Below are 253721 nucleotides of genomic sequence, written 5' to 3'. Positions count from 1 at the left end.
TAATTGCTACTTTGCGCTGTATTTTACAGAATATTTACTTTAAACCTCATTACCTAATTTTGACTTATACCACTTCTGCTCTGAACGGCTCAAATAATCACTGGTACGTAATGTAAAATCAACACCAATAACAGTCATGCAAATTATTACAGAAAAGATTGCTCTTTATATTAAATTAAAAAAGGCTCTTTTATTTCTTGAGAACTTAATACGTCTGCCACATGAATCTACACCAACACATCAGAAATTTATCGACACAGTCTGGATTTCTTCGAGAAGTGAATATTTTGCAAAAGGATTATAATACGCCATGAATTCTTGAAAAAATTAACACCATAATCCCTACTTGAATGGGATATAACATTCAACTTTTGAAAAATATAAAGAAAAAAACACGAATACAAAAATTATGGAATTACTTGCATTAAAAACTGTAGATACATTATCCAAAATCGGTACACATTTACACATGATCTCTGCAAAAAAAATAATATATTGTAACAGGTATTTACTTTGTTTTTATTTAAACTCTCCTTCCTGACATACAAATAGGTAACTGATAAGTAATAAATGTTTTATAGAACACAATACGTAGGCTACCTACAGCGTGGATTATAGGTTATGACTGAGTTATGATTTTCTCTTGGTCTTTAGGGAATCTGAAGAACGACAAATTCGGAGATTTAAACTTGTTGTTACTGCAATTTTCGTCATTGCACACATTGCCTTTATTCCGATGCATGATTAAAACGTTATTACAACATCTCGCATACCTTTGAAGCACGTGCTGGCTGTATCAACCCTATGACCAGTGCCTTGCCTGCCGCTTGAGCGCTAGTGTCGTGAATGTTGGCAAGTGTTGAAGTTGCGCGACTGTATATATTAGACTGTGCTATAAGTTTGCCATACATATTTGAATGACTCATTTCGTGTTTGTTTTTGATCAGGAGGTGCGTTGACCATTCCCTTTGTTTAGTGGAAAACGCATGTTTCAAATTGTACATTTACACATTGGTTAACTAAGAAAAATTTCCACTATAACCATACAATTAGTATACATTATTTCGGACATTAACTGTGTAATTACAATGCATGTATTTTGACAAATTCGCCATTGTGCCAAGGCTATCAGTGTGTTACGAAATTGGAAAGTTAATTATTGCCTTACTGTTGAGCTGGTAGTTATTTAAATGGGATAATCCTGATATATTTTCTCCCCACAGAATTGTGAGGACTAATTGCGAGACCATGTCGGAACAGAAAGAAAGTATGACAACTGGAGATGAAACTGTGACAGCAGAAAGTGAGAAAGATCAAGAAAGTCCTCCAGAAGATGTGAGTGTTCAATTAAAAGTGTAGGGTCCAAGTTATATTTATTTAATATGAGTTATTTATAGCATTATCAGTGGTACATAACCTAACTTACTGCATGCAGTTCTAAAATAGGTCAGTCATGAAATGAGAATTAGGCCTACATGCGAGAAGCTACTACGTAGTCTACTGGCATATCGAATAGTACCTATTATACATTGGGAGTATATTTTTGGCAAAATCAAAAGGTGTGCCTGTTATATATAAACATACAGGATTGCATTTTAATATTGAAACGGTATTGTGTGTAGATAATAATACGGCTAACTAGCTCAATTGGAGACAAATGCAGAATGTCATGGTAACGTGTACTTGAATCGTTGTAGGCTTATACTTCGTTCCATAATGTCTGACAGGAGAAGTAAACATTGCCGGTCGAGGAGGAGAGAAGTATAATTGCAATTCAACCAATGGCAGAGGTCTTATTCCACGCTTGACTTGAAGTTGAACGGTCTGAAGCGTTCTACCTTCGCCCAACTTCAAGACAAGCGTGGAATGAGACCTCTACCATTGGTTGAATAGCAATTATACTTCCCTCTGGGCGTGCTTCTGTACAGGGACAGTGGCATTTCCTCTTAGGTTAGAGCCAAGTTTAGGTGTGTATTAATCGAAAATTAGGGGCTAGAAAATATTGAGAATAGAACGCATGTTTATATGACAGTTTTATTTCATCTGGGAAATAGTGGATAGTTCTGTGTATGCTAATCAATATTTTCTTACAAGTTTACTCATAGTGCAATAGGCCTATTTGGTGATTTTTCTGTACTAAGTGCATTAATTGTCTATTTATTTTTGTAGTTGACAACAATTACTCTACTTCTCCCACCTATTTCCATATTCGTGAATATGCCGAACCCATCAGCGTGTGCTAGTAAACCCTTAGAAACAATCCTGACCTCACTACTTTATTGTGATACATAGCTTTAGATACGTTACAGTTTTAATAAAAGTTTGAATATACGGCACTCGTATAGTTGTTGGTCATTTGTTTGCCTGCTTCTTAGATATTATTTCTACTGCTAGGCACTAGGTGCGCAAGGGAGCAAGAAGTGCCCACCATAGTGAGATGAGCGAATTTATATTTTTGGTCCCGAAAAAAATAGACCTACTCATCTTTTACGAAAACACGGTCTTGTTTTTAGACGCATATTTTCCCAGGACCAAAAATACAACTTAGGAACATTTATCGTGATCAGAGATAGAATGTCCTCCATTCGCTGCAATACATTTCTGTCTCTCTCTCTCTCTCTCTCTCTCTTAATGAAATTGTTATGCACTTTTACGAAGATCCTCACTTTTCTATACATGACTTGGTTCAGATGCCACAGCATTGAAAAACATGGATTTTTCTCCAACATGCCCACTGAGTTGTGTAATAAACAGAACCGACAGTGCTGGTATGTCACAATTAGAAGTTGTGAAACAGTTGTTTATAATTGCAAATGTTGATTGCTGGTAACAACAGATAACGTAGATAGCAGAGAAGTGATGTAATGTGTCTGTGTGTGCGTGCCTAGCCGCTCTTCTGCCAGATAGCAGGCCGCTACCTCAGATCCCAATGAATACTCCTCTCTGTACACTACAAATAGGCCTAGAGTAAAAATTAATCACCACTTAAATCGACACCATAGCCTACTAAGAATAATTAAATTAAAAAAAATTTCTCTTTTGACTCTTTGGAGTTTTACTATATAAATGTTAGGATATTCTGAACGATGTGAGCACATGTGCTAATAGCAGGATAACATAACAGGAAGCTGAACTTTGAGGACTGTGACAAGGTTAGAGTGGGTTAGATTAGGGGATGGCTAAGTGATATGTAGATTAATATTCGTATTACATAGTCTTTTTTTCTCCTATTTTTCGATATAGGCCTACTGTATGTAGTAAGTAAAACAAACATATCTTTATACTTCATAAATTCTCAAATTTTAAACAATATGCTACTAAAAAACCATGCCTTTTAGGTAAATTTTTCATCCAAAAACACCATGTGCTTGTCTCATACCGGATCTCCAAATATAATATTTGAGGTAGTGAAGAAACATCACTGTGTTGGACAGATAATGAAGTTTGGCTTTTACAAAATACCGGAATATGTCTACTGGCCTATTGTTCTCTTGTTCAACAAACACCATTCTTTCTGTGACATCATGTACAGTATTTTATAGATAGACAATGTCTTGGAATATTCCCAATTTCCTGCGAGACAGCATCTTTTATTTGTTGTTGGATGTGGCACGAAAATTCGTTCTTTAAGGTAACCCTACAACCAAACGTTGGCCAGATTGTTATCTTGAGATTGCGGACATCATATTATTGAAAGGTTCTTACCGATGACACGATTGCCAAAGATCCGTGTACCAGTAATCGGGGGCATAGATGTGGAATAGTGTGTCAGTTTGCATGAAGATTATGTTTTTCAGTCATGATTCCTCAGTCTAGATGTGACGAAGTTCTTCAGTCTACTGTAGTAGGCTCTCCGTTACTGTGGCAGTTTCTATTATTCCATTGTTGTCTTCTTTGAAGAAATACGAACCTATGATGAACTGTGAAGTGAAGGCACACCATACAGTGACTTTCAAATCATGAAGACCATGTTGAATTAACATTGCAATTAGACGTGTTAAATATACCAATAAGAAAGAAGTGTGCTTGATCTGTCCATAAAATTTTATCCAGCCAATGATTATATTAAGTTGAATATCTGCTGGCACAAATAAAGCTAATTCATATTTTTTGTACTTGTCACTTTCTCTGCTAATGCTAGCATTGGTTTCAATTCAGCAGTTTAGTTGGAAAAAAATTTTAGGGGGTACTGTTAAAATCTCCTTGATTAGAATAGACTCCATACAGTCTCATATTGCATTTCTTTTTCAAGGTTATTTCATCAACATGCAGTCTCATCTCGCAGACCTCCTTGTGCAGGACAATTGCACATAATGAATGGGGTTAAATGCTGTCACTGGTGGCCCAACACATTATTGAGAACAAAAGTCTAGAACTTCTTTTACTAGAAGAGTAACTTATTCATTTTCTTAGTCCAGATATCATTCATTATACTAATGCGCCTTCGCATTCAGAAGTTAAAATTTAAATAGAATCTATTATAATATGTAACAAACTACAAAGCTCTGGTGGTTTAAAATTGAAGTCGTATTCCCTGAAGGCCTGAATGTATTTTCGCTTATCTTCAAGATGGAAATGTTTACAAGTTTGAGATGCACGAATCACTCACTATAGTTTATATATGTTTGTATTTACAAATCAAAAACTAAGATGGAGGTGAAGAGAATGAGCCATGATCGAGAAGAGTGGATGAAATGGACAAAATGAGGGGCTGAAGAAGAAGGAGTAGGCCTATTTACAAGTCAAATCTTTCAAGTTTTTTTTACGTGTTTTCCATTTTATGTGGCTAATCTTAGATTATGAATGTAAGTAGGATGCTTGTAGGAATTGATAAGCCTCTGCTTGAAGTTTTCTGTCAGGCTTCTGTAAAATTGACTAGGGTTTATTTCAACACTCTTTGTCCTCTTGTATATCTCACTATCTTTGAAAACTTAATGTTTTGAAGCAGAGAATGCATCCTCAATTTAAGATCCTGGCGAATGTAACTAGATTCAAAGGTCTTAACAGTACATTGTGATTTTAAGCTTCTGGTATTGTTAGATCTCTCATAATAAGGCCATCACAGATTACTGCCATATTCTGAACATAATCGACAGACATCGTAATTTTAGCTAAACTTGCGTATTTAGGTCTTTATTTAGAGTCTCTTTACTTATTATTAGAGGTTTCAGTCTTGAGGCGCCGTGTCATCAGGTTAATAGACCTTTAATTAGAAATACCATGACTGTCTGCAAGCTTGAAATTAACGGATCACAACTATTCTTGAGGTGTCACACCATGGTTTTTGATAAAACAACGAATTTACAAATGTTTAAGCAAAGAATATGAAATGCCAGCCATTACTACTATGCCAGATATCAAAATCAAATGTTTTCAGACATCTCACATTCTCCATTTCAAAATGTATTAAAGACTAGTTGAACATAATTAATGTTTTTGAGTCTAAATTTTTTGCCGGTACGGTAACAGCGAGTTTTTATTTTAGACAGTACAGTGTACCAGCCTAACTAGAGCACTATTTTAATTTATTATGAGTACAGACAAAGCTGTTTTCTCAAAATTCTCCATACTACACTATAACTTGTTTGAAGATATGCCATGACACCAGACTAACACTATTGTTCTATAATAAAGTGAAACCTGTTCAAGGCGGAAGTGACATGGTCCTAATTTTTTTTCCATTGTGGTCTGTGGACAGGTTTCTGTATTAGGCCTATTCAGGTGTGAAATAAAAATGGGATATTTTATCATTTGTGTAAATGAAAAACAAAATGGCGTGCCGCAAACTGCAAGAAGTACAAAATATTTTGTTTAACTCTACTTATATTAAATCAGCTTTTTGTTGCTTATTCTGTTGGTGAATCATCTTGATGGAAATCTCATTTTCTGCATAAATTTTATCGTAATTCAGTCATCAAACACCTATTAAAGTTTACTAATCACACTAAATTTAATGTCGTAACACTATACCATAATATTGTACTGTATATCACTGTACATTATTTAATTAGACTAGGAGTCATCCATTAGAAGTCTTGAATTCTGATTCATCTAATTTCTTTGCCAGTTCAAGGGTTTGCTTTGCAGAATTGGTCCAGAATTTATCTTTGAAAGGGCAAGAAGAACCCACTCCCACAACAGCTCATTTATTTCCATATAACCAGTTGTTTTCTGTTTCCTTTTTATATCACCATTATTGACTGCAAGCTACTCATTCGTGATTATGGTTTTTATTTGTTTAAATGTCGCATCTGAGTTTTCCACAACACTGAATTTTAACATTATTTTCCATATACTTCTTTCTCATTTTTCTTTAACTTGATAATAAAGTTGGGCTATATTATTTTCATGCAGGTATTTGAAATCTTTGAATGTAAAAATGAATGGTTTTTGTTTTTGTAAATAGTACTTTAAAAGTATATATGCTATATGGTTATTGATTTCATAAAGGTTTGTAACTTAGTTCACGACACTAAATATGTTTTATTTTCGAAAAAGCATTAGCATTTTTAATAAATCTTAACACTAATGCAATGAAATCTTTCATAGTACAACTTTGTTCTATGTGTGGCTGTCTTAGTAACTAGATATATGAACCCTAATCAGCAAAACACTATAATCCACTGGTACTTCAGTTCTTTCTTGAAATTGTATCCCACCCTACACGCAAGTTACCTGTATGGTGCAAGATTAATTTCTTTGAATCTCCCAGCTTATCGATTTGAGCACGTCTGCTATAATATACGAGTGAATTCATTCATTTTCACGTTTATTTACCAACGGTAATAGTGCTGACAATTAACAACAGAAAACAAGTACCGTAGTTAACTCTCATTCTTTCTGGTGCCACTGTCGGAGTGACAGCAGGAACTAATTGTAATCATGCCCTAGCATGTGCCAAAGAAAGTATTACTGTAACAAGGGAAAGCAGCTGGGAGGATGACTCATTCTTTCTGGGATCTGCTTTTATATTTGTTGCAACAACGTGTTTTGGTGTACCAGTCTACCTAATGGTATTAATTCATTTATCCACTTTGTTTGAAATCAATGAAGTTGATTGCAGTAATATTAGCAGATGCCAACCCTGGTTTAAATTAAATGTATTTAACAAAAAAATTAAGCGAAATTTCTTATTATGATTTTTATAATAATAATAATAATAATAATTATTATTATTATTATTATTATTATTATTATTATTTATATTGGCAGAGTTAAGGCCATAGGGCCTTCTCTTACACTCTGCCAGGTCACAAAGTATACAAACAGTTAAAATTTAACAAAATGTTAAAGAACAGAAATACTAACATATTACAAAAAAAAAATAATAATAATAATAATAATAATAATAGTAATAATAATAATAATAGCATAATAAAATCGACACTAAACAACATGAAAATAATACCATAATAGAAAAAAAAGAAAGTAAAATGCATTGGAATATAGTGAAAGCAACTCATTTAGTACAAATGGTTAATATGGAAAAACGTAAGGAAGAATATATCAAAATGGAATGTAATAATAATAAAAAAGAAAAGAAATACGGAAATTAAATAAAAATTCACGATAAAAAGGCTATGATAATAAATTCATCGGCTGATAAAGAGAACAAAAAGGGGAAAGGAAGGAAAAAGAAATATATAGCCTATATTTTTACAAAACTATGGCAGAGAAAAGAGCTTATAACTGAAAGGAATCTAATTCAAAAAGTGCAATTTTAATTTATTTTTGAAACTAGACAATGTCCGACAGTCTCTGACATGTTGTGGTAGAGAGCTGCAGAGATAGTCCTAAAGATGGTTGACTGAACTGCCTTTGGAGTTGATACAGTGCCATTAAAAAACTGATTAAGAACTTAAATCATTTGTTATTTAAATTATTGCAGAAGTACAGCAAATCACATACAGAGGGATTTCCACTTTCATCTTAATGTTTCTTCTGTTAGCACCCAACACCGCTAACTCACTGCTCTCTTTTTCTCATTTGTGTTAAATCCTCTACTTCTTGTTTATTTATAAACCTGGTTTAGGAATGACGATGTTAGAAATTTTCCTGTGAAATCTTCTTTCTTCTTTTGGCATCAGTTTTCTCTATGTATCATACTCTCAGATAATCACACTCCACTAATTTTCATTAACTCACCACCTTGTTTCTCGTATCAAAATGCCATAAGTCATTGTTCATCTAAACTTGAAGCACACATTACTTAGCATTACACCAGTTTTTTTTCTTAAAAGCAGGACCCAGGCGTGTATTTACTGAAAAGTGTGTTGCGTGTTTCCTGGGTAGAGGGAGAATCTACACCACTATGTGACCTACTTGCAAATTGTTAAGTATCTCAAAAATGGCAATGTGTATTGCAAATATAATAACAAAGTAAAAATTTTGACCCCCAGAATTGTCATAATATTAAACATGTGAGATAAGTAGTGGTATCATTGCATTTGGTAAAGATATACATTTTCATTAAAAAACAATACAGGGTACTTGTTAAAATTAGTATTTGATAGATGTTTTTTTTTTTTAATTTGATTTATTTAACGTTTGTTTAAAGTATATTACATAAATGAAGTATGAGGATTGTTTTTGTTTCTCTTTTAATGGTGTGTATAAATTGTGTTTTAATTTAGATAATAACAAATATTTCCTTTAAATTGTATATGTATAATCTTTCTAGATTTCATCAACAGATATAGAGAAAATGGAAGAAGCTAAGCTGAAGGCAAAATTCCCAATGGCAGGAAGGCCGATGAGTGGTCACTCTGTCTTTTTACAGAAAAGACTTGCAAATCGGGTAAGAAATTTTGCAAACTTTGTTAGAACTATATCCATGCATAGTGTCTGAAAATATTTGTAATTTTAATAGGTGTTCTACTACTCTAATAGAATTCCTTGTTTGCAAGAAGTTCTGATTAAATTGGGTTAAACAAGGTTCATCTATGCTTATCTTTGAATCAAAATAACTAAAAGTTATTTGTACACATTATTTAATAAGTTTAAACGTTTTCGACTCTACAGAGTTATCATCAGAAGTTATGCTGTAGAATACATAGGAGTTTGGATGTGCATTTATGTGATCTACTGTAGTATATAACACTATTAAAACTAAACAAGTTGCAAACATTAGTTATAAAATCTTATGTGATTAAAATTTAAAAATCAATAAAATGCTTGTGTAAGCTGTTACGTCAGTATAATGTTAAAACAAGGATGGACTACAGTTTGTTGAACAGTCTGTGATAAGGGGATCAAATAATTCCAGTGCAGTGTCTTGTGGGTAGAATAAACACAAAAATTGAAGATCACGGTGAAAGTTCCAATGTCTTTGGCAGCTAAAGTTGCCATCCATCCTTCTATCCTGTATAAGTAAATGGGTGCAAAGTGCATCATCATACACCCTCAACATTTATTCTGTACGCGTAATTCGCCATTTTACATAGGTCGGCCATAATGATGTATGCAAGTTAATTACAGATCACTTTCAGAAATAATGCTGAAAATAGTTCCTTCAGCATTCAGTTACTTTTCGACTAGACATCTCAAATGTTTAAATATTTTTCTTAAGTATTCTCAGTAATGGCCACAGTCTTTTGATGTAGTCTACCAGGTGTTTTTCTTAATACAGGCCATAAGGATTTAACATTGCTTTTTACAATTTATGTACAGAATATTTGGTGAAAGTTTAAAATCTGAATAACGACTTGAGCAGTTTGCATACAGTTCTTAAGAGGGATAAATTTAAAAGCTTCATGGTTGTACCTTTACTTCTATGTCCCTTTTTAAACTGACCCTAATTTCTTGAGACAAAAATGGGATGGGAAAGTGACGAGTTATGTTCTTAAAAAAAAAAGTAATTACAAATGTTTTTTCTGATAAAATGATTCTACATCAAATAGGATCAAATAATCCAATTGGATTAAATAGAAATATTAATAAAATTACATTTTGTCCATACTTTACAATTAAATATATTGTAAGATTAATTATTTTAATTTGAACTTTCAATAGTTAATCTTATACAAAACTTTAGCTTGATATAGAGGGAGAGGGCTGAATGCCACAATTTTGTCTGACAGCATAGCTCTCATTGCTTCAGTACTTGATGTGAATTCCTCCTTTGACCGTATAATACTCATTATATACAATATTCTTTCAACAGAAGCTGTACTTCCTGGCAGAGGGAGAATAAACTCTATTGCATTACAAAAATCCTGAAAATCTAGATAGTTTTCATTCATTAAAAAAAAAAAGTGCACCAATCCATCAGATAAAGCAATATTGATTTTAGGTTATGATTGACCAATGTTTGAACATATTTTAAATTTAAAATATTTTATAAAAAACGAGACAAAAGTGGTATTTTTACTAAAATGACAGGACAGCTCGAATGTAGGAAAATAATGGTACTGTCCTGTTCAAAACGGTACGTATGGTCAGCCTACCCCTTCTCTCATTTTCTCCTCCCTTCCCTGTTTTCTTTCTTGTTTCTGTTATGTGACGTTAATATACTACAAATCCTGTTACTGGACTGTAAATATTCTTATCATTGTAACTGGTAGGATTCAGATCAGCGACCCTGCCTGTACTGTGAAACAGTAGTCACCACATGGCCATTGAGGCAGTTAAAAATGTGAATGAAATTTAATCCTCCCCATGATGACGTTATTAGCTTAGTAAAAATGGATGCCAAGATGTGGTAAAATTAAAACCATAAGAGTGCATAAAAAACTGCATTATCTTAAATTGTATTGATTTTTTTATGGTTTTGCATTAGTTGTCAATTTTAAGCTGAAGCTCTATTCTCAAATGAAGGCACTAATTCACTGAAGTGGAAGGTAAACTACAGTTACTGAAATCATGCCCTTTTCATTGAATTCACTCTTAAAATTAGAAGAAAATAATACCGGACTTAAATAAAACTATTAATTGCAATTTTATTATTGCTTGCTGTGGTTAATTGGACTTTATTTGAATAATTTCACAGTCTACTGTTCGGTATGACAACATTTGACTGTAACAGCTGTGCATGGACAAAATCAGATTTCTGATATACTGCAATGAGAGATTGTTATTCCAGATAACTTGGAGGTGTTCTGTTTGTTGACAGCATTTGCTTTACATGTTATAGTCGCAACACTGTTATTCCCGGCGTGACTCTTCCTCTTTGCTTACGTCTTAGGAAGTGAAGGCTCTATAAAGTCTAGGTAGGTAGTATCATTCGCCATTTCTTTCGATGCTGAGCTACCATATGAGGAATCTATTTGCCACATCGTTAAATATTATCATGTCGTAGCTCCTATGGTAATAAATCAAACGCACTGTAATTCAGCAAATAATTGAGTGGCAAATAACGTCTTCGTGTGCTTTCTGCAAACGCCAACAAAAGAGCCAAAATGGCGGGCAATTATATTAAGTATTTATCGAGCCTTAAGAAATGAATAACGTCTTCATCACTAAAACACAAGTCGCACACGTTTAAATGTAGCCGACCTGCAACGCGATTGGCTGCTGGAAATTAGAGCAACGGGACTATAGGTTCTAACTATTTTCAATTGGATTAAGGTCCGCACTGTTTCTCGGCACTGGCAATGTCTCGAGAGATTTATTAGTAAGCCATGATTTGACAAGTGCAGATTAACTATCTTATCATTCATTTTTAAAGATAAAAGTGAAGGTATGTATCCCCTATAGACCTACATGCCATGGAGGCACTTGGAGGGCATGGAGGTAGAGAACCATGCTTTCTTGATCTTGGCACTAGAATGAGGTGTTGTGGTCTGCACCATGCTCTGACCGCCTTTCTCCCTTGGGAAAGACCGGGTACTTAATTTGATAGGAGGCTGAGTGAATCTCAGGGCCATTCTCTGGAAGTTTAGTAACTAGAAAATCCCGTCACACCCAGGATCAAAGCCTGGACCTTCGAGTCCGCAGCCAGATGCTGTACCAATTGAGCTGCCTGGTCATCTTCATTTTCAATGATCTCTGTTACCTTTTCTGTGGATTCCTGAAACACTTCCTGTAATTATGTATTAATGATTTCGTCATCGTCTAATTATGAATTAGTTCGTCAGTTTTATAAATGAATTTTGTTTTTGGTAACAGCAAAAATATTTCGATTCTGGGGATTACCAAATGGCAAAGCAAAAGTCTGCTACGAAGGCACGCCAAGCTCCAGCAGTTTTGGCATATGCAACAGGTGATGCAATTCCAACACCAGAGACTGTGCCCGTCCGTAAAACATCCATCATCCAGCCCACGAAGTTTACTTCCAGTTCTACTACATAGGCAAGAATTTACCTCAGTTGTAATGGTGTAAGTTCATCTATGGATATTAAGGTATGCAAGAGCATACGGTTCAGAGCTTGTTTCAAATTAGAATTTAAGTGTTTTAGTATATAGTGTATCAATTTTTAAGTTTTGGAACTTCAGACAGCTGATTTGATAGTGCCGTGTTTTGAACTTGGGGGTATGGGGAATAAATTAAAGGATGTGTATGGGTGAACCAATATAACACCATTTTAATGAACTACCAATAAATAATTAGACATACTGTACAGAAGTTTCAAAATTGTAGTGAGATTCTTGCTTTTTAAGATGTGTTGGTATGTCCTCCTTTTCTCCCATTGTGCGTAATTCAAATTTGGTATGTTGGACTGAGTTTTACATCGCAGGAATTTTAATATACTTACACACACACAGGGAAATTCTAAACATGTTAACGTATAAGATTACAAAATTTGTACTGTTATCATTAGGTTGTACAGTTGTTCAATTTGCCTTCATTTTTTGTTGAGTATTGTGTATGTAAGGGGCTTTTGATACCATACATGGCATTTCAGTTGAAGGGCTTATCAGTGAACAGAAGGAATAATTTCGAATTCAATTGCAGGCAATAATAGGCAAAAATTAAAAATAATTTGAATATGATTGTTTTACTCATCGTAATTTGTTTGCCTAATATTGCTTGCATAGAAATGGAAAGAACAGTGGTTACACTTGAAAAATCACGCTAATAAAAGAAATATGTGAATAATAATCCATCTTAGGAATACATTTATGATAATCATATTCATGTGTTAAATGTAAACTAATTTTATAAATACCTAGTTGTCTAGTTTCAGGTTAGTGGTAGCCATCTTGAAAACTAGTTGAGGTCCTTGCTTGTTCTGATTTCGTTTGTGTTAGATAGTGTGGAGTCAAATACACAATTAAATTTCAGAAAAAACACACTGACTCCACATTACCTAACACAAATGTACCCCCTCCCCCCTACGCAAAACAACTGAAGAAACGGGAAGAAGCAAGAACCTTATTAGTTCTGAAGATGGCTACCACTAAGCTGAAACTAGTCAACTAGTTACAAACTTAGTTTACATTTAACACATGAAAGTGATTATCATAAATATATTCCTAAGTGAGTGTAATCAAGATGTATAATATTCCATCAGCAAGACAAAAAAAAAGTTAAGATCCAAGATATAAGTAAGAATGTACAAAAACATTATTGCTAAGGAAAAACAATTGTTAGTACGTAATTCTAGCATAAACTTTAAAAATATGATTTAATGTTTCATAATGTGTTCAATGCACGGCCATATAGAGCACATTATCAGTGATGCCTAGTTGAAAGATTCAATAACAGCAGGAAGCCTTATGACTCTGTAACATTTTTGGACATTGTTTCAAATATGTCGTTGTGTATTGTTAAGGTATTAAAGAGAAACAAGTACTGATGACTCAAGAAATTTTGGCTGTGTTGCAAGACATAAAACAACCGAGCAATTAAACTTGACATGTATGTAAATAAGTTGACTTTCTGAACCCTGTCTTCAACTATTACTATCGTTTTGAAATTGTTGATTGTAATAGTTACAAGAGTATTCGATTTTAATGGTAAAGTGAACTTGTGTGGCAAAAATATTGCTAGAATGATGAATAATGTACAATTATTATACAAAATAATGGTTTTATTTAATGGCAGCCATATTATTTAATACTTACAAGTGAATGTGCTGTATAAAAAGAAGAAACAATTAAAACCTGCAGATTTGTTTTCTGTAATAAAACTTTATTGTAAATATATTCAGAACACTATGGCTACTGGAGAAAAGTAATATTGTGCAAGCTGAAGCTTTACTCCAAGCAACTGCAGGTACAGGCAAGAAATGATGTTAGAGTTTTTTCCTGAATTTGTAACCAACATCTAATGTTGGGAGGTTTAGTTACGTGCATGCAATTGGTGATTAACTATTTCAGTAAATGAGCCATGTTACATTCCTTACCCAATGAATTCATTTTGTTGGAAGAACATGTGCCCTGATTTGCTGCTGCTCTGCAACTGACATGTTAACCATATTGTTACTACAAGTACAGTAACTCAACTTGAAAACATGTATACAAACTCGTATGTGAAAATAGGATACAAATATAAAGGCTTTTTCAGCAGCAGTGTACTTTTATTTTTCATCTTTTTTATTCATTCAGCAGATGCTGGTTGTTCAGCATTGCGGATGAATTTTGTCAGATCCTAGATATTTATATGCATATGCTTGAGGAAATGTTACCATATGCATTTAAACATCAATCATTTTACGTTTTCTTGGCAATTAGATTGGAGTTAAAAATTTGTATATAGCCTCTCTTCCATGACATTGATCGAAAACCTAATCTCAAGTTCGTATAATTTTGCTAAAAATGAATAGAATAGTAATGTAGTTTTTATTATAATTATGTAAGTGAAATATTATGTAAGTTGTTACCAGTGGCAGCTCTACAAGGGGGAGCTGTAGCCCCCCTGAGTAATGAGTTCTGATAAAACTGAGTATTTATTTGCGAAAAATAGTCTTAGCATTTGTTTATTTAGTGTATTTATTATTAGTATAAAGGGTTCTTTGTTAGTAGTGTTTAAATTTGCACGGTTCTCTGAACTCTTGCATGTTATGTGCTACAAGAGTCACTCCATAAGTAATGCACAACATTTATTTAAAAATTACATTTTTATTCTACAGCTTTGCTATTTTCACAGAATGTAGATACATCCTTTAGGAACAAAATGTCACTTTTCCACATAATCCCTGTCCCTTTCAACTGCCTTATGCCACCTTGGAATGAGGGCCTGTATACCTACACAGTAACAGTCTGGACCAAAACATATGGGCCACTCTTTAGCAGTGTACATGAGGCAGTCGTCATTTTCAAACCTCATTCCATGAAGGAATTCCTTCAGTTTACCAAAGAGATGGTAATCACATGGTTCCAGATCAGGACTGTAAGACGGATGTTGTCCATCCGAATTTTCTGATCTGGTCTGTGGTCTTGTAACTGACATGTGGCCGTGCATTGTCGTGCAATAGCAGAACATCCTGCTTCTCCCAACATGGTCTAACATGACTCAGTCGAGCTTGAAGTTTCATGAGAGTTGCCACATATGTATCAGAATTAATGGTGGTTCCGTGTGACATGATGTTCACAAGCAAGAATCCTTCTGAATCGAAAAACACAGTAGCTATAACTTTTTCTGCCAAAGGCGCAGTTTTGAATTTTTTTTTTTCTTTTGTGAATTTGCATGATGCTACTCCATGGTTTGCCTCTTTGTCTTCGATTCAAAATGGTGAAGCCATGTTTCATCTCCTGTCACAATTCTTGTAAAAAAGTCATCTCTACCATTCTCATACTGGTCCAAAAGTTTGCTGCACACTGGTTTTCGGGTTTCTTTGTGGGCTTCTGTCAACATCCTCGGAATCCACCTGGCACAAACCTTTTTTAACCCCAACTGTTTCAATATTGTGCACATTGTGGCTGGCCATGATAATATCTTTGAAAAATATTGGAATGCAAGAGGTCAAATGACTTTATTGTCAAACGCCTGGCATTAGAAAACAACAACAATATATTCTGCACACACTTGCTTCTCATATTTCAACTTGAAGTGACAATTCTTTCACTGTTACGCATTTGTCAGCCACAACCATGTTGTTAACATGCTGCACATTGTCAGGACATTGTGCAGTGCAGAGCCTGCCGCTGCAAGGAATATCCTGCATATTGGCATGCTCTCTTTTACCAGATTATCTACTTGCCCACTGACTAACCATACTGCGATCAACAGCTGCATCTCCATACACCTTTTTCAACCTCTTGTGAATGTTTCCCACTGTCTCATTCTCACAGCACAGGAACTCGATTACAGCATGTTGCTTCTGACGAAAGTCAAATACAGCAGCCATCTTGAAGAAGTGCTATCATGGCGCCACTCACGGGAACGACTTAAATTAAATTTGAATACATGCGGAAAGGATGTATCTATGACCTCCATAAATTGCAAAGGTGTAGAATAAAAAATAAGTAAAAAAAAGAAATTTGTTCATTAATTTTGGAGTGAACCTCTATTAACAAGTAAATCCACAAAAATACGTAAAAACAGTGATTCCATTTCCCTCTGTGCTAGCCATAACAGAATTCAATTTTAAAGAGTCTGGAAAACTACGAACTCTGCAGATCATGTTTACTTCTGACAAGTGTACCTCATCCCAATAGTGCTTGAAACTATGCCTCACACCCTTAAGGTTCCACCTGTATAGACAAAGTTATCACGTTATAGCACTTCTGGCCATCAGGCAGGTAAGATCATAAAAATAACTGATGGGCTTTGAGAATGTTGTTTCTAAGTTGTAAGATGTGGCAGCAAGCGCAAAAAAAAATGTTACAAGCTTCCTCCCCTCATATACAAAATAAACTTCTTTAACTTTTGTGCATGCCACGAAGTTACATTTAGTCACTTCTTTTTGGTTTGTGTCCACTAGTGTTGTGTGATTTTGCAGAAATAAAATTACTGTTAGTAATTTTGTTCAGTATTTGATGTCTATTCGTTTCAATAATATTACAATTCCTGAGAAATATGAGATAAACGTGGTAGACTGACACCAATGTTAGATATTAAACAGTCTGCTACTAGCTGACAATAATAGCACATGACAAGTTTCAGTTCCTGTGTGTTGAAACATTTCAATTGACTGTGTGATTGAGAGGCTAAAAATGGCTTGTTTTGATTTCAGTGTCTTTTATCATCATCTTCCAACATGTATTAGGCCATGTTCAGTGTCTTTTATTAGACAGTAAATCTTGTTGGACCAAGGAAAGTATAACACACCTCAGAAAATTAAGTGTAAAGATGAGAAACCTGTGAAGTCGGCGAAATATTTTAATAATGCACTAAATCTCCTTATTTTGGGGAAATTGAATATCACAACAACATACATATTAGCTCAGAAGGAAACTACCAAAAAAAAAAAAAAAAAAAAGTGAGGAAAAACCGAGATGCGTTCTCGAAAATAAACTGCGTTAAGTTTTCTGACAGCAATGACTTAGCTTTAAGGAGACAAATGAGAGGAAATATTCTGAGAATCAAGGCATATTTTCTAATTTAGTGAATATACGAGTTAGATTTTGTGTTGAAGTCGCAATTAGAAAGTTCGACACTTAAAGATACATTCAAAATAATTGAAATGAATTTTTGGATTGCATGCTGGAAGTATGTAAATAAAATATACTACATGAAATTGAGGAATCAGAATCCATGGCCATTCAGGCTGATGAGACCACTCATATTTCCAGTTATTAATATTATTGTTACATTATTGTAATAATAAAGAAGGACAACCGTTAGAGTGATTTTGGGGCTTCTTTAAACCAACAGGTCAAGATGCACATGCCATATTGGATGGCATATTATCTCAGCTTCTTTTAGTTTTAAAAAACAAAAAAGAAAAGTTAGTGAATCAGTATTACAATGGAGTTGCTACCATGTGTGGTGTGTTAAATAGAGTTCATGCAAGAATTCGAGATATATATACCAATATTCTCATTTCATTAATTGTTCAGCTCGTCAATTGAACTTGGTGATGGAAAGAGCTACTTGAAAGAGTCAAATATTTTTTGCCAATCTCTTTCCAGTATTCTGCATTCACAACAGAGGCTGTCAGCACTAGGTTTGTGTGTTGCTGCGAGAAATCCAAGTGTAAACAGTACTCATTGGAATTTTAAATCCAGGACAGTAGACATTGTGTACAAGAGGAAAGCAGTGCTGTTGAATTGTTTTAAAATTATATCAGAAACAGCAAGCAATATTACAATTAATGAAGCCTGTGCCCTGATACATACTCTACAAGACTACGAATTCTGTTTCTGGTTCAATTTTTTTCATATGGTGATGCCTTATGTTGATTTTGTACAATCAATTGGAGAGTTGTATTACAGTCAAACTTGTGTACGGCAAAACCTGATATAATGATAAATTTTGTTGCAGCAGTAAATTTAATTGGTCCCAACGTATTTCCTATAATATGTTCAATATGTTTTATTCATCATTACAACAATGGTCAAATTTTGGAGAAACCCCAAGTTAACAATAAAAACAATTTATTTTAATTTACTTGGTTTTCATGTTCAATAGTACATTAGTGATTACGGTATATAAGTAGGTAAAATAGTGTAACCAAGAATGAAGAATCAATATTTCACTTTTCGAGCTGCCATGGTGGTCTAGTGTCTAGAGCGCTGGACTTATAATCCTGTGGACCCAGGTTTGATCAGCGTACCCATGATTTATAACTTGTGTTGGGCAAGCCCATTTCCAGGTAACAGGGGTTTTCTCCAGGAGCTTCGATTTCCCTGTGGAATCCCAATAAATCTCCATCTCATCTCATTGTTGATGTAATGTAGACCAGCCTCCTATGGTGCACCTTCGGCAACGACTCTGTAGGTAAATTGGTCTACAGAATTGGCATTATCATGGGTGAATGACGAAAAGTCAAGTACCCGCCATTAGTATATATATATATATATATATATATATATATATATATATATACACTTTTCATTTAGTATCATCGTCTTAAAGATGTTTTATGTTATTTCATCTACCCTGTTTCATACTTTTATTGCCTGATCTTGGTATTTTATGCAAGGAGTGTGTTCCAATAGACACTTATCTGCGTGTGATATAGAATTTGCTTTTATGGTTCCTGCCACTGTCTTCCTGTTAATGATGGCAGGAGAAACACGAAAACATCAGTTTGGAAACTAAATTACAGTAGCTGCATTTAGTGACTTATGAGATTGAAGTAGACTGAAGTGGCTGAAAGGTATGTGTTTGTGCAGTCAACACTCGTAACATTCATTATGAAATGCAAGGAAATAGAAGACAGTGTTGCAAGTGGTAAAATTAATTCTGAACATGTTTAAAAACTGCGGCAGCAGAAGGCATTGACATTGCTGACTTGAAGTGGTGTTATGTGTCTAGTATAACACCAGACAATTTTTTTTTTTTTTATTTTAGTCGGTTATTTAACGACGCTATATCAACTATGAAGTTATTTAGCATCAATGAGATTGGTGATAGGAAGATCACAGTCTACCATATATACAGTCACGAAGCTTGAGTTTTGAGGTGCTAGAAACAATAGACTGTGACGGTACTATTTTGCATTGCCTGTAATGAGGCGCTATTAGCGATCGTAGTGGTGAGCAACTATCTGATGTTTGCATATTTACTACGTATTGAGCTTCACGGCTGTATATACTAGACTGTGGCGAGATGAGGCTGAGGATTCGCCATAGATTACCTGGAATTCACCTTACGGTTGGGGAAAACCTCGGAAAAAATCCAAGCAGGGATCGAACCCGCGCCTGAGCGCAACTTCAGACCAGCAGGCAAGCGCCTTAACTGACTGAGCCACGCCGGTGGCCCCGGACAATCTGATTGTGTTCAAAACAATAAACATTTGTTTGCTGAAAACTTTAAAACCAAAAGACAGAGTACAACTCCAAAGAAAACATGCCTGAATGAATTTGTATGTCAAGTAGGGTAATCAAATGGTGAGTAAATGTTATTTCATAGTATGTATATTATATTCTCTTTCAGAACATAAATATGGGTAAAATTTCATAACCTCTGAATACAGTAATATAACCCTATTATAATTATACAATTTTTCTAGTCCCCAGAAATTGTTGTATCCAAGTTCAACTGTGACTTTTTCTGCACAAGAGCTGCGAAAATGAGTTATTAAATAAGTGTCACAGGCTTGAAGCAATGCAGACAAGAGTTACAGCTGCAAAAGAAGTCTACGATGTCTTTACAACTCTGGCTGTTACTCTGTTCCAGGAATCAAGTAACCAAATTTCACATTCTGTTACAAAAGAAAACTGATAAATACATAAGCAGTTGTTTTCCTGAGATGAAATTGAATGCTTGTGTTAGCATTTCCCAATGTTTTAAAAAGATATCCTACTTAGAACTGAACTACAGAAAGAAGCTTCAATACCCGGGTAGACTTTCAGTTATTTGGGGCACAATGGGCTGTCACTGGCGTGCTGAGGGGCAAAATGTAATGCTTTCGGACGAGTCCTGCTTCAATTTGTCCTACAAATATGGCCGAATACGTGTTAGATGCTACGGTGTGATCACAATCTGAGAGTGCATTGTTGAGCGGCATAGTGGACAAACGCCTAGTGTGATCGTTTGGAGTGCCATTGGATACAATATGTTATCTCGCCTCCTACGTATTCAGGGCATTCTGAACAGCAATCGCTGCATTAGGGAGGTTTTAGAGCCCGAGGTACTGCCCCTCCAGGCAACTCCACATGCCATAATTCAGCAGGACAATGCCCGGTCACATGTGAGGATTGTGCAAGTCTTCTTCAAATAACGACTGGTATCACTGCTTCCCTGGCCTGCAAGTTTACCAGCAGACATGTCGCCCATCGAACATGTCTGGCATATGGTTGGTCGACAACTTGTTCGTCATGGTCCTCCAGCACCCACTCTTTATGCTTTGTGAACTCGCATACAAGCTGCATGAAGGGAGATTCTCCAGGAAAATATCCAGGCCCTTTTTGATTTGAGGTTCTGATTGCAGCGCGTGGAGGCTTCACACCATACTGAAATCTCACGGTCACAGATCAGGTACAATTCTGTAATTTTAATCATTTGTGTATTGTCATGTAGCTAATCTGTGGTATCAATTTCATTTTATTCACATGTATCCTTCTTGGTGTTGCAATTTCCACAAACATTAGTGTAGGCCATGTCATGTCATGACATTTCAGTATTTTGCTGAGTAATTAACCATTTGTCCTTGGTGTTGTTTGAAGGTGATACATTTCTTGTCGGAGGCATTGTGGTTCTGAGATTCCCTGCACTCTCTCGATCAGTCTTGATCATCGCTCATTTTTTACCGAGATGATGGTTCGAGCTCTTATGTAGGTATCTGCCTGTGTGGGTGAGCTTCTGATAGATGCTATGTCCCAGAGTACCGTCCGTCTTTTTCTATTTTCATGGTAAACTGAATCTGTTTGTGGACTCCATTTATCATGCTTGCAATACCCTCCCTAGACAGCTAGAATTTCTTGTTAAAGGTACAATTGGTTTTCACATTCTTCTGTAGCACAAGCGCAATATAAAAAGATTTATGAGCTAATCATCAATGACAGTGCACCTGTAAAATAGTAAATATTTCGGGCACACGATGATTGCCACTAGCTGTAGTGACTGAACGGCTACTAGAGCAATGGCTTGAATTTCATGTTTAATTCACTACGCTCTGTCATTTTGATAACATTTTAATATAAATTCTAAAATTTAGTCCCTTCGCAGCTATTTTTTTTTTTACTCTTTTCAGCGAAAATTTAGCTCAATCGGAGTTGGCAACATTGATAGCAACTCTCATAATTTTATTATAGTATTATCATAGTGTAGTACAAGAGGAGTAGAATAGAAGAGAGGGGCTCAAGAGATGGATTAAGTGTAATCTGTTATGGCCGACTTTATGTGCTTGCTTCGCTTCTCCATTACTGGCCTTGACAATTCATTTTGATCCCTGTGTTAAAGCTGTAATCGAGAAAATATGAAATTTCCGCCAGATGGCACTGACTCCCAAGGTTCACTGAGGAATGTGTGTATGGTTTCTTGTACGATTATAATTAGTAATATTGCGCTTCTTTCTACTGGTATGCGAGTTTATTGTGATATGATTCAAAATGACGTATTGTTGTGTACCATTATGTAGGAAAAAAAGGGAGAAGGAGCAATACCATTCCACGAATTTCCGAGTGACAGGAAAAGATGATTATATTTCGTGACCAGAATATTGTACGAAATTGATATATGAAAACTGGAGTTGTATGCTTCGAATAGGTGGAAAAATTCAAATATTTTATTTTATTTTAGTAGGTTATTTTACAACGCTTTATCAACATCTTAGGTTATTTAGCATCTGAATAAGATGGTGATAATCCCGGTGAAATGAGTCCGGGGTCCAAAACCGAAAGTTACTCAGCATTTGCTGATATTGTGTTGAGGGAAAACATCGAAGAAAACCTCAACCAGGTAACTTGCCCCGCCCAGGAATCGAACCCGGGCCACCTGGTTTCGCGGCTAGACGCGCTAACCGTTACTCCACAGGTGTGGACAAAAATTCAAATATCTTGGAGCAACAGTAACAATTATTATAAATGACACTCGGGAGAAAATTAAACGCAGAATAAATATGAGAAATGCCTCTTATTATTCGGTTGAGGAGCTTTTGTCATCTAGTCTCCTGACAAAAAATCGGAAAGTTAGAATCTATAAAAACCGTTATATTACCGGTTGTTCTGTATGGTTGTAAAACTTGGACTCTCACTTTGAGAGAGGAATAGAGATTAAGGGTGTTTGAGAATAAGGTTCTTAGAAAAATATTTGGGGCTAAGAGCGATGGAATTAGAGGAGAATGGAGGAAATTACATAACGCAGAACTGCATGCATTGTATTCTTTACCTGACATAATTAGGAACATTAAATGCAGACGTTTGAGATGGACAGGGCATGTAGCATGTATGGGCGAATTCGGAAATGCATATAGAGTGTTCGTTGGGAGGGCAGAGGGAAAAAGACCTTTGGGGATGCCGAGACGTAGATGGGAGGATAATATTAAAATGGATTTGAGAGAGGTGGGATATGATGATAGAGAGTAGATTAATCTTGCACAGGATAGGGACCAATGGTGGGCTTATGTGAGGGCGGCAATGAACCTCCGGGTTCCTTAAAAGCCTTAAGTAAGTAAGGGAAAGATGCGAAAATGCCTAAAAATGATTTCACGCCAAGACTTTGTTCCTAAAGCAACTCCCCATCTTCAGTCGTTTGTAGTTTACATTTCAGGGTAGAAGATTATTCTAATAATGGGAAATTTAGACTATTAAAACCAAATGCTGTGCCAACAATATTCCCTTATTATCCTAGGTATAAAGTGACAGATATCAAAAGACCATCACGAACAGTTACTAAAACTGATCTCCCTCCACCCAAGAAACGCAAATCTTTTAGTAATATTGGTTTTTCACTATTTGAACAAGATGTTCCGAGTGGCTCAGCATCAGTTAATGACATTCCCTTCTTGCCAGTTGAAAATGACCATAAAGCGACGCAAACAGACGTAAACTTTGTGGAGCTAAAAAGAAATAATTAACAGATTGCAGTAGTAGTAAGGTTTAAGAAGGGCGCGTCAGCTACTATGGCTATTTGCGCCCTTATCTAAAATTCTTAATATAACAAAGACATAATAAATAATATAATAATCAGAGTGCTATAAGAACTAAAAAGCGTTGTCACGGTAAAATGAGGCTCACAAATGCAGTATACATAAGGTGATTTCTACACAATCATAAAAGTGAGCAATTCTACGACCCTACGTGGTTTTCAAGACGAACAAATAAAACAATAAAACTAAGACCACCAGAGATAAATTGTAAATCATATATTAAAAACAATAAAATTATATAAAATGTTCGGATGTATAAGTCCGAAATGTCAACAATGTAAAATCAAATATAAAACAACAAATGTAACCTCTGGAGGTAAAGGGTCCGGAGGATAAGTAAAACAGGTCAATGAAACACTAAATCACCTTATCCAAACCTGTAGTCGATAAAAATCTCAGAACTGCATTTGTACAATTAAAATCATTTCCAAGAGCGTCACGTAGTGTCAGCCGAATTCCATATTGCCAGCGGACACAGTCATATTTTCTACAATGCAATAAAAAATGTTCCACCGTAAGTGGAACATGGCACGTATCACACTCCGGCTGAGGCTCGCCATGTAGGAGATGGCCATGTGTCAGATGACAGTGGCCAATCCTCAACCGGGTGAGTAAAACCTCCTCGTGTCGTGACGATCTTGTGGACGAATCCCAAACTCGAACAGTATCCTTTATATTTCGTAATTTGTTTCCCACTTGTGCAGATCATTCTCCTTCCCATTGCCACCATATTTTATATTTCAAGTAGTTTCGAATGTCCTGCCACCTCTCGCGCCAATATACTAGAGAGCCATTCAGTGCACCAGCCCTGGCTGCAGCATCCGCGGCCTCATTTCCTGGAATCCTTATATGACCAGGAATCCACACTACTCCAATCTCATAATCAGAGCTAAGGAGAGTGTGGAAGAGCTCCTGAGTTCTTAAGACAAGAGGATCATCACAATTAAAAGATTGCAAGGATTGGATGGCACTTAAAGAGTCGGAACAGATAAGGAATCGACCCCAAGGTTGCCTAATTAAAAACAATAAAGCTCTGTAAAAAGCATAGAGTTCAGCAGTAAAAACACTAGTATATTGGCTTAGTCTATATTTAAATATCTCTCCATTTGTAATGAAGGAACAACCAACACAATCATTTATCTGGGATCCGTCAGTAAAAACTAATGAATAATTTGGATATTGTGATAAAAGTTCACTAAAACGAAGTCTATAAACAAACGCTGGTGTAAAATTCTTAAAACATCGGCTCAGACTTACATCAAACATGGGACGTTGCATAACCCACGGTGGAGTGGTGGTATACTCCAGTGTCCGAACTGATGGTAGATGTATATGCAGCTCAGAGAGCAGTTCACGAAACCGCACACCTGCTGGGAGAAGTATCCGTGGATTTTCACTGTATCGGCCGTAAAGAGACAAATGATGAAAAGCGTCGTAAGAATTGTGCTCAGGCTGCGAGCAGAGCTTAACAGCATATGAGCACAACAAGACATTACGTCGCCGATACAGTGATGGTTCTCCTGCTTCCAATAAAGACTCGCTATCCGACTGGTTCGGAAGGCCCCTGTAGAAAGTCCTATCCCATGGTGATGGATAGTATCTAAAAGACGTAATTTCGATTTATTTGCTGAGCCATAAATAAAACAGCCATAATCCAGCTTTGATCGTATAAGAGCTCGGTAAAGGCGTAAAAGCACTGTACGGTCTGCACCCCAGCGAACCCCTGACAAAAGGCTTAAAATGTTTAAGGATTTCTCGTAACGCCTTCTCAAATCACGTATATGTGCCTCCCACGTTAATTTATAATCAAAGATAAGGCCCAAGAATCTCGCAGTGTGTGTATATTGCAACTCCACTTCATTAAGACGCAGTTCAGGATGTGGATGTAGTCCACGCTGGTTGTAAAAGTGGACACACTGCATCTTCTGAGTGGAGAATTTAAAACCATTGCGAACAGCTCAACAGCCCATTCTGATAGTACATTGATCACCAGCTGCAAATGTCGACCAATGGATGGAAGATATCGGGAACTGTAATATAAATTGAAGTCATCAATGTACAATATGGAAGATACTCGGTCACCCACACAGTGGGCAATTCCATTGATCGCAATGCAGAAAAGAAGAACACTTAATACAGACCCCTGTGGAATGCCGTTTTCTTGGAGATGTTCGTTAGAAAGTGTGGTGCCTACTCGAACTCGGAAATACTGTTCTGCCATGAACTTCGCAATAAACGTTGGTAGACACTACGAAGTCCACAATCATGCAGAGTTTGCAGAATGCCATACCGCCATGTGGTATTGTAAGCATTTTCTAGATCAAAGAAGACAGCCACAAGATGTTCCTTCTTGAGGAAAGCATCTCTAATGGCGGTCTCTAGCCGAACAAGATGGTCTGCGGCGGATCTGTGCTTACGAAAACCACATTGGATGTTAGATAATCGGTTTTCCGATTCGAGTACCCACATCAGGCGTTTGCTTATCATTCTTTCCATAACCTTGCATACGCAGCTGGTGAGAGAAATTGGTCTGTAGCTTCCAGACAAAGAAGGATCCTTTCCCGGTTTCTGGACGAGGATTACAATGGCGGAACGCCAAGCAGATGGAAAGACCCCCTCAGTCCAGATTCTGTTATACATTGCCAGAAGAAAGGATTTTCCAGCTGGTGGAAGATGGCGAAGCATACGGTTATGGATGTTATCAGGACCATGGGAGGTGTTAGGGGATGTGTCTAGTGCCGCCTCCAGCTCCTCGGTTGTGAACGGTGTATTGTAATACTCTGTGTTATCTGATATAAAATGGAGGTTTCGTTTTTCCGCAGCATCTTTGATTTTTAGAAATTCCGGGTCATAATTATTTGAGCTGCTAACCTGTGCGAACGAGGTAGCGAATATTTCTGCAATTTCTATTGGACTGGTGGTCGTTACTCCATTGCTTATTATTCCCGGAATTACAGAACTACGTTTCCCCATTATTCGACGGACTTTGTCCCATACAGTGTTAGATGGGACATTCCTTTTCATTGAATTGACGTAGTTTGTCCAGGACGTCTTCTTAGCATCGCATACAGTGCGACGAGCTTTTGCTCGAAGACGTTTAAACTGGACAAAATTTTCTTGGGTCGGATGGCGCTCAAATTGGCTAAGGCACGTCTGCGGTCTCGGATTGCATCTCTGCAGGCATCCGACCACCAGGGGACAGAGAAGCGTTTTGGCCTGCAGGACGACTGCGGGATAGATAATTCCGCTGACTTGATAGCCATATCTGAGAAATGGTCTACTACGGAGTCCACACTTTCATGTCCGTTATCATCGAATGATATGGACTCCGAAAATCCGACCCAGTCCGCCTTTTTAATAACCCAGTTTAAAGATCGAGATTCCGCAGGACGTAAAGCGGACATACGCATTCTGATGGGGTAGTGGTCACTACCATGTAGGTCATGAATCACAGACCATTCGAAATGCATGGACAAAACTGGGCTACAAATGGAGATATCTATCATGGAGTATGTACCATAACCCAAGGAGAGGTGTGTTGCTTCCCCTGAATTCAGGGTAACAAGATTCAGACGGGTACATACCTCTGCTATTTTATTTCCTCTGTCATCATCGGAATTTGAGCCCCAAGAGTGGTGGGATGCATTGAAATCCCCCACTAAGAGATAAGGTGCAGGTACCTGTGAAAGAATATGTTGAATTTCAAGCACTGTAAAGGGTGTATCTGGGGGCATATAAACGGAGACTATTGAAAACTGTATGGTGGGTAAGGTTACTCTGGCAGCTATGCATTGATGAGGACTGTTAATGTTGAGAACAGAGGAAAAGATACTTTGGCGGAGAAGGAGGGCACAACCTCCGTTAACACGAATACCTGCAAGATGGTCATACTGGTAAACATTGTATCCCGAGAGTTTCAGGGAATGTTCTGGTCGGAGGTGTGTCTCCTGTAGACATAAAATAGCAGGGTTCTCACGATAGATCAATTGCTGTAGTTCTGTATATCTGCTGTGTACACAATTCACATTCCACTGTACGATATCAGTCATTATATGGATCTAAATTATCATGGTGGGTTTATGGGTGATTTTCTCTTATCTTTTCTAAGATTTCGTGCCGTTGACTGAGACTGCTTAGCCTTCGACCGTGGGGATTCACTCGCAGATCGCCGCACGCCCGATCGTGATCTTGATCGAGACCATGATCTGGACCCGTCACCCGAACAGGGAGCGCGACGTCGTGGCGATCTACCAGGCCTAGAGTCTTTCTCTGTCGCCACGGTAGTAATCTTTTTTGGAATGTAAGGTCTTATATCAAGGCCACACGAGTCGTCTGACTCAGCAGTCTGAGTGGTAACGTCTACATACGTCTGGGTTGCGCTTTCAATACGCTTCCCAGGTATACTAGCAAGAGGTGGCGTTTGCGTAGATACATCTATTGCTTGTGTTGCCTTTTGCAATATTGCTGCATAGGACTTTTCCGTCGCCTTTTTCTGTTGATCTAAAATACGCTTACGCGCCTCGAAAAACGTAATATTTTCTCGGACTCTCAGTTCTTGGATATCCTTCTCTACCATATACTTCGGGCAATTTTGAGAATTGGAGGCGTGGTCCCCAGAACAATTCACACAGTGCTCGGCGCTGGCACAATGGGATTCACCATGGTCAGCACCACCGCACTTTGCACATACGATGTTGTTTGTGCAACGTTTTTGCGTATGTCCGAACCATTGGCACCTAAAGCACCGCATTGGGTTCGGCACATATGCACGAACTGGGACACGCTCTACCCGACAAGGATGTATTCTGGTAGGACAGGCTTTTTGAAGTTCAAAAAGACAGTGCTCAGGGGAACAGTCTGTCCGTCCCGCTTACGTAATAAACGGTAAGCCTTGGACACAGACTGCTCCGCCAGTTCTAGTTGGATCTCTTCATCAGACATACCGTCCAGAGAATCCGTATGCACTACTCCCCGCGTGGTGTTCAGCGAGGAGTGCCGTTCGACTTTAATAGGGTAAGACCCTAGCAATTTCGCTTTCAACAGCGTCTCACTCTGTTTTGGAGATACTGTCTCGACGAGGAGACGACCGTTGCGTAGGCGAGTTGCATTTTTGACCTTCCCAACGAGTCCGTCGAGTGCGCGTCTCACGTAAAATAGACTAATGTGCGTCATTGTCTTTTCTGTTCTGTCCAAAGTGATACTGATAAACTTCGGAGGCGGCACTTTGACAGTTACTTTCTCAGGGTTCAATTCCATAGCAGTTTTCGTCATAATATGACCACCAGTCGTATCTATTCCTGTCTTCTGTTTTTTATTTTTTTTTCTGAGGGAGGAGAAGAGGAGCGCGAGGACATTTTGAACTGGCCCCCCCTACGGAACCGTCGGCGTCAGCCTGCCACCGGGGGGGCGGAAGAAAAAGACACCTAAAATTCTTCTCGGTCTGTGCCGGCCGTGGGGACCCCCCCCACAGTCCGATCCCAAGCAACCCACTTCACGCAAGTTACCCCTCAAACTGGTCATTACACACCTAATGGCAAGTCTTACACCAGAGGCGTGTCGTAGTTTTATGCCCCTACCACGGGAATAACAGCCCGTGGCTCCCCACTCTACACTACACAACCGCCGGACTACTCGGCTAGCTCTGACCCACCCACCAAAGCCGGAGCAATCCGAGACAGCACGCAGCTTCAGGGGACTTGTGGTTGATTATACTGCGATACCCATAAGTCAGCGGTAACACGTCGGAGTGATATATTCGCCCTGGCGAGCAGAGTCGGTCACCGGGGTGTTTAAATCGCCCCGGGCACCCATTGGGGCTCTACGTGAGTGTACTTGACTTCTGGTCCGGGCTTGGCACCTAAACTTGCATATAGGGGCAGTATGAAGGGTCCACTATTGCTTCGTTGCTGGGCGCCCTGTCGGGCCGCACTAGTTGGAAGTCGCGCTCGAAACCGTGGGACAGGGCCACGGAGATAGGAAAGATCCCCGCTGGTGAGACGGGAGTTATAAACCTAAGAACCTTAACCTAAGAATGAATATAATGAACTAGAAGAGGAAGAATAATGTAGCCTTACCAGGCATTAACAAATCCCATCATGTAAGCGGACGTGGCAAGAACAAAACAGCGGGGATGGTGAGATGAAAATGGCTGTCATGATGTTGTGGGTGTTCCGCATGCAATGGTGGCTGGTGAGGAGAAATACAGCGATGAAAAAGATGAGAATGAAAAGGGCTGGGTGGTGATAAGGCAATTAATGTCCGAAAAGAAAAGCACGAGAGCCACCATTGCATCCCCCGGTCACAACTTGGCAGAACTCACCTCGACCAGAACAGATTTCATGTGAAAATTACACAAGTTAATCAGGTGTTACAAAAGAAGCAAGATGAGATAACAAAAACAACCGAAAAACTCCAATTGCAAGAGATCCATTACATAAAGAACTGGAAAATGTAAGGAAAGAGGCCGATGAAGGCAGTATTCGTGCAAAATTGATTCTAGATCAGCTGCTTAATCATTAGAATATATTAGAAAATTTGTGTTCAGAAATTGGGCCGTTACTGTGTAGATGCCCTCTCTTGCAATGCCAATTTGCGATGAAGACGACCAAAACCGACTTGCTTATTACTGTGAAATCTGTTAGGCCGCTTCTAAATAACATTGCAGCAGCTTCAACTGAAAAGCTTGTTCCTTCGAAGAATGCAGCTTATAATCCACTGAGTCGCAAAATCTTGAAACTATGATTCTTGAATCTCCAATATCAAGTGGAATGTACCAGTGCAGTGAGTGAAATTATAAAACTTAGTACAAGTTATTGTAAATACACAATAATACAACATATTATGATGAAGACATTCTTGTAGAATTCACACTATTTTAATTAACTGTTGCCTTTCTCTGGAGACAAAATATGTCAGCATTTTCAGTATTTGCCTAAGCTCTTCAATAACAAGCAGTGTTTGGATTCATTCATTTCATTCATTTATTTTATTCCATAGATCTTACATGAGCAATGAAGCTTTAAGATGTGGAACAAGTCAAAATTTTACAATATTACAATTACAATTTTTACAAATTTTTATAGTTTTACAATCTAGTAATTTTCTACAATTTTTGCAATTTTTTACAATATTTTGGCGAGATGTAGTGATCTAAACGTGTTTTCTTGTTATCAGTATTTCATTCACATTCTGTTTTTATTCCTTCGATAGTGTTTTTGAATACCGCTATTGTAATGGATATCACACGAGTGTATATTTACAATACTACGTAAAAGCTAGTCCGCCTCCTTGGTCTGATCAAGATGGACCAGGTTCGATTCTCGGTCGTAAAGTCATGGGGATTTAATTCGAACCTCTTCACGTGGACTGGTTGTCTGTCCATTATCCAAGTGTGTGTGGTGTCTCGCAGTGGCCCCCGAATACTCTGACCCAGTAAAGGGGGAAGTCCTGCAGTGTGTGCGTGTGTTGATTAAAGTTGTGGGTCTAGGTACATACAGTAAGCCTCAGGCTACAATGCCGAAATTAGTAAAAATAAAAGCTAATTAAAAAGTAGGTACTGGACAACAAATTACACGAACGATTTTACAATAAGAGTACATATTATAAAACAAAATGATATAATTTGAGCTAGTATATTTTTTTTTATTTTAGTAGGTTATTTTACGATGCTTTATCAACATCTTAGATTATTTAGAGTCTGAATGATATGAAGGTGATAATGCCGGTGAAATGAGTCCGGGGTCCAACATTGAAAGTTACCCAGCATTTGCTCATATTGGGTTGAGGGAAAACCACGGAAAAAACCTCAACCAGGTAACTTGCCCCGACCGGGAATCGAACCTGGGCCACCTGGTTTCGCGGCTAGATGCGTTAACCGTTACTCCACAGGTGTGGACTTGAGTTAGTATGATTGACAATAAAATAATAATTAATACGGCAAAATAATATGTTAGAACGCATAATAGAGTAATTAAGCACTCGAATTTCATCATTATGAAATAAAATGACATAAAAAATAAATTGAGATACTAGAATATTGGCAATAAAAAATTAATTATAGGACGCATAGTAGACAAGCAAAGTATTCCATTTTTTTTTTCACATGAAATAAAACGTTACAAAATGAAATAAAGTGAGATAGTATAACTAGCAATTTAAAATCATTAATAATAGGAATTTAAATGTTAGAACTCATAAAAGATAAATTATGACTTCAAATTATGTCATTACAAAATTAAATATTACAAAATGAAATAATTTGAGATAATATTTGAGATAGTAAATCATTAATAATAGGAATATAAATGTTAGAACTCATAAAAGACAAATTATGGTTTCAAATTATGTCATTACAAAATTAAATACTACAAAATGAAATAATCTGAGGTAGTATAACTGGCAATTAAAAATCATTAATAATCATTATTAAATAGAAATAGAAATATTATAACTCATAAAAGACCAATTATGTTGCTACAAAATTAAATGTTACAAAATAAAATAATTTGAGGTAGTATAACTGACAAATTAAAAGCCATTATTAGGCTAATAGAAATATAAAAGTTAGAACTCACAATAGAGGAATTAAGCTTTCGATTTATATTACAAAATTAAATGTTACAAAACGAAACAATTTGAAATGTTGCAATGGGCCATTAAAATCATTAATAATAGGAACATAAATGTTAAAACTCATAATAGAGAAATTAAGCTTTCAAATTACATCATTATAAAAGAAAATATTATAAAATTAAATAATCTGAGATAGTGTAATTGACTTTTACTTTTAAATAGCATTAATAATAGGAAGAGAAATGTTGGGGCTCAGAATAGAGAAGCAAATAAATTAAGCATTAGAATTCTACCATTAAAATAAATTTAAATGTTACAAAACAAACTGATGCTACAGCTCTATACTTGAATATTTAGGAATGGCATAATACGCTACTTTATTTTTAGAGTTATTATTGTACCGTTAATGGTGTAATGCACTATTTCGAATCATCAGGAGATTGTTGACATGATCAGGACAGCCCATTGTATTCCCTATATGCGATGATTGTCTAGCAATAAGTCCGAAAGATGGCCCGGGTGGCATCCATGTATCGACGCTGACAAGCACGCCATCCTTCTTGTACCTTGCAGGCAAGGTCCCATAATCTACTAACAAGCCCAAACTCCTGGCCAGGAGCTTCAAGCTCTTACAACCTAGATAAGCATCGGAAATCCGCACTACTCCTGGATATCATTCCAGCCTCTTTTTGACTATTACAGATGATAAATGAAATGAGTGTGGAGTGTATTGGTGGGATGAATGAGAGAAACGGCAGTAACCCGAGGAAAACCATTTGCAACGTGTATTTTATCCACAACAAATTCCATCCAGACATGACCAGGGTGTGAACCCGAACCGCCTAGATCAGTGGTACTCACTGGCGATTATTGAAGAGCCAACATTGAGAAATGGTTATTTTCTGAGAGCCACAATGCACTGAAGCTTAACCAAATACGTGGATTTATTATTATTATTATTATTATTATTATTATTATTATTATTATTATTATTATTATTATTATGAGTTATTTAATAATAATAATAATAATAATAATAATAATAATAATAATAATAATAGTCTGTGAGTGGTGTTTCTGAAATTTAAGGGCGAACTTTGCTACTCTTCTGCAAAATCACATCAATAGCACGAGAAGGTTGAATTGTTATTTAATCTGTAATCTGTTAGTAATTTCCAAATTTAGAAAATAAAGTGTCACATAGGCCTACAACTGAAAGGCACTCCTTTAACAATCTCCGCACCTGTAAATGACTTAATTTCTGCTACGTGATGCTATGCTTTGATTTTAGTTCGTTTTTATGTACAGTGGAATACATTGATTTCTATTCAGACATCTGGGACATTTTTAATATTTTCAGCCTTCTGTTCTTGGATGAGAATATTCTGGACACTTCTTATCAAATTTTCAATGCATGCTATTGCAATATATATTAAGATAAACATGTTTACAACCCATTATTATATCAACACATAATAAGCACGTGGGACATCATGACTCTATCCCTTTATAAAGAAAACAAGTAGCTAATAGTTGAAAATCTTCATTGGCAGTAATGATGCAGGGTAACCAAAGTTTTCTCCAGTTGCACATTATTACAGAAATTATATATATATATATATATATATATATATATATATATATATATATATATATATATAATAAAAATAATAGTAATAGGCCTATTAGTTCAGGGGCCACAATAAATGTTTCTGAGAGCCGCAAGTGGCCGCGGGCCACGTAATGAGTACCACTGGCCTAGATGGAAGGCCAGCCTCATGTTATATATTAAAAATCATAAACGAATATTTATGGCCTGGTTTGATTTTCCCTCTACAATGTGCTCCATTACCTCAGTTATCAGATACATTCTTACGAGATCTTGACAAAATTATTAGAAGTGCTGTGAAGGAAATTATGATGCTGCCCGATGGTACACAAAATTCAATGTTATATGCAAGTAAAAAAGTCCGAGGTTTGGGAATTCTTTGTGCAGAGTGGGAGGCCAGCATTCAACGTTACACCATCTGTAATCGTCTTCACCGTATTAATGATATGCATCTTAACTTTGTAAGGAACCTGCACCTTGAACAGCAACTGAGTCTACGTAGAGTAAACATCAATAAGTCTTCTATTGCTCCCAACACTAAAGGTCGACAATCGAGGGAGATCTTGCGAAACAGAAGTTTTGAATCATGGTGTAAATTACCTCATAAGGGCAAAGGTGTTATCTTGTATTCTGAGTGCCCCAAGGCAAATTCCTGGATGTCATCAAAAGCAAATTTATCAATTTCAGAATACATTAATGCAATTAAAATGTCCAGCAATCTATCTGCGGTTAGATCTGTGCCCAGCAGAAGTTTCAACACAACCCGTTGTCACCATCCTGGCTGCAACGAGATGGAAACTCTTGGTCACGTGTTGGGATTCTGTCGAAAAACGGAGCTGCTGCGCAACAATCGACACCATAAGGCCAGGACCGGTATTGCTGATGTCCTCAAGCGTCGTGGATGGGAAGTATAGGAGGAGATCCACTGCGTTTCATCCTTAGATTCGAACAGAAGAGCAGATATTGTAGCCATCCACAGGACTCAATCTAAGGGATTAGTCGTTGATCGTACAATCCGTTCGAGAGGGATGCCCTGCAGGCACAACACGTTGATGAGAAGAAATCCATTTATGAGTCCTGCATCCCTTATCTAAGTGAGAAATATAACATTCCCACTAGTCAGTGGAGTGTTTCTGATCTTTTGTTTGGTGCACGTGGCACACACCCTAAATTCACATGTGATATTTTAAAAGCACTCGGACTCCGATTTTTGAAATTAAAAAAATGTTGTTGGATATTCTTAAGGATTCAATCCAAATATTACATTACCATTTATATTTTGGCCATTGATGATTGTGTTGGGTTTGCATTTCTCTGAATTTTTTACTAAACAATCCCTGTCTTTCTAAATAATTCTGTAGTGCTTTTATTCTGGATCTTTATGGTCACCCTCATTGAGGGCAGATTATTTTCTTTAAATATTTATATAAAATGCCATTTAATACCATCCATACAATAACGGGTTTTTATGCGTTGAAGGGTTCCGTACAAATTTTGCGGAACAAACGTTTGAGTCATGAGTCCTGCGCCAACAGCTTAACTCGCCGTTATTCGAGAACCAGTAAAGATTTTGAGTGGCCATCACTTTTAAATGTAATTTCCATCCTTTCTCAACATTTCTCTCGCTTTGACCTTTATCTAACGTGAAAAACAAAAAAAGTTTGCCGCTTACCAAGGTGAAGATGTAAATGTCTATTCTGAACAGATCAATCTCGATCGAAGTTAATATTTTTTTCTCACTTTCCAAAAAAGATTTTCAGTTCGATCTTTTTTCTATGCTTTCCTTAAACATTGAGCTATCAATCCAAAAAATTACAGCGCGATTGATTAAGTATTATAGGAGCTACGACATGATGTATATTTAAAGGACCAGGAAATGTATAAGCCAATGCTTCCTACAGAACTGCACGGTTAGAGCGGTATTGCTTCCTTTATCAGTACTACAGTGCCGTCTGTCTAGACGTCCGATGCTGTCGAGAGTGATCTAGTATCGGTAATCTTGGGACCAAGAGAATCTCGTGTTCTCTATCAAGGAGTCATTTGGCTACGTTAGGTTAGAGATGAGCTTAAACGATATTTTCAAGTATCTGTGACAACTGTGACTGTGACAATTAAATATCTGTGACTTTTATCTGTGATTTTGTCACACCGATATTTTATATCGATAAGTAAGCACAATATGCATGAATTACACCGATATTTTGTCACACCGATAAAAACTAGCAGGAAATATTGAAGAGCAATGAAATGTGAATGCGATTTCTCTATACGCGCCACACATCAGTGATTTATATGGGAAAATCCAACAAATAAATTATGTACATGTACCATTAATAAATAAATAAATGTCAAAAGTTAACCTCTTGTATCAAGAGGTTATATTATAAATATTGAATCAATTGATCATTTTTAAATGTAGTTGGATATGGAGAAATTGAGGTTATGTGATTATCCTAATCGTTTTAAAAATTGATCATTTTTATTGTATATAATATAATGGATAATTATTTTAAATCGTGCATTAACATTATAATATTCAGTCATAGAATAAAAATTAACGAAACATAAGTATTCGGAAAAACATTGGAAAATAATTACGAAACAAAACAGTAGTTCAGATAGGATTTTACAAAAGATAAAGTGGTACTGGTAATCAATGGAGTATTATTTAAATCGTGTAATCACTACATCATTTATAATAAGACGGTAAAACTAGCGCTGAAGTAGTTTTTGCGATTTCGGACTTGAAAATCGTTGCATTTCTAAGGAATTTTTGTGGAGATGCAGTTGTTCGGATTAAACTAGCGCTGAGGTAGTTTCGGTGATATCTGAAGTAATCACATCATTTATAATAAGATGGTGAAACTAGCGCTGAAGTAGTTTTGGCAATTTCGGACGTGAAAATCATTGCATTTCTAAGGAATTTTTTGTGGAAATGCAATTGATCGGGTTAAACTAGCGCTGAGGTAGTTTCGGTGATATCGGAAATGAAAATCGTTGAATTTGATTTTTTGTGGAGATGCAGGTGATCGTATATGCAAGGCATAGCAAAGCCTAAACTAACCAAACCTAATCTGTCACAGATTCGTATATGTAAGGTGTATGCGCGGAGTACGAAGAGAACTACCTCAACGCTAGTTTAGTTGTTGATCATATATGTCTAGGCCAAAGACGTTATATAGTATACTAGACTCACACAGAGCGCTGGTGTGCTGTCCAAAATTGAAACCTGTCTGCGCATGTTTACGCCGCCATGCTACTGGTAGAAATAGAGCGGTAAACACGATTGTCATACTCGTACTTTGTTTTGTCTCGGGTGTTTTTAGTGAACAGTGTGAAAGTAATGGCAATATAATTTTGAAAGATGACATATTATCGCCACGGACCCATGCTTAACATGCCGGCATCTACAATAACGTGCGGTGTGCTTTTAAAACATAATTTTGCCGACCGATTGTTGCTCTCTAGGTTTCACTCTAAGCGTCACTTTGTCACGTCTACTTCCTCGATAAGAATAAGCACTAGTTTGTTATATTGTTAAATGGTTATTATTATTATTATTATTATTATTATTATTATTATTATTATTATTATTATTATTATTATTATTATTATTTCATATACGAGTACGTTGGCTTTTTTAACTCTTAATAATAACTCTTTAATATTAATTTTTAATCACATACCTTAATGTTCGTCCTCAGCACAAGACATTGTATCCTCGTTTTTAGTCCACGTGGATTAGACAAGTAAGTGTCATTTAATAATGGAAGCAGCTTATTGGTTGCATTATTGAAATTGAGGCGAGTGAATGGAGCGGCGACAAAGAAATTTAAAACAATAATACAATTAAATTTCAAAGACCTGCCGAATGTTAACCATGAGAGCGCGGCGATAATACCATCCCTGTTTAATTTTCCAAGTCATTTGCAATAGGTACGATATAATATTATCTCTGTTGTTGCAATATCAATATCATTAAAAATCAATCAGTAGTTTACGACAATAAAGAATACTTAGTTGATAGTACAGGTATATCAGACTGTAGAGAAATCCCACTGAGTGAATTACTGTATTTAGACTTACACATCAAATGTTAAAACATTAGTGGAAAGATAACTTTTTGTTTTTATTATGTAGATGAATTTATCTGCAAGATAATAAACTTTCATTCAAGATCCATATATGGATAAATAAATATACAGCTAATAAATAAATAAGTAAATAAATAAATAGCTAAGCCTTCTTTGTGAACTTAAGATTCAGAGTTCACCTATAAATAACTCTTTTACATTTTGCCGGATATATTTTATTAACAAAAGCAAGGAATGGCATCTTATTGATATTACATATGTGCGTAAAAATTATGTACCATCACTCCGCAAGCAATGATAATATATCTATTTTATTTATTTAAAATAACAATACAATATGTAAAAAAAATCCACACACAAAAAAGTAGGTCTATGTGGTTTTTTATCTTGCATAAAGTAATTGTTTAGTTTTTAGGTCTTCACGTTACCTATTGTTTGCAATGTATTAGGTACCAGTACGTTTTATAATTGATAGCATTCCGTTTATTAAATTGAAGAATGAATTCAATGTAATTTGGCTACCTTCGCACATTATATTTTGCCAGATTACCTATGTCCTGTGGTCTACAAGTACCGGTAATATAATTTTCGATTCTCTAAAACTTAACAACAGGTCTATACTGATAATCACATATTTATTTCACTTAAGAATTTGATTATAATAAGAACTTGTGTAATCAAGGTGCATACATTTATGTCTTGTGACCTAAGAGTAATGTATGTTAATATAATTTTCGATTCTCTGAAACCTAACAATATGCTGATTAACGTAAAATTATACAATCTATAATGTGTATTGTGTAGGCCTATTTATGGATGTATGAGCATGTTTTCTACAAATTGCTGCGTACGTATTTTCTTTTCTTTAATGTTCTAACGCATATCAACGAAACTTTGAATATGTTTATTTCGTCATAATTTTACGTTAAACGTCGAAAATGGCCATAATCTGTCAATTTTAGATCATCACAGCGTCAAATTGCGTGATCTACGATCTGCTATTATGCGTCTGCTCTCCAACATCATGGCGGCAAGCGCAGCGTTCAATTTGCCCCGGTTTCCTCGTTTCGCGCAGCCGAGACTGTAGGGGCTTGGTCTAGGCATAATAAAAGCTTAAACTAACCAAACCTGACCTGTCACAGATTCGTATATGCAAAGTGTATAAGGGGAATACGAAGAAAACTATCTCAAGGTTAGTTTAGTCAAATAAGTTGCCCACCAAATTAGCCAGTTTTGTCTCGTTCGGTTTTAATACTATAGGTGCTGTTGTCGGCTTCTGAGAAATGCTTCGAAAGTTCGGAAGAGCATAACGTTCAGTGACATTATTAAGATAATGTTGTAAGCTCCTTTAACTATTCTGTTTGTAATTAAAAGCATAACTGAAAAAATATTGCTACTGCGTAAAAATTGAGTGGAAAATACATATAAGTTAATATGAATTCACAGTTATATGAAAATGTAAAGATCTCGGAGAATGCATAAAATATTTATAAAACATATATAGGCTACAGACTAACTATGAAAACAAAAATTTCAGACTGATAATTATATTATTATAATGCCGCTAATAACTTTGCAACAAATCATCACTTTGCAAAAAATAATATTGAAGAAAATATCACGAAAAAATAATCAAATGTCACCGCCCGATTGCTGTTACTGTATCATGCGCATGCGCAAACCCACGACGTAGAGGAGAAAGTTCTGAGAACGTCACAGACTCCCTGTTCCTAAGAGATAAGAGTACTGAATCGATCACTAGTGATATTTTAGTCACAGACTACTGAATACGGAGCAGATTTCGGTAGCGATATTATATTTCGCATCATCAGTCACAGGTTCATCTGTGACAAAAAAAATACCTGTGACAAAATATCGGTTTGTGAAATATCGGCCATCTCTACGTTAGGTACTCGCGCACTGGGCGAGACTGCGGTGATTGTGATTACGCAACCGAGAACGGGCGATAATATGAGGCTTCACTTCCGGCTTAACGACACTACTGCCTACTTAAAAAGCTACTGTGTCATAAATTCAATACAAAAACGATCCTAGTTGAATAACGTAGTGCCAGAGCCAGTGCTTGATACCAGGTTCGTTCCAACAGCAGTCAAGAACCGTCCGTAACCATCGTGAGCATGCGCAGTACAGAAAAAGCGTTCCAACACAATCCGAATCAGTCCTGAACCGGAAACATGTACTGCAGTCGGGCGTTCCAACAAGCTTTTGACACGTAGAGTTGGGTCGATTCGTGAACGAATCGTTCATTCGAACGACTAATAATAAAGAATCGTAAGAATCGATTCGTGGTATCAACGAATCGTCGTTCAAAAGAATCGTAACGAATCGTCGTTCAAAAGAATGTTAAGGAATCGGCATGGTATCGTAACCCACGATTCTATCGAATCGTCGTTCAAAAGAATCGTAACGAATCGTCGTTCAAAAGAATCGTAACGAATAGTCGTTCAAAAGAATCGTAACGAATCGTCATTCAAAAGAATGTTTAGGAATCGGCATGGTATCGTAACCCACGATTCTATTCGTTGTTTGATGTAACCTGTCAACGGACATATCCGAACCGTGTCGAATGCTCCCGAGCGAGAGTGAAATCAAAATATGTACTGCATTTGTTAAGTATGGAAAATAATGAACACAAACCTGAAATTTGCATAGTTAAATAGAGATGTAATGCAAAAAATGTACTTCATAATAAGGTTCGGTTGATAAATTATAATTTAGAGACATTATCTTGGGTAATTTTGTAGACTAATGGAGGTCATGCTGAATGGTTCCAGCCAAAGAGTTTGTAATATATAACTAGAGACACCAACGGCGCTAGTTTCGCGTACAAAATTGAACCTCTGTTCGGCCGCCATTAAAGGGAGTTGATGCTTCGCCGGGAGTGCGAGCAGTTCGTGCTTATTGAGGAGTACGAATAAATATAAGTACACTTGAAGGGAAATAATTAGAAAATGGTTAAATACTGCGCCGCAAATAATTGTTCGAACATAGCTATTATTGTAGGATGCTCAGGAAAGCATTTATATCTTAATATTTGAAAGAATGTTACAAATGCAGTTCCTCCTTTGAATGTGTTTACAGAATGTCGGAATATTTCTTGGATAAAGTTTTTCCAGAAACAAATTAATCAGGTTTACAAGGTTGGTTTCAACAATGTCTGTAACAGTTAGGTGCCATCATATTACAGTGGATTATAATAGCAGAGTGCATAAGAAAATCCTCCGACTATATCTGTCTAAAACTCTTTTGTTTCACAATAAATGAATTAATAATGTAATTTCCGTATTGTACAGTATGTACTCCTAGTTTTTGGTTGTATTAAATGCAAAGAAATTAGTGAAAATATAGCTGATGGCCTAGTTAGGCCTATTATTACCACTACTACTAGGTCTACTATGACTACTACTACTAGGCATACTATTACCACTACTACTAGGTCTATTATTACCACTACTACTAACTAGATCTCACTACTACTAGGCCTACTAATACCATCAAAACTAGGCCTATTATTACCACTACTACTAGGCCTACCATTACCACAAAAACTAGGCCTACTATTACCACTAATACTAGGCCTACTATTACCACTACTACTAGGCCTATTATTACCACTACTACTAGACCTACCATTACTACAAAAACTAGGCCTACTATTACCACTAATACTAGGCCTACTATTACCACTACCGGTACTACTAGGTCTATTATTACCACTACTACTAGGCCTACTATTACCACTACTACTAGGCCTACTATTACCACTACTTCTAGGCCTACTATTACCGCTACTAATTGTATTAAAAAGTCTGTACTGACCTCTAACTTGGTGGTCATCAACTACACAATGAATAGATTGTTTTATGATAAAATTTATTCTCATTATATTTTAAATCTGCTTCCAGAATTTTTATGATTTCATATTTCACCACTAAATATTTCCTAAGCACCATATACCTTCCTCTTCCTTTGCATGAAAACACTGAAATATAGATCACTTGAAATATTACAGCCTTTGTAAAAGATGTTTAAAAAAGTGTCTCTATCACCAGGCTACATCAATGTATTGTGGTACTGTTTTCGAATTTTGCGCCGCAAACACTCCCTTTAATGGCGGATGCTAGCCGATTCAATTTGTGACATTTTTCTTGCCTGCCACTCACGGGTATGTGTCTCTAGTAAGTATTACAAACTCTTTGGTTCCAGCCAATGAGAAAGAGACAATCCAATGTCTCGCCTCTTATGCCATCTATGAGAGAAATGTAGAACGTTTTTGTTCTACGCGTGGTTTGCAAAGGAAAGTGTCTTGCGACGATTCAAAAGAATAGTTGGAATCGCAGACTGGAAAGAATCGTGAACTCGTTGACGATTCAAAAGAATAGTTGGAATCGCAGACTGAGAAGAATCGTGAACGAATCGTTAGAATCGATTCGTAATGTGTGATTGAATCGTTGGAATCGACTTCTGAAAAAGAATCGTGTTGCCCAACTCTATTGACACGGGTTCGGAACGGTCAGAAATAGTCCGTGGATTGAGGCATGTACGGAAGAGTACGTATGACGCGCATGCGCATAAGCTCACCAACGTCTCCTGAATACTGAAGAAAGACAAGATCGACTGTTCACATCAGTGAGGTTAAAGATGAAAAGTGACAGTACAGACGAATAATAAAACTAGAGATTTAATTTAAATTTTCGCCAAAAAGAAAGGGAATGGAAACTATGTGGGTATTGAAATAGTTAATTACAATTTCAACATGCAGCTTTGTTTAAGAGTATAATAAATAACGTAAATACATTAATAATAAAAAAATAACTATTTTTAGATGAGAGTCCCCCAGTACACGACATTGAATTAACGGAATTCTTGCCTTCCATATTTTTTGTCATCTTTTTGTAGAAAATGATCGAAATTCTATTTTCTGCAATTAGAATTTGCTGCAAAACGATAATAATAAGCACCCCGTTCTTAGCAAAGATGATCACAGTTATAGCATCTCTGGATTTAGTACATAACGATCCGCGAAAGAGTTCCAACCGGTCCTTAGCCCATTGAGCTACGTCAGTAGATCTTTATGTACTTTTATGGTCAGTTTAACAAGTTTAAAATATGGTTCTCGGGAGGAATCTGGGATCCATTTTATAAAATATGTTCCTATAAGTACAGAAAGATTGCACAAGTATTCTACTTCTAGAGCACATTGCTTTCACACGATGTAAGAGTGGATGGTAATATGCCATTGAACTGTCAACATCTGTATATTCACTCTTTCATTTAAGCGACATATTTCTATAATCTCAGATGATGATATGACAAGACTCCCATTATTCTTTCGTTAAAAAATAAAAGAGATTTTGTTTACTGGTGGTAGGCTACGTACCATAAATTGAGTCTTTAGATTTATTACACCATATTTTTCTTGATGATTTAACAACTAAGCCAGCAATGAATACAATCACATTTTGACAATATTGTGTCATTGACAATGATGTAAGAATGAGGGAATTGCAATCAATGTCTGCAGTAGAAGAGTCATATCGCCTCTGATTCTCAAAGCACTGAGGATTATTATTACAGTGCGTTAGGTGTTTGGATAATACCGTTGGGTATATAGACATTTTTAACGGACATTCATCTCTTTGTAATATAATTTAAATAAATTATTTACGTATTTTCTAACGTATATAATAACATAAGTAAAAATATTCCATGTATTCGGTTATAGGAAATAGAAATAGACTATTAAGTCTATTTATGAGCAACATAAGGCGTTTATATTTAAAAGAATGCTTAGTTACAACATTTAGATTTACTTCTGTTATTTTATATTATACGTTAGAAAATACGTAAATAAGTTTAGTTATATTACAGTGAAGGAGGAAATCCACTAAGAAAACGCCTATATACTCAATGGTATATTCTAAACTCCGAATGCTCCCCAAACATGGTGTCGCGCGAACCTGCGCGAGAGGTTTCAAATTTGTACACGACACCAGCGCCAATTGTGTGTCTAGATATATAACTACAACGTCTTTGGCTGGCAGCATGGTAGTTCATTTTGGCAACATGGCACTGTAGTTCCAAGCTCGGCCGCTTAACTGTCATGTGCCATCTTTCAAAAAATCAAGTTATAGTTTGTCATACATATTTGAATGAGTCATTTCGTGTTTGTTTTTGATCAGGAGGTGCGTTGACCATTGCCTTTGTTTAGTGGAAAACGCATGTTTCAAATTGTACAATTACGCATTGGTTAACTAAGAAAAATTTTCACTGGAACCGTACAGTTAGTATACATTATTTCGGACATTAACTGTGTAATTACAGTGCATGTATTTTGACAAATTCGCCATTGTGCCAAGGCTATCAGTGTATTACGAAATTGGAAAGTTAATTATTGTCTTACTGTTGGGCTGGTAGTTATTTAAATGGGATAATCCTGATATATTTTCTCCCCACAGAATTGTGAGGACTAATTGCCAGACCATGTCGGAACAGAAAGAAAGTATGACAACTGGGGATGAAACTGTGACAGCAGAAAGTGAGAACGATCAAGAAAGTCCTCCAAGGACTAATTGCCAGACCATATCGGAACAGAAAGAAAGTATGACAACTGAGGATGAAACTGTGACAGCAGAAAGTGAGAAAGATCAAAGTCCTCCAGAAGATGTGAGTGTTCAATTAAAAGTGTAGGATCCAAGTTATATGTATTTAATATGAGTTATTTACACCATTATCAGTGGTACATAACCTAACTTACTGCATGCAGTTCTAAAATGGGTCAGTCATGAAATGAGAATTAGGCCTGCATGCGAGAAGCTACTACGTAGTCTATTGGCATATCGAATAGTACCTATTATACATTGGGAGTATATTTTTGGCAAAATCAAAAGATGTGCCTGTTATATATAAACATACAGGATTGCATTTTAATATTGAAACGGTGTTGTGTGTAGATAATAATACGGCTAACTAGCTCAATTGGAGACAAATGCAGAATGTCATGGTAACGTGTACTTGAATCGTTGTAGGCTTATACTTCGTTCCATAATGTCTGACAGGAGAAGTAAACATTGCCGGTCGAGGAGGAGAGAAGTATAATTGCAATTCAACCAATGGCAGAGATCTTATTCCACGTTTGACTCGAAGTTGAACGGTCTGAAGCGTTCTACCTTCGTCCAACTTCAAGACAAGCGTGGAATGAGACCTCTACCATTGGTTGAATAGCAATTATACTTCCCTCCGGGCGCTCTTCTGTACAGGGGCAAGAAAATTTTGAGAACAGGTCGCATGTTTATGACATTTTTTTTTTCAATTAATACACACACACCTAAACTGGGCTCTAACCTTAGGGGAAATGCCGCTGCCCCTGTTCGGAAGCGCGCCCTTTTTGGTCCCGAAAAAAAAAATAGGCCTACTCGTCTTTTATGAAAACACGGTCTTGTTTATAGACGAATATTTTCCCAACCTACAGTGCTGGTATGTCACAATTAGAAGTTGTGAAACAGTTGTTTATAATTGCAAATGTTGATTGCTGGTAACAACAGATAACGTAGATAGCAGAGAAGTGATGTAATGTGTCTGTGTGTGCATGCGTGCCTAGCTGCTCTTCGGCCAGATAGCAGGCCGCTACTTCAGATCCTGATGAATACTCCTCTCTGTACACTACAAATAGAGTAAAAATTAATCACCACTTAAATCAGCACCATACTAAGAATAATTAAATTTAAAAAAAATTTCTCTTTTGACTCTAGTAGACTCTTTTTTGGGAAAAGTAAAGGCATCAACATACTCCTTGCACTCCTGGTGGTAGAAAAGAGAAACATTTAAATGCGCAACGAGGATCTCTGTATTCAAACATTACCTCATAAATGTAATTATTTCACAATTCAAGATTACAAAATTATGCCAGGCTAATGACATGTAGGCCCCTACTAGCAAGTTGAGATCTGCTTCAATGTTCTGCATTTTAGACATTGAATAAGTTACTGAATGTATTTTGGAAAACTTTTTCCAGCTTACAAGTAGCCCACATATCGGCAACGAACATCACTCCACCCACAAAACATTTGGCGTAACTCTCACTACAAAAACAGGTGATGTTGAATTTTTATTAACACACTAACATCAGTGCTCACTCATCATAGCAATTGTAAGAAATATTCTCTGTGTGTATCTAAGCATATTTAGTGCCTCCTTTGAAAGTTCAAATAGCAAGGAGATTTTTCTCTCCTTTATTTCTTCTAAAGTGTGGAAATTGTACTTCGTACTCTTAACCACTGGTGTGACCTAGGGTTCAGTGATCAGAGTTCGTATTCTTAGGCTGCACTTGAACGTTGGTTCAAAACCTGCTTGTGTAGATTACCTGGTTGGGTTTTTACATCTCGCTGTCACCAATTCAATAACTCCAGACCAGTGGTTCACATTCTTAACAAACCCCACAACCCACATAGCTGTCAGTATGATTTGCTGAAGCCTAATAAAATAAAAAAAAAATATCAAAACACTGTTAAGAAACTAGCTGGCAAAGGAAACATAGTTTATTAGCATATAAATTTCTATTGATAACAATAAATCTCATTACTAAGCACAAAATATTTCATATTTAATAAAAGTATTATTCAATTAAAATTAACATACATAGGCTGTCACAGTGGCTAGTCGTTTCCCTGTGTACTCCCAATTTATTACTTGTATTGGGGAAGCACATGACCCAAGTAATACATGGGTTTTCTCCAGGAGCTTCGGTTCTCCCGTGATATTCCAAGTCTCCATCATCATTTCATCTCATCACAGGTGTAGCGTAGACCAGCCTTCAATTGTACACCCTGGGCAATGAGACTCAGTTAATTGGTCTACATAACTGGCTTTATATGGGTAAATGACAAATAGTGAAGTAGGCTACCTACCGTTAGTTAAAAAAAGAAACTCTCCATATAAAATTAAAGTAGTCGTAATAGAACAAAATATAGTAGTAGTAGTAGTAGTAGTAGTAGTAGTAGTAGTAGTAGTAGTAACTTAGTAGTGTGCCGTTTTATTTCGGCACGTCTTTCTTTTCCTTTCTATTTCTTTTACATTTTTCTATCTTTATACTTTTCTCTGTTAGTTTTAATTATTCTAACTCTTCATAGATGGCTTGTAGTTTTTTCCTTTCTGATCTAGTTCTTCTTACTTCTCGTAGATGGCTTCTTCCCTCTCACCTTTCTGTTTTCCCGTAGTCTATTGTGTTCTTTCTTGTTATCTGTGATGTGTTGAAAACAAGGGCCTAGCCTAAGGCTGGCGAGTGATTGGTTGATTCCCTGGGGGGAAGTTATTATTTATTGCTGATTGGTTGATATCCTGGGGGGAAGTTAGTATTTTTCATTACGTTATCCGATTGGTTAAGATAGTCACGCCATTTGGGATTTTGGTCTGTGAAGCGAGTTGTTCGTGGCTAGTGGCGTCGGGTACACTAGAGGGATGGCTTGGAGGTAGGATGTGCGTTGTGATGGGCACGAGTTCCTATGTAGGCCGGGGATCGAACCGGGTTCGATAAGTCTACTAGTAGCTGTGTAGTCCAACGTGTTGTGGGAACCTGCGGTAGGACCGCGGAAGAGTGATTTTTGAGAGTAGCGTCTGTCTGGTGATGGGCAGCGTACACACTGGGAGTGTGTATACAGTTTCAGTTACCAGTTACGTACACGTTGTTGCGGGAACCTACTATTGGATCGTGGAAGAAAGAGTGATAGAGGATGGTAACGTTTTACTCCCGAGGTCGGGAAGTTATACTCAGTCATTTGATGTGCTAACTATATTGAACTGGATGCGATTTTCTGCTTAGCTATTGGGCAGTCAACTCTGTTTAAATACCGACCGGTAGGCCTATTTTATTTGCTGTTCTGGTATCTCAAGCTGTGATGTAATTAATAGTCAACCACGGGCTACTAGAAGTTTCATTGCCTTATTCTGGAATGTTTTACTTAGAGATTTCATCTATAAACTTTGTACGAGTATGGAATTCAAAATGGAAGCTTTCATTGTTGTGTGACGTGTGAGGGGTGTCCATTTTCAGTGTAACGATTATATGTGTGTTAAATATTGGTTATGAGTGAGGTGAGTCAGCAAGATGGATGCCAACAAAGAGGGATTAACATTCATGTAAGGTAACCAGTTGGGTTTTAACATTATGCTGTGACATATATATAGTCTGTGTGACACTATTATTTGGTTTATTTTAGATAAATGCAGTGGCGTGAAGTCAACCCCAGCAACCCCAGCACTGCTGGGGTAAGTAATTTCTATACACCGTTGTTTTACTATACTATATTCATTGTTGCATAAATCTAGTTTGAATTTCCCACGCGCGAATCCACTATGATGTGCTGTCAGATGAGAGCTCTCCAGACCCAGCAATACTGAATTTGCTGAGTTAGCGCATGCGCTCTCTATATTTCGGTTGTATTTGCGGGTAAGAGAGTGAGAGGGGGTTAGTCGTGTATAATGTAAGAAATCCTGCAAGCTGGCGTTAGGTGACGTCAGAATTCTTAGCCAGTGAAAGCTCACTGTTCTTAGCGCGTGGAGCAAAGAGCTAGAGTTTCTCTAGCTCGTTGGCGTGGAGCCATAGAGGTATAAATGGTGAATTGATCAATCAGGATAGCCAATAATGTAGCCGGAAGGTTTTAAAAATACTGATGATAATATTATTGAACATATTTTACTCGTATCAATTTGGAAGTTACCTTTTAGCTGGAATGTAAACTTGTTAATAAACAGTAGGCCTACATAGTTAATTTATTTAATATGTTTTATAATGTAGTTATTTCTGGACTGACTTTTATTGCATTCAGTTTGTTAACTTGGTAAGCGTGGCCAACTACAATTTGAATTGTGTTTACGCTTAGAATTTACACATGTCGCGAAGTAGTTAAAGGTAGTTAATGCATTTCGCTTTGTGGCATTGTCATTGAAATATTCTAGTCGTTATATTAATTTTATTAAGAACATTTGTAATTTATATGAAAAATGAGTATATTGGAGTGCATAATTGAGAAGCTACATGAGCGACCGTTTTCAACGAGGCCTTTTCAAGAAAAGAAGAGCATTGTACAGGAAGGTAGGCCAACCCCTGAGTTGCCAGATTTGGTACATAAATCTAAAAATTGTACCAGAAATTTTACAGTTTCTTCTTATGAGAAATATTTATGGCTAGCTGGAAGCAGAAAATATAACTCTCTATTTTGTTGGAATTGTCTGTTATTTGGCCAAGATAGAAATACCAGCTGGACAAAATCAGGTTACATTAACTTAGGGAGCTTCACAAAAGCAGCAGTTTCTCATGAGCAATCTGTTGGGCACATTAAAGCATCCTATTTAATTGCCTCTTTTGGAAGAGTTCGGGTTGACATGCAACTAAGTGACCAGCTTAAAAATGAAATAACTTTTCATAATAAGAAAGTTGAGCAAAACAGGGAACTCCTTAAGAGATTTATTCATGCTGTGTGTTTTCTAAGCAAGCAAGAACTTGCATTCAGAGGCCATGATGAATCCAGTACTTCCATTAATAGGGGTAACTATGTTGAACTTCTGAAATATACTGCAGAATACGATCCCCTCTTGAAAGCACACTTAGAAACCTCTACAGTATTCAAAGGCGTGTCTAATAGAATACAAAATGATCTAATAGAAGCAGTAGCCAAATCTTTATTAGAAGAAATAAAATTAGCCAATTATGTTGCAGTTTTAGTTGACGAAACAACAGATGTCTCTAATACTGCACAATTTTCCATTGTACATAATGGCCAAACAAAAGGAAGGTTTATTGGCTTTCAAGGTGTAAGTGAAAATCGCACAGCTCCAGAGATTGCTGAGCTAATAAGACAATACTTAACGGAATTTGACAGCAATGATAAACTAATCGCACAGTCTTATGATGGAGCGGCCTCAATGGCAGGTCGTATAAACGGGGTACAAGCACTTATTAAACAGACACATTCACAGGCATTATTTGTACATTGTTATGCGCACTGTCTAAATTTGGTACTATCAAACACAGTCAATAATATAAAAGAATGCAAAATTGTTTTTAGTACTCTGAGTGGCATTGCTGCCTTCTTCTCCCGGTCACCCAAGAGAACCAAGTTCCTAGATGCGTTTCTACAGAGGAGGCTACCTAGTGTTGCACCAACTCGATGGAATTATACAAAGAGATTGGTAAATACAGTCTATGTCCATAGAAATGACTTATATAAGGTGTTTGATGCAATGCTAAACAATTCAAGTGAAATTGAGAAAGATATTTTGGCACCTGTAAAGGGTTACCTTCTAAATTTGAGAGACTTCACTTTCTGTTTTCTGCTGAGAACTTTTGACAAAATATTTGCATTTACTAGTGTTCTATATAGCATTCTTCAAAGCAAATCTTTTGACATTGCCTTCTGTAGGAAGAAAGTAGATGAAACTCGCAGAAACATATCAGCCATGAGAAATGAATTTGAAACTGTTTTTGCAGAAACAGCAGATGAAGTCGGAGAATCGTGCAAAAGAAATGTGAATTACAAACAAATATATTATGAAATATTTGACAATGTTGACAGCCATCTAGAAAGTCGATTCCAAGACTATGGTAGCTTAGGCTTTTTAGGACTAATATCAAGTGAGAATGGAATATATGACATTTATCAAAAGCAGTTCCCACAGATTGAATTCTCTAACTTACTTAGTGCCTATGGTAACCATTTTGAGGAAGTCAGGTTGCGAAATGAGCTAACTGTGTTCTATGCTGCTGATGATTTTAAAGAAAAAAACTCATTTGAGTAATTACATATAATGTCAGACAAATCCATTTCGACATGTTTTCTACAGCTTTCAAAGTTAATTTCACTAATATGTACAATACCAGTATCTACAGCTTCAGTCGAGAGGTCTTTCTCAGCATTAAAACGAATTAAAACCTATTCAAGAAACAGGACTGGCGAAAAAAGACTATCAAATCTGGCTTTACTGTCAATTGAAGCAGATCTTCTTGAAGAAATCAGGCAAAAGGACACATTCTTCGAAAGGACTGTAGGTTTCTTTGCTGTGCAGGACAGGAGAATGGAGTTCACCATTAAGTAACAAAACAGCCCTTTCATTCCTGGCGTACGGTTATCCCATAACATACCTGCATTATGTAAGTATTTTAAATATTTATATTAATATATTTAAGATGATTAATATTGCACTTATTCACTATTATGTCAAACAAATTTATGTTTTTTTTTTTTTTTTTTAATTTGCTGGGGTATCGATGAATGTCACCGCACGCCACTGGATAAATGTCTGTCTTTAACGTAGGCAATGTGTGTTGTCACTTAATTACCTCGGCGAACTGATTACCATCCTGATCGTAACGTTTCATGGCAGGGTTATTTGGTATAATTATTATGATATTTATCATTTATTCCACCGATCGAAAGTCTTACCAGACCCAGCGGCGGTGCAGTGGTAGCAGAGCGTGGTTATGATTGGCGTTTGGAATCTCAAAGCCGAGGTACTTAGGTTTTTGTGCTGTTTTGTTGTAGTTTGTGTTTCAAAATGAATGGTGGAGTGGCGCGCCCTCCATAAAGATGAGTTGCTATATGAGCTGAGAGCACATGGCGCGGAGGTTGACTCGAACGCAGATGTCACTATTCTTCTAGCCAAAGCTAGGGAACCGGGGTTCATTTCCCAGCAGACTCCGCGGAAATATCCTCGGTATACTGTATCGCTAGGGAACTTTTCAAATGTGTAGAAATCGTAGAGTCCTTTTTAGAAGATTTGGAAGAGTTGAAGGCAGATTTCCAGAAATATCGTTTTAGAAGAATATGGAACAGGGTGATTCACTGGGAATTACGACTGAAAGATATACTCGAGGTTAAGTTGGAAGTTGTAGATAGGGAAAAGTTCGAGAAGGAAATGCAGAGATTGGGGATAGTGAAAATGGAACGTTTAAACTCCAGAACATGGATTGCACCCTTCCCCTCTACCCCCACCGCACCTACCTTGCAAATAGCTACTTTCCTTGCAGACTCCTCCCTCTCTCGCGTTCTCACGCTTCATCTCGCTCCGTCCGAGACACGTGCCACCTCGAAACATCATGGCGGCCACTGACGATCTCCGCAAACATCGCGCCGATGAAAAAAGCAGGGTATCGGAGCTGCAAGACCCGATGATGATCAGACGTGTAGCACATGATGGAAAAAGCGGGGTATCGGGGCTGCAAGCCCCGATGATGATCCGACGTGTAGCACATGATGAAAAAAGCGGGGTATCGGGGCTGCAAGTCCCGATGATGATCTGATGTGTAGCACATGATGAAAAAAGCGGGGTATCGGGGCTGCAAGCCCCGATGATGATCCGACGTGTAGCACATGATGAAAAAAGCGGGGTATCGGGGCTGCAAGCAAGATTCGTATGCCTAGGGCAAGTGTACCTACTTGCTAATAACCCTTTCTGCTGCAAAAACCGTATCAACTTACCGATATCGCTGCTAAAGTTATGCACAGCGAAAATATCGAACGATTCCATGTTCCTGGTAGAGTAACACAGTCGCACATCCAACCCTTTCGCACGTCGGCACAAAACTGTCGCCACGCCAAGATGTCCAGCGCCACCTGTTAATTTCGCCACCCCTTCTTTCTCTGATTGGCTTTTCGTGGCTTAAGTCCCGTTAACTCAACGCTCCTACTCACCGGCCCGCCTGCCATCTATTCACATGAATTTACATTAATTTATGCACTTAAAATACAACTTAAAATCGCTTCATTATAACATATATATCCCTCAACATTATTACAAGCGAAAAAATATTACTTTCATGATGATTTATCTTAAATACCATCACGTCTACACACTAATTTATTCTTGATGATTGACACTTGCAACCTGCATGTTGCACTTTTTTCTTCTTCGTGAACATATATACGAGTTCCGAATTTTTTCTACCAAGAACACGTGTTCTCCAGAGAGACTGCTGAGGATTCCGGCTGCTGAGGACTAGAGGATTCAACAATGAAGATGAGCACATGAAGAAGAATAACAACATATACAACAAGGACATAGAAGAACAGAATACCACCCCATGAAGAGATGAAGAGAGAGAGAGAGAGAGAGAGAGAGAGAGAGAGAGAGAGAGAGGGAGAGAAGACAGGAGGGAAAGGAAGAGGGAAACTACCCTCCAGCAGGTAATTTTTTCCCTCCACAGCTTATGTTGGCAGGCCCCCCCCCACCCTTCATTACCCATAATTCCCACCGTCCCCTAGTGACTTGGGGAGGGGATGGAAGGTGCAATCCATGTTCTAAAATTTTCCCAATGGAACTAACGAAGTTGAAAAAGAGTAGGAGCCAGGAGAGTTCGGTCACGGGTCAGGAGACCACGAGAGAGCAGAAACAGGGTTCAGGGGTGGCCAATGAAGCTCAAGTCCCTGTGAAAGTTTCCAATCTCGACAGGAAGGACTACCTTAGCTTGTTTTTTTCTAACATGCCTAATCCTTTTGAATCCGTTCTGAAGAAAGGGATGGTTTTCTCCGTTAGTAGTATAGAGGCAGTCATGCATTTTCTGAGGGTGTTAGTACAGCTTAAGGGTATATGTAGAGCTTTTCATTTGGATGAGGTCTCGCTATTACATCTGATTTTCCCTTTTGCTAATGGAATGTTAACTAACAGAGTATTGGCGGCCATTGAAGACGAAAAAACCTTGCTAGATTTTCATAACGGTATCCTGAACGAGTTCATTCCTGACAGGACTCGCCATCTTCTGTTCGGGGAGTATTTCTACCGTAAACAAAGTGACAGTGAGACTCTACTTGAATATGTGGAAGATTTAAAAGTCATCGAAAAGGTTTTTGTAGCTGGGTTGACGGAAAGTCAGATAGTGGACGCTGCGTTGGCAGGGGCGCGCGACCCCGAGGTCAGGGCTCAGTACCTAAGCGCCAACCGGCCGCAGAACTTCCTTCAGCTCGACGCGTTATGTGTGCGGAATCAGGCGATACTAGATAGTGGTGCCCTGGCGGGAACCACCCCGACTAGATCCGTCGTTTTGGGACAGGGCAATAGGTGTTTTGTTTGTAACAAAGCAGGGCGTTTTGCCCGTGAATGTAATCGACGGGATCACGTGGAGCAAAATCAGAGAAAGAGTGAAGAAGTCGTTCGGGTTGTGTCTCGTGAGATAAGTGTCCCTCCTCACGGTCAGTGCCCCGTTGCTAGGGCTCAGTTAGGTGGAGAGTTAGTGGAGGTGTTGTTGGACACACAGTGTCGTTTCTTTGGTTAGTTTAGAATTAGCGTGGAAGAAGGGATGGGAGATTATCCCCGGGAACATGGTGTTGTTCTCGGCTACTTCCCAGTCTCTTTCGGTCAGTGGACGTGTTAGTTTGAAAGTTAAGGTTGGACAGGTAGTTTGCGAATTTAGTTTCTGGGTTGTCGAAGGTTTGGTTAACCCCGCCATCTTTGGCGCTGATTTCATGGCGGAGACGGGGCTTAGTGTAGACATTCCTCAGGAGGAATTTTATTTTGAACATGCTTCGGAGGTGAAATTCCCCTTTGCTAATCGATAAAATGTATCCAAATTGCTCCCAGTTGAGACATCAGTGGACCTGGTTGCTCATAGGGATGAAGGGGAAGGTCAGGAAGTAGATTCGAGTTCTTTGGGGAAAGAACGGGTCGGCGTTGGTCAGCCGGAACTGAGTGGTTCTCCGATTGTACTTCCGGAGTTGAGTGAAGTTCCCTTGTCGTTTCCAGGAGTTGAGAAGTCTCTACACCACGATCCAGATCCCGGAGTCAGTTTGGAATGTTTTCGGGAGGAATGGGATAGGATAACTTGCGAGTTGGGAAAGGGCATAACTAGTTATACCGCTAAAAGTTATCGGGAACCGAAGCCAGGGGTTACCAGGAGATTTGTAGCTGCCGTGTCAGTTCCCCGTTTAAAGTTGGGTTTTGTGGCACCCAAGAAGACTTTCTCCGCGCCCACGTTTCTCTGCTTAAGGAAGGGCGGGGTGCGCGGCACCAACCACATGTCAGGGGTTTTTCCCCATGAAAGTAACACCCGTGTGGTTGGCGGGTCAGAATACCACCACTGCAGTCCATGCATGACGTAGGAGTCTTCTAAAATGGGCACCTTTTCTCCCTAAGGGAACCATAAAAGGGGGAAAAGGTTAGGTTAGGTTAGCTTAGGTTAGGTTGTGTGAGTCTGGTCTGGTCAGTTTGGCCGTCCCAGGATCTTTATTGTGAAGGACAGCCAAACGACACGGCAGACGGTGTTTGGTGATCAGATCAGAACTAAGTCGGGTTCTGATAACTCTGTTTTTACAGAGCTGTGTGCCTAAGGACTCTTTGGAACTATTAGTCAGTTTTGGGTTATACGTATAGTAAAGTACAGGGCACCGAACAGGGGATACTTGCTAAAACTGCCCAGTAAAAGTTTGTACAAGAGTGTATTATGAGTGGACGGTGCGATGAGTACTGTGTGCTAAACTGTTGTATCACGAAGGAGTGTGCTATTTTTCATATTCATGAATGGACAATGAAAGCATATGTAGTTGTGCATATCATCAAGAGGAAGTGATAAAATGGCTGAAAAGACTATTATACCAGAAATGGTCATATGTGAAGCAAGTTATAGACATTACTTAAAAGTTAGTATTTTTCATGTGATTTCTTTCTTTTCAAGTTGATCTTATTCACTTTAACATTGTTGTATTATTATGCATTTCTAGGTTTTTGGGTTGTGTATTATCATGTGTGTTCTTAGTTCTAGGTTGGCTTTTATGTATCATCACAGCTCGGGCTAGTTATTTTGGGGTCGTTTATTCGTGAAATTTATCTTTTCCTTTTCCTCTTCTCACTTCATTTGTCTTATCTTCTTCTCTTTCATGCCCCTTTTTCTTTTGTAGCTTACTTCCTTTCTAATTTCTTTTCTCTACTTGTGCTTTTTCTTCTTCCCTTCTGTCACTTTAGGATGTTGCTGATTATGTTTGGCTTTGTTGCATCGATCACGTTTGCAGTGGATAATTCCACTGATTGCGCCAAGGGTGGAAGTGCGCTGTGACTATTACCCAGAGGTCTGTGGATCGAAGGAATTGGTTGATTGGGATGACTGCGACGGACTGCAATCATTCTGAAGGGCTAAGTGGGTCGCAGGGGAGCACGGTGGGGATACCGGCTCGACGCGTGGACTCTTGGTACCTAGACGATTTACACGTTCGACCGCCTGGATGGTTGCAGCAGTGGCGTCAGTGCTGGTTGTGCACTTTGAAGATACAGTACCTAGTGGCTTGTGGTGGGACATAGCCGGGGATGAGTTCCCTTTTTGGTAGCCTACTTGTCCACACAGAGTCTTTGGACCTGGAGTTGGCGCTGTTCAGCAACTGCGCCAGTTTTGGGGGGGGGGGGAGTCTGTGCCGTTTTATTTTGGCACGTCTTTCTTTTCCTTTCTATTTCTTTTACATTTTTCTATCTTTATACTTTTTCTGTTAGTTTTAATTATTCTAACTCTTCATAGATGGCTTGTAGTTTTTTCCTTTCTGATCTAGTTCTTCTTACTTCTCGTAGATGGCTTCTTCCCTCTCACCTTTCTGTTTTCCCGTAGTCTATTGTGTTCTTTCTTGTTATCTGTGATGTGTTGAAAACAAGGGTCTAGCCTAAGGCTGGCGAGTGATTGGTTGATTCCCTGGGGGGAAGTTATTATTTATTGCTGATTGGTTGATATCCTGGGGGGAAGTTAGTATTTTTCATTACGTTATCCGATTGGTTAAGATAGTCACGCCATTTGGGATTTTGGTCTGTGAAGCGAGTTGTTCGTGGCTAGTGGCGTCGGGTACACTAGAGGGATGGCTTGGAGGTAGGATGTGCGTTGTGATGGGCACGAGTTCCTATGTAGGCCGGGGATCGAACCGGGTTCGATAAGTCTACTAGTAGCTGTGTAGTCCAACGTGTTGTGGGAACCTGCGGTAGGACCGCGGAAGAGTGATTTTTGAGAGTAGCGTCTGTCTGGTGATGGGCAGCGTACACACTGGGAGTGTGTATACAGTTTCAGTTACCAGTTACGTACACGTTGTTGCGGGAACCTACTATTGGATCGTGGAAGAAAGAGTGATAGAGGATGGTAACGTTTTACTCCCGAGGTCGGGAAGTTATACTCAGTCATTTGATGTGCTAACTATATTGAACTGGATGCGATTTTCTGCTTAGCTATTGGGCAGTCAACTCTGTTTAAATACCGACCGGTAGGCCTATTTTATTTGCTGTTCTGGTATCTCAAGCTGTGATGTAATTAATAGTCAACCACGGGCTACTAGAAGTTTCATTGCCTTATTCTGGAATGTTTTACTTAGAGATTTCATCTATAAACTTTGTACGAGTATGGAATTCAAAATGGAAGCTTTCATTGTTGTGTGACGTGTGAGGGGTGTCCATTTTCAGTGTAACGATTATATGTGTGTTAAATATTGGTTATGAGTGAGGTGAGTCGGCAAGATGGATGCCAACAAAGAGGGATTAACATTCATGTAAGGTAACCAGTTGGGTTTTAACATTATGCTGTGACATATATATAGTCTGTGTGACACTATTATTTGGTTTATTTTAGATAAATGTCTGTCTTTAACGTAGGCAATGTCTGTTGTCACTTAATTACCTCGGCGAACTGATTACCATCCTGATCATAACGTTTCATGGCAGGGTTATTTGGTATAATTATTATGATATTTATCATTTATTCCACCGATCGAAAGTTCTACCAGACCCAGCGGCGGTGCAGTAATAATAATAATAATAATACGATAACATAAAAGAAACACAGTACACTAAAAATGGTATTGAATAAAAATAATACTATGGTTAAAAGTTTTTACCTTTACTAAGTGATGCCAAGTAAATAGAACTGTATTGCATTTCTGTTTGTTTTCTTGTAGGCCTTGCCAATTTTTTCAGTCTTGGTTCAAGTTTGTTGACAGCTAGACGCAAATTGTTGTTTAGTTGTAGTTGATTCCTTTGTGTTGGCTTGAACAGTGTCATTACTGAAATTGCTGTTTCACACAAATAGGAAGACTAAAATCGAATCAGTTCTTCACTGCTCACTGATATAGTCTTGGGTAGGCCTATTTCGACATTACTTTTATCCAAAATTGAGACATACTTAGTCGATATCGGAATTTCCAGTTCTCTCTCATCCAATACGATAGTTCTAGGAGCTCTTCTTGTTAAGTCATATGGAAGGAAGTTTTTCTGTTATAGAAAAGGATATAGGCCTAATCCATATGATTTGTTTCTGAGGATCATTTCGAGAGAATTATACTGATCAAATGCTTTCAAAAGTTCACTGAATGGATTCGAGATGATGTTCGAAACTACTTTTGATTCGTTCTTTGATTCGCTAGTAAAATTTGACACAGCATTGAATATCTCAAATCTCTTGCAACCTTATCTCTCCATAGTATGATAAAAAAAATGGGGTCAGATCACCAACATATGCTTTTCTGCACAGAAATGAGATTGTTGTTACTAGGAAAGGTATATCAGAGATTATTTGAACTGAAAGAAGTTTTCAATTTATTGTTTATTAAGGGAAAATAAATCAGAGCTTGTCAGGTGTTTACAAAGTACGGACTGGATCACCAAGCTAGCATACCTTAGTGATACTTTTCTCGAACTAGAGAACAATGTTCATTATCTGCCCAACACAGTGATGTTTCTTTTCTACCTCAAATATTATGATATTTGGAGATCCGGTATGAGACAAGCACATGGTGTTTTTCATAAAAAAAAATGTTCTCTTGTTCAACAAACACCATTCTTTCTGTGACATCATGTATAGTATTTTATAGACAATGTCTTGAATATTCCCAATTTTCTGCGAGACAGCATCTTTCATTTGTTGTTGGGTGTGCCACGAAAATTCGTTCTTTAAGGTAACCCTACAACCAAACGTTGGCCAGATTGTTATTTTGAGATTGCGGACATCATATTATTGAAAGGTGCTTACCAATGACACAATTGTCAAAGATCCATGTACCAGTAATCAGGGGCATAGATGTGGGATAGTGTGTCAGCTTGCATGAAGATTATGTTTTTCAGTCATGATTCCTCAGTCTAGATGTGACGAAGTTCTTCAATCTACTGTAGTAGACTCTCCGTTTACTGTGGCAGTTTCTATTATTCCACTGTTGTCTTTTTTGAAAAAATACGAACCTATGATGAACTGTGAAGTGAAGGCACACCATACAGTGACTTTCAAATCATGAAGACCATGTTGAATTAACATTGCAATTAGACGTGTTAAATATACCAATAAGAAAGAAGTGTGCTTGGTCTGTCCAGAAAATTTTATCCAGACAATATTAGATTAAGTTGAATCTCTGCTAGCACAAATAAAGGTAATTCATATTTTTTGTACTTGTCACTTTCTGCTAATGCTAGCGTTGGTTTTAATTCAGCAGTTCAGTTGGAAAAAAATTTTAGGGGGTACTGTTAAAATCTCCTTGATTAGAATAGACTCCATACAGTCTCATATTGCATTTCTTTTTCAAGGTTATTTCATCAACATGCAGTCTCATCTCGCAGACCTCCTTGTGCAGGACAATGGCACATAATGAATGTGGTTAAATGCTGGCACTGGTGGCCCAACACATTATTGAGAACAAAAGTCTAGAACTTCTGTTACTAGAAGAGTAACTTATTCATTTTCTTAGTCCAGATATCATTCATTATACTAATGCGCCTTCACATTCTGAAGTTAAAATTTAAATAGAATCTATTATAATATGTAACAAACTACAAAGCTCTGGTGGTTTAAAATTGAAGTCGTATTCCCTGAAGGCCTGAATGTATTTTCGCTTATCTTCAAGATGGAAATGTTTACAAGTTTGAGATGCATGGATCACTCACTACAGGTTATATATGTTTGTATTTACAAATCAAGAACTAAGATGGAGGTGAAGAGAATGAGCCATGATCGAGAGGAGTGGATGAAATGGATAAAATGAGGGACTGAAGAAGAAGTATTTACAAGTCAAATCTTTCAACAGTCTTTTTTTTTTTTTTTTTTTTTTTTTTTTTTTTTTTTTTTTTTTTTTTACGTGTTTTCCATTTTATATGGCTCATCTTAGATTATGAATGTAAGTAGGATGCTTGTAGGAATTGATAAGCCTCTGCTTGAAGTTTTCTGTTAGGCTTCTATAAAATTGACTAGGGTTTATTTCAACATTCTTTGTCCTGCTGTATATCTCACTGTCTTTGAAAACTTAATGTTTTGAAGCAGAGAATGCATCCTCACTTTAAGATCCTGGCGAATGTACCATAGATTCAAAGATCTTAACAGTACATTGTGCTTTTAAGCTTCTGGTATTGTTAGATCTCTCATAATAAGGCCATCACAGATTACTGCCATATTCTGAACAAAATCGACCGACATCGTAATTTTAGCTAAACTTGCATATTTAGGTGTTTATTTAGAGTCTCTTTACTTATTATTGGAGGCTTTAGTCTTGAGGTGCTGTGTCATCAGGTTAGTAGACCTTTAATTAGAAATACCACGACTGTCTGCAAGCTTGAAATTAACAGATCACAACTATTCTTGAGGTGCCACACCATGGTTTTTGATAAAACAACGAATTTACAAATGTCTAAGGAAAGGATATGAAATGCCAGCCATTACTGCTATGCCAGATATCAAAATCAAATGTTTTCAGACATCTCACATCCTCCATTTCAAAGTGTATTAAAGACTAGTTGAACATAATTAATGTTTTTGAGTCTAAATTTTTTGCCGGTACGGTAACAGCAAGTTTTTATTTTAGACAGTACAGCATACCGGCGCGACTACAGCACTATTTTAATTTATTATGAGTACAGACACTAAGATGTTTTCTCAGAATTCTCCACACTATGCTGTAACTTTTTTGAAGATATGCCATGACACCCAACTAACACTATTGTTCCATAATACAGTGAAACCTGGTTCAAGGCGGAAGTGACATGGTCGTAATTTTTTTTCCATTGTGGTCTGTGGACAGATTTCTGTATTATCCAGGTGTGAAGTAAAAATGGGATATTTTATCATTTGTGTAAATGAAAAACAAAATGGCATGCCACAAACCCCAAGAAGTACAAAATATTTTGTTTACTCTACTTATATTAAATCAGCTTTTTGTCCTTATTCTGTTGGTGAATCATCTTGATAGAAATCTCATTTTCTGCATAAACGTTATCGTAATTCAGTCATCAAACATCTATTAAAGTTTACTAATCACACTAAATTTAATGTCTAACACTATACTATAATACTGTACTGTATATTACTGTACATTATTTAATTGGACTAGGAGTCGTCCATTAGAAGTCTTGAATTCTGGTTCATCTAATTTCTTTGCCAGTTCAAGGGTTTGCTTTGCAGAAGTGGTCCAGAATTGATCTTTGAAAGGGCAAGAAGAACCCACTTCCACAACAGTTAATTTATTTCCATATAATCAGTTGTTTTCTGTTTCCTTTTTATGTCACCATTGTTGACTGCAAGCCACTTATTCATGATATGGTCTTTATTTTTTTGAGTGTTATATCTGAGTTCCCCACAACACTGAACTTTAACATCATTTCCCATATACTTCTTTCTCATTCTTTCTTTAACTTGATAATAAAGTTGGGCTATATTATTTTCATGCAGGTATTTGAAATCTTTGAATGTAAAAATGGATGGTTTTTGTAAATAGTACTTTAAAAGTCTCTATGCCATATGGTTATTGATTTCATAAAGGTTTGTAACTTAGTTCACGACACTAAATATGTTTTATTTTCGAACAAACATTAGCTTTTTTAATAAATCTTAACACTAATGCAATGAAATCTTTCATAGTATAACTTTGTTCTATATATGGCCATCTTAGTAACTAGATAGCAAAACACTATAATCCACTGGTGCTTCAGTTCTTTCTTGAAATCGCATCCCACCAAGAGGAGTAGAATAGAAGAGAGGGGCTCAAAAGGCAGATTAAGTGTAATCTGTCAAGAAGCTTCTTTTTACCAGCAGTGGAGAGCCACATGCACAAAAATGGCGGGATTTTCAAACGACTTCCTGCACAGGAAATAGCGGGAATTTCAAAATACTTCTTTGCACATCCCAGAGCCTTCTTCAGTTACAAGCCGGAGCCATACATTGGCAACACTGTAATTAACTGTCAGCCGGAGTACAGTACACGTATTTGTGCTAATGCCGATATATTTTCGGTCAATATAGAGTATCCACTGGCCACTGAACGAATATTGCACACTTTTATCACTGCCAATTTGTCGCTATAAACAAATTTGATACTTTTGTATACTTTTATACCTATATGCAATAACTTACTTTTATCACACCCATAACACATTTCGATTCTTATTGTACTATATATAATTATTACTAGATTAACACATTTAATATATCACATTTAATATAGACTGAAGGAACTGAGTCTGCTAATGAGTGATATTAATAAAAGGAAGTTACTCAGAAATCTGAGCATCATCACTGTTTGATATTGATAATAAAAGCTTGCTCATGTTATTCGCCGAGGTTGTGCTCAATCACCTCGGTCGCAGAGCAAATGCTCATGTTCTGATATAAATAAAACAGAGGTTATGCTCATTGTTACCAGCAAATGATTACTGTTCGATATCCTGAGGTAGTGCATTAGCAGACTCAATGTACTCGATGAGGTTTATAAACGTGATGGCTGCATTCATGAATGTGATTCCTGATCGAAGAAGAAAGATTTATAAAAGACGTAGGGACTCTGATGTGCATAGTTACAAAGATTTATACAGATTTGAACGGGAAAATGTGCAGTGGCTTACATAACATTTCTTATCCTATCGAACGAAACAAGAGGTGAAGCACTAAGCAATGCAGAAAAAATTAGAATATTTCTAAGGTATGTAGGAGCAGTGGCGAAGTGTCAGAGTAGGCAGGGTAAGCTGAGCTTTCCAAACATTTTCGAAGAAGGAACAAGATCAATTTAGAATTTAGTTAATTCAAAACAGAAGCTTTTCTGCGTTTTGTTTACCTTTTAGTGATGTAAAGCACGACCTAGATCACTATTTCCGAACCCCAGCTACCCAAAAATTGTGTTACGTTTCGCTACTGCGTGGTTTTCAGGTTGTTGTACCAGAAAATGTTGGTGTTTCACAAGAAACTGAGTCCTTAACATTCTGGGAAGTTGTCTGTGCAATTAAGGAAAAAGTAGATAATTGGATACAATTTCCAACAACCACTGCTGCTCTTGAGGCAGCTAAAATTCTATGGTCTAACAAGTATACATTCCCTGATGCTGTAGGAGCAGTGGACTGCACTCACGTGTTAATAAAAAACCAACTATACATGGGAATGGATATATAAATAGAAAAGGAGTCCCCAGTATTAATGTGCAGGCTATGTGCAATGGAAATGAGAGATTAATCAGCGTTAATGTCAGGTGTTCTGGTTCTGTGCACGATTCCTGTATATGGAGATATTCTTTAAAATGATTTTCTTGTTACCAGTTTTTTAGGTCTGTTTTGGATTTCAGTCGGCTTTTCATATTATTAATTTTTTTCATAATCTGGTTTTCTGTAGTTTCCATGCCAAATTCCGGCTTTATTACTTTCCTGATGGATTCGACAACTACATGTTTTCTTCCCTTGCTGCCAGGGAGTTGTGATTTCTGAAGGACTTTTTTATGTACTTTAATAATTTCCACAAAACGTTTTTGGAATGCCGTGCTTTCCTCCATTGTGGAATGTAAACTAAGCCTCTGCTCAGACCGAACATGTGTTTGTTGAGTTAGGCTATCTAGTGTTGCCAACCTCTGATACAAAACAGCGATAGGAAGTGCGGAAAGATGTAAATAAAGCAAAAACAAAAGATGAACGAATACAGAGCAAATACTCCTCGATTTGAGGATGTTTTTAATACCAAACTAGCGACACTATGTTCATGCTCATACTTGGTAGGAGTTTCTCAGTTTTATTATTATCAGTGATATTTACCTCAGGATAGTGTAATCATTTGCTCGTAACAATGAACATGACTTCTGTTTTATTTATATCAAAACATGAGCATTTGCTCTGCAACTGAGGTGATTAAGCATGGCCCCGGTGAGTATCATGAGCAAGATCTTATTAATATCAAACAGTGACGATGCTCACATTCCTGAGTAACTTCCCTTTATTAATATCACTCATTACCTCATTTGCTGGATTCAACACAGGCTTGGCACGTGACTTCAAGTTTTGCTTTTTGAAATTTTCTGATTTGTTGATTGAATCCATGCATACTGCGTACAGAAGGCTAATTGTATACTAGATTAGGTCAAAGTTTGATAGACCATCTTTTTATATGTTTGGAAATTATATAGCTAACTGCTCTCCCTCCTTCCATCCAAACATAGTATCTTTTCTTATATAGGAGATTCAGGAAGCAGCAGATGAGTAAGCCACCCATTAAATTGAGTTGAATTCAAATAGGGGGCTATAACAGCGATCTAAAATATCTATTGCACTTCCCCATCATTCTATCATTCTGGTAATTTAATGTTCTTGATGAACTGAATCAGACTATGGAATGGGATATTCGATAGCTCATCATGGAAAGTGCTTTCCAAAGATGAGAGCACTTCGATGAGTGAGAGCATTGCAGCCACATAGCAGATGAGCTCCAGACTCATCTCCCTGTGAACAACGAGTACAAGATAGGTTAATGTGATGTCCCATCCTGTGCAACTTCTTCAGGTCACAGTGTCCTGTAAAGCAGTGGTTTCCAAAGTGGGGGTTGCGACCTCCTGGTGGGTCGTGTTAGGAGCTGAGGGAGGTCACGAGATTATTTACAAAATAAAACAAAAACGTCTTATTAACATACATTTATTTTGCATTTGGAAACAAACAACGCTGAACACAAAAGTAAAAATATATATATATATATATATATATATATATATATATATATATTTTAGCACTTAAAAAGTAAAAAATAATTAATGTGATAAGAGTGTTTGTTTTTCAGACCTGACCTTTCATATTTGAACTAATTTTATTTTAGAATTCTTCTCACCATTTTTGAGCTGCCACAAAATATAAAGAGTACTTTAAGCATATAAATGTGATTACATTGAATCATTGATTTGGTTTTGAAAAATGAAGTTCCTATACACACAGTGATATCTTTTTCAGTTTCTCGCTTTTGTTTTCATGGAATCATAAACAAACTTAATTTGCATGAATACGAGATTGCAAAAGTTAACAAAAATTTAAGAGCTTCTTTTGCAAACTCGAGGTATTCTTTTGATGTAAAACTGGTGAACACTATTAAAAAAAAGGGCCCATTTTCAACATTCCATCAGAAGATACATATTTCAATGAGTTTTTCCTTAATATTTTTTGGAATATCAGCCAGTTGAATGCAGTGGATTCAGTATTGATTTGAGTTCCTTGCGCAAAATACTCGAAAGGTTGTTGTTTAAAAACGTACTTCAGGTGGTATTCACTGGTTTTGAGTAAAATTATAGTTGTTTACGATTTACAGGTATTTGCATTTTTGGAATGGAGTCAAGAACTGGTACGGTAGTGGGGGAGGGGGTCTCAAACTGAAATCTCGCCCAAAAGTGGGTCACACCTTCAAAAGTTTGGGAACTACTGCTGTAAAGAAACTTACTGTCCCAGAGTGCTTTTACTTGTTCAATTTTAATGTCTCTTAACCTGCTTTTATCGAAATCTTTTATGAGAGTCTTAAAGAAATCACCCATTATCTACAACTACAGTCATTATGTGGATGACTTACTCAGCTCGGTAAATAACTAATGGTCATTGAACACTAAATTCGACTAAACTAAACTAACCTACTCTGCCTGCATATTTGCCTACTGTGCTCTACTTATATACCCTATTGTACTGTAAAATAGTTACATATCAGTGTTTTGTGTGGATTTACATAGTTAATTTGACGGCTTGGTGTTGTTTATATGCGTTATTTTGCTACTCTGGGATTGATGTGCGTAACTTACTGTGCCACTGATAACGTCAGATATACTCCTTTCTTCATTGTTTTGTTGAAACTTAAATCACTAAGCCTCGGGGAAAGAAAGATCAAGGAGAGAAAACAACATTCTAATTTTGCTGATACTACTGGATCTATTTTTACCATCGTAAAACAAATGTTGTACTATTGATAATAATGTATGATATTTAGTTAAAAGATTTTTTTTTTACAGCATGAATGTCAAGTGTCATTTCAGTTTAAATATATTGAATGGCGTATATCTATATTTTTATTATCATTATTACCTTCTTTACCAATTTATTACGATCATTATATTCCACTTGATAATTCATGATCTTTTGTCACCTCTTATGAACTTAAGTGTGATATTTTTCCAGCACTGACCACTGTTCTGTGTTTTTAATCTTTCAGTTTTCTTCGAAACATGAACTGCAAGACTGTAACAAGAATGGTTTTAATATTAATAAGGTTAAAAATGCCCTGACACAAATACGGGATGAATACAGAGCAGCAGGTATAGTATGCGAACATTTTTCAAATTAGCTAAGTTTTTATCATTATCATCGTCACCGCCACTGCCACCACCCACCACCCACCACCCATCACCACCATCATCAGTAACAAAATGTAATTAATCTTTAGGAGTTGTGTGTCCATTATAGTGGCCAGCTAGTATTATGGTCATGACATGATATAATATGTTATAAATTGTATGTTATATATAAAATACGTTGATATTCTTTAATTTTATATAACATTAAGGGCATTGCACTTGATTAGAACAATAAAAAAATTTTTGTAATGGTTTTTTTTTTCCCCCATTAAAAAGGAGCAAAATCATTTCAATTGCAGTAAATTGAAACCCCGTCAGCTTCCATGCATACCATTACACTGATTGCTTTACATGGGCCATCCCCATCCTTTACCACAGGCTCAATTGACTGCAGTGGTCGGGATGCGAACCTGTGATCTTAGGCACAATATCACAATATGTTGCCCGGCTTAGCCTCTCAGCTGACGAACCCAACACGAATTTACCCGATTTTGCAGGTATACAAACCCCTGGTTAAGAGTTAGACATTTACGTGCAATAGTGTCTTAAATATTCCGGCTTCTAAGGATTAACTGTACTACCAACGATATTGTAACAGAATGAAATTGAATTTCAGTACTTATTTTCTGTAATAGGTAAAATACATTCTTGAGTTGAAATATTAGTGAGTGAATATACCTGTGTACGTTTAAAATGAAATGTTTAATTTTCAGCTCTGCAGTTGCAAAGGAATTCAGAAAAGCTGATTACTGAAGATGACTTAAGTGAAAATGCCAAATGCACACTTGATGAAACTGCAGGCTGTTTACAGGTATTCCCTAAAATTAAGCTTTATTTTTCGCAAAACAAACCAGAATTTCTTAGTTTCAGTTTATTATCTGGCCTTCGAAAAAGTTTTTTCCTGTGCTCAGTTGTTATTTGTTGTTGTTTAGTCAACTGTCCGAAGACAGGTCTGTACCTCACAAGTGTTACCAAGAAGACACCACTTATGAGGCAACTAGGCCAGGAGATAATGGGGTAGGGTGGCCAGTTTCTTTCCTCCTCTATAGCTACATATTACACTAGTCAGACTTCAGATGCATACAAACAATTGTTCTTTCTCTGATGCATGGCTCAGTTGGTAAGAGCGCTCAGTGCGCAGAGCTGAGAGGTCCTGGGTTCTATTCCCGGTGCCGGTACGAATTTTTCTCGTATTTAATAGTAATAATACAATATTCATATTAGTCGTGTAATATTCAGTGAGGTGGGCGAGACCTCATACATATGAATATTTGATGTATTAAACCATTAGCAGTTGTCATCAAACTGATGTTGAATATGGCCACAAAGTCATTTAAAATATGCGCTCCTGCATATATGACGTGTATCGTCTCAAGTGCAGGCAGTAAGGCCGTAAAATAACATTACGAGAGGGGTTCGGCCGGCGCCGTGGATCATGTCCCGGCATAGCTCAGTTGGTAAGAGTGCGCAGAGCTGAGAGATCCTGAGTTCGATTCCCGGTGCCGGTACGAATTTTTCTCGTATTTAATAGTAATAATAGATATACATATCAGCCAGAAACTCAATCAGAGGGTTTAGTGCTCAGTAGCAACTAAAATATCGTAATAAACATAATATTAGGTTGACATTTTTTGTGACGGAAGCTCTTCTAGACTATGTTCCCTTCATCTCAAGCACAATCCTTCATTTCAAAGACCGTTATTGTGGGTGCAGACGCGAAATTCTGTAGTGATTTTGAGTATGTCTGCATACATGAAACTAAAATGTAATTACTGTTGTTAGCGGTAATGATGTAATATGTTGCTCAAATTGGGTTATTTATATGTACATGTGAGACCTGAAGATGCCTGAATGGGTGAAAGTACTCATCTCTTTAGTTCACTCTAAATTACTAATATTTCAATCACATTGAGATGGTTGTTGACAGATTATATAATAAATTTATATTAAATATGCTTTCAACCTATTGTTCCATAATGTCTATAAAATTCCAAGTTAGTAAAGGTAATTATTGCCTGGTTTTGCTTTGGAAAGGAACAAAGCGTGACAACAATTCACTGATTTTGACGAGTCTTTATTTTTTCCTGTTTGGTGGAAAGAAACTTGTTCTATGTAACAGTAGTTGAGGCATACATCTCTATGATTGAATCACCTGATCTAGTCTGATGCCATTCTAATACACCAGACCTTTCACCTTATACTTGACATACAGTAGAACCTCGATTTTGGGTTTCTCGATTTAAGATTTACCTGCATTTTGCGTTCTTATTTTGCGGTCCTGGCAGAAATCCCATATACGCAATGCTATTTTTAAGCTGATTTAATGTTTCTTGATTTAGTGTTTTACCCGCATTTAAGAAGCAAATTTTTTGCCCCAACAAAGCATATTAACTTCGATTGTGAGTTTTTTCAGCCTTAAATGCTTATTTCCTTGTCCAAGATCATTTCAGTAACAGTTTCTATCCCTCTCCTTATCTACCATGCGTACCCAGATGAGATACCTGATGCAACACAGTGTCAGAAACCACGTGTTAATCATGTGCTGCGGTGCATGAGAATCAATTCACAACAAAGCATCGCATTAAGACTGAAAGTAAACAATTTTAGGGCTTCTAAAGGATGGCTTCATCGCTTTAAGCAGCATGACATTACATACAAAAATGTGTGTGATGAAAGTGCAACTGTTTCAGATGAGTCGGTGGATCATTGGAAAGACAATGTGCTTCCACGTCTCATTGAAGGCTATGATGCCAAACATATCTTTAATACTGATGAGACGGGGTCTTCTGCTCCCTGATGAGAGCCTCCACATAAAAGGAGAGACCTGCCATGGTGGGAAGAAAAGTAAGTCCACACCTGTGGAGTAACGGCTAGCGTGTCTGGCAGCGAAACCAGGTAGCCCGGGTTCGATTCCCGGTTGGGGCATGTTACCTGGTTGAGGTTTTTTCCGGGGTTTTCCTTCAACCCATTATGAGCAAATGCTGGGTAACTTTCGGTGTTGGATCCCGGACTCATTTCACCAGCATTATGACCTTCATCTCATTCAGACGCTAAATAACCTAGATGTTGATAAAGCGTCGTAAAATAACCTACTTAAAAAAAAAAAGAGTAAGGAGAGGCTCACTGTTCTTCTCTGTATAAATTCAGATGATTCCGAGAAGTTGAAATACTTGGTAATTTGTAAATATGAAAAACCAAGGTGTTTTAAAAATGTCCGCACACTGCCATGCAGTTACAAGAACAACAGGACTGCCTGGATGACAATGGACATTTTTAGCAGCTATCTGGGACAGCTGGACGTGAAAATGGGGGCTGCTAACAAGAAGTGGGTAAGTGTCTGGCACACACCATCACCAACTGCTTCAGAAAAGCAGGTTATATGAAGGCTGTCAGTGGTGACATCATGGAGAATGAAGATTGCATTGATGAACGGTAGCAGGACTGGAAGCTGTATGAAGATAAATGTGTAGCTTCAATATTGATAAATCCAGGTGAAAAGGGAGTTACTCTTCCTCCATCAAAGATGTCCAGCAAAACAGACATCCATTCTTGATTTCTTCAAGAAGTGACAGATAAACTTAATGTAACCAACCAGTGTACTTAATGTTGTGAAGCTCTTTAAATCATTTTTGTTCTTTTAGTTGAGATTAGACCATAAAAATTAGTTTTTAAATATATTGATGTGTTTCTTTTTCAATTTTGGCAAAGCCCCTATTTTGGGTTTTTCTCGATTCTGGGTATAATTTATCCGGTCCCCTGAAAAACCAGCATCGAGGTTTCACTGTATTTCTTCAGCTATACTGACTTTGCACTCATGACTTTTTTTAAAAAAAACTCAAAAGTACTCGAATTGCGATTTTGTTGTCACACATTCTTGATGATAACTTACAAATAATATGCACAATGTACAAGATTCGTTCCTAAAATGTTTAAAGGTGCTAGAACAATTTTGATTCATAAAGGTGGCGTTGGACAAGTGGTGTCCAATTAGCATTTCATCTGTTTTGCGCAGAGTTATATCCAAGACTTTAGACACCTTGATCAGAAACATTGTAAATCTTAATCCATACCAGAGAGGTTTTCTTATGACTCCTGGAGCCTGTATTAATATTAACATAGATGGAATTCTGCGATCAGCTACTTCTAATAAGACCTCAGCATGCCTAATTTTTTTTGATATTAGCAAGGCATTTGATAGCGTAGGGCATGACCATCTGATATCTACAATTCAAATTTCTGTGCTGCCTCTCCGGATACAGACATTATTAATTAACATGCTTGTAAATAATACTACATGCATTCAAGCTGGGGGTAAACAGACTGCAGCAATTCAATTAAGGAGAGGAGTGATGCAAGGTGATCCTGTTTCACCATTCTTGTTTAATATGAGCATTGATCATATGCTAAATGACATAACTGAAAGAAATGTAGCAGATACTTATGGTTATCGATTAACTCCCGATAAGGATCCTGTAACAATATTAGGATTCACTGATGATCTTGTCATTATTGGTAGAGATAGTGCTGTCGCTAATGTGTTAATGACTATGGTTATCAACAATTTGCAAGAAATAGGTTTGAAAATAAATTCAATGAAATCTAAGGCAATCGTTATTGAAAATGAACAACTTACTAGCGACGTCATCCATACGACATTTGGCAGCATTGATAGTATTACTTCAGATCAAAAAATTAAATATTTAGGTGTTACATTTAACCAAGCCTTAGTATTTGACGAACAAAATATAATGGACAAGCTCCGAAATAACTTGGATTCTCTATCTACAACTCATTTGCTTCAGCCTCACCAGAAATTTGTAATAAATCAATTTATCAGACCGGCTCTTACCTATCCTCTTCAAACAGCCCATGTCAGTAAAATTCCAAAACAGTTTCTAAGTAAGACTGATAATATGATTCGAAGTGCTGTAAAACAAATTCTGCAGCTTCCTAGCGACACACCTAACAGCATGCTTTACACCAGCCACAAGTATAAGTGCTTATCAGTTTTACGAGTTTCCTGGGAGGCCTATCTACAACAGCTAAACATCAACAATTCATTAGAATATTCGTGTGATACTCATGTCAATATAATTAGAGATTTTAGGAACATCGAAAATCGCTGTCTTAATGAACTGAAATTAGACCAGTCCATGAAGAATTTGAATGTTCGTCAAATAAGACAACATCTGAAGGAGAACGAATATAATGAGTGGTGTTCATACCCTCATAAAGGAAAAGGTGTTTAATTATTTTCAGAAGTACCATCTGCCAATGCTTGGATTATTAAAAAGCAAGGTCTTTCCAGTTCAGAATGGAGAGATATGATAAAAATGACAGCCATGGTAGTGCCAGTTCGAGCTCTTCCAGGACATTCCACAGACACATTCCACTGCAGACACTGTGGGGAGTTTGAATCCCTACCTCATGTGCTTGGGAGGTGTCCTCAGGGAGAAATCTTAAGAATAAAATGACACATCATCATTCGTTCCCTTCTTGCTGCTGCTCTCCGAAACAAAGGTTTGGAAGTTCACAAAGAAGTTCATTGTTTGGCTGATCAAGATAGCATATGGAGGATTGACATCATCGCCATCAATAGGAAAAAATATGTAGCAGAGATCATCGACCCTACAATACGCTTTGAACAGTCCAAAGCACAACCTATGGATGTTGATGAAGAGAAAAAATAAATATACGAATCAACAATACCTTACTTCCGTAACAAATACAACGTTCGGAATATCGCAATAACAGGTCTCCTGTTGGGGTCCTGAGGAACAGTCCCTAAATTTTTTATGACGTGGAAAGGAAAATATAAATTAGGTAAAGATATTAAAGACGAAATTGTCCAAAACATAATTAAGTATTCAATTGCCATCTTAAAAAATCACCTATATGGTAAACACTCAACATAATTGTTTAATTATATATTTGTGATTGAAAATCTGTATTTTTATCTATATATTTTTTTCATGTGTCCATTCATGTACAACCATTATTGTAAATTGTGTGTTATTCTGTATCTATAGGCAAGCCTTGGGAGGTCAGATAGTAAAAAAAAAAAAAAACAGTTACTGATTTTCGAAATGTGCTTTGAAACTTTTCAAAACAGTATCAACAGTGGATATAAAGAAATCACCCATAACCCAAGAACAAATGAGTAACACATTTATAGAGAAATACTTTTAAGAGAGGGAAATACATTGTCAACCTTTTATTGGTATAATCATTACTTCATTAAATAATGTAATTCTTTTTCTGACATAAATTTGTCCAGTTTGAGGCTTTAATGGAGAATGGTAATGAAATTTTATGTACTGGGTAGAAGTGATGTAACTGTGCAGATTAAAGGGCAATAGAATAACTACATTAAAATAAATTAAAACCTATTATGCATTTTGTAATTATTAAGTGTATGGTTAATTAGAAAATTAGGCAGAAAGTCTGCATAGTTCGACATTAGTGCATCACCGGCTTACATATGAAAGCATACATGCATTCAGTCTGAACAGCAGAGTTCTGTCCCTTAATCACTCCAGTAGCATTTTCAGACTTCTTAATGGCAGGAAACAATGATATGTGTTACTTACTCATGGCTTTTGAGGAACCCAGAGGTTCATTGCCGGCCTCACATAAGCCTGCCATTGGTCCTTATCCTGAGCAAGATTAGTCCAGTCTCTACAATCATATCCCACCTCCCTCAAATCTATTTTTATATTATCCTCCCATCTACGTCTCAACCTCCCCAAAGGTTTTTTTCCTGCTGGCTTCCCAATTAACATTCTGTATGCATTTCTGGATTCGCCCATCTTGCTACATGCCCTGCCCATCTGAAAGGTCTGGATTTAATGTTTCTAATTATGTCAGGTGAAGACTACGATGCATGCAGTTCTACGTTGTGTAACTTTCCATTCTCCTGTAAGTTCATCCCTCTTAACCCCAAATATTTTCCTAAGCACCCTTAGCCTCTGTTCTTCTCTCAAAGTGAGAGTCCAAATTTCACAACCTGTAATATAACTGTTTTATAAATTCTAACTTCCAGATTTTTTGAGAGCAGTTTGAATGGCAAAGCTTCTCAACCGAATAATAACAGGCATTTCCCATATTTATTCTGCATTTAATTTCCTCCCGAGTGTCGTTTATATTTGTTGCTGTTGCTCCAAGATATTTGAATTTTTCAACCTCTTTGAAGAATAAATCTCCAATTTTTATATTTCCATTTTGTACAATGTTCTGGTCACGAGACATAATCATATACTTCGTCTTTTCGGGTTTCACTTCCAAACCTATGTATTTACTTATTTCAAGTAAAATTCCCGTGTTTTCCCTAATAGTTTGTGGATTTTCTCCTAACATATTTAAGTCATCTGCATAGACAAGCATACTCTAGAGCAAAATTAAAAAGTAAAGGTGATAGTGCATCTTCTTGCCAACTACACACTTCTTGGGGTAAATCTGTTCTCTTACTTGATACAGAGGAAGTAGCAGAGAATGCACAAAAAATAACTTAAAATTCTTATTGGTGTGATGTTGGAACTCACTTGTTGCATTACCGTACAATATCAAGTTGGTGTGCATAGCAGTGTATGTATTGAGCAAAGGGATACATATCTCTTACTAATTTTTTAACTCCATTTGTGAACTCCACATTAGAGAAGCACCTTGTAAGTTTTGGACACCAACTTCCCTTTGAAGTTACGATTCTAATGCGTGCAAAACAAAGCATGAAATCCCTGCAGCAGCTTTGATTTAATTGCACAAAACTGAGAGGGGTAGTATGTTCACGGGCACTGCAAGATAAGCTTTTATATGTGTGGCAAAAGTGTGGATATATCACAAAAACAAGTGAGAAGTTTCCGGAATTTCCTCGAAACTGTGTTCTGAACTGAAAATATTTGTGTGTGTGCGTGCGTGCGACTTATATACAAATTTTCAGAACAATCGAGTGCCCTAGGTTGGGAATGTTTCCTTGTTAGACCACAACATTAAGGCATGGAAACATTGTAACAAGTAGTATGCTTCAAGGAGATGCTTCTAAAACAAACTCTCTAATGAATACGGTTCTGTCTAGTTAACTAGCAAGCTGTAAGCGCAGGTGTAAGAGTTGGTGGGGGGGGAAGGGGTAATGGGAATGTTCTCTTGTAAGACATCATGCCTGGATTCACATTACGGAATGAGCACTGATCCAAGTTCTCATGGGAAAGGAATTTTCTCACGAAATTGCGATCATTGTATGGGACCAATGCCCATCCAATATTGTGATGAATTTGAGGAGCTACGATAGGTAGCAAAATCTAGTTTTCAATACCAGCTGTAACAGCTAGGGGATCATTGTGCTGACCACATGTTACCCCAATTCTGCCTGGGTGATCATTCCCCTCTGCATGTTGACGTGACAGCAGTAGACTGGTTGGTCTTATTCCTTCATGGACTGTTGCACCATGGATTATTTACTTGCTGCAATGGTATCTTGTTTCATGTGAGCCCTGCAGTCAGTAAAAATTAAATTGTACTTTGAAAAATAGAGTAGAATCTTGCTAATCCAGACATTCTTTGTACAGGTATGCTGGAATAGCGAGAGTGCTTAAAAATGTCATTAGAGTTATAAGCTGTGGCAATCACTCTGCTTGCACGTCTACTATAAATCGAAACGAGAACATTCCACATGTTGCTGGCACGTGTATACATATATAAGTATACATGGAGAAATCATTGCAATAAGTGAAAGTCTCAGGAATCTTCTATGCCACATCAATAAATTTAAGAATGCAGTTATATTGTCAGACTCCAAAGCAGCTATTCTATCAATAGTCTCTAAACACATACCTTCATCTCAAACAGCAGAAATAATTAAAATGCTCTCTCAATTAATATCACTCAATAACAGTGGCGGCTCGTGAACTTGTGGATTGGGAGAGCTGCATTAGATTTTGGTACATACAAATTCCACTTCTTGATACCATTACTAATAAGTATAGACAAAAATAAATGCACTATATATCGAAAAACCAAAACTTCCTGACTTAGTTGGGAGATGTCTGTGGCATCATTTGCTAATCGCTAAAAAAAAAAAAAAAAAAAAAAAAAATCTAATACCATCGATTTCAGTCTGAATTTCAGATTGGCAGACACTCAACTTGCAATCTACCAGTGCATTCTGAATTGTCTTAGAATTACCTTTCAACAGTGGCATGTTCCAAATGATTTTTGAGAGGCTCATTTAGATTACTCGCGAACTGTAGCAACCCACGAAATACACCAGGGTTCTTCGAATCGTTTTTTCATCATGTCCCCTATGGGGAAGTTCATATTGGCCACAAAATTTGATACAATCAATATTTTTAAAAAATAATTTCAATATTTTTTCTCACTTCTTGATTATGTTTGAGAATGTTTGTTCTGTTCGTTTCACTTAATTGCACAGCGGTATGAGTTGCGTAACATAGCCAATGAAACAACATTTTTCAGGTGAGACTGCGAAGATTCGTGCATTTTGCTTTTTAGGGGCAAATGTCCTAAATGTGTCACACCACTCCTAGTCCATGCAGCATCACCACCGAAGAGGAGGCAAGGAAAACAAAATACAGATTTTTTTTTTTTTTGTTCACATCCATGTAACCACAAATGCTTAGCGTAAATTTCATTGTTATACTTCCTTACATATATGCACTGTTTCGGCTGGATGAAGCTTGAGTAAGATTTAAGTCGGGTAACGGACGACCCTTTAATTTCACTTCATTGCACCAATCTTCTCCACAAGGGAAAGTTGAGAAAAATAAAATTAATATTCTGTAATTCACACACACTCACGCTTGCAAATTTGCACTGGTTAAGTTACGGTACTAAGACGTCACACCAAATCAACACTCAGATATACTGATGGTCAACAATTTTCTAAAACTGGAAAAGAAGTCTCTTTCGTATTTTACGTGCTATATCAAAAGGATTCTACTCGTGCAATCATTTTGAGTTAAGGCAAATATTAGGTTCTGCTGGAGGCTGGATAAATACCTAATAATAAGGCAAAAGAGAATATTAATTTCGTTACATTAACTCGACAAGATTCTACAACAATAAGTATGTGAAAAGAAAATAAAAATTTTGTCATTAAGTTTCAAGGGAGTAGAGAATCCATTTGACGCAGCATTACAATAGTGGTGTGGGAGGGGAGGAAAGGTCTTCCCTTATGGCCTGGCTCTGCAAGCCACTGCAGCGAAATACGGGTTTTAAACAGCGGCAGTTTCCCTCTGCTTCCCTTCACCTCTCTACCCCCTGACCCTTAAGACACACTCTCTTACGAGCTGTCCCACCCTGCAGATCCCAGGACGACTTTGAATGCAGTGTCAATTCCAATACAGTCGATGCGCAAAAAGATTATGCATGAGATAATAGTACATATTCCCGGCCAGATGAAATATAAAGCAATTTACCATTAAAAGCTGTAACAATTCTTCTAAAAATTAAAATAAATATTATTTTTATTTTCCTGTCAAAACAGGGAGTGCTGCAGCTCCGCAGCTCTTATGGACGAGCCGCCCCTGCTCAATAAAAGAATTGTATTCCAATGGATACCATCCCATTGTGGAATCCTGGGAAACGAGAATGTGGATGCTTTAGCAAAGAAGGTCAGCACTCCTACTTACAGACCTGTTACTAAATCTATGTATTACTTTGCGAAAAGATTTATTAAATCTACATACTTAGACTTCAACAAACAAAATTTGATAACGCAATCTGAAGGGAAAAAATGAAACTCTCTGCATCATAATCCACAGTTAATTCCCGATTTACCACGAAAATCGTCTGTAGCTGCATTTAGATTGGCAACAGGCCATAATTGTTTGGCCAAACACCTGCATAGAATAGGAGTATATCAGTCCCCTAACTGATTGGCAACAGGCCATAATTGTTTGGCCAAACACCTGCATAGAATAGGAGTATATCAGTCCCCTAACTGCCCATTTTGCAACTCAAATCAAGAAATGGATTCGGAACACCTCAAAATCTGTGCTTCAGTGGCTGACCATGATAATATCTTCGAAAAATATTGGAGTGCAAGAGGTCAAATGACTTTATTGTCAAATGCCGGCATTAGAAAACAACAACATATAAGTATATACGTGTATAAGTAATACAGTATAACACATGCATCAGTGCAAATTTCTGTCATAACTATTACAGTATTAGTGATAAGTAAACTAGGAGGAGGCTGAATTAGCGAGAGTTTAGTGTAATGCATTGACAACAGATAGCCAAATTAATGTCAAGCATGCATTAGCAAATATACTGAATTCTGCACCTTTAAGTGAACTCATACTTAGCATTCTTTTCGATTGGAACATTCTTCTCACAGGAATCATGCCTTCTCCATTAAATCCGCACATGCAAAATTTACATTGTTTTTCCAATGCTTTAGCCCGAGATTTTTTGGACACACAATTTGGGCGACTCATTTCTTTTGCTATACTTAACTGAATTACCACGCACTTCCACCTGTGGCTGAGTTCTACCAAGTGCACACTGTGACAACAATGGGCAGCACAAATACTTCAGTAACATTTTTAACCGTTGATATTAAGGTGATGGATTGGTGGAAATAGTGAAAAAATCTTCAAAAAATGAAAATTTCGTTGATTGTTCCAAAAATGGTTTAATAAATAATTCATGTTTCATAATCTGTAGTTTGTTCATCCCTATGTCACTTAAGCCCCAACATACGAAGCTGGGCAATTTTAAAGTGAATACATATGATGGTGTGAGTGTTTTTATTCATTGGTCTCGTCAACTTTCTGATTTTGAGTACATTCTTGACTTCAAAATACTCTAGCAGATATAGTTTTTCTTCAAATGGGCTGAAATTTTGCACAGAAGTTCACAAATGTGTTATGTTACTGACATCCTTTTTATTGTATTACCGTAAAATGATGTGACCATCAATTGTTGTAGTTGTAATGGTTAAAAAAAACGAGAATGTGAAATATTTTCTTCTCAAAAACTTGTCTTCTAAATGCAAAAATCATACGTCAATTTCCTTATTCATTTATTAGAATTTTAGGAAATTTTTTTAACGAAAAATAATTTGAAATATGAAAATTAGACCAATATTTATATGTTAATATATTAAAAAATTAATAACTTAAAAATTATGTGAGATATCATAACGAAAATGTACATATTGTAACTTTTATACAACAATAATGTATGACTTTTATTTCTAACTTTGCACATTGAGCCCCGCCTTCCAGATGCGGTTCCTTGCACGTCGAACCCAAGACCTCCGGGTATGTTGCACTCGTCTGGATACTGCCATAGTTACAGACTCACTCAAGTTCACTGCACCTCGAACTCAGATTCTCTGGATACGTCTCCGCTGTCCAAGACTAACTAGCTCTCTCGCAGCTGACTAACTAACTCACTCGCCACAACTCACATTGTTAGTTATTTACCACCATTGTCTAGAATGTTCTGTGTCGCGAAGCCTCTGGGTCTCCACAACATTCTACTTCCAGGTGCTTCCTTGCTTCCATCCGCCCACGCCGGGCCCGCAGTTTTTCTTTTTCTTGCCCCACGCTGCGCTTCAGCACCTGCCGAAGCTCGAGTTTCACTTCCCCGCGCCTCCCCCTCCCCCCTCTGTGTCGCGCTGGATGCCCGTGTACACTCCTGAGGCCACAAGGATTTTCTAGAATGTTCCAGTTGGGTGCCACAATATGCACGCCCATATATGCTTTAATATATGATAAACATTTCAGTTTTATAGGACCGAAAATAGGCAGAGGCCCATTGCTTTAAACAAGTCTGTTGACTGGCTTTTAAACAACTTCATGTTGCCAATATAAATTATTTTGAGCAAATAATACGTAAATGAAATTACCGTAAATATAAAGATTTTTTTTTTTGTAGATTTATGAGAAATTACACAGAATTGTTTAGATGGAGGATATCGTCAAAATTCGCGAAACTTTTATGTTATATTCTGTACCTACTCCAGATATTAGAGTATTCAACAATTTCTTTTAAATTTGCAACCATTAAAAAGTTCGCTTTTTTTCGTTAAAACCATAAAAGAAAGACCCTATCAGTAGGCTAGAGTTCATTCAAGATCAGACAGTGAATGAATCCTTGTATAAGAAAGGAATTTTATCCCAAGCTAAGTAAATAGGTGCAACTTCTGTTTATTTAAAGTGTGTATAAAGTAATGCATGTTTGCTCACTACAAATTGCTTTCATCTTGTTGATGGGGCAGCACTTTGAATACACAATATTCTAAGTACACATAGATGTTTGCTCTTTACCTCTCTCTCTCTCTCTCTCTCTCTCTCTCTTGTAGGAATTACAAGCAAATGATGAAAGCTCAACAAGTCTTATTCTTCAATACACAAGAATGATGGTGGAAAAGTCTCGTCTTTCACGAAAAAGGAACAAATTTCAACGTCATATGCTGGATGTTACGACATTTAAACAGAGAATTATTGATTTGAGAAGGTATGTAATGTGTTTGACTTCAGTTCACCTTCAATAGAATTAAAATTTGTTTCTAGATATTAGGGGAAAGACCTTTGGGAAGGCCAAGGTTTAGATGGGAGGATAATATTAAAATAGATTTGAGGGCGGTGGAATATGATGGTAGGGGCTGGATTAATCTTGTTTAGAATAGGGACTGATGGCGAGCTTATGTGAGAGTGGCAATGAATCTCCGGCTTGCTTAAAATCCATTTGTAAGTAAGTTAGGTATTAGGGTTGCCAACTTTTCAAATTAAAAAGGTCGATTTTATCGAGATTTTTTAGTGACTCATGCTTTCTTAATTTCTACTAAAAAATTACATATTAAAGGATTACACATACAACCATTGTACACACACAAGCATTTTTGTGTCTTAGTATCTAAACTCTGTTTCTGGAATCTGTAAAGTTAGTCAGCGCATTTGGATGGAGAAAGAGACAAGCGATTGGGCGAAGCCTAGCAGTACTGGATTATGTTGCGAGATGCGTCGACTCGTGACCACTAAGGGGTGAGATGCTTACTAGCATCTTGAGTTTAGATAGAAGTGATACCCTCTCTGCATACACTCGCTCCATTCAAACAATACTTCCCCTAAAGCAGTCATTGGAATAGCCCCCTCCACTCACCACTTGCGCAAAGGACTTGTTTCATCTCCTATATACTACAGATTACAGAAACGGAATATAATTTTTAACGAAACTTTTATATTTTGAAACTGATTTAGCTTCATTTAGCAATTTACTGTCATTTTTTAATACATTTGAAGGGCATGTCAAAATTTATATTGTTTCAGTAGAGACTGTTATACAGTATTTTACTATTGCCCAGCGCCAAATTCGAAATGAAGGAAGAAAGTGTTGTACAGGAAAATAAAAAACATAAGGCCACATTAGCATCCAAAAAATGTAAGAATACGGGAAAAACGAACAACCTAGCAACCCTGCTAGGTATGGACAGTGAGGGCATATATGTAGTTTGGTAGAACTGCTATACCTGTTTTACTCAAGCAACACAGAAAAACACACACGCGCGCGAATTTGCAACAAAAAGGATATTAAATGGATATATCAAAATAATTGCATTCTTAAGTGCGAATTAGTCCAACTTGGAGTGAACTGAGGAATATACCTATACTAATAATAAATCTGTAACCTGTATTTTTCTTGTAATTTTCGCTTTTCCAAAAATAATTGGTGTTAACATGTATAATTAACTATCCTGTGACCAAAAATAGCATTTTTGAAATTTTTGTTTGTATGTCTGTCTGTCAGTGTTTGTTACTTTTATGCGGTAATGACTGAACTGATTTCTATGAAAATTGGTATGAAAAATAAGTCAAGTCTCACTTAGATTTTAGGCTATATGGCATTCAAAGGACTTCCTTTAGAAGGGGGATTATAAGAGGGCCTTAAGTAAATAAATCTAAATATCTCACTTATTAATTTTTAGGAAAGTGTTACATAACAAATATTGTTTTAAAAAATGTTTCCGACAAGTTTTATTGTCTTCAAAATTTTTATAGACCTGATATTTAACGAAATATATGGGTTTTAAAGTAACAATGTATTTATATCAGTATCACCTCAGTCAAAGTAATATGAAGTGAATACAAATGAGTGCATTTATTTAAGGTGACCTTGCACAACAAAAGAAGATATTCATTTTACACTATTTTTATACGGATATCATTGTATTCCATGATATGCATATAAATGTTACTTTATCAATATTAACATATAAAGAGAGAATGTTTCTACATTTCTATGAGGTAATCTGAGCAACTACTTAACAGATTTGAAGAATTCTTTCACCATTGGAGAGTGTAATTCTTTTATGTGGGCATAGGCTATATGAGGAGCGTTTTTGCAAAAGTCGATAGATGCAGAAATCAAGATTTTACAGAAATTACACTAAGTGACAGGATCTATCGAGTTTTGAAAAAAACCTGGAAGGTTTGGTAGTCTCTACATACGGTATGAATCAAGTTTTGGTAAATCTGATTTCATAGATCGATTCCGGAGGTAGAAAATATACGATATCCGTATGTAACTCACTATCGAAAATTTCTGCATCTATCGACTTTTGCAAAAACGCTCCTCATATGGCATTACCACAGTCTAGTATATACAGTCACGAAGCTCAATACTTACTAAATATGCATACATACACACTTGAAATATGCATCCATAGATAGTTGCCAACCACCAGGATCGCTACTATTGCTTCTTCACAGACCCTTTCCCCAGCAGATGATAAAATGTATTGTAATTTCGATATCGTATTCTTTTGAAAAAATTAACACCTTCCTTCCACTATTGAAATGTGAAATACATAAGGTTTATATATTATTTTCATAAAGTATGTATTATATTTTATAAACTCACCTTCCTGGATCTTTCGAAAGAAGGATAACTCTGACCTCTTTTTCTTACAATATTTATAGTACCACAAACGTCTCCTTGTCCCATATTATTGTATTTTAGCCATTTACAGTTATTACAACCGATAACGAACATTTCACAGTTTACACAACTTTTCACAACAAAGCGAAATACGGCACAGTCAATGCCTTTCGATCTAGACCAGGCTGTAATGTATGTTCAGGTTTTCTATTTCAGTGTATGCAGCTCAGTGAAATATTATATTATAACTTTATTGCGTATCATTGCTAAGTTTTATTTAGTGTAATGAGTCCATAAGTTCCGTTTACTTCTTGTTGCATAATATGTTGCAGAAATAATTACAAAACTGTGTTATTTTAATGTGAAGAGAATTTTAAGTGTTAACATAATCTGTTCGCATCAACATTTTTTCAAGGGAAAAAATGGAACTCTCTGCATCATAATCCACAGTTGATTCCCGATTTACCACGCAAATCCTCTGTAGCTGCATTTAGATTGGCAACAGGCCATGACTGTTTGGCCAAGAAACTGCATAGAATTGGAATATATGAGTCTCCTAACTGTCCATTGTGCAACTCAAATCAAGAAATGGATTCAGAACATCTCAAAATCTGTGCTTCAGTGGCTAACCATGACAATATCTTCGAAAAATATTGGAGTGCAAGGGGTCAAATGACTTTATTGTCAAATACCTGGCATTAGAAAACAACAACATTTTAAGTTTAGAATGGAAGCTATTTTGAGGCTCAATAAATACGAATTTATATTGTGATTTTAATTTAGCACATCTACCTTCCTTAATTGTAGACAGAAAATTTACCATACCACTCCTATGAAATTAGTGTACGTACGATTGTGTTACTTCGTCTCTTAGGTAATAGATAAATACAATAATTCAGTACTCAATTGTAGTATTAAAATACAGACAAATAGAATGCGACGGGTGTCATACATGACATTGTTTAATTATAATGTATAATTGCGAATGTAGGAATAAAAGTTAATATAGTAAACATAACCTATATATCCATATGACATAATATACATATGTAGTGGCAGGGCATTGGAGACCACTAAAATTAGACAGAAAGGGGCAACTGGCACAGTAAACATAACCTATAATTTCAACAGGGGCGATTTCTCAGGGCATGCTATGCTTGCTGCGCAAGCCCAATATTTTCGTAGAATGTGTTATTTCTCAAAATGGGATTACGTACATTAAAATTTATTTTGATTTTTGGAATATTGTATAGGCGTAATACCATCCACAGGTTGCACACTGCAAATATCGCAACGCTTGCTCGTTTCTCGGAGCTACAGGAAAGACGTAGAAACAGCGAGAATATGATGCGCGCGCAAGTGCCTTCCTCCTTAGTCTGTCCTAGGCACACATGCTTCTGTTATGTGTTGTTTGAAGCTCTGGTCCGAGAGCTACACCAACGACTATTTAACATTACACAGAGCAGTATTGACAGCAGGAATGTGTTGTGATTTGTGAGTGCAATGTAATACAGTAGTGTGCAAATTAATCCGAACACAACATATTTTTACATTTTCTGTCATTGTTGGCCTCACAGCTGCTCATACCGCTTTAATTGACATCTGTAGTACGTGCAATTCCATTGTTCAAGGTCTGTTGTTATTATTTTTTTTATAATATGTGTTATTTTGCCTGTCGTTTTGTACTTATAAGCATTTCAGTTGTGTTGAAGATTTAATACTGCAATCCTGTGTACATTCTGTCGTCTTCACAAATGGATACAACTCCACGAAAATGGTCTAAAATTATTACATTAGCAGAGCATTCTTCTATGACACAGAGGCAAATTGCTGCAGAATGTCACATCGGTTTGGCTACTGTTAATTCGATCATAAAACGATACAGGGAGAGTGGATCCATCACACCCCAGAAAAAAATAAACTGTGGCCGGAAAAGGAAGACTTCACCTGCAGATGATCGTTTAATTGTCAGGAAAAGTAAATTAAGTCCTAGACTAACTGCTGTCGACTTAACCCGTGAGTTAATGGCTACCACTGGGGCGAATATTCACGTCACAACAGTGCGGCGTAGGCTTTTGGAAGTTGGACAAAGGGCTCGTAAGCCTATTAAGAAGCAACTGCTAACCCCTGTTATGTGCAAAAAACGCTTAATGTGGGCAAAATTACATCAACACTGGACAGTGAATGACTGGAAGAATGTACTTTTTTCCGATGAGTCTCATTTCGAGGTCCATGGCCACCGTGTTTCTTACATACGGAAAGAATCCGAAAAAGTAACAGCAGCTCATCTCCAACAAGCACCCAAATACCCCCCTAAAGTAATGTTTTAGGGTTGTTTTACACATGAAGGGCCTGGAGCATTAATACCTATCAAGAGAATGATGAATTCTGACAAATATATTCACTTATTGGAAACCAGAATCTTACCCCAGCTGCAAAATTCATTTCCGGATGGCAGAGGTGTGTTCCAACAAGACCTGGCACCATGCCATACGTCTCTAAAAACTACAGAATTCTTCAACAAGAAGAATATTTGGGTACTCCCCTGGCCAGGCAACTCACCCAACATCAACCCCATTGAGAACTTGTGGTCAATTTGCAAAAGAAGAATGCAAAAAATGGATTGTTCTACAAAGGAGATGATGATTTCTGCCCTCATTGGTGTATGGTTTCGCGATGAAGAAATGAATATTTGTGGGAAATTAGTGGAATCCATGCCAAATCATCTCAGAGCTGTTATTAGGAACAAGGGAGGCCACATAGATTACTGAGGTATGTCTTAGATCCTTTTTTTATCCCGTTTGAGTGTTTTTGGATAAGTAATTACGTTGTTCGGATTAATTTGCACGCTACTGTATTGTATGAGCGGAATGCATATGTTAGCTGCTGCATGTATTATTAATTCTTAAACACTAATTTGAAGTGTTGCAATGAGTTCGGAATTGTGTGTTATTGAAATCTTATTATTAAATCCATTTTCCCCAAGGACTATTCAAGAGAAGACAGACATTATAGAGAATATGTGCGCTCGTTCAGTGCAGCTCAATAAAACAATATGCATTGGTTGGCAGGATCGAAAAAAACTAAATAAACTGTTTTGTTGGCCATGTTTGTTATATCATATCGAACTTCTATATCTCATAAGCGAATATGATCCATGACTCGTAATGATTTCATAATTATAAAATAAATTATTTATGTGGGTCTGATTATTTTTATTAATTATGAATTATTATATCCTCCTATCTTCCTCTATGAATAAAAGAGCAAACCTAACTTTCGTGACTAGCATTCGCCCCTGAATTTCAACATATCTAAATATTCGTGCAGTGCAACTGAAAATTATTGAATTGTGCATAAATGAATGTACAAGAATTTCGCAATATTTAATTAAAATAAAGGCAGGTATTACACATACGAACAACGTAATTTTCACACCAAAAATAATATTACACCTTAACTCGCAAGGAATTATGTCTGAAGTGTCTCCTAATCATTGTTTTAAATGTTATTAATGCAAATATACTACATTATAGAGAAATATATGTTACTCTTTATGCATTCAAATTAATTTATATGGTTGAAATGCCGCCCTTCGTGATCGGGTTAACAGAGTCACATGGTCTGCCTTACGGCCTGTATTAGATCACGATGGCAGTGACACAGTCTATTGTTCCTAGTACTCACAGTGCTCCAAGCGGCTAGCAACTATCGTGAGAAATGCAAAAAATCATCTCAAGCTTCGTGACTGTATATAGTAGACTGTGGCATTACATTAACTGCTGAGTAAATAGAGGACTGAGTACAAATGCATCATAAAGTAGAATTAAAACATCCTTGAGCACAGAAACTTGATTTTCTGTTGAAATGTTTTCATCCTGTATATTCCTTAGTATCTTCCTCTCCCAAACATTGAAGATAAATGTATCCCTCTCCCACAATGTCCATAATTATATTTTCAACAAGTATAAATTATATAGTTGCAATCTTTGTGGTAGAAGAAATTCAGAAAGATCCACAAAAAGATGGCGGTAGAACCAGTTCTGTCACACAATAATATTGTTGTTGATGAATTATGCATTGAAAATATACATTCTCTTTCTGGTTTCTAAGTTTGCTCATTTTATACTAATTTTGAGATTTGTCCTTCTATCATATCCTTTAACTCAAAAGTCTTTATGCCTCATGTTATGCTGAACCTGTAGGATTGTTTTGACAATCTATTGGTAGCCTGTTTCTTTTTTTCTGTCCACTGGGCATTCGTAACAAGAAACATCCTTTCTCCATGTATATAATGCCGGGGAGAGTAAAATAACATTCTGCAACCTTTAATAATAATGATAATAATAATAATAATAATAATAATAATAATAATAAACTGTTCTTTATGAATATAGTTTTAAAAAATGAAATCCACATTTTGTGTGATGACAAACCTACAACTTTCATAAAGTTTTTCTTCAGATATGGTATTACAGTTAAAGGAAACATGTACATTACAAACATAAATACCAGAGATCAACAACACACAATGAGAAACACGTTGAACTTCATGATGTAAAGTGGGTGACATCTGTCAAGTATATAAGTGCCATGGAATTTAGTGATTTCAATTAAATTAAATACAGTAAATACATAAGTATTCTCTACTGAAAACTGAACTACGAAGTGGTGATGGTTCTAAAATTGCGATGTTAGATAGTTTTACATATATACGAGCTATAAATATAATTATACATTTTCGATCATTTGGCTGGGACACTTAAAACTAGCCAGAATATGTGGCAACCCTTTTAGAAATCAAGTGAACATTTTGCAATTTGTCTGGTACATATTTTCTCAAATAGTTAACAGCATGTTACATATTTTATTACGTTCAAAACGTCTTGACACTTTGTGTTAAAAGAAAGATGTCTAAGTATGACCAAACAATCTTTCTGTTCTCTATTTTAGTTTCAAATGCTTAAAATCTGTTGGTATGACGTTTTGTCTGTCACATTCATGGTACCTGTATTACTCTATACAGAATGTTCAGGTTTTTTGTTTAGCCCATTTAAGAATAAATGTGTTCTCTTTGTCTGTTAAAACTTTTTTCTTAATAGGGATATTCAGTCTTTACAGAGAGAACTCCAGGACTTCAAGGAGCCAATGGAAAGGAAAGTTGCTGAAACACAGCTACTTCAACATAGAATGGATAAATACAAGAAAACATTGGAAATGCTTAAGGTATTTTTCTTTATAATTCATTATTATGTAAGTACACAAATTCGTTATTAGTATTGTCTACAATATTCTTTCTATATTAACCACAGGACGAACTGCAGAAACTGGGAGTCTCGGAAAATCATCATCTGATAAAAGAGAGAATGGAAGCCTACACTGCAATGGAAAGTGAATGCTCCTCAATTAGAAATGATCTCGAGAAGTACGAGGGACTTCCTCCAAATCTGGTCCAAGCTCAGGAAGTGCTGGCTCAGACTAAACAAAAACTTGAAAATGTTAAACAGCAACTTAATACGAAGTTGGAACGGACTTTTGGTGCATTGTCTGGTCTCCAACAGCCTTGAAAACTCAAGAAATCCAGTTGACATCAAATATTTTCAGAAACCGTGTTTAGATTGTGTCTGTTTCCGAGACATTCGGTTCTGAGATCATTGATTTTCCAATTCAAGCTCGTTTTCTTTTGCCTGAAATGAAAGCACAAGCAAGTGTGAATATATTAGGGTTGCCAACAAAAAAAAGGAAAATATTATCGACTGTTTTAGTGACTTATGCTTTCTTAATTTCTATTAAAGTTACATATTGAAGGATTACACATACAACTATTGTACACACACACACTCATATTTTTGTGTCTTAGGGTCGAATTCATAGTCGTCACTTATAAAATGAGGAAACACTTAAGTAATGAGCATTTCCTTAGCACTTATTTCAGATCGTATTGCAGAGATGCTACTCATTCATATGCCCTGAGCATTCCCTTGACATCGAAAGAAATATGGCAACATGGCTAGACGTGAGCTCTTTCCTACATTCAATTGTTTTCCAGCACCTTCAAATTGTTAAATTGGCATTATTGTCATAAACAAATACAGAAGTAAATATTATAGAGCTAAAAATTATACAAGATGTCCAGAAAGCATTTTATAGAAAAGAAAGAAGTGAGCTAAGATAACTAGTTATGAAATATGGAGATATCGTCGAAAGTAAAAAAAAAAATTGATAATTGTTCTCTCCAAAAGAAGAAATTGACATGGAACAAAATTTCAGTTGAGCTTAATGCAAACTCCGGAAATATTCCTGTAAGTAAATCATTTTCATTTGTTTTTCAGTTATTTTTGTGCTAAACAAAGTGGAAATGATATAATTACGCAAATTTTAACAGCTTATTCCTTGGGTAGAATACAAACAAAAATGCAAATAACACTTTGTTGGGACGTGAATACTTTTCGAAAAAAAAAAAAAATTCCACTTAAATCTACCTGAAATGCTGCTGTATCATAAAATCTCAAAGCAACCAGTACTTTCAGCAGTGGCGAAATTGGTAGGCCTCATGGTTGTATTGTGAATTTAAATGAGAGACACCAGAATATTCACAACAGTGTTCTTGTCGAAACGGTATCTCCTCTTAAATTGTTGATCGTTATACATCTCTAAAGGGTTTTCCATATCTCTGATATATCTTTTGCTTGCCGAAACTCATTTTCATTTTAATTACAGAACTCAATAAATTAAATTAAGTCATAATCATCATCTACAATATACCTAATCAGCTGATTACAATGCATATGAGGAAACACTTGAGTAAGCTGACAAGCTACCTTATTTGAATAAGTGTTCACTTCAGTGGGATTTATGAATTGGAAATTATTATAAGCAACTGCTTAAGTGTTTCCTTACTATAAGTGTTGACTATGAATTCGGCCCTAAGTATCTAATTTTTAATGACATTTTCGTATTTTGAAATTGATTTTGCTTTATTTAGCAATTTACTGTCTTTTTTTAATACATCAAAAAAACTCTTTGCAGGGCATGTCAAAATTTATAACAATTTGAAGTTCTGAGTTTATCAGTTACGGTGAGCATCTGTTCCTCAAATCAGTCCATTTGTTCTTTATCATTGAAAACATTCATTTCACAAATGCATTCGATCCAGGTATGCTCGGTATGAAACATTCGAGTCTGGAAATATTTGGCACTTTCTGCTGAAGCATCACTGAGAAGAATTTGACCCATTTAGACACATCACCATCTCTAGCAATACAGGCAGTAAAATTGTTATACAGTATTTTACTATTTATCAGCGCCAAATTTGAAATGAAGGAAGAAAGTGTTGTACAGGGGATAAAAAAGTCAGGCCACATTAGCATCCAGAAAACGTAAGAATAGGGGAAAAGCATACAACCTTTCGGCACTACACTTATTTCGCTGTCAACTCACTCACTTCACTGATTCTACCTGATTTTACTAACACTTCTAACCATTTTACTGTTCAAATACTTTGCACAGCCACTTCACTGACACCAACACACTTCACTGACACTACACACTTCCTCACTGATAGAACACTTCAAATAACAAGATATCAATTACACCCTTTAAGTAGTGTGTATAATCACGGCCAACTTGATGCTCGCTTCGCTTCTCTTTACTGGCCTTGACAATTCATTTTGATCCCTGTCTTAAAGCTGTAATGGAGAAAATATGAAATTCCCGCCAGATGGCACTGACTCCCAAAGTTCACTGAGGAATATGTGTATGGTTTCTTGTACGATTATAATTAGTAATATTGCGCTTCTTTCTACTGGTATGTGAGTTTATTGTGATATGATTCAAAATGACGTATTTTTTGTACTATTGTGTACTTCGAATTGAAAAAAAGAGTGGAGGAGCAATATCATTCCACGAATTTCCGAGTGACAGGGAAAGATGATTATATTTCGTGACCATAATATTGTACGAAATGAAAATATAAAAATTGGAGTTGTATCCTTCGAAGAGGTGGAAAAATTCAAATATTTTATTTTATTTTAGTAGGTTATTTTATCAACATCTTAGGCTATTTAGCCTCTGGATGAGATGACGGTGATAATGCCGGTGAAGTGAATTCAAGGTCCAACACTGAAAGTTACCCAGCATTTGCTCATAGTGGGTTGAGGGAAAACCCCAGAAAAACCTCAACTAGGTAACTTGCCCCGACCGGGAATCAAACCTGGGTCACCTGGTTTCGCGGCTAGACGCGCTAACCGTTACTCCACAGGTGTGGACAAAAATTTAAATACCTTGGAACAACAGTAACAAATATAAATGACACTCGGGAGAAAATTAAACTTAGAATAAATAGGGAATCTCTCTTATTATTCGGTTGAGAAGCTTTTGTCATCTAGTCCGCTGTAAAAAGTCAGAAAGTTAGAATCTATAAAAACAGTTATATTACCGGTTTGTTGTGTATGGTTGTGAAACTTGGACTCTTATTTTGGGAGACGAATAGATATTAAGGGTGTTTCAGAATAAGGTTCTTAGAAAAATATTTGGGGCTAAGAGCAATGGAATTAGAGGAGAATGGAGGAAGTTACATAACGCAGAACTGCATGCATTGTATTCTTCACCTGACATAATTAGGAACATTAAATCTAGACGTTTGAGATGGACAGGGCATGTAGTATGTATGGGCGAATTCAGATATGCATATAGAGTGTTAGTTGGGAGGCCGGAGGAAATAAGACCTTTGGGGATGCCGAGACGTAGATGGGAGGATAATATTAAAATGGATTTGAGGGAGGTGGGATATGATGATAGAGACTGGATTAATCTTGCACAGGATAGGGACCAATAGGAGGCTTATGTGAGGGCGGCAATGAACCTCCGTGTTTCTTAAAAGCCGTAAGTAAGTAAGGGAAAGATGCGAAAATGGCTTAAAGTGATTTAACGCCGAGACTTTCTTCCTAAAGCAACTCCCCATCTTCAGTCGTTTGTAGTTTACATTTCAGGGAAGAAGATTATTCTAATAATGGGAAATTTAGACTATTAAAACCAAATCCTGTGGCAACAATATTCCCTCATTATCCTAGGTATAATTGACAGATATCAGAAGACCATGACGAACAGTTACTAAAACTGATCTCCCTCCACCCAAGAAACTCAAATCTTTTAGTAATATTGGTTTTTCACTATTTGAACAAGATGTTCCGAGTGGCTCAGCATCAGTTAATGACATTCCCTTCCTGCCAGTTGAAAATGACCATAAAGTGACGCAAACAGACGTTGTCAACTTTGTGGAGCTAAAAAGAAATAATTAACAGATTGCATGTGAAAATTACACAACTTAATGAGGTGTTACAAGAGAAGCAAGATGAGATATCGTATACAACCGAAAAACTCCAGCTAATTGAAAGAGATCCATTACATAAAGAACAGGAAAATGTAAGGAAAGAGACCGATGAAGGCAGTATTCATGCAAAATTGATTCTAGATGAGCTGCTTAATCATCAGAAGAATATATTAGAAAATTTGTGTTCAGAAATTGAGACGTTACTGTGTAGGTGCTGTCTCTTGCAATGCCAATTTGTGATGAAGACGGCCAAAACCGACTTGCTAATATCATTACTGTGAAATTTGTTAGACTGCTTCTAGATAACGTTGCAGCAGCTTTAGCTGAAAAGCTTGTTTCTTCGAAGAATGCGGCTTATGATCCACTGAGTTGCAAAATCTTGAAACTATGATTCTTGAATCTCCAATATCAAGTGGAATGTATAAGTGCAGTGAGTAAAATTATAAAACTCAGTACAAGTTACAGTAAGTAATTACCCAAGTGATTACTTTGAAACATCGCAGTTTAGTCTAGGGGTACTACTCAGTGAATGAACTACAAAATTACGCCTTTTTCATCATGTTACTTAAACTGAACAGGTTACTATGTGGTACCTTCCCTGCTTTTAAACTCACACTTTTATCATAATTAACAGAACTAAACATAATAATACTAATTATTTTTTATTTATTATTTATAAGTGTTATTATTACTCTTTAATCATTTATTTTATTTCATATTAAGTATTTCGTCTGTGGATACCAAAGCTTGGCAGACAGCGCTTCGTTGTGGAATTGAGAAATTAACCAATTTCAGGAAAATATTACTACCTGTATTGTCAAGGCCGTATACAAAAAAAGCAAAAGGAACATCAAGTTGGCCGTGGTATAATATACTACCGTCTATTAGTAAAGTCCTTAAGCCTATTTTTAAATACATTTTTGGTTATTAGTAAAGCCTTTAGTAAGTCTGCAGGTAAAGCATTCCAGTCCTTGATAGTACAATTGAGAAAAGAAAACTTCCCAGTGTCCGTCCTGTGCCTTCTTTCCCTCAATTTATATGAGTAGTCATTCCTTGAAGAGTAATTTGGAAGCTGCAACCTATTTTTTATTTTCTCTCCAGGCAGGCTCACCTCTGTATGTTTTGAACATTGCGCATAATCGAATTCGCGTTCTCCGGTCTGTGAGTGTGTCCCAATTTAATGGTGAATTATTACGACAACACTTGAGAGCCCGTTTTTGAATCTTTTCCAGTGTCTTAATATGTTCTAATCTGTAAGGATCCCAACATGCAGCACCATATTCCATTACTGGACGAACTAGCGATTTATATGCAATCTCTTTGGATTTATCAGAGCCTTTCCTTAGTACCCTCATCACAAAGTGTAACACCCTCCTGCCTTTCCTGCTGTGTCAGTAACGTGTTCCCCCCCAGCCGAGATCGCTGCTAAATGTTATTCCTAGGTATTTACATTTGTTAACTTCCGGAATGGTTTCACCCCCTAACATATACAATGCGATTATTTTATTTCTTTTTCTTGTAAAGCTAATGGCTTTGCTCTTTAGAGAATTTATTTTCATTTTGTTGGTCATTGCCCAATCGTTTATTCTATTGAGGTCATTCTGATGAAGAGTAGTATGTTCATGACTTTTTATTTCCCTATATACGATACAGTCATCTGTGAATAATCGAACCCTGCACAAGATGTTAACTGACAGATCATTGACAAAAGCAAGGAATAGAAGGGGCCCCAAGACACTCCCCTGCAGGACCCCGGAAGTAATTTCTATTGGGCTCGATAATTCCTCCCCCACCTGTACTCTCTGAGTGCTACAAGTTAAAAATTCCTTGATCCACTGGAGTACTCTGAAGTCAACCCCCGTTGATTGTAGTTTAACCAACAGTATGTCATGTGGGACTACATCAAATGCGCGTTTAATATCAATAATCACTGCATCTATTTGGCTATTTGAATCTATTCTGTCTGCTAAATCCTGACATACAGTTACTGACTCTCACATGAGTAGTCCCTCCGAAAACCATGCTGACAATTATGTAACCAATTTGCATCATTCCAATGCTGCCTTAGATATGCTGAAATCAAGTGTTCCATCTGTTTGCAAACCACAGAGGTGAGGCTGACTGGTCTGTAATTTTTTGTATCTGAGCGAGACCCTGACTTATAAATTGGCACCACTATTGCATCTTGCCAATCTCGCGGGACAGTGCCATTATTTATTGATATTTCAAATATACGAACTAGATAGGGAATCATGGCTTCTCCTCCCAATTTTAATATGTCTCCGGTGATACCATCAGGTCCTACTGATTTATGAGTTTTCAATTTAGAGATCCTTCTTATGTCCCTAGGCTTGATAGAAAACTGCCCCGTATTTTCCACAGAAGCTAAGTTAGGTATTATTGCCCTCATCCCAAAAACAGTGGCATAATAGGAATTTAGTTTTTCTGCTTTTTCTCTGTCCTGTACAATAAATTCATTGAGGTCATCCTTTAAAGGAAGGCTCGAATAGTTTTCCTTGCATCATCTCTTGACATATTTATAAAATTCCCCCCACCCATTTTGTTCACCTTTGAAAAGTTTATTTAAGTAATTTTCCTGCGCTATCTTCTTCGCATTAAGCAGTTCTTTCGATAGTTGTGAGAATTTTGTTTGTTTTACAATGCTTTCCTTGCGCTGACTGTAGGATTTCCTTAGTTTTCTTTTCAGTTTCCTTATGTAATTATTATAATATTCCGGATCGGGATTGTTTGATAAACGTTTAACCGGGATAAATTTCTGTATTCCTGTTAATATAATCTGCTTGAATTCCGCCCAGCATTCTTCTACACTACTGCCCTTTACTACCCATGACGAGTACTTTTCTCTAAGATAATTTTGGAAGCCTTCTCTGCCCGCTTTGTTATATTGCAAGATATTTTTGTTCTTTGTTCCGCTTTGCTTGTCCTTAGCATTCCATAATATTTCAAGAATTACCGCGTCGTGGTCCGTGGTCACTAATACCTGGAATCACTTCAATACCTGTGACTATTTCTGATAGTCTTAAAAGAAATATGTCTAGTAAGGAATCTCCCCGTGTCGCCCTATCTGTTACTTGTATTAAGTTGTGTTTCCAGATGAGTGTGTTTACTAATGACTGGGCTTGACCCATCCCTCTCTCTATTGTACCCTGCCAGTTTACCTGGGGCAAGTTTAGGTCCCCTGCGATGATAACATATTGGCTGCGAATGTGTCTGTTTTCCAACATATCTCTTATTTTACACAGTACGTTCAAGCCTTCTTTCAGAGCCCTGTATAAACTGATGATGTGTAATATGTTTCGTGAATAATCATCCGCTATGTCTACACCCAACATTTCGAACTCCGAGTCCTTAAAATTTTCAGTGCTCTGCAGACACTCTTTTACACATATAAAAACTCCTCCCCCTGTTCCTACATTGTCGCGTCTGTATGTTACATAATCGTTTCTAAATACTTCTGAGTCTAATAATGAAACATACTCCATGAAAGATGTAACATTGAAAGCAACGTAATAACTCAATGAAGTGAAAAATATCTATTTTTGAAAAGCTTCCTTCTGAGTGGATTTTATGCCAAATGCTTTTTTTTGGACATAATTTTCATATCTCTGAGTTTCAATGTGAAAACGCAAGTAACGTCAAGATGATCAGCGGTTTTTTCATGTGGGACTATTTCAGGTCATTGCGGATTGTTGACAAGAATATGACATTTTGGAGTGTATTAGATACCAGTAAATGCTGAACATCATTTTGGCCACGTTAAAATGCTAGCATAAAATGTTCAATCACTGACGTATATTTATTGACCATAAGCTCGTAATGAGTTTTATTGTTACTGGCTGAAGATCGGAGATGCAAGTTATTTATGTCTTTTCCCACGTATTTTCAACAGAAGAGACTGTTGTGGGGAATCCATTGTTGAGATGCTGGAAATGAGGCGAATACTGTAGCAGATTGTAGAATCATAAGGCAGTTGGATTCCTTACAGGGCACTGCGCCCTCAAGAAGAACTTATATAGGATGGGACATAATATCAACCTATCTTGTACTTGTTTACAGGGAGATGAGTCTGTAATGCACTCGCTCATCAAAGAGCTCTCATCTTTGGAAAACATTTTCCTAAGCTTGATGAGCTATCAACTGTCCCAGTCCGTAGTTTGATTCAGTTCATTTTTTTTTAATTTTAATTTTATTGGGTTAGGGTAAAGTATATAGTGATGGGCACTTTAAGCACATTGCAACACATATTTGGTTGGGAACATCTAATTTACAGAGGTAGATTTCTCATTTTTTTCCAATAAAGAACTGAATATATTTGTGACCCTTTTACACAAGAAAGAACTTACAATAATGTGTCTGATTTTTTTAAAATTACATCAATATTGAAAGAGGAGAAAAACATAGTGATGGGCACTCGAGCTTCTGACTTGGGCACCTAAGTATACAGTGATGGGCACTTTAATATTTGATACAAAAGTGAGACATTTACCTTCAAATTAAAACTAATTGATTCGTTTTCAACTTCTAAGATGCCCTTGCCTCTATTAATTATGAGTCTAAATGTTTTTCTTTCTTACATCAATCTATTAGGCTTAATCACTTTCACTGTCGTCTAATTCTCTCACACATTTGTTGCAAAAGTATACATTCTCATCTTCTGAATCATTATCACTGAATTCGTTTTGAAGACACTTCTTGTGAAATACTTTAAGACATTTTTTGCAGGAAATACCAAGACACTTATTATTTAAACACTCGCCGCACTTGTAACAGAGTCCTGATGAAAGCAGCTTATTCGGCTCTTCTGAAGTGTCCTTTCTCTTCTCTAATATGTTTGTACCAATACCGGGACTAGTAGTTGCTTGAACATTTTGGTCATATGAAAGGCTCACAGTTATTAAACTACTGTCTTTTGGATTCTCGTGAGAGCTCAACGTTGACAGTTCAGTAACTTTTCTTCCATGTTTTACGTGTTTTGTTGATTCAACACTTCTTTTACGCTTAGCTATTTTCCCTCCATTATTCATCTCCCTTTTCCTTTTTCTCTCTTCCTTTTTCCTTTTTTCTTCTGCTTTCTTTTCTTCTTTATTCCTAAACAGAGCTCTCCATTTCTTCGATGTTAAAACGTATGGCATTCTTTCAGTTTTACGAATGTTTTTTTCTTTTTGGAGTTTCAGGCCATATCAAGCAATCCTCCAATGTACGGACTTCTGATCCTCTCAATGTTTTATTTTCTTCATTGCTGAGATTTTTTTCTGGTGTCTTCAGTAGATTATCTTCTTGAATACCCATATTAGCACCCACTTCTTCTGTCTGGAAATGTTCGTTACTTGCTATTTCTACTGCATCCACTTGACTTTGACTGCTTAACTGTCTTTTTATTATTTCTTCGTTATCTTCTGGCTGATCTCTTTCTTTATCTGTCATTACTTTCATGCTATCAACCGTTATTTCTTCTGGTTTTACAGGTGTCCCCTTTCTTTCAAAATATTTTTCTTTCTTTTTAGCAAATACTTCGTACAGTCTAAAGAGAACATAGAACTCTTCACTGTTTTCTTCCTCCTCGTCACCTGAGAGAACAGACTTGGGACCAAATGTAGATTTATCCTGCCCCTTAATGTAACGTTGGAGTGTTGATCTTGGTACACCAAACTTCTTAGCAGATGTTTTAATTCTCTCACCATCTCGAACTGCTGCAACTGCTGACATCAACTGATCTTTAGTGTACTTAATTTTTCCAAAATTAGGCATTCTGAGACTGAAAGAAAAATAGGCATAAAATAGAGTTTGACTAAAGCTGTAGATCTACACGTCGGACTTTTATTACTTATATACATATATGGAAATCATTAAATTTATGGTAATGCATTTTTAAAGTTTACTGCAACAGGAACAAGTTGGAGGATATATTTTTTAATTTAAATCTATCGTTTGGTGATGTCAGTATTTCTGAACTCAATAACATAAAATAAAAGTTCTCTATATGTTATTTGTTGTCATAGAATGATTGCTGTACTATGCTTTGGTGGAGAACAAGATAATGTCTCTGAAGCATTGTTATGATATTACATTTTCTTCCCATGTGACATGTCCTAACTAAGCAAACTATAATTAGAACGACTTCTTAGAAGTTATACCATGCAATTTATGAGTGTTTTGTTTTGTCGTGAACCCTTGGCCTGCAGCGAATGTTTCACTCCGATAACACAGTGAACTTAATCATTCCATGCCTGGTAACCATAAGCAACTCGGGAGATGAAACAAGGCTCCTTAGTAAACATATCGCTACGTAATGCAGTCAGTATGAAGTATAGTCAACGTAGGAATTTTTAACTACTGACATCGAAAATAGAGAAAATAAATGTGATTTAAATTAAGATAATAGCCTATATTTAAATTTTTTGTGTATAGTTACGTGAAACGAAATTGATTAGATCAGCACAATCTACTGTGTATTTAGCCTATGCATTGTATTCCAAAAGTGGAATGAAATTATATGAAGAAAGAGCATATTTATAAGAATGTGCGCTTCTATTGAAACACAATGCATATGACATTAATGCGTTAATTTTTACCATTGGATATTTAAATTTTTAGCTACTCAAAGCGGTTCGTCCTGACTACGGAAATTACTCCAGAATCTTCCGACATAAAATGATTCTAAACATGAAGTAGTCTATGTCTGTGAGTTTTATGTCATTGCTCTAGTAATGGGCACTTAGAAATATTTAGTGATGGGCACTGTGCCCATTACGGTTTAGAATAGTTCTAAAACATCCGTTTTATAATATTATATTCGTAGTACCAAGATCTACAAATACGCATGATGAACAACTTAAATTATGTAAAATTACAAAAAACAGTGATGGGCATACTGTGACCATCACTGTGTATCAATTGATTTTAGTACATAGTGATGGGCATGGGCCATTAAACACTACAAGTATAATTTTTGTCGTTATAATCACTTACCTTTACTGAGATACACTGAACGGAGCTAATAATCGAACTTCGAATACAGCACAAGTAACAACAGAACCTCCAAACACTATTTATGACAACAATGAGCCTTAACGAATTATTAATTTTAAGCGACAATAATCATGGGTATGCCCATGACCACAATCAATTCGAAAATGAAGCTTCCCACATCCTCTCAGGACACAGGTCATGCGCTAGAATGGTTGCTAACAGTACTGCCAATCATATGGAACAAAAAGTAACTACATACTAACCCGCAAATCCTTATTATTACAATAAATAATTCACTGTGCCCATCATAGGCGCCAGTACCCTATTTTACGACCCTGTATCAACATCTAGGTTATTTAGCGTCTGAATGAAATGAAGGTGACAATGCCGGTGAAATGAGTCCGGGATCCAACACCGGATTCAGTTCATTAAGAACATCAAACTATTGGACTGATGAATATTATGATGGGGATGCGCAATAGATCTTTTAGGTCTCAGTGCTAGGGCTGTTTAAATCCTCCCCCTCTTAAATTCAATTCAATTCAATCAGTCCTTGGAAGAACACAAATTAGGCAACAGCTTAGCTCAGCTTTCAGGCAGAATATTGGGAGACAGGATGATAACGCAAGGAAAAATCGCGATGTTCTTTCAAAGATAAATGATCATCATCATCATCATCATCATCAGGCTCATTTTAAAGCAATTATCTACTTTAAAGTCGAAAGGACAGCTGTGAGCAGTATGGGATGAAGATAAATGAAGAGGCCACTGCAAGAATGATGGATGTCATTTGGAATACATTTTGCAGGAGAAGCAATTGAAAGTTTGAAATGCTTAGCGCTCAAAGCTTAACTGTGATTTTCCGATCATTACTGGACATGACTATCAGTGTTACTGTCATGTAACTCTCTATGTACATTCTATATGTCTTAAGCTAAGCATTGACAATCTTGGTTCATTTTCGACAAGAAAGTGACATCCATCATTCTTGCAGTGGACTCTTCAAATGTAAATAAGACGAAGAGCATGGTCATAGGAACAAAAATACAGAAGATAAACTTGAGAATTCTAAATGAGGCAGTAGAGCAACTGGACAGCTTCAAATACTTGAGGTGTACTATAAGCTGTAATATGAGCTGCTGCCAGAAAGTCAAAAGGAGGATAGCAATGGCAAAGTAAGCTTTTAATACAAAAAGGAGCAGCTTCTGCGGACCTCTGGAAAAAGAACTAAGGAAAAGATTAGTGAAGTGCTTTGTATGGAGGGTGGCATTGTATGGTTCAGAAACAAGGACATTAAGATGAAGTGAAGAGAAGCGAATAGAAGCATTTGAAATGTGGATATGGAGAAGAATGAAACGTGTGAAGTGGACAGACAGAATAAGAAATGAAGCTGTGTTGGAAAGAGTGGGTGAGGAAACAATAATGCTGAAACTGACCAGGAAGAGGAAAAGGAATTGTTGGGTCACTGGCTGAGAAGGAACTGCCTACTGAAGGATGCACTGAAAGGAATGGTGAATGGGAGAAGAGTTCAGGGTAGAAGAAGATATCAGATGATAGGCGGCATTAAGATATATGGATCATACGAAGATACAAAGAGGAAGGCAGAAAATAGCAAAGATTGGAGAAAGCTGGGTTTGCCGTGAAAGGCGTGCCCTTGGGAAGAACACAAAATGAATTAATGAAATCTTGGAAGATAAGTGTAAAATAAAGAAGTATGGAAGGCCATTATCTCAACTCGATTTAAAGCAAGCACAAACAAGCTGAGGTAAGACATTTTGCAGGGCTTTTAATGTGAAAAATATAATAAATTAAATAAACAGTTGGATTTGCGGTTGTGAATATACTAATAAATTATTTTGTTTCCCGTGCCTGCTGTTTGCTAAGGGTAAAGATACGAGCTTGACATGCACTGTTGTGTCAGATTTACGCCATTTGACACTAAAAATTAAGAAGCATGAGGAATCTATTGCTTTTAAGAATGTTTGCCTAGATTTATCAGTCCTTGGAAGAACAGAAATTAGGCAACAGCTTAGCTCAGCTTTCAGGCAGAATGTTGAAAGACAGAATCAATCAATCTTCTTAATGTATCCAGCTGTCTGCTGACAACATGAAGTCCACTGTAGTCTATTCAGTTGTTGTTTTTCACGAGAAATGAGGGGTATCCAATTGAGGGACTATTTTACCTCCGGAGAATTTTACACTGAGGGACTTCATGTATCATAAGCAGTGAAAAATATAGTGGGACTGCGTTGGTGTTAATGCAGTTTCTGTGGGTACCTCTTTGTTACTTGTTAGCTTAAACAATAAGTTTAAGCTCCTTCACCATGACAAGGTGAGAACCCACGAGCGAGTTGAAAGAATGATAATGTAAGAAAAATCGCTATGTTCTTTCAAAGATAATTGATCATCATCAGACTCAGACTCATTTTAAGGCAATTATCTACTTTAAAGAATTGTAGTATTTTCAGAAATGAGGTATTCTTTAAATTGTTGGAACACTATGTAATATCATAAAAGTAGTGAACCTCTTGTCATTTTAGGCACAAACTGCCACCGTTCAGAACCTTCAGATTCTGAACTCAGATCCATTAACATCTGTGCTGCACAAGTCATATTCCCTTCACGAAGTCTGCTACACTACAGTCTTGTCTGTAAGCTGTAACACAGGCTGGCTCAAGTCAGATCCAGTGAAGTCTGGCCCAGTCCGTATCCATTGGCGCCTTACCTTAATGCTGTTTTGCTGGCAGAAAGCTCACAAGTCATGGTGTCGTGAAACTGCACCCTCTGTAGATAATTGCCAGTACTGATGATAGGATCCCTGTATATTATAATTTTTTCCTATTACACTTAGTATGCACAGCGTCAGCTTGCCATGGGTGGTGCAGATTATGTCATTATTGATTCGTAACTTCCCAGGTATTTTTACTCATATAACTTCGATTAATAATTGCATGCACACAATTATACTTTTATTTTATAAGGAGTACTAACTCTGTTATAGGAGTTGTTCAATCAATCTTCTTAATGTATCCAGCTGTTTGCTAACAACATAAAGTCCACTGTAGTCTATTCAGTTTTTTTTTTTTTTTCATGAATATTTTAATCAGTGTTGATTACAGATGCCTGTTGCTAGTAGCCAGAGTTGGGATGTAGTCAATATATACTGTAGGGCTGTGTCTTCTGCAACCGGTACTGATGATTTTAATTTACTTCTTTTGTGATTTATGGATGGACAGTATAGAAGAATGTGTTTCAGATCTTCTTCATGATTATTACACCACAGACAAATAGGACTATCAGAAAGGTGAAATCGGTGTAGGTACAATTGAGTGACAATGTGACCTGTTCTGGCTCTTGTTAAAAATGTTTGAACATGTCTGGGCAAGTTTTTGTATATTTCCAGGTCACTTGGTTTCTTTTGTATGGACTGTAAAATTTTTCCTTTGTCAGAAGAGAGCCAATTATTGATCCATAGGTTTATAAAATGAGACTTTACTGAAGTAAAAGCACTGGATAGAGATATCACTTGAAGAGGTCTTGGATGCAAATATGTTGCCTCTTTTGCAATATTATCGACTTTCTCGTTTCCAGGTATACCACAATGACTAGGTATCCTGTTATAGGAGTTGTTATTCACACACAAAGTTCTCCCTGGAATTTCGCTTCTTATATTGTCTCAAGTTCGTCTATAATTTATGAGAGTTCTTCATGTATACTCTATAACAATTTATCAAAAGATGTCGGAAATGTATGAATGTAAATGGACTTCACTTTGAACAACTCTTGTAATGAAGGTTAACACTCATTAAATAAACATCTAATTGTGTGCATGCTATTATTAATCACTGTTATATGTGTGCATGCTGTTATTAATCACTTATATGAGTAAAAATACACGGGCAGTAGGGATCAATAATAATGCAATCTATACCAGCTTAGGAAGCATGCCTGATGCTCGTGTTCCCAGCTGTAAGCTGAGGGGAATGCCCTGTACATAAATGATTGATACCGGTACATATTTAATTTGTTATAAATATTACAACTATACATGTTCAAGACTTGAATTTACTCCATTTTCTTGTGAGCATCCCAGTAGTATGTTGTTGTTGTTTTCTAATGCCAGGCGTTTGGCAATAAAGTCATTTGACCTCTTGCACTCCAATATTTTTCAAAGATATTATCGTGACCAGCCAATGAAGCACAGATTTTGAGGTGTTCCGAATCCATTTCTTGGTTTGAGTTGCACAATGGGCAGTTAGGGGACTGATATATTCCAATTCTATGCAGGTGTTTAGCCAAACAATCATGGCCTGTTGCCAATCTAAATGCAGCTACAGACGATTTTCGTGGTAAATCGGGAATTAACTGTGGATTTTAATGCAGAGAGTTCCATTTTTTCCCTTGGGATTGTGTTGTCAAATTTTGTTTGTTGAAGTCTAAGTATGTAGATTTAATAAATCTCTTCACAGAGTAATATGTAGATTTAGTAACAGGTCTGTGAGTAAGTAGTATGTTATAAGTTGAGTTCATATATCTCCTATCTTCTTAATTGCTGTGCACCTCATTAGATGAATTTTATTTATTACAGAGTTTCGATACTTACAAAGAATACATAGGGGTGATGAAAATACACTAGTATGACACACCAGCCAATCCTAATGCTACCAAATTAGCGGTTTTTCCGCTAGTTCTAATGGATTTTAGATACCAATGGAGAAAAATAGTCGACATGCAAAGATTAGCGGTTATTTAACTTCTCACAGTTCAAAGAAACATTTATTTACACTGATAGCATAAGAATTTGGGGAAAATTCATTATTGCCTGCTGGTCTTTCCTGAACTTATATTGGCAACACTGCTAATTATCATTTCGTAATTTACCCAGTACATTATGGTGATTGCGATAACGTAAATGCCCTCTTTATAGACAAAGCATGTGGCAACAGAACATTTTCCATTCTCATTGAGGCTCGTACAAGTGTACTATCTTAATGGCGCATTCTACATTGGAAATTCAAGCACTTTATATTCAAAACTAAACATATTTCTGACAACTTTCATATTTACAGGATAAACTTTTCAAATTAAATTGGAAATAGAATTGTCATCACCCAGGAAAATACTGGCTGGTGTTCCTCAGGGCTCAGTCTTGGTTCCCGCACTTTGTAATATCTACAGGTCTGATCTACCTATTCATGAATCATCTCAAATTGCTCAATACACAGACAATACAGTAATTTATTTCAGTATTCTAAATTCAATAAATACAGTCCAAAGTTATTTGCAGAAATTAACTCAATGGTGCACAAGTGGAGAATTCAAATAAATGAAGAAAAGTCAAGTATAATAGTTTTCACAAAAAGACCTTTAATACCACCTCCATTACAAATGAATAACAAAGATATACCATATGCAACAAACACAAAATATCTCGGAATAAAACTTGATAGAAGATTAATATGGCAGTGTCATCAGTTATATAAGAATGTTACAAAGAATATGTCGAGTGTATCCCCTGCTTTCCTCTCTATTCTGACACTTCAAAAAAAAAAAAATTCAGTTGTACAAAAGTCTCATTCTGCCAGTAATGCTTTATGTAGTTAAAATAGTGAAACACACTGAGCATACCTATCGTTAATATTATTATTATTATATTTCACTCACTCTCTCTCTGGTCCTATAGGAACCTTGGCCTCCTTTAATACAACGGCCCAGTCTGTTCCATCCAAAACCTTTTGTCGCCATCTTTTAATGTTCATCTGTGTTAGATCTTCTTCGATCTCATCCAACCCTTCTCCTTTCTTCATGTTTCTCTTCCAAAACTTTTCGTGCTTTTCTTTGTTGATTCATTCTTAACTCATGTTCTGCCTATCCCAGTCTCCTTCTTGTATTGGTCCATATATTTTCCTTAGTATCTTCCGTTCCCAAGCATTCAAGATAAATTTATCCCGTTCCCAGAAGTCCATAATTGAACAGCGTGATCCCAATACACATTGTCCATTTTTATGAAAAGACTGGGCTAGTTTTTTACCCACCAGTTTATGGACTGAGCGAGTTTTCAAGTGACATGCACAATAACACAAACTTTTAGACAAGGATTGGCGTTGTTTTGAAAGAAAAGGAGCTTAAAATATGATAGAGGTCTAAAAAAAATATGTATAAATCATAAAAATGGCCAAATGGACTGAGCGAGTTTTGGCATCACACTCTTCAATTATACAGCAGTAAGTATAAATTATACAGTTATAATTGTCGTGAGAGAAGAAATTCAGGAAGATCCACAAAACGATGGCAACACGTCTGCCACACCATAATACTGATATCATTTTATACTAACTTTGTCATTTTATCATTTTTTTAAACTCAAAACAGGCATTATGCCTCATGTTATGCTGAACCTGTAGGATTGTGTTGGCAGTGTTTCTTTTCCTCTTTTTTTTTTCTGCTCACTAGGCATTCGTGCATATCGATGGCCCAGTTCAAAAAAAGGGAAACAACTCAAAATTTAACGTTTTGAGAAACATGCATTTTTAAAGCTTTATGTTGCTGTGAAAAATCAAAGGATCATTGAAATTACTCCAAATTCTGTTAATGATGTTTTATACATAAACTATAATCGTCAAATTAAAGTGTGTTAATTGAATTTTTCACAGTAATATGAAGCTTTGGAATTCAGGTTTCTCAATGTTGAAATTTTGAGGTGTTTCCCTTTTGAACTGGGTCATCGATATATATCATGCCCAGGAGAGAAAAATAATACTCTACAACCTTTAGTAATCAATATTATTCTTTATGAATATAGTTTTAAGAAATGAAATCCACATTTTGTTTGATGGCAAACCTACCCAACATTCATAAAGTTTTCCTTCAGATATGGCATTACAGTTTAAAGCAGTGGTCTACAACTCAGAGCACTGTGTCGTCATCAAACCTTGCCCGCTTGCCCTCTCGGCAAGGGAAAGTCGTAACAGGGCAGGTAAGACATTCAGCAGCGGGACCACAATATGAATTTACTGCATAGGGTTATAATTGTTTTCTTATGCAAAAAGATACAGGCTAAATGGAAATAACTAAATAAACTATCTTAAGCAATTTGAAAAACATTGTAGCCTATTTTCAACAAAGAAGTTAATAAATTTATAATTACTTTCAGAAATGTAATACACATTTCATGTTAATTATTCGAGCAATGTATGACAATTAATGTAAATGTGTAAACTGCTTCTGTTATGGAAAATGTTGAACAAAACACATAAAAACCCTAGAAATAGTAATTCAGAAATTAACTCCATTCTGTTCACTCAACACTGGCATTAGCACTGATTTTTCGGGATTTGTTTAATTCTCTTTTTCCTCAGCAATTTCTCAACGTTTGGAAATATTCTTTGGATAATGCATAATCTGAGAGCACATTTTAAGTTGTGCTCTGATACTTTGCTTCCATGACATGGCTTGTTTATCTTCATCATAGGAAAAAATTACTGTTTGCACAGATATGTGGATCCGAACATGCATGTCTGTACAATCGGGGAAATCTAACACATGGAAAGTTCATATAAAAGTCAGATAAACTTCTTTTGTTTTGAAATTTGTCCTTAAATCCACTATCGAAAAGTAAATCAATAAGTTCCAATTACAGATAATAATCGAAAATGAAATTTAAAACTTTCCTAGTCTTTAAATCTCGAATCAAATTCCTGGCGCAGATCGCATGTTGTGTGAATATATTCTTCGAAATTCAAAGTCTTAAGAAACTAGTAGGCCTACAGTATATTGTTGTTAATTTTGAAAAATGTGCTGTAACTTATCCTTTTAGTTAAGCTAATGTTCCATAATATTAAATGCCTTCACTCTGTCATATAACTGTGTAATAATCTTGTTCTTACCTTGTAGAAAACAATTTAAAGCATTCAGATAATTCCATTAAGAAGGCAAATTCACAAATCAATTTTTTCATTTTTCACTTTTGATACAGGCTTTTCTTTTTTCTCCGTGAACGATGTTTCCTCCCTCGGTTCTAAGAAAATAATTTGCCACGATTTAGTCACTACAGACAGACTACTATGACAGATCGCCATACTATTGCATTCAAGAAAGACTTAAATTGACGATGAGTGAGACCTTCGATTCCCTAACCATTTTAAATGTATATAATTTTACCTTTCAGGTGTGTTTCCAAATTATATGTAATACGCTTTGTCAAATCTGGCAACCTTTTCATAAGGGAAGCTAAATTTATATTATATATATGTTGGTGATTTTTCCAACTAGGCTATTTCCATAACAGCATCTTTTATTTGTTTCGCACATGATCTGTTGGTGTATAATGCAGTGAATAGAAATAACTTCATGGGATAAATTAACGCTTTTCACTTCGTCCTTTAGACTCCTTATTATACCTGTTTTACTTTCAACCATGGAAGGAGTACCATTGGTTGCCAAGGATACAAGTTTAGTCCAAGGAAGTCCAAAATAATTTATACAGCCTCTACATGAAAATATCGGAACCAGTAGTAGTATCCTTTATGAGAATAATATAATGAGCTCTCCTTAATCTGAAGGTTTTCAATAACGCCTCTTACAAACATCACCAGCTGGGGAGTATCGCTAACATCAGTATCTTCATCTACTGGCCAAAGAATAACAAATGAAAGACTGATAAATAATTACTAGTTGCACCTGAACATCCTCGGCTAGACCTTGGATGGAACGAATCACAGTGGAAGGAGACAAACTGATAGATTCAAACTCCTACACTTGTTGAGAGAAAAGTTCTTCAGTTATAGTTAAACATTCTTCGAAAAATTTTCAATCTTTAAAAGGTTTCTAATATCTTAATATTACAAGTGAAATTTTATAACTGAATTGCGCAGCCGATTCACTAACTTGTGGTCTTAAACAACTTCTAGCTCATTTTATTTCAATTGTTGAATAATTAATGTTACACACTCTTCTCTTCGTATCTGCCATATTTATTACTGTGAGTTGTATAATGTATCTGTAAGTTGTATTTCTTCAGTGTAGCCTACGTTTTGAAGTCTTTTCTGCTCCTCACATCTCTTGTTTGAATGGATGGCAAGAACCGCCTCTGTTCACAAGGCAACGTCACAAATCGGTCCTCTACACGCTACAGTAAGCACACATCAGCCAAGCACTCCCAGTGCCTGTTCATACACAAGTTGATGATCACTGGTTTAAAGGAAACATGTACATTACAAACATAAATACTAGGGATCAACAACACACAATGAGAAACATGTTGAACTGTACGATTTAAAGTGATGAACATCTGCCAAGTATTTAAGTGCCATGGAATTTAGTAATTTCAATCAAATTAAATTAAATACTAGAAGACATAACTACTCTCTACTGGAAACTCAATTAAATCCAGAAAGTGATCATGGTTTTGATATTGTGATATTATAAAAAGTTTTACATAGCCTATATACAAGCTATAAAGATTATTATACATTTTCGATCATTTGGCTGGGACAAATTTTGTGCACTTGAAATTGTAACCATTTTCCAGAACATGTGAGAACTCTATTCAGAAATCAAGCGAACATTTCTACAATTTGTCTGGTACCTATTTTCTCAAGTAGTTAACATCATATTATATATTTTATTACTTTCAAAACATCTTGACATTTTGTGTTAAAAGAAAGATATCTTAAGTATGAATAAACAGTTAATCTTTCATTTTTCTATTTTAGTTGAAATTAATTAATTTATAAATCTTCTCACCATTAGTGAGCTGCCACAAGGGACAAAGAGTACTTAACCATATAAATGTTTACAAGTTTATTGAACCATTGATTTTGTTTTAACAATGAAACTCCAAGTACATAGCTCCAAATAATTGAGATTAGTGGAAATATACCTAGTTTTAGAGAGGTAAGTGTTATAAAAAAGTAAAGAATGCTAATAAACTTAGTTTGATTTCGAATATAGGTGATGCTTCAGTAGAGCAATTGATTCTTTCAATGCAGCTAAAGTTACAACTGGAATAATAGATGTAGGTATTCCAAGCCTCTTAAACACATCTTTCATGAAGAGAGTAGCGGTACCTCTTGCTCCAACCAGAAGTCCGATTACTTCAAGCTCTTTTAGCTGGTATTTTTGGAGGTAATAGGGAATGGTGTCCACAAATTATCCGTAAAACTTCAACACTGGATTAAAAAATAACTGGACATGGTATCGCAGTAAGGTTTTTGTATTTTAAAGCGCATCTCTTTAAATTATATGCAAAAATTAGTAGACCTCTACATGTACACCCTGTGTTGCACACAGAACATCCAGTTCCTGCCAGGTTCGCATGGCTGCCTCAATTCATTGTTTTAGGTCGAAATCACGAACAGGTGTTTGGTACACGACGTCTTTGACATTGGCTTCTGCCCCTATAGTGAGGCCCTTCGCAACATCCATCACCATGCTGTCCGAGGCGCTGAAGGAAGTAGGGTTTACGGTCCATCAAGAGGTGCAGGGACTAGCCACACAAGGAAGTGTTCGGCGAATTGATATCATTGCCATTAAGAACAACTCTGCATACATTCTCGATCCCACCATCAGATTTGAGACACATGCAGATCAACCGCATGAGGTGGACGGTGAAAAGAAACAGATGAACCAACAATCCCATTCTATAAAGATAAATATAGCCTGTCCCACATTGATGTAATAGGTCTGATGGTGGGAGCACGAGGTACCATACCCTCCTTCTTTGCCAACAAATGTAAAAACCTGGGCCTAACACACAGCATTGTGAGGAAAGAGCCATTAGTGCCCTCAAAGGATCGGTTCAGATATTGAGAAATCATTTGTATGGGAGTGATAATGGAAATTTCAAGTTATCTTAACTGATGGCTGTTGTGGTTTAGATATCAATGCCAATCAATCCGTACTATTATTTTTCTCGCGGCATTCAAATCATTCTAACCTATCTGATGATATTCCCCCCCCCCCTTTCTTAACTGTAAATGAGCACAAACGCTACTTAGGTATAAATTTTTCTGACATTTTGCATATCTGATTCCCTAACCGTTTCTAATGTGTATCATTTTACCTTTTAAGTGTGTTTCCAAATTATATGTAATATGCTTTGTCAAATCTGGCAACCTTTTCATAAGGGAAGCTAAATTTATATATATTCTAGAGGGGTCATATCTGATGAGCAAGGTGGTATGAAATTGGATCATGTCAATCTACCTTCCAAGAAACTGTTCATTCAAAACTTTATGCACAGCCAAACCCCAGTTTGGAGTTGATCCATAATGTTGGACGATTATGTGAGTTGAATACATTTCCAGTTGTGGGATCACAAATTCAGTGAACATGTCTAGGTACACATTGGCTGCGATTATCTTTTCTGTAATGAAGAATGGACTAAGGATTCTATTGTATTTGGCCCCAGACTAGACATTCACCTTTAGGCTATCACGTATAAGTTCACGTGAGTCATGGATGTTTTCTGAACCCCAGATCTTAACATTATGACAGTTTAATAGGCCGCACATATGAAATGTTGCTTCATCAGTGAAAAGAACATACTTGAGGATTGTTTCATCATTGTCAATGTGCTCCACCATGCCAACAGCAAACTCTGTGAGTCGTGGTCTATTGTCTGGTTGAAAGGTCTACACCAGCTGCACTTTATAGGCATAAAGACGCAAATACTTCTGCAGAACTTTGTGAATCATCATTCGTGACAACTGAAATCATCTGGCATGAGTACGAATTGATTTGCAAGGGCTACGTAGATACGCATCATGCACGCACTTGTGCTTGGTCGGCTAGCATCCTTCCTCTTCAGGACACTGTCAGCTTCCATGAACTTCGTGTGTCACTCCTGGATAGTTAAGGCAGATCCCTTCCATACCTGGTTCTGAAATTTCACTTGTGTGTCTGATTTTGTTTCGACAAGACACACTGCACTTTCTCTTGTGGAGTAATCATTTCACTTAATTTGTAGTCATCAGTTAATAGTCACACCTGACACAAAATAAAAATTACCCTAAAAACTCCGAGAGATGCTCTTTCAAATATAAGAAGTCTCACCGCAATATCTTATTTGATTATTTTTTTTAAGTCAGTGTTAAGTTTGTACGGATAATTTGTGGACACCCTGTACTTTGTTTGTTGGTATGACCTTTTTCCCTTATGTCTGTGTATATCACATTCATGGCACCTGTATTGCTCTATACCTACAGAATGTTCAGGTTTTTGTTTAGACTATTTCAGAATAAATGTATTCCCTTTCTTTTGTTAAAACTATTTTCTTAATAGGGATATTCAATCTTTACGGAGAGAACTGCAGGACTTCAAGGAGCCAATGGAAAGGGAATTTTCTGAAACACAGCTACTTCAACACAGAATGGATAAATACAAGAAAACATTGAAAATGCTTAAGGTATTTTTCTTTATAATTCATTATTATATAAGTACACAAATTCGTTATCAGTATTGTCTACAATGTTCTTTCTATATTACCCACAAGACGAACTGCAGAAACTGGGAGTCTCAGTAAGCCATCAGCTGATAAAAGAGAGAATGAAAGCCTACAGTGCAATGGAAAGTGAATGTTTCTCGTTCAGAATTGAGGTCGAGAAGTGTCAGGGGCTTTGTCCAAATCTGGTCCAGGTTCAGGAAATGCTGGTTCAAACTATACAAAAACTTGAAAATGTTAAACATCAACTTAATACGAAGCTGGAACGGACTTTTGGTATATTGCTTGGTCTCCAACAGCATGATGGGCCTTGGAAACTCAAAATCCAGTTGACATGAAGTATTTTCAGAAACCATATTTAGATTGTGTCTGTTTCCGAGACATTCGGTTCTGAGACCATTGATTTTTCAGTTCTAGCTCGTTTTCTTTTGCCTGAAATGAAAGCACAAGCAAGTGTGAATTTATCAATGTATGATAAACTAATTTGTGTTATTTTGTATGTGATTTTTCTTAATTTTCACAATATACAGTAATAAACATTAATACTACACTGTCATACTCCTATATACTTCATTAATCTCACTTCTTCAATGTCACCGTATACTTGTGTACATAATTTTCACATTGCAGCTCTTTTTTTTTTATTATGTATTGTCAAAAGCTATCTCATTTAACCAGCTGTATGAATTAATATAAAATTCTGTTATAAATACTACAGAATATAGGAAATTAATTCATACTGATCTATGAACAACATTTCAATTAATTATTTATTTGACAACTTTCTTCCTGCAAAATTGTTTTGAATTTCCAAGTTGTGAAAAGAATATGTGTACCTGGAAAGCAAGGTATGTAATCTGGTGTTTACGTCTTTGCTGTGTTGTGGGGCCATCATTCTTCCTATGACTGTGACTGTGAATTTTAGTCTCTTGCTCCTGTGTTAATTGTTTTGTGAGCCATTCATTAGGATCTGGCATTATTGCATCACCACTGACCTCTATCAGCTGCATTTCTTGCTGTTGCCTTTTAGCTCTTCGACCACATAAACGCTGCAACTGAAGACATGCGAGCATTAGATATTACTTCCTTTTAGAAGTACGTTATATGCACAAAAGTATAATTTTGCTTATAGCTTGACATGTAATACTAACAGCAATGATATTCTGTTCATTAATATAACATATTACCCTATATTGCAAGATCCTGTTTTCCATGAACCTTGTCTACTAATAAAACTAGTCTCCACTCCAATTTTACAAGTGTGTATGTGCGTTTTATTTTAATTAAATAGAAAGCTTCTAAGCTTTTTCTTTTCCTTTAACATTAAATTGTTAGCTCAAATCCTTTTGGAAATCTAAAGTGTGTTACTAAATTATTAAAAATACTAACAGGACTTGCTAGTAATTTAATAAGCTGAAATAATTAGTAGAACAAAATAGGCTAGAATTAGTATAGGCTTTTTCTTTAACATGTAAATAATGCAGAAATAAATTAGTAACTTCACAATATTGTAGAATCTGGAAAGGCAAACTGTTAATTATTTTTAAAATTTTATTGTGTCATTTTACCAAGTACCAGTACAAAAAGAAAGTGTTATGATGATAACCTGATTCCGAGATTTTCTCGGAAATACAAGTTTTCATCTCTGATAATGATAAAGTCGTTTCCAACATACTTCTCTCTGTACAATGATTTCTCCCTGACCACTGGACAGTTCTATTCACATTCATTATCTACGAGTTAGTTTGTCTATTCAAGGAGCAGTGATACATGTGAAATTTAATTTTACCAACAAAAATTAACGAGTCTATATTAAGAAAACATAAAGGGCAATTTACTAGAAAATAGTTCTAAAATTTCTTTCACATTCTTTTTTTAATTTAACATAAACTGTGCTAAATCAAACTATGAAGCCAGTTGTCTTAAAAATGTTTGTGAGAGAAATAAATTATTTACAGAATTACACTTCCAATTCTTCTTCAAACAAAAATTTTAAGAGTTTAAAGATATTCTCTCGAATTTTCAGTACTAATGCAAGCCTTTTCGTTATGGAAGTAAAGCAAAGTAAAAATACTTCTGTGAAACAAGAAGTAACTTTAGAGTTAAAAGATCAGGGAGAAGTTACTATTTCAAAATGTATAAACAAAATTTGTTCCTGACCACAAATAATTTGAAAGAGATCATCTGATTAAAGGGGAAGTTCTTTGTAATAAAACATTAGCTGCTTTTAACAGCTAGTTGTAATATTACTATTAAATACGAGAAAAATTCGTACCAGCACCAGGAATCGAACCTAGGACCTCTCAGCTCTGCGCGCTGAGCGCTCTTACCAACTGAGCCATGCTGGGGCACGATCCACGGCGCCAGCCGAACCCCTCTCGTAATGTTATTTTACGGCCTTACTACCTGCATTTGAGACGATACAAGTCATATATGCAGGAGCGCATATTTTAAATGACTTTGTGGCCATATTCAACATCAGTTTCATGATAACTGCTAATGGTTTAATACATCAAATATTCATATGTATGAGGTCTCGTCCACCTCATTGAATATTACATGACTAATATGAATTAGTCTATTGTATTATTACAAACACGCCGTGGATCGTGTCCCGGCATGGCTCAGTTGGTAAGAGTGCTCAGCGCGCAGAGCTGATAGGTCCTGGGTTCGATTCCCGGTGCCGGTACGAATTTTTCTCGTATTTAATAGTAATAATACAATAGACTAATTCATATTAGTCATGTAATATTCAATGAGGTGGGCGAGACCTCATACATATGAATATTTGATATAGCTAGTTGTAAATATCATCTTTGTATTCGAAAGAATTTGTCCATAAATTATTTCTACCTGAAATGTGCTCTGTAGCAGTTGACTGGTTTCTTGACAAGTAACATAATTGGATTCTCATCATATTTCACTAAATTTTTAATATTCATAAATAGCAAAGTAATATTATAAGTAAATACAATATATGAAGAGCTTATTTTGGGAATAGTACAAGATTAATTACATCTAAAGGAATCTGTACAATTTATATTGGAAATCATATCTACTTTTCGGGTTACAAAGAATGTGTTTTCTGTGCAATGTAAAAAGTAAAAAAAAAAATATATACTTTCTTATTTAGGTGCACAATATAGAAATTACTTTATGTATTATAAATGGTACTTCAAATGGTAATCAAAAGTTAAACAGCAACCATCCAGGAAATCAGAAAATTAAAACCCTAAAAACATCTACAAAAAGCGATAATATTCCAGTGAATACCATCACATGTCGGAATTGTATAAAATAACATAGCTCATCTTCTCGTCAAAAAAAAAAGGAACCACCAGAGACCATGACCAAAAATCCATTATATAACTAATCAAAATGAAAGCAGATACACAATCCAATATAAATCTCAAAATCAAACTGAAGAAAAACCATGGAAAAACAATGATCTGTTTAGGGAATAATATAAAAAATAAATTCAGAAGAGAAGCTAATGCTACCTTGAGATTAGACACTGAGCATATTTCTCTGGCTGCTAATCTCCATGAAACTGGCACCTATCCATCTGACAAATGCAATTAATTTAAAATGTAGCAAAACAGCAACATAAATGCACACTTTATTGAATGCTAGACAACAAATGGTCTCACCCTTCAATGTTCTTCAAGAAAATAAATTACTTACTGGAATATAATTTTATTGCTAACCTGATAAAGAATAAATTGAATTGTTGAAAATGCACACAACATATAAAATATTGTTATATTCATAATGCGAGAAATCCTTGTTGTGGTGTGTAAAGGCTCGTCTCCACTCTTAAACATTTAACAACAACATATTAAATATAACATGTTGAATTTAACATGTATATGGACATTTCAAGTCTCAATTGACTTAACATGTTGACTGAGTATGTTGAAGTTAACACTTTTAACATGTTGGCATGTTTTCCAGCAGCAATGGAAAACATGTCAAGTCAATTCATTTGCTCATGCAGCATCGGTACACTTCGGCAAAGTTCGTACAGTTTCCATAGCAACAACTAACTTCCGATTTTGTGGCGTGTATCTTGATCATTTTTATACTATCACTGGTCCTTAGTGTTGGCTGTAAGTTGTTCCAAGTAATGGGATGGACGAAAGAAAATACATTAGAATAAAATTAATGCACTGATGGAAAGGCCTTGTTTGTGGGATGTGTCTGCAAAAGAATACAGAGACAAAACAAAGAAGGCCAACTGTTTTAGAGAACTGAAATTATTATTTAACTGTTCTCGAGAATACAATAGAGAGTTTTCGCACTCTCGTTGTACGCTAAATGTTAATGCTATGTTGACATCAGTAATGGTCGTTTTTGGTAATGTATGTTAACGTTCGTAAAACTTCGGAAAGAATAATTATATGATATTACCCGCTCCTTTAACATCTATCATGTCGTAGGTCCTATAATAATCGTGCTGTAATTTTTTTTTTTTGAGATGAAATGGCTGCTCTTAAATTGTGTCTTTCTTTGATGTAACAGGAAGTATTTTTGCAGCACTATATTAAAATCGTGTTCTGACATTCTCAGCAAGTTTTTGAATCCAAATCGATCTTCAACTTTAAGCTAGTTTAGAATGTCTTCTACTAAGATTTGCCGCATCCACATTCTCATTTTCCTCCTTTTCAAGGCCTTGTAACAAGCAATAGGGACAATTACAAAAGTCAAAATCATCATCTGAGTCCATTGTCCAAGGTTTGAAAATAAGACACTATCTACATTAAAATCTCATAGACTGTTTATAGTGGACTACGCAAAGAAAAGTTTAACATGTTTAACAGTGTGGACAAGGTGTTAAATGAAATTAGCATTAACATGTTCAATCAGCATGTTGGGATGTTAACAGTAAACAATTTAACATTTAACGTGTTGTTGTTAAATGTTTAATAGTGGAGACGAGCCTTAAGACACCAGTCTCCCATAAGACAACACAAATTGCCATTCCTGCCTTAAGCAGTAATGAAACTCACAATTATGACTTCCATGCAGAATCTAAGCTTTGCCTTAGCTATTGTGTACACAGCAGTCAATATTTTTGGTATGCACAAATGTTAATAACGTCAATGAGATTATTTCTGTAAATATATTAGCTTTGCCTTAGGTGTTGTGTACACAACAGTCAGTATTTTTGGCATGCACAAATGTTAATAATGTCAATGAGATTATTTCTGTAAATACGCTACTTACAGCTTCTTCATTTAATTGCAAATCTTCCTGCCTAATCGAAATATAATCATCATTATTCTCACACACTGACTGTGACGAGGAAGGTTTTGTATCATCTTGCCAGGATTCCTGTGCTACTTGGACATTCTTAAAAGGCCCACTTGACCATGGTGAAGGGTTGAACTTCGAATTGAAAGCAAGTGGTTCATCATTTGTCTTCATTGCATTCTCTTTGCTAGGAGACCTGTTATCTGTATCAATATTTGGTACAAGCACAGAATTCGATACTGATGTGTCAGTATCATTTAATAGTTCAACCTTGTTATCTGCTTTCAAAGAGAAAAAATCACCCTCTCCATCTGATTCTTCTTCTGAGTCTGCATAACTAATTAGTGATGAGGATTTCTTAATTGTGTTGGTAGTTTCAGATTTTAATATAGGTGTACTTGGTGTATGGGAGGCAGAGATGTCCTTTGTTGGTTTTTTGCTTAAAATGTGAGGTACGAATGAACGTTTTGTTTCTTTCAGAGATAAATTTTTTGGAGCAGGAAGTAATGAAAATAATCCAGACCCCTTCTGAAACATAAGAAATTGTACAAATATATTAGAAAGGTACCAGAATTTCGTACTGTTTAATTATATATTTTTATATAGGCCTACATATTGTACTTCAATTGCTGAAGAAAACCTGGTAAATGTTTACATTTTTTCTCTACCTTCTGCAAATAATTTCATTCTTTCATCAATCCCAGAATTTCGAAATATAATTGGCTTTTTAAAAATATTTAGTTTGTATTTTTATGCAAAGCACTTCTGAGTAACTTTTTTCATACTGTCATTGTATTAGTCATATAATTCTTACTTCCAATGGCTTTTACAGAACCCGGAGGTTCATTGCTGCCCTCACATAAGCCCGTCATCGGTCCCTAACATGAGGACGTCATTTAATTCTACGTAATTATAGTTATAATTCTACCTAACCTAAAATATCTGACCCCTAGTCATTATGCTAAAGCATTCGAAAATTAATGGCAACATTCTAATTTTTAAAAGTTAAATTTACTTGGGAACATTTTAATACTGCATATTTTAAACTTAGTCCTCTTGCCATGTCAATAACACATTACCAAACCCACCATGGAAGACTATGTATTCTTATGTGCTCCATCTTACTGTGCTAATTCTCTCACACAATAATAATTTACAGCGTCATTATTCAGCATGTCATGCCACTGCATATGACAAATACGAGAGGGATGATGGCAGGTGTTAATACAACAATTGAAAGATAAGCTGTTAAGTAGGCCTATTTAGTTCCACTGCAATTGCTGCAGTGATTTACGTTCATAGAAATTCTACTGTCATATTATCCATCCATTCACCCAACCACCCATCCCTGCTGAATATAAATCCACTAAAAAGATTCGAAAAACTGAAGATAATTCTTAAAGCATAGTGTAAGTACCCAAACCATCGTGAAAGTCTCAAAGCTCTCATGTTATATTGACTTACCATTGAAGGCTTTAGTTTCTTCTTTGCTGGCTCCGATTCTTCCTCATCTTTGAACTGAAGGGAAAAGAATGAAAGTACAATTAGTTTACTATTATAAAGATAGCCTTTGCATCACATTCTCATTTAAGGAAAAATAAGGAATACATTTCTATGTCAGTCTTAGGCTGTGGTGGTTCTGTGGAGTTCTGTGGTCAAACAGCTTCAACTTAAGAGTTGAAGCAGCTGAAGACAGTGTTGTGTGATACGAGGCGCATGCATAATAAAATTGTGCAAGAGAATGATACCAGAAGTTAGCAGACCACGTAGTCCAGTGGTGATATTCGGCCAGTTCGGACGAACCAGTTGTTAAATTATTTCTAGGTAATATTTGCAATTACCATGGACATATACCATATATGTTTAATGTAGGTACACATGAGAGAACTGGTTGTTAAACTTCTTGAATATCACCACTAACGTAGTCTTTTGTTTAATTGCCTTCTGCAGTTAGGTGTCCCAAATATGTGATGGGACATTTTTTATAGTTTCACGTCGAAGTATTATACAATACTTCATTCACTTACACGACACAACATTCACTAATATTTATATTTATTTGTCACTATACTTATCGCACACAAATGTTACAGATCATTTATTTGACGAATGCATATAACAATGGATTTAAATTCACGATTCAACTAGGTTCATATTAAATGAAACATCTGTTTCATGGTTATGTCGGGGACAAAGCATTTAGCTCAAGTCAGGATATGGTTATTGTTATCGGTATTAGTCTTTGTTTACATCTGCCTCTTGCTTCAGAGTTTGCTATTTGAAGTTAGTTTTATGTAATAATATAATGTACAAAACAATATATCCCAGCTGGGATATGAACCGAACACTGTATTTATCTACAATAACTTGCTGTAATCTAGGTATTTCGAATCCCAACATAACCATGATCATTCAACAAGAATTAAATGACCTTGAGAGATGGGACTGACAAGAAACGAAGCAGAACAACTTGAATCCTGACTGCAAAAGCAGGCTCTTCTAGCTGTATGTGTTAAGGCACTTGAGTGATGTGAAGTGAGGGTCTTTCTACATCTGCCAAACATGGGTTTAAAGATTCGATGACTGTATTAGTGTTTCAATAACTGTTGCAGTTTTGTGGGGCAAATTAAGAACGTAATCAAGCTCCACTATACTGATAGATGAAAAATGGGAAGTAGAATAAACCATCGTATGAATCAGACAAAATAAAATGTAAAATAGAGTCCAAAACTGGAACAAAATAATACGGCTGGATAGAGTGAATAAAAACTGACTGCCAAGTAATAATGTAATGATATTACCAGTTTTAAAAATGAAGTTAAAGTTTCTGTTAATAGCGACAGCTTACCAATACTGCTGGATGCTTAATTTTCCAGCATAAACGCAAATATCACTTTCGCTTTAGTTTACTAAAAATTTACAAATGGATAAGATATCAGTTACTAAAAATAAATAAATCCCTGGCACCACAGCACATAGAGGCCCAAGGCCGACCACTAGTCTCTTGCTCATATGTTTCAGCAGAGGAGAACGTTCATCCAACCAGTACAGGGATAATGTGTGGTTAACATGATCCTGCACCCAGTTAAGATGCGTCTAAGGTTCAATTTTTCTTTCAATTTTACGCATTCAAGCAATGCATGCGATATTGCACAAAATGAATTCAATTGTGCATGCCTTTTTTTCACTAAAATGATAGCGCATGAGGCAATTGAAAGCTAGCCATAGCAAGTGGGTATCTTGTGAGTTATTTCGTTCAACAGTAGCATGTAGCAAGTAGTCGTGAGTAAACTGAACATTTGTTTGTTTCAACATGTTGGATTTTTAAGCTGAAAATAGCAGCAAGTATGATTAGCTTTATTGAAGGTTATCGCAAATAGGCCTACGAGTGCATATGTAATGTTCAACTACAATTTTGGGAACCAAGTAAGCCTAAGTATTGGTATTTATAGGAGAACCCAGGGCAGACTGATGAAAAGACTTCTCGACAACTACTGAGACCGGAACAGGCCACTGGGCCTATACCTTGGATGCATTATGGTGATGACATTAATTTATATATATATATATATATATATATATATATATATATAATACATCCTATCCTGTTCAACATCTACTTGGAGGATTTGGTGAAGAACTGTTTTCAGAACATGGGAGGGGTAAATGTAGGAGTAAGAAGAATAAAGTGCATAAGATTTGCTGATGATATGGCGTTGTTAGCAGATGAGATGATACTAAGAGATATGCTACTGGAGCTAAATGACAGCTGTGAGCAGTATGGAATGAAGATAAATGCAAACAAAATGAAGACCATGGTTGTCACAAGAAAAATGAAGAATGTAAACTTGCGAATTCTAAATGAGGCAGTAGAGCAAGTGTACAGCTTCAAATACTTGGATTGCACTATAAGCAGTAACATGAGCTGCAGCCAGGAAGTCAAAAGGAGGATAGCAATGGTAAAGGAAGCTTTTAATAGAAAAAAGAGCATCTTCAGCGGACCTCTGAAAAAAGAACTAAGAAAGAGACTTGTGAAGTGCTTTGTGTGGAGTGTGGCATTGTATGAGGCAGAAATATGGACATTACTACGAAGTAAAAAGAAATCAATAGCAGCATTTGAAATGTGGATATGGAGAAGAATGGAGCATGTGAAGTGGACAGACAGAATAAGAAATGAAGTTATGTTGGAAAGAGTGGGTGAAGAAAGAATGATGCTGAAACTGATTAGAAAGAGAAAAAGGAACTGGTTGGATCACTGGCTGAGAAGAAACTGCCTATTGAAGGATGCACTGGAAGGAATGGTGAACGGGAGAAGAATTTGGGGCAGAAGAAGATATCAGATGATAGACGACATTAAGATATGTGGGCTGGATCAAATGCAGAGACTAAGAGGAAGGCAGAAAATAGGAAAGATTGGAGAATGCTGGGTTTGCAGTGAAAAAACCTGTCCATGGGCAGAACATGTATGTATGTATGTATGTGTGTGTGTATATATATATATATATATATATATATATATATATATATATATATATATATAATACAATACACGTAGCAAAGATGACGTTCAACATGGTGCACCAAGTAGAAGATCAAATCTGCTTACATCTTAATTGAATGTGTGTTTTCAATTTGCGACTTTCAATATCCTTCACAATGGTTTATGATCACTGATTATAGTGAATTAATGACCATAAAGAAAATTACGGAATTTTTAAATAACCATAATGTTCGCTAATGCTTCCCGATTGATCTGTGCATAGTTTCACTTCTGACTAGTTAATGTACTTTAATAATATGCTACAGGTTTCTCGCCATCCTTTTCCTCATGACACAAAACTGCGCCAATTCTATACGGAGATGCATCACAAACTACAATCAATGGCTTATGAAGATCTTAATGAACAAGGACTTGTTTAGATGACAGTAATTCTTTAACTTTTTCAAAACCTTCTTGATGAAAGGATGTCCACTTCCATCTAATACCCTTATAATACTGATTTAAACTATCACTGACTACATTGTTACTTCTTTCTTTAGACATCATCCTAATAGTGCTGTATTTTCAAAACTGTCTCTTAATAATCTCTTTCTATTATCTAATATTATTTGAAATATATTAACATTCTATGTATTTTAGCATTCTGCTACACAGTTTATTTCAGTGTTTAATTAATAGTTCATAGTATTTTGTTGTTTAATTCGTAAATAAATAAATACATGTAACTCTCATCTAAATCAAATTGTTGAATTCTTTGTAAGTTCATGCATATGTATATACACTTTTTGCTGGTAGAGTGGAAGAGAAGGCCTTACTGCCTTAACTCTGCCAGCTAAAATAAATCATTATTATTATTATTATTATTATTATTATTATTATCTAGGCATCTATACAACGGTTAAAAAATAGTTGCTTTAGGTCTAATGGAAAGGAACTGATGATAGAAATTAAGCACTCCCAAGAAAGCATGAAGTTTGGTAACATTTCTAGGTGTAGGCGTTTTCTTAATTGACTTTACTTTTTCTTTGGAGAAACGCCCTTCAGTAATCTTGAATTCTAAAAATTTCACTTTTTCTACAAAGAATTGACATTTTTCTTTACGTAAGCGAAGACCCTTTTCACGTAAGCATGTGAATATTACTTTAACTTTATTTCGCATTTCGAAAAGTGAATCAGCACAGACTAAAATATCGATTGTCGAAAAAGGGTACCACGCCATGTAAAATATTTTGCATCAAATCTTGAAATTGCCCAGATGCAGTGGAAATATCGTTGTAACCTATTAACTTTAAATGCATCACGACGTGTAATTATAGTCTGAACTTCTGCTGAAGTTTCATCAACTGACAACTATAAATAGCTATACATTTGCTAAATCAATTCGTAAAAATATTTTCCCACCACTTAAAGTGGATAGTAAACGATATGTACAGTGGAAGCTCTTAAGTTCGACAGAATTCAAGTTCGACTGCTTACATAGGAGAATTAGACACGCCCCTATATGGGCACTAAGAAACAGGTTTGCCATTTGAATGGGAATCGGTTCTGTGTCTTGTAGTGATAATTTTGTTAAAGGAAAACAGAATATTTTATTGATTAGGATATCCATAGTGATCACTGATTTTAAATTAATGAACTCTTCTTTTTCTATTTGAGAATTGTGCCGTTTGTGAGATAGAACTGTCGAAACCCACTGTGGTACTAGAAGTGCATACACAAGTCTCGGGGCGGGCAGGAAATGCAAGTACAGTACTGTATTCGTTGATGGATAACCAATAAGAATTTCTATTCATTTCACCTGCCACACCCACTACCCTTATTGGACTGAACTTTCAATTCTGTTTTGTCAAACTTAGGAGAGTCCACTGTATTGGCAATCTGGAGTGAATAAGGTCGTAATGCTTTGTTAATCTCGCCTCACCATTTGGTTTTAACACCGGAACGATTGGAGCGGACCATTTAGGACATGCTACTGGTTTAATTATTTTCAATTTAAGCAGACAATCTAACTATGTATCAACTTCTCCTTTAATGCAGAGGGGATAATATGTGTTTTATGACGAACTGGGGTAAATAATGGATCAATTGAAAGTGAAACAGAAAGTTCAGTGTAAAAACCAAGGCTCTCATCGAGTAATTCACTGTAATGGTGAGATATCTGTATTAATCACATTTATTTCAATAATGCAGATACCCAAAGGTTCAAACCATTCTAAACCTGGAAGGTTGGTAGCTGATCTTTCAGTGACAATTTCTGTGAGTTGAACAGAGTATTTGTCATAACGAACTGGTATTTTGCATCTCCCTACGACAGGAACTGGGTTCTCCTGGTAATCACGAAGCTCTGTTATAAAACGTTCTAACTTAAGAGGGCCATCTGAATTAATTTTATCAAAAACATGCTTAGAAATTATTGTATATCTTGATGCAGAATCCACTTCAAAGCTCACTGTTCGATTGTTGAGCAATACATTATTTATAGGCTATATTTCCTACTGGTAAACTAAATTGATAGACCCAAAATTATTATCAGTGCGAGTAATTTCAGCAGACAATTTAGTACCGGTACTTAATTTAGAGTCGATTGAACGAACTACGGAGAGACAAACTTCCCTTATTTGGCCTTTGCGCTGGCAAGCAAAACAAACGGATTGTCTAAACGGACAGTTTATACGCAAGTGCTACCCTCCACAACCAGAACACAATGAAATACAAGTATTTGAATTTTCCTTATAACCCTTCTTAAGAACTTGGAAATTCGTGGTTCTTATTAACACCTACTAATTCCTCTGATGTCACGTCAGATTCGTATAAGCGGAGTACGAAGGGACTACCTCAATGCTAGTTTGGCCACGATCTGTATACAATAAAGTCTACTTTCCCGTGGCTCTCTCGGAGCTAGCGTTCAATAGTTCTTGGGGAGGGGAAGTTAATCTACATTTATCACAGTAGCGACTTCGGTGTAGGCCTGGTCGTCTAAAGTATTCTCGGAACTACCGTAAAAATTGGTTCTTTTTTGCATTGTGTTTACCTCTGATAGAGATGGAATTATGATTTTCACTGGTTGTTTCTTTTGCAAAAGTTTGGAATCACTGACATTTAACCTGTCTTCTGTGTCCAATGTGAAAGTATTTGTACTTGTTCTTGGCGGTGGAAGAGCAGAAAATAAGCCTTCACTTTGAAGTTTATCTTCATTGCGCTTGGTAATTTGTATCAAAACTGGGGATTCCGGTTCTATGACTGGTTCTGTAATAGGCTTGGTGTTTTCCTCATTCTCATTCTCAATTTCATTTTCACTTTCATCACTGCTTCCATAATCCACTAATGCAGACATTACAATGTAAGTTAACCCAAATTTACAAATTAATAATGGGAACACTTGTGATCACAAAAGAAAAATTATACTGTTTAGAAGCTCTCGGAACTTAGTAATTACATCGTACACACAGTTGTTTTATCATAAATGCGATTAATGTAATATTTAACTCTATGCGAATTAAAATCGACACTCCCAATCATCGTTCCTGAACGCCTCCATCTGTTGATCACAAACTCGGCATTCCCATGTTATTCATTGTAGCCAACTACAGCTACATAAAAGTCACCAAAGTGAAAGGTCGCTAAATCATTGCACATCAGGCATAGCACCTACCTAGCGACTTGTTGCTAAAGTTTATTGGGTTGGTACACTGGCTGGTAACACAAAATGCGACACAAACACAACCTGATATCACAATCACTGTGAACAACTTTCGTTTGTCCGAATGTTCGAAGCCAGCTAACTTTTTTTTGTTATACATAATCATAACTCTAATATTACTTTGTGAACTATATAATTTGAGAGATAGTATATTATTATTTAATGTTCAATAAGCTTCTGAAGGAAGCGCTTATAAAAATTTCTCCCGATGATGTAATTACTAAATCCCTCATTCGCAAACTAACGTTGGTACAATATGGATTTGTCAGCTGTTTTTCTGACAGCTGCAATTACAGTATTGTATACTAGGTAGCGCACAAAACTGAGCTCCGAAGTTGCTCCCATGTCAAATTATGGTTCGCGACTGGGTGTGGGTTTGTTGTGGTGGGGTGGAAGTTGATGTGTAAAATTTGGGAGGGGCTTTTCGTTTTCTTGTAATAAACCCTAGGCCATTACTAAATGGTCTAGGGTACATTAAATATAATTTTGCACATATTCTGTAAACTAATTTTCCGTATTATAATGCCTTCGAGTGTAATCGTTATGTGTGCACCGTGAAAGTGGTTGGATGATTATTGGGGTCATTTCGACGAAAATTCCCCTGAGAACTGCAGCACTGGCGACGGAACAAGCGGGCCCATCAGGGTCCGGGTGTGTGCCTGGAACTCCAGGCCGAAAATCCACAAAAATGGGGGCCTTTGACTGCGGTGGATCAGACCGAGATGGACGGGGCGGGTCTCAGGGACTGCATATGCCAGTACCTAGTCAAACCCGTGGTGGATTACGAGTGTATAAAATTGTTGTGCTTGGTGATGGTGGAGTAGGGAAGTCAGGTGAATGTATTATTAATCTTGAAAAGCAAAGTTAGTGAAATGGATAACGGTAGTTGTAAAGGGCAATAGTGTTTTAATTGAAAGTGAATTTTTATCGTGTTTTCAGCTTTGACGCTTCAGTTTGTGAAACACAGGTTTTTGGATTACCATGACCCAACAATAGGTACGTTTTCATAGTCTTGTATTTTTCATTTGTCTCTTAGTACTTAGGCAATGTTTAATAATTCCATATGGGCGAATCTCTCAAATGTAACATATTTCCAACCTCAAAAATTGTAAAAGTAAAATATTCTCCAAAACAAAATAGGCCTATAATCTTGTTACACTTCTCAGCAACGCACTTCTCAGACTTCGCAAATATTCGTTTTATGACATCGGATTCAAATAACCGTACTTTTTCCGTGCATGTTTTGGCCTTTTTTGGAGTAAATTCATGAATAATGCATATTTTGAAGATTTTAGATTTAATAGCACATAAGATTTGCTGATGATATGGCTTTGTTAGCAGAAGAGGAGAAGATACTGACAGATATGCTACAGGAGTTAAATGACAACTGTGAACTGTATGGGATGAAGATAAATGCGAATAAGACGAAGACCATGGTTATTGTAGTGAAAATGAATTACTTGGTGTCATAGCAACGTGTTTGTTTGTTGTAGTAACCTGTATTGGTTTTCTGTTTATTAAAGCCTTATATCCTAAAAGGTGTTTTCTTTACAATTTAATAAACAGAAAACATAAAATAATAAAGTAACTATGGATAAATTACTAGAGTCCTATAAGATTTGATGTAGAGGTGAATACTAATGGCGCAGAACAGCAGTGGAAACACTGGTATTGTACGTTTAAAAATTTCGTGGAATCTACAAAAGCTAATGAAGAACAGAAGCTTTTGCTGCTCACTAATTACATTGCTCCCTCTGTATACGAGCATATCAGCGAAGTTTGCACCTACTCTGCTGCTATCGCAGTATTGGAATCCTTGTATATTAAACCGAAGAGTGAAGTTTTTGCCAGGTACCATCTTTCTACTAAGTCTTTAGATGTCAGTTTCAGGGTGAGTCCGTGGATCAATATGTTGAAGCATTAAGATTATTAAGCAAAGCTTGCAATTTCAAGGCTGTGTCAGCTGACCAAAATAAAAATGAATTTATAAGTGATTCATTTATCAGTGGTCTCTTATCACAGCATATAAGGCAACGTCTACTTGAAAATTTAACACTGCCATTAAATGTTGCCATTAGTCAAGCCAGATCATTAGAAATGGCGGAACAAAATTCAAAATCTTTTATTGCTGTAAATCCGTCTGTTAATGCTGTACTTGACCAGAATAAACAACCTTTAAACCATGAAAACTCTATTTATGGAGGCGGACCTACTTCTGCAGCTACGAAAATGATGTGCTATTTTTGTGGTCGCGAAAAGCACCCTCGTACTCAGTGTCCGGCTAGAAATGCCATCTGTAAGAAATGTGCCAAAATGGGGCATTTTGCTAATGTTTGTAAATCGAAATTTTTCAAACAGTCTCAAGATGAAACTTCAGCGTCCCTCTTAGCTGCTTCACCATCCTGTCTTTCTAAAGCCGTTATACAAATTAAAGTTAATGGCTCTGAAACTGATGCATTAGTGGATAAAGGAAGTTCACAAAGTTTCATTAGTCTTGAATTTGCATCTACTCATAAGTTCAAGATTTTACCAGCTCAAGGTCATGTGTCTATGGCTTCTACATCTCTCCAATCTCATGTGAAAGGAATGTGTATAGTAACATTACAATTAAAGGATCACACATATAATCGTATTAGCCTGCTAATTTTAAAAGGCTTATGTGCTGATGTAATTATTGGACATGACATTTTAAGACAGCACACTAGTCTCGATATTTCGTTTGGTGGATCTAAAGATCCTCTTTCAGTATGCAGTTTAGTTACTGCTCTTGTCCCTCCAGCATCACTTTTTAACACACTTACTTCTGATTGCACTCCTATTGCCATAAAATCTCGACGACACTCAAATGAGGACAATGAGTTCATAAAACGGATTCACTCTTTTGGACGCATATCCCCTACCTCGATTAGAAGACGTTGTAAGGAAAGTGAGTAAATATGAAATATTCAGCACTATAGATCTGCGTAGTGCGTATCACCAGATACCTATTATGTCGAAAGATAAGCCATATACGGCTTTCGAGGCGTGTGGTCGATTATATTAGTTCTGTCGAATTCCTTTTGGTGTAACAAATGGGGTAGCATGTTTCCAAAGAGCTATTGACGCTATTATTGAATCACAAAATCTAAATCTAAAGGACACATTTTCGTACTTGGATGATGTAACAATATGTGGACGTACTCAGGAAGAACATGATATTAATTTGCAACGTTTTCTCAAAGCTGCAGAGAAATTTCAACTCACACTAAATGAGAATAAATCTGTCTTCTCTACTAGACGTATCAATTTATTAGGCTATACAATTGAGAATAAAACTATCAAGCCAGATGTTGAACGACTTCGCCCTCTGTTAAATTTACCTCAACCTAGTGACAGTCGCACTTTACGACGTGCAGTGGGAATGTTTGCACATTATTCAGGGTGGATACCCAAATTTTCCGAGAAGGTACGACCTCTTGTTCAATGTAAGGCTTTTCCTATGACTCAGGATGCTGCACTTGCTTTTAAAAGTCTAAAACAAGAAGTTGCAGATTCAATTGTAACTTCTATTGACGAAGACTCCCCATTTACAGTTGAAACAGATGCCTCTGATTTTGCTTTTGGAGCGACTTTGTCACAGTCAGGGAGACCAGTTGCTTTCTCCTCTAGAACTCTTTCTAAAACCGAACAGAGGCACTCTGCTGTTGAAAAGGAAGCCTATGCTATTGTTGAGGCCTTGCGTAAATGGAGACATTACCTCATAAGTCGTTATTTTAAGCTGATAACCGATCAGAAATCAGTTATGTTCATGTTTAATAATACTACAAAGAACAAGATAAATAATGAGAAGATTAAGAGATGGCAACTTGAACTGTCATGTTATAAATATGATATAGTTTACCGGCCTGGACGAGAAAATGCAGTTGCTGATGCATTCTCCCGTATATGTTCTGCTACAGAAATGCCTGGAGACAAACTAAGAACATTACATCAAGCACTCTGCCATCCTGGAATAACTCGTCTTTATCACTGGGTAAGAAGTAAAAACTTACCATACTCACTCGATGATATTAAGAAAGTAACTGCATCATGCAATGTATGTGCAGAACTTAAACCTAGATTTTTCAGACACAATGGAAAATTAATAAAGGCAACCTCACCCTTTGAACGATTAAATATAGACTTCAAGGGACCAATCCCTTCAACTACTAGAAATCGGTACATTCTGACAGTTGTGGACGAATATTCTAGATATCCCTTCGCATTTCCTTGCTCGGATATGAAGTCTTCGACAGTAATTAAATGTTTACAACAACTTTTCTCCATATTTGGTATGCCCTCTTACATCCATTCAGACAGAGGTACATCACTTATATCGTATGAATTGAAAGCTTTCTTAGCAAGTCATGGTATAGCATCTAGTCGCACTACTCCATATAATCCTCAAGGCAATGGGCAAGCTGAAAGGTACAATGGGATAATATGGAAAACTATTTTATTAGCTCTGAGAGGCAGAAAGTTAGAAGTATCACAGTGGGAGACAGTTCTCCTGGATGCCCTTCAGTCAATAAGATCGTTGCTGTGCACTGCAACTAACCAGACTCCCCACGAACGTATGTTTATTCATTCCAGGAGATCATCTTACGGTTTTTCTCTACCAACATGGCTAACAACACCTGGACCAGTGTTGCTAAAATGTAATGAGTGTCCTACAAAATATTGCCCTTTGGTTGATAAGGTAGAACTTCTAGAAGCGAACCCTGAGTATGCTCATGTCCGCTACTCGGATGGTAGAGAAGATACTGTATCTACAAGGCAGTTAGCTCCATGTGCCCAGGAATCGCCATCTATGTTACCACATGAGAATGACAACAAAGAGCGGGATCTCATAGAAAAACACACAGAGTATGTCAATGATGAACGGAACAGCATCCCTGTAAGACAGGACTCTACAGTTAATGGTGGGAACGAAAATAACAGTGATAATGGTGTACAAGAACAGCAGCTTCGTCGTTCTAATCGGACAAGAGTATCGCCTAAGTACCTGGATGACTATGTTAGCAAGTAACATCAAAGAGGGGAAGAATGTAGTGAAAATGAATTACTTGGTGTCATAGCAACGTGTTTGTTTGTTGTAGTAACCTGTATTGGTTTTCTGTTTATTAAAGCCTTATATCCTAAAAGGTGTTTTCTTTACAGTCATAGGAAGAAGAATAAAGGAGGTAAACTTGCGAATTCTAAATGAGGCAGTAGAACAAGTCGACAGCTTTAGATACTTAGGATTTACTATAAGCAGTAACATGAGCTGCTGCCAGGAATTCAAAAGGAGGATAGCAATGGCAAAGGAAGCTTTTAATAGAAAAAGGAGCATCTTCTCTGGAAAAAGAACTGAAGAAGAGACTAGTGAAGTGCTTTGTATGGAGTGTGGCATTGTAGAAGGGCAGAAACGTGGACATTACGACGAAGTGAAGAGAAGTATTTGAAATGTGGATTTGGAGAAGAATGGAACGTGTGAAGTGGACAGACAGAATAAAGAATGACACTGTGCTGGGAAGAATAGGTGAAGAAAAAAATGATGCTGAAACTGATCAGGAAGAGGAAAAGAAATTGGTTGGGTCACTGGCTGAGAAGAAATTGCCTACTGAAGGATGCACTGGAAGGAATGGTGAACAGGAGAAGAGTTCAGGGCAGAAGACGATATCAGATGATAGATGACATTAAGTTATATGGATCATATGCGGAGACAAAGAGGAAGGCAGAAAATAGGAAAGATTGGAGAAAGCTGGGTTTGCAGTGAAAGACCTGTCCTTGGGCAGAACACTAAATGAAATTAAAATATTTAGATTTTTGTGCCTTTTATGAATGTTTCTTCGCAGAACCTGGTATTTCCACGTTATTTGTTTATTGAGAAAAAATAAAAGGAAGCTAATATGATTTCGTGGCAGCCTACCTGACAACTAGTCTTTGAATGGGAGAATCTAAAAGACTGATACAGCTAACAAGCAAACATTCTCATGGGGGCAGATAAAAAAGTTAATTTTTTTTCTTCCACCATATTAATAATGTCAAAACAAGTGTTTATACAAATTTTTGCCACTCCACCGCAATTACAAGGTCGTCCAGAAAGTGATTTTCTCTGGGGTCGTTTACAAAAAAAAAAAAACAGTTTCATGGAAAGATTTATTGAAACAGATACAGCAATTGTTGCGTTATTTTTCAACATATTCCCCACTGGAATTGAGACATTTGTCATACCATGGGATCAATATTTGTATCCTTCTGTCGTGTTGTGCACCTCTCTGTTGATCCCAAGGTATGACAAATGTCTCAATTCTAGTGGGGAATATGTTGAAAAATAGCGCAACAATTGCTGTATCTGTTTCAATACATCCTTCCATGAAATTGTGTTTTTTTGTAAACGACTCCAGGGAAAATCACTTTCTGTACGGCCTTGTAATTATGATGGAGCGGCCAAAATTTGTATAAGCACATGTTTTGACATTATTAACATGGTGGAAGAAAAAATTAACTTCTTTATTTTCCCCCCATGAGAATGTTTGCTTGTAAGCTCTTTACGAAAAGTTGAATGTGCATATTATAGTGAGTGATAGATGGAAACCAGCTGCTTTGTTTCACTGGAATTTCTAACCCCCCCCCATCTCTCACTTGTTGCAAGCCAGAGATCAAAATAATGAAAGAAAGGAAGACAGAAGCAGCATGCCTGCAAACTGTAATTTAGTATACATATGTGTCGAATTGTGATCGCGGATTCGGTTTCCGATGGGGTCATGGTCATGTGGAAATGCAAAAGACAATTCGACCTCACTTTGTCCCAAATTTTCTTGGTTAAGTATTCACAGGTGAATACGTGTCTGTCATTTCTTGTGACATAGAAAAATCTTTTTCTGTGTTCAAGAACGTGCTTCAGATAAACACATGAACTTAAATGAAGAAAAGTTTAAGAAATTAATTGCAGTAGGCCTACTTAGTTTCAAAATAAAATAAAAATATAACATGTTGTGTAACGTAATTTTGATAGTGTAGGTATATCATGACTATGCTGTCAGACAGAGTACAAAATGAATACAATTCCTTATCTTTTCTCTCGGGATTATTGTATGCCACTCCTATGTGAAGAGTTATCTGCCCCCTTGACCCACCAAAGTTGAATAACTGGACCTCCTGTGCATAGGCCTACTTACAGAGGAAATGTTTACTAAAATCTGTGCTTTTCTGTATGAGTTTTCGGCTTCTTTTTTCTTCTTCAACCTCTCCAATCTTTGATGTTCTCTTTTGGAGCCATTTTCTAGAAAAAGTACAAAATACCGAACAATTCAGAATTGACTGGTATGTCATTAGCAGGCATCGGATTGCCTAAATTGCAGTTTTAGGTGCCTAAAATAAGCTCAAAATTTAATAAATTAGGCTCTATTTTAGTAAACCTAAAGTGCATTTAGGCACATATGATCAAGGCTTCAAATCTATGGTATTTCATTAAAATGATACAATAAAATATATAAAACATGACACAAGAAAGTATATTTAAGAAATGGAGGCAGACAACTATATATTATATAAATAAATTACAGCTGCACAAATTTAATACATTGAAAAAAAAGTATATAATTATTATATTTTTTAAGTTATTGAAATTTAGTTCCATGCTCATTCTTTTTCATAATTATCTGCACAGTACATCACCAGAATTTTTTCTGAATTCTCCACAGTTAATCTTTGCCTTTTGTCAGTGAGAATGATTTTGAAAGCAAAAAAACTTTCTACTGAAACAGATGTGAGAGAAGCAAATTTTAAATTTGTTACAGTAGAAATATTAATAGGCCCTAAGCTATCTACTTGGAACATTTACATTTTCTCCCAATATCACTGTTGATACTTTTTCCAACAATGAAAATCCTACATTCTTATTTAGTACATTGTCCCACTTACTTTTAACTTTTTTCCAGTTTCACCCAAAGCACTTACTGTATGTTCACTTAGGCATCCTTTGCTATTGCTGTTTGGCTACAAAGAGATTGTTTTTTATGTTCTAATTGTTCAGTGCTTGCGGGTATGAATGAAGAGTTTGATGTTATGTAGGCAGTTATTGTTTTTACGTTCTAATTGTTCAGTGCTTGCAGTATAAATGAAAAGCTTGATGTTATGTAGGCAATACAGGGGATTGAAACTGAGAGAGGAGTTTCTGGTAGTAAGACTGTGCAGGTCGTTATTTTGTTGCCTGATCACTAGAAGTGCTAAACGTTTCAATGGAATTTTCTGGTTGGATACTAGTGGGAAACACCGTTATATACGAGATGTATCTCGTAGACAACAGAACAACAAAATAGCCGCCATATTTCTTTTGAGACGAGAACCTAATGAATTTTATGAGTTATTTGTATGTTTATGTTATTTAATTAATAAAATAAGTGAAAATTTCATCAGAACAACTAATATTTTATTTATACTTGTTTATTTGAAATACATTTCTGAAAAAGCTCGTAAAAGATTCTCCCTTCTAAAAAGACTAGCAGGAAAGAAATGGGGATGCTCTAAGAATACTTTGAACACTACATTCAAAATGTTTATACAGCCAGTGCTGACATACTGCGGAGAAATTTTAATTACTTCACCTTTCATAAACGAAATAGAATATGTTCAAAACCAAGCTCTCAGACTCATTACTGGTGGAATCAAAACAACTCCAATAGATTCTATGAGATTCCTCACTAATATTAACAGCATCAAAATGACAATAGAAGAAAAAGCACTGATTCAATATGAAAAGCTTATTAGATTACCAGGAAAGAATTGGCATTCATACAGTCCTCTCTTTAGATTGAAAACTCAAAAAAGTTTCATATCCATTGTTCAAGAATTAAAACAGAAAATCAATATCCCGAATTTAAAAGAAAACCTACAAATTAAACCAAACCCTTTAACTCTATTAAATATAGAATATAGGCCTAATCTAAATTTAACAGAAGAAATACTAAAATCAGAAGTAAACACTGAAATACTAAAACAATTGTCTTTAGAGACAATTAATATTAGGTACCCTCCACAAAACTGGCTTCATTTATACACTGATGGATCCTTGATCTCCAGAGAACAAGGTGCCGGTGCATGTGTTACGTGCTGTCTCTTCTCACTTTATAGAACAACAAGTTTTAGGTATGGAACAACAAGTTTTTATGGAGAAATCATTGCAATAAGTGAAAGTCTCAGGAATCTTCTATGCCACATCAATAAATTTAAAAATGCAGTTATATTGTCAGACTCCAAAGCAGCTATTCTATTATCAATAGTCTCTAAACACACACCTTCATCTCAAACATAGTCGTCATAGTCGTCACTTATAAAATGAGTGAACCCTTAAGTAATAAGGGATTGTTTATAATAAATGAACCCTTAAGTAAATCCCGAATTCATAGACAACACTTATTCTCACGTAATGAGTGTTCACTTACAGCTGCCGGACATGACGTCATAATAAAAGCTGGCTCTCATTGGACTAATCAAAGGCCGTTCTACATGTGGAGTTGCTATAACAACGAGTTATCAATATTATTGTACTGAATAACAATAAACTTAGCTGAAAATAAGTACAGTAGGTTATGCTGAAAGGAAAGAATTTTTCCCAAGAGGAACGTCTTCTACTCTGAGAGCTTGTTTTAAGGCATAAAGACATAGTAGAAAACAGGCAATCTAATTGTATCTCTTTTTGAAGAAAGAAAGATGCTTGGGAAACTACTGCATCAGAATTCAATTCCAACCCCGAAAATATTTTAAGGAATATCGAGCAGTTAAAGAAACAATGGAAAAATATAAAATTTCATAGGAAGGCAGAATTCGCGGCAGAAAAGAGAAACTTACTGAAAACTAGTGGTCGTCCAGCGTCTGACACCAATGTTGAAGACGATCTTGAACTCGATTCCCGTGGCATTGATATTGAAGTGTACACATACATATGTGCCATCATTAACACTGGTAACTCCTGGGAAACCAGCTTTCTTAAAAAAGTCCACTTTTAATGCATTGAATGCATCTACAGATTCTGAAAATTTTATGAACCTTTTAATATGACGCGATACTGCTTTGGAGACTTTTGAAATTATTCTGCACACTATAGGCTGACTTACGTGGTACATATCTGCAAACCAATTGTAAAATAATGTATTCGGTGTTAATAAGTTATATTAATTCTGTTGTGAGAAATAGACCTAGTGTAATTACGACCTACTTGAAATGATGATCTGCATAAAATCTTAGTGCTATCAACATTTTCAACAGCGGGAGTGGTAACCCTCTATTGTTTGCAACATACAGTATTTGTCTATTAAAGACAGTAAAATATCAATAACTGTGGTCTTGCGAAAACGATATCATTTCTTAAATTCCAGTCCACTATACATTTCCAAAGGATTCTCCATGTCTCTAATATACCTTTATGGGACACATAAGTTATGCCTTCCTTATTTCGTTCAACAAACTCCACAAAATCCTCAAAATCATTCTCAGTATCCATTTTGAAAATGAGTGGTCACTTAAGGGTACAGATGAGCTCACTTAAGTAATCACTCATTATGTGAATGAGCGACAGCTATGAATTAGAAATGAATATAAGTAACCACTTAAGGGTTCACTCATTTATAAGTGATGACTATGAATTCCACCTGTAAGCACACAAAAATAATAACATTCATCTTTAACAGTCTTTATAATTTGATCAACAAAACCACCAATATCACGCTCAAATTTTCAAATGTTAAGCTTCACAGCCAGATCACTAGGAGCGCACCATTTATTCTCTGCTTCCCTATCACAACATGCGCTGTGCATCTCTATTGTTTTGTTGTTCTGTGAGGCAATATCTTTTTTCACTGACAGACACTCTTTCACTGCTTTCACACGCTGCAGTATCGGATTCAGGTAATTATTCAATAATTGTGACCACTTCTTTAAAATATCTAGAATAATACACCACTGACAGAATCCATGTTCCCCTTGTGTAACAACAGGCTGAGGTGAAAGTGGAATATCTTGGGATATCTCTCTCAATATTGAAATCCTGAATGGGGCTTTACAAAATCATTTTTTCATATTAGAAATGAAAGAATTGACAAGAGGGAATTCGTTCCTGATTGTTTAGAAACCTGTGAAGAGCATGAGGTAAACAGGTTACATGACTGATGTTAGGATAAAAAGTTTTAAGAAGTGGATCTGCAGCAACCATATATGAGGCAGCATCAGTAGCCTACAAAACAACAGCGCTACCGGCGTGGCTCAGTTGGTTAAGGTGCTTGCCTGCCAGTCTGAAGTTGCGCTCGGGCGCGGGTTCGATCCCTGCTTGGGCTGATTACCTAGTTGTGTTTTTTCCGAGGTTTTCTCCAGCCAGGTAATCTATGGCGAATCCTCGGCCTCATCTCGCCAAATATCTCGCTATCACCACTCATCAACGCTAAATAATCTAGTAGTTGATACAGCGTCGTTAAATAACCGACTAAAAAAAAAACAACAGAACTTTAGAATCATCTATATTGCCAGAGTATAACGACTATGGGCCTTTGTTTACAAAATAAGCAGTGGTTAACTGAATTAAAATTCTGAATGTTGTATTGCCATATTTCTATCACAGACTGTGGTTACTTGGTTCGAAGAAGCAAAATCTCAATGATCCGTAAATACTTTAGGTCTACCTAACTATCGAAATTTAAAATCTTTAAAGTGTAATTGTCTTTAAATGAATTTCAGCTCAGCATAGCTCAGTCAAAGTATAAATATTATAATAGGCCTATTCATTAAAATATATTTAAACTATTGTTACATATCTGTTTGCTATAAATCTCGTAGCATATTATTTTTCCATCGAAAGTGAATTGTGAAAATTCTATTAGTCATTGCCAAACATGTATGATGTAAAAGAGAGTAGGAGAATGGTACAATAAGAGGTAGGGACATCTAGAAGAGAAAAGGTAGAAGTTGAAGAAAAGACGGAATAGGGGGAGACATGTAGGAGATAGAACAAAGCCTTAAAAATAATTTTAATTCAAATCAAAAGAACTAATTCAACTGAATCATTGACTCAGCGACATATCATCTGTAATTACCATATATTAAACTATTGTTAGGCCTACATACCTGTTTGCTATAAATCTCGTAGCATATTATTTTTCCATCGAAAGTGAATTGTTGAAATTCTGTTAGCCATTGCCGGATCAGCATTGATGTTGCATTTTACCTTTTGGCATTAAGCCGATAACGTCCTACCACATAAAACTTCTCAACACAATAAGGAGAAGGAAAGAGGAACGGCTAACAGACATTTAGACTAACCATTATGCAGCATTGTTGTTGAAATTCTGTTTGACGAAAATACAACGTTCCATCCATTGTTGCGTCTTTTTTTTTTTTTATACTCGCTTTAACATCTCTGGTTATATTGCGAGTTAATCTTTTGGGTGAAATAGGCCTGTGCACTGTTGTTGAGATTGGTTCTAATGTGTGAACTAGATGGCATCTGTAGATATATTACTGATTTGTTATGAATATGATCTTGGTGATGAATGAAGCCGGTGATATTCATGGATGTTGTGGCCCGAATTTCCTGGCATTTGCCTTATGGTTGAGGGAAAACCTCAACCAAGAAATACAACCCGACCGGGAATTGAACCTGGGCCCTCTGCATGAGAGATCAGCATACTGACCCCTACACCACAGAGGTGGTCTATTGCGTTTTCTGGTGGTGTTAATCCATGAAAAACTGGCATTTACCTAATATTGCTTACATGTATGAGCATGTGGGTAGACCTAAATAGTGAAATAACGAAACTTTACATTGAGGCCACCGTCGGTTTAGACGCTTGCCTGCCCGTTCTAAAGTTGCCGTAGAGCGCAATTCGATCCCCGCTTGGGCTGATTACCTGGTTGGGTTTTTCCGAGGTTTTCCCAAACCATAAGGTGAATGCCAGGTAATCTATGGCGAATCCTCGGCCTCATCTCACCACCTATCATCTCGCTATCACCAATTTCATCGACGCTAAATAATTTAGTAGTTGATACAGCATCGTTAAATAACCAACTAAATTTTTTTTTTTTTTTTTTTAACTTTACATTGATTTAGGCATTTTAAGCCAAATATTAACATATTAGACTCTTAACAATTATTTTAGGGCACTGTCAAACTCTATGAATAGCTTTCAATTTTCATAAAATGTAAATATTAATTTCTCTCTCTCTCTCTCTCTCTCTCTCTCTCTCTCTCTCTCTCTCTCCTAAAGGGACAGAATAGATATTTGCCCTAAAATCCGATGTCTGGTCATTAGTATTACGTACTTACATAGGCCTACTGACAGATTGCTAAATCGTACTTCAGTAAATAAAATGCCTAATTACACTGTAAACTGATTGTCAACCTTCTGGTATAAGAAAGCCAGCAGGAGGCTGATTGCCAAAAGGTTGACATTTTGCACTATTAATTTATTTTATTGTTAAGCCATGAATGTAATTTTTAAGTTATGTAAGTGGTTTAGAAATATCAGTCTACTAGGCCTATATGATAATTTCAGGGTGTATTTCAGAATTTTATATATTATATCTTAGAAGTGATGGCTACCAGTATATTGACACAGTATAACTGAACACTACTGCTTTTTTCCATTTGTAAGCTCCAAAAATAATGTTAGAAGATGAATCTTACTTTGGTGTTTGATGTTTCCCTCGAATTGAACATCTGTTTCAGTATTAAGAACCTAAGAAGAAAAAAGTACCTACTTTACTTACAAATAGCTTTTAAGGAACCCGCAGGTTCATTGCCGCCCTCACATAAGACAGCCATCGGTCCCTATCCTGTGCAAGATTAATCCAGTCTCTATCATCATATCCCACCTCCCTCAAATTCATTTTAATATTATCCTCCCATCTACGTCTCGGTCTCCCCAAAGGTCTTTTTCCCTCTGGCTTCCTAACTAACACTCTATATGTATTTCTGGATTCGCTACATGCCATGCCCATCTCAAACGTCTGGATTTAATGTTCGTAATTATTATGTCAGGTGAAGAATACAATGCGTGCAGTTCTGCATTGTGTAACTTAAAAAAAAGTACCTACCTATGCAACAAAAATATCCCTATAATTTGTTTTCCAGGATACTAACATTTAAAAATCTGGACAAACTTTACAAATACACAAAAAACGTGTAAATGGTGTAAAATATTTTATAGACATCCTACATTATGCTTTTAAGTATACATTTCGAAATAGGGGACCAGGTAATTAAGAAAAAAAATATCATGGTGTCAGAGTCTGAAATTCTTATAAAATAAGGGAAACGGACAGTCCAGGAGGCTGACATTTAAGGAGTTCTTCATTTTTTATTATCACTGTATGAAATATTTAAACAATAATTTGAGGTGGGAAATATAAGCCTACAGCCATGAAAGACGTGCAATTTTTTTCGACTTCCCTTTAAAGTTAGTTTTCGCAGGAGTGGAATTGGACTTCAAATTAACAACATTTGAGAGATTCGCCCATATCAGTGTCATATTCATTTGGTACTCTTGCATGTAAAACCGTAAGGTATGCCTATCTGATTGCAAATTAATATGGGCTTTGGTCTGTTTGTTTCGTCAGTTTGAAATAAACTTCAATAAAATACTAGTACATAATTGTTTATTCCTTATTCCATAGACAAGATTTGTTTGCATTGACTCTTTACTTAAGTTTTTGTTAGTATTGTCTTCCAACTCGTGAGATTTATAGTTTTTAACAATTCAGGATTATATAGACCAACAATTTAAAAGTTCCAAAATGTTGCTTGGCCAGTTGGCAGCCTGAACCCATGCAATCACTGACATTTCCCTCCATGGAGCAGCACTCTTCCAATTTAAAATCAGTCGTGAGTGAGATTTAATTAGTATGGTATTGTTGTGCAATGGTGAGATAATCACTGTGTTGTCGTATAGTCATTTTGATGTACATTAAATGTAGAAAGGGGATTGTCAAGGACACATTCCAAGGCAGTTCCTATTTCATAAAGTTTTTCTTCTGCAAGCACATGATGTCTTTTCCGTGAGTCACAGAACTTGTTTTAAATTAAATTTATCCACTAACCTAAGCTTTTCATGTTGGAACTGGGCTGCCAAGAAATTTACTTCTAAATGCGTGTCTTGTTTTGTCATAAAACTTTCTGCACTTGATGTACGTCTTCAAGATGAATATGCAATGACGCAGTGAATATCTTACCAACACTCTGTACTTTCTAATAAATTCTCACTCACGACTGATTACAGGCTGGAAGAGCAGTGCTCTTTCATAGAGGAGAATGCCAGCGATTGCATGGCTCAGGCTGCTGACCAGCCAAGTAATGCTTCGAGACTTTTAAACTGCTCGCGCTGTAGGATACTTGTGGATCTTCAATTAGGCCTATGTGAAAAGATTAACGAACTATTTTCCCCTCCACCCTTTCATCAGGCAATGTATTCAAAATGGTTAATATTGACATTTATAAAACATATAACTGTATATTGTGCAACAAAGTATGGTAATTTATGAGAATCCGGAACTGCATATATGCCACAATATAATTTTTCTATTCCTGATATTGTGTTTTTAGTCCAGGAGAAATACTCATCTATTACGAAAAAAAAAAACGTTTTTATGAATGTTTTTTGTAAAAGAAGTATTTTCCCTAGACCAGAAACATAACATACAAACAATATGCAGGGTGTAACAAAATTCAGTACCTAAATTTCTAGAAATGATAGAAAAGACCAAAACAAACGTTTTTGTTAAATGACCATGGGTCTGAAACTAATTATTGAATGACAAAACCAGAAACTCTATTCCTACCTGTATTTGCGGTTCCTCGAGAATGCATTGCCCGAGCTCCTCCAAGACGTTCCTCTTGTTATTCAACATCAGTTGTGGTTTCAACATGACGGTGCAACTCCTCATTTCTCTCGTGATGTCCGAGAACATTTGAACCACAGATTCGGTGAGCAGTGGATTGGCTGTGTTGGGCCCATCGGATGGCCTGTTCGTTCTCCTGACCTGACCTGACCTCACTTGACTTTTGTGTGTGGGAGACTTGAAGAGCCTGGTGTACGTGACTCCAATTGAATCGAAGGAAGAACTCATTGATCGGGTGCTTGCAGTTGCCGACTCTCTACAGCACATGCCTTCAGTCTTTGAAGAAGCTAATGACTAAAGGTGCTCACAAGATAGTAAGCACAATCAAGCTACAAGATGGTAGTTACACACAGTCCGATATGGAAACGCTGGTTCATCTAGCAAGTATTCATTTTACGGACTAAAAACTGGTAACAGTGATCATTTGACTGATCTGGGACGACCAAATTTACTCTGTTTATGTTCGAGCAGAAAGGATTGGAACCTGGTCAGGGATGTGATCACTGTTACTAAAGTAAGATGCGCCATTAATTCTTTTGAACCATATAAGTCCGCAGGTCCTGATTCAATCATGCCTACTTTGCTGCAACAGAGAAATGACTCACTGCAGTCTTTATTTTGTAGAATCTAAAGGATCTGCCTAGCCTCTAGTTATGTTCCATTGGCCTGGAGACAGAACAAAGTGACATTTATACCCAAACCTGGGCAACATAGCTATGCTAAGGCCAAGGCATATCGTCCAATAAGCCTCTCTCATTTCTTCTTAAAGCATTGGAGAGATTAGTGGATATGCACATTAGGGACAAAGTACTGAAGGATTTTCCTTTACACGAGTACCAATTTGCCTATCTGCCAGGTAAATCTACAGAAGCAGCACTTCATCATGTTGTGTCATCTATTGAGAAGGTGCTGGCTTTTAAGGAAATTGCCATCGGAGCATTTCAAGATACAGAAGGAGCATTTGATAAAATTTCATGTGAAGTGGTGTCAAGAGCTATTCAAGAGGATAATGTCCCTAAAGTCATCTGTAGATGGATATATTTTATGCTACAAAATAGGCAAATTATCATGAGCCTATTTGGGGAAACGCTAAAGGTGATTACGACCAGGGGCTGTCCTCAAGGTGGCGTTCTTTCACCCTTGCTTTGGAACCTGATTGTGAGTGCATTGTTGCGGGATCTCAATGGGGTTGGGTATTTTACCATCAGATTTGCAGATGATATTGCTATAATTGTTAAAAGGAAGTCTTCGAAGTGCTTGAAGTTGCACTGTAAAAGATTGAAGCCAGGTGCAACAGAAATAAACTTTGTTAATCCTAACAAAATGGTAGTGGTACCTTTCACTAGAATGAGGTATGAACTTGAAGGAACCTACTCTTTTTGGTGAGAAGACATCTACTCTGCACAAGTTAAGTAGGACTCATCCTAGACAAGAGATTAACTTGGAAAAAGCATCTAGATTTCTGCATTGCCAAATGCTACAGGTTTTTTTGGACCTGTAGAAGAATGCTTGGTAAGACTTGGGGTCTAAAACCTACGATTATCATCATCATCCTTAGCTCGACAACCCATCATGGGTCCTGGCTGTCCATAGGAGTTTCCGCCATTCATCCCTATTTCTAGCAACACTCATCCAGTTTTTAACTCCAATAGTTCTGGCATCCTCCCTGATGCCATCCTTCCATCTGACATTTGGTCTTCCTCTTCGTCTACTTCCCCCTGGTTCATATTGGAGGACTCTGATGGCTGGTCTCGAGTCCTCTAATCTCATTATATGACCAGCCCACCTCAGGCGTCCCATTTTTATAAAAGATGTTATATTGGGTTCACTGAAGAGTTCATATAATTCATGATTATACCGGGCTCTCCATTCGTTATCTACATTGACTGGTCCAAAGATCGACCTTAAAACCTTCCGTTCAAAAATGTTTAATCTATGTATATCCTTTTTAGTCAATGTCCAGGCTTCTGAGGCATAAGTGAGGACTGGTCTTATCAAGGTTTTACATATCCTAATTTTGCTTTGGGGGGGTTAATATTTTAGATCTAATATGTCTCACGAGACCATAGTAGCATCTATTAGCGAGGAAGATCCTTTTACCAATTTCAAGACTCATATCATTATCTTGACTAACTATAGAGCCCAAATAACTAAAATTAGTTACTCGATCAAATTTATAGTTTCCAATCTCAAGAAATCATCTGCACCACAAGCTCTATTTGGGTTAGATATCATGTACTTGGTCTTCTTTTCATTCACTTGTAGTCCCATCCTCTTTGCTGCGTCCAGTAGAGAGTTAAATGCATCTTCCAGTACTGTTCTAGCAACAATGTCGATGTCATCTGCATAGGCTAGGAGTTGTACTGATTTATAATAAATTGTATTCGTTGTTTGTATTTCTGAATCTCTTATAACCTTTTCCAGTGCAATGTTGAACAGCATGCACGCCAGTGCATCCCCTTGTCTTAGTCCACTGGTTGCTTCAAACTCATCTGTGAGGGTATTCTGAATTTTGACGTGGCACATTGTGTTTTTCATCGTCATCTGAACTAGCCTGATCAATTTAGATGGGATCTTTAGCTCATACATAGCTGAATATAGTTGTTGTCTGTTAATAGAGTCATACGCTGCCTTAAAGTCGACAAATAGATGATGTGTGGTTATATTATATTCGTTTGTTTTTTGTAGAATTTGTCTAAGTGTAAATATCTGTTCCACTGTGGATCTATTTGGCCGGAACCCACCCTGATAGTTGCCTAACACTTTTTCGGAGTATTTAGAGAGACGGCAGAATAGCACATTGGAGAAAATCTTATAAATTATATTCAGTAGGCTAATACCCCTGTAGTTGGGACAAACCATGGGGTCTCCTTTTTTGAGTATGGGGCATATGACACTATAGTTCCATGACTGTGGCATAGTTTCATCAATCCAAATGTGTGTCATTAACTCATTTATTTGTTTCTCAAGTTCTTGACCTCCCTGTTTGAGTAGTTCTGCCTGTATATTATCCATTCCAAGAGCTTTCCCATTCTTTAGTTTTCCTATTGCCTCCTGAATATCCTCCAACGTTGGTGGATATAATTCTAGACTGTTCCCTCTGTCCTCCAGGGAATTGCTGACGTGATCATTATTTAGTTCTTCTTCAGAGGTCAGTAGGTTGATAAAATGTCTTTGCCATCTGTTTAGAATGCTATCTTTCCCCGCCAGTATATTCCCCTCTTCATCCCTGCACATGGTGATTCTTCTATTGTGATTTATTTCTCCATAGAATAGTCTGATATCATTCCTTGTTCTAAGGTGCTCCAGCTCTTCCATCTTATGGTTGAGATAGTCTCTTTTCTTCTTTCTATGTAGCTTCTTTTCAACTTTCCTGGCCTCCCGATATTCCTCTCGGGCTGTCCTCGTAAATTTTCTACTATGCATGTTTCGATATTTCCTGTTTTTCTCATCTGTCACTGCTCTACAATCATCATCAAACCAATCATCTTGGTTATTACTTCTATTATCTTGCCTGCCCAGTATTTGGTCCGCCGTTTCCTTGATCTTAAATGACAGCTGTGCCCAGCTTTCTTCTACTGTTGATGGTGTGTTCGGTTCTAGTTCAGGGCTCTTTAAGCATTCATCTAATTTATTTATGTATAGGGAGGCAATGTCAGGATCCTTGAGTCTATCACTATTAAATCTCTTATTTATTCTGACACCCTTATCCTTCCTCATGTTCGAGATTCTAGATCTCACTCGGGATAGCACTAAGTAGTGATCAGAATCTATATTTGCTCCCCTGAATGATCTCACATCCATCAGATTAGTTGCATGTCTTTTATCAATAAGTACATGGTCTATCTGATTAAAATATGCCTTATCTGGTGAGCCCCATGTGGCTAGGTGAATATTCTTATGTTTAAACTGCATGGATCCTATCACCAAATCGTGGGATGCGGCAAAGCTAATGAGCCTTTCTCCGTTATCATTGGTAATGTCATGTAATCCATTCCTACCTACCACTTCTCTATATATTTCTTCCTTTCCCACTTGTGCATTTGCGTCACCAATAACCATTTTGATATCATGTTTTGGGCATTTATTGAATATTTCTGTTAAGGACTGATAAAAGTTTTCTTTTCCCCGTTCATCCTTTTTCTCTGTGGGTGCATGGAAGTTGATGTTGCTATAATTAAACAGCTTGCCCCTAATCCTCAGTCGGCACAGTCTGTCATTGACCGCTTCGAAAAACATTATGTTATGTTTCAGACGTTTACTAACTATGAATCCTACCCCAAATTTATGTTCACTTTTATGGCAGCTGTAGAGTATCGTATGATCTTTTTTTTCAATGATGCCTTCCCCAATCCATCTTATTTCTTGTAGGCAGATTATATCAGTTTTATATCGTTTTAATTGTTCCATGAGTAATGCTAAGGCTTTTGGCCAATAGAGTGATCGAGTATTCCAAGTTCCGATAATCATGTCCTTGTTTCGTTTCCCATGTCTTCGTGAATAAGTCCGTCCGGCTATTTCTCCATTGGATTTCGTGACAATTGTTTTTTATGAGATGGGGTCGTCAACCATCCGGCAATCCCGGTTGGACGATGATTTTCTGTCGGGGTTTACTCCCTTAGCTGATAAGTCCCAATTATAGCATCAGGAACTCGCTTTTCGCCCTTGCATGACTTAGCGTTACCCAGGGGCCATGACTAAGACATGCATGCATAGGACTTGGTAGGTATAACTGGCATTACCCAAGTTTTACTGGAATATAGTCATCGGCCGACTATACTCCCTTGAGGCCTCCCACCCCTTTGACCCCCACCTACGATTATATATTGAATATATATCACTATGATAAGACCTTTACTCTCTTATGCTACACTTATGTAGTTGCCAAGAGTTAAGTTAAGGAACTGCAGGACTGAAATTGCAAAGGGTATTCTGCATAGCAATAACAGAAGCATTTAGAACAACTCCCACTGCAACAGTGGAAATGCTGATAGGACTCATCCCATTACACATCTGGGTTGAGGTTGAGGCCCTCATGGCATCCCATAGAATCTGTTGCCAGATAACGGTGGTCAATATTGAACACTTGGATCATCTCAGACTCCCTTGGGACAAAGATGTTTATCGGATTCTCAATATGAGAACTGACATCTTGGAACCAAGGGTTTCGTTTGACAATATATTCACTGTCACTTACCCAGAGCACAGTGAATGGGAAAGTCAGGTTATACCTGAGAACAATAAGGGTCCAGTCTGGTACACTGATGGTTCCAAAATCAAGTCAGGAAGTGGTGCTGGATTATTTGGAAATGGCACCAAGCTTTCTTTTAGCCTGGGTCAATATGCCACAGTCTTTCAGGCTGAGATTTTTGCTATCTTAGCCAGTATCAGGGTAAGTTAATTATTAGGAAGAGCTACAATTGTAGACATATTCTTATACTTTCAGATAGCCAAACAGCACTTACGGCACTTGAAGCTCCCTTGGTTAAGTCAAAACTGGTATCGGAATGCCGCGAGTCCCACATAGTACTGGCTGAACATAACACATTTCAACTGAAATGGGTGCCAGGACATACAGGGATTTGTTGTAATGAAAGAGCAGATGAGGCTGCCAAAAAGGGAACCTAAGCCTGTGCTGGGACTATCTCTAAGACCAGTAAAGCAGGTTATCAGGGACTGGGCTCTCAAAAAACACAAAAACTACTGGAACTCAAGTGAGGGCTGCAGACACTCTAAGGTCCTCATACTAGATTTTGGTGAAAACAGGTCAAGTGACCTTTTAAAATTGAGCAAGAAACAGCTCTGCTGGACAGTTGGATTCTTTACAGGACACTGTGCCCTCAAGAAGAACCTGTACAGGATGGGACATAATATCAACCCAGCTTGTGCTCGTTGTTCACAGGGAGATGAGTCTGTAGCTCATCTATTGTGCAACTACAATGCATTCGCCCATCAAAGAGCTCTCATCTTTGGAAAATATTTTCCAAAGCTTGAAGAGCTATCAACTGTCTCAGTGTATAGTTTGATTCAGTTCATTAAGAACATCAAACTATTGGACTGTTAGGATATTATGACGGGTCGACCTGGTTGGCGAGTTGGTATAGCGCTGGCCTTCTATGCCCAAGGTTGCAGGTTCGATCCCGGGCAGATCGATGGCATTTAAGTGTGCTTAAATGCGACAGGCTTATGTCAGTAGATTTACTGACATGCAAAAGAACTCCTGCAGGACAAAATTCCGGCAACGTTGATATAACCTCTGCAGTTGCGAGCGTCGTTAAAGAAAACATAATTTAGAATTTATTATGACGGGGATGTGCAATAGATCTTTTTTCAGGTCACAGTGCTAGGGCTGTCATAGCCCTCCCCTTTTTAAATTCAATTCAATCTTTGAATGTGTACGACAGGCAATGACACATCATTGCAGAATTTGTATTGAAGCAGGAGGTCGCACTTTTGAACAGTTTTTGTAAAGTATTACAAATTGAAATGGTTTTGAAGCATGAGTGTCGTAAGTAACGTTAAAACTGTAATATGTTTATTCTTTACAGTATAGTACAGTTTCTGGTTTTGTCATTCAGTAATTACTCGTAGTTTCAGACCCATGGTCATTTAACAAAAAACGTTTGTTTTGGTCTCTTCTATCATCCTTAGAAGTTTGGGTATTGAATTTAGTTACACTGTATATCATTAGTAACATCAACATAGACCAGTAGTGCATATGTGCAGTCCTGGATTCTTATAAATTACCCGAAGTAGTACAAGTAATCTTCCTTCATTGTTTATGTGATCACATTGTAAACGTTGTAAAACAAATGTTACGCAGTAAAATATTTGGTTTACCTATAAAATATTGCATATATTTCTTTTATGAATGTACATATTCAGCTACATATTTCACTGTGTTTTACTAGTACATATTTACATACATATGATACTGCATAAAAATCCCAGCTCTACTGATTATATTATATAATTGTTATTCTTTTGAACATATACACATAAACATATATTCTTTATGCATACACGCATAAATGTCGTTTATGCATACATGCATAAATGTCATATATTCAGTGTACAGCATAAGAAATTCCAGAGTTCATATTTTATTCTGTAAATGAAACTGAAACACGATCACATAATAAAATTATTCAATCCCACATGTTTGCTTTCTGCCTGTTGTAATCTTATAGCATGCTTTAAAAAGATATACAGCCTACTATTTGAAATTGAAATATGTACGTTTTAATTATGTTCATTTTACTTTAGCAAAGAATATTATTTGTTACAGTAGAATTGTAACATTATTCATTGTCTTTAATTGCAGAGGATGCATACCAACAACAAGCTGTTATAGATGGTGAAGCATCCCAGTTGGATATATTAGACACAGCTGGACAGGTAAAAATTAATTGATAGCTTTGGATCACATTACTGTATTCTTGTATTGTAGGTAAATAATGATGACGATGAATAATAATAATAATAATAATAATAATAGTAATAATAATACTTACTTACCTACAAATGGCTTTTAAGGAACCCGCAGGTTCATTGCCGCCCTCATATAAGCCTGCCATCGGTCCCTATCCTGTGCAAGATTAATCCAGTCTCTATCATCATATCCCACTTCCCTCAAATCCATTTTAATATTATCCTCCCATCTACGTCTCGGCCTCACCAAAGGTTTTTTCCCCTCTGGCCTCCAAACTAACATTCTATATGCATTTCTGGATTCGCCCATATGTGCAACATGCCCTGCCCATCTCAAACGTCTCAATTGTCGAGGTCCTGACAATTGACACAAATGTTGAGAAAACATCACAATTTTCTCTCTCTCTCTCTCTCTCTCTCTCTCTTTCTCATGCATCATCCTCGCTGTCATTGTCACTGCCATAATTGTTATAGTTTTTGAAAACCAATTATGCGAAAAAAATTGGCATGTCTCATGATAGATTTTTGGCTATCATGACGATGCTGCATGTCAACAATAATTAAAATCATGTACCTAGGGATCAAGCTCATTACAATGCTCTCTTCAAAATTCGTCCCATTTTAGACACACTAAATAAACATTTCAATAACTATATACTTCCCAAAAAATGTTCACAATTGATGAGGCTATTTGTGCTTTTCGATTTCGAGTGTATTTCAGAGTATATATGAAAGGGAAGCCCCATAATTATGGAATAAAAGTTTTTGAACTGTGCAAAGCAAGGAGTGGCTATGTTTGTAACCTGGAGTTGTATATTAGAACACTAACTGAAGAACCGGACTACAACAATGCATTCAGTGGGTCAATAGAATTTATGAACCTGTGAAAAATAAGGATTACACAATATACATGGACCAATGGTTCTAAAATCCATCACTGTTTAACCACTTACAGACACAAGGCACAAAAGCTGCGGCAACTGTAAATGACTAACAAACAGGAAGGAAATGCCTAAGGAAACCTTCTCTAAAAAAAATTGAAAAAGGGTGAAAAAATATCTGCGTAAAGAAACTATCTTCTTGTAGTAAAATGATGTGATGTGAGATAAGTTTTGCTGCTCAATACTGTACACGAAGATAAAATGGTTGACATGCCGAAACCAAAGAAAGCCACAAGAAAACAAGTCCATCCTGTTGTAGACTATAACAAATACAAGATCGGAGTTGACAAATCTGATCTGCTGCTTGCGTACTGCTCATTCCAAAGAAAAACTCTGAAATGTTGGAAAGAACTGTTCTTTTACTTGTTCGAATTTTCTTTTATGAATGCATTCATTTTACATCACAAAGCAAGCATAAACAAATTTCGACTTCTCACATTCATTGAAAACATAGCAGAAGGTCTGGATACCTATGTTGGAAATGAAATTGTGGAAAAAATCCAACAAACTCCTGTGGGAAGACTTGTGGATAGTGGGCATTATCCATACAAATTCGAAAGAAAAATTCTAGACACCATGGAGTGGAACTCAAGATGTAACGTGTGTGCTTGCAAAGCGAATATTGCACCAGCAAAGCATTATACATACTGAAACACCTATTTTTATGCCATGGATATAATTTTACACTTGAACATGAGTGTCTTAACTTTCATTTATGCTTTCTTGTTCAACATTGTACTAATGTGTGCGAAGATTTCATATTTTTGACACATATATTGCGAAAATTGCGATTTTTTTTCCGAAATGTATAAAATCTGCCAGCACAGTGTAATGAGCAATTTAAATGCCTCCAGATGCAAAGTGTTAATCTTTTTAGACCTCTGACGAAACCATTAAAAGAGCTGGGATCTCAGGTGTAAGAAATTGTTTAAGATTGGTTCAAGACACAATCAGATTGATATTGATCATCTGAACTTGCAGTGGAATGTGTCCAAGATGCTGCAGTGAATTTCATGGTCGTCTATGCTAAAAACTTGTCAATGTTCAGGTTTCATTTGACTCGTCTTTGCAAAGTTAAAAGAAGAAACTAAGTAAAGCATAATTGAAAGGTTTCAAGGCAAAGGTGACTAAACCACAAGGAAGAGGTTTGGAGATATTGAAAGGTAAAGGAAAGAAGTAATTATTAAACCCACAGCAAGTTTTTGTATCCACACAACATTTATTTGTAATCTACAAGTGTCAAATGGAATATATAGTAAGAAAAAATAATAACTTCTTAATTAAGAAGTCTAGTTTTTAGAGCACTGAAAATGTTAGTCATGGAGGGCATAAAACAGAATGACATTTTCTTTTCAAACTAGAGATGTTAGTCACGTTTGGCATAAAAAAATAAACATATTTTTTCAAACTAAAGTGAGTGTCACATAATTTATTTTTTAGCATACAATTGTTGAAAAAATTAATTTATTTCTTTTATGAAAATGTAAGAAATATGAAGTTGACTATTTCATTTGGATTTAATAATGGGAATATCTTCAGCATTGTCACTTCTATGTTTTCTATAAAATTCATGATGAACAGGTGGAATGTAGTGGCAAAAATCCATCAGATTTTTAAGAGTGACCTATAGAGAAAATACTACATTTTCTGACAAAAACAATTGACTTTTTTTAGTAAATTGCTCCTAATACCATACTTACTTACTTACTTACTTACTTACAAATGGCTTTTAAGGAACCCGAAGGTTCATTGCCGCCCTCACATAAGCCCGCCAGCAGTCCCTATCCTGTGCAAGATTAATCCAGTCTCTATCATCATACCCCACCTCCCTCAAATATATTATCCTCCCATCTACGTCTCGGCCTCCCTAAAGGTCTTTTTCCCTCCGGTCTCCCAACTAACACTCTATATGCATTTCTGGATTCACCCATACGTGCTACATGCCCTGCCCATCTCAAACGTCTGGATTTAATATTCCTAATTATGTCAGGTGAAGAATACAATGCGTGCACTTCTGCATTGTGCAACTTTCTCCATCCTCCCGTAACTTCATCCCGCTTAGCCCCAAATATTTTAATAATAATAATATAATACCATACTCTACACATTTACAAAGTTTCAAGTGCGCCATGTGAATGGAAACCCTCCTAATGACGTCATAATTGAAGGTGCGTGAAGGTCTGCGCCCTTGAAGTGTCAACTTTAAAGTCATTTTTCTCCTCTATAATATTTTGTGCATTTCTCTTTATCGAAATCACTAAGGCTTTTCCAATTTTGTAGCTAAGAATTTGATTTTTTTCTATATTCACTGTACCACACACCACACTTAACAATTTTGCACATGATTCCTTTTTCATACCTCTAGAACTTGTAAAGGAAAGAAATATATCTAGCATAAACGAAATAATTAAAAAAATATTGTGGTTATTTCACAATTGTTTGTTTCTCTGTAATCTGGGATTACTATTTAAAAAAAAATGAATGCATAGTTCTCTTTCTAACATAGCAGTGGAGATGTGTAACATATTCAGATTGACTGAATGAAGTTTGTATGAGAAGTAGAAGTTTGAAAATTTTAACCCTCCTATTTTTAAAATTGAATAATTGAAAAAATAAGTATATGACGAAAGTCAAATTTTGGTAACGCTATGAGGTTGGTAAGATACATAGGCTATGTGTACCAAAAATGAATGCTGTATCTAAAAAAATGTAGAAAACTTCTATTTTCTATTTGCATTAGGCTATCCTTCATACTGTAATGTGAATGGTAAGATTGAAATTCATTAATGAAATCACATAAATTTATTGTCCTCTTGACCTGTTTTATTCTGGGGTTCATGATGACCACATCGGTCCGCAGTTGGCCCTCCTCTTATCTGTTCCCTTTTGAAGGTGAAGTCAATTTTATCATCAGAAATCTGTAACGTTTGTTTGAAAAAAGTTTTGCACACAACAATATCCTCATTATCATCAAATGCTGGCAGCTTGTAGATTCTCGTATAATTACGCATTGAAGAATTACCGTTAGTAGGCTACATGTTTCTTTTTATTAACAGATTCGACATGACTCATAATGAAAGCCGATTTAAGATCCCAGTTCAGTTTGTAATAATCATTGAATATTCTCTGATTCTCTGCCTTCTATCTTCTGTTATGTTTTGGTTACAGTTAGTGAAAAATTGCATAATGAATCCATAAATATTCTTTAGAGACAAGTTTTCCTCTAGTGTTAACATATTCCTCACCTGCCTCTAATTTACGTTTTCTTTCTCTTTTCTTCGATTCTTGGTTGCTTCTACTTCCTATTTCAGCACTCATAATTCCAAAATATAGTAGCTATCTCTTATATTAAATACACCAGTACTCTTAACTTCTTTTCAGGTTTAATAAACAACCAAATGATTCATGTCCTGCAAAATGATTCACTAATGTTGGTCATGTATGGCTTGATGGAATTAGCATTTACTATGTTGCAGGGTTGAGAAAAATCCGGGTATTTAAAAAAAGACCCAACCCAGTGGGTTTTACTGGGTTTTTATGGGTTTCTTTGGGTTTTTCTCTAATGAGTATTAAATAGTTCAATTTCGTGACTAAGTGATTCAAAACACCAACATATTCTAAGAACTACTTCATGAGCAAAAACTGGTAAATTAAATAAGCAAACATTGGTAAATTATTATGAAATATTCTTAAGTTGGCAGCCTGCATATTATCAGAATACTTTAAGTATATGGTTGTTTTGCTTTCTGTGAATTGTGAAAATTCATGTTTTGGTGCAGCATTGGATTCAAATAAAGGTAAGTGTATCTTACTTATGAGTTTATCATTCTATATCTTTCCATAGTATAGGCCTATAATATTTACTGAACACAAATCAAATAAACTTAAAATGCTTTGTTGTGTACTTCTAACCTAAAAATTACCAACAATCTACCTATAAAAATCAGTGTAACAAAGAATAACCTCCTTTAGAATTGAATTTAATTAAATAACTTAATTTAATTATTATTCTTATAGGTAAAATTCAACATCGTGCCATTTGGGGCTGGAAGGAAGGCAGCACCAGAATGGTCAGAGGTTTTACATGATGATGATAAGAAGAAAGTTTTTTGTAAGCATTGCAATGTTGAAGTCAGTGCTAAAATTGAAAGAATAAAATGTCACCTGAAAAAATGCACCATGAGAAACAAGAAAAAGGACTTAACTCTCCTGGAAATAGAGTTAGATGTCTTAGCTGCACCAACACACAATAATAATAGTTCTATATTGGATTCCTCCTCTATTGGCAGCAGTAGCAGTGCAATAGTAGTAAGTCATGCCAGTGAATATTCAGTCCCATTGAAAAGAAAACAGACCAGCCTGGGAGACTTCATAATTAAAACCACTGATCAACAAAAAGAACAACTGGATCTTTTCATAGCAAAGTTCTTCTATGCTAATAACATAGCATTCAATGTAGCTTCAAGTAAAGAATACAAAGACATGATTCAAGCATTGCGGCCTGGTTATGTTGGTCCTGATCGCTTCAACTTAAGTGGGATATTACTTGATAAGGTTGCAGATGAGTTCGATGCAAATATAAAACTTCAGTTGCATGAACATAATAGCATTGTACTGCTGCAGGATGGGTGGTCTAATATAAAGAATGACCCAATTATAGCAACTAGTATCCATACAGGGTACCAGGCATTTCTACTAAACGCAATTGATTGTGAAGCCAGTCAAAAAACAGCTGAATATTGTGCGGAGTCTTTAAAAAATTCAATTAAAATGTGTGAGGATAAGTTTCAGAAAAATGTGTTTGCTGTTTGCACTGACAATGAAAATAAAATGCTAAAAATGCGACAGCTTTTAAAAGAAGACCTGCCTGAATTATTGACATTATTGTTCTGCTCATTATGTTAATCTACTCGAAGAAGAAGTAACACCAAAAAGTGTAATTAAGCATATTGCTGAAGTCCACAAGTACTTTCGGAACCACCATCAACCACATGGTTGGTTAAGAGAAAAGAAAGGTCTTATGCCACAACTCCCAAATTCCACTAGATGGAATTCCCAACATGATTGTCTGCGTACTTTCATTGATAATTATTCTAAATATGTAGAAATTATGACAGAGCACTCTGAAGAAGTTCCTGCTAATGTTAGCAAAATCTTGGATAATGTTATAATATATAAGGATGCCACTTATCTTCTTCGTCAACTGTCTGAGGTTTGTAGAGTCCTGAATCGTCTTCAAGCAGACAACACAAATATTGCACAAGCTGTAGAACTTTGGATTGATGTCCTAGAAAATCCTGACATGGAACCATATAAGGATGCCATTAAAAAACGAAAGGAACAAGCACTAGAGCCCTTCCACTATCTTGCTAATATGTTAGATCCAAGATTCAGAGGGGCAAGAATAACTGCAGATCAAGAGGAAAGTGCAGAAAATTGGCTCATAGAGATTCATCCAGAGTGGGTGACAAGTGTTATATCTTTTAGAATTGCTGATTCTGATTATTTTCCTGCTACTATGTTTTGCCAACAGGATTTATTAGCTTTGTGAAAAGTTTAATTTCTTGCCCTGCCAGCACTGCATCCATTGAGAGAATCTTCTCCACCTATGGGCTTGTTTGGTCAAAGTTAAGAAATAAGTTAGGAGAGGAAAAAGCTGAGAAATTAGTGAAGATCTACAGATTTCTGCACGTTAAGAAGGACTGAATTGTGATGTAGTTAATATTAATACCATTCTACAATAAAACACCGTGTTGATAAAAGTAATTTTTTCTTTATAATGAAACATTACCTAATTAATAACTAATGCTGACAAATTGTTATAGTAAATAAATATGATGCATCTTTTTGTAATATTTTGTATGTTGATTAAATTGTGAGAAATAATATGGGTTTTATTGGGTTTTGTGTCGGGTTTTATTGAAGGGTTTTTTTTTAAAAAACCCATATGGTTTTTTTGGGTTGGGTTAAATTACAACAACCCTGCTATGTTGTGCCTATCCAATTCACAGAGTGGAGCATATTACGAATAAGAAACATGTTGGTTGTAATTTGCATAGGATAGATCTTTATCTTGAGAACTGATTAAGATAATAATACAATTTTTTAATTTTGAGGGATAGTCACCTTTGGCTTGAAACCCTTCAATTAGTCTATAGTTTATGTTAATTAAAGTAAAATAGTTAAGATCACCTGATGTCCCCAGTGGAAAATTTTCCCCTGAATTAATCACATCTATTCTAGAAGTAACTGCAAAAGAAAAAATCCCTTGTCTCTATCCAGGATCGAATCTATATTCTTTTAGTTAATGCTTGATTGATCCATCACGTATCTCGTGTAGATAGACACATTATGTTCTGCTATTTTTATCAGTGTTATTCCATGATGTTTGTAATACAGAGTGTCCCGCAGTGGGATGTCCATAGCTTATCTACGTGTTCCTGAGATTATTTTGAGCGAAAAGTTCTGTCACATGGGTCCGAATTGCAATGATATCTACAGAAAACACAATTCTAAATTAATAATTTTATTACTTGTGATTAACTTTGCAATTTTGTTTTAAGGAATACATATTCTGATTTGTCACATTTGAGGTTCGAAATGACCAACAAGGTTGTCGAGGCATCTTTGAATTCTGTCTGTAAGAGTGTTTATCGCTGTCATTACAACACCACCATCATTTCTCAACCCTTCACTGCACTCCATTATCTTTCTGAGAAGTTCGACCCTTGTGTTCAACCGAGCAGCATACATAACTGATATACTGGACCTCTTGGCCAATCCAACGATGTGGAAACTGTTGATTTAAAAATGTAGTCACACACCTGCCAAAGTGTGAAGGTGCACCATCTTGCTGCAGCCACATGCCTTGTCCGATAAGAAGAGGAACATCATTTGGTTGCAGAGCCTGGAGACTTCGGATGTGAAATGGGTATAAACCAAAGTCATGTAGCTGAGTGATGTGGGCGCATTCTTTTTAGAATTAACTGAACTGCAGCCTTATGACGAGGTTGCATACTGTTGTAATTAAATCACAAGTAACATTATTAATTTAGAATTGTGTTTTCTGTAGATACCGTTGCAATTTGGACCCATGTTGATTAGAACTTTTTCACTCAAAATAATCTCAGAAACACGTAGGTAAGCTATGGACTTATCGCTGTGGGACACCCTGTATTCTGTACTTATGGCTTTTAAGGAACCCGGAGGTTCATTGCCACCATCACGTAAGCCTGCCATAGGTCCCTATCCTGTGCAAGATTAATCCAGTCTCTATCATCATATTCCACCTCCCTAAAATCCATTTTAATATTATCCTCCCATCTACATCTCGGCCTCTCCAAAGGTCTTTTTTCCTCTGGCCTCCCAACTAACACTATAAGCATTTCTGGATTCATCCATATGTACCACATGCCCTGTCCATCTCAAATGTCTGGATTTAATGTTCCTAATTTTGTCAGGTGAAGAATACAAAGTGTGCAGTTCTGCATTGTGTAACTTTCTCCATTCCCCTGTAATTTCATCCCTCTTAGCCCCAAATATTTTCTAAGAACCTTATTCTCAAACACCCTTAATCTCTGTTCCTCTCTCAAAATGAGAGTTCAAGTTTCACAACCATACAGAACAACCGGTAATATAACTGTTTTATAAATTCTAACTTTCAGATTTTTTGATAGCAGACTAGATGACAAAAGCTTCTCAACCGAATAACAACAGGCATTTCCCATATTTATTCTGTATTTACTTTCCTCATTTATATTTGTTACTTTTGCTCCAAGATATCTGAATTTCTCCACCACTTTGAAGAATAAATCTCCAAATTTTATATTTCGATTTCGTACAATATTCTGGTCACGAGGCATAATCATATACTTTGTCTTTTCGGGATTTACCTCCAAATCTATCGCTTTCCTTGGTTCAAGTAAAATTTCCGTGTTTTCCCTAATCGTATGTGGATTTTCTACTAACATATTCATGTCATCGGCATAGACAAGAAGCTGATGTAACCTGTTCAATTCCAAACCCTCTGTGTTATCCTGAACTTTACTAATGGCATATTCTAGAGTGAAGTTAAAAAGTAAAGGTGATAGTGCATCTCCCTGCTTTAGCCCACAGTGAATTGGAAAAGTGTCAGAAACTGGACTGTACGGACTCTGCTGTAAGTTTCACTGAGACACATTTTAATTACTCCAACTTTTTTCTTGGGTATACCAAATTCAATAAGAATTTTATATAAAACTTCTCTCTTAACCGAGTCATATGCCTTTTTGAAATCTACTGTACAAATAACTGATGTACTGTACCCTTATACTCCCCTGCATCCTGTATGTATGGTTAATACTTGTGCCAATTTATGATTTCAGGTGGAATTCACTGCCATGAGAGACCAGTACATGCGCTGTGGGGAAGGCTTCATGATTTGTTATTCTGTTACTGACAGACACAGTTTCCAAGAAGCTGTAGAATACCGTAAATTAATTACAAGGGTCCGAGCTTCTGAAGACATACCTCTAGTCCTGGTTGGAAATAAATTCGATCTTCAACAACAGAGAAAGGTTTTTAATAGAAAGATGTTTATTATTAGAGAATGGTCTCTTTGTGTAGAAATTCTAGCCGTGATAGTAGAGTTAATAATTCTCGATTAATCAAACCACCTTGAAGTATGGTCAGATATGATGCCATGGTTTTGAGCTTAAGCTAACAAAATCAGTTCTTAAACACATTTATTTGTGATTATAATTTTTTAGTTGTGATCCTTTTCTTATGGCGTATTTGCTTTGGAATGATATTAGACTTCATTTGTGTGCTCTTTTGTCCTTGAAAGAAGCCTTTGATATGCGAAATTTTAATCTTTAGAGTCATGTTGACATCACTTTCCACACTACTAGAAGTTCTGACTGGAATTTTTCCTTTTATGAGAAGCAAGATTCTCTGGTGCTTTGTTTTTCCAACCTAATAAGTAGGAACCGTATTTTTTGGTAATAATGATATGCGCAAAATTTTTCACAATTTTTTTTGTTAAATTTACCCTTATAAATACCTCAAATATCATGCTTAAGCAAAACAAACTCGCGACGTTTGCTTTGTGAACCACAAATTCTATTATGACCTTGCCAGGGTTCGAACCCGGGCTCTCTGCATAGAAGACTGATTATATGTAACTATAGTTCTTTATGTAGCCTAAAATTTATCTCAGAGAGCAGAGTTTCGTAACTTGAATCATGAATTTTCATTAGTTAGAACTATGTTAACTTGAAAAATAAAATTAAATCTCAGGGTTGTAATGTCAATGTTTATTCGTATGAAACTTAACTTTGATGCTTCCTTGCTACATTTATAGTCTGTGTCATGTTTAAAAAGCCTTCGCCCATAATCAACAACTCTAGATTTAATAACAGAGGATGTGCTAAGATAACAAAACCATAACAATTCCGATTTCATCTTCAAGAAGTGCAAGGAAAGCATGTAATTATTGATTGTGGATGTATTATGTCTTTAACCTTCCATCAGGCACAATGCATCTGAGAGATCCACTTCCCGGATTTTTAAAACGTAACGTCATTGTTGTAACAGCGAAACAGCTGTACTTGATACTAGCTTCGTAGAATTCATTATTGCCATCTGTTGTTAATCTTTAAATCATTTTTAATCAGAAGTATCTGAGAGACACATTTCACATGCTTGTGTAACTCAGTGTTTTAGCAGCCTGCAGTGCTAATGTTCTATTATTGTGAACAGGATGTCGCAGAAAAAAAGTGTATGATCTTAATGATCCCAGGCGTGACCACCAGCGTAGCTCAGTTGGCTAAAGCGCTTGTCTGCCGATCCGAGTTGCGCTTGGGCGTGGGTTCGATCCCCACTTGGGCTGATTACCTAGTTGAGCTTTTTTCTAGGTTTTCTCCAACCATAAGGCGAATGTCAGGTAATCTATGGCGAATCCTCGAACTCATCTCTCCAAATAGCATCTCGCTACCACCAGTCCCATCAACACTAAATAACCTAGCAGTTGATACAATCTCGTTAAAATAACCAAATAAAAACGATGCCAGGGATGTGCAAGTTGTAATGAATATACTGTGGGACATTTTCCATAGAGAAATAGTATTGAAATGTATAGTTGCCAAGCATTTCTAGAATGCCTATTATTTTTTCAGCATTAGAATGCATATTGAAAACAAAATAAACATTTAATTATTCTAAAATACAAAATTAAGTGTAACATTTACAAAATAAATACAAATTTTATTCTTGGTATAATTTTCAGGCACAGTGATGCAACTGATATTAATATGAAAGGTATCTCTTAGATACATTGCGCCTGACAGAAGGTTAAGTAATACAACGTTTTCACTTCTTGTGGATGACTGTGACCTCAGTCTTGTATGCACTTTGCAAAGGATAAGGTAAGATAAAACAAAAAGAAGTGGCAACTCCTGAGAATAAGATCACATGTCTGCCCTACTTCCGGTGTCGAGCAAACACTGATGATATTATAATAAAGATATTAATATTAACTGCTTTATTTGAAAAATATGTTGCTTAAAATATTAAACTTCACTTAAATTCTAATGATATCTGAATATTATTTTCAACTGTTGTTTTTGTCTTACTTTTTGCACCTTTCCCTTTTTCTCTTAAGTGTCACAAGTTTCTAAACTAAGTGATAATTTTTGGATTATATTGAAGTTAGAAAGGGAACCTACAACTTGAAAGTAAAAGCTTCTTTTCTCTTTTTGTCTTGAGAAAAAAAATTATGAAATAATTAAATTTATGTGATATAGGAAATTATATAATCTTGCAATTCGGACATAAATTTCAATTTAATGACGCAGGTGTCTCCGGATGAGGGACGTGCACTGGCATCCCAGTTTGGTTGTCCATTTTATGAGACATCTGCAGCTTTAAGACACTATGTGGATGATGCCTTTCACACTCTCGTGCGAGAGATTCGTCTGAAGGAACGAGAACGTCACCATACCAACAATAAACTTCATAAACATAGTCGGTGGCGCAGATTACGTTCTATATTTACTATTGTCTTCAAACGTCGGCGTAATTACTCACCCTGAATGTCCATAATGTATACATGCTTCAAATGTTGGTGCCAGGAAACATGCCAAGGTTTGTAGGACATCACAAACTAAACTGATGAAACAGTATCTCGTTATTCTGAATTAAAGTTAATTAAACGGGTTTTTCTGTAGTTTGTCTCCGATTTACTTGATACAGGAGAAGTGTTGTATAATTTAATAAAGAATGTATATCACATTATTTGTCTCAACCCTGCTAATACCTAGCATATTACAATTAGCGTTTGCTAGTGAAGTGTAATATAAATATTAATTTTGTTTCAGATGCATGTACAATACATATTTATATAAGGTATTTTGTAAACTATATTTTTGTCCCACTTTTGTTAGGATGGTTAAATCAAGGAGAGAACTATGTGGGCTGGACATGTTGCTCAGATGGAGAAATGGGAAGTGACTAGGATGTTAGAGTGAAATCTCTTTCAAAAGAGTAGCCAGAAGATCGAATTCAAGTGTGGAGACTAATATTGTAACGAATCTTAGAGAGAATGGTGATGTAAATCTGATTCATCTAGTCTAGTTCTATGTTCAATGACGGTTGTCTTCTTATTTTAACTTAGATTAAGTTATATAGCATTACAAGAATGCCTTAAAAGTGAAGACCGCAGGGTTTTTAAATCTGGAATAGTGCCTGTGTTGTTTAATATATATTTTGTATTTGGAATGCTCGTTAAAACGACAGCCTAATGTTAGTCACTTCTGACAAAATTTTTTATTAGGACTGTAAGAGCCCAGGAAGTTACTATAGTAGAGAAACTTAAAGTAGTTTTATATTCTAATGATTTGTCTAAATTGATGTAAAATATTTTAGTATTTTCAGCTACAATTCTGCATGCTAACTGAACATATCATGGTATATAGCAGATAGCAAACTTCACACTCCTGCAAGCTACGTCTTAGAGAGGAAATGATGTTGAAGATGCTTGAGAATATGGTGGATCATTGTCATCATACAAAGTATCACAAGTTTACATTAATTGAATAGGTAAATTTTGTAAAAAAAGATACTAAATAAACCTAAGATATTTTATATTTCTTAATTAATTTTCCTTACATTATGTTTTGAAAGATTTACTCTTTACTCTCATCAATTACTGCAGGGAAGTTAATTACGCTACTGGTTGCAACCTCTAGCTTTGTGGACCTTTTGTTTAGCCATGAATGTCTCCCAGTAAATTATAACCTGCTTTCAGGAGTAAAGTAAAAGTTTATGTATCTATAATTCAGAACAAATACTCGAAATGATGAGCATTTGCCTGAATGCACACTTTACATTTTTCGAATATGTTAGTTATAAAGTTCTTCAAGTGAAATATTAAGAATTTTTCGGAAGTGATTGTCATTCTCATTTCGTCTTTAAACTTCCCCACTTCGTAAAATTATACAAACTCAAGAAAAATTCAGAGATCACAAGTCACAACTCATAATGCAGCAATAAAAAATGCACGAATTGTGTTCATTGAATGATTCTGTGTGTATGCGTGTATACTAGCGACAGAAATTTAAACTTGCCCACTGTATACCTATCTTTGTGCAAGTAAAAGTGATTTTTTTTTTTACGTTGTGTTGTCTGTCGGAGTATTGTATTGTAATTTCCTATATCATGGTCCAAGGACCCAACTATGAAGCATTTCATCATAAAAAAAAAAAGAAATGAGTATAGTACAATAGAATCCCTCTTAACCGGCACCAAAGGGACCAGGCTAGTTCCAGATACGAGATTTTGCTGGATAATTGAATAAATACCGGTATATGCAGACAAAAAGTTCGTATTTCAAGGTGCCAAATGTTGACACTGCAGCCATGTGAAGTTTTTGTCTCTATCACTTGCTCATCTTCTATACTAATAATGAATCTGTAGTCGAAATTTTTCTGGTAATTTTCGATTTTCCAAAAATAATTGGTCCTAACATATATAATTAACCACCCTGAAACCGAAAATCGCATTTTTGAAATTTTTGTTTGTATGTCTGTCTGTATGTTTGTTACGTTTTCACGCGATAATGGCTGAACCGATTTATATGAAAAGTGGAATATAAATTAAGTTCGTTGTAACTTAGATTTTAGGCTATATGGCATTCAAAATACTTTATTTAAAAGGGGGGTTATAAGGGGGCCTGAATTAAATAAATCGAAATATCTCGCTTATTATTGATTTTTGTAAAAAATGTTACATGACAAAAGTTTCTTTAAAAATGATTTCCGATAAGTTTTATTATTTACAAAATTTTGATAGGACTGATATTTAATGAGATAAATGAGTTTTAAAATTAAAATAACGCCATCTAAGAGAGTGCAATGAAATAACAAATGACTTCGTCTATAAGGGGCCTTCGACAGCAACAATCGAAAGCTATTAAACATAGCCTACAGAGAATGTTTCTGTGTTTGTATGAAGTAATATCGGAAGCTAAATTAACCGATTTGTGTAATTAATTATTATTTCACCATTGGAAAGTGTAGTTTCTCTAGATGGATATAATGCTGTAATGTTATTACAGTAACTTCTGAGTAAATCGAGGACAGGCAAGATTAAAATAGCTTCTTATGCACAGAAAATTTGATAGGCTATTTTGTACATTCGTTTTCTGTATTTCTTAAAATAATATTTATGTACACACTCATTTTAATCTCAGAGAATTAACGAACAAGGAGAGTGTATTGATTTAGTATGCAGTAATAGTACGTTAGCTTAGCAATCCATTATTTTATAATTCAAATTTTAACTATGCTCAATTGAATCGTGTTAAAATACATAAAATAGGCTATATGCAATAAATGCAATGCAAAAAAAAAAAAATGGATAATGAGCCAAGCAGATTATGTTGCACTGTTGTAAAAGTTGTTGCTTCTGAGATTCAAGAGCCTCCACAACAAATTAAAAACTTACTTATCGGAGTACATCCATTATCAACACACTTTTTATATGATATAATATAATATAATATATACTAATAATAAATATGTAACCGAAAATTTTCTGGTAATTTTCGCTTTTCCAAAAATAATTGGTGTTAACATGTATAATTATTCATCCTGAGACCGAAAATCGCTTTTTTGAAATTTTTTTTTATGTCTGTCTGTCTGGATGTTTGTTACCTTTTCACGTGATAATGGCTTAACGGATTTCGATGAAAATTGAAATATAAATTAAGTTCATTGTAATTTAGATTTTAGGCTATATGGCATTCAAAATACTTCATTTAACGGGGCCTGAATTAAATCGAAATATCTCGCTTATTATTGCTTTTTTGTGAAAAATGTTACATGTTTTGGAAGGCGGCGGTGGTACGATCATCCACTCCTCCTCTTTATCTTTCTTATATTGGCTGCTTTCGCCAGGTGGACGGCACATTGGAAGGATTGGATGTGCGCAGTGGAAGACTTTTAGAAATGAATAGTGTGAATTTGTAAAACAAATATAATTAACAACAATAAGTAACAATTTACATAAATGGAAAATGAAATAACAATAAATATGAAATAGGTGAGTGAAAATAGGACAAACTAATCTGAAATGATATCCCCAGGATATGTAAATCATGTAAGTATCACAAGGCTGAGGCCAACACACTTATAAGTGATTAAACCATCAAATGTGGCCGTCTCTCGACAATCAGTGACTAACCTATTAACCATATGTTCATGAACCACTCTCTAAATATATATATTAACTATCTGAGTATGAATCTGAACACAACACCCAACCAGCACATTAACTTAATACATGATCCATTCGACCATAGATACCACTCAGTCTAACTAACCAAACTATAAATACACGTACACTCAATAAGAGAGAAACTCTACCCAGCATAAGGCACTACATGACAGATCACTATACATTACCCATTGCACATATTGCTCACATAAACTGTGCAAATTGCACTAACACAAATCTCTGCACTTTACAAATGAACACCCAACGGAGAGAGAGAGGGATGGAGACAGATACACGTAATGAGTAACGGACGATAATTCGAATCCCAAGGATCGTTTAAATAGCAACAAAACTCTACGCATATGATAACAAAATAGCGGCGAAGGAAACCAATAATCAAATGGAGCAGGGAAAACACTAAAACAATATGTGAGACCGTAACCGCTGCTCTATCACTCTAACCATCTCGGAACATGAACTCACGTTTCAAATCATATCTCATTACATAATTCCCAATGCAATTTACCTCAAACATATATATATATCTCACAAATATGTTACTCGATGCAAATACTAAAACTTGCCCCCAAGACGTATCACAAGCAAGCGATGTTTCAAACTACGATCCACTAAAATCCCAAACACACACGACGCAATTTAACTACTCCACTGATCTATCTCCAACACATGCAAAGGCTGAGTCACGTTGTCTATATCTGCCGCGTACCAAAATGCTAAGTCTTGTTAAATGTTTCTGCCGCGTATGAGAGCTTGAATCTGAGCCAACTGTTTCCGTGTATCTCCTGTGTACGAGAGCCTAAGTCTTGTTAAGTGTATCTGCCGCATACCGGAACCCGAGAGACGCTCTGTGTATCTCCATAAAACAGGTAAACTCTCTCCCCCCTCTATCCTCGTGAGACTTAATGAACCGGCCAATAGGGTTATTTGGAAAGAACAAATGAAGGAATTGATAGCGCTATCTATACTGTGATGTCTGAGAGCGCTCTGACGGATGAAGTGACGTACTAGGTGAACGACCGTGGTAGTGGGCACGGCTCATACATAAGAAAAGTTTCTTTAAAAATCATTTCCGATAAATTTTATTCTATGCTAAATTTTGATAGGACTGATAGACTTTTAAAATAACAATACAATACATTTTCACCGCCGCCTCAGATTGTAGCGTGTAATTCCTGTGTGCAAAATATAAAATTTTTGAGTAGGAAGAAAAAACACATTTATTCATTCCATGGCAATGGTACATAGGAGATCGTGAATTCTTACATTTTCGAAAGAAAGAAATATAATTACATATCACTGTTTATGCTGTATCACTATTTAAGTTATTTGAAGGGTTCAGAACCATAGTGGGCCAAGCGCCATTTACTGAAGACGTAGAAAACAATGGTTAAAATTAAGTTATTACCATAATTCAATAGAAACATATATCAAGTAATATAAAGTTTACACATTAAAACTAAATGATATGTCAATCTTCATTAAACTATGGTTTCATGTAATAACAAATAAGAAACATGTTAAAGGAATTGTCATTGCACCAAATGAGTGCTCTCTGGACCAAAATGATCGCATTTTAATTATTTAAATACAATTTCAATTAAGTAACATATTAAACGGTTTATCCTTCTAACAAACACGAATGTTCCCTGGATCAAACGTCCTATTTTAATTATGTAATTACTTTATATTTATTTCTAACAGGTGCAGCGGAGCGCATAGGTACGGCTAGTAACTGAATAAATATAAAAACTGTGTGGATTTTCTTTATTAAAACACATCACACAACACAAATAATACACTAATGTTAGGTTCGAATATTCACTGAAGTGCAAACTTCCTAATGTGGCAAAACTTAAGGCCCAGACTGTGTCAGTGTGGCAGATTTAAACTTTTTTTTTTTTGGCCCATCCAAAGTATTAGGGTCGAATATTTACTGAAGTGCGAACTTCCTAATGTCGCAAAACTGAAGGCTCAGACTGTGGCAATGTGGCAGATTTAATATTTTTTTTTTTTTTTTTTTGGGGGCCCAGCCAAAAGTGCCGTTTTTTCGTTTTGCTGGTTATTTGGAATTTTATTGTAATATGTTTTCAAATTAGCAAAACAGGTATCTCGCGTTCACAGAGGTTTGTGTGTGTGCGCACGCATCATTATTGTATTTCTATATTTGGTTAGATGTTAGTTTTTGTTACATCCTCAAGTTAACGCTTAAGTTTTCTCTCGTACAAATGTATTATATCTTCTTGGTTTATACGACATAATTTCTGTTGTAGTCTCTTTAATTTATCAATATTTCTATAAGATGTTGATAATATTAATAATGAATTAATTAAATATGCATCAATTCAATTAAAATATCGTCTTTTAGATTTGTTAAACATGTGTTGGAAATCTGGTCATATCCCAGAAGAATGGAGAATGGCAAAAATTTATCCAGTTTATAAAAAAGGAGACCGTCAAAACTGTGAAAATTACAGGGGTATAAGTGTTTTGGGGATTTGTTATAAAATTTATGCATCGATACTAAAATCTCGTTTTAATGTAATAATGGAAAAATTATCCTAGAACCCCAAAATGGATTTAGGAAAGGCAGATCCTGTTCCGATTATATTTTTACTATTAACCAGATATTTGAGAAACATAGAGAATATAATATACCAACTTTTATACTGTTTGTAGACCTTGAAAAGGCCTTTGATAAAGTTAATAGAAATAAATTATGGAATATCATGAAACAGAAAGGAGTACCTCAACATTTAATAACTGTAATAAGAAGTTTGTATGTAGAAAACAAGATATTGGTTGAAACTGGAACGAGACATAAAAATGATATAACGGCAACCATAAATAGAGGTGTAAGACAGGGATGTCCACTTTCGCCTTCTCTCTTTAATGTTTATATTGACGATGCCATATTTCATTGGCAGACAAATTTAGATTCACATTTTAAAATAAAAGAACAAATATTAGATACGTTACTTTTTGCTGACGACCAGGTTCTCATTTCTAGCTCAGAAAATGATTTACAGAAGGCCACATTTCAACTAAGTAATATTCTTAAAAATTATAATCTTAATATATCTACAAAGAAAACTAAAGTTTTAGCTTTTAAAGGACCAGATACCTTACGAGCAAAAATTATTTTGGATGGGAAACCTATTGAGCAAGTAAATAATTTTAACTATCTAGGCTGTAATAGCTCCTATTTTAAGAAGGAAGATCTTTTTAATAAACTTAGTAAATTTAATTTTATATGTGGCACAATAAAGAGATCCCTGAAATACACTAGAAGAGAAACCAAACTAAAATTCTATAAGGTTATGGCTGTGCCTATATTGCTGTATGGTAGTGAATTTTGGACTTTAACCAAGAAAGAAGAAAAAACTATAGAAGCAGCTGAAATGAGGTTTTTACGTAGTGTAGCTGGTTGCACACTTTTGGATAAAAGAAAAAGTGAAGATATCAGGAATGAATTAAATATTTTTAAACTGATGGATAAAATAGAGCAATATAGGAACAATTGGAAGGAGCATGTTCAGAGTATGAAACCAGGCCGAATACCAAAAATCATTTTAGATTATAATCCAGAGGGTAGAAGAAGTGTTGGTAGGCCAAAGAAGAGATGGATACAACTTTTTAATTGAAATCTATGAGACCGGAACGAGCCTAAATGGCTTAAGCTGTGAAATGTTGATGATTTCTATAAGGAAAAACGGATGTTGCTGCTGACAAATAGTGATCTGAACCACAGTTAGCTCCTTAGCTCCCAGTTTAATTCTACAGAGTATCTACTAGGTATTGATTTGTATTTCCAGTTTTTTCCAGAATAATTCTGTTTTTTGTCAGATTATTTTGCATAATAATATGCGTAAGTATTTTTTTATTCACATAACAATTCTGTAAATAAAATGTCAAGAAAAGGAACTGCCCACTCACTTTCGTTCTGTACAGTTTCTCTTCTTTACTATATTTATTTTAATTTCAATGCCATGTGCATAGTAAGTCGAAATACAAAATAGATATTGGTGGGAAGACCATTATGTATCCACAAAAAAGTGGAAAACATGAATATTTTCCTTCTTTTCTTAGTTTTTAGAGTCCAGTAACTTTTTTGTTTGTTCTTCAAAGTCACCTGCTTCAGCTTCAGCATCAGTCAATACTTTTTTTTCCTTATTTACAGCTTATATATAAATGATATGTCAATCTTCATTAAACTATGGTTTCATGTAATAACAAATAAGAAACATGTTAAAGGAATTGTCATTGCGCCAAATGAGTGCTCTCTGGACCAAAATGATCGCATTTTAATTATTTAAATACAATTCAATTAAGTAACATATTAAACGATTTATCCTTCTAACAAACACGAATGTTCCCTGGATCAAACGTCCTATTTTAATTATGTAAGAAATGATTTGTCATAAACACTGATTCACGTCTTTTTTATGTTGTTGCTTTCAAAATGTCTTAGAAAACTTTGGATCAAACTGTTTAGATCATCCCACAGATACAGTAACAAAGGATTGCCTGTCTGGTATTTAATGAGGAATTCTTTTAGTTATAATGATATAAACTGAAGAAATCCCAGTCTTGGAGGTAGTAGAGGATCGCTGATCTGGGTCTTAACTTTGGAGAGAAGTTTTCTGTTGCTGGAGCCTTGGCTTTCACTCCATCGACATACTTTTTTAAGGGTGCGTTTTCATTGAGAGCATTTTGTATAGAACTTGTGTTCTGAACATGTTTTGGATGTTATGAGGCGTGTCCCTATTTGTATCATACAAATGAAGAGTTCTATACATGTCTATGACAAAGTTCCATGTATCACAAGGCAACCGATAACATAGTATTTTCTGCAACTTTAACATGTGCACATGTTTCTATGTAGCTCACATGAACAAATATGGAGTGGACAGCAAATCTTTAAGTTTAATTGAAGAAATGGAGGTGAGAAAATGTCTCTGGGATTCTTTAACTACAGATTTCATTGACAAAAGCATTTTAAAATTACAGTACAATAGGGAATTAGAAAAAATTGAAAATATGATTTACACAATATTCTATACATGTTCCCAGTCTAAACTTCTTAACTTATTTTCAGATCTGTATCATACAAAATGCCATATGCAGTTCTATACAAATGTTCCCAATGAAAATGCATCTTTTAGCAGGAATTGTAGCTGTGGCATGCTTGATTACTCTTGAATTTTCAACCCACCTAATGGAACAGAATGTAATTGGGAACGCATCAGTTCCTGACGCCAAAATCAAACAGATCTTCTTGAAGAGAAGCCTTTGAATGAATAGTGTAAAATCCTAAAAAACTCCGTTACTTTCCAGCCAGCTTTAGCATGTGTGGTTCCATTAACAATATGCAATGAACATATTCCTGTTTCTAAGAGTTGTGGTCCATCCCCATAGTCTTATTCAAAAATGCCTTTAAATCAATGAGAAATTTTAAACTTATATTGGGACCATTAAGAGAAACTTGCAGTAGAAAAATCAAGCCCTCATTCCTTGAATGAGTCTAAAAATGCATTTAACAAACCTTGAGCAGTAGCATGACCAAGGAATATTGAGTTAAATGTTGTGTCCTCACTTTGTTTTCATCATTGTTCCAGAACCGAGTCAATAAATCCATGTGGTTTTCTGAGCAGTATTATTTAAGCGCTCATCGAAAGATATTGAAAAAAGCCACTATTATGCAACTTAGCAAGTAAAGATTGTTTGAAAAATGGACTGAACCAAAAATGGTTACATAACCGATTTTGTCTTTGTATAAATCCATTGTTTTAGCAGTGTTATAGTTAGGGCCCGGATTTTTATGTGCTAAAAATTTGAAAAATATGTGCTAAAAGTAAAAAAATATTTTCTGAAAATGAAAACAAAAACATCAGAATGTTCGTAACTTACTAGAAAAAATTATAGCCTACTGGAACTCACCAATTGCAGCTAAACATCAGATGTAAAATGCTAACTGGAGTTGCAGTGCACAACAAATGTCATCTCCAGATTGTGGATCACAAATCCTTGCCTATTATCCGAGAACAATGCTTTATATTGAAAAAAGAAACGTTCTAAATTATATGATGTTAATCTTGCATATTTGAAGGGGTATATTACTAACACATACACGATCAAGTTCACTTATATTTTGGCCTTCCAAAACTTGAGCAACTTTGCAGAGAGTTTGGAAGCCACTATTTTTCTCGAACATACCCTTAAATTTTTTTTCTTAGAACTTCTATTTTCGAACCTGAGATAGTGTTAAGTTGCCTTTCAACATACTGTATTTCTTTAACTGAATTACTCTAGTTTCTTTATTGAGTGAATCAAGAAACCGAAATTAGCAGATATGAAGGCAAGTCACATTTTAAAGTAGTACCACATATTAAATTCTGAATAATCTCAATTGCAGAGACATCGTCTTTGTCCAGTTTACTTACTACAGATGTAAATGCTTTAAAATGATCTGCGTAATACAACACGGCATTAAGCCAGGTGCCCCAATGCATGACTACAATTGGTGTAGGAGGCAATGGAAGATCAGGATTTATTTTTTTGAAATCCGTGATGGTGATTTTACAAAAACTTTTTTTCCGTTGGACACCAACTTGTCCACATTAGGATAAATGAATCAAATTGTTTCACACAATCTATGCAGGACGTGAATGACACATGTTAGGATAACTTACACAAAGACCTTCAGCAGCTTTCTTCATATATGCCATGGAGTCATATTTCACACCATTCGGCCACGAGATCTCCAAAGATTGATTAAATAGCCTAGCTATTGTTATATTATTTGCAGATGGCATTTCTTAACAGGCTAGCAAGAAAAATTGCTTGGAAATGAGTTTGTCATTTTTAAGTACACCTACCATTACATTTCCCACTTTTCGACTACTAGCATCGGTAGTTTCGTCAGTACTTAACCAGTTTTTTTGATTTTCACATATAGACCTAATGTTTCATCTTAGCATTTTGGAAGATAATTTTTCCTTAGCGTCGACTGATCAGGAGGACTTACTGTATGTTCGTATATTTAGTAAAAAACTTTCTGAACTCGGGATTGTTCACCATATAAAGGGAATGTCAGCTGAAAGAAAGGCTTTACATAAATCTGAATAATAATCTGAGTGTTTTGGAATGTTGGAAGATGAGAATGGCATTGGTTCTCCTGTAAGAACTTGTCTCGATGAAACACGTGATGGAGCTGTAATGTGCTTACTTCCTGACATATTATGTTGTATTACCTAGGATTATTGGTCTGCACTTACTAATTTCGCACATGGCTGGCTGGTGGTAAAAGTGTTTTTAAACTCTAGTACGTACTGTTGCAGACTCTCGCGTACACACAATTTCACTTTAGGCATTTTTAATTCACACAGCTACACTTCACAAAATAAACCAACTGCTCTAGTGAGCTGATTCTAACTAACAAACAGGCAAGAATATCCGTCTCACTGTATTGAGTAACTGTTTACAGAAGCAGAAAAAAAAAACACGTATATTAACATAGAAGTCACTGTATGACAATCTCGAGATTGGATTCTGTTCTTCCCCGATTAAGTACGTGCAAGTGAATCATTCTCACTCCAAGCGGAAGTGAAGCATTGGTATTGAATTCTTTTGATACAAATTTTTGTTGTAAAATGTTAAAAGAGAATGAGGAAAAGTACTAAAATATGTATTTATGGAGAAAATATAGAAAATATTTATTCACATAACTTTTTTTTGTAAAATATGAGTTTTTATGTAAAATAAAATTTGGAATTTCTGTTTATCGGACCCCAATATGGATATTAAACTTTGTTTTAGGAATGTACGCATTAGGGGGAGAAAAAAAACATTTTTTTACATACAAATCCTGGTCCTAGTTATAATCAGAAAACGTTGAAGAAAACAACAGTACCATTATATTAACATCTAGCAGATATAACCTAATCTCACCAAATACCATCTCGCTATTACCAATTCCATTGATGCTAAATACAGCATTGTTAAATAACCAACTTATAAACAATTTGTAACTTTTGACTTGTTCTAGATCTTAAAGCTATAATGATGATGTAAAATCTATGGATTACAATAAATTAAATGATTTTATTCAAAGTCAAAATTATTTCTGCTTTTGTCACTTGCTCTTTGAATACATATTTTTTTTAAGATGTCACTGGTTGTTAACAAGTAAGAAATATTTTCAGGTTTTTTGTGGGCAACTGGGTCAGATATTGTAGGTTTACTAGGCACTGGTACAGTGGAAGTAGATGAATGCTGTTTACTACCACTACCGAGTACTTGAAAACTGCAGCATATTATGGGTTGAATGTTGTGATCTAACAGCCATTTGATTTTTTCTTTTCTTATGAGATTTTAATGACCCAACTACCATATTTGAAACAAATTCAATATTGCAAAGTTTGTAAGCTGCTCTAAATGGGTCTTCAACTTCAGTCGCCCATTTTCATTTTAAATACACTCTTGTTTTTCTCCATTTTAAAATTTGAAAAGTAACAATATTACTTAGGCTATTAATATTGTGAAAAGAAAACGTAGCATTTTTAGGTTGTTATTCTTTATAATATTATTTTGTAAAAAGCACTTTTTGAAGAATTAAAGAACACTTACGTCAGTTTTTCTTGAAGACTTACTGTAATTATGCTTTTGCTATGTTGAATTAACAATTTAAACTTTCAAACAGTGTATGTAAGATAAAATAATTTTTATTCGGTTTTTACTCTTCAGAAACAAAGCATACTCTTCTGAAACAAAGAAAATAAAGTATATAAAATAAGCAGTCAAAAACTACTTCAGTTATTTATTTTATACAAAATTCGTTGCTTAGGTATCTCGAGCAATGTCCCTCAGTTTACCAGGTCTATACATTGGTTGGCTTTTCATCACTGCTACAAGGAACAATTAAATCATGGAAGAATTTGAAATAATTCAAGTTTTTTTTTCTTTAATTCCAGGTTTCTCAGGCTAAAAATAAAGCTCAGACTAATTTCACCTTTTCAAGGTCTGTAGACGCCCTATTTTATTGTCATAATAAACGATACTTGTCTGAAGATAATATAATTCATAATTGATTTCTGCTGTAGAGAACGTCATTAAAGATGTCTTTTCCAAATTTTCCAACTACATCATCCTCCTCTTGATTGTTCACCTTACCATGATGAGTTTTCAGTTAACCTTTAATCATATTCATACCTCTGATTGAGATTCTGGCTGATATGTACATCTATTATCAGGCAGTACATCTCACTTAACGATATGTGTCAAAGGAAGAACAATAGTTTGTATACATCTTAAGTCTGATTAGTGAAATATGTTACTGTTTGCAATGGTATGACTAAGAAGTGATACCTCGTATCTATGAATTTGCAGGTGAATCAGAAAATTGTTTTAAAAATTAATTACTCTCAAAATAGACAAACTTTTTATATATGTTTCTGTTTTGCAAGATCTTCCACTTGAGGAAAAAATATTAGTTAATTTTGTGAACATAATAATAATGTTGTTAAACTGAACTACCTAATAATAATGTTGTTAAACTGAACTACCTAATAATAATGTTGTTAAACTGAACTACCTAATAATAATGTTGTTAAACTGAACTACCTAATAATAATGTAGTTAAACTAAACTACCATTTTTGTAGGTATCACTCGAATAGAAGGGGGGAGGAAGGAATTGGTCACCCTACCCCACTATCTCCTGGCGTAATTGCCTCATGAGTAATTCCTTATTTGCGTCACTTATGAGGTTCCAACCTATCTTCGGACAATTGACTAAACAACAACCATCATAATTAACATTCCTGCTACTTCTTCATAAAATTCATCCTTAACTCTGCTACGGACTCGCAGTTAACAATATCTCTCTCCCACAGATCTTTAGTGTTACTATCATAATTCTTTCTGAAATGACGTATAATCCCTAAAATTTATTTCTTTAGTTTGTTTGTGTACTAAAAATGTGGGTTCAATAATTTTGTTGTCACTGACTGTACACCAAGGGAGTAGAGGATTTCAGCACCCCATCAAAGAATGTCTTCTAGAGTTTTTTCAACACTTTCTTCACAAAGATCACTTGTGAAGTCTTACATATAAAAATTAGTTTCTGAAAACTATAATTTTCAAAATACAGTATTTGCCTAACTTCTAATGATGCTACAGTCAATAAGAATAAAATTCTGGCTGAAAGCCTCAGGTTCGATGATCAGTAAACTTACGCCAATTTATACTTACCTTTAGATTGCTTGTATAATTTACATCAGGGTTGCAGAACTGAGGAAGAGAGGGGTGGAAGCATGGGGAAAGAGTTTAGTGCTCGTCCACAATCCCCTTACCTTGAATTGCATATCTGTGATGTCTGCAAGTACACTGAATACATATTTCCTCACTCCCCACCATATCCAATGACTTGTGGGGGTTAAAGGAAGGGATGAGTCACGTGTATCGGTTTGTGACATGTGCCACAATTGGAGCACAGTTTTGCACCTCTGATTTACATACTGAGTAATCAGCTGGTGCTGGATTCGTGGCTCGACATTTTTTTTCTCAGCATGTGGACTCGCATCTTCTGTGCACTGGTAGCCATCCATCACAGCTGTTCATTGTGATAAAGTGTTCTGCTTACCTACTTTATCCAGGAAGATGTTGAAATTGTTCTCCTTTTTCTGTACATCTGTTACACTGGCTTGGGAAATTCTCCACCATTCTTGAATTGAATCTCTTGTTTGTGTTGGAAACAAGATTTGTCGATAGTTCTTATACTTTGTTAGGTAATAAAAATGAATATTAAAACTCTCACAAATGAAATTATTGATCCAATTGATGATAGTACATTTCAGAGGCTATTTTCTGTCGGATATTTATTTTAGTTTGTGAAAGTTGTGTGGGTTTATTTTGTACACTTTCCTTTGGTGTGCCCCAGAGATTAACAGTCACAGGGTATAAAGTCAGTCATGGAGGCCATATATTATTGATATCACCCATTCTTCAAATGCATAATGGATTGCCTGTAAAGAAATATTGGCAAAATGCGTTGTTGCAGAATTCTGTTGAAAGAAGCCAAAATTACGCTTTCTTTCAGTTAGTCAATTCAAGAAAAAAAAAAAGCTGCAAAATTTGGGTAATGTACCTATCGCCACTGATTGTCTGCTCAAAAAAAAATTGATCCTATAATTCGTTTGCCACTAATGGCGTTCCAAACACTGATTTTCTGGTCGTGGATAGGCACTTTAAGAAGAAGGTTTGATTTTTCTCTACTGTACTCAATGTAAACTGTTTTGACAATTCACATATCCACGCAGGTGGAACCAGGTCTTATCTGAAAAAAAAATAAGGAACAGGTCTATCTCTCCGTCATGAACAAAGGTCAAAATCCATTTGCAAAACTGTGTCTAGAAACTGGATCACCTGATCCTAAGTCATGCATCACTATAACCTCTTATGGGTTTAGTTTAATAATTTTGTTACTTTCTGAACTGAACTGTAGGAAATTCCTATTTGTTAAGAATGTGGCATAAGAGATCTTTTAGAAGAATTTTCTAGTCAAAATGCAGTGTTGTCGAAAATTTTCTCTGTTAGCACTTGACGCATATTTTTTTCTAATACTTCAAGTTTTTCACTAAGCAATGAACAGTTTAATAACTTGGGACTTCAGCACTAGGGAAATTCTTGCTCAAATCACTTTCGTATTTCTCAAGCAGATTCGTCAGTATGTAGGAATCGTATATGAAAACTTTTTTTCAACAAAAAGAGCCATTCACCTTAATTTATATCGAAGGGGATGTAGGCCAGGCACAAAAAAAATTATTATTAGAAGATGATTAGTAAGACAAAATTTATTTGTTATTTGCCGCACACAGATATTTCTCAGAATCCCAATGCCATATCAGATGTCTCTTGGCATACAGAAGGCAATACCAAGAGCAAAAAAATGTGATGACGTGGACCTGGCTCTGGCTGATCACCTAGTACAGTCATTTTCAACTGGTGTGTCGTGAATGATCCATTGGTGTGCCACGAGAAAATGAAAATGTTGTAGCAAAAATTGGAAAAATAGAAGTGAAAAGAGTAGTAAAAAAAAGTAAGTTTACAAGAGTCAACTTTGAGCAAAAGCAGCACAAGTCAACATTCAGTAAACATGGTAAACTCGTAGGTGTGTGATCAGCAGAAGAGAGAATGACTGATGCGGAACTAGGGTTGCCAGATCAGTAAAGTTAGAATATCGTACCAACCTTGAATTGAATTTGAATTTAAGAGAGTGGACACTACGAATTCCCAAACCCACACTGGCCGATCACAAACTAGAGTTCACTGTGTACCAGGCTTCTAGCACAGCAACCCTTCTCAACCCTAGGCCAGCCCCCTCCATACATCACCAGCCGGCATTCGGGGAATGCTATGAATTGATGATGAAATGAAGAAATGTTGATGGAATTATGTGGGGTCTAATATGGGAAGTCCATACCTGTGGAGTAAAGGTTAGCACATCTGACCGTGAAACCAGGTGGCCCAGGTTCGATTCCCAGTCAGGGCAAGTTACCTGGTTGAGGTTTTTTCCGGGGTTTTCCCTCAACCAAATATGAGCAAGTGCTGGGTAACTTTCGGTGCTGGATCCTGGACTCATTTCACCAGCATTATCACCTTCATCTCATTCAGACGCTAAATAACTTAAGATGTTGATAAAGCGTCGTAAAATAACCTAAAAAAATATGGGAAATTTGGAGAACCCTGTGAAAAACCCCAACTGCGATCTTTTCCGTCACAAGTGTCTCTACAGACCAACTGTAATAAATGTTGTATTTTACTTGTTTTTATGAAAAAAATTCCCCCTAGTTAGGAACTGGTTTATAATATATTAGTGTGCCATTGGATTTTAAATGACAACTTTAGTGTGCCACACCTTGAAAAAAAGTTTAAAAACGCTGACCTAGTAGATGGAGTGTGCAGTGGGCCACAGTGCTTTAAGACTACTTACAGGTCTCCTTAAAAAACAGTAATAATGTCATGGCAATTATAAAAACTTCCCTGTACAAATATAGATTTGAAAAAATTGGATAATAATGAAGTTGTTATATGGGTGTGAAGATAAGTTGTTTGAATGTTACACATAACAGGCCTTATAAATGGTATGAAGGAATGACAGATGACTTACATACTATTGACTACATACAAAGAAACAGTACTTGTTGCTCTTTCGATATCGTCTGAAGGTAGCACTGTTCATAATGGGTGTAAAAAAACAGCTTGTAGCTATCCTGTAGAGATTCGATCATTTTTCATGTAATGATTGAAGTTATACCGAAAGTAGTTTCGAAAATCAAGGAAAAGTGATAATCATAGGTAGGAAATTCAGTTCAGTACAACAAGGAGTATAGATATCACCCTCTCCTCACCCTGCTGCTACAGACAATACACAGTATGTTCACATAAACAACACATAGTGGTATTCTCTGGAACTGCGTAGAGTCGTGAATAGTTTGAAGAATATTGTTAATTTATATTAATATTTTAGGTTCTGAACAAAGCGAGCTGTTATTATTGTATTATTTATGTAATGTTGTGCATGATTTCAAAAAAGTAAACTCATCTGTTATTAAATAATTATGCAAGCAGGAGTGTGTAACACGTTTATTTTTTCCCCGATTTCTTCGTTAAATGTTGATGTCTTGTGCTGCTATGCATTTGGTTGCATTATAGTCCAAATTCAACTTCAGAATTATGATACGAACTTCCTAGCTGTCATTAAAATAGAAATTTAAAATTTTCTTAAAAACAATTATATGGGTTTAATATTATGTGCCACATACGAGATACACTATTAGATTCACAAAGTAGTTGTTCACCTGATGATAATAAGATGTACTATATCACATTTCAGATTTGCTCTAGTAACATCTTGTAACGTAGAACAAATATTTTCATAGTACAAATATTGTTTTTCTTTTCTGAACATAAAATAAGTATTTCTTTTGATAAAATGAAAATGTTCATTGATATTTGTTATAATGAGGCTAGAATCATAATTGTATACTTTGTATGTTATTTTTATATGTATGGGTAAATTATTTTAGTTTGAGGGTTACGAAGTGTATAAATACAAATTATTGTTTTTTTATTATTCGTTTATTATTTTCTTGTTCTAAGGCCGTGGACAATTGAAGCACATGTTTCGTTACCACCCAGCTGTACATGTTTGTCGTTCTGGTTCACTGACATTGAGAGATGCGCTATTACTTTTCATTCAGTAGAAACTCCAAACTCACACAACTTAACAGTTTTGGTACCAACTTCCTAGCTCTGGTGATAATGCTTTCTTCTTTTCCCTGAAAAATCTGTTTAAATGGACATAGTGGATTTTGAGGGTGCACTGACAAAATGTAATCATTAAATCATTTGTCTTTCCTTCTTGTAATACTTGTTATGCGTAATATTCAAACAGCTGTATTTCCATCCCCTAAAATATTTACTATTCCTGAATCAACCTGTATATTTTTAATCTGATGAACGATTTGATTTATGTCACACCCAAGCATCCCCATGTATGGTGATGCAACGAAGCTATAGTCCTTTTAGCCACCATAGGTGTTGCCCTTGATGCATACTAGGAGGCGAACTACATAGCCCCATAATAAGATGATGGTGATGATGATTATTAATGGAGCAACTGTAGACTGCAAAATCCTATCACCAAGCACCATCTTTGTCCATCACAAGTTTCAGTGCACCTGCTGGAATTCAAATTTGGGTTACCAGCATAGAAAGTTGATGCTCTAGCAGTTCAGCCAATAGTGTACCCATAAAGTTGTTATATACTCTTTTATATAAATAATGCTACTAGTCATTATGATGCAAGAGATTGAATGACACTGTAAATGCCAAAGATTCTTTTGTTCAAAATTAATTATTTTTCATAAAGAGGAAATTGGGATTGTTACAATTGCAGACATCTTGAGGACAACAACTTTCAAGAAATAGTTTCTGTTAATATAGAAGTGAAGCAATATGTCTCAGAGTCGTTATACAGAGCTATTATTATCATAGGAGGTCCCAGAAAAAGTGGCCGGCCACGACCTGCGTGGTTTCTGCCATGCGCTAACCGTTTCTCCCGCGCAATCGATCTCCAGTAGCCATATGGCATTCAGTGTGCTTAGAAATCATGTAATGAAACTTTCAATTCTTCAAGTGTACAACGTTAGTGTATAAAGTTTAGTGATTATTATGTATTTAGGTAATGCCTAGCAACAAATTCTCATTATGTAAACGTGTGTATATGTACAATACCTATATAAAAGGCAGAAGGTCGTGTGCGAAAACAGGACGAAAATTTCGAATAAAGTTTCCAAACAGACCTGTGCCTTGTGCAAAAACAATTAGACGACTCACTAAAAGATTTAAAGAAACAGGCTCAGTGAAGAATCGAAAATCAAGCAGAAAACGTAGTGTTCTTACGTGGAATGATTGTCAGTTTATTTCCAACAAGATTCCACCACTGCTCATACAGGTGCCATGTCAATGAGGGAATTGAGGCGTATTTTCGGTACGAGACTAATCAGTAATAATTTGTGGCCTCCATGAAGCCCAGATATAACATCCTGTGACTTTTATTTATGGGGAACACCATAAGGTAGGGTTTATAGGAAAAATCCTCATCCCATAGATGAACTAAAAGACTATATACGAGAAGAAATCCAAGCTATCAATGATGTGGAACTTCAGAAAGTTTTTCATTCGTTTATCAGAAGATGTCACTTGTGTGTGACGGCAAATGGGGGGCCATTTTCAGCAACAACTGTGAGCATGGTAAATCCAAATTATTTAACATTTATTGTTAGTACTGTTATATATTGGAGAAGCGCCAGAGAAATGGTTATGCGCTCGGCAGAAACCACGCAGGGCGCGGCCGGCCAGCCACTCTTTTCTGGGACCTATGATAATAATAGCTCTGTATTTAAATTTCTCTCAGTAATTGGACCTCATTCTTCAGTCTGATGCATTTCCTATGGAAGAGCTTGTATATATACTCACATTATAAACAGTTATCTAATTTATTCATACAGAAAATAGTGTGAACATAGAAATATCTGTAACATATTAACCTCACTTGGCCTATGTTATCGGTAAAGAGTTTCAGTATTAGCAGGGTTAAATTTCTCTATTGTTATTTAATTTGCATTTACTTTATGTAATGTTTGATATTGTATGTATGAAGAAGTGTTCCTGTTGTGTGAAGGCCTATATCATACCTAGTACCAAGTTGTTCGGGGACAGACTGTAATTGTAAAGCTTTTATTTATACTACATACATATATGTATAATGTCACAGAAGGGTCCAAATCAAACATGCTGACCCATGGGTAAATAATATGGGAATGCATTGCATTTGCAAATATTTTATCAAGCATTCATAACGAACCATTTTATGAAGTTATCTGTTGTACATAATTGTTTTAATATCCATTGTGATCAGTGCTAGGAATTCAATATCCTTGTGTAGAATAGTAAAGAATGTTTGTAAAAATAATTTAATAATTTTTTTATTTTCATGTTTTAAGTGGTGCTCTTTTTATAGTTCAGAATTTTGTACATTGATCACAAAAGAAAAGTAGTCACATAATTTTAACAGGAACATTTCATATGAAATTGAAGTATTATTTACTGTCATTTCTTTGTTGTGGTGCCAAAATAATAATAATAATAATATATATGTATGTAAACATTTTATAGAATAGGACAGAAGAAAAAAGAAACTATGTCTGTTTAATGGTTTTTGTGTAATTGTTTTATTAAGTTACATTGCTACATTGATAATTATATGAAAAACACAAACACTTGTATTGTGTCATAATTGTACAAAAACTTACTCGTTGCTGATTAGTTCCTTAATTTTCAGAAACTGTTGTTTTAATTGGTGCTTTTCTTCGTCGGAAGCAAATGTATATTTTATGCTAGATAGAACCATTTGCCACAGTTGTTCTCTGGACAACCCATAGTTGTTAGCAGCCAGAATATATTCTTCAGTGAGGGACGTAGCAAAAACTCCTTTGTCATCCGTCTGAAGTGAAAATAACCTGGTTTATAATTTACCATTGCAGTAATGAACTAGTTAACTTAAGAATTGATATAAACGTTATGTATTCATTACACAGACATTTTCTGTAGATGTAACTTATAGCACAGTATGAAGTTCATAAAGAGAATGGTAAATTCTTTGCAGTAGACAGTAAGAATATCCTTAGTATTTTGTCATCTCGTGTAAGATATGTAACGCATTCATTTCAGTAACTATATTGATTTAATTAAAAAAATAATAATTTAAGTTCAAATCAGAACTTGTATCTCATCCTTACATTAGAGTACTGTATTAAATGGACTGTGTCATCATCTCTTTCATGACATTATGTTGCTGGTAAGCTCTATACTTGTCTACAGCAACACTGTTACCAAATATACCTAAAATCTGGAATGTCGTAATATTTTGAATTAACATATCCATACCATAAAGAACATATGCCTCTAAGGGATGACACCAATATAAATATTCAATGACATTACAATTTTTAAACAGAACTTCTCCTCTTTCTTTTGGAGAGCTTTGTCATTGTAAATGTAATTTGTTCTAAATACTTTCTTTGTTGACGAAAAGTTTTTAAATCTTTTACGTTGGTACAATCTATATTTCGTTGTACTACTAAATGTAATATGTAGTGTTATCACCAGACAGTGGATTTTCAGTTCCTGCACAGCAGTAAGACGTCGTGTCCCTTGGCGTACAGAGGGCATAGCAGTGAGTTTAATGACCTTACTGCAATTGACGTACATCTAAAGTTCAGAATCAGGACCGAAATTCAGCTGTCTGGTTATAACTAATGGGATCTATGAAAATAAATTTTATGTTGGTACATGTGTTAAAATATTCAACATGAAACATGAAAAAGTTTGTCAGTGATAAACTTTTTCGTTTTTGATTGTACATGTGGGGACATCAGCGAGAAAAATGTTAAGAACAGTTTTTTTTTTAGTAGGTTATTTTACGACGCTTTATCAACATCTTAGGTTATTTAGCGTCTGAATGAAATGAAGGTGAAATGAGTCCGGGGTCCAGTACCAATAGTTATCCAGCATTTGCTGATATTGGGGTTGAGGGAAAACTCCGGAAAAAAACCTCAACCAGGTAACTAGCCCTGACTGGGATTCGAACCCGGGCCATCTGGTTTCACAGCCAGATCCGCTAACCGTTATTCCACAGATGTGGACAAGAACAGTTTAAACATGTTTTGGAAAGAGACTGGCTGTCATTATTTCCTTTCTTTCTCCTCCAAAAATTAAATATATACAATAATGCTTACACGTCTGGAAAATATTTATCAGAGTGTAATCCCAAGAGCATCTGTTGTTTTGTTATACAGGACTCCCACAAAAGACCTTTCCGTTTTCAATCGCATGTAACTTACGCTTAATGAAACCTCAGATACTTCTTAAAATTCATACCAATGGAAAGAGAAAGTCGGAAAGTTCTGTTTTAGTACATCATATGTGATAAGACTGCTGCATACTCGTAATAACATTTGTTCATTGTTGAGACGAAATGGCTGCTATGGAGGACAGAAAAGCTTTTTGTATCTTGATTTTCATATTAACCAGTCAGTTAACGACATTTACAAACAAGGTTTGGTGCAGAACCACACAGTGGGCCTACAATTTGCAAGTGGTACTCCGATTTTAAGGCAAGGGAATGCATTTGTAAGAGGAGAGCAACCACATATCTGCCATTGACTGAAAAAACAGTCGAGCGTGTCTGTGAAAGTTTCTCACGTAGTCCGCGAAAATCTACCATCAGAGCCAGCAGGAAGCTGCAAATGCCGAAGTCGACTGTGTGGAAGATCCTATGCAGGTGGTTGCAATTTCATCCATACTGACTCAGGCCCTAAACCAGAGGACAAAGTGCTGTGACTCTTGTCGCAATGGCAGTGAACTTCTTCATTGGCCTCCACATTCTTCAGACCTTATACCTCTTGATTATGTAGGGGTATGTTAAAGTTAGAGTCTAACATATCACCTTACCACAGACCATACTTGATCTATGAGCATGCACTGCAGGAGCCATCGCATGAATCGATTATGATATCCTTGAATGTAGCTGGGAGGAACTCTACTACAGGCATGAAGTGTGTCGTGTTATCAGAAGGGCTCACATTGAACATCTTTGAGGTAAAGCACTAAAACTTATTCAGTTTTACTTTCTGTTGGTACCAGTTTTATGTATCTGAGTTTTATTAAACTAAAGTTACATGTGTTCGAAATCAGAAAGGTGTTTTGTGGGAGCCGTGTATTCTTTTGGCATCCTACTAGCACTAGCATTCATCTGATCAGTTTTCAATGTCTCTCCTCATGATATTTCTTTAAAGATAGCCAATGTGCATAGTCACTGACATAGCTCAGGTTAAGGAGTTGGGCTCTTTATTCGAGGCTGCACTTAGTGGGTTCGAATCCCACTCAGACTGATTATCTGGTTGGATTCTGTCTGCTTTCTGCAGTTTTTGCTAAGAAACAGAAACGAGATAGGAAAAAAATGATATGCAGAATACTAGTTCAGAGTGGTGTGTGCCTGTGTTTGCAGATATCTCACTCTCAACAGTATTTAATCAGAAGTAAATACAGATAACTTTCTTCCAAATTTTTCACGTTCCATCTTAAGCCAATTTTTACATGGGTTTCCAGTGTCAACATAAGGACAATAATTGAGTTTATTTTTTTTATTTAAATTTAAGGGGATGCGCTACTGAAAAATGACAGTTTTTGAAGAAATGTCATGTTTTTTTTTTTATTGTACTCTTCATATGCTAAATTCCAATGCTCCATTATCACAACCTGTGTTTCAGCTATAATATGCACTATAAAAAACATAGAAAACTCTTGTTTTAGATTCCAAAAAATGGTTTCCAAAATAAACGTGTTATTTTCAAATGTTATTTTTAAAAGAGTTATTTCTTGACTTAGATCATTGAAATTTTCCTGATTAATTCATAATCATGATCATAATATGCTGTTAAAATTTCAATACATTATCTCTTAAAATGTAGAAATTAGAAAATTCAGTAGTGCATCCCCTTAAATAGCTAACATTATTAGGCGATACCTTAAGTATTTAAAAGGTATTATAATTTAGAGCCCAAAGTAAAGCAATAATTTATTTCTTTAGTGAAAAATATGTTCCCGCATTATAAAAGCTGCTCTCTCTCACATTGAATTTCACCTGGTATTTGATACCAGTGCACATATTTTAACACGAACATACTGCAATGTAAGGGCGAGACGTATTATAGGAATCTATACCAAATAGTTAGAAACGAGATGTTTTGTTCTTACATATGGGAAAGTACTGCAAAAAGAATAATAACAATTAAAAGTATGTGATATGAACACCCAACTTTAGAATGAATCTTTCTCACCTCTGTTCACAGCAGCGCATATCTTCATGTGTGAATATTTTAATCTTTTTTAAATCTATGGTACCTATATAATGTATTTACTTTACTATAAAATATTTATAAATTACTTTCTCTTTCATATCAGGGAAGCAACTTGAATCTGGTTTCCTAGTTCAGGACATTGTTCTACATTAAACACTGTGTTACTTTGGAGTACATAGGTTATTAAATCTTCATTTAAAATTATTTTATATTATAGAAACTTGTCAAATTCGAAGTGATTATATACTAAAAAGGAAACTGGAATGAGGTTGGAAGGGAAACAAAAGTGCTTCGAGGAAATTTTTCTCATTGTTGCTTAGTTCATAAAAAATTTGAAAGGATATGACAGAAACTGAACTTGGTTCGTTTGGTAGGAAGATATTAACTGGCTGAGTTACAGCTGTTGAGCTATTTATGGCATAGAATTTTTTATAATCATTCTCTGTTTCATTTGACAATTTTCTCTCCCTAACGTCAGATAATTGCAAAATGTAACACCAGAAATAGCACAACCCTAGTGTTCAAAGAGGCTGAGTGTTGCTAACATGAAGCTAACATTCTAGAGTTAAGATATTTCCGGATTAGAAATAGCATATTGAATTCTGATTTATATTGTTCGTAAAATTGCTGAACAAATCAACAGTTATTACAAAATAACGAACGTTAAATCCAAAGTATAACAACTTATGTGTGCTAATTTTTTCTTATAATATACTGTATTCTGTTTTCAATTTATGTAAAGTTATGAAAGGCTGCTCATGAGAAATTCTTTGGTAACCATTGCTTTTTTTCTGTGACTGTTATTACTTTGTTTTCGGAAAGCAGTAGCTCTCAAGCATTAGCTGAAATCTATTTTTACAAAGCTATTCCTAAAAGTAGATATTTTAATGCTAGGCAAGCATGTTAAAAATTGACTATTATACGGTGATATGTGAAAAGTACTTTTAACATTAGTGCTTACTAATACACTAGTACCTTAAACACTGACTTTCAACTGTTTGTACAGACTGTCAATTGTTTCCCACCAGATGTCACACAGGAACAACAGCAACCAATCAATAAAGTGGTTCAAACAATGGCAGACCAACTTTTAAAAATGACTGTTTTTGGTTAAGAAACATACAAAAATTATATAATTTCAAAAACTATTTTATTGATAAATACAAAACAATTAAGAATTAAATGTAATTAAAAAAATAGGTACCTGGTTTCGAACCAATGGCCTCTCAATCTGCAGTCTAACACTCTACTACTGAGCAACACTGGCTTCTTATAATGCGATAATCTGATAAAGTTTCACTATTATAATGAGGCGGATTACAACAATGGAGAAGTTGGGAGAATTGTTTCTATATCAGCACAGATGAACAGCTGTCTAAAAATTAGAATAGGACACGCATGTTAAAAATTATATTATTTTATTCGCAGGTTGGTTCCATTTAGACTACAGCCTTGTTTCCCCAATATCCTTACTCACAAAATAAAATGTGATTTTTAACACTTGTATTGTAAAATAACTATTGCAATGCTGGGGAAAGAATTATATGTATAATTAATTATCTTGTGCTTTATTTTGTGATGTCTTCATTTGCAGTTGTGGTTGGAATGTTAAATGATTATGATTTTCTGAATAGAAACTGATTTGGAAGGAAGATTGTGGTTCTAGGTAGTGTCCATACATTTATCTGGTGAAACAAAAATAAAAAAAATTCCTACGTAAAGATTAATTTTTTGATCCTACAGAATTATCATCAGTTACGGTTACAATTAATAACCAATGGAATCAAAAAAATTCCAATTCAGGACAATAATTGGCCGATGTAATAAAGTCTCACAATTTCTGAATACTAAGCCATTACACTATCCTGCAGTTAACCCATTTGGTGAATGAGAAAATAATTTAAGTGATATTTACAGAAATATTATATTAACCTTTCGTACCTGATTCGTACTTGATTTTGTTTGAAACTGTCATGTTAGAAATAAGCACTCGTAAATTAGTAACATACCTTGTTTAGTGTGTTAAGTAAGTAGAAAATTTTAATTATACAAGGAGCTCCATCTAACATACTCAAGTGGGTAAATCGTAAAATGATTATACTAGAAAGTTTAAGTATGGCAAAATGACTATGGTACATTATCACATCATCATTCCAATTTAAATCTTTGCATGGGAAAATAATAATGTACTGACATCTTGGTGACTTCCGACATAGGAAAGGATGTGGAAACAACTTGGGCTTATAGGTCTTTCCGAATGTTTATTTAATTTCATTGTTATTGCTTGCACCATGCAGTAACCATGTGGCTAGCAAATAAATCGCTTTGAGTTGAGTGAAAAATTGAAAAATATGTCTATCATTATTATTATTATTATTATTATTATTATTATAATATTATTCAGAACAGGCTTGTTGAAGTGCTTCATGTTTTTTAAGGTATTCAGTAGTGTTGAAATATATTTTATAATGCATGAGTGTGATTCAGTGTAAAAGTGACACTTTCCCTTGTACTTAAAAAGTACTTGAATTTTGCCGCTAAAATGTCTGATCAAGAGAAAGGATCCCGACATAACCCAAATTCACGACTTTGCAAGTTTTCTTTCACGCCACACACTCATCTATTCAGCCTCTGATTTCGAAATATTTTCTAGCATAAGGATTCCCCACAATGAAATTTCACTCTTTGATTTCAATTGCATAATGTTACAACAGCACACAGAGGACGCACTGCCTGACTGCAGACTCACTTCCACTAACTGATGCATTAATTTGTGTAAATTGGTGGAAAACTACAAACGTCAACAGCTTTATTTATTCATTGTTGGATACACTCTTTTAACACTTGATTAATTACTGATTAACGTTATAGCTTCTTTACTGTATTAATATTATAAAAATTAGCTGGCTGACTAGTTTTGACATGGTGTCTGTCATTGTCCGAAGCCTAGTGAGGTCCGGCGCTAACTTCTGGTTTCCTGTTGTGGTGGGGTGTGTTCATGATTGTTACGAAAAAGATGGGTGTTTTTAAATTAATTTATTTATGCGACAATGTAGCATTGTACACATTTCCATAGCAACAACACGCAAAGCCCTCTTAAAACAACCATCACAGAATTTTGTTTCACAGTGTTCGATTCATACTCTACTCATTTAAAAGAAAAGGCAGGTAAGGTACCAATACTTCACTTTTCGCTACAAAAGTGGTGCTGTCAAAATCCATTACAATACGGTAGTAAATACTACAAGGGAAAACTATGACAATACAGGCAAATCTTGTTTACAAACTCTAGATAAGAAGTGTCCTTAACAAACAATGGCTTTTCATAATACATCTAACAAATGTGTCTTGTTCACCTCTTACTATGGATTTTATCACTGTAATACAGCCTTTCATAAGTAACGAGTTTATCGAAAAATCAACTATTTTGGATAATTTTTTGAAATGATGTTCATTCTCACAATAAAGAACCCTTCCCGGTGCCGTATAGTTGATTTGGAAACAAACACTCCCTCCCCTCGTCGCCAGAGGAAGCTACTAATCCATGTGTAATGTGCACTTGATGCCAACTTAAAATGACTTGGAGCATGGCCTTCTATATGCCAAGGACTTCAAATGACCTGGAGCATGCCTTCTTTACGCCAAGGATAATGGCACATGGCCATGCCTATACACACTATTGTGATAGACTGGAATGATAAAATGCCATGCAGCTCACCAGAGTTGATACATCATTTACATTTGTGCATTCAGCAGAATGGAAGACATTTTGAAAATTGTACACCATAATTTGTCAACAATTGAAACTGTTTTTACATTTATGTGTTTTAATAAAGGTTTAAAACACTAGCCATTCTTTCGTTTAATAGCTCTGGCGACGAGGGAAGGGAGTGTTTGTTTCCAAATCGACTCTAGGGCACCGGGAAAGGTACTTTCTCGTGAGGATGAACATCATTTCAAAAAATTATCCAAGAGAGTTAATTTTTCGATATACTTATGAAAGACCCTGTATTTACATTCAAGTTGTTGCATGACAGCTAGATCTGCCAACACAACAAGAAGTCACTCCACGTGATTAGACCTCTGTCACGCACTCATTCCTTGCACGATGTATGTGATAATATTTTTCCAACGTCCATATCCTAAAATTGACCTATGTGATGTTATTGATCCCAGCTATTATATACTGTCTTGAGATCTGCTGTCGCCCTCGGTAGCATAGTTGGTATAGCGCTGGCCTTCTATGCTCGAAGTTGCAGGTTCGATCCCAGCCGAGGTCGATGGCATTTAAATGTGTTTAAATGCGACAGGCTCATGTCACTAGATTTACTGGCATGTAAAAGAACTCCTGCGGGACAACCTCTGCAGTTGCGAGCTCGTTAAATAAATTATAACTTAGACTTTTTTTTAGAGATCTGCTGACTGTAACAAAGTGTTAGTTGCAACGTTTCTACCTATATTCACACAGACCAATAGTAACACAGAGACTCATTGAACTACAGGGTAGCACACAAACAGTTGACACATTTCAATTTTCAACTACAACTTTGTTTTACAACAAAATTTAATTACACTTGAAACACAAATTATGGAGTTCTTTGAATAGAAGTTCTTGCATTACGTAATGAATCAGTGTGGCCTCCATTGCAGCAGACAACCTCTTCAAGGCGAGTGCACATGTTTCTGATAACTTTGTGGCTCAAGCCTTCATTCATGAATCTGACTGTATAACCGAAGAATCTGCACACGCATTTCCATAATATTTGCAGATCGTAAAATGAAGAATAAACTAAATGAAATTGCTTGTGTGCTTGTGAGAAAATTTACAGAAAAGACATCAACAGTGATATTTTTATCAAAGTTGTAGTAAGCATGCAAAAATTTGAATTTAAATTTATGAGTCAAAAGTTATCAACTGCATGGGAATACTTTGATCCATTTATGATATCTCATATATAGACAACAGGCAAGCCCATTAAATCCCTGAAGGACAAGGGCCTCTTACTTATCAGTAGGGCCAGCTTGGCAGAATTCACAGGATGAGCTATTCCCTGTGAGCTTTCTTTTCTCTGCGTGTTTTTGCACATTCTTATTTATCATACTTAAACTTATATCTTGTTTTTGTCCTTAAATCTAGTAGCTGTCTCTTCACTTCGCTTATTCTCATCTTGTTCCACTGTATCTCCATTACTCATTTCACTTTCACTATTTATTTTAGTCCTGCTACCTTCTCTTTTCACTTTGCCCTTTCTCTTGCTTTTCTGGTCCATTGCTCACCCACCCCTCCCATCTTTGTCATGGTCGTCCTCTTCTTCTTCTCCCCATCCTTGGGTCCTATACCGTAGTGTCTGGCTTCATCCTGATTACATGTCCTTCCCATCTCCATTTGATTAACCGTGCTGTGGTGGCTACATCTTCTAGACCGCTCCATCTTTGCAGTTCCTCGTTTTTCTTGGAGGTTGATGCCCAGTATTCTTCTTTCCATTTTCCGTTCACTTATTTGGATCATCTGGATCTGTCCTTTAGTGAATGTCCAAGTCTGGCAAGTTGTATTTCCTGCAGTGTTGTAACTGTGTGTTATTTACTTTAATCAGCGTCTCTTCGAAGTTGGTCATGACTTTAGTTTTCGAAGGGTTTGTTTCTAGTCCAGATTTTTTTGCTCCTTTCTTTCAACTGTGTCTCGACCTGGAAGATTGTTTTTAAAACATCTTATTGTCTTTCCTTTGGTAAATACGGCTTTGCTATGAATAACAAAACTAATCCATCTACAGAAAATTGAATTCTGAAAGTTTGAAAATGTGCTGAACAAAAACTTGCTCATATTCTTTGAAGATTGTTGGATGTTTTAGGCTTCAGAGAAAATTGCCCTTTCAATTTATATTTTATCATGCATTTAGGAATTTATACTTTTTTTCAGCTTTTCTTTATGATAATAATATTTCACTATCGTAATTATGAGATTCAGACATTTGTTAAATGTTCCTTTGTTATATACTTAAGTATTTCCTATTCCAGGAACAATTTTGTAATCTCTAGGCATTTTCTGGGATACTGAAAATGAAAGATTTTTATTATAATAGACTTTAGAACTAGCAATACTTTTGCCTGGGTCAATGTAGCATGCATCCATGTGGACAGATGTCAGATTTTCTAGAGCTGAAAGTATTGCTAAGGATGTGCACAATTACTAAATACTGTACTATTAATATATATTGTGGGCCAATGCTTTTAACTTAGAATGTATGCACTTACTGACTTTTTAAATCACTGATGCTATCTGGATACAAGTTATGTTATCTATCACGACAGTACTTATTGTGAACTGGCAAAACTTGTCAAAAATGCTGACATACTGTGAGAGATATACATTCTTCCAATGTCGGAAAGAATTCATCAAAGATACAGTAAAACCCCGATAAGATGCTGTTCAAGGGACCGCGTGTAAAAACCGCATATTAGGCAGATACACTAATTTTGACTTATATACAGTATCTATTAAAATTTTTCTTTATTGAGTACATGAGTCATGAAAGGTAATACAGTATTACTCTATTATGTAATTACTGTAATGTATGTCAAAGACATTTACAATATGTACTGCACTTAGTTCTTTCGGAAAAAAAAAAAAAGTAATTTATAGTTGTTTGCCATGTGCATGTTCTCCAAGTCCTTCACTTTCCTGTGCTTACAGCCTCCTGACATTGCAGCTGCAGTGATGAGTCGCGATTTTTTAGTATCGTCCTTAATGTTGATGATGGGATTCCTAATGAATCAGAGAGTTGTTTCTGATTAAGAGTATTATTTTCATCGTACTTTCGTAAGATTTTCAATTTTTCCGACACAGAAAGCACTTTTCGTTTAACACTCATTGTAATCAGTTAATCACACTCACAAACACTTCAATACACTAAAGGACAACAAACTGAGCAGAAAAATTTTTGAGAATTTTAGGCTTTAAGTGCGCAGGTAAAGAGTCGAATAAGAGAGCGTAACAAGAGGATGGGGGTGTTGTATAGTATGGAGGTTAAGTGCGCAGATAAAGGGTCGAATGTCAGTACTTTTCAGGTTAATAGCACCACTGAATTCAATGGCCAAAATGTTTTATTTCTGTTACAGTACATTGCTGAAAATTACATCGAAAATATTCTACAAAAATAGCGTATTATGCAGGACTTGAGCGCAAGAAACGGGGTATTTTATAAAGACATTATATATGAAATGTGCAGGAACCGGACAAAAAAAGCGTATTACACAGAATAGCGTAATAAGCGGGCGCGTCTTATCGAGGTTTTACTGTATATTATATGAAATTCTTCAATTTACTTTATAATTAAAACTCATAGTACGGGAAAATTTAAATTCTTTTTCTCTGTAGGTGGGCCAAAATAACCCTGCTTTACAATACTGTTCTTCGAGATATTCCTATTTCTCTTGAAGCTCACTGAATAGACGTTCCTGGATTGTGCTGCATGGCAACCCAAGGACATACTAATATTTTCTTGAGAAGGGACTGCTAGTAAGTTTATTTCTTTTCTTCCCTTATGCTGCCTTCTTCTTCAAACTTACTGTACAAATGCAGAATGGTATATTCCTTGCTGAGGTCCACCAAGTATAAAATACAGGTTGGAACTTCTTGAGTCATCACAATACTTTTTGACTTAATATAAAAGATTATTGTTTTAGCACTCTGCTCAAAAGAAAGATGTTCATATGACCTCTATTGGAATTTCCATGAAACAGTAAAGAGCCTTGTGCAAAATTTGAATGGCAAACAGCATATGGTAAATTTTTAATATACTTTTCAAGTGTGCCACTATGTAAATACAGAGGTGAGAAAAATTCGTTCCATAACGTAAACACTTACGAGTACTGTTTAAAAATATAAAGAGTTCTGTGTATTTTGTAATACATGATTTCATAAGTTCTATTGACAATGTAACAATTATTTATGACAGTACAATAGAGTCACTACAATTTTGTGAACATGCAGTGTAGGACTGAATCATTCTTAATATTGCCACTGTTTAATATTGAGCCTACAAGATATCAGATTACCAGTATTTTCTCGCTGAAATACAGGCCTACTTTCTATTTATAATGAGTCAAAGTTATCATTAATAATATAATAAAACCTTGGTAAGTAAAGAAATTTGTTACTGATACAGAAATAATTATTTAATGTATTTATTGTGAACTTACAAGTATTTCAGTATGTCTGTCAAAATAAAAAGGCCTATACAGGGTACCATAACAACACTGAATTTATCATCACAATTTTGAATTGAATATTGATATTTTAATTAAGTTATGCATTTTATGAAATGCGTGTGCAGTGTTAATGTTGATGATTATCAAATTTTGAATTCAATGAGCTTGTGTACACATCGCAAGTCATGGCATGTCATTCTAATTTAAGTAAACAAGTATGAATTTATTTCATCATGCATCCATTTTCTTGTCCTCCAGCAATGTTTATATAATAAAACAAAATATATTACGGTATCTTCTTATATCTTTATGTCTTTGTATAACTATAAGTACCGGTAGGGAACGGATTTTTATGTACTAAAATGTACAATATTTATTTTTATATGGTAAAAATGGAGAAATATTTGTCAGAACATTTAAAATATGTAGTCAGATTTTGACTCAACTACCTCTTCTTTTATAAAAGAAAGGTTACTTGTAGTACTCAATAATTACACAAAACATCAGTTTGGAAAAAGTATTATATGTCTTTCACGTGTTAAATTTTATGTTACCGGTACCTTGTTAACATGTTTCGGCCTGCTATTGGCAACATAAAATTTAACACGTGAAAGACATATAATACGTTTTCCAAAGTGATACAGTGTTAAAAGTTGTGTAATCAATATGTAAAACATTAGTTGTTGTAGTTTGATTAGAGCTGCAGTGTATAACAAAATGTCACTCCAAATTCTCGAATTTAAATGCATGTCGATTGTCTCTGAACAATGCCTGATACTATGAAAATGTTCGTTCCACATCACAGGATGGCAGCCTCGCTTATTTAAAGAGCAAGTGGTCAACAAACACGTCGTCATTTTCACTTACAGTTGCACCCTTCAAAACTTGAGCGATTTTACACATTTTTATATTCACTTTTTAAAATGATTTGAAATTTGTTTTTAGGGCTTATACTTTTGAACTTAGTGCCGAGTTCAGTTTTTCTTCAATGGCCTGCACCTCCTTGACCATTTCACAAAGGAGGTGTATAATTTGGTTGAAGTACTCAGGAAGGCATGTCGAGAATTTTGAATTAATTCAAGGGCATCTATGTTCGTACAAAAGAAAAAAATATATTTATTTACATAAGAATCCGCTCCCTAATGATAAGTTTTCGAAAATAATATTTTCTTGCATAATATGACGACAATATATAGTCATCATCATCAGCACCTTCAGCTCCCTCCTCCACGTTTTCCTGTTTGCGTATAGCAGCTACATTTAATTACTCTAGCATTTAAGATTTTTCTATTTATTCATTTCGTATGTTTTTGACGTGAATACTATACGTCTTTAAAATCAGACCGACACTTCAGGTACCAGAACGAAAACAGCGATGTAATGTTTGCAGGGTGATCCATTCCAACACTATAACTTCATGACTAATAATATGATTGAAATAAATGTGGTCTTGTTCGATCGGGTATACAACTACTATGCAGCATAACTTGATTGGTGCCACATATACACGAGGCGTGGGTGGGTGTCTGCAGCAATTGACGGTAATTTTGGAAGTGGACGAAAATTTCCGGGCAGTATATTTCACGACTCCAATGTGCTAGCACATTGATTTTGGTGCCAAATGAAAGATCTCGTTTAGATCTGTCGATTTAATAAGTCAGCTGTACGTAAAACCCATGGCACCTCTCCCCGATACATCCGCACCCTGATTTTTCTCTCATTTCATTCTAAGTTGTGCCCTCTGGATCAATATAATGCAGCTTCTTCAAGCTCGGTGACTTACTCAAACACATGTTCAAAGTTTGAAAATTAGCTATTCGAGGACTGTATGAGTTATCAATATAAAATATTTGATCTCACATACTCCATTTAATGTTTCACCATCCAACATTAATGAAATTTCCGAACATTTCCTTGGTACGTAAGTGAAAATGTAGTTTTATGAGCATGTATTTTAATTAAATTGTTAGATAACTAGTTACATACCATTTGAGACTTCACTGTAATAAAATAGTTCCCAGAATAGTTTACAAGACTATCTTCTAAAGAGAATTGGTGGTGTTGGTGGTGGTGGTGGTGGTGGTGGTGGTGGTGGTGGTGGTGGTGGTGGTGGTGGTGGTGGTGGTGGTGGTGGTGGTGGTGGTGGTGGTGGTGGTGGTGGCGGCGGCGGCGGCGGCAGTGGTGGTGACGACCTATTTTATAAATATATCAGGGGTTGTTGGGCAATGTAGTGATGTGGATTCCATATAAAACCTTATCTACTCTCACCTTCAAGTCATGCAACCTGTTATAAGCAAACGAGACTAGGGACTGAGTCATACTGTTCCATGTTCTGAGAGAAAATGCTACACTAAGGGTGATGTAACTGTCAAGTATATGGTGCTCGTCAATAAATGATTACATTTTTTAATCCATTATTGTTATAAGGCTCTAAGTCAATTCTTGACGAAATTGACATTTTGATGGATTTCGTAAGTTCTTTCCGAATTTAATAGAGGAAGAAACAAACTAATTATATTGTCTAACATAATATTATCACGGGGAGTGAAGCATAAACATAACAGAAACATAATTTAAAAATTATTAAACGAATAGAACAGTTACCTTTGATTATCGCAATATTGAAAAAAATGACTTCGTTCTTTTTAACAATGACCGATTCTTTTGTTTTTTCAAAACACTCCAAATATGATGGCTCCTTGGAAAGTGAAACTATCTGGAAGTATAATAGTTCCCCATTTGGGTCTCTAGATGGGGACCTCTTTCCAAGGATTCATGCATAAGAACTGTATATAAATTAGGGTGACCAGATTTCCAAAATAAGAAATGGGACCCTTATTAATGTTGACATAGGCTGACCAGACGTCCCCAATTTCTGGGGACAGTCCCTGGTTTTGAGTTGCTGTCCCCAGAGAGCAAATGTCCTCTTTTTGTCCCTGGAAATTAATTTCGTCCCCAGAAGTTTTGATTTTGTTTCAGTAATATTTTACACGTAAATATTTAAGTATCATGATGGAACTCCTGCGATTCATTTACATTTCTGAACGGTTCTCAGTATGAGACAGAAGAACCAGCGAGCACAGTATGAGATATTCTGCACACCTTGAGAAGGGCATAGCATCTTTTTCTTCATTTGCATTGCGCGGAAGTGTTAGAATTGCCACAGTGTCCATTTTTAAGTAGTTAAAAAAAATTAGAAGTTTTGTGACAAACCAACAGGTGAAAAGTGGTCTGATGTTTTTTAACATTTAAAAAAAAATTCCATACCTTTTGAAAATCTTCTCAAAATAGTGTCATTAATCATGTGTCTTTCAGTCAGTAATTCATCATTTGAAAGACTTTTTTTCTACACAATGAACTCAATTTGTACTGATGAAAAGTCAAGAATAAAAATTGAAACAGTTAAAGCTTTGTTACAGATGAAAACAACCTTTCATTTCTCATCTGAAGAACATATATTCTTCAGACAAGTACTTGTAAAATGTGTGTTAGAGTTCAGTGTGAGTTCAGTACAATATTACGTGAAAGACTTCCATGCATGCGTCACTACTGAAATTGAATTCTTAGTGGCTATAACAAATTATGTATAGGAGTTACGTGTGTTTATGCATTTAATTAAAAAAATCAAGATATTCTACAAATTTAGTGCACGAAATTCTACTGTATCTACTGTTACAACATTTCAATGGAAAATGACTAGATAAGCATTCGTGGTTTTTCTTGAAATTGCCGATATCCCCTGCTGGACCATAAAAAATCTGGCCAGCCTATGTTGACATGAATCAACATTTTATCTAAACATTCATTATTACTTGTATTTATATGTCGGTGAGCAATAAGGTCCAGTTTTATTTATTTTAAAGTTATAAATACTACACTGTTTACAATAACTAGGCTATAATAATTATGCAAGTACATAATAGAGTAGCATGGATATTCCAATATTCCATGTTGAATCTTTCGTACACTACTTTTAGAAGTCCAATTATTTAGCATGGATATTTGGCTTAAGTCATTGTTGATCATTTTTTTATATTGCAACTAGTATGGATTAATTAGGTTAACTTATCTGTTTAAAAATACTTCAGAATAATTGAACCTTACATCATATCCATGTCACTGTTTTCTGAACTTGTTTCATAACAAAATTTTCTGCCTCATATTACCTTTTAACTATTTTAACATTCTCCATGAAGATCAGCTGTACAATCTGCATCATATTTCTTTGATGAGTGAATATGCTCTACAAGTGTTGCCTTTCCTTCAGGAAACTATAGAAGTCCATGCGAGGCACATTTTTTAAATGTCACTTTGTGATTAATATGGCCTGATTCCTTTCATTAGACCAAATTGAATTCATCAATAAAACACTCTTTCTGATGATGCATTGGTGCCAGGTATTCCTAACACAAAACTTACGATTTGAATTATGTTTATAAAACTTACGATTTGAATTATGTTTATAAAACTAATATCTTTGTCTTTCATAATTTGTAATGTTTCAGTCCACCTCTCTGTAATTTTAACATCACACTCCTTCCAATGTTCAGTTTTTCCTCCATTTATGTTCTTCACATGATTCACTTCATTGAATAGGTCATCTTCATCTATCACTTTTAAAATATTAGTGTCAGTTTTGACAATAACTTGAAAACATTTTTTAACTTCAGACCAAAAAACCTTTTGATTATCAATCTAAACTCTGAGGTATCAATTTATCGAATTGAATTCATTATGGTGACATCTGATGGTAACAGTATAAAATTAATCAATGTTTTACATGATTATTAAATAGAATAAAAGAAAAAATATTTTAACAATATTTTAGGAAAATGGGACGCCATTTTTAAAAAAACAGGACATCTGGCGTCCAGATCATATTTTTCTCGGAGAAAAGGCTGAAAAAAGTGACAATCCCATTAAAAACGGGTCACCATAATATAAATAAAAATTTTACAATGGAATACAGGAAAGAAGATGTGGAAAAATTCAGATATCTTGGAGCAACAGTAACAAATATAAATGACACTTAGGAGGAAATTAAACGCAGAATAAATATGGGAAATGCCTGTTATTATTCAGTTGAGAAGCTTTTGTCATCTAGTCTGTTGTCAAAAAATCTGAAAGTTAGAATTTATAAAACGTTATATTACCGGTTCTGTATGGTTGTGAAACTTGGACTCTCACTTTAAGAGACGAACAGAGATTAAGGGTCTTTGAGAATAAGATTCTTAGGAAAATATTTGGGGCTAAGAGGGATGAAGTTACAGGAGAATGGAAAAAGTTACACAACGCAGAACTGCACTCATTGTATTCTTCACCTGACGACATTAGGAACATTAAATCCAGATGTTTGAGATGGGCAGGGCATATAGCACGTAGGGCGAATCCAGATATGCATATAGAGTATTAGTTGGGAGACCAGAGGGAAAAAGACCATTGGAGAGACCAAGACGTAGATGGGAGGATAATATTAAAATGGATTTGAGGGAGGTAGAATATGATGATAGTGACTGGATTAATCTTGCACAGGATGGGGACTGATGGCGAGCTTATGTGAGGGCGGCAATGAACCTGCTGGTTCCTAAAAGCCATTTGTAAATAACTTAATAAGTACACAGGAAAACTAAGTTAAAGAAAGTATAGGATTAACTGAATGACAATAGATGCATTAATTTTAAATCTAATTTTTGAAGTGACAAATGTAAGATTGATCCATCTACTGGAAATTATTAATTTAATATGTACTTGTTCATTTTACTACACTTACCGCTAAAATAACTGGATGATTGGCAGAGTACAGATGAATAAAATGGTGTTTCTTGTAGTCGTCAACTGTTCCACATTTTACATTAGAAGTTAAACATAGTTCTGTAAAAAATGACACAATTAGGCATATTTCACTTAAATTTACAGATTAAATCAAAGTGAAAAGAGTAGTGATACTATTGTATAATATATAAATTTTTATGGAATATTATTTCCTTACTACTGTGAACGGGTTTATCTCAGTAAATGTATTAATTAATTGTTACCTTTTTATTGCAGACTTGTAGCTTTCAGGGACGAAGCTCTTAAGAGGCTTTTGAGGCTTAGCCTACCCAAAAAATTTGAGTTATTATTCGTAGTAACAGTATAAGTTCATAATAAGTGTGTATCATAACTAAGGAGCGGATTCCTATGTAATTAAATATTCTTTTTGCCTGTGATAAAATACAATTAACAAAGTTAAGAATTCCGAACATGAAATTTCAAATTTAAAACTCGAATTTTATTTCACATAAAAACACATATTTTCACAAAAAAATTATGTAAATACATATTTTCAGGAAATCTAATATAAACACATAAATCTTGGAGTTTTTTTACTTAACATCTTCCCTTACTATATATTTTACCAGTTTTGTGAAAAAAAGTGTCATATTTTTTTTATTTTCGTAAAGAGGTCATTTAATATTGCAGAATCACTGTAGGTACATCACTAATTTTCTTACATACTTAAAAAATCACTATGAAATAGACAATGGGACTCAAACGAGTTAACTCGGTTAATAAATTTTGACACATGTTAGCAACCCGAGTTAACTCGGGATAATAAAGGAAGTGGTTAAATAATTTTTATAAGAACTTTTATATATTTTAAAACTAAATCAATTATATCACTCAGAAGTACGTTATCTTTTTTTTAAGAATTCTTGGTTGCTTTGTGTTTCTAAGAGCTGTGTGGTGTATCCGTGATCCATTTTCGTAATAGTGTCGCCTCAAGTTCTGAGAACTGCTAGGCAGCATGTCAATGTTATTATTAGAGAATAAATTAACATGGACACTGAGGAAAGATCTTGCAACACATAATTAGGAATGTTTATTGTTGCTGAAGATGATTTCATTCCACGCTTTGTTTGTCAAACACAAAAGATAAGAGCTCCTGTATAAATATTAGGCTATTTAATTTAAACAAATCTCTCGCCTCTCGGTCATGCCTATCAAGTAAGGCAATACATCTTCTTGTGATTCCCTGTTATCGGGCTTCGTCAATCGATATCCTTCCAGATATACTGAAAGATGGTTATTTAAAAAACGATTTGGCTTTCCTATTAGCAAATCTAAGCTTTATGTGTGACACCATAAAAAAACTCGAAACATCCAAAAACCTGTTGTCTGAAACAGGGAGGTGCGTACCATGGAAATTAAACTAGACTCGCTACCAGGTTCAGAAGTACAATTACTAAGGGACAAATTCCAGAATGTGTTTAGGAGAAACAGTGGATATAAAAAATGTGTAAATTTGCTCAAGTATTGGAGGGTGTGCCTGTAGGTGAAATTGACGGTGTATGTGTTTGTGAAATTCCTCTCTTTAAATATACACGTCTGATGTCCTGTGATGTGGAAAGATCGTTTTCACAGTATAAGTCGTTGTTCAGAGATAATCGGCATGCATTTGTGAAGGAGAATTTGGAGATGACCTTTGTTGTTCACTGCAATTCTCGGCCAACTACTAGCACTTAAGTGTGGTTGGTGAGTATCTAGTAACATTTTTTTTTCAAGCTAAGTAAGGTATTTTTGTCATATTAAAAAAAAATATTTTTTTTTTTATTTTTAGCAAATATTTTCGTACTTTTTAGCACATAAAAAATAAATATATTTAAATTTTTTAGCACATAAAAATCCGCTCCCTAATCATAACACTTGGTTTCACTCTGATCCTTACATACATTAAATTCACAGTTTGCAGTCATTCCAGGATAGTTCAGGCAGGATGGATAGTTCTGTACAAGAGGCTTGTGATACAAGCCTCCTCATCATAGGCAGCGGCACTCTCAATCTTGTGGGAAGGTCGGGGAGGGGAGAGGATATCAATTCGCTACTGCAGCTCCATAGGAAAGATGGCTAGCCTCAATATGTATGTAGTACATTGCACTGTATCAGTCTTGTGTGAATGTGCTGCATTGTTGAGCGTTAGTTTAATCAAAAGTGCAAGCGTGTGTGTGTTACATACTAATTTTGTGTAAAATTGCTCATACTGAGAGAACATTGAAGTCATTATTTGTTGAATTAAAAGAGAAACTGTTTTCACGTTGGGCGTATGAAACAAAAAATGTGCTTACAGAAATAGGAAATCAACAACACATTTGCATATTAAAATAGCGAATGGAGGAAAACAAAATAGAAAATTTCAATTGTCATGGTATGAGAAATATCCTTGGATAACAGTGTGCTCTGAGACAAATAAGTTATATTGTTATATCTGTATTATGTTTGGGGGTGAAAATGATCATTGTCTTCTGTGTCACAAAAAACTTTTGATAGAAAAGCCAAGAAACATCAAAGTTAAAGAAGACATCTTCAGAAGGAAGAGAGTTTTCTCTTGTTAGGTCGTGGAAGAATAGAACATGCAATTTCTAAAGGAGCCAGTCTTCAAGCCAACAAACGTAATGAAATTGTGAAACAAAATAGATTTGTAACTGAGAGACTTATCGAAGTTTTTTGCTTCTTAGGTAAGCAAGAGCTTGAAAATGAAAGTTCCGACAACAAAGGAAATTACTTTGAATTATTATTGGAGCTTCTCTCCAGACAAGAACAGTTTATACGTGATCATTTGCAGTGCTCTTCTGGATTTAAAGGTACATCAGGTGCAAATAACTGTACAAATGGAAACGTGTTTTGGAGATGTTGAAAAGATAAAATATGTTGAATTGCTAGATCAAAATAGCGTGGACAGCCATCTGCATAAACTTTAATGTGTTTTATATTTTGCAAATCAGCTTTTAATGTGGCAATTTATAATAAACTGAGGAAACTTATCTCATTGTACCCTTTAAGCAGTCATTTTCAGTTCATGTAAAAGTGGTAACAGTGTCTCATGTCTAAATGGCAGTTGAATTACCTTGACATATCGTGAAATTATAAAGATACATTTGGCGTGAAGACTAAGCACATCGGTTTAGCACTTTAGGTAGGATCAATTTTTTTTGGCAGTCAAATGAGAATTTTAAAACATGAACTAAGTAAGAGGAAGGCAGAAAATAGGAAAGATTGGAGAATGCTGGGTTTGCAGTGAAAGACTTGCCCATGGGCAGAACACTTATGTATGAATGTATGTATGTATGATAAAAAGCCCTGGCTTTGGCTTATGTACTCGCAATTAGACCATTAGTTCTACTAATGAGAATAATCAAAGGGAACAATAAATTTGATATTTTAACCTAGTGCATATAATAAATTTATTTACTTCGGCTAATAAACACACATGTACTAAACACATCATTCTCACAAGAACATATCAATTTGAAGAAAAAGAGGTACCAGTAAAGAATTTAAGAAGTTTGTTAACACAGCATTGTTGGATTTAAGAAGTTTTGGAACAAAATGAAAACTTTATACCTGTTTATATAATTTTTCATTTTAAATTTTATTGTGAGCTATTCTGTGTCGCAGGGCAAACCCAAAATATTGGGTCAGACTACTAAATTAAATCAAAATACAAGGCAGTTACAAAGTTATGAAAATAAATTTAATCAGATCTGTGTAGGGGATGACAATTGGAAGGCAGCATAGCAGGTTTTTTCATTTTTTAATTGTTTGGATTTTACACGCCTCATATACATGTGGAAAATACAATAAGAGAGAAGAATATTAGTAAATAATAATGATATAAACACAATCATGATTAACCAATTATATGACGAAGATTGTGTAGTCTTAGAAATTAGATATAAAAACATCAAACTGTATGCAGTAAGTATGTACCTTGACTAAACAGAGATGAAGCAGAAATTAAGAAAATAGAAGATTATATAGCTTACTTCAAAGGAAATGGTTCTATTGCAAATGTTACACAATGGTTCTAAGCAACACTGGATTACACAGCCCTGTAAGAAAAAAATACAGTAACTACCAAAAATTGGTAAATACATATTGGATGGTTAAAGCCCATATAGGGATCGAGGGAAATGAGCTAGCAGACAAACACACAAAGATACCAATAATGTCACTTATTAAGGAACAGAAAGATAGGTCGCTTAAAAATAGCAGGGAAAATGGGCAAATTTCACAAGAGAAAATGAGTGCAGATATTCTTTCCATAAATGAATAACAGACTTCGACTAAAATTATGCCCAATACCAGAATTTACAGCCATCATGACAAGACATGGAAAATCAAGAGCTTACCTCAATAGACTTCCGACTCCTGGATGAACCAACAGTTACGTGCACTCAAGGCCCGCAAATAGCAGGATCTTAATACACGAATGTGAAAAGTTGAAAACTCAAAACAAGAAAATGATACACACTACGAATATTAATGGATGAGGTAAAGTGGTATACTAAAAGCATGTACATACATTTTATTAGGAACATAGACTTTAGTTTGTTGGAAATATTGAACTCCAGAATGGAATAGTTGTTAAAACTTAAAGATGGATACGTATAAATAATGTAAATATGGAAGCATAACATGTTAATGTAATTTAAGTTGCAACTGAAGACATGTATTGCCATAGGGTAAGGGATCATACAAATGAATAATAAAAACATGCACGCACACACACTAATTTCATGGAAGAAACTCACAACTGTTCGATATTGCTGACATCTCTCAGGATATTTCTCAGTGTACAAATAATTACAAGCATGTGCTACATTTTTCCTACTTTCACTATATACTAGGAACATATCGGCTTTTTCAACATTTGTAAATACTATCCTATGTACAATATTCAGTACAAATTTATTCAATGAAATATCACACAGCAATGACTAGAAGCCTCAATGCTATACATTTGCAAAGAAACAAAATGTCAACTGAAGCAAGAACCTATGTAAGTGATCAAATGGGATCATAACACGAGACTCACAATTTACAGATGGTATATCCTAGCATAAAACGGATATAATTGTAAATTTGTTTTATTCAACAACATTCTCGTTAATATTTCTTGAACTGTTAGCACTAGCACTATGTAAGTGCAACAAAGATCATTGTCATTCTTGTTTTATTTAGTTTAAATTTTGCTAGAAACATAAACATTGTTCTATTAAAAAAAGAACTTTGTAGAGGAAACTACTTTCCTATAATTCTCACAAACCCTGTGTGTGCTAAATTTGTGAGCCCGTAACTAGCCTATAATTCTGTGGAAACAGCACATAAATAGCAGCACTCGTTTAGAAGATGTTCAAAGTGGTAATATTAGGTACCTCAGGATGATTCACGAAGATTGTACCATACTCTACAACTTGATTTCTGACATCATTGTGATGAAAGTTCATATAAACATATGTGATATTTTTGAAGTCGAGTGACTTACACCTTCCTGAATGTTAAACATAAAAGTGGAAATTATGAAATTATTATTTAAATTATTTACGAGAATGGTATTGAGTGTATTATAAATTACTAAAGAACATTCACATTATTACCCAACTGAAAAATCTGTAATAAATCCAGTTTTCAAAGGCCCCACCTTCTGCAGCAATATAATGAAATTGCCCAAGTGTGAACTGCATGCACCACATTCCCTAACTTCTGTTTGGATGCTAGATAGATACAGTGTATTCAGTCAATCAAAGGACATTATGGAGCATGTCGACTCCATATCAATTTCACAAAACACTGCCACTCTGTTCTGTCTTTTGCTAGTTCCTCCTAGTTGGTAATTCCCATTTCCATGCATTCCTTCTGAATTTCATCTTTCCATCTACTTCGAGGTCTTCTACAGTGTATTGGTGTTGCTTTATCTCTAACCCTGTCCCTGATGTCACGAGACTTTGTGTCTTTGCTATCAACTGTACTGCAACACACACAGCTCCAGATGTTCAGAAAGAGAACTTCACAAGGATGCGTGTTACGGAAGGAAGAACTGTGATTTTATTCAAAATCGGACACATGTACAGGCCAGTTACTTTATGGTGACAGCTCTGGCCTGGCGATGCAGTGGTTTGGGCGAGTTCACTGTTTGTTTGAAGGGGTGTTCATTTTAGTCTTCCCCTGGCTGCGTTAGCGGTCACATCTCGGGAGCGTTAGTGCGGGCGTACAGTCGCGCTAAGGACATACTACACCACCACTGTCTTGTGTATTGCAATTTAATGTGTTTGTTACGTACATTTCATTTAGTTACTTAAATAGTTGTAGTGCTTCTGTTTTGTATTGTTTAGTGTGTAGTATTTATTGTCTAGATTCACTGCTATTTTCTGTTTGTGAAAATGCTGCCTGTTAGAAACAAACTGTAAGGTCGGGTATTGCATTCGCAGTCACGAGAAGACCTGAACATCGTGTAGCGCTTTATGAAGATAGCTTCGGAAGAAAAAACGTAACAAGTGTTGAAAAACTTGTAGCAGAAGTTACCGCTGTGTCCGTGAGCAGTAATAGCCAACTAATAAGGGAGACTAAAGACATTGATTCCTGGGCTTCAGCTTCTTTTAGTGCTCCAAGTAAAGAAAGATATCGATCGGTGCTAAAATCAACTGTGGACAACTTTAATGAAGCTGTCATAAGGCGAACCATACACGAGTTCTATATTTCACAGAAACAGAAGCCCACAATTTAAAAAAAAATATTATTGAAATTGAAAGACTATCGACTTTCAGGGAGGTATCTCGACTTTGAAGAAAGTTATTTTAAAATTAGGATTTCATTTGAAAAAAAAAAACACAAAATAATCGCCAAATTCTGGTGGAGCATCACAGCATTAGAGCCAAAAATTTGTAGTATTTGAGGAAAATAAAGAAGTACAGAGAAGAAGGCCACCCCATCATTTACATGGATGATGATGATGATGATGATGATGATGATAACGGGAAAAGTACAGTGAAGCACTGATGAACATTACCGGTATTTACGCATAAATATATTTAATTGTTAATTAGCGATTAACTGTTAAATATAGTGATTCAATTGCTGCTCATTGTATTTCCACATTAGTGTTTATTAGTGACTATTGTTCTGGAGTATGAAGTGAACACAGTGATAGGAGCTCAAAATTATGCAGACGCTGCAACATGCGAGAGAGCAACGTGAGACTTCATTTCTAATATGACTGTATTTCCCTTCCTCCATCTAGAAAATGCGTCGCTCCGTCTCGGATCGGTCTCCCTTCCACACTCGAACCTTCTCCTCTCTCGCGTCGACGAGCTGTCACCATAAAGCAACTGGGCTGTATATATGAACTTTTTTTTCACAACGATGTCAGGAATCAGATCCTAGAGTATGGCACAATCTTCGTGAATCACTCTGTATATCTTTCATCATCAATGGATGTCAGTCAAAAAAGAAAAAAAAAAGTAGGAGATGTACTATATATTTTTTCTACGAACTTACCAACAGGAATGTAGCTATTCAACAATTTCAACCATAATTCTTGTGATCCACTATGAAGAGGATGAATGCAGGTACAATGACCTAATCGATCTGGATGGAATGCTAAAATTTTCTCTACTTCCATTGTATTTGGTACCTGAAATAATTACAGAATGTAACTTATTTTTACTATGATTCATAGCTGCAAAAATCTGAGTAAATAGCTGATTATATTTCAGTTTAATCATGTACTAATTAATAAGAGATATTCACTGTAAATAGTATTATGAAGCAGACTCAAAAATTTGTTCCAGAATAATTTCTGATACAATACACATACCTCTGCACAGTGAAGAGATAGCTTAAATCCCGCCTTCCTCGCTTCATCAAAGATTGACAGATAATCTGTGATATCTCCCTTAGATGGATCACCACTTAGATCCATTCCTACAATAATATTAGGATTCTGGCGATGGGCAGCAAGAGTCACATTAAAGGTCTCATTTGCAGCTTCTTTCCCTTGCCGACGATCTATTGATACTATCAATTTTACCTGAATTTGACAGTCAGTTACATCCCTGGAAAAGTTTATTGCTTGTTTTATTTCAACGAAAGTGATAATAATTAACTGTTCAATACTTCATCTATAAAAATGCGAGTTTTAAATAGAACCATTAAATATTAGAAATTCTGTCAGCTTACACACTGGAACATTATACGAAAATATATGCTTAAAGGCACTTATAGGAAGTGATTCCCAATTACTTTTCTTCAAGGGCCACATAGAAATCAGTGTTCAAAGCTGATCAGAGGACAGAAACAACCATGCAATGCTTGAGAAAAAAATGTTTCTATTTTTAATTAATTACAGGATTGAATATATTTTACTTGATGCCTAATGCAGTGCGCCAGGAAAGTCTCTCAGCACTGGAGAGAGCGGAGTGTATGTGCTCGCAAATGCAATTATGTTGATAGCATCAGCCGGGCCGGGTCATTGCCACATCCTTGAGTAGGGGTTGTTTAGTTAACAGTATCACTTGAGGACAGACGGGGTGTACTGCAGTCTAATTGTGAGTGAGTAATGACTAAAGACTACTAGTGACAATGCTTTCTATTGAAGAAAAAGCGTTTTTGATGGAATACATTTTTCGCGAAAGTGATAAGTTTACGGAAAATGTAAAACAGAAATTTCGTATGCGTTTTCCTAATTCCAAATTACAATACTGTACATGATTTGATCTGCGGCAAAATCTGCGGTATATGGTAATAATCCTAAAACATTTGGTGAACTTAAGCCGAATATAGTTAACTATATGCAGTCGAACTGTGCCTTCAAGAACGAGGAAAACTCTTCCAGCATCTGTTATGATTGTGATGAGTACACAGTTTACGTTTTGTTCCTAGTGTAAGTTCCAGCTACTGCCAACATAACTACAGTTGCTAGCACATACATTCTGCTGTCTCCAGTGCTGAGAGACTTTCCTGGCACATGTATTTACTAGCAGTAACCTTTAATTCGTAGGTAATAACTTTGTTAACAAACATTTTTACACCTGTTTTACATTTAAATTGACTTAGGAACATCTCACAGCGAAATATTATGAGCATAATGTTCCCAGAAGCTTTTATGTATGGGGTTGATAATCTTGAAACATATAGAAGGCAGTTGTCTGACAGTCCATTTCTATAATATTCTTTTATATTTTTATCCTGATATGATTCATGTCACCTTTCTTGCTTATGATCTGCATTGCTTAGTAGAGGAAAAGAAAAATAATTTTCCTGGAATTAATGACAATCTTCTATATTAAGAAAATATTTCTCAAAGCACCTAACCACATTCAATTATTCAAGAAAATTGTGCCAGAAATACCCTCTTCCCATCAGAATCTGTACTAACAAGCTGGGTACTTGGCTGTTGGCAGCTCTGTATTATCTACGTAAAGATTATTATTTTTTGGTCCTACAGAATACATCTGTTATGGTAACAATATTAGAGGAGAAAAATACGCTCCACTTTTTCGTATCAGGGAGCTGAAAACGTGTATTTTCGTAAAAGTCTCTAAATAGATTTTTGCAGCGTCCAATATTTTATCTTTATACTTTATAATTATTTAATGAGAAAGAGAAGAAAAGCATCAGTTTTATTCACATCTTACCTTATGGCGTCCATCATTGCTTGAATATATTCAGCTTTTGACATAACTCCAGGAACAGTGCGAGGTGTACTTCTGAGTTCAAGATATAAAACACCATCATCTGCAAATTCTCTGACAACATCTTGAGTTGCTTTGTATATAGCACAAGGCGTAGAAGTCAAGGAGTGGGCAATACCAAATAACTGAAAACATCTGCACAAGAAATCAGTATTTGTAACAATTCTTCCATTAAAACTTAACATAATCAGCAACACTATAATTATGAACATGACTCCTTGGTTTTATCACCGTATAAGATTATTTTTGAAGCAACAGAAGATTGATTATATTCAGGTCAGCCATTTTCAGATAACAACAAACCCACTAGGTGCTGGGGACATCACTCTCTAGTGGGACCGCCATTCTCATATTATTATTATTATTATTATTATTATTATTATTATTATTCAGAGGAAACCATATCAAACTTATTTCTGCATGACACAAAAGTCTGTTGACAAATGGGAAACATTACTAATTGTAAAACTGAAATAATTATTGTACACAGTAACATAATGAAATGTTCCCCAAAGATGTCCGTAATCCGAGTAACCTTTTTCCTTTGTACTGTTAGGTTGGCAGTACATATATATACTGCTAGAATTCTCTACCTTTTGTCTCCTTATCAGTTTCCTGAATTAGTTTCTGTAGAATACATAAAATGAAGACAGTACATAAATTGAAATAATCCATAATACAGTAAACAACAATGCTACAATATTGAAAGCTGCATGTTTTCACCACTACAAATTACAGCATTTACATACAATGCAAAAAGAGGTTCCACTCAAGAGACGAACATATTGCAACTGGATCACACAGTGTTTGTGTACTGATCGATTCTTCTTCAGCATGTTCTGTTCAGTGACAAATGCTTATTATTTCTGGATGGGCATGCTCATACACAAAATGCACGATACTGGTCCAAAGAAAACTCAAGATGAATGTGTGAAGCTAACAACCCTGGTGCTCCAAAAATTATGGTGTGGTGTGGAATACTAGATGACATGGTTGTGGGACCATAATTCTTTGATGGAAATGTAAACCAGCACACATATGGGGAATTGCTGGACAGTACTGCAATGGAGTTCCTGTTTTATTTGCCACTGAACAAAAGGGACAAGAATATAATTTCAACAAGATGGGGCCATGGCACATTATGCTCTAACAGTTCGCCAGAAACTAAATAAGATGTTCGGTGTGCACTGGGTTGGGCAAGGTGGACCTCAATCATGGCCTCCACGGTCACCAGACCTCACACCCCTTGATTTCTTTCTATGAAGATTTGTGAAACAGCACGTTTTTCAACAGAGCCTACATCTATAGATGACTTGAAACAAAGGACCATCCACGTTATCCAACACATCCCACCTGCAGCACTTTTAAGTGTGACAGAAGATTTCAGTATCGAGTGAGGCATTGTCTTCAAGTAAATGGAGCACATTTTGAACATCTGCGATAGTGAACATACTGTATACAATTGTATTTCCAATTCGAGTAATGTTTCCCATTTGTCAACTGAATTCTGTGTCACACTGTATAAGTTGAATGAATATGAACATTTTTTAAAATCTCAAATAACTTTGCATTCCGTTATGGCTGGAAAGCTGCAACAGTGAATCTTTCTCATGTGGGTAAAAGGCAAAATTGTTTTTAAAAACATTGCTTGCAGTGACTGTTGCATAATATAGTGTCTCTCAAAAATACACAGTAAAACTTCAAAAATGAGTTCCTTATATGTAGACAATAAACATAATTTATATCAACATAGGTCCAGAAATGTTTGGTTCCTGAGTTCTGAAGGTCTGTCTGTGACATCTATCTGTTCACATCACATTACAAAGGTCACTCTATGACACTTAGATTAATTTTTCGACTCTGCATGGTGGCCTAGAATTCTCCTCAATATGAAATGCTCTAAAAATCTATACAGATTAACTCAAAACTATTTTTCCAACAAATCAGCAATACTACAAACATCGTAGTCTACATCACAAATCAAGTCAGCAAAGGCTGCCTGCAAGGATCTGGTTGTGGGCCTGGCTTATGGAACATTCTATGTAATTCACTGCCAAATCTAAAATTCTCTAGTCATACTCAAGTACTTGCATTTGCAGATGATTTAATAATTCTAACTAAAGGGGCATCTCAAGCCGAAGCAGAGAACTATACCAATGCAGATATAATTAAAATAGAGAATTGGGCAAAAAATAACGAAGTTGAATTCAATGACAGCAAGTCAAAAGTGATGTTAATATCTAGAAAGAGGAAACTTCAAATTACACCAATAAGGATACATTTAAACTGTAAAACACTTGAACAGGTCAGTGAAATGAAATACCTTGGAATAATCTTGTATGATAAATTCAATTTTACAAAGCATATCGATAATATAATGTAACAGAAAAATCTCTGCAGCTGATTAACATGTTGAGTAGAATGGCAAAACCTCAATCGGGCCTAGGTCATGGAACACTAAGAACTATATACAGAGGAACAATTGTGCCAATTCTAACATATGGACCTTTAGTTTGGGAAGAGGCGTTACAAAAGCATAAAATCATTCAGTAACTGCAATTAATGAATTATTAAGATAGCCAAAGCTTATAGAACTATCTTATGAAGGATCATGTGGAGTTGCAGGAGTTAAGTACATAAATATAACTATTGCTGAAGTTACGAAGATATACATGGCAACTCGTGGTAATGACAGTGTAGAGTTCGACGTACTAATCAAAGTCAGAGATTGACCACACCCAGCAGACAAGACACCTATTGATGAATTGAACGACAGAATATAATACACTATAGAGCAAATATCAAAACAAGGTTGGAGCTGCAGTTGCCATATTCAAACATGACAAATTTATTAAATTATTGAAAAGTAAATTACCGATACATGATGTATGACATGTTTGACTGTTAATCAAACTGAACAGCCTGCTACTGTATATTAAGAGCTCTTGATATCCTGGAAGAAATCCAAATCATGGCTGTGGAAAAAAAATAATAGCACAACGCACAGATATCCCAGTAACTCTACCACCATTAAAAAAATACCTCTGATCACAGCTATATAATAAAGGACATAAAAAAAACTGTCAGGAGGCTTAAAGAGCAACACTGGACATCACATTTTGCATGTGAGATTTTCGGAAATTAATTAGGTGACCAATTGGCTAAGGAAGCAGCAGTGGATAATTTCTTAGAAACTCTATGCACTAGGGAACTTAAGAGCACCATAATTACAGAAATTCAGAAAAAAGAGGGTCTTAATAAATGGCAAGTCGACTGGACTAACACAAATAAAGGAGCATCATGTAGAAACTTCTTTCCATCAATCCAACCGCGAATGTAATAATGAATTATTACTATGACTGCTGACCTAACAGCGATAATAACAGGACATAGAAAAACAAAATCATATCTGCGCAGATTTGGCATACTAGAAGATCCAACTTGTTTTTGTCATCATCTAGTCACAAAATTTATAAGACAATTTAAAGACTTTACTAATTCTATAGACTTCACCAATTTGTAAATATTCAACAAAGTGTAAATAGTTACAAATTTAAAATCACAACTACTTATTCAAATAGGATGAAACAGAACTAAAACATCTTAGCTTCATAATATATGAAATTCACACCATATTAATTGTCTTATGAAACATGAACAGAATGTTGAAATGTGCAAAATGGCGTGTAGTATTTGTATTACAATTTTATTCATGTAATGGAGCATCCCGATAAAGTTAATTATAAAAAAAAAGTATTATTATCATTATTATTACTAGTAGTATCATCATCATTATAAAGCACTTTCAACTTAAGACGCAACCCAGGCACTGGCAGGCGATCAGTATTCTCAAGCGGTAACACCCAGCAGTGTTGTGTAGTAATTGAACTGCTGAGTGGCCGGCATGCATTCTTCCTAACCGTATTTAGTGTTAGTTTATCTTCTGTAAAATTAATTTAATGGTGTTTATTTCCTTACCTTAAGACATAAGATATTCAAAATGACTTCCACCAGCTTCAATACAACGCTCACACTGGCGAAGAAGATGCTGAAATACACAATCCAATTTCTGCCTTGAAATGCTGGAGATCACGACCCGAATATTTTCTTGAAGTTCCTCTAATTTATGAGGATTGTTCATATACACTTTATGTTTTAACATACCCCAAAGATAAAAGTCACATGGTGGTAAACACCATGATCAATTTAAACTTAAACAGAGCACAGTTCACAAAACACGTTAAATGAAAACTAAAACTGACCAAACACATTCACGCCTTACAGAAGACAAACTAATACTAATTGCATGCTGGGTCGCATAACACTGAAATACTGGCCTAACCGCTCGCCTGCATGCCGCTGCACAACATCGCTTGGTTTTCCCACTATAGAGAATGGCCTATTGTGCACCCGCATGACCAGGATTGCGTCTTAAGTTGAAGGTGCTGTAGAACATTGGGAACGGGATGGAGACCTTATTTTTCTCTTCCCTCCAGGGATCCAAAAAAGATTTTTATTCAGCTCTGATTCAGATCCTATTTGAGGAGAAATGTCATTCTTTGCTAACCAGAATATGTATTTGTATCTGCTTGATTAGTAAACACTATTAGCTATAAATTAAAGCAAAAAAAGAGTAAGAGAGAAGGAAAATAAACTAGTACGACTCAATCTATAATGTGTAAAAAAATGAAAATCTAATTTCACATACTCATCTAGTGTACGTTTCTGCCCATGTTCAATAACAGCTTCCCAAATGTTCCAAGAAGCATCATTAATGTGTGAAGTGACATGTAATTCATGGAGCTCTCTCAGAGTTTTTGTGCTAAGTGAACCATTAAGGTGAGCATGAAGTTCCTGTAAAAGAACTTTCATTAAATAAACTAAAAACATTATATTATTCATAAATATTAATTTTAAAATTTCATCAGTTATCAGGAGTAAAAATATTTAATGTCACAAGGTTGTAATGATAACCAGAACTCGGCCATGGGTACTTTACTTCATTATGTTATATGAACAAGTACCACTTTGCTCTACCATAAGAGGAGGGTGGTTAAGGATAATACATGCAAATAGTCATTTATGTATTAAGGGAGGATAAGTAGTTTTTACTAGTCGAGGACGAGTGCAATTAAGTAGTTCGAGACTAGTAAATTCTACTTAACTCAGGAATTGTATATGATGTTTTTCCACTCCCAAATTTTACGTAATAAAAATATATTTATTCATTTTAATTATTTAATACCAGAACAGTTGGGTGAATAGTTGACTTTTGAGTATTATTTTGTTTATTGCTATGTGACTCTTGAACGAAACATATTTTCACTTATTTTTCTAGGGAAGTAACGTGACTTAGGTCCCATCGTCAATAGCAACCAACATTGTCACTGTAAAAAGTTGGTAGAGCGTTGGTATATGTAACCAAAGGTCCCGGGTTCTATGCCTGGCCCAGGAACAATTTTTCCCTCGAAATTATTCAAATCAACTTTACAGGGAGTTATACCTGAAAGCTCGATTTGCATAATACACGTCACTGTTCGTTAACAGAAAACCACAATTTAAGTCAAACAGAGTTAGTGTGCACTCAATGTTGGTTGCTTGACGGTTGTCAGCCCACTTTGAGGTCTGTGGATATAGAGGGAAAAACTGGATCGGTGTCTGGTAGAGTTCCTGGGTAGCTCAGTTGGTACATTTAACTAAAGGTCCCGGGTTCGATGCCCGGCCCCGGAACAATTTTCCCTCGAAATTATTCTGATCACAAATATGTTTCAATTCCTCATAGAAACTATCCTTTATATGGTCGTCTTTCCCTTCTGTAGGGGCATGAGCATTTATAACTACGATATCGCACCATCTACTTTTAAGTACTAAATATGATAATCTGTCACTGATAAATTAGACCTTTTTTACTACTGATTTTGTTCTTTTATGAATAGATGAAATGAAGAGAAACTGGCAAGAACATTTAGTGAGAATATCAGAAGAACAGATGCCAAAAATAATATCGTCATATAATCCAACTGGATTTCGAAGTAGGTGAGATGGAGAGACCAACTTTATTCTCTTGAAGATGGAACAGGCCAACAGGCCTAAACCTTGAAGTGGATGATGATGATGATGATGATGATGATGATGATGATGATGATGATGATGAATAAAGAATCCTGTTCCTAATTGGTGGTTGTTTCCTTCACCATAGTACAACAAGTAATCTCCTATTTGTGTTGTGCCTTTCCCATCTAACCTCCTGTACTCCACAAAGTCTATTCTATATCTAACTAGTTCTTTGCTATTAATGTTACCCCTCCTGTTTCTTAAATACCAGTATACCTAAATAAATCTTAAATACTAGTATATCGAAATGAGAACTTTTCGTATTACTACTCAAACTTTGTATCTAGTGAAGCTCTTGGAGAATGTTTATGCTTATATTTTACAACCTACTCTGTTCAACATCTACGTAGAGGATTTAGTGAAGAACGGTTTTCAGAACATGGGAGGTGTGAGAGTAGGAGAAAGAAGAATAAAGTGGGTAAGATTTGCTAATGATATGGCATTGTTAGCAGAAGAGGAGATGATACTAAGGGACATGTGACTGGAGCTAATTACAGCTATAAGCAGAATGGGATGAAGATAAATGCACACCAGACAAAGACCATGGTTATCAGAAGAAAACTTAAGAAGGTAAACTTGTGAATTCTAAATGAGGCAGTGGAACAAGTGGACAGCTTTAAGTACTTAAGGTGTGTTATAAGCTGCCAGGAAGTCAAAAGGAGAATAGCAATGATAAAGGAAGTTTTTAATAGAAAATGGAGCATCTTTTGCGGACCTCCGGGAAAAGAACTAAGAAAGAATCTAGTGAAGTGCTTTGTGTGGAGTGTGGCATTGTATGGGGCAGAAACATTACTATACCAAGCCATAAAGTCACTGATGTAAATAAAAAAATGACTTTCTTATCTGGGTAATTACCCGGTATACAATGCGGTATCCATACAAACAGTAGGGAAGAGAATATAAGAGAAATATAAAAATTGTACGCTGCCTATGTCATAATATCCGTAAATACTGGATTTTTGGTATCCCATATGAATTTCATATAGGGTAAGTTTTTCAGCCCTCAAATATGGGACATCCCATACAATATGGGACATCTGTAAACCCTAGCTGCAGGTTAATCAAAATTCTCTAGTGCTAGTAGATATATTTATCACTATCGATAAATATAATGTCATTTCATTATCATAAATTAAATTTAACACAGTTCACGTTCAGTTATCAATTATCATCACTAACATCTAGATTGATGATCAAGTCTTGGTGCTGATGACATGGGTGGTGGTGGTAGTTTTATTGAGTCTTCCTACAGAAAATTTTAATCGAGACAGGCTAGTTCGATTCAGTTTGAGAGACAATAATATGGGAGTATGGGAATAGCCTAAGTCCACCGCTGTGAAGTAATGGTTAACATGTCTGACCATGAAATGTGAGAGCCTGGGTTCAAATCCTGGTTAGGATAAGTTACCTGGTTGGGGTTTTTTCCTGGGGTTTTCCCTCAACCAATTGAAGCATAAATGCTGGGTAACTTTCGGCATTGAACTTTGGACTCATTTCGCCTCATTAATTCACATATCATCATCATCATCATCATAATCATCCATACCATAGCTCAGGTTAAGTTCACAGTGTGGCATGCTGTACTTGTACAAGAGCACGGCCATTCGGCTACAAGTATCATTCACAGAACAGGAGTGGTAAGCACAATAAGCCTCAGGGTGCAGTGGAAGCATTCGGTGCCTCCTCTGTAAAAGAAAGAGGGAGGGGGGAGGGATAGCCTAAGTACTTCATGACCAGACGATTTTTATACCTTCTCAATAACGAATTTTTTCTTTTTAATATTTGCTTCTTTAATTTTGATTAACAAAATTGATTTCATCAGGCACTTGGATACCGGTATTATGATTTTTCATAACCTCAATCATATCACCGGTCTTGTGGTCACTGTTGGAATTCATGTCATAGCTAGCATTGTCTACAACAATCACACTTTTTTTTTTTTAAATCTTTCAATTAATTTGCCATTAGGGAAATTTTAAACAATTTTTCGAAAGCATAAGTATTCTTATCATCATAACACTAGCGAATCCTATATGTTTTTTGCAACCAAAAGTAAAGAATTTGGAACCCATCCTTCATAACAAGCAGTATGAAGAACAGTTACTGTTCGCAGTTACTGAGGATTGAAGGAAGGAATGTGGGTTTTTCCTCCACACTTACAACCAATCCCTGTCATGTAACCGGCCAGCCATTGACTGAGTCTTGTTTGTCCCAGTTAGCCAATGACACCACCCCGATCCACCTGCTCCTTCAAAGATGCTGAGTTACTAACTTACCCACTCCTCTTACCCCGCAAGGACCATACTTCTCTCATTGGAATCCTCTTGTGAAATTTGGACAGTATTCATTTTCCACTTGAAATAGATGTGTTGCATGAGTAGATGCATGTTTCATAGTCCCAATCTTCTCTAACCCACATCATAAGTGGGCCTATCATACCATGTCTCATAAGTACAGTATATGCTTGATGATCGAAACTTATATAATTTAGTTAAAAATTCATACCTCCAAGACACTATCTTTGCTTTTTCCATTATTGATCATATTTAAATATTAAAACTAATGATATCAAGACACTTCGTACAGAACTCTCTTTGGGGAAAATCATTCATTCCAAGCATTTGACAAGAATTCTCTGCAGTCCCAAAATAAAACATGTATACTTCACAGTAAATGAGGCCGCAGGGAGAACTGTGAATATTTATGAAATGCCTTCCTTTATTTTTGGACTTTTGCCTTTCTCTTTGCGTAGTGTTTTTAAGAAGTTTTAAAAATGTTACTTTCCTCACTGATTACCAATTTCTCAGTTCTTTACTCCACTACATATTCACATGCATTACATACTAATTTTTTGGCATTGTTTTAAGAGATCATGTGTTGTAACTGGTGGTATATTTGTGGGTATTTTTTATAACTACTTAAAGACAGTTTGTTGTGATTATTTTCTAGATTGGTATTCACATGACCCAGAGCACTTGAATTAAAAATAAATTAAGGAACACCACTACTGTTCCAAGTGACAGGAGGCAGGCAAAGGACTATGAGGTAATAGCTAAGTGACTGGAGGCAAAGACTGTAACGAGGTTAGAGTAGATTAGATGAGGGGCTAACTGACCAGAGATCGAGAACTGTGACAAGGTTAGTGTGGGTAGATGAGAGCATAGCTAGGTGACAGGAGACCAAGGACTGTAACAAGGTTAGTGTGGGTAGAGGAGAGCATAGCTAGGTGACAGGAGACCAAGGACTGTGACAAGGTTAGTGTGGGTAGATGAGGGCATAGCTAAATGCCAGGAAATCGAGGTCTGTGACAAGGTTAGTGTGGGTAATGAGAGCATAGCTAGGTGACAGGAGACCAAGGACTGTGACAAAGTTAGTGTGGGTAGATGAGGGCATAGCTAAATGACAGGAGATCGAGGTCTGTGACAAGGTTAGTGTGGGTAGATGAGAGCATAGCTAGGTGACAGGAGACCAAAGACTGTGACAAGATTAGTGTGGGTAGATGAGGGGATAGCTAAGTGATAGAAGACCAAGGACTGTGACAAGGTTAGTGTGGTTAGATGAGGGAATAGCTAAGTGACAGAAGACCAAGGACTGTGACAAGGTTAGTGTGGGTAGATGAGGACATAGCTAAGTGACAGGAGAACGAGGTCTGTGACAAGGTTAGTGTGGGTAGATGAGAGCATAGCTAAATGACAGGAGATCGAGGTCTGTGACAAGGTTAGTATGGGTAGATGAGAGCATAGCTAAATGACAGGAGATAGAGGTCTGTGACAAGGTTAGTGTGGGTAGATGAGGGAATAGCTAAGTGACAAGAGACCAAGGACTGTGACAAGGTTAGTGTGGGTAGATGAGGACATAGCTAAGTGATAGGAGACCGAGGACTGTGACAAGGTTAGTGTGGGTAGATGAGGGGATAGCTAAGTGATAGGAGACCAAGGACTATGACAAGGTTAGCGCGGGTAGATGAGGACATAGCTAAGTGACGGGAGACCAAGGACTGTGACAAGGTTAGTGTGGGTAGATGAGGACATAGCTAAGTGATAGGAGACCGAGGACTGTGACAAGTTTAGTGTGGGTAGATGAGGGCATAGCTAAGTGATAGGAGACCAAGGACTATGACAAGGTTAGTGTGGGTAGATGAGCACATAGCTAAGTGATAGGAGACCAAGGACTGTGACAAGGTTAGTGTGAGAAGATGAGGGCATAGCTAGGCAACAGGAGACCGAGGACTATAACAAGGTTGCTAGAAAATGGTGTACCCTGGCTTATCATTCACCAGAACTATGAAGACAACAGCTCCTTTATCGCTATACGATTATTATGACAACCTGAATGAACTACAATGAAAAGGAGTGGCACCAGAAAGATTCCACTACCCACATATACCTACAGTGCATACTAATTCATTCCCGGACCCATAGCTATAGTGAGCGAAAATATTGATGACAATGTTGTTGAGGATATCCTTTTAAGCAAATTGCACAGGATTATATAAATTCTATTACAGTAAGTACATTAAAAAACCTGGCTCTGACCGAAACAATTAGCCACATCTATGTAATTTATTCGCCCCAATTTTTAATAGGTACGGTACTTGTGTCATGCATAAAAATACTGAGGCTCTGACCAAAACAATTAGCTAAATCTATAATTTGTCATTCATTCGCGCCAAATTTTAATACTTGTCATACATGAAAATACTGACCACCTTCGGTAGTCTTTTACAAAAACTACTGATGGCATTCTTTTCCATTTCAGACAGCTGTTTATACTTTATTTCTTCTTCGGTTAATTTAGTCCTGTTAGTGCGTACACACGTAGCGAACGAACAACGAAGGAACGAACGACAACTGAATGCATTCGCCGATTGAAATCGGAAAGTGTGAACGACGCAACAAAGGCAAACCGATCATTTGATTTGCCTTGGGAATGATCCGTCGCTTGTCGGTACATCAAAGGAAGGTGTACTCGTTGTGGACGGGACGGGATTTGCCACTTGTTTGCAGTTCGTAGCAGAACGCAGTGGTTAGTTTAATTTCACCAACAGGATGTTGAAAATCGAGTGAACTGAAGAAGCTGTCATCAAACTTATTGATGTATATAGGAAGCAGAAAATGTTATGACCATATTTTGCAAGTAATATTTCGAAGTCTGTTTTGAAATGCGACAGAAGTTGTGAAACTGTCCCGATTCAATTCGACGTAAATCATGAAGCAAGTCAGTGTCTCTATATCGATTGCGACTTTCGTGAGTGGCGTCTGCCACCATCGCCTTTTGTTTTTTAACGTTCTTTTTGTTAAACTGCCCATAATAATAATAATAATAATAATAATAATAATAATAATAATAACAACAACGGCTACACTTGCTATAATTATAATATCTTCGTCTGCTATTAGCTTACTGCGGATAATCAGCGAACGTTCTCTGACCATTTGCTGATGATTTGTATTTTGCTCCAAACAGAGAACGAACAACGCAGCTTTGCTACATCATTCGTCGTTGTTCGCTCGCTACGTGTGTATGCACCTTAAAGCTGCCATCTTATTGGTTCAGGCTCACAGGCTGACTTGAATGGTCAGTGTCTCCAACTCCAGAAACACGAAATCTACTACGGAGCAGTCAAAATTCCGCTATGGTTGTGACACATTCTAATCGAACGCCATTGACTTACTAAATAACCGCTAGACGCTCACTGGCGCTGGTGTTATACTCCCAAATTGAACAGCCAAAGAGCGGCCATTTGTTTGGTAGAGATGAATAGTGAATAAGTGCCGGTATGTTTTTTTTTTCCCTCGTGTGCTGCTTTTAATTGCAGCAATGCATACGGCTGTAAAGATAAATAAGGAAGGAATGTTATATTTCACTGGTTAGTTAATCGTTAATTTCTACGGCGATTTTTTCTTCATATTATGTTACAGAAGACAAACTGTTACATTTGCCATATAACTCTTTATGCTTCAAATTTTCTCTGAGTAAGTGGATAGGTGCAGTCCGTACAGAGAATTTCTATCCTACAATGAATCATTCAGTGTGTTCAACTCATTTCGAAGATAGTTGTTACATTTCAAACTACGTTATTATACATTGTTATTGTCCTTCATCCAATCCAGCGGTTCCCAACCTTTTTCGACTCGCGAACCTCTTCCATAACGATCTGAGTTGGGTGAACCACTGACTTTTAAATATACAGTAGATATGCATAAAATTTAATTCCAAGCAAAAGGTTTAATAACCTTAAATTCACTTAACCCTTAACGGTTAAAACATATAGTTACGGCTTAAAAGTTACACAACGTGTAGGCCTAGTTGCAATAATAAATACAAGTTTTCTTTGTAATTACTCACCTCTTCCTTCGAATTCAGTGAGAAGGTTGCGCCTGCTTTCCATGGCTCAGAGCTTTGAAGTCAGGAACCACAGATGTTAAATAAAGTCACAAATCACTTTCAGCACAAAGTCTGTGTCTTTAGTTATTTTTTAAATATGCATATGAAGAAGATGACTTTTCGCACAAATATGTGGATGAAAAGGGTAATAAAGCCGTTATAGCTTTATTCGCTAACACTGGGAACTCCTTTAAACTCAACCAAAAACCAATTAATGACAAAGATTTGTAACTTTTCTGTAACTGAAAATCAGTGGAAATTCCAAGAAGCTGCTCTTTTTCATTTACGCTTAATGTGGATTCTAAAATTGTTGACTCTTCGAAGGGATACGAATCCAATTGTTATAACTGGACATAGCAGGGAAATATTCTCTGAAGGTTTTTCCAAGTCCCTTCAAATGTTCTTTAACCATGTTATTGACATTTTCGTCCAAAGAAAGATGATTTTCCACCAGGAAGTCGTGAAGGGTATCAAAGCACTCGGTTTGATTGTAGTTGAAACACGTTTCCCAAAAATTAAGTTTTTTAATGAATGATTCGATACGGTCCTGCACAATATAAACGTTTATATTTGACCCCTGGAGAGATAAGTTTGAACTGTTAATTTTTTAGAAAATGTCTGCCAAATAAGCTAAAGTCTGAAGCCAGATTTCATCTTCCATGCACTTTGCTTGATAAAAGGCATGGCTGGTGAGAAAAACGTAAACTTCGTCTTTAAGCTCATACAGTCTGGGAATAGTTCTAACTCGAGATAGCCACCTAACTTCAATGTGAGACAATAAACACTTATGAATGCTTCCCATTTCCTCACAAAGCACTGCAAAGATGCGAGAATTTGTAGGGCGAGCCTTAATAAAATTAATTATTTTCACTGCATCGTCCAGCATCCATCGGGCATGCGTTTAGAAACAAGAGCCTGTCTATGAATGCAACAGTGTGTCCAAGAAGCGTTCGGCGCTACCGATTTCACTTTGGCAACAAACCCGGCATAAAACTCAGACATAGATTTCGCACCATCTGAACAAATGCCTACACAGCGAGTCCAGTCTATTGAATTTTCGCTGAAGTATTAGTCGATTAACTTGAATATATCTTCTCCCGCAGGTCTCTCTTTTAAGAGTTTGCAGAATAGTAGCTCCTCTTCTACAGACTCCCCATTAATATAACGGACGAAAATTAACAAAATGGTTAAATTTGCAACATCAGTCGATTCGTCAAGTTGAATCGCAAAGGAAGGACTGGCACGAACTCTTTCCAAAATTCTATTTTCGACCTAATTTGCCATGTCTTTAATCCGGCGGTTGATCATATTGTCGTACAATGGTACCATATTGACTTTTTTGTGAAAGATTATCCAAGCATGCACTGTACTACATCATTTATACATGGCCGCACTAAATCTTTAACTATTGAATAATGTTTTGCAGTTTTAGCAATTCTGTAACTAACGCGATAAGACGCTTCAAGAGCATTCTCATTGTCACTGTTTGCAGTGGATACAAAAGTAGTAAAATCATTTTTCCACTCGTTAGCTTTTCGTGTAAAAAAATCAGCAGATTTGTTTACGTGGGTGGGATGTTTAGTTTCTAAATGACGTTTAAGTAGAGAAGGTTTCAGACTACTGTTAGCAAGAATGTCGCCACAAACAACATACTGAAGTCTTGGACAGTCCTTGTCCCCTATAATTATATGAAAATCCAAACCTAATGTAATTACCATCGTACTTTCTTTTCTTTATATACGGTTCACTTTTGTCGGATTGACACACATCACTAGAAGATGAATGACCTATTGACACAACACTAACTTGCGACTTTGTTAAACTATTTCCCTTTCAAACTTCCACTTTTCAACCAGTTATTCATTTTAATGTGAACGGAAACGATTCTGATACACAAGTGACAACTTACTGTATTTGCCATAAGGAAAGAAGACGTAAGCTATTGTTGAAAATACAAAATTAAATATAAGTTTGTTGAAATTCCACATTAACATCTAAAATCAAAGGCCTGATCGCCATGTAACCGTTCCTTAGTCGGGTCGCTATATGTTGTTAGTATTGTTAGAAGACAAAGAAGCTGCTGGCAGACTAAATTTCCATTGTAGCGAAATCAAATGCATTCCTAACGTTGTTACATAACTGTAAATCAGGCATTCGCGGTTAATATTAATTTATTGTGGAAATAATGTGATAAATTCCCGATGTTACACATATGTAACAAGGGGCATTATAGGGTAAATTTAATTTTAAAGTTTTATTATTATTATTATTACTATTATGATTATTATTATTATTATTATTATTATTATTATTATTATTATTATTATTATTATTATGACAATTCCGCAGAAGTGAAGGGAACAATAATAGGCCTAACCTCGAAACCCGCCATTACGGAAAAGTTTTGGCGAACGCCTTGAAATATTTTGCGAACGCCCTGGGAAACGGCGATCCACTCCATATCATTCATTTTCCTCAAACAACTGTTGTTTCAGTGCATACATAAATAATTATTCACCGAATTTAAAGATACAGAAACTGCATAAATTATAAAAAGTTATTTTTAATATAACTGATTGAAAGTAATTCCTGTTTTAGTTAGGGATTAATGAAACAATTTCTTATACTACTACTACTACTACTACTACTACTACTACTACTACTACTACTACTACTACTACTACTACTATTACTACTACTACTAACAATAATAATAATAATAATAATAATAATAATAATAATAATAATAATAATAATAATAATAATAATAATTCTTTTTATACATCTTGATTGCACAACTTTTAACATTATATCACTTTGGAATATGTATTATATGTCTTTCTCGTGTTAAATACATTTATGCATACATAAATACATATTCCGAAATGCTTTTTGACTTCATACAGCAGTTTAACCTACAGATTGAATTAAAAAGTTGACATTAATTCTTTTATTAACCGAGGTTATGAAATTTCACATTCAGATTTCGTATGAAAATGATGCAAGTTTGACAGCCAGGGTTGCCGGTTATCCCAATTTAGGCGGGATTCTCCCAATTTCCTGGTTGAATCCCGATTAAAGCGAGTCAGGATTGACAAAAATCCCGATTTTACAGATATTAGCCTAGAACATATTTAAACAAATTATCTCTGTATTTCTTAATACCCGATATTTTTATTTATATATTGATTCAAATGGTGAGTCAACATAGAGGTAACCCGCGGAGTAAGTCTATGAGGTAACCCAGCTGATTGCCATAAGGCAACTAAACTCGCAAAATAATACTTCTCCTAGTTCTACCACAGTCTACTATATACAGTCACGAAGCTTGAGTTTTGAGGGTGCTAGAAACAATAGACTGTGACGGTACTATTTTGCATTACCTGTAATGAGGCGATATTAGCGAACCTAGTGGTGAGCAACTACCTAATGTTTGCATATTTACTACGTATTGAGCTTCGCGACTGTATATACTAGACTGTGGTTCTACCGTATTGTTGATTAATCCGTTTCGGTCCCTAGTCGCTGCTCTCGCAAAAGTAAACATTGTGTATTATACGGTAAGTACAGTAGCGGCTGGTAGTCAAAATAATGAGTGTGCTACAATCTCTACATCTGCCTACTATATACACTTATATGTATTTATCTTAATTTGAGACTCGCCTAGTGACGAAATATGAGGTCCATACGACGTTCCTTCCTATTGCAGAACTTGTCAATTACCCTGGTGTTAAACCCCTCCATCTTGGACATCATACTCTTTTCTATTGACAGTATTGCAAGAGCAGTGAGGCGATCCTGGGACATAGTGTTTCTTAAAAACATTTTTATGCGTTTCAAGCAAGAAAAACATCTTTCTGGCTCAGCAGTTGTCATTGGTGTTGTAACCAAAATATTTAACAACTTCGTTACTTCACGGCCTATAATAATTGTGCGAGATAGACCAACTACATATTTTTTAACAGAACACCCAAACTTCAGGTTCAGCATACGCCACTGATAACTGCATCATAAAATGTACATTATATCAATTATGTTTTAAATATAAAGTATGAAAACGACAGGGGAATTTTAAAGTCAGATCGAAAGTTCTCAATGTAAGTACCACAGTCTAATATATGCAGTCGCGCAACTTCAACACTTTTTTTGCCAACATTCACGACACTAGCGCTCAAGCGGCAGGCAAGGCACTGGTCATAGGTTTGATACAGCCAGCACGTGCTTTAAAGTTATGCGAGATGTTATAATAACGTTTTAATCATGCGTCGGAATAAAGGCAATGTGTGCAATGACGAAAATTGCAGTAAGAACAAGTTTAAATCTCCGAATTTGTCGTTCTTCAGATTCCCTAAAGACCAAGAGAAAATCATAACTCAGTCATAACCTATAATCCACGCTGTAGGTAGCCCAAGAGGACTAATATATATATAGGCCTCTTGAGGTAGCCTACGTATTGTGTTCTATAAAACATTTATTATACCTATTTGTATGTCAGGAAGGAGAGTTTAAATAAAAACAAAGTAAATACCTGTTACAGTATATTATTGTTTTGCAGAGATCATGTGTACATGTGTAACCATTCCGATTTTGGATAATGTATCTATAGTTTTTAATGCAAGTAATTCCATAATTTTTGTATTCGTGTTTTTTTCTTTATATTTTTCAAAAGTTGAATGTTATATTGCATTCAAGTAGGGATCATGGTGTTAATTTTTCAAGAATTCATGGAGTATTGTAATCCTTTTGCAAAATATTCACTTCTTGAATAAATCCAGACTGTGTCGATAAATTTCTGATGTGTTGGTGTAGATTCATGTGGCAGACGTATTAAGTTCTCAAGAGCCTTTTTAAATTTAATATAAAAAGCAATCTTTTCTGTAATAATTTGCATGACTGTTATTGGTGTTGATTTTACATTATGAGCCGATTATGATTATTTGAGCCGTTCAGAGCAGAAGTGTTATAATTCAAAATTAGATAATGAGGTTTAAAGTAAAAATTCTGTAAAATACAGCGCAAAGTAGCAATTAATGTATCCTTCGTGCTATTCACTGACTACTAATAGTTTAAATAAATTCAATATTAACTGCTACTTTGCGCTGTATTTTACAGAATGTTTACTTTAACCCTCATTACCCATTTTTGACTTACACTAGTAGTAGTAGTAGTATTTATTTATTTAACCTGGTAGAGATAAGGCCGTCAGGCCTTCTCTGCCCCTGAAAGTAAAATTGGGCCTACATTTTCTGAGTTAATTGAAGTTAATTGTGTATTCATTTGTTCTCACCTACGTCATAATAAGAGTAAGTGCATGTAAATTACGTATTATATAGGTAGGGTAAGTTAAAATTAAGCTTATGTATGAAAACTGGAAATGTAATGTAAAATGCTGTAAACTTTCCATAAAAATTTAAACCATAATATCAGCACTATTAGCGACTCAAAATAATAAAAAAAATGAAAAAATAATGAACTTCATAAATCATTGTCTGTCAAATTAAGGTTTAAATCTTCCCCTTTTTTATTTTTAAGTTTACCTCAGCGGCCGAGTTTACCCCAATTTGCGGTATGGAAAATAGTTAATTTCTCAGGAAATAGGGAGAGGAGTTCACCACGCGATGTACCCTACGAGATATGCCCTACAAATTTGACTCTTCTCACAGGAAATATAGAGTTCCAATGGTTCATAAATATATTTAGGAATGAATTTAATTAACCGTCCACGTACAAACAATTATATTATTTCAAACCATGATACGTGTTCAGGTCCATGATTCAGTTGTAAGGAGCAGAAAGAATTATGTTTATTCCCAGCTTCTGAAACTTGTAGATTAACTGCGTGTGAAATTCTTCTAGGATTCTAAAGTAAAATTAATAAGAACCATATACACTTACTGTATAGCATAAACATATAAAATAAATTACGCAAAACCCGTTTTCTGATGTATCATATTATGTCGTGTGCACACTTTTAACTTGCCTGCCGCTAGAGGGCTACTGTCGCGCCAGCTGTCAAATGTTGCCATATTTTATACGTATGAGTTGCGCGACTGTATATATTAGACTGTGGTAGGTACTATCAATTTTCTTATCTACAGCACAGTCTATTATATACAGTCGCGAAGCTTGAGGTGATTTTTTGCAAATCTCGTGATAAAGCGCTCCAAAATGGTTAGCAACTAGAAACAATAGACTGTCCACGGTCGACTTTGGACTGTATCGTATTTCCATCGAGTGCTAGCTCGTTGCGTTTTTCACATTGATGTTTGTGAAATGTTCGTTATTGGCAACGAGTTAGATACTATAGAGAGGCTGAAGACCTCTGATAAGCGCTCCCTGCGGAGGCCAACAGTACTATGGATCGTTCCCTAAAAAACATGGCGTCTATAGCACCGCCAGCCTCCGCAAGGAGTGCTTATCAAAGGTACACTGCAACGAGTTTGTACATTTATTATATTCTTCAGATACATCAATATTTAACTTAAACATTTCGCTATAGGTTTTGTAAAAAGCTGATTTATAAATGAAAAAGTAATAATTAAGACTTTAAAATTTCCAAAAATGTCTCATTCCCTCGGATTTAAATGAAATGTACCGAAAATCATAATATTCGTTGCTGGATAATTAAACCCCCTCAATACAGGTACCATTGCCGCAGAGAATTATAAGATAAGACGGATGAGCATAAGCGAAATATCTGTATTAATAAGTTTGACCATCAAGAGTTTAGTATTTATTGTGTTTATAGGGCCTACTCCAATTTTCTTTTTATTAATGCGTAGGGCTCTTTTTGTTACCAAAGAGGAAAGTTAGCACTTGCATCACACACAATTTGTCATTATTGTTCAAAATAATGACAAATTGTGTGTGATGCAAAAGCCTCTGCCTAGTTGCGAGACACGTGTGAGAACGTTTGTTTCAAATTATATTAGACTACACAATGTCTCCATCACGCGACAATATTTGTTTCAAATTATATTAGACTACACGATGTCTCCATCACGCGACAATATTTGTTTCAAATTATATTAGACTACACGATGTCTCCATCACGCGACAATATTTGTTTCAAATTATATTAGACTACACAATGTCTCCATCACGCGACAATATTTGTTTCAAATTATATTAGACTACACGATGTCTCCATCACGCGACAATATTTGTTTCAAATTATATTAGACTACACGATGTCTCCATCACGCGAAAAGAAGTGTAGCTAGCTGTGGCTCCTGTTGTTTCTGATAACAATGTTAATCGTAAGTATCTTATCGTTTCAATAAATGTGGTGAGTTATGATCACGAGTAACTTTCTATTAGTGTCATTCTTTAATTATTATGTTGCATGCTAAGAGGTTATTTGTAGTTTTAATAATTGCAGTGTTCAAAAGTTCTCTGTGTTAATTCCAATGTCAAATGAATTTTTCTCAATAACTTAATTACTGGATTTTTTTTTAATTTTCGCCACTACCTTTCCTATATTTTACTCCTACTAGTTACATACGTCGTCTCTCTTGAAATCACCGGGTGAGCACTGAATTACATAATTTCATATTAGGTTAGATTAGCTGTAAGGTAATTAAATTTGTGACGAAGTCAAAAAATTATTTATTTTTCTTCTGCCGATTAAATTCATCCGTCTTTAGGTGCTTTGCTTTGGTTGCATCGAGTATAGCTTGTCATTTAATATCTGGGCTATATTTAGTGAAACTAATAAACATAGGTGTACAGCTGTTATAAAACGTAAAGTTTTGTGTGTATTTTACTTTTTACTTATTAACATAGTCTTAATATGTAGCTCAGTTCACAGTCATTTCCTACAACATCCAAGCCACGCCCCTTTGTTTTGACTAACCGAAACATGGCGGACCAATGTTCAATTGTCTTCAACTTTCTGAGGTCTTTGTCCTCTCTATAGTATCTAGCTCGTTGGTTATTGGTTGTAATGAAAATGTTAATGGCTAAAATACAATAACTGGAATAATAATATTTTACTAGAGACGTAGAAAAATTAAGTTTGTTTTAACGAAATTTATTGATCACATTTTATTTTCAATTCTGGTGGGATTATTATTGCTTAGGCCTACTTTTTTTTTTCAAGGGATATGTTTTTAATTATAGTTGTTAATTTTGTTGTTATTTTTATTTGTTACTTTACTAGAGACGTAGAAAAAGTCTGTTACAATAAAATTTATTGACCACGTTTTATTTCCAATTCTGATGTGATTATTATTGCTTAACCTCATCCCACTTTAACTACGTAAGCCTACACTACAAGTACCGGTACACGTAAGTTACTCCATTAATTCATATTTTCATTATTATTGTCGTAAAGGGAAATGCAAATTAATATTTATTGGTTTCATAGTTAATTATCGCTATAATCTTGAATGAGCGAAGCGATTATAGTAAATTTCAGTTCGTTTGCACAAACAAAAATAATATTAACCTATTTCTTGCAGGTATCTTCGAGTTTATGGTGGAATTTAATATACTTCATTAAAATAATAAATTAACTTTATGCATTTAATATTGCAATAATGGAAGGAAGGTGTTAATTTTTCCAATAGAACACAACGAAAGTGTAACATATTTTGTCGTCTACTAGGAGAGAGATCTGCGATGATGAGGCGATAGTAGCGATCCTAGTGGTGGGCAACTACCCATGTTTGCATTTTTAGTACATATTGAGCTTCGCGACTGTATATAGTAGACTGTGGTTTAACTCAAATGATAGATGTTGGATGCTCATAAATGTTCCATAGTTTGCCGCATGTGGTCAGGACAGCGCTGGCTGTATTTCGATCACAGAGTTTGTAAAATTAGCAGTACTAAACTCTTTGGTTTCGAAAGTTCTTTGGTTATAAGTTTTGCCAATATGACAGTTTTAAACAGATATTATTAATATCCATTATTTACAGAATGTGTCAGTTTTATAATATTCGGATTATTATTACTATTACTATATAGCTAATTTGCATTTTCATTCGAGGACAAATTCGCCATATTAGTGTACTGTGTATGACCTATTAACCTCATTTGTTCAGTTGATCAATTGTTGGATGTTGGCATTCCTATTCTGTATAAATCTTGTATAAATTATGGAATGGACGAACATGGCTGCTTAAGGAAGAAATTTGAACAGATCGAGTTAATTGAGAAGTTACTGGTGCTTTCCTGCAACAAGAAATAATTCGCAACGTTAAAGGTAAGAAAGAAATATGTTTGAGATTACATGTACACGGTTCAACTTTTCTTTCAACTTCACACATTCAAGCAATGCCTGCAAGATTGGTATTTAATAATAACGGAAGTGCACACAATGTGCAGGATAATATATTATTCTAGCTTTCGCTGCTGCAGAACTTGGTCAGTGAAACTATAATCGGTTTTTATACTCCATCACATGGTATTTTGGTATTTTAATATTAATATGGCGTACCTTGTAGATAGGAAATCTTAATGTATCTTAATTCAACATGCGCTTTAAACTTGATTCTTTCAATATTCTTCCCAGACTGCGTGCGTACGAGCATAAAAAACTGAACCGTGTAGATGCAGCTTAACTGCACCGTCATGTTTTCTAATTTAAACTGAATTCTTCCATCATATCTTAAACGTTTATTAAACTGAGATCTGTAATTGTTTTCAGGGATAAACTTCAGAACGCGATTACCTTCCTTCTACCACTACCACATGATGAACTGACTTCTGTGTTGAATTACAACAGTGTATTAGGCCTAACTGCAATTACGCCAAGAGCTTTAAAGGTAAGCTAACAGAGTTAATATACACTTTGGGTATGAACGAACATCTTATTTTTGTATATAGCTAAGTTAAGTTGGTCAGACATCTTAAAATTCGTGGGACAGAATCTGATATGAGTAAATATGTTGTTCCCGTTGTAATTCTTTACAGTTGCGTTACCAAAGGATGGCGGGGTACCTTAGCTTGGTAACGCAATGGTAAAGAAGTGTTGTTCCCGAAAAAAGATATTTTAGAAATTTGACTTTACAGTTAACAGTAGTACCTTTACTGGAATAATTTTGATAAAATAAAAAGAGTTAAATTGCCGGAGATATTATTTTTATAGACTCCTGGATAGAATTCTTCCAGGAATATTTCACAAACGTTGATTATACTGCAATCCTTCAATTGTTCTATGAAATGTAGTGTTATTAATGCATTATATGATACTAGGCTACTGCTGGTTTGTTTCAGTTAATAGAAAGACAAATGGAGTTTTACACTGTGAATGTGCTGCAGTGTACTGTCAGAAATCGGATAGTAATGAGGAGACCTGGTTATTCCTGTTTCCTGCGCCAAGTAATGCAGCACAGCTAAAAGGTAAGCAATGGCATTGGCATAAGCTCAATGCAAAGATATCCTTATATATCATCAGTAAATAGTCAGGATTGGTAAACTGTAGTGATTTTTAAATTTAAGTGAGAATTATTTGTCAAATTCGTATTTGTTTAGTAAAACGAGTTTTTGCCTTCTTTTGTAATTCATTTAAACTTAATTTGTGCATTAGTTCCTACATAATTGTGTATTTTGTTAATGTGTTATTTTAAGTAATTATTAATAAAAAATAATTTACTATGTTTACACATAGGTCTCATTATTAATACATGAAGAGTTACAGCACTAATAACCTGCACTTAATGATAATAATAATTAGCTTAGACTTAGGCAAGATATTATGCTCAGTTTGTTATTCATTAGAAAAGAATTCAACTATTTAGGGAGATTAATATTTACAAATAAATTTATCAGAAGAGCTTAGCATTGTGTGTTTTCAGAATAAATACATAGTCCATTTGGCATTGTGCAACTTTTACTTTGAATATTGTTATGAGCTACAACTATTCATTTCAATCCTCAGCATCATACTGTGCTTTAATTAGATGGTGATTCCGAAAGTAGGCTCTACTTGACTACCTGTACCATGTGTACTGTTGCTCCTTAATTAGGAGTTGGGAAAAGACATATGAGAAGCAAACTTTCAAAACCTGTCCATTTCTTCAGAAAATGCTAGAATTATATGTCTGTAATAAACAAAGATTTTTCTGTGGTGAAATTTTTATATGAATTCATAGGAAGAAAAATATATTTCACCATAGAAAATATTTTGTTCATTGCAGAGATGCAAGTTTGCTACTCATATATATTGCTAATAGTTTTAAGAAGCAGCAGAACAGTCATATGTAAAAACGTTTATATATATTTTTTTCAGGAAGTTAATTTCTCATCTTAATCATGTTAGGTGCATATAATTTTAATCTGTGATTTAAATAGTAACAATTATTTGATGTAAATAAAATGAAAATTATTTTATTTACAGCATGATTAAATCATTAATTTAAATTAATACCAACCTTGGTTTGTGTATTTTTTTAAAGATAATAATAGAATTTTGATTGTAACAGGTACCACATGTGGGCAGCTGTGGCAGAAAATCCTCATCCTTACAGAAGGGCCTATATATGTGCAAGCCATTTTCGCAGTAATCAGTATAACGGTGACTTCAGATATAACTTACTAAGAGGGGCCATTCCATCAAGGGATGCTTGGTATCCCACTCAAGAACTACGACCCACTACATCACCAGCCTACTTACATTAACCTTTTTCACCACCTAACATAATTGCTTCATTCATTGCACTTCATTGTGGCATCAATTTGAACCTGTATTCTCTTTCATTGAGTGATTCATTCATTGTCTTTATCTTTTAACAAAATTGTGTTTAATTATGTTGACAAGTGTGTGGTAATGGACTTCATTCATTATTATTATTATTATTATTATTATTATTATTATTATTATTATTATTATTATTAAAGGTAAAAGATACAGGTATCCCCGTAACATGCCAAGAAGGCATTTGGGGGGCATGGAGGTAGAGCCCCATGCTTTCCATGACCTCGGTACTAGAATGAATTATTATTATTATTATTATTATTATTATTATTATTATTATTATTATTATTATTATTATTATCATTGTTATCTCATTTCGTTTAATGTGTTGATTTCTTCAGTTAATTGAAGGAAAATAAGGTTGAATTCATTCATTCATGTGAAAAAAAAAGTAGAGTACTTGACTTCTACATTATGAGCAATATAATTTTTGTAATATATAGGGCAATGATAAATCTAACGATCTTTAAGACCCTAAGTTAACATTACATAGTAATATAAATACAAATAATAATTACTAGTACAATGAGCATTTCAGTTGTGTCATCTATAGGGCATAGGAGGGAGTCCAGTGGCAGCGATACGAATCTGCAGCTTCTGCAACTGGTGAGATTTGGGTGCATTATTTAGAATTTTTAGAGAGTAAATATGTTGTTGTTTTCTAATGTCAGGCGTTTGACAATAAAGTCATTTGACCTCTTGCACTCCAATATTTTTCAAAGATATTATCATGACCAGAGTAAATATGTTGATGTTTTCTAATGCCAGACATTTGACAATAAAGTCATTTGACTTCTTGCACTCCAGTATTTTTCAAAATTATTGTCATGGTCAGCCACTGAAGCACAGATTTTGAGGTGTTCCGAATCCATTTCTTGATTTGAGTAGCACAATGGACAGTTAGGAGACTGATATATTCCAATTCTATGCAGCAAAATAGTCCCCCAATCGGATTTCTGGGCGGGACTACTTTAATGGTACAGAAGCAACTAAATTTTTTATAATGGAATGCTTGTATAACATCAGCCAAGAAGAGAGTAAATATGGTACAATATTTTGTCTCTTCTCACTTTATAGATCTCTTGGATATGGAACAACAAGTTTTGACGGAGAAATCATTATAATAAGTAAAAGTCTCAGGAATCTTCTATGCCACATCAATAAATTTAAGAATGCAGTTATATTGTCACACTCCAAAGCAGCTATTCTATCAATAGTCTCTAAATACATACTTTGATTTCAAACAGCGGAAATAACTAAAATGCTCTCTCAATTAATATCACTCAATAAAAGAATTGTATTCCAGTGGATACCATCCCATTGTGGAATCATGGGAAACGAGAATGCTGATGCTTTAGCAAAGAAGGGCAGCGCTGCTACTTACAGACCTGTTACTAAATCTACGTATTACTCTGTGAAAAGATTTATTAAATCTACATACTTAGACTTCAACAAACAAAATTTGATAACACAAATCTCAAGGGAAAAAATGGAACTCTCTGCATCATAATCCACACTTAATTCCCGATTTACCACGAAAATCGTCTGTAGCTGCATTTAGATTGGCAACAGGCCATGACTGTCTGGCCAAACAAACACCTGCATAGAATTGGAATATATCAGTCCCCTAACTACCCACTGTGCAACTCAAACCAAGAAATGGATTCGGAACACCTCAAAATCTGTGCTTCAATGGCTGGCCATGATAATATCTTCGAAAAATATTGGAGTGCAAGAGGTCAAATGACTTTGTCAAACCCCTGGCATTAGAATACAACAACAACATATTTTGAGCAATGGGGCCACAACCAAATCAAACACTCAGTATCAAAGCTCAAAATTAGGAAATGTTGCGAAGTATAGACTTATCTCTAATAAATTGTATTGCACTTTTTCTAATATGTTCAGTGTTTTAAATCAACTATACATCAGAGAATGAAAAATAATTTTTTACTTGTATTTCTTAATGGTGTTTTTATTAAAAGTCTAAGTTAATTTTATGTCTGTTGTAGACAAATAGTTTTCTTTGTATTCTTTATCAGTGGTGATTATTGATTACTTAGATTTTTAATATCCATATATTAAACTAATGGCAGTTACTTTTAAAAATAGATGTTCAGCTCTGACGGTGTAAAACAAATAAAGTGGTGTTTTATAAATGTTTATGAACGTGCGTTGTACTATGTCACAGCAAAAATCTTATGACTATTTTCAAGCTAATGTTTGACATAAAAAAATTAAGAGCAAATTATAATTATATAACTGACCAATAATAACTTCGAAGTCAATATTCCAAAGTCCATCTTTGTTTTTATTTTCCAATAAATGATATATAACATTATTTAAAAATAGTGCTTAAGGTGTTTTGGAGAGAAGTATCCTATCCTATTCGCTTCCTGTATCTCAATTACATATTTGATCTAGAAGATGCAAAAACTTTTATTAGTCAAATTTGATAAATTAATTTAATAAAACGGTTAAATGATGGTGTTAAAAGAGGGAGTGTGTTAATGGTTTTCAGTTTCATGTTCAACCATTATATTTGTATTCACATGTTAAAACAAAAATGTGATATAAATATTGTTGTTAAACATGTTATTTAAACTGATAAACCATTACACACTCCTTTGGCGATATGAAAAATACCAGTATGTGTTGGTATAATAGGTATCTGCAGTACCGATCGTGCTCTAATGTTGGCATAATGGATACCTGTAATACCGATCGGGCCGTATAACAAGGGGTGTAGTTCCGCATTCTGCCGCTATGTGTAACGAGATGTAGTTCCGATGTTTTGCCGCCAAGTGTGTCGACGTCGCGTCAATAGCGTGTCGAAGGTAATACATTGAGTTGGGGGTCTTTCTATTTATTTGTCTATGGTCATGACACACTTTGAAATGAACACCCAGTAGAGCCAGCTACTTTACTACTGCAGGGATGGCTGCTTGGACACAGGGAATGAGGATACTATTCTCGAGTCAGGTAGTACAGACTGTAAAATTTCACAGTCCTTAAACAATAGCCCCCGGCCTTGGAGACCAGCTTCAACCCAAAGACGTTACTGTTGTCACGCCAGGAGAAGGCGGCTGAAGTACTTAGACGGGGCGGACGGGAAACAGTCGCGCATGCGCACCGCGCTGTTCACTGCAATATTCCTGTTTCACAAACATCTACTGCACGTGTCTATGAATCTTTGCGACTTTGTGAAAATAATAGTGGGGTTTTTACTGTAGTGTTTTATTAGTAAACAAGACAATTGTTTTCAGTATACTACAAATCTTGTATTGCTTTAGTTATCCTTTGCTTTTCGTGTTAATAGTGTTGATAATAATAGCCTATAGTTAATAGAATTTATGTTATTGTATACTGTTATTTAGGTTTATAGCAGTTTTTTGTTTATTGTAAATATGTCGGCAAAGAGGAAACAAGGATTGACAATCTATAGCGAAGAAAGGAATATTATTAGACGTGCAAAATAATTCTGTGACGAAGAAAAAGAACAACAGTACCTTTGTATTCCTCTTACGAAACCTACAGCAAAGGCAGAAAAGTACTCTAATCTATCCACAAGAACAATACAGCGTATAAGGAATGAAATGAAAGACTGCACAGAAGAAAGTGCGTTGTCGACACCTGAGGGAGAAAAAAAATGTAAACGTCCAGACTACCGAAACGCAAATGTAGATGACTTCGACGGGAGATTGACAAAAAAGATATAATTGAGAATTTCTATTTGAAAAAGAAAGAGGCCCACCGGCGTAGCTCAGGAGGTAGCGCGTTTGCCTGCTGATCTACAGTTGTGCTCGGGAGTGAGTTCGATTCCCGTTTGCGCTGACTACCTGGTTCGGTTTTTTCCGAGGTTTTCCCAAGTGGAAGGCGAATGTCAAGTAATCTATGGCGAATCCTTGATTTCATTTCGCCAAATACCATCTCGCCATCATCAATTCAATCGACACTGAAGAAGCTAGTAGTTATTACAGTGTCGTTAAATAACAAGTAAAAAAATAGTACCAAGTTGCAACAAACGTCTACCCTTTTACAAGAGAAAATTGATTTGAAATGAAAGACAACATTAAGACGAATACTGAAGAAAAAGGATTTCAGGTGGAAGAAGTGTGCAGCAAAAAAAAAAAAAAAAAAAAAAAAATTAGGAAAACACTGTAAATTAGAATACGTGAAGATATCTACAGCAAATAAGAAAGCTTAGGAAAGTGGAAAAACCGATTTTGTATCTGGACGAAATGCGGATAGATAGGCCTACCAATTTAACGTTTCCCAAGTTCTGACACAATAAAAATGTTACGGGAGTTTTGACTACCGTAAATGTGTCCAGAACACTCATTGTTGTTCATCAGGATGGGGGCGGTGGGGCTAATGGCTTTGTTGAGAGATTCGAATTAATATACACGGCTGGAACATAAACAGACGATTATCATGGACAGATCATACTTCAGAAATTTTGAAAAATGTGATGATAGTCATAGCGACAGCACCGAAGATGCGGAATCATTTATGTCTGACTCCGTTGCCGTGTAGCCAAGAAAGTGGACGAAGTTTTCAGGTCAGAGTGTAGCGTAAAGTTCCCCCGTCCCGCCTATCTATTCCCTGTGCTAACTTGTAGCACGAAGACAGTATATAGTATACTAGACTCACACAGAGCGCTGGTGTGCTGTCCAAAATTGAAACCAGTCTGTGCATGTTTACGCCACCATGTTACTGGTAGAAACAGAGCGCTAAACACGATAGTGTCATACTTGTCCTTTGTTTTGTCTCAGATGTTTTTAGTGAACAATGTGAAAGTAATGTAAATTGATGTGATAATAGTATGAATTTTGGTTTTGTAAATATTATTATAGTTGATATGAAGTGATGTACTTTGTAAATAGTGAAAAATGGTAATTTCCTGTTCGGCAATAACACGTGGCTTAGAGGGTCAGGAATTTCTTTTCACAAGTAAGTATAAACGCTTTAAAATAATAAAATTGAATTCTGGAGGCTACATTGAAACTGCAACATATGTATATCTTAAATACCATAGTTGAAAAATTTTATAATTAGGCAACAATCTGTCTTTACAGATTCACTTTGAAGAAGCCCGAGCTTGTTGTTATAATAAGAGACAAATTTGTGTCTTCACTTTATGTAAAATTGTGTCCATCTCATTTTAAAGGTACAGATTTTTGGGAAATTAATAACAATAGAATTTTGAAAGATGATATACTATCCCTGTTTAATTTTCCAAGCCATTTGCAAAATGTAGGATATAATATTATCTCTGTTGTTACAATATCAGTATCATTAAAAATCACTCAGTAGTTTACGACAATAAAGAATACTTAATTGTTAGTATAGGTAGACTATATCAGACTGTAGAGAAATCCCACTGAGTGAATTATTTAGACACACATCATGTTAAACACATTAGTGGAAAGATAACTTTTTGTTTTTATTATGTAAATGAATTTATGTGCAAGATAATAAACTTTCATTCAAAATCCATATATGGATAAATAAATATACAGATAATAAATAAATAAATACCTGGCCTTCTTTGTGAACTTATGATTCAGGGTTCACCTATAAATAACTCTTCTACATTTTGCCGGATATAACTTATTAAAAAAGCAAGGAATGGCATCTTATTGATATTACATAGGTGCATAAAGATTATGTACCATCACTCCGCAAGCAATGATAATATATCTATTTTATTTATTTAAAATAACAATACAATATATAAAGAAATCCACACTTAAAAAGTGTCTCTTTTTTATTTTTTATAAAGTGATTATGTTTAGTTTTTAGGTCTTCACGTTACCTATTGTTTGCAATGTATTAGGTACCGGTACTTTTTATAATTGATAGCATTCCCTTTATTAATTGAAGACTGAATTCAATCTAATTTGGCTACATTTGCGCATTATATTTTGCCAGATTACTTATGTCCTGTGGTTTAGAAGTACCAGTAATAAAATTTTCGATTCTCTAAAACTTAACAACAGGTCTATATTGATTATCACATATTTATTTCGCTTAAGAATTTGATTATAATAAGAACTTTTGTAATCAAGTTGCATATATTTGTCTTGTGATCTAAGAGTAATGTATGTTAATATAATTTTAGATTCTCTGAAACCTAACAATATGCTGATTATCGTAAAATGATACATTCTGTAATGTGTATTGTGTAGGCCTATTTGTGTACATATGAGCATGTTGTGTATAAATTGCTCCGTAAGTATTTTCTTTTCTTTAATGCTCTGACGCATATCAATGAAACTTTGAATATGTTTATTTCGTCCTAATTTTACGTTAAACGTCGAAAACGGCCATAATCTGTCAATTTTATATCATCACACCGTTAAATTGCGTGATTTACGTACCGTACTGCTATTATGCGTCTGCTCTCCAACAACATGGCGGCAAGCGCAGCGTTCAATTTGCCCCGGTTTCCTCGTTCTGCGTAGCCGAGACTGTAGGGGCTTGCTTCAACCCTTCTCTATTATTAGTACCGTTAGATTTGTAAACTGGTTACTCCACCTACAAGTCTGACAGTTCTCCGTAACTGAAAGACTCAGAAACGCACTTCACTCATACAATCTTTCTTTAGTCGGTCACGTGACGTTACCATGGAAACCAAGTGCTGTATGAGAATGGGAACCCAAATACATTTCACCTCTACAGTATTTGAATGGGTTATTTATGAAAGGGCCTAAGTCGCTAATTTTGTGAAAATGAGTTTGTAATGTAATACTGCTCTTTGGGTGTAGATACATCGATTTAGATATGAAGAGGACTAAGTTTCACACTCTATAATGCTTAGTAGAATTTATGATACAATTTTTATTTCAGCATTAATTTCAAAATTTCAGCAAGTAAGCAGTTTTTCTTAGACTGCTAACAATTTAGTATTCAAGACTTAGGACCTTTCATAAATAACCCATTCATTTAAGTTCTAATAGACACCGCTCGGCACTCGTAACAGTTGACATTATTCTATTCAGCGGATGGTTACAGGTACTATTTATAGAACTAAACACTGTTCATAACGACTGGAAAGAAAACCTTTTTTTTATTGTAGTAATACGGTACCGGTAATAACTATAATTAATTATTAATACGAGATAAAATTGTGTTTTATACATAAATAGGTGAAGTGGCACTTCACCTACTTCACCTGTCAAAGGGCTTGAACCCCCTCTGAAAGTCTTGAAAAAAAAAAATAAATATATATATATATATTTGAGTATATTTTACCACAATCTTTTCTCATCTCTAATTTTTCACTGTCAGAGTAACAAACCTACATCGACATAAGGCATAGTCTTCCTAACTCTCCTTCAATATAATCCCTGTCCTAAGTGCTGCGGCACATTCGAATTGTAACAATGCTGTCTTTTTTTATAGAGAGAGACCTACCACCTCATACCAACCTTATAACAAAATGAAGCTGACACTATATGAAATTAAAAGGGTTGTTTTGGCAGTTTTGGAGTGCAAATGTTAAATGTTGTAAACTGTCGATTTTAAATTCAATTTAAGACTGGTATTCGCCAGTTCGTTGGACTTATGACTTAATTGTGAAACGTTCGTTTAACGTTTTGTGAATCTGACAGTTCATATTTTTAATGTAAACTCCAAATTATCGTTCTGGGTTCTTTGATATGTCTAAGTAACAGAGAAGCTCAATTTTACAATTTTTTAAATAAAAAATTCTCTTATTGATCTTCGTGAGGACAATGAAAATTTCACATTTTCAAATATTTCTTTTTCAACCGCAACGTAACGATGTTGTCACTAACATTCCTCTTGGAACTAGTTTCCCATCCCTCTGTGGAAAATCAATTGTTAATGATGATAATAATAATAATAATAATAATAATAATAATAATAATAATAATAATAATAATAATAATAATAATTACAAATGGCTTTTAAGGAACCCACAGATTCATTGCCACCCTCACATAAGCCCTCCATCGGTTCCTATGCTGAGCAAGATTAATCCAGTCTCTACCACCATATCCCACCTCCCTCAAATCCATTTTAATATTATTCTCCCATTTACGTCTCGGCCTCCCCAAAGGTCTTTTTCCCTCCGGTCTCCCAACTAACACTCTATATGCGTTTCTGGGTTCGCCCATATGTGCTACATGCCTGCCCATCTCAACTGTCTGGATTTAATGTTCCTAATTATGTCAGGTGAAGAATACAATGCCTGCAGTTCTGTGTTGTGTAACTTTCTCCATTCTCCTATAACTTTATCCCTCTTAGCCCCAAATATTTTCCTAAGAGCCTTATTCTCAAATACCCTTAATCTCTGCTCTTCTCTCAAAGTGAGAGTCCAAGTTTCATAATCATACAGAACAACCGGTAATATAACTGTTTTATAAATTCTAACTTTCAGATTTTTTGACAGCAAACTAGATGACAAAAGCTTCTCAACCGAATAATAACAGTCATTTCCCATATTTATTCTGTGCTTAATATCCTCCCGAGTGTCATTTATATTTGTTACTATTGCTCCATGATATTTGAATTTTTCCACCTCTTCAAAAGATAAATCTCCAATTTTTATATTTCCATTTTGTATAATATTCTGGTCACGAGACATAATCACATACTTTGTCTTTTCGGAATTTACTTCTAAATCCATCGCTTTACTTGCTTCAAGTAAAATTTCCGTGTTTTCCCTAATCATTTGTGGATTTTCTCCTAACATATTCACGTCATCCGCATAGACAAGAAGCTGATGTAACCCATAATAATAATAATAATAATAATAATAATAATAATAATAATAATAATAATAATAATAATAATAATACACAAAATTTAAGATACCAATAATGTAAATTGTAAACAATTTTATTAACGACTCCCCCATTTCAAAAAATTCTACTTATGCCACTGGTTGAACTTAATCCAAATTCAAATCATGTTTTATATATGCTGTAAGTTTCAAATTATTGTGTCTTAATAGATTCTTTCAGCAACATGAAGCTTTGAATTCCAGTTTTCTCAAAACTTTAAATTTTGAGTTGTTTCCCTTTTGAACTGGCCCGTGGATATTATGCTTGCAGACTTGAAACCCATCTGCAATTACTTTGGCAGTCGTCTACCAATACCCCTTTCCCTTTGAGCGTAGGCGGAGAAAGAACCGTTTCCTTGGGGGAGGGGGCAAAGCAAAACCATAAAATCCCCATATAACGGGATTGTGGGGGACATCATTTACCTCCTACCCCCGTAATAGCTTGACCGTGGTACAGTATATCGGAATATGATCATTTAATAAAAGTATTTTCGGGGAGCATGTTTCTTATAATGTTACCATCCATATCCGCGTTGTTTCAGATCGAGTTGTATAGGGCTTGAACTGTAGGTCTACTACAAGTTATAATAGGGGATAACATAAAACAATCTCCCTCTTTCTCTCTCTCTCATACAGAAACATATGCATGCATCAATAAAACCACATAACAGTGCTAACAGAAAGTTTTTTTAATGAAGCTTACCTTCTGAAGACTTCATATGAAATGTAATTACGTGAAATTATTTTATTTAAACTCGTCTTTAAGTTTTGCACATTATGCCGGGATCACTTTCCTTTTTTCTGCATTGTTGCGCAGTATGTTATTCATACATCTCCAAGTGGCGGCCTGAACACCTTTAGACCTCTAACACATGAGTACAGGCTGTTACAAAATGAACATTACAGTGCTTCCATTGCTCAAATGAGGTATAGAAATTCTTATAGATTCATAAATTTAAAATAAATATTATAGTCCAGTCACATGATCTGAAGTCATTAATTCATAAATTTAAGCACAGAAACTTAATCATAAACAAAACCAAAATAGATCTTTTGAATTCAACATTTTCTAACGTTAATAGAAAAAAAAAATAGTTCAGACAAGTTTAGGGGGACAATGCCCCCCTATGCCCCCCCCATAACTCCGCCTATGCCTTTGAGTGCTAATACTGCATACACTACAATGAATCATAGCTTATTATTCAAAAACACAAAACACAAAACTGCAAAATATAGCTATTAAGAACATTACTAAGATACTTTGTTTTCTTCTTTTAATAGGGTACTCCTCCCTCAATTTTTTATTCCACTTGAATGAAATAGATTATTGTTTTCACTCAAAGTATTGACAATTCAGAATGGTTTATGGTCACTGGGTCGGTAGCAGTAGCGACTCGTGCCTGAAGCACAAAATTGTTGCAAGGTTTTCAAAGCCCATGTAGGCTAGTTGCATTGATAATCGGGAAGGAGATCTATGTAACTAAAGAAATTCCCTCCCATAAATTCCCATAATATTCAATCGTGGAAAGGAATTTCATTGTATTGTAACTTTTATACAATAATGTGACTTTTATTCTTAATGATTCACCCTGCAACAATGGGTATTTCACTCAACACAGCAACACAGTAGTCGTTATTGCACTCCACGCAGCGACAATGACAATATATGTGTATTATTGAGAAGAACAACAATGTACTCCTAATTTCAACTAATGTTCACAAAGCAATATGTGTAGAACAAAACTGTCAGTTCTCAGTTCACAGTTCGTTCGCCTTGGCTAGTTCTTCTAGCTCACTCACTCAAGTTCACTGTATGTCGAACCCAAGCCTTCCAGATATAGTTCACTGCACTTTGGACCCAATCCTCCGGATACGTTGCACTCGTCTGGATATTGCCACAATTACGGACTCATTCAAGTTCACTGCACGTCGAACTCAGATCCTCTGGGTACGTCGCCGCTGTCCAAGACAAGACTTGAAGGCTGACTGGAGATTAACTAACTGCCGAAGCCTGCTCGCGCTTTTATTACTAAACCAGCTCTCGAATCTTCGATTCGCGTGGCTTTTCGAATCTACAGAGGATTTCGCTTCTAGAGGTTTTTCCTGCTCTCTCCGCTCCGCGCCGTCCCGTAGTTTTCCTTCCCTTCGGCCCGTACCGCGCTACAGCGCCTACTGAAGCTCGAGTTTCGTCTCCCCGCGCCTTCCTTCTCGTTGGATGCGCGCGCAACTCCCTGTTTCAACCAGAATGTTCCAGACGGGTGCCACAGTATTCATTTCTGCCAGCTATCAATGCACTTACCGGTACATGTAAATTAAGATATGCTTATTGGTTACCTATGTTTCGTACACTAAGTTGATCCTCCAGTCCTTCAGGGCTGTGAACCTGCCAATAACGTTCTCATGGAAGGGCTGTGATTCCATCATCTTGTCCAACACATCTTTTTGGAGCGAAATATTCCCTAACGCTGACAGTCTCTTCTGTGACATTGAGTTACTCTGTTTTGTTTTTATTTGTTTTAAACACGAGAAGCTCCTTTCGACCTATACGCTAGCAGATGGTAGTATTAAAATGAAGGAATATAACTTGTACAATTCTCCAAATACATCTTTGTTGGCATCGTTGTCACGAAGAAGTTCTAGCACTTTCTTAAGTAGTAGGCTATATTCCTATATTCACTGTTCTGGTACAAAAGGTCAAGTTCAGTTTATAGAAGCTGCGTCTTTTTTAATATTCTGAAATAGCTAGCTTGCAGTAAAGAAAGCGGATCATGGGGGAAGTTTTTACTACAAGTGTCAAATTTGGAAGTATCAGCCAGGCTGACGAAACGAAGTTTTTCTAAATCCCCAAATATTTTATCGATCTGCATGATGATATTGTCAAATGTCAATGATCTCAAAGAACAATATCTTGTAATTATGATCATGTTCTACATCACTTTTTCCATTGTAGCAGCAGTCTGTACTTTCTCCAATCAGAATTCACTTCTACTTTTTGCTACATTCATAATTCTAGCATAGTGCTGTAACTGAAATTTCCATGATTAAGCGAAGAAGTGCTTTCTTCATGATGGCCCCGAAATGATAATTCCTGCTTGCTTAAATACAAAGCAGCGTCGATGACTGACCGCATAACTGGTCTGTTTAAACGAACATTTTCAATATATTGCACTAACAATAGCCTAGCATTTTCTTTCAGAATATTCCCAATAGTGTTCATATTCTCCTGTAAATGTATAACTACATGTTCCGCCGAATTTTCATGTTTTTGTAGAGCATGACTAACTTTATTTTAGAAAATCACTGAATCCTGTTTCATTCCACAAATGTTTTTAACTCCAAGTAGTAGACATGACTAACAAAATAGCATTTCAATGTAGTGGCTCCCACACAACCACTCACTGATGCTTGCAGTAGGCCTACTATGAAGTTTTAAAATTAAGTTTCTATGCTTTACTATAAAACAGTCATATTACTGGTTGTTCTGTATGATTGTGAAACTTGGACTCTCACTTTGAGAGAGGAACAGATATTAAGGGTGTTTGAGAATAGGGTTCTTAGGGGCCAAAAGGGTTGAAGTTACAGGAGAATGGAGAAAGTTACACAATACAGAACTGCATGCATTGTATTCTTCACCTGACATAATTAGGAACATTAAATCCAGACGTTTGAGATGGGCAAAGCATGTAATATGTATGGGCGAATCCAGAAATGCATATAGAGTGTTAGTTGTGAGGCCGGAGGGAAAAAGACCTTTGGGTAGGCAGAGACGTAGATGAGAGGATAATATTAAAATGGATTTGAGGGAGGTGGGATATGATGATAGAGACTGGATTAATCTTGCACAGGATAGGGACAGATGGCGGGCTTATGTGAGGGCAGCAATGAACCTCCGGATTCCTTAAAAGCCATTTGTAAGTTGTAGGTTTCTATGATTTACCAGCTTGTGAGTTTAACTTTTTACAGTTTATGTCTAAAATTGGTTGAGCACTGTCTAGATATCTCTTATCCTCCTCACACCAGGGATTAAACAAGGTTAGAATTAATGTACACACTGTGTCATTGAACGGATTCATTTTCACATTGCAACATAACAAGAGAAACTTATATAGTAGGTTCTAACCAGTGCCGATTTCTCTTAAGGAGCACAGGAGCAGTGCACCACCTCTTCAAATAATACGTATTTTAAATTAATAATAATGAGTTGCAGTAGACATGATTTTTTATTATAAATTTATAATGCTATATAAAAGCCTGAAAGTAGCACTCCATATGTACTGATCTTGTTGACTCCTGGGATTTACGTTTGCCGCTCGACACTTGCAGCACACTGTTCCATTCGAGCATGCGCAGTAGTAGTGTTTCACTGGCAAGCTTTGGAGCAGGGTAGGGACAAGGCTTCTATAGTCTCAATAAGGAGTTTAGAAGCCTTGGGGTAAGGAGGCAGTATATCGATCGTCCAGTTCAAAAGTGCGACAACTCAAAAATTGCCATTTTTTAGTTATATATTCGTCGTTGTAGGTATGTTAACAGAAAGCCACAATTTAAGTCACGCAGAATTGTGTGCACTCAAAGTTGGGTTCTGCGTCTTATCAGCCCGTTTGATTTGTGTGGATATAAAGGGAAGAATTGTGACGGTGTCGTGTATAGTTCCTGGGGTAGCTCAGTCGGTAGAGCATTCGTGCGCTAAGCGAAGGTCCCGGAATCGATACCTGGCCCGGGAACAATTTTTCCCTTGAAATTATTCAAGCCTGCTTCTCAGGGAGCTTCTACCTGAAAGCCAGATTTTCATAGTTCATACGTGAATTTAAAAAGAAAATAGTAAGCTAATGATATAGGCACAAATGAAAATAATTATGAAAAAGAGAGTCCTGCGAAGTGGAGCCGAGAAGGCAAGTTCCTGAGAATCATGGAAGCCAAAGAAGTCTGTGATAGTGTGATATAATAATTATATGCTAAGCAAAAGAAAGGTTCTTTTTCTCTCGTAGCTGTTAACGTCTTTCTGCCAGAATGTTTTTCAAGATATATGCAGTGTTTCCCTGACAGATTCCTCATCTTAATAGTTCGAGCCTATCTCATTCTTGGATTCGAAAAAGGTCCGCATAGAATTGGGAGTGATTTATGGTAGGAACGAGTTCAGACGCATGTCTGGAGCCAATGCACTCCTTCATACATGAGAGAAACTTAGTTGGAATGTATGGAGAATGTCTAAGGCTTCTGAAGATTAGGCCTATAATTATAATTCCGATGATAAAATCAGAAACAGAGCGATAATTTCTACACTTAAGCGTGTCAAAATTTTTTTTTAGAAATTCAACGCTCCAAGAAAGACTCATAGCATTCTGTATGTTATCCATAGAAAGGAAATTTATTTCTGAAATCCCAAATTTCAACAACAAATTTGCGAAATCGAAGGAGAGAAGAGCAGATTTTTTTGTACAAAAAGCGTGTGAATTTTCTATAAAATACAAGATTGCATAGCAATATCATATTTTATAGGCTACTGTGTAACAAATCAAACAGATCACTTTGTACAAAACTGTGTGAATGTGATATGATAGAATTTGAATACTTTATTTGGCTATTAATGAACCTACATAGGAAATTGATTAACTGTAATTTCATGACTAACAAAATAACGGAAGTCTATATATGAGTATAACATAATATTAATAGTTATGTAGTAGTTAGTACTATAACAATAATAATGATCATAATCATAAGAAATATTTGTGCACTATCAGGATTATTTATCACCACACGCCACTACTGGTCCTAACACACTTATTAAAAATTCATTAAAACTGAAATACACATAATGTCTTCACCTAATAAAGTAATAAGTAAAATAAATTATATTTTAAAAACTATCACAACTGAATAGCGAGAGTCGAGAGCTTGACATACCGACACAAAACATAACTCAAAACCCATACACATGCACATACCAAGACCAAGATTCATACACATACCAAGACCAAGACACAACCACATACAGAGACCAAGACAGATACTCATATCGAGAACAAGACACATTCAGATACCGAGACCATGAACAACAATGCGACCAAGACAACGATCAAGACCAACAAGATCACCAAGACCATCAAGATGACCAGGACCATGTCCAAGAACAAGACAACCAAGACCGAGACCAACAAGACGACCAAGACCAAGACGAAAACCAAGAAAACTACCAATACCGAGATCGACACCTAGATCAAGACCAAGAAGATGTCCAAGAACAAGACCAACTTAATGACCAAGAAGACGACGAAGATCGAGACCGAGAACATGACCAATACCAATACGAACAAGACGACCAAAACCAAGACCAACAAAACGACCAAAACCCAGACCAAGACCAACCCCTAGGACAAGACAGATATCCCATCCCATACCAAGACCAATACCAAGACCAAAACTCACACACATACACGTACCAAGACCAAGACCGATACACATACAAATACTCATACCAAGACCAAGACATATACACATATCAAGACGAAGACACATTACCATACCAAGAACAAGTCACACTACCATACCAAGACCAAGACACATACACATACCAAGATCAAGACCCACACAGATACCGAGACGAAGACACATACATATACCGAGAACAAGACACGTACAGATACCAAGACGAAGACATATACAAATACAAAGGGCAAGACAAATACACATACCATGACGAAGATTCATACGCATACCGAGACCAAAACACATACACATATCAAACCAAGACCGATACACATACGAAGACCAAGACCAATTCACATACACATACCAAGACCAAGATCCATACACATACACATACCGAAACCAAGCCACAACCACATACAGAGACCAAGACACATACTCATACCGAGACCAAGTCACATACATACAGATACCGGGACCATGAACAACAATGCGACCAAGACAAAGACCAAGACCAACAAGATGACCAAGACCATCAAGATGACCAGGACAATGTCCAAGAACAAGACCAACAAGACAACCAAGACGGAGACCAACAGGACGACCAAGACCAAGACCAACAAGACTACCAAGATCAAGGCGAAGACCAACAAGACGACAAAGACAAAAACCAAGACCAGCAAGACGACCAAGACTAAAACGAAAACCAAGAAGACTACCAATACCGAGACCGACAACAAGACCAAGACCAACAAGACGACCAAGACCAAAACCAACAAGACAACAAAGACAAAGACCAAAACCAACAAGATGACAAAGTCCAACACGGTGACCAATACCGAAACCAACAAGATGACAAAGACAAAGACCAAGACCAAAATGACGAACAATTCCAAAGACGAAGACGACGGAGACGGTCACCAAGAAGAAGCCCAAGAAGACGACCAAACCATGACCAACAAGACGACCAAAATAAACAAGACGACAAAACCACGTCCAAGACCAGCAAGTAGACCAATACCAAGAGCAATGTAATGACCAAGAAGACGACGAAGATCGAGACCGAGAACATGACCAATACCAATACCAACAAGACGACCAAGACCGAGACCAACAAGACGACCAAGACCAATACCAACAAGACTTCCAAGATCAAGGCGAAGACCAACAAGACGACAAAGACAAAAACCAAGACCAACAAGACGACCAAGACCAAGACGAAAACCAAGAAGACTACCAATACCGAGACCGACACCAAGACCAAGACCAAGACCAACAAGACGACCAAGACCAAAACCAACAAGACGACAAAGACAAAGACCAAAACCAACAAGACTACAAAGTCCAACACGGTGACCAAAACCGAAACAAACAAGATGACAAAGCCAAGGACCAAGACCAACAAGACGATGAATTCCAAAGATGAAGAAGACGACGGAGACGGAGACTTTCACCAAGAAGAAGCCCAACAAGACGAACAATGCATGAACCAAGAAGAAGACCAACAAGACGACCAAACCATGACCAACAAGACGACAAAGATCAGCAAGACGACCAAAAAGAACAAGACGACAAAGACCAAGTCTAAGACCAAAAAGATGACCAACACCAACATAATGACCAAGAAGACGACGAAAATCGAGACCGAGAACATGACCAATACCAATAGCAACAAGACGACCAAGACCAACACGTACAAAACGACCAAGACCTAGACCAAAACCAAGCCCAGGAACGAGACAGATATCCAATCCCATACCAAGCCCAATACCAAGACCAAAACCCACACCCATACACATACCAAGACCAAGACATATGCACATACCAAGACGAAGACACATAACCATACCAAGAAAAAGTCACTCTACCATACCAAGACCAAGAAACATACACATACCAAGATCAAGACCCATACACATACGAAGACCAAGACCCAATCGCATACACATACCAAGACCAAGATCCATACACATACACATATCAAGACCAAGACACAACCACATACAGAGATCAAGACACATACTCATACCGAGACCAAGAAACACACAGATACCGAGACCATGAACAACAATGCGACCAAGAAAAAGACCGAGACCAACAAGATGATCAATTCCAAAGACGAAGACGACGGAGACGGTCACCAAGAAGAAGCCCAAGAAGACGTCTAAAGCATGAACCAAGAAGAAGACCAACAAGACGACCAAACCATGACCAACGAGACGGCCAAGACCAACAAGACGACCAGAATGAACAAGACGACAAACACCAATACCAATACCAACAAGTCGACCAAGACCTAGACCAAAACCAAGCCCAAGAACGAGACAGATATCCCATCCCATACCAAGACCAATACGAAGACCAAAACCCACACACATACACGTACCTAAAGCGAAACCGATACACATATACATACCAAGACCAAGACACAACCACATACAGAGACCAAGACACATACTCAAACCGAGACCAAGGAACATACAGATACCGAGTCCATGAACAATGAGACCAAGACAAAGACCAAGACCAACAAGATGCCCAAGACCATCAAGATGACCAGGACCATGTCCAAGAACAAGACCCACAACACAACCAAGACGGAGACCAAATGGACGACCAAGACCAAGTCCAACAAGAGTTCCAAGATCAAGACGAAGACCAACATGACGACAAAGACAAAAAGCAAGACCAACAAGACGACCAAGGCCAAGACGAAAACCAAAAAGACTTCCAATACCGAGACCGACACCTAGACCAAAACCAACAAAACGACAAAGACAAAGACCAAAACCAACAAGACGACAAAGGCAAACACGGTGACCAAAACCGAAACCAACAAGATGACAAAGACAAAGACCAAGACCAACATGACGATCAATTCCAAACACGAAGACGAAGAAGTCGACGGAGACGAAGACGGTCACCAAGATGAAGCCCAAGAAGACGACCAAACAATGACCGACAAGACGACCAAAACGAACAAGACGACAAAGACCACGTCCAAGACCAACAAGATGACCAATTCCAAGACAAACATAATGACCAAGAAGACGACGAAGGTCGGGAACGAGAATATGACCAATACCAATACCAAGAAGACGACCAAGACCGAGACCAACAAGACGACCAAGACCAACAAGACTTCCAAGATCAAAGCGAAGACCACCAAAACGACAAAGACAAAAACCAAGACCAACCAGACGACCAAGATCATGACGAAAACCAAGAAGACTACCAATACCGAGACCGATACTAAGACAAAGACCAACAAGACGACCAAGACCAAAACCAACAAGACGACAAAGACAAAGACCAAAACCAACAAGACGACAAAGTCCAACACGGTGACCAAACCGAAACGAACAAGATGACGAAAACAAAGACCAAGACCAACAAGACGATCAATTCCAAAGACGAAGATGGAGAAGACGGCGGAGACGGAGACGGTCACCAAGAAGAAGCCCAACAAGACGACCAAAGCATGAACCAAGAAGAATACCAACAAGACGGCCAAACCATGACCAACAAGACGACCAAGACCAACAAGACGACCAAAACGAACAAGACGGCAAAGACCAAGTCCAAGACCAACAAGATGACGAAGACCAACATAATGACCAAGAAGACGACGAAGATCGAGACCGGGAACATGACCAATACCAATACCAGCAAGACGACCAAGACCAACACCAACAAAACGACCAAAACCTAGACCAAAACCAAGCCCAAGAACGAGACAGATATCCCATTCCATACCAAAACCAATACCAATACCAAAACCCACACACATACACGTACGAAGACCAAGACCGATGCACATACACACATACATCTCAAGATCAAACATATGCACATACCAAGACGAAGACACATTACCATACCAAGAACAAGTCACACTACCATACCAAGACCAAGACACATACACATACCAAGATCAAGACCCATATATATACGAAGACCAAGACCCATACACTTACATATACCAAGACCAAGATCCATACACATACCAAGACCAAGACACAACCACATACAGAGACCAAGACACATACTCATACCGAGACCAAGAAACATACAGATACCGAGACCATGAACAACAATGCGACCAAGACCAACAAGACGATCAATTCCAGAGACGAAGACGAAGAAGACGACGGAGACGGTCACCAAGAAGAAGCCCAACAAGACGACCAAAACATGAACCAAGAAGAAGACCAACAAGACGACCAAACCATGACCAACATGACGACAAAGAACAACAAGACGACCATAACCATCAAGGCGACAAAGACCAAGTCCAAGACCAACAAGATGACCAAGACCAAGATAATGACCAATAAGACGACGAAGATCGAGACCGAGAACATGACCAATACCAATACCAACAAGACGACCAAGACCAACTCCAGCAAAACAACCAAGACCTAGACCAAAACCAAGCCCAAGAACGAGACAGATATCCCATCACATACCAAGACCAATACCAAGACGAAAACCCACACACATACACGTACCAAGACCAAGAACGATGCACATACACATATACATACCAAGACCAAGATATGTGCACATACCAAGACGAAGACACATTACCATACCAAGAACAAGTCACACTACCATACCCAGACAAAGACACATACACATACCAAGGTCAAGACCCATATACATACGAAGTCCAAGACCCATACACATACACATACCAAGACCAAAGTCCATACACATACCAAGACCAAGACACAACCACATACAGAGACCAATACACATACTCATACCGAGACCAAGAAACATACAGATACCGAGACCATGAACAACAATGCGACCAAGACAAAGACCAAAACCATCAAGACGATCAATTCCAAACACGAAGACGAAGAAGACGACAGAGACGGAGGCAGTCACCAAGAAGAAGCCCAACAAGACGACCAAAGCATGAACCAAGAAGAAGACCAACAAGACGACAAAACCATGACCAACAAGACGACCATGACCAACAAGACGACCAAAACGAACAAGACTACAAAGTCCAAGTCCAAGACGAACAAGATGACCAAGACCAACATAATGACCAAGAAGACGACGAAGATCGAGACCGAGAACATGACCAATACCAACATGACGACCAAGACCAACAAAACGACCAAAACCTAGACCAAAACCAAGCCCAAGAACGAGACAGATATCCCATCCCATTCCAAGACCAATACCAAGACCAAAACCCACACACATACACGTACTTAAAGAAAGACCGATACACATACACGTACCAAGACCAAGACACAACCACATACAAAGGCCATGACACATACTCATACCGAGACCAAGAAACATACAGATACCGAGACCATGAACAACAATGCGACCAAGACAAAGACCAAGACCAACAAGGTGAACAAAACAATCAAGATGACCAGGACCATGTCCAAGAACAAGACCAACAAGACAACCAAGACGGAGACCAAAAAGACGGCCAAGACAAAAACAAACAACAGTTCCAAGAACAAGGCGAAGACCAACAAGACGACAAAGACAGAAACCAAGACCAACAAGACGACCAAGATCAAGACGATAACCAAGAAGACACCAATACCGAGACTGACACCAAGATCAATACCAACAAGACGACAAAGACCAAAACCCACTAGACGATAAAAATAAAGACCAAAACCAACAAGACGTCAAAGTACAACACGCTAACCAAAACCGAAACAACAAAATGACAAAGACAAAGACCAAGACCAACAAGACGATCAATTCTAAAAAAGAAGACGAAAATGTCGACGGAGACGGTCACCAAGAAGAAGCCCAAGAAGACGGCCAAACCATGACCAACAAGACGACCAAAACGAGCAAGACGACAAAGACCACGTCCAAGACCAACAAGATGACCAGGACCAACACCAACATAATGACCAAGAAGACGACGAAGATCGAGACCGAGAACATGACCAATACCAATACCAACAAAACGACTAAGACCGAGTCCAACAAGACCACCAAGATCATGACCAACACGACTTCCAAGATCAAGGCGAAGACCAACAAGACGACAAAGACAAAAACCAACACCAACAAGACGACCAAGACCAAAACCAACAAGACGACAAAGACAAAGACCAAAACCAACAAGACGACAAAGTCCAACACGGTGACCAAAACCGAAACCAACAAGATGATAAAGACAAAGACCAAGACCAACAAGACGATCAATTCCAAAGACGACGACGAAGACGACGGAGACGGAGGCGTTTACCAAGAAGAAGCCGAACAAGACGACCAAAGCATGAACCAAGAAGAAGACCAACAAGACGACCGAACCATGAACAACAAGACTACCAAGACCAAGAAGACGACCAAAACGGACAAGACGACAAAGACCAAGTCCAAGACCAACAAGATGACCAAGACCAACATAATGACCAAGAAGACGACGAAGATCGAGACGGAGAACATGACCAATACCAATACCAACAAGACGACCAAGACCAATACCAACAAAACGACCAAGACCTAGACCATAACCA

At 36.0% G+C, this 253721-nt stretch overlaps 5 protein-coding genes and 1 long non-coding RNA gene across 13 annotated transcripts; 4 read left to right on the top strand and 2 right to left on the bottom strand.

The window, feature by feature from the left end:
* The first annotated feature begins 812 nt into the window (after positions 1-812).
* Positions 813-14448, top strand: endos (endosulfine alpha). Of its 2 annotated transcripts, none has more exons than XM_069826373.1 (4): positions 813-950; positions 1224-1335; positions 8681-8797; positions 12106-14448. In XM_069826373.1, exons 2-4 carry the CDS (start codon positions 1249-1251, stop codon positions 12286-12288), a joined length of 387 nt encoding a protein of 128 aa, XP_069682474.1. In that variant the 5' UTR covers positions 813-950; positions 1224-1248; the 3' UTR covers positions 12289-14448. The 2 variants fall into 2 exon arrangements, with proteins under 2 accessions (XP_069682474.1, XP_069682475.1); XM_069826374.1 differs by having other exon boundaries at positions 944-1079.
* Positions 14449-43920: 29472 nt separating this feature from the next.
* Positions 43921-88140, top strand: LOC138700065 (myosin heavy chain, clone 203-like). Of its 3 annotated transcripts, none has more exons than XM_069826370.1 (7): positions 43921-44059; positions 44333-44540; positions 66274-66376; positions 67129-67226; positions 79743-79897; positions 87421-87544; positions 87631-88140. In XM_069826370.1, the coding sequence occupies exons 2-7, from the start codon at positions 44358-44360 to the stop codon at positions 87883-87885; spliced, it is 918 nt and encodes a 305-aa protein (XP_069682471.1). In that variant the 5' UTR covers positions 43921-44059; positions 44333-44357; the 3' UTR covers positions 87886-88140. The 3 variants fall into 3 exon arrangements, with proteins under 3 accessions (XP_069682471.1, XP_069682470.1, XP_069682472.1); XM_069826369.1 differs by having other exon boundaries at positions 43965-44157; XM_069826371.1 differs by lacking the exons at positions 43921-44059; positions 44333-44540 and adding an exon at positions 48078-48137.
* Positions 88141-111037: 22897 nt separating this feature from the next.
* Positions 111038-124450, bottom strand: LOC138700062 (proline-rich protein PRCC). The gene is made up of 5 exons (XM_069826364.1): positions 123867-124450; positions 117799-117852; positions 116308-116862; positions 111918-112136; positions 111038-111513 (listed from the first exon to the last, which is right to left on the bottom strand). Exons 1-5 carry the CDS (start codon positions 124167-124169, stop codon positions 111427-111429), a joined length of 1218 nt encoding a protein of 405 aa, XP_069682465.1. The 5' UTR covers positions 124170-124450; the 3' UTR covers positions 111038-111426.
* A 402-nt stretch (positions 124451-124852) lies between these two features.
* LOC138700066 (GTP-binding protein Rit2-like) lies at positions 124853-213844 on the top strand. Of its 3 annotated transcripts, none has more exons than XR_011332171.1 (6): positions 124853-125368; positions 125475-125531; positions 147745-147818; positions 157156-157347; positions 159625-159913; positions 213700-213844. XR_011332171.1 is itself a non-coding variant. In XM_069826372.1 (5 exons), exons 1-5 carry the CDS (start codon positions 125104-125106, stop codon positions 159859-159861), a joined length of 825 nt encoding a protein of 274 aa, XP_069682473.1. In that variant the 5' UTR covers positions 124854-125103; the 3' UTR covers positions 159862-160060. The 3 variants fall into 3 exon arrangements, 1 of the variants encoding a protein (XP_069682473.1); XR_011332170.1 differs by lacking the exon at positions 213700-213844 and adding an exon at positions 160213-181475; XM_069826372.1 differs by lacking the exon at positions 213700-213844 and having other exon boundaries at positions 124854-125368; positions 159625-160060.
* LOC138700064 (adenosine deaminase-like protein) lies at positions 180333-218832 on the bottom strand. 3 transcript variants are annotated; one of them, XM_069826365.1, is made up of 7 exons: positions 218583-218814; positions 212472-212617; positions 207707-207898; positions 205888-206125; positions 205569-205704; positions 198025-198125; positions 180333-180628 (listed from the first exon to the last, which is right to left on the bottom strand). In XM_069826365.1, the coding sequence occupies exons 1-7, from the start codon at positions 218628-218630 to the stop codon at positions 180434-180436; spliced, it is 1056 nt and encodes a 351-aa protein (XP_069682466.1). In that variant the 5' UTR covers positions 218631-218814; the 3' UTR covers positions 180333-180433. The 3 variants fall into 3 exon arrangements, with proteins under 3 accessions (XP_069682466.1, XP_069682468.1, XP_069682467.1); XM_069826367.1 differs by lacking the exon at positions 180333-180628 and adding an exon at positions 187068-189731 and having other exon boundaries at positions 218583-218827; XM_069826366.1 differs by lacking the exon at positions 180333-180628 and adding an exon at positions 196938-197152 and having other exon boundaries at positions 218583-218832.
* An 11665-nt stretch (positions 218833-230497) lies between these two features.
* Positions 230498-234128, top strand: LOC138700061 (uncharacterized). Its single transcript, XR_011332169.1, has 2 exons — positions 230498-230611; positions 231694-234128. It is a non-coding gene; the product is annotated as an uncharacterized lncRNA (long non-coding RNA).
* The last annotated feature ends 19593 nt before the right edge of the window (positions 234129-253721 follow it).

The sequence above is a fragment of the Periplaneta americana genome, chromosome 5 (genome assembly GCF_040183065.1).
Source record: "Periplaneta americana isolate PAMFEO1 chromosome 5, P.americana_PAMFEO1_priV1, whole genome shotgun sequence".
NCBI lineage: Eukaryota > Metazoa > Arthropoda > Insecta > Blattodea > Blattidae > Periplaneta > Periplaneta americana.
The sequence above is the reverse complement of the archived record's forward strand: the minus strand, read 5'-3'. Positions and strand labels throughout refer to the sequence as shown.

Excerpts from the sequence above, each read along its gene's own strand:
- LOC138700065 (XM_069826370.1), top strand. The coding sequence starts at position 44,358 with ATGTCGGAACAGAAAGAAAGTATGACAACTGGGGATGAAACTGTGACA. Across the intron at positions 66,377-67,128 it reads GGATGAATACAGAGCAGCAG|CTCTGCAGTTGCAAAGGAAT; the intron begins GTATAGTATGCG and ends TTTAATTTTCAG. Across the intron at positions 87,545-87,630 it reads AAACATTGGAAATGCTTAAG|GACGAACTGCAGAAACTGGG; the intron begins GTATTTTTCTTT and ends TATTAACCACAG.
- LOC138700066 (XM_069826372.1), top strand. The coding sequence starts at position 125,104 with ATGATTATTGGGGTCATTTCGACGAAAATTCCCCTGAGAACTGCAGCA. Across the intron at positions 147,819-157,155 it reads TATTAGACACAGCTGGACAG|GTGGAATTCACTGCCATGAG; the intron begins GTAAAAATTAAT and ends TTATGATTTCAG. Across the intron at positions 157,348-159,624 it reads ATCTTCAACAACAGAGAAAG|GTGTCTCCGGATGAGGGACG; the intron begins GTTTTTAATAGA and ends TTAATGACGCAG.
- LOC138700064 (XM_069826365.1), bottom strand. The coding sequence starts at position 218,630 with ATGGAAAAGAATGCCATCAGTAGTTTTTGTAAAAGACTACCGAAGGTG. Across the intron at positions 207,899-212,471 it reads CAGAAACGTACACTAGATGA|ATGTTTTCAGTTATTTGGTA; the intron begins GTATGTGAAATT and ends TTTCTTGTGCAG. Across the intron at positions 180,629-198,024 it reads ATCATCCAGTTATTTTAGCG|ACGGATGACAAAGGAGTTTT; the intron begins GTAAGTGTAGTA and ends TTTTCACTTCAG.
- endos (XM_069826373.1), top strand. The coding sequence starts at position 1,249 with ATGTCGGAACAGAAAGAAAGTATGACAACTGGAGATGAAACTGTGACA. Across the intron at positions 1,336-8,680 it reads AAGAAAGTCCTCCAGAAGAT|ATTTCATCAACAGATATAGA; the intron begins GTGAGTGTTCAA and ends TAATCTTTCTAG. Across the intron at positions 8,798-12,105 it reads AGAAAAGACTTGCAAATCGG|CAAAAATATTTCGATTCTGG; the intron begins GTAAGAAATTTT and ends TTTTGGTAACAG.
- LOC138700062 (XM_069826364.1), bottom strand. The coding sequence starts at position 124,169 with ATGTCTGCATTAGTGGATTATGGAAGCAGTGATGAAAGTGAAAATGAA. Across the intron at positions 117,853-123,866 it reads TAATTCCATCTCTATCAGAG|TTCAAAGATGAGGAAGAATC; the intron begins GTAAACACAATG and ends TTTTCCCTTCAG. Across the intron at positions 111,514-111,917 it reads TTACATACCTTGCTTTCCAG|GCAAAAGAAAACGAGCTAGA; the intron begins GTACACATATTC and ends CTTTCATTTCAG.